This window comes from Orcinus orca, chromosome 3 (assembly GCF_937001465.1).
Source record: "Orcinus orca chromosome 3, mOrcOrc1.1, whole genome shotgun sequence".
NCBI lineage: Eukaryota > Metazoa > Chordata > Mammalia > Artiodactyla > Delphinidae > Orcinus > Orcinus orca.
Window position 1 is genome coordinate 153,702,494 of NC_064561.1, and position 288,358 is coordinate 153,990,851.

The following is a 288,358-nucleotide window of genomic DNA, read 5'->3' on the forward strand; positions in this document are numbered from 1 at the left end:
AAACACATGTTACTATTTAAGTACTATTTAAGAGCTCATACATGTGGTCTGCCCTTTATGGAGACCTCAGTGCATATCTAGTTTCCCAGATGGTGAGTTCTTGAGCCAAAATGTATAGCACCATCAACCCCAGGAAGTTTGAAAGGATCGAAAGGGGAGGAGTGATGTAGTTATTAGGGGAAAACAAAATAGAGGTGTATGAGTAATGTTTTTCATGTATGGTATTCAACATCACACTAAAATGTTAGCGTACAAACAAGTTCATTACAAAAGGCCTGTGTAAGAACTGGTTTTCAATGGCCTATACATTTGATCCATTACCCTTCCCCTGGAGTGACTGATAACAGAATTGAATTAAAAGTACTTATTCAGTCTGCAAGAACCAATGAAGTTGAAGTAACAAGAGATGTCTTAAACTGATTTGGGATTAAACCTGAGATGATTTTTATCCCAGAGTAATTACTTTCAGATTAAAGAAACAAGAAAAGCTTTTAAGGATGATTTTGATAGAAACTGTTAAGTGGGAATCATGTTAAAATGAGTACAACTGCCGTGCATGGAGCTCGTAATTATCCACCCCCACAAGTTTGCAAGATGAGAAAGAATTTCAAGTCTCAGCTGACATTGAAACCTTTTCCCCCTGCTGTCCCCAGCCAACTTGATCTCGGCCGCAGAGCTGGGTCTTCACTCTGGACTCAGCCTTCAGAAGCAGGGCGGGTCTGGTTCTCTTCCTGGCGCTAGAGGCCTTGCACACACACCCCACCCACATTTTCCTCGAGCTGATGGAGAGGCGGGAAGCCTTGAAGAAGCAGAGCATTAACACGTGGCCCTTCCTGTCCCAAATTGCCCAAGGACCAGTGCAGACGACGCACCCTCTTCAGAGATGTACCTGGAGTCTGACTTTCTCAGTCACCTTTTGTGGCTCCTTTCCTTTTCTGTGGCTTCTGCAGGTGTCACGCCCCGGGCAGCGGCTGCCTCGTGTGAGCTGCGCAGCCCTGGCACCTGGGCAACCCCAGAGAAATTCCTCCACCTCTCACCTCATTGACCTCAGCTCCGAGCTGTGGGTCTTGATCACCTACCTTTGCGCAGTTGCGGGGATGCCAGGTAGCGGACACAACACTCCCGACAGAACAGATGTCGGGTGGTTACATGCTCCTCTATCCCTTGAGAAACCTCAGGAGCACCTCGGACTTTCTGACCAGCACCTTAAAGATGTAAATGCCTTAAAACTGGCTCAGATGCGCCTTAGTTTAGTGACATCGCTCAGGTACCCAGAGGGGAGTTAGCCAGCAGGAAGCCTGCTAATTAAAGCACGGGATCTCTTCCCATGGGACCCGATGCTGTAGCCTTCACCTTTCTTCACTTGGGTAACTTCCGGTCCCGTCTAAGCGGCGCTGCCAGAGTAAGTCTTTCCAGGCTCCTGGGAGCCCCGTCGTCTGCCTTCCCGGCGCGCCCACCTCTCCGCGGTCTGAGCACACGCCTAAGGCTTCGGTTGATAGCAGGAGTCGAACGGCTGCATCCACAGAGCTTAGCGTAGTGTCCGCCGCATCACAAGTGCTTGATGAATATTCTTTAAACAATTGCGCCTTGAAAGAAAAAGCAGTTTAATATGTCTCCCTAGATATTAGAAATGTTATCTTCCAGAGAGGTGACACGCCTGTGGAAGAGTCTCCAAGGATGGAAAGCCAGGGCAGTCCTCGTGGAGCTGGCATGCCTCGGAAGAGGAAGGAGTCTTCCCAGGTCATCTGGGAGAAGATCCTGCTGTTCACGGTAGATGCTCCAGTATTTGTTGCATGCAGCTACCCTTTGTTCTCCTCAAAGGAGATTTGCCCTCATCCTGTTATCTCTTTGACAGGAGCAGATAGGGGATAAATGGGCTTTATTGGAAGTGACCACAGGTTAGGGCCCTTCTCCCACCCACTGCCCATTCCCCACCTCCTCCCGCTTTAAAATGTATTTCACCCTCTCTGTCGGGTTCTCTCCATCCTTCCAAGTGACAATTTGCATCATCAAGCGATTCGTTCCTGCCCCCATCTCTCTCTCCCCAATCGCATATCTGCTTCTCTAGGAGACGATCCTTGCCCCATCTCCCAGGCATTTACTTGATGGGCAGGTGACCTGGTACTTGCTGCAGGCTGCACTGGGCTATAGTCTCGTACTCCACCCAGAACTGACACATAGCTCTCCTCTACACCGAAGCTCTCAGGCCAGACGTCCCCAAAGAGCTGGACCCATGGTTCCAGGCTCCTCCAAGTCTACAGCCTTACATTCAGAGAGGAGAGGGTGCCCTTCCTCCCGGCTCCCAGGGAGGACTCTGGTTGGCCTGGCCTGTGTCACGTGTCCATCGCTGGTCCAGTCGTGTGGCCCAACAGAAGTTCTATTCAAGGGCCACTTCCACAAGTACCACATCGTTAGAGTTGGAAGAGGACCAGTCCACCAAAAGAAGGAAGGTGATATTCTGAGTGGACAGAACAATAAATTGGCACTATAGACTCCCTGAAGAAAAGCTAGAGGATAAAAGGAAAAAGAAAAAAATTCCCTCAACCTTCTCATGCAGCATTAGCTATTTTTAACATTTTACTTTTTGTCCTTTCAGACATTTTTCTATGTGAATGTGTATGTATATATATATTTACACATATTTTCATATGTTTGTACCTGTATGCATACATATATAATTATATTGTATATTCTACTTTGGAACTTGATTCTTTTTTTTTTCTTTCTTTCCTTTTTTTTTGCGGTACGCGGGCCTCCCACTGCTGCGGCCTCTCCCATTGCAGAGCACAGGCTCCAGACGTGCAGGCTCAGCGGCCATGGCTCACGGGCCCAGCCGCTCCGTGGCATGTGGGATCCTCCCGGACCGGGTCACGAACCTGTGTCCCCTGCATCGGCAGGCAGACTCTCAACCACTGTGCCACCAGGGAAGTCCAAACTTGATTCTTATATATAACATTTTGAAAATCTTTGAATATCGGTAGGATATTTTATGGCATTATTCTTTCATGGATATATAAGATTCCAAAGTACAGATGAATTCTTTAAATTCAGCATTCTGGATGTTTGTACTGTTCACACTTTTCATTAAATAATGGATGACTTTAAAACTCAGGTGAAGCTGTTTGGCACTGATTTTTTTCAGCATTAAGAAGCCACACTTGAATTCACACTAGGTGCCACTGGCCCGTGATGCTCAAGAACTCCCAGACCAGCTTTCCTATGCTGTCATATGTGCTTTTCACCACTGAGCGACTCGTGAAGATTTTGACCTAATGCAGAGTTCTACTGCTTACGTGCCGTTTCCTCTAGGATGATGGGGCGGCCAGCAGGAGCTTGGAACAGGGGCTGCTCAGGGCTCCTCCACTGAATTCCAAGCTGGGCCCCTAGTCATTGGTGACGGTTCCAGGACCCAGGGGAAACAGGATACTGCAATATTTATTGATATAAGGAGAAATTGTAAAAGACTGCCATGCTCTCTGGGAATAGAAGTTCTCTTATCCTGGGAGTCTTGGTTTGACTCATGGTTTGGGGAAGTAGCAGACTGTGGCACATTCTTCGGATGGAAGAGCACATGACGTAAAGTGCACTTGAAGGAAACAAAGCAGGTCTCTGGGGAAGTGCGGTCTGGAGGTGGGAGAGACTGGGGTCAGAAGTGAAGAGGGTTGGCGGAGGCAGATTCTAAGATGGTCCCTGGGGCTCCTGGGCCCGGCTCTACACACCTGGTACAATCCCACCCCCTGGAGTGTGGCCCGGCCTGTGCCTATGACAGGAAGGCACTCCCACAATCAGGTTACTCATCAGTGGACCCTGTGTTAATGAAAAGGGAGGCCGCACAGGGCAGGCCTAACCTAATCAGGAGAGCTCTTACAAGAGAGACCAGGCCTCTCAGAAAGACGGTCTCCTGCTGCCTTTGAAGAAGCAGGTGCCCAGTGGGCTTGGAAGAGGGCCCGAGCCTCCAAGGACCCCACAGGCCTGGCCGATGCTGGTTTGAGGAACAGAGACTTCACTGGCCTTTATGTCTCCCCAGTGCCTCGTCCAGGTTGGTTTGCATAGAGTGAGTATCCACGGAGGGGCCACTCCAGCAGTGCTTGTGAGGATCCAGGAAATCATTTCTCATCCCCACCCCATCCTAACAACCCCACAGCCTCCGAACGAACTCCGAGGACCTCAGGCTTCCAGGCCAGAGGTAGTCACGTGACCGTGAATCAGGCCCCAACCCTGGGCAAATCCTCTGAGGCGCTGGACCAGGAGATCACACAGCTTATTCTTATTTCTGAGGCGAATATGTGGCCTGGACAACTAGTGGGCACATTTTCTACTCTACTGGACAGTGCCCCCCGTTTCATACCCACCCTGCCCACCGTTGCCCCGTGAACCCTAAGGTCTGTGAGAGCAAGGAATGCCTGCCACCAGGGCTGGGCGTCACCATGCAGCAGGCCTTGTACCCTCACCCTCTCTCCTCCACAGTCCTCTTGTCTGAGAGTCCCTTTACTCTGCCTCTACTTTCCTTCAGCCAGTTTCCTAACAGGCCTTTCCACAGCTAATCCTCTGGCCTGGTGCCAGTTGTTTTTTTTTTCTAAGTGAGCATAGATGAACAGATTCCTTGCGCTTCCCTGGCCTTCCTTCTCACAGATATTCCCGTCCAAGCCCTCCTTCAGCTAAGCTGGAGGTGCAGCCCCTTAGCACCAGGCTATCCGAGGCGGCCAGAGCCCCAGGCCGGGCCCTTGCTTGAAGGTGGGCAGCTGGGACATGGGGGGAGGCCTTACCACGTGTTCAAAGATCTCTGTGCCTTGGTGAACCTTTTGGACCTTGATCAAGTCAGAGAGACAAAAAGAGGCAACGAGAAAGGCAGCAAACGCAGCCCAAGGGCTGAGACACATAGTTCCTCGCACGTCTTTCCAGGAAAAGGCGGGTGCTCCTGGGAGCCGTGCACTTTCTAGGATACAGATGTCTTAGCAAGGGCAGGAGGAGAGGCAGGGAGTTTGTTTCTGCTGCCTGCCCTGCTCCTGCTGCCCTCAGCTTGGCCAGGGCTGGGCAGGGGCCCAGGGGAGCACACCACTGCTTGGAAATAGCTTGCAGCAACTCCCCTGAGTGCTGGAGGTTATTTGTGGAGGAGAAGCCAGAGGAGAGAAGGAAAAGACTTCAAGCCCAGACCTCATTGCCCGTCGGGGGCCCTGAATCCCTCTCCGATGGAGTGGCTCTGGTCTCTGCTTTCAGATTTGTTCAACCCACAGTCCTTGCGATGGGAGAGCTTTGGAAGAAAGCAGACTTGGAGCTGTGATGAGAGCCCAGCAGGCAGACACTAGGGGACTGGCCTCTGCCCAAATGCCCCTCACCCACAAGACTCTCCTGCCAATGACAGCTAACCGGAGGGAGCCCCAGAGCGCCCTGAACAAGCCACGGGCCGCTGCATCTGACTGAAGGTTGGCTAAGGGGTAGCAAAGTTCCACAGGGAAGCACCGTGGTTGTGTCCTGTTGTAGGACCAGCAGCAAGTCACTCGGTCTTTCTGGCCAGCGTTCGTCTTTGTGAGTCAAACGGGCCTTGCCCATGTGCTCTGGCTGTCATCAAAGGAGGGCTGTTGCTGAGATCAAATATGTGAACATTCTTTGAACATGATGTTGAAGTGCAGTTACTCACAGGGCCTGTCTCAGCAGCGAGACCATGCTGTAGAACTGGATTAGTCATTTTGCTGCCTGAATGCAGCCACCTGTAAACTGGAAATTCCTAATGACAGCCTGTCACTTCCACCAGGACGCACCAGCTTAAATGCCTTCCGACCTCCTACTCCAGGGCCTCCCCGAGGCTGAGGCAGGGCCACTAATATTTCCCTTGTTTGTTCAGTGCGAGCTGTAGAATACCCAGTGCTGATGCACTTGAATGACCCCCCCTTTCCCATCTTGGCAAGTAACGATGCAGACTGGGCTGAAAGCACAAATCCCTTACTTCGGATTCTCATCTTGGACTCCGTGCTGGCAGCCCTCGTCCCTCTGGGCTCCTTCTGGATGGTAGTCCTAGAGCTCTTCTTTCCTGCCTTTGACAAGCTAAACACACACCCTTCTCAGCTAAGGGACTGGCTGTCTCAGGGCACACACCTTACCCGCCCCCCCCCCCCCCACCTGCAAGGGCAGCGACTGGGTTTTCCTAGAAGAGACCAGGAAGGGATGGGGAAGCAAGCAGTAAATGCTCCGTCCAAGCCCCTCTCCTCAAGGATGAATCGTCTTTCCATGTGGAGCTGGAATTCTCTGCCTTTATTCTCCCCCTCAGCCAGCCCCGCCCCCCAGGCTGCCCCTCGGTGCTTCCCTCCCCGGGGAGAGCAGCCTTGGCGGCAGGGGGCCGGCTGTCAGAGCTCTGCGAGGGGCTGCGAGCCCCTCCTACCCGCTCTTCTCTTTCCTTTGGGAGCTCTCTGTGCTAAAAACAAGCTTGCTGAGAATCCTATTTTTCTGGGTGAAAGGTGAAAAATGCAGCACTTCCTCCAAGTGGAAAGCACTGGGCCCGCCAGCTCCGGGCACATTTCCGAGATCCCTCCGCCCACTCGGGGAGGAGATGGCTCCTTGCAACGGGGAGAGGAGAAGAGGTGGGCGGTGGAGGGAGGGAGGGAGGCGAGGGGACCGGAAGGGAAGCACCGGTTCCTCTGAAGCCCGGGCTGTGGGCATGTGAAAAGCAGACGGCCTGTTTGTGTTGGAGGGGCCTGGGGGCTGGACAGGCCCGGGCCCAGAAATGGAAGGCAAAGAAGGGGGCGGAAGACCGGCAGCCGCTCAGAGGTGCCTGAGTCGCAGAGTCACCAAGCTGCCGCGCCTCGGGCCTTGGGGCAGCACGGGGACAAAGATGACCCCGCAGACCTTTCTGAGAAAGAGCCCCCAGGCGAGCTTAGAGGAAGCACATGCCGGTGCGCAAGTCAGTTTTTGTAAGAAAAGCAAGAACAGTCCCTTTTTTTTTTTTAACATCTTTATTGGAGTATAATTGCTTTACAATGGTGTGTTAGTTTCTGCTTTATAACAAAGTGAATCAGCTATACATATACACATATCCCCATATCCCCTCCCTCTTGCGTCTCCCTCCCACCCTCCCTATCCCACCCCTCTAGGTGGTCACAAAGCGCCGAGCTGATCTGGCTGTGCTATGCGGCTGCTTCCCACTAGCTAGCTATTTTACGTTTGGTAGTGTATATATGTCCATGCCACTCTCTCACTTTGTCACAGCTTACCCTTCCCCTTCTCGACAGCACCCCAGCCGTCCTTGCTTAGAACACATGGGAAGTTCTGGAGAATTTTCTCAGATGCTGATTGTGGGACAAAAGCTTTTCAGTAACCCAGGCTTCATAATATCCTTCCTGGGCGGGACAGGGATGGCGTTAACCTTCGAGCTCCCTGGCTTCTCCTCAAAGCTCTTCCTAAAGCCAAGCGCGCAGCCAGCCTTCCCCGACATGCCCCTGCACAGAGCCGCTGCCCAAAAGCCGTGGCGCAGATCCCATCCCCTGCCAGGCCCTCCTCCTCAGCATGACAACACGGCTGCCAGGTACCAGGCAGCAGGTGGACCAAGGGGGCACAGCAGGCGGGGCTGGAAGAGGCAGGCGCTGCTCCCCTCGCTGGGCCCGTGACCACCACCTCCCAGGCCTCCGCCCAGCCCCAGGGACCCCACGGATGAACTCCTGCCAGGGGTCACCTCATCCCTGTTGCATCATTTCCCCAACAGCACAGGACTTGCGGTGGGGGATTGGTTGCACTAACGGCCCTAATTTTCCACCCTCCCTGAATCCATGCCCGGTGCTGCGTGACTTTGTAGTTGCTCTCACAATGGAGACAGAGTCTATTGCTTCATCTCTTGAGTGTATGGACTTTGACTAGCACAATGTGGCAAAGGCGACATGAGGCAGTTCCAATCCCCGGCTGTAAAACGCCTTAGACCTCAGTTCCGGTGCTCTCCCCCTCCTCCATCACCGTGTGAATGGCATGTCAGCCTAGCTCACGGGTCCAGCAGGAGAGTGGAGCAGACCCAAGTCATCTCCCCATCCCAGCCAAGGCGACGATAAGCGAGCCACCCTACACGTGTGAACGAGACGCACTGAGACCAGAAGGACCGCCTAGTCAAGCCCAGCCAGGATCAGCAGAAATGCCAAGCTGACCCCTCGAGGCATGGAAGCAGTCCGCACACCTTGCGGTATGCCACTGAGGTCCTGTGGTTGTTTGTCGTACAGCATTACTGTGGCGACAGCAGATACACATAGGAAACCGGGGGACCCACAAAACCAGGCTGAGTTCTCCTCGGCTGTCCTGCCCATCTGAACCCGGGTCTAATCCCTCAGCTTCAGGACAAAGTTTATATCCCCCCAACCACCTCTGCTGTAAACTCATCCCATGTTTCCCGAATTTTGGCCACTGAGAGGGTGAAAGAGCTTGGGATATACTGTCTCTTACCCTGTTCTCCCACGCGGAGCCCTCCCACGTGATCAGCTCCTCTTGGGTCCCCCTATTCTGCTGCCTTCTCACCCGCAGCCTCTCTACGGCTCTGATTTCATCACGTGTCACCCCTCTTTTTCTAGCCCACCTAGGGAAAGGCAATTCATCCTGTCCATCACCCCTGGGCCCCCAGCCCCGGGTTACCATGCTTTTTCTCAGGATGACACTTGCAGGGCACAACAGCCCATCCGCGGCACAACTCTTCTGGCTTCAGCTCAACTGGACATTTTTCCAAAATCACCGTGACTTTTTTTTTAATCGATTCAAAATGTGAATCAATTGGAGTTGTGAAAGCGACTCCATTATATCTTGGGAAGCACTGACCCCGGATGTCTCCAAGGAAACGGTGTTGAGGTGAGGGTGACGGGGAGGTCACCTGTGGGTGACACCCACTCTCTACCACGTGGCTTTCTCCACTCCGCACTCACAGGTGATGTACGCAGGAGAGGAGGAATCGCTGTTGCTGTGAGCATTATTGCCCTGAGAGGAAGGATCCTGGTCATCGAAGGTTCCCAAAGACAGGAGGCGGAAGGGTGACGCTCAAGGTGAACGTCTCTAGTTTATTTATTCATTTTTTTAGAACCCTTAATGTGCCTAAAACTGTGCTTGGCACAAAGCTCGAAGCCTTCGCTGACCGCCTGCTACGCAAGCGAGAGCAGAATCACGATGGGACTAATTACAGGCGCTTTTGTGAGGTGGCTCGCATTTCCCACCTCTTTGGTGGTAGCATTCATCTCACCTGCCCTTAGCAAGTCCTGCCATGGGGATCTGCCAGTGAGCCAGCTGTTTCCAGGGTCACCGCGTGGCACTGTGATGGCTCAGAAGGAAGCAGCCCCGCTGCTCTGGTTCTTGCCCAGATGCTCAGACCAGCCTGAGAAGCACTGACTGTATTCGTGTCCATTTCTAGACACCGCCTCGGGAGGGATCCGTAACCCCTCCACAGGTGAACAAACGACTAAATGAATGTGCTGTAGCCTTGTTCATCTTCTTTATTCAAGTTCACTACAGACACCCCCCCACTTCAAACCAGAATGACAGTGACCCACCTCAGTAATACATGTGCCTTTCCATCTGCTTCTTCTGGAAGCTTCACAGTCACCTCCTTGAGTCATCATTTACCGAGAGAGAACAGTCAGCTCCCCAAAGTGCCCACCCCAAGTTACCTACCCCGCTCTGCTGATGCCACAAAGGGCCCAGACAAGTCTCCTTTGGGAGAAAATTCTTAGTAAGTGTGCAAAGAATTCAGGGTTGTCCACCCAAACCTGCAAAAGTATACTGTGTGGACAATCTGTAGCTATAAAAATATACACATACAAAAGGACAGCTACAAAGGCATGGTGCCCATTTTCTTAGATTTGCATTATAAAAAGTAAGGACTTCTCATTAAAGGTAAACTTCCAGGGGTCAGCTTTATAATTATGATTCTAGCTCTAGTCTCCCTTAATCCTTATTTTCATAGTCAGAGCACATTGAACCAGCCAGTGAGGAGGGGAAGGGGTTAATCCTAGTAATTCGTGGGCCAAAGTAGAGAAATGTGAGGTTCAAGGTCTTACGGTCATTCTGCTATCAGTAAGAGTGTCAAGAGTCAGGGGAGGAGAGAAGTATTTTAATACTGCCCTTTGGGTCTCTCTCTCTCTTTTTTTTTCCTTTCTTTTTTTTTTTTCTTACAAACTATGAATCACAACACAGTCATTGAGCTACAGCAGACAGCCTCGGAAATTCGCCGTGATGTGTGATCTCTGGCGGCCACTACACATTCAATGGACGAAGTCCGATGCTTCCTACACAGAGCATTCCGTTGGGTTTGGCCCACAGAGTGTCAGCAGGAAAGGCCACCCAGGGACTCCTGTCTTGGTCCTAGTTTCCCATCAGGGTGTACTTGCTCCTTGATGAAAGGAAACGCGCCTGGTCCCCATGCCTCTGTGTGTGGTGTCAGGCAAGGTCTTAGAGCCCCCAGGTTTCTCAGGATAGAAGGTTCTGTCCCTTGGGCAGAGCCAACTGGTGTTACTGGGCTCCACAAGTGTTGATGTTTTTCCCATCCACGGCGTCTTCCACGAGGGAAATGTGGTAATCGGTAGACAGGGTGAAATGAGAAATGCAGCCCACGAGGCCTCGCGTATACTGCCTGTTAGTGTGCAGAGCGATTTCTTTCATTCCACCTGCCAGGAGGCCAAAGGAAGATGACGTGAGTCAAAGGGAAGGATGTCTCTTCAGTATGCCTGAGTGTCTGCTGACCAAGGCGTCCCTCAGCCGACAGGATAGGTGAGGCTGCGGTACCTAGAACTCAGGACATCGCAGCTGTCTAATTTATAATTATCCTTGAAGGAACGAGCTGACTTGGATCAATTTGATACACAATCAGAGCCTAGAAGTAGCCACCTCATAAGTGATTTCTGACCTAGTTGACCACTTAAAACCAAATAGTACCTGGTACATTTTGAAATGTTGTATAATGTCAACAAAATGTAGTATGTGTGGTAAGAGGTGATGTTATCTTAAACCAAGAGAAATACACTGATGTTGAATGCTTTCGATTAAGTTCCCTTGTAGGAAATATCATACAGATAGAGGTATCTTTTCATGTTGATGTGTCAGCGTTAGTGGGTTCTAAGCTATGTACAAAAATAGCACTCATTCTAACTCTGAGGGGGCCGGAAAGACAGATCCTCCTTCCTCAGGGAGAATTCAAGGAGCTATATTTAGCAGGCTCCTGTTCTATAAACAAGAAAAGCAGGGTTTTCCTGGTGGATCGGTCCACGGCACAAAATCATCTAAGTGCTTCCTGACCCCTCAGCCGTGAGTCAGAAGTTCAGAAAATGGAAGAATGGAATATCTGGAGAGCTTCCTGATTTCCAAGTATCTGACCGACCCAGTGAAGTACACAGCTTTGGGAAACCCCAGCATGACAAACGGAAGGCTAAAAAGAAAACGCACTGGCCTAATTTAGGTTTCGTCAAAGGTCAAGGTCACTTACCCACATACAGAGCTCCGTTGATGTTGAGCTGCCTCATCATGCCAGGTGACTTGCCTGTTCTGGCCCCGTAGTCGTCCACAGTTATCTTTCCTGACTGGCCATCCCTGTGAAAACCGCCACCATTTTTAGAGCTTCATTCAATAATTCAATCATGCATTCATTTTAATACAAATGTATTACTGAAGTCCTTACTAAGCACCCGGCACTATACTAAATGACGGATCTACCAAAATGAAACAAACAAAAACAAGCAAACAAAAAACCACCGACATTCCTAAGACAAACAAAAAATCAAACTGCCGGTGATCACACAGTGTCGCCACTCTATGGTGGAAGAATGGCCGCCGGGAGCTGTGGAATTCTACGGGAAGAGAACAGAAGCCCAGGGAAAGCTTCTGAAAAAAGACTCTGAGGTGCGTTTTGAAGGCTGGGTGGGTCAGGTGAAGGAGAAGGCTAATGCAGACAGGAAGTGGCAACGGCAATGAGAGAAAAGACGTGGGGGTTGGTACAGACTGAGCATAGAGAATTCTCGAGGTGGGAATAGAGTAGTAAAAGATGAAGCCAGAAGCAGACGGTGAAGGGCATAAGGAGCTTAGTTAGAATTTAGCCTGAAGGTGAGAGGGAACCAGAGAAGAACTTTAACAGGAGGAGTGGTGGTGACATGGCGACACGTGGTGAGTGTGGATGTGATTCTAAGCACAATGGGAAGCCAATGCAGTAGTCTTTGTAGACGGTTACTCTCAGGGAGGATGAAGAATGGCTTTGAGGTTTCTAAAGGACCCAGAGAGTCACCCAAAAGTGACTCTGAGGACAGTGGAATGGAGGTGTTCATCCGTGGCAAGGGCTTTGCAGTTTTTTAAGGTGGTTTCCAAAAACCAGCCACACTTCTTCTCCTTCTCCCTCTTTTCTTCCTCTTTTTTTTAACGAGCTCTTTATTGGTCTTTTAATGTTCCTTTTTTATAGCAATCACTTCTTGTTTCTTGGGTTAATAGCCTCTCCTACCTCACTGATGATATTCATGTTTTCATCATTTTTTTCATTCATAGTCTCTGTTTCCTCCAAGTTGCTCTGTTATATCTATTTGTTCTGATATCCCTCTTTCATACTAGAAACTTTTTTCAAATGCCTAGTGATCCCCAACTGCCACACAGATAAGTGTTGAGCACCAAGAAGCAGACTGGAAGCCTGTGTGCTGGATGGCTTTTGTTGACTGTGCTGTGACCTGGCTCAGTCATTTCCTTGGGGGAATACCTGGATTTCCTATTCTTCTTACTGTGGGGTATAGACCTGGCTTCCAGCATTCTGGAATCTCCTCAAAGTCCACCTGCCCTGAAATCTTATCTCACTAGAGATCTCCCTGGAAGGTGAGGGCTTCTTCAAGTTTAGCCATCGAAGTTCTTTCTCTAGAAGATCTCTGCTGAGTGAAGATTTGGGAGTTCAGCCTCTCTGGCCCGCTAGTGTTAGTAAAGGGCACAGGTGGGAGTTGGTACCGAGATGACCTAACGACCCGGATCAAGGATACTTGGATGCCAGGCCAGGATGGGGAACAGGAAATGGGACTAAAGGGAATTGGAGAGCACATCCCGTCAGCTCTGTCTCACGCTGTGGCAGGTACTCACCGAACAGCCTTGACTCGGTGCCACCGACCGTCATTGAATGACCCGTTCACCGTGATGGATGCTACACCACTGCCCAGGTTATAGCTAAAGGCGTCGGAGAAGAACAAGACAGAGAACGGAATCAAACACTGATGTACACACCGACGGTCGTTCACAAATGATTCTCACTGCGGAAGTTCTTTGGAGCTCAGGATGTAGTTTCTTTAACACAACACAAAACAATGTTATAAAGACACTAGGTCCCCAGATCAGGCCATGAGTGACCAAAACTGGTTTTTTATTTTTAACTGTGGTAAAGTTTACAGTCTTAACCATTTTTAAGTGTACAGTTCAGTGTTAAGTACATTCACATTGCTATGCCACCAATTCCAGAACTTTTTCATCTTGTAAAACTGAAACCCTCTACCCATTAAACAACTTGCCATTTCGCCCTCCCCCAGCCCTTGGCAACAACCATTCTTTCTGTTTCTATGAATGTGGCTGCCCTAGGTACCTTGTATAAGTAGGGTCACACAGTGTTTGTCTCTTTGTAACTGGCTTTTTTCACTTAGCATAATGTCCTCAAGGTTGATTTATTTTAGGCTCTATGTATTAGAGTATAAGGAACAAAAGGGCTTTATCGTTTGTAATGTGTTGTATCAATACTAGGTTGAATAGTATCCCCCCAAATTAATGTCCACCCAGAATCTCAAAATGTGACCTTATTTGGAAACAAGGTCTTTGCATATGTAATTAGTTAAGAGGGGTTATACGGGGGTTATATGGGGTTAGGGAGGCCCTAAATCCAATATGACCGGTGTCCTTATAAAAAGTGGAGATTTTGACACAGAGACAAAGACATACGGAGAAGAACACCACATGAAGATGGGACTGGAACATTGCATCTCTAAGCCAAGGAACACCAAGGATTGCCAGCAACCATCAGAACCCAGGGGACAGTCATAGAACAGACTCCCTCAGAGCTCCCAGGAAGAAGACACCCTGCCAGCAGCTCCAGGTTGAAATTCTAGCCTCCAGAACTGTGCGAGAATACATTTCTATTGCTTTAAGTCACCCAATTTGTGGTGAGTTATTATGGCAGTCCTCAGAAACTAATACATGTGTTTTTACTTTTCAAAAGACAAAACAGAGCGAAACATTGCAGAGCAAGCTGAGCCCCAAAGAATTTACGGGAAGTTGCCTAAAATCTCAGAGCTAACGTATAGGACTTGAACTTGGTGTCTTCCCTGCCCCCGACCCTGCCACATTTTACTCGGTAGCTTTCTATTTCCTATTTCAGTTGCCAGATACTGTGATACGCTAAGGGGATCAGAAGACATGCATATGTTGTTTACCAGAGAGAAATAACCCTCTTATTTCAGTGTTCATTCAATTATTCTAATTTAATTCAATACAACAAATATTTGGTGAGTGACGATTCTAGGCCGGGCACTGGGCCAGCTGCCTAGACCTCCCCTTGATAAAATAATAAAGCCTATGTAATCATGCTTTTGAAGGAAAATGTATTCCACCTGGACAACCCTCTCCTCATCTTGTAAGAGGACATGTCTCTCCTTTAGCTCGTTGGCCAAGACATAGGAATATTGAGAGGAAACCCGCATTAGTCACTGAGCTCTTGCATGCACTCAGTATAAGAAAGGAGCAAAAATAGAAAGCTTTGGCTTTCCCCAGGGAAGCACTATGGGTCCTTTCTTTAATACTGGAGCTCAAAGAAGTCACACAGCCCATCGACATTTAACCAAGAATAGAACTCGGGTGACTTGACAAACTCGGAGACAAAGATGTTGCTCTGACCCAGAAAACTCCACTGTTTTCTAATGAATTTTCCCACATCAAGTGTCTCCTTGTACGAAGCAGCCTGGAGGTGGAATTTTCAGATTTCATTATTTAGTGGCCAAATACTTGTTGAAGAAATGAATGAGTATAAGGAAGGGCTGAGAGCTGGTTGGCAGAAATGTAGCTGAATTACTATGTGGGCTTTTATGAGAGGCAGAACGGGGTGATGGAAGGAGCCTAGACACTTGGATTAGATGAATCTGCCTCAATTCCCAGCCTCGCCAATTACTAGTTCTGTGATCTTGGGCAATTTGCTTCGTTTCTCTGAGCCTAAATTTTCTAATCTGTGAAATGGGGTAATAATACCTTCCCTGAAGGGTCTTAGGGAAGATTCAGTAAGGTAACATATGTAAAGAGCACAGCACAGAGTAGGAGCCAAGCAAATAAGCCCACTGCCCCAAATATATGCAGTACTTAATGCAGCTTGGATATAGCATCGAACAATACAACCTGGGGGAGCCAGCAATAGGAGAAAGTTGCCGCCAAGAGATAAACTCATCGAGCCTCTCCTGGAAGAGTAGTCATGTGTGAAAGTAAACCAACAGGCTGTAAATATGTAACCAGAACGTCCAGAAACACCCAGGTGTCAGAATCAAGGTGACTTGGGTATAGCTGCAGTGGCACTAGACTGGAATGTGATTGTAATCAAGTGAATGGAAACCTTTTCAGTTGTGTTCGGACGAAGGCCGGGCCTTCTTCTTCTGTTCTCCAGCCTGATAACACGCCTGTTCATGCAATGAGCCAGACTGCATTCAAGGGAGCAAACGCTGAACCCAGCAGCCGTCACTACAGGTGGTGGCGTGGCCCAGTTGGCACATCTCTGGCCTGACTCTCCAACCCCCACCCCCCCGACTCTCTCTGATTTCAGACCCTCCGAATAACATCCTGCTCCCCCAGACACCTGAAACATCACCCTGGAACTTCTCTTTCTTTTAAATAATAAATGACCAAGATTAGTGGTTGCCTTCGTTGGGAGAGGGCATGAGGGAGCCTTCCTGGGTGTGGGTGGGGGAATGTTCTATACCTTGTTCTGGGTGGTGGTTACACAGGTGTTTACATGTTTAAAAATGTATTGAGCTGTACACCTAGTATTTTGCACTTTATGTAAATTATACCTCAATTTTTAAAAATTGAAGTATAGTTGAATTACAACGTTGCATTAGTTTCTGGTGTACAGTGAAGTGTACACCAGTCTACGTATATGCTTTTTCAGATCCTTTTCCATTATAGGCTATTACAGGATATTGAATATAGTTCCCTGTGCTATACAGTAGGACCTTGTTGTTCATTTTATATATAGAACTGTGTATCTGTTAATCCCAAACTCCTAATTTATCCCTCCCAACCCCCTTCCCCTTCGGTAACCATAAGTTTGTTTTCTATGTCTGTGAGTGTGTTTCTGTTTTGTAGGTAAGTTCATTTGCATCACGTTTTTTTTAGATTCCACATACGAGTGATATCGTATAATAGTTGTCTTTCTCTGACTCACTTCACTTAGTTATACCTCAATTTTTTCAAAAAGGTAAAAACATGTGAATGAACGAATAAATGAACAAATAAATGCACACCTGGTTTCTCTATCAACGTCCTGTGCATCCGGTTAGCGTGAATCGGTTAACCTGATCCAAGAGTACCTACTCAATTTGGTGCTCACGGAAGGCTAGGAGGCTGAGCACCAAGGCGGGCCACCAGGAAATGCCATCAGGTGGGGTCCTTATACTTAGGCCTCCTTTAAAGTATAGCACAGGGTACTCTGCTAATGTCAGACTGCTTTCCTTTCTCTGCTGCATGAAAATGTTATCAAGGTTACATGGAAAATTAGCGGGAAAGATCGCCCGTGAAGTGATATTCACACACCTGGCTTCATGCCCTAAACATAATCATAAAACAAAATGAAACAAAACAAACAGCAAAAACCACACTCGTCGCTGAGCACGGTGATTCCCTTTCTTTTACTTCACCTTGCACCAAAACCATACATAATTGTTTCGTTTAGAATTCCACTGTTTTTCCTTATTCTCTGGTTGAAGTGCTCTGAGCTCTAAATTAGCAAAAGGACAAGCATTTAGGTGAAGAAAGCTGAGATTATATTGTATTATCTTAGGTTTCCTACTGTTTGCTTTGGACCTGGATCAAACACCAAAACCTCAAAAATGGTTCATCTACCCAATCAACCAGTTCACTCTCTAGGTTCCACTGATGTAAGCTGCTTGAGGGCAGGGCCTTCTTCAGAATAATAACAACCATAACAATAATAATAGCTACATTTTATTTAGTAGATATATCGGGCCAACTTCCTGACATATGTTAGCGATCGGAGTTTTTAGAACATAGAAAACACCCGATCAGGGATGATCATTATCACTAATAACTAGATATACCAGGCCCTGCACTAAGGCCTTTCTATGAATTAACTCATTCAGTCCTCATGACCAACCGTTTCCTTTTACGGAGGTCGGTAACTTGCAGGAGATCACGTGGCCGTGGGAATCCGGCACGTCTGACTCTGAAGCCCATGCTTGTGACCACTTCAGACCCTGTTTCTCAGGGCGTGGTGGTTCCTGATGGCTTCCAATGAGATTCTGGCGCTCAGAGGGATTTCCTCCACCAGCATCTCTGGGTGTGGGCCCAGGAATCCAGTAACCTCTAACATGAGCCCCGCAGCTGACTCTCTGTATGCTGACAGTTTCAAACCAGTGGCCACACTCTGATTCCTCTCTGTGCCCAGCCTGCTGCAGGGCTTCCATACTTCTGTGTTGGGTGAGTAATGTTGGGGGCAGTGGCTGCCCAGAGGCAGGAAATGCAGCAAAGCAGCCGCGCCGGGCCTGGGGCCCAGGGAAGAGTTCAGATGTCTGCCTGCCTCCGGTGGAGACTGAGTGCTGTGCCCTTTACGCAGAGCACAGCCAGAACTCCAGGCTAAAGAGGAAAACACGGGGCCTATTTCCAGAAACCTGAGCAAGAGATGGTAAGAAAAGAAATACATCGGGATGGCGTGGAGTTGTAAGAAGGGTGCCCGGGGGCCTGGGGGTCTGCCCAGGGCCGGGTGTGAGAGCCAGCGGGGGCTGTGAGGGGTCCCGAGCAGATCGAGCTTCCCTGTCCAGCTGGGTTTTCACTGGCGGTTTAGGGGGAAGTTGGGCCTCCCACCCACGGCTGAGCTACTGTTTCAGTTCCCTTTCTGGGCACAATCAAGTACTTGAGGCCTTGGCGAGGTTAACCACAGGAAAACCACAAGAAAATGGCTTTGCGGCAGCCAGCCTGAAACTGGGGTGTGAAGAGCTCAGCATTTGACCTCAGGGCCCGGGGGAGGGGACGGAGGTGGTGAGAACTGCTCTCTCCAGCTTTCAACCACACGTGGCACCCCAAAGTCCTCGACAACCATAGGGTCACATCGCTGAGCACACTCTGCTGGGTAGGGGCAAGCGTGCTGTTGGACAAGTGACATTTCCTTTTGAAATGTCTTTTATTCGAATTGCAAAGACATAGCATTCTACCCTGGCTGTCAGCAATCCCAGCGCATGACCCACTGAAGCCCCACAATTAAGCCTTCATCTTCTCTGCAGTTCCGCTCTCACTTTCGTCTATTTCAATTCCAATTAATCCCATATCATTTAATGAACACTCGTGCTAGTCACCAGAGGGGGGATTAAAGAAGGAAAAGCCAGAGAAATTCCTGTCCCCATGGAACAGATGGTGAGTAGGGGTTTCAAACCTTAGCAGGCGTCAGAATCACGTGGAGAAACAGTTAACAGATTGCTGGTTCCCACCTCTAGAATTTTTCTGGTTCAGTAGGTCAGGGGTGGAGCCTGAAAATTTGTATTTTTAGTAAGTTCCCAGGAGATGCTGATGCTGCGGGTCCGGAGACCACAATTTGAGGATCACTGGTCTAAACGAGATATTTCTAACCTCAAGTGAGGCTGTACCATCACAATCTGTAGAGAAGCTTTTTCATAGTACACAGCTGGCGCCTGCCCCTCAGGAATCCCGCTAGCACCCAGCTGCCACCCAGCTTCTGGTGGCGAGAAGTCATCCAGGTAATCCTTTAGCTACTTCATAGGAACCCACTTGACAAATCTGAGAGCAGTCTAAACCGACGTAAAAGATGTTAGAACTTCTGGAACTGGCTCATCCGTTATCACCCAAGAAGCACTTTTAAAAATCCAAATGTTGGGTTGCCCTATTGAGATATGAATCTGTGCTTTGTTCTTTGCAGTGGGAGATCGGACAAAGCAGGCATTCTCCTTCCCAAGGCTCCAGAGTGAATAGGGAGCAGAGTCAGAATAGAAAGAAAGGTCTCTAGACTAAATCTTCAGATCTTCCTGAGCTGGAGAGCGCTGGGCCAAATGCCCGAGTCCGTGCTTGGCAGGATCAACGTCCTCTTTCGACTACTTCCTAATTTGTAAGTGGGGAGTATATGGCAGGAACACACTAGAACAGGAGTCACAAAACTTTCCTCTAGAGGGCCAGATAATAAATATTTCAGGCTTTGCCATACAGTCCCTATTGAAACTACTCAAGCGTATCACTGTCTCATGAAAGCAGTCGCTGACAATACGTAAATGAATGAGGGTGGCAGTATTCCGATAAAACTTCATTTACAAAAATGGGTGGCGCGCCAGATTTGGCCGTCAGGCCATAGCTGACCAACTGCTGCTCTAGGGATGGATATTGGAAAGAAAGACCAGGAGCCTCAAATTAACTCGGAGCTGCAGGCAGCTGTTCATTCTAGCAGACTGCGCTCTGGCTCCCCCTGCAACCCTCTGTTCGGCGTAATCTGTACTGTCTGAGAAAAATCGCAAGGTGATGTAGAAAGCAGCTGGAGTAGGGGTTACCTGAACACCAGGGCTCCATCCCGAAGGCCCAAGGAAATGAAGTCACTGTTGGGTCTCATGGGGCTGTCTCCCCTCCACATCAACAGGCCGTCTTTGGCAGTTGTCTTAAACCTCATGAATACATTTGATCTGGATCCTGACACCCTGGAGGAAATACACAAATAATGACATCAGATCAACCAGTCTCCACCAACATTCATTCCTGAGGAATCCCAGATTCCTCTGCCAATTATGAGGATAATCTGACATTTCTGACTCTTGCTACCAGGAGATTAGAAAAGGCATCACCACCACAGGTCATGCCATGGGTCTAAAGGTCTGACCTCCTCATTCTGCACTTTGGAGTCTGTCTCTCTCCCCAGGTGTGGTCAAATGCCACAAGAGAGCATTTGATGAGTCACAGATCAGCCAGACTGTGGCCAAGGCCACGGTCCCAGCCTGCACCCCCAGTACACACCTCAAGTCTTCCCTCTTTCCTGTCCTACCACTCACGGGTCCTTGGGAAAGTGTCCCCTATTCCTCAAAAGGAAGTGGTTTCCTTAATTACCAAGAGGTTCAAGCGGGCAGCTGCTCTGGGCTATGATCGTGGCTGTGGATGGCTATCTCTGGAGGTGACATCCTTGAGGGCAGAGGAGGAATGACTGGACAAGGGGCAGAGTGTCAGACAAGGAAGGTGCCTTGTCTGGAAGGAAGGTGATGGGATAATGGTCTCGAGGGGTGATGGGGCAAAAACAGGGTGGAGAGGAACAGGAAGATGAGAGGAAGGAAGGGGTGGTCAGGAAGGTCAGGTCCCGGCCCTACAGCTTTGGCTGGGAATAGGCTCACGTGATTCTGTGTCCCTATCAGTTCTGGGATGTTCTTAACAATTCTTGGGAAGAGACTAGTTCACAGATCCAGTTTCCCTAGAAAGTGACCAGTGTTTCATCTGCAACAGGAAGAAAAGCAACCATGAGGTCCTTAAATAAAAGGTGAGATGAGAGTAAACATAATTTAATATTGCTCCTAAGATGGCACTACTGGAAAAAGCTCTTTATCCATTTTCCTGTCACGTGCACCATCCCTCTGTCTCACGATTATGGCCTGGAGTGCAGAGTGCATTCAGTAGTGAACAGTGGAGGGGACTTCTGTCTAAGTCTTCCCAGAGCCTGAGCCAGACAGGAGGAGATCAAGTTTGCCCTCCCCAGGCAGGGTCTCAGAGTGGTGGGCGAGGAGCAGGGTCCATGAAACTGACTGCTTCACCAGGCCAGGTGCAGAGCAATCCAGCCCCGGGCTGTTCCCTAGAGAGCTGCTTTCCCCGTCTTCTGTTCAAGTTTCCTTCTTTCCCTCACTTGCCTTGGAAACATTGATTGGTACAAGCCAATCACGATGGTTCCATTTCTCTTGCAGTGACTGGTTTAGGGGTGGGCATGTGACCCACCGTTGTCCAATGAGACAGAGGAAATTTATCAGGAGGATTCTAGAAAAGACTCCTTTCCTTTTTAATAGAGTCACATGAAAATAAAAAGTTTTTTTTACTTGCATGGGATATTGCCATGATTTACAGCCATTTAATGAGCATTTATGAACAACTATCTTATAACCACAAAGGGTATAACCATTGGAAAATAAACTGAGGATAACAAGGCAGGAAAATGGGTCTTTGAATAATACCGTTGATTATCTGAATTAATCAACTCAGGATCCAGTCTAAGTCTGGACACCTTGTTATGTGAAATAATAAATACCCTCCACGTTTAAGACATGTTGAGCTGAGTTTCCTGTTACTTGCAGCCGAAGGCATCTAACTGAAGCAGACCCTGAGCTTGACTTTTACCTGCAGCTTCACACACATGCACACGTACATGCACCTACCTATATGCACACAGGTGCCACTGGGCTTTCTGCTTTGGGGCACTGCACCTCCTCCTTTCACCAAACCCCTCTGCTCCCAACCACCCAGTGCCTCTCACTAAGCACCAGGGGGCTAGAAACTTGGGCCTTGTTCACACGCTCCCAGTTTCTGGGGACTGAACACCCTTCCATCTCTGGGGAGAAAGGGTTAAGAAAGAAGAGGGTTTCTTGGCTGGGAATCTATTTTGCCTAAGGCCCATGCAAGACAACCTTGATAAACACAACATAAGAGTAGAGAAACAAAGCCCTGTCTGTCTGGTGTGTGTTCAGAGTCACCAGGGACATCCAGTGCCCTAGGAAAATGTCTCTCAACCTCTTTTGTTCCTCGAAAAGCCACCAAGTTCCACCCTAAGAACTGCATGCCTTTGGCTTAAAGCATTGCCTTAGTCTGTGAAGATGTGATCAACCTGAAGAGGATGGGAACATTCTAGAATGATTGTGCTGGAGGTAGGGTGAGGGATGGCACTCTCTAAACTACAAAGAGCTAGGGGGGAAGGAAAAGAAAGAGAAAAGGGTAAACTGAAAGCGTCAAAGCCAAGCTTCACTAGATCGAAGACTTTGCCTAGAGCCAGTCTTTCCCATGTCGTGCAAAATAGGCTATTCCAGACCAGGAGCTTGGAGCCCGGAGCGGGCTGGAGCATCTGCCACCAGCGATTAAAAGCCACAGCTGTGACTCAGGCATCTCCTTAGATCATGCTCTTGTATCCACGTGAAGAGAGCTGAGGAGCCCCCCACCGAACTGGAAAGAGCCTGAAGAGGACAGTGGACCTCGTCGATGGAGACGCAAAGTAGGACACGGACCTGGGGCTGTTGTCTGGTTGTCTGTTGTCTGCCCCAGAACCCTTCCTCGGCTGGCTTCTTCAGACCATGGCCACAGAGCAGCATCACGCTGACTGCCCTGCTGGGGAATCGGACTCATATAACCCTGGCTTCGGGAGCATCAAGTTCTCACTGCCTCTCAAAGCCTGAATATTGGAAATCCCGGGGCCGGGCACGTCCCTTTCTCTGGGAAACGTCCCTTGGACCAGAAAGGCTTTGGGTTGTTTGTCATGGGCTTGTTTCAAAGGTTGCATTTTTGAGTTTGTTTTTTGTGTTGTTTTTGTTCTAGTTTCTATGTTTATTTTGTATGTTTTTTCCCCTCTGGGACTATGGCTAAATTCTCGTGCCTTTCTGGAGAACTATCTTCTGGCACGGAAGATAAGGAAAAGCTCTGGGAAAGATATTGAGAAATTGACCGACCAGGAGATAAGGAAGGTGCCTGTGGAAGCTTCTTACCTCTTGAGGATATCCGGATGGTCATATGTCAGGTAACTGCGGCCGATAAACTGAGGGATCTCAATGGCTTCTGTGATGGCTGAGACAGAACAGAAAATGGAGGTTACATGCTGCATGGCTCTCTTGACCCCTACACTCCACCACGTGGCGGGAAAATACAAAGAAAGCCAGTTCCTGGAAGCAGGACATTTATCAACTTGGCGGCCCCTTCCTCTTGGCTGTACAGGCACTTGGCCTGGTTTGGGACTGCCCGGCCTGATGGCCTGTAATTGGCATCTCCCTGCTGTCCCCTCTCTGGGGCTGGCCGTCACTCCTATCGGTCTCAGCACTGCCGAGAAGGCCTTGCAATATGCCAAAACTTGAACTGTGCCCAATTATTCTTGGAAGCCAAAGGGCAGGTCTTGGGCCATGCGAGGAGCAGCTGGGGATAACCCTGTTCTCCAAGGGAGGCAGAGAAAACAATCCCCCCAACAAAACCCACCAGGATTTCTCTAGCTGAAGCCAATCTGGTCCAGAGCCCTTTCAGCCATGACCTCAGACACTGGTGAAGCAGAGGGGATGAGGCTTTGACAATTGTTTGCAAATCACCTTCCGGTGTTGTATTTCACAAGATTTTCACCACAATCACAGGAAGGAGGGGGGGGGGATGGGAGGGTTTGATTGTTCCCATTTTTATATTTTTACTTTATCATTATTATTTTTTGCGGTACGCGGGCCTCTCACTGCTGTGGCCTCTCCTGTTGCGGAGCACAGGCTCCGGATGTGCAGGCTCAGCGGCCATGGCTCACGGGCCCAGCCGCTCTGCGGCATGTGGGATCTTCCCGGACCGGGGCACGAACCCGTGTCCCCTGCATCGGCAGGCGGACTCTCAACCACTGCGCCACCAGGGAAACAACCCATTTTTATAGACTAGGAAATTGAGGCATAAAATCATCAAGGATTTGCCCAAGATCATACAGCTAAGAAAACAATAGACCATGAGCCAGACCGACTCTCCCCAGTTCTGGCCCTGAGCCCGCTTTTTACTTTTCAATATTTTAGAGGTGTGTTTCCTTCCTCCCAACTTCTCATCTTTGTGTTCTTGAGGAATCTCCTTCTTCCATACAGTCAGTAAAAGAATAGGCTAAGGAGTTGTGTTTGGTGTCACAAATTAGGGATAATTTAGGGGATTTCTTCTAAAGAGATTATAGCAATATCTCTCTTCTCTTTAGAAAGGCACAAATGGCAGTTTAAATAAATTAAGGTAGAGTGAATCTCATGTTTAAAGAAATGTGCAAAACGAGAGAGAATAAGCCAGCTTATAAAACGAGTTCTAGTTTCACAAAAATATGCTGTTGGTACAAAGACATTGAACTAAGGACTCTATACCCAGGGGAGAAAACGTACAATTATTGACACTACAAACGACAGGAGAGTTTAAACTCAACTTCTAAACATTAAAAGAAAGAAGAAAGGAGGGAAGGAAGGAAGGAAAGCAAAACACAAAACCCAATGACATTGGGCCCCCAAATATAGGTTCCTGTGTTAGCAGGTCACCACAGCATGCTCCCATTCTCTTCATAAAAAAATAAAGGAAGGAAGGAAAGGAGGAAGGGAGAGAGAAAGAAAACAAGAAATGCAGAACAGAAGTAAAAAATGTTAAAGACAGTTTCTGAGGTAACTAAGAAATTGCTTCACTGTCCTCTGAGGCAGCATAGCCCAAGACAAGGGTCTGCTGACCGGAGCACCTTCTAGAGACTGGAGTGAACAGCTCTTGCATCTTAAATTCTGGGCTGTACCACAGGTCTATCTTCCTGTGCTTAAAGTGAGCAGGAGGAAGAAGGAAGAAAAGGAAGTCGAGAGAAGGAAAAAGATGCAAAATGACACAAGCAGAAAGATGGTGGGAAGAGGGAAGAAGAAGGGGAAAGTAGACGCCAGAAGAAGAGAAAAGAAAACCGTGGAGAAGGTGTAAAAATGGGTGGCAGCCCCGGGCAGGGGAAGGAGAGGGGGATGGGAAAGGTGAGGCTGGGAGAGACACCCAGAGGAGCAGAAATAGAAAGGAGAGGTCCAGAAGGGGGGATGAGAAGTAAGAGTGCGGAAATGCAGGAGGGCAGGAGAGCTCTTAGCTGGGCTGGCAGGCCCCGGACTGCAGGCTGCTAGTGCTGAGACAGGAGGAGAGACTATCCCACCCAGAGCTGAACATCACCCCGGCGCCCCTGCTGGGTTAGGCTGAGCCTCAGGCAGGGCCTGTCCCCGCTGTTGGGTCTGTGGCCAATAGTCCTCATTCCCCTGGACTCCTTGAAATGCTCAGGGCACGCTCTGCACCTGGACCCTCAAAGGGGTGTTGTAGGAGCCCCGTCCAGGTGCCTGCTAAGTCCCCCAGCTCAGGAGCTCAGGGCTTCCCGAGGTCCAGCTGGGGGACAAGTGTGTTCCCAGGGCCGGCGATTTTGGAGGGAGGATGCCCACCACCCTGGGAGGTGTGTCCCCCTCATTACCTCTGCAGGTGGTTGGCCTGCACTGTGCCCGCAGCCTGCCTTGGCATGAGCCCAGGGCACTGTCACAGCTTCTCAGAGGACTCACTGTACTTACTATTGAGGCAGTAGTTCCCACACTCTGCCAGGTGCCAGCATGAAACAGAACAGGGAAGGTCAGAATCTCACAGTCATTGTAAAATCCCAATTACTTTGGTTGCAGATTTCTGGGAACCAGCCTTGCTGCCCTCGTGCAGCCCTGCAGGAATTCACATTCCTCTTACGGAATGTGAATCTGATGCCCAACAGGAACCACTGGAAATCTGCATGGTGAGCACCAAGTCACCCAACACACCTCCCCAGTCCCAGCTCACGAGTGGAGGCACAGGTGGTGGTGGACCAAGAAGATGTATGTAAGAAATTGTCTGACACTCTGAGGCTCCCCTGAGCTTGTGCTGACAGTCCCCATTTAATCTAAACCTGGAGAAATTCCTTGTTAAAGTTACTTACCTTGTCAATGACCATTTATTTTCTTGTTTCCAGGCTACGTGTGAAAAAGGCATGATAAGCCAGCCAGCTGCCTCTTTTTTCTCTCCGTAGTGGAAAATATCACCCTAATTCCCACCCCACCCCCTTTGCAATGTTCCAGAGCCCTGGTGACGTGGTGATTAACAAAGAGCAGGGGAACGCTCTAGAAATGACACCGCGGAATACAAAAATGGTGAAAATACACTCAGTGTTGTCAGCGTATGTGGATAACTATTAACTCCGTCCTACAACATTACAGCTAGAAGTGACCATCTAGCCCTTTCTGGCCCTTTGTGGTTTGTTTAAATATTGTCAGCACAACTATATTTGGCCCTAACCCTTTATATCTAATTTCTTCTACATTGTCTTATTTTCTGTGGCAAAGGCACTCGTCGAAAAGTGTTTCTGGTGCTTCCTCACATGTAGACCTAAAAGCTCGTGCCCTCTGGTGACACAGATAATACCCCCAATGAATAGCCTGCAAGCTAGGCAAAGCATTTTCCACTGCAGGGACTTGAAATTCCCAATGGACCATATGACGAGTTAAGGGGAACTTGCTGGCTCCTTCATAGTCCCAGGACCAGTGAAGGAAGGACCTGGGGTGTAGTAGTAACCTAGCTTTCTCAGCAGCCAGGACTCCTCTCAACAACCCCCTGAGAGATGGCCATCCAGCCCCAGGGAACACTTTCCACAATGGGTAGCTCTCTCGCCCATAGGGCAGCACCCTCCACTGCTGGACAGCTCTACTTGGAGCAGATGTCTTGGTTCCATGAAACTGACTCTGCAGCCGTAAAGTAAAGAACAGCAAAAAAATGTTTTTCAACACTACCAGTCTTCAGCTATCTAAACATGAACATCTAGGTTGAACACCCCCCCAAATTTTCCATTGTTTATGATACACCATCAAAAGAAAACAAATTCCCTGTAGTATGCACAATTTCTATGTTTTATTTACTTGTGATTTGCATACTGAGTTTTCTTAAATTATAGCCCATACTTAATGATGCTATGTGTTTTACGCACTGGGACCCCTCTCCCCGGCCAAAAGAATCACCCAAATCACACCCAGCAATACGACGTGAATTCACTAGACACAACATAAAATGTCCAGAATGTGGGAGATCAGTATGGACCAGGCAGGTTCCCATCTCTGAGGACTGCGCATCCCTGACAAATGTGTGACCTAAGCCATTAGCTTTTGGTGTCGGGAGTGAGTGTAGAGCAGCTTCAGCTGCGACAGAGAAACAACCCCATCTAGTGGCCTGCAGGGTCCTGCATGGTCTGAGCCCAAACTCGAATGCAGGGAAGGGAAAGGAGGACCCGGCTCATGGCCTGTCTGCTACAGGCTGCAGGAACCCCAGGATGAAACAGCTGCATCTGCACCCCTGTCTTGGACACGCAGAACATAGCAAATGCTCTGAAAGGTCCCACAGAAGAGACAGTGGTTTGTTCACCCAGGATTACCCAGATTTATTTGACCCCAGAAGCCCCCTCCCATTTTGTGCCTATGAATGTATGCTGTCTGTCTCTCTGTGTGAGAGCAAAACAGCCATCAGTATTCCTTGGAACTTAAATTTTTACACATGCTTCGTGGAACTCTGCTTTAACTCGTTAGTAACTTAAATACAAGAGCCCTGAGGGACTGGGACACAGGTGGGTAAATGTGGATGAGAGCAGAGAGAAAGAAGACAGAAATCTCTAAGGATGGCAAGTATCTTTTTGAGGAGGGCGGCTTTTTTTTTTTTTTTTTTTTTTTTTTTTTTTGCGGTACGCGGGCCTCTTACTGTTGTGGCCTCTCCCGTTGCGGAGCACAGGCTCCGGACGCGCAGGCTCAGCGGCCATGGCTCACGGGCCCAGCCGTTCCGCGGCACGTGGGATCTTCCCGGACCGGGGCACGAACCCGTGTCCCCTGCATCGGCAGGCGGACTCTCAACCACTGCGCCACCAGGGAAGCCCAGAGGGCGGATTTTTGACACCCCTCTGGTGAGGTGAGAAAAGGGCCTCGGTACTGGGGTACAGCATGGGGTGCTGAGGTTTGAGGTGGAAGAAGGCACCTAAGAGTGACAGCCCCCAAATGGAAGGTGAGGGGACCACCAAGCCCTGTGGGTTTTGCTGGCACCTGGAGTCGCGGCTGGGAGTTGGAAGACCCTCTGGATCCTCCTGCCCCGGTTGGGGACAGAGAGGCTCACTTTTCTGCATTTCAGTGGGAGCCCGGTACCCACCTCCATCTGGGCTCAGGCTCTGCTCCTGCCTCTGATTTTGCCAGAGACAAAGGGCAGGATGGGTGTCCCAAAACACCCTCAATGTTCTGATGGTCTGGGAGCCTGGACCGCTCCAGGATTTGTCTGAGTTTCTGGCCCCAGCCTGTCTGCACCACCAAGAGGTGAGAACAAGTTTCCAATCTCCTGACTAGGGTCCCAGTGGAATTCGCCTCTGAGGATGGTAGAAAGAACCAGACTCACTGAGGATCCCAGAAGCTAATTTCCTGACGGAGAAGGTAGGCCTTGGTATGGACTGGGGGAGGCCTGGCGCTGGGGATTTCTACAACATGCTGCCCACTGTAAAAGGACTGGTTTAACTTCTGTGGGGAGTGCTAGGAAAGGTTCGTGCTTTTGAAGCATGATCTGTTAATCAGGGAGGGAAACAACCCTTAAATATATGAGGCTAAGAATCACCTTGCTAGGGCTTCCCTGGTGGCGCAGTGGTTGAGAGTCCGCCTGCCGATGCAGGGGACACGGGTTCGTGCCCTGGTCCGGGAAGATCCCACGTGCCGCGGAGCGGCTGGGCCCGTGAGCCATGGCCGCTAAGCCTGCGCGTCTGGAGCCTGTGCTCCGCAACAGGAGAGGCCACAACAGTGAGAGGCCCGCGGACCGCAAAAAAAAAAAAGAATCACCTTGCTGGATCAGACAGGATCCTCTTTGACAACCAAGGATGGCTTCTAACCATTCTTTGTTTTTCTCACGAAGAATATACCCCAACTTTTAGACCGTTCTCCTGCATCTCTGTGGAACCAGCTCTCCTCCCTTTATTTCCGATCCTTACGCAGGACTAGAGGCTCACCTCAAAAGTCTGTTTGGTAACTGTGCACCTCTGAGAGCCTGCTGGGGCCTGGAAAAATTGTCCTTAACAGTCCTAACCTGCACCCAGAGTCCCATTAATCCTCTCAAGCCATATAACAGGAGAAGAAGTTATGTGACACAGGCCACACCTCCTATATACGAATCTTCTCAGGATTCGCAACAGTTGCCATTTTGCCAGAAACACCATCTTTATTTCAAAGCACAAGGAGATACTGACATAACACAAGGACAGCTGATGTTCTGCCTGGATTTTAATCTTGGCTCTAGCCTAGGATGTTGAAGAAAAAGAGCCCTGAAAGCCCCCCAGAGCCCCCCTGCCACGGTCCATCCCCTTGGATCTCGTCAGGAGGCCCAGGCCCTCAGCCATCTGAGTCTTCATTCCGGGGAGATTTATTTCTCATTGAACCCGAGCCTGTAGTTACAAAGCTATACACGTGAGCACTTTATATCTGCATGGTTCATGTTCTGTAACAGGAAAGGAGGGTTAACACGATCACAAATTATCCTCTCCTTCCTCCTTTAATTCCCAGAGCGAAAAGTTCACTTAAGCTTGGACTTTATATATTGACCATTAGTGTCAGCATTTAAGGCAGGAGCAAGCTTGAATTTGCCTGCAGTGAAATTGAAGACCTAGGAGATTCAAATGCTGATGTGTGAAATCCAGATCCGGTTTTCTGAGGGAACGGGCCACTCGAGCTGAACCTCTTCAAGTACCTGCTATTAGCTAAACAGTGATTTGCTTGTTAGAATTATAATCAGCCTCATTCACAAATGTTCCTCTTCTTTGGGGGTTCGTCACCAAGGTGAGCTATGTTAATAAATATATTTCATACGATTTGCCATGCAGGTTTCAAAATTCATTTCACTGTACTACTACTTAGTCTTCCAGCTGGAAAACGGGCACCTTTCATATTTTCCAAGACTGCTGCAAAACAACCTCTCCTAGCACTCCATGCCCCGAAATAGCCACCTGTTTTCCTCTAAGCCCCACTTCTAATAAAAATCAGGAACCTGGAAATAAATAGGAAAGAGAAAGAGCACGTTCCTTCGCTTAGGATGGCCGCCTTCTTTCCTTCAGACCTGTCTACCTTTTCTAATTAGTTCCCAGACAGGTGAAGTCACCTGGCATTCTAACAAGAAGGCCCACGTGGCCCGACATGACACAGCTGCACAACGCAGGCCTCCTCTGGACCCGCCGTGGCCTCCGCCTCCTTGAGCTGGCGTGGAAAGCTCAGGCCAGCAGGGCCTGTGGTCTGGGACTTGCTCTGATTTCACACAAGGGCAGGTTGAAAGCTGAGCGGCTCACAGCACTTGCTGGTGCATTTTATTTTTCTCACCAAGAATAATAACGTTTAATATCGGTTGAGTACTTACCAGGCGTTCTTCTAAGGAATGTGCGCTGCCTCATTTAACCTACGCTACAATTCTCTGTGTTAGACAACATTGCTCTATTATTCCCATTTTACAAATGAGGAAACGGAGGTACAGAGGAAACACATACAGCATGGAAAACAGTCTACAGAAGGTTATTCATATTTTTGTTTGGAGCAACTAACGTACAATTCAGATTTTGCCATACTTGGCAAGATGTCTCAGATTTCTCCTGGCCGCATTCACAGGTAGGAGTCAAAAATATTTAGTCAAGACCTTTATCAGTCTATAAAGCCCAGGTATCCACCTGTCAGGATAGGCTCTGGGAGTGGCTCAGATGGAGGAGTCCTGGAAACCTCCCTTACCCATATTATGAGTTAAACTCTTTCTTTTTAATTTGGCTGCCTGACCAGGGATCGAACCCAGGCCCCGGAGGTGACAGCGCTGAGTCCTAACCACTGGACCAACAGGGAATTCCCTATGAGTTAACATTTTGATTGCTAGACCATGAGGGGATTCTCAGGGAAGGAGCCATGGTAGGTTGGGGGAAGGGGGGGGAACTATTTACTTACTGTTTACAGAACTGTTTCAGCATTTTAATTCTTATTAAATAATTACAGTAGTTTATATATAATTCATCATCTAATATGCTATCGACATCATTGATAAAAATAATTGGTATGGCTGTCCCGGGGTTATCAACTGGCCCCCCAAACGGTCTGTCCATTCCCTCTGCTCCCAGAAGCAGCACCTGAGTCCCCTCTCCCCCTACCCTCCCTGTGGTGTACCTTTCTGGCAGTGCAGCCCCTCAAAGCCCAAGGGGCAGTCACACTCATAGCCCTCCTTCCTGGGCCGGCAGCTGCCCCCGTGGGCGCAGGGGGCTCCCACGCAGGGGTGGGCTGCATTCTCCACGTTCACGCCCCACGTGAAGTCATGCTTCACGTGGATGGTCCGGTCATTCAGGATGATCTTAGGAAAGAAAATGTAAAGAAATTCAGGAATTCAGAAAACGTCTTTTCGGTCTTCCACAGCTTTCCTCAGCTAAGGTGAACTGTGCCTAGTGAGGGCGCTTTAAACAAAAGAGAGAAAGTCCGGTTGCTGCTTCTATAGTCTTGTAAGCGACACAGGAACTGAAGTGATGACATCTGGTGTTTGGGACACTCTGCATCGCTTAGAAGACTATACACGCACTTCCTCTGTCTCTGGAAGACCTGGCTACTCAGTGAGGTCGTAAAGAAGTCCCAATAACCACAAAATTAGGGTTCTAATTCTACACGTTAGAATCACCCGAGGTGGAGGCGGGGAGGGTTAAGAAATATACTCATGCCCAAGCCCCCCCCAGATCAAGTGAACTAGAATCTCTGTGGGTGAAATGGAGTCATCGGTAACTTTAAAATCTTCCCAGGTGATTCTAAGGTGCGGCCAAGGTTGAGAGATGCTGCTAGTAAAGCGGAGTAAGGAAGAACACAACACAAAATGCTACACAGGCAGGAATCCACGGGCGGGTGATTGCGTCTGGAGGTGGTGGAATTGTCCCGCTGTGTCGTCCTGGCCAGAGTTCTCTGCCGCTTCTTCCAGCCCCACCATCTCGGCCTCCGCAGTTGCCCCCCTCCCTCCTGCTTCCTCCCTCCCCTGACACTCTGGAATCCCCTTCCTGTTCACATCCTCTTCCCTGGAGTGAAACTCAGGTCACATTCTTAGCACCGCTGTGCATATTCACCGGACGAGAGCGCTCTTTGCTCTCACCCTTTTCCCCTGCAATGGGGCTTTAGTGAAACTGATGAATTATAGGGTGAGGTTACTGGTCTCCCCAGACACAAATAAACGGAGTGTGCCTTGGCCTTAGCTGTTGGTATTTCAAAGTCTCACAGGCTTTGCTGAACTCAGAGACAGAGAGAACACATCCCAGTGGAAGGTCCACCACGCAGGGGGTCCTAAGAGATTAGCAATGGCACTTTCAGCCACTAATCCATGTTTCCACAGGTTTGCCTATTTGTTAGAGAGTGTCAGGAGAGCTGGGAGAAAACTTTTCCCTAGCCCTGAATCTCAGAAGCTGCCGGACAAGAGCCAGAATCTTTCCGCAGTCTCCTCTTCTTGCTGAGAATGCAGGACGTGAACAAGCCACGAATGGCGCGGCCCACTGCAGGGTAAGGCAGAGCCGATGACTGGGTCACTGGGAGGGGAGGAGGGCCTTTCCAGGAAGTAAGGAGGAAAGGCTTGTGTGTGCTGCGTGAAGAAGGGGGCAAAACCTGACACAGTAGGAAGGAAGGTGAAGCCTCTTAGCAACTCAGCCCGCTTCCTAATTTCAAACCCGTGATTACACACATGGCCGATGGGGGCCATGTCCCCGCCCCCATTCCTGGAGGGACAACGGTCCGAACTGAGGTGTCACTGATATCACAGTTCAGCAACAAAGGGAAGCACACCAGAGAGAGGAAATATTGACTGGGCCCCTTTTCTGGGCCCTACACTGGGATACAGAGTACAGAGCCCCAGGGGCCCTTCCCAGAGTCCAGATGTGCAAATCGTGAGAGGACCCTCCTCTCTCACTGTCCCTCCATCATCTTAGCCTCTCCCTGCTTTGCTGCAGGTCTGAAAGGGATCAGTGGCCCCCATTCCTCCAGTGGTTGCTAAAGGGAAACAGGATACTGCTAACATCCAGGAACCGGATGTGCTTTTCTTCAAATTCTTTTCCCCCAGTGTTTGGTGGTCCTGGAAATCTGGGTTGGTGGGTCAACCTGCATATCTGTTGCAGACAGAACATAATCTCACGACTGGAGGGATCATGGACAGCCCCAGGAGAAGGAATAAGAGACAGATATGAATGGGGTCAGCATCCTGTCTCTTTTACTAGCTGAGTGAATTTTTTCCAGACCTTCTATGGAAGAACTCTAATCTGTGCTCAAGAATATGGTTACATGATTGATGAACAACTGTTAAATCATGGTGGTGGGGATGGAAGTGGAGGCGGCAAAAACAAGTGGGTCTTGCCTTGAGCAGAAAGCAAAGTGACCCCAAAGAGAAGCAGGAGTCCCTATGAGACTCCATCCTCTTCCTTCCATTTTGATGAAGTGTCTATAGCGACCCGGTGCCAGGTACCTCCCTCAACAATCCCAGGATATTTTAGTGGATGTGTCGTACAAATTCATCTTCACTGAGTTGCATTCATGGGATGTCTGCTGGATATAGCGAGGAGCAGACGTTATAAAGTGGGGTTGCAAAGGTATGCTCTGAGCACTAAAAAATATAGTTTGAAAAACGTTAAAAATTTCTCAACCTGGGTGCAGCAGGTTGCACGGATCAAAGTTCTCAATTCCACTGTCTGCAGTCAAGGTCACACAATACACATGAGGAAGGGAAGCCTGTACCTTCTGGATGCTCCCACTGAATGGCTTGAGGATGCCCGAGTTCTTCTTCACGTCATCATAATTGGGGACCCCGCCAATGAAAATGTCCGAGTTGCACTTAATCTGGGTGAAGCCTCCCTGCCAACAGGTGAAAAAACAAAACACGGTGCGACTTCAGAAAAAAATGGTTAAGATTACCAAAGGTACCTTTGGTTCCCTGTCAGGGAGCAAATGGCAGAGACAGTCTCAAGACTCATCATGACAATCTGTCTACACATTGGCTTGACCTTTGCCTTGTTTTGCATTGCTACTTACCACCTGTTGGAAAATAAATTTCTTGACATTTCTGAGACTCAGTTTCATCACCTATAAAATGCGAGCGGATATGGTAGACTGTTCCATCATCAATACCCCTCTCCCTGTAGGAAGATTACCTCCAACCTGTCAATCTCAACTGGGGCTATGTAACTTGCTTTGGTCAATAAAGCATGAGCAGAAGAGAAGTTAATCACTTCTGGGCAGAGGCTTTCGGAGCCAGGAGGGGTTCGCCGTGCCCTCTTCCCCCACGCCCTGTTCCTTCAGCCTGGGTCTCGGATGAAAGCTGCAGCTGACCATTGACGGACATGTAGCGTGAGTGAGAAATAACTCCTTATTATAAGGGGCTGGTATTTGGGGCTTATGTGTGCAGTACAGTCTAGCCTGTCCTGGCGGCTGAGATTCCACTCATTTAGCACTTTGCCTAGAGTTGGACGCATATTCACTAATGGTAAAGATAGAACCTCTTTAGGCCAAGAGAAAGGGAAGGCATGGCAGGTGGGAGGCATTCCTTTTTATCAGATACAAGGGCAGAGAAATTCTTTTCCAGGTTCTCGGAGAATTCCCCATTGTCAATCCCCAAAGGCTTCCCCTGCTTCTGGTCATTTCAACAGCCTAAACCCAATGGCTGGGCTAGATAACAAGCTGTGTGTGAGATGTAATGTCTAAACTCCTTTAAACATGAGTCTTAATTAAGTAAAATGTCCTAAGATAACACACATTTGAGACCTCTGGGGGACGAACACACTTTGGGTAACATAAGTTATTGTTTCCTTTATGATCAAAAGAAATACAAACAGTAGCAGCATTTAATAATTTAACAAATATTATTGGGTACCTACTATGTCCCAGGTACTAAGTGCTGCACAAACAACAGTAAATAAGAAAGCCCAGGTCCCTGCCCTCCAGAGGCTTACGCTGGGGTGAACACAGACAAGTGACCGGGCAGGTAAGATTAACCCTGTGAGGACTGTCCAGGTGACTACGGGTGCACCTGGCGGGGAGGGGGCATCACATACTCTACCGCAGACATAGGGAGTGGGGAGGTGCACTAGGGAGAGTTAGAACTGAGAAAGACACTGGACAAACTCAGGGCTTAGGGGGCACGTAGGTATAGGGCAGAGGCAAGGAGGGACCAGATCATGCATGGATAGAAATGTGCACTTCACCCCAAAAGCAATGAGTTTTCAGCAGGAGAGAGAACAGTCAGACTGTGTTTTAGGAATATAACTGGCCAGAGGGAGGAGAATGGATTTGGGGTCTGGTTGCGATGGAGACAGAGAGGAGGGAGCTCCATCTAGGGGAGCGCTCACGGTGGTGGGGTCCAGCCAGGTAGAAGCAGAGAGGTCTTGGATTAAACAGATTGAACTGCCTTCCGTCAATAACCTTCAGGCAGCTTCGAGGGTTCTTATTTAACTAGCGGGGAGGTGGAGGGGGGTGGTCATCAAAGAAGGGCTTTCGCGAATTCTTGTGGCCCCATGAAACAGAGAACCAGACAGGAGCTGTCAGCACACACCCCCATGAACCCATCTCCATCTTGTCTTTAAAATAAAATACTAGGAGGAAAGCAGGAAGCCTGCAGGGTCAAAGGGATTTCAGAGAAGCAGGCTGTTTTGAAAACACTTGCAGTTTCTCGGTTGGGTCCAGCGAACGGGGCGGGGTCTCGTGGGGTGAGAGGCGTCCCCTTTGGCTGCCCATCAAAACCCTCCCCCGCCACCGGCCGGTGGATAAGAGGCGGGGCTGCAGCGGCCACGCCCACGCAGGACCGCAGGAGATAAACAAACAGACCCACCGAGGCGGGCCTGTTCTGCGGTGGGATGCTCTGGGCCTGGATCTGCCGCTTCCGTTCGGCTGGGAGTGGTTGGAAAACCTGAGCAAACGCCCCGGTTGGGTTTTCCTGAACCCTGGGAAGCACTGCCTTTCCTCTAAGTCTGCATAGCGTGGCTCACCCTGCGCTGTTGGTGTTTCTCAGTGCAGCCAGGAATCTGGCCCGGATACTTAGGGGCTGGGTTAGCCCCCAACAGTATCCTCTAATCCCTGACCCCACCCATCTCTCAAACTCCAAGACCTCTGCCCCTCTCAGCCGCACCTTTGAACATGGTGTGGACAGGACAGCTGCAGGCACTGAGACCCCTGCGGGGTGATCTGATTAAGGTTTAACTCCTGGAGATCAAGCACTGGGCCTTCCCACTCCTGTCTCAAGGCAGCCTCACAAGAACCACCCTCAAATGCACACACAACAGCCACGCCTTCCCTCCCACGTGTTTATACTGCTTTCCAGGTGGGCAGCCCTCCGGGCAGCTCCATCCGTTCAAATAGCCAATAGGAAGGACACAATTTTACCATATTGTCTAATTCTCATTCCCTGGCGTGGTAGTAACAGAACCCAGGACCCGAGATGTGGTTTCTACCTTTGTGTTACCTCTTCACTGTAGGACCCCAATGGTAAATACCACCTCCTGAAGGGCTCCTTACTTAGAATCCAAGGCCTTAAGCCCACTATTTACAAACACGCCCATCCTAAGTTTTTGTTACTGTTTTACAGATGTTGGTAACTAGAGCCTAAAGTGATACAACGCTTTTTTGAATTTATATTATTAAGTCAACACACAGTCAGATCTATGCTTGTGAGCTTCTGATCTTGTCTTGGACTAAAGTCAGCTGTTAGAGTTTTCTGGATTGCACAAAAAGTGACTCCCATCCTCCCTTTAAAATCCATTTTCTTTTATTCATCTCCCTTCCTTCCTCCCTGCTTTCCTTTCTTCCTTCCATCTTTCCTCCCTCCCTTCCCCTCTCCCTTCCTTCCTTCCACAAATATATATGGGATGTTTTCTAAGACACTCGCCTCTTGAAGCAGAGCCCAGTTTCTGATTCTTCTAATTCCCAAGGAGGTCCTTGGTTCTGATAGGACCACCCACCACTGCTGTCCCCAAAGCTGCCTGTTTGACATGTGTGTCCTTCTTCCTTCTCTCCTCCTCAACCAAATACCTCTTACCACCAAGAGTCCTTTTTCCCTCCTTTTCTTTTTTCTATCAATTCATTTTCTTATCAGAACACCCACATTCATCAATGCCCCCTTTAAATCCGTGATGCACAAAATGAAGACTGTTGTAATGAACAGCCTGGCTAATCTAAAGTCCCCTCTGTTTTAGGGGTCTGTAAATTTCGTACGTGTACAGAATCGCAGTAGGTTATAGTTTAAAGCAAATCTCTCTTATCCCTCCTTAAAAGTGTCATTTTTCCTTTGAACGTGACCTTGGAAATAAAATCATGGATGAAAGTTATAAACTTGAGTGGAAATTCTGAGCTCTTGAGGCTATTATGATAGCACACTATTAACAATAAGTAAAGCTACAAAGTGCTGATCATATGCCAGGTTCTGTGGTGTTCTATAAATACAGTTATTCTAATTCTCACAACTCTATAAGCCATCATTATTGTGTCACCACTACCCCATTTTTTAGATGCAAAAACACCAACTCGGCAGATCGAGTGACTGGTCTGAGTTCACACTACTGGTGAGGAATAGAGCTAGATTTTGAGCCCCGTGAGTCTGGTTTCAGAGTCTGTCAGCTGTGCGTCCACCCCATCTCTGGCCCTGCCTTGGAGTTGTGTTCTGAACTTCCTTAGACACGAACATGAACAAAGGCAGAGGTTGGGAGGCATGGAGGTAGCCGGGCAATTTTTCTGAGCGCTACGTTTGCATTAGCTCACTCCATCCTTCCAACCACCCTATGAGGCCCCGCTTATTATCATCCCCATTCACAGCTGAGGAATTGCAAAGTTAAGTAACTTGCCCAGTGGGAAGCTTGGTCGTTAGCCCAGGTAAACTGGCACTGTGTTTAATCATCATGCTGCCACTTTCATCTCCAAGACAGGAAGGAAATAGTAACCCCATTCACATAAGCCATCAGGAGGTGACGTCCTTCTTACCTCCGCCATTCCCTGCACTACCTTCTGCTTATCCACCTGTAAGATACCATTCTTCGCTGTGCGAGACACGTGCAGCTCGTGCCAGTGACCCAGGGTGAGGGGCTCTTCACTCCTGTTGAAGGAAGGAAACTGAGCATGGGTTAGCACTACTGGTGTTAGAAATAATGTCCACCAATCTGGCTCACATGAAACGTGCCAACCTTAGGCACCTCACTCCCTTCAGCAAAAAGAAAAACCTTCTTTCCTTCTTGGTAAACACAGCAGTGCTAGCTCCATTTACTGGACCCCTTCATGGGAGGAGTAAGTGTCTCACTTATCATTTTACTTATTCCTTACAACAAGTCTGAAATGGGGGTAGGATTAGTCTGGTTTTCAAGATGAGGGGTGACATGAGGCTAAAGTGTGATCAGAGTTGCATACAAGCTTTGGAGAAGAGAAAATTATATAGGCTACGATGTAAAACAGATTCCTTGATGTACTGATATCTGTAGCATCCTCTGAAATGCATAAAAAATAAGATGGGTGGATGGATGGATGGATGGATGGATGGGGAATATAAAGATAAATAGATACATGATAAAGCAAATACCGTAGAATGTTAACTGTAGACTATAGGTGGTGGGTATAAGGATTTTACTGTACAATTCTTTCAACTTTTCTATATGTTTGAAATGTTTCATAATAAAATACTGGGGGGACAGTTTCCATGTTGTCTGATATTGTGAAAAGGATTAAAAGTACTTTAAAAATTCCATGATTAATTCAAGATGGAAACACTTGAAGTTTAAATGATATTGATAAGAGTTTTACATGTTACATTTTACAGCGAGGTGTGTAAAAGGGTATAAGTATTGCATTTGTCTTTCTAAAGATGTCTCTATAGTTCCTGGCCTTCACTGAACCTCCCAATTATTTTTTGGTCCTGGATCGTCTTTAGAAACCCACCAGGAATACCAATGGGCACAATTATTGAAAGGTCTCCACCCTCTCACTTGATTCTTTGCTCTGGCAAATGCTTTCGCCATTTGTCCTTAGCAATTAGAATTTAATCACCTTGGCTCCATCAATATGCAATAAAGATCTTATTCAGCAGCCCATCTCCATAATAACTAACGGCGCCTGAGCCTGTTCTTGTTGCGTAGAGGTCATTCCCCGTCCACGCGCTGCTTCCCTCAGCAGAGTGATACTGACTGTGGCCGTTATGAGCTCACTGCAGTTGTCTCGATTTTTGAATCAAGTTCAGACCACCTTATCCTTTTCCTAAAGTTAAAATGATTTGGCCAATTCCGCAGCTTCCTGTAGTTGAGCCTTTCGCTGAATTGTCTTAATGAAGCAGGAAGTCTTGGAACTGGTTTTCAGAATAAACATCTTCCAAAGGGCCGTCTGAAACACTAACCGTGATCGGTGTGGTCAGTTACACTGGAGAGGGGATGGCCCAGGGGAGCAGACGGTGGTCTGTTCCTTGGAATCCGAGTTCTTGCCTCCTTTTCATCACACCTAATACTAAAGAATTCTTTTTCCAGGAGCCTTTCCTGACAGGCAGGGAAGCCATAACTTATGTGAAAAATAAAAGAAAAACACCTCTTGTCAAAAATAGAAACAGAATTATGAACGAGGGAAATGCTGGACTTCTAAGGTTCCACTGTGACCCCATAACTGGAGCTGCCACTGTCGAGGTGCAGGGGGCAGGGGGCAATCTGTGCAGGAGGAGGGCTGATGAGCCCTGACCCTCCCCAGCCCTTTCTGTTCATTCCTCATCCAGGAAGACACCATTTGAAAGTACAAGGTGATATTCAAGGGGTCTTCCTTTCTCGACCTGACAAATAATTCTAAGTGAATTGCTTATACTGTTTTGCATAATCATATGTAAATTGAATCAATTAAATACCCACCAAAGTTGTCTTGAGACATAGGATGTTCTTGCATAACCAGAGGTACAAAAGGGTCCATTCCCCAAGGTGGGAGGGCTCACTGATGTGTAGGAATTCAGCTCTTGAGGACAAAAATGAACTGTCCTTTTAAAGAATTGTTGAAACCTAATGCAGTATGCACTTCCCATCAGCCATGAAAAATGATCAGCAATTAAGGGCAACGCATGGCTATAAGATCTCAGCAACAAACTCTTTCTAGAAATGACAGTCTAGCAATATGAACTGTGATTCAATACAGCCCACGATTTCCTTTAAAACAACAACAAAGACTAACCGATTTCCTGCTGCAGGGCACTGTTGAACAAAACACCACAGTGGGTTTCGAAAGCGAAGAAATCGCCAAACGAGGCATGTCTGCATTAGATTAGCAGGCCTCCCACTTGAAGGTAAAAACTACCATGGGAGGAACACAGTGAGAAGAGGGAGACATAAACAAGTAAGAAAAATATCTGCACCTCCCAACTGCAGGCTCTGAGGGATTCACAAGGACGCTGCCACACTGTATGGGAACAATCGATCTGCTAAGTCAATGAACAGTACAAACTAGATAACAGAAGGAAAGTTTTGATAACCCAGAACCCAACCTGCAGACACCAGCAAGCGCTTTAGAAGCACTCAGTTACTCCATGCTATTGAAACCAGTTGTCACACAGCCTTCACGAGCACGATGGTCAGGGAAGGGTCTTTGCAGTTGCTGGTGATTTGCTATCAGCTTCTCTATATGGAGAACAATAAGAGCCATGCCAAATAACTAGTTGCTACCAAAGAAATAAAGCAAGAGGAAAGTTAAAATTTAAAGTGAGGGCACCCCAATCTATTGACGCATAGCAATGAATGATTACGTGACAATTATGTATTTCTTCACGTATGAGCATGTGTAATGTAATGCCACAGTGTGTTCACTCAATGCTGGTGAGGAAGTCGGTGTCCTTTTGAAATCCTCTTCATCTAATGGAAACAACTTGTTAAGCTTCTATCAATAGGACGTTTGTGGGGAACAGGGCAGATGAATAATAATTTGATGTTTTTGTTTTGTTTTGTTTTTTGCGGTACGCGGGCCTCTCACTGTTGTGGCCTCTCCCGCTGCGGAGCACAGGCTCCGGATGCGCAGGCTCAGCGGCCGTGGCTCACGGGCCCAGCCACTCCGCAGCATGTGGGATCTTCCAGGACCAGGGCACGAACCCGTGTCCCCTGCATCGGCAGGCGGACTCTCAACCACTGCGCCACCAGGGAAGCTTTGTTTTTAAGTGATTGTGGCTCTGATACACACTACTTCCAAAGGACAAAATAAATAAAGTGAGGTCACCAAGGAAATTTCTGTTCATTACATTTCTATTGGTGCTTCTTAAACTAGTTGTCATATATTTGCCCACTAAGTGATGCTCTGAGCAAGGTACTGATTGACTATTTATCACGTTTCTGCTGATTGCGTTGCATGATCTTGGGTGGAGAGGACTGGGTAGTTATTCAAGAAGAGGAAACCTTGCCAGTAGGAGAGCAACATCTCTGGGAAGCACGTCATCTGTATGAATCAGGACAGGTTTCAGAAAAGATAACTGTGTAGGGAAGACAGGAAGAGAGCAAGCTGGTAGATGACAAATTTGTCTTTCTGCAAAGTGACTGTTGTCTGGCTTTTGAGGGGAGGGGGACCTTGACGGTCTCAGCCCTTACCTGAGAACACCAGTCCCAGAGCCGCAGTCAAAGCGGAACTCCACGTGGCCCCCTGCCATGTTGATAGACAGGAAGTCTTTGCTGCCCGTGTCATAGCTGTACAGGAGGACGCCGTCATCCGAGTCAGGCCAAAACGTGATCTCAAAGGCCATGAAGGAAAGGTAATGCCTGGGTTCCAGTGGCCAGGGTGTTGCAGCGTAGGACCTCAGAGACTCTCTGAACTGAGGAATGGTCAGGGTGAAAGCTGAAAGAACAAGCACGTGGTTAGAAATCCCTCCGTGCCAGAACCAGCATCTTCTTTTCCTCCTGGGTACAGAACTAAACTCTATTTCTCAGCTGCTCTGAAGATAGGTGGGTGGTGTAGCTGAGGTCTGGCCACTGGAATGTGGGTGGGAGTAGTACACAGAATTCCAGGTCTGGCCCCTAAAGCTTCCCTCCATCCTCCACTTGCTCTTTCTTCTTCCCCTGCTGGCTGGATGCAGGAATCAGTGGAGGAGTCTAAGGCCCCAGCAGAGCCACTAGAAGGCAGGCGTCTGCGTCCCCGAATGACTACGTGGGGCAGAGCACACTCCTCCCACTGACCTTCAGTGATGTGAGCAAAGATCAACTGTTAGTGCGTTAGGCTACAGAAATATGAGGATGGTGTGTAATGGCTTTGGCTTACTCTGACTCACAACGCCCTCTTCTAGGTGACGAGAAATTTGAGATTATACAGTGTTAAAAAAAACTTTTCCCCGGGATGGTGTCTTAGGGCCAAATCTGAATCACTGGCAGAAAAGTTAAAACATGTTCAACCCTGCTTGGGTTTTCCAAAATCTTTTAAATCTTTCAAAATTTCCATTATTATATGTGTGTATTTGTGTGTGCGTGTGTGTTTATATGTATGTATACGTATATGTGTATATATATAAATATAATCAATATATACAGTATTGAGAGGTAGAATAATTCGGCAGAACAGTACAAAGAGAAAGAAACATCACATTGTTAATGTCTCTGTGTGTACCTTCCCAACATTTGCTCTGAAACCATCAGCTATTCTAAGGAGGCTGGGCTGTGAATGCTTCAAATTCTGACACAAACTACACAAATAGAGGCTTTTCAAAGCTATTTGAGGGCCAAGATGAGCCCACCACAGCCTGGCCCAGGAACATCTTAAAGAGAACTTGTCTTCGGCTGGTTTGCCACTCTGACACTTGAAGACATGAAGACACTCCAACCTGGTTAAAGAAAAGATTCTCCCGTCCCTCCCAACAAAGCAACATTAATCCCATAAAAATATATGGGACCTTGCTAAAAGTACATTGATGAAAAATTACATCAACATGAATTAGCAAGGCAGACAAATCGTCATCAGCTTGCTTCCTTCTCACCATCTTCACAGTGTCGACCTCTAAATCCCAGGGGACAGAGGCAAATGTAGGAGTCAGCTTTGCTTGCTGTGCAGGTGCCACCATTGATGCAGGAGGCTTCATCGCAGATTCCACTGCTGCATTCCCCTAAATACAGAATGGGAATGACAAAGCCAATTCATCACGTGAGCCAGTCCGAGACTGAGCACGCCCACAGCTCACGATTCTGAACAAATACAGTTCACGCCCCACTCCTGTTGATTTGCTCCTCTGCACAACTGCAAACCAGCTTTCAGGATAAGTGGAACTTCCCTTCATTTTAATTTGATTTTGGTTTACTCTTTATGAAGGGCCACAGGGATGCTAAAACATGGCCGACACAGTAAATCAAATAATAAATAACTGGGCAATTTTATGACCACTGACAGGGATGACAGAGTTGTTTCTGCCTGTAACTCATCTCGCTGTTGTTCTCACAAGAGTGTGTTACCATCCCTCCAATGTCAGCAGAGTGTTTATGTTAAAAGCGTTCTCATTTGTTTGGCCCCAATTACCTTAAGTGCTGCCCGCCTTCTTGGTTGAACGTTGGGTCAAGCAAGATAAGCACAGAAGGAGGTAAGGAGCCTTGTCGAAGCTTATTAACTGCCCTGGACTGTCAACTCGTCTGTCTGGAGCAGGGAGGGGAGGGGGGGGCTCCCTAATACCTTAGCAGGGGGTTCCCGAATCTCTACTTCTAAACTCAAGGTTACAGTCTTATGAGGGACAGCAAGGTGACCGGAAGTAAAAAGTGCTGAAAGGTTCAACATCAGATGGGTTAGGTCTCTCTACCAAACAAACATCGGAGAGACCCGTGAAGGGTACACTTGGTCATTTTCAAGTGTAGGTCACCAGATGAAGTGAAAACAAACTGACTTTTCCCAGGCTGCTTTTCTTCTGCTCCTTTGCTCTTCCTTTTCTCCTTGTGTATAAGAAATAAATTAGGCAGATGGGCCACAACCTGGCCCAGAACTACAAAGGTGAGACCAAAGCCCTTTTTCTTGGGATGGAGGCAAAGGGGTGCATCTCTGGTTGAGCCGCGAGGGGTCCAGCTCTGCGTCGCACAGTCTCCAATGTGATGCCCGTGGGAGCTGGTAGCCGCCCCCCTCCACCCCTCTACCACCGCCCCCCACCGCCCCGTGAGATGAGGAACCCCCGTGGCCTGATTGTGTCATCTCAATAGGGGAGTCTCTCATCCTTTCGTCATCAGTCATCTGTTTTTGTTGAACGGATCCAGTCGTTTCTTTTCCGAAAGCCTCCTCAGGAGGAGGGGGAAGGGCTTGGCATACCGTGTACCCAGGGGAGGAGAGCCACTCCAGGAGCTGATAACAGAATTCGATTACAGCCCTTCCAGATGGCTTGCCCCTCCAGCCAGGTGGGCTGGCCTCTATGAATTCCAGCTGGGGGCCACTGGAAGTTCAGGCAGAAGTGACGGTGGTCTCTTTTTTTTTTCAGCCACAGCCCTGAGAACACTGCCAGCAGCCACAGCCTCCATAGAGAGGCCAACTTGAATTTAGAGAGCCAAACTCTCACAGGTCCCCATGCTCCACCGATTTCTGTGGGCTGGGAGGCTTTCTCAGAGAAGGGCTGGTCCCACAGGAAGAAGTGGAGTCCTTGGCGTATCTTAGATACACATGGGGAAAATTATTTTACAAGTTTGCTTTGTAACTATTTTTTATAGGTGGGAGTTGACGGGGAGGGGCGTTGAAAGCCAGCCAGAGATGTTTACTGGATGAAAGCAGTGTTTCAGCAAGATTGTGCTGGCAATGGTATGCAAGATAGATTGTGAGCCATGGGGGTGGGAAAGAGGAGAGAAATCCTATGGGGAGGTAAACTGTGGCTGGAGAGGGTGATCGCAGAGGAAATGGAGAGAAAGTGAACAATCAAAGACGCACAGGGCAAGCAGGAGTAGCCAGTTCATTCTAGAAGTTGAAGGTGGAAGGAGACTCCAGCATAACCTCAAGGCTTCTAGCTTGGAAGACCGAAAGGAGAGTGGCAAGAGGAAGGAAACGAGGGAGGCTGCGAACAGGACCTGGCTGCCAATGAGCAGCGCAGCTGGCTTTCGTTCAACTTAAGCATAAGGTGATGGTGGAAATATCTGCTGCTGAGCCCTTCCTGCACACAGATGAGGGCTGGAGGGGCCGCAGCAAGGTAGGGGCGACCCTGATACCAAGCACATATGCGCTCCTTGAGAGAGGACAGGATGGAAGGGTCCCTGGAAATCCCAGGGCACCAATGGAGGGTGAGGAACTGGCAGAGAAGACAAAGGGGGAACAGATGCAGGACACAGAGGACCCAGACAAGGTGGGTTCCCAGAAGCTCAGGGGAAGCAAAAGCCAAGAGAGGAGTCGAGTGAATACCGCTGAGAGGTCCAGGAGGGGTTTGCAAAGAAAGAACCACTCACAGCTTCAGGGGAGCGGCTTTGCTTTGCAGTGGAAGGCAGAACCCCAGCACAGGAAGTTCTGACAGGAGGCCTGGAGGGTTGCTGGACACAGGTTTTGAAAGAGAGGAGACAAGTCCGCAGGGTTCCCAAATCAGGAGGGTCCAGGCTCACGGAAACATGGCACTGGTTGAAGCTGGAGAGGACCTGAGTGGGTGTGAATAAGCTAGAGCAAGGCATCCATGAACTTTGATGGGGAAAAACCTTTATCTTTATTTTCCATGATCTCTAACTGGACTTGAGTATTTCCCTTACTTATTAATGGAGGTAACGAATCTCCAGTATTAGCAGTTCTTGTGAATTGTGCCCAATAGACCTGAGAATGGGGCGAATCACTTTCCATTTGCTGCGGGTATCTCAAAACACCATTTATTCTCATAGCTCCTTTGACAGCATGGTCGTTACTGCACCCACCTTTGAAGAATCCTGTTCTTTAATGCTTTATAAAGAAGCACATACATTACTATAATAACAGAACTTTACTATATAGCTTTATTGCAATATAATTTTTTCCTATCATGTATATTTATTATCTGCATTTGAAAACATCCTTCTTTTTTTTTTGCGGTACGTGGGCCTCTCACTGCTGTGGCCTCTCCCGTTGCAGAGCACAGGCTCCGGACGTGCAGGCTCAGCGGTCATGGCTCACGGGCCCAGCCGCTCCGCGGCATGTGGGATCTTCCCGGACCGGAGCACGAACCCGTGTCTCCTGCATCGGCAGGCGGACTCTCAACCACTGCGCCACCAGGGAAGCCCTGAAAACATCCTTCCGAGAAGAGGTCCATAGATTTCACCAGACTGCCAAAGGGGTCCATGGCATATGAAAGCTTAAGAGCCTTGGGTTATTGAGAAGTGACAACCTCGGCAGCAAGGTCCCAGGAACATAGGGAAGGATGGGTGCAGAGTGTAGATGAAAAGGTTAGTCTGAGAAAGGAGAACTCTCAACTCTGAGAGTAGGAGGAAGGAGGTGCCAGGTCATGTGTACAGGGAGCTGGCAGGACCGCATCATCAATATATAAAATAACTTTTATTGACACTGATACTTCCTATACACCAGCTGTTATGTAAGTTTACACAAGAAAATGAAGTGAGGGGCAGGAGAGAGATCAGGCTCCCAAGGAGGGAAGAGAAGGTGGAGTGGAATACACTAAGGAGCCCACGGACGGCGAGGAGCCTCCCCTCCCCTCGTCCCCCAATCCAGCGCAACAGTGAGGCTTGTCTATTTCCCATCCTAAGGATCTGTCAAGTGTGTCACCACTACCACCCTGGATCAAACCACCATCATCTCTGATCTGAACTCCTGCACAGCCTCCCAGCTGGTCTACATGCCCCCCGTGAAGACCCTTTCCATAAAGCTGTCTATAGTCAGAGGGATCGTTGCAAAACACAGACAAGATCATGAGACCCACCTCCCCTCATACTCCCACTGGGACAGGGCATTTCCTCTGCCTGGAATGCACTTCCCTCTCATCTTTGCTTTTTAACTCCTACTCTTGCTTCAGATATCAACTTCACATTCCAGCCTCAGAAATGCTTTTCCTGACCCCCAGCCCATAAATCTCCCTATTATACATTAGTATTGCACTTCCCCTTTGTAACAGTCCAAATTGTAATTTTACATTTATGTCTGTGATGTTTATTTAATTAATTTGGTCTCTCCTAGGGAGAGTTATGACAGGAGGGATGAGCTGAGATCCTGTCTTGTTTATTGCTTTATGTTAAGCACCCAGTGCTGTGACCAGCACAGGAGCTTAAATCAGTATTTACCAAGTGGAAGAAAGAGTAAGGGAGTGATAAGCCATAGCGAGACCCGTGGCCCCTGCAGACCTCATGAGTCTCGAATAACTTGGGAAGTTGGCTCTGTGACACTGCAGGGCGGGGATCCAAGAAGGGATTGGAAAAAATGAGTGGTGGTGGCTTAGGTTGGAGAATTTGGGTGGAAATAATAAAAGAAAAGTCTGGGCCAGAGAATACAAAATTTTGCTGAGATTGCTGACTATTCTAGAATGTGAGTTCACACAGAATCCAATAGCTGGACATAATTTAATGAAGGAGATGAGGTGGGAGGGGTCGAGTAATGAAAGGCCCCTTGGAAACAGGTTTCTTGAGTTTGGGGAGGTGGGACAGAGAAAAAACTGTGGTTGAAGCCGGCAAGGCCAAGTTAGAGATCAGAGGGAAGGAGCCATGACTTGCAACTGTCCTCACCCTCTTCTGGAAGCCTGCATCTCCATGGGAAATTAACCGCTGTTTCCAAGAGCCCAGTCTCCCCCATGGTGAGACTGCATTTAAGTTATAGGAACTTGAACTTCCAGAGGACTTATTCAAAGGAAAGCAATTATGGAGGTGAGGAAGGATAGCCAGCCCTGTTCTTGTACCCCAGGGGGGAAAATGGGAAGAAATGGAAAAAAAAGAAGGCCATGTGACCAATGCCTGTCACTAAGGTTGACAGAGAGCAACGGAATAATCCAATAGCTGCTCCCAGGGATCCCAGAGCCAGCAAGGTGGGTCCTCCGTGTTCATCTGCTCCATGGAGAGGTTAGTATTGTACCGGGTGAGAATTTAAAACGCTGTCAGAAACTGGCCCTTACTCAATTTTGCAACTTCTTAACTACCTGTCAGAGATTACAAGACTGCCAGATCTGTCCTTCAGGGCTGTTTCCCTGTGAGTTCAATGAAAAGAGAAGAAACAACTTATACCCTGTGGATCGGTAGAGTCAGGATATTAATAATAACATCAACAACAGGAAACATTTACAACGTATTTGCTCTGTGCAAGGCTTTATTCTAAGTGCTCTATATGCACCGTGACTCATCCGGACAAAATAATCTTATGAGGCAGGTACTATTTATAGATGGGGATATTGAGCCTCAAAGAGGTTAACTGACCTGCCAAATCCAAGCAATCTGCCTTCAGAGTCCAGACTCTTCAACAGCACAGGAGACTTCTCGTGGGCTTGCTGATTCTCACCTTACCACAGCGGGAGCCTTTGTAATAGCTTTAGTCACTACTGCTGTTTGCTTTGACCAAGTGATCAATTGAGGGAAAAAGTAACATAGGGAATAACAGGTGGAGAGTAATCTTTTCCTTTCAAGTAAACTCCATCTTTTGTAGTTTTAACAATGGTGTCACCTTTAGGAGTGAGAAAAGTAGAAGGAAGCAATTTGAAACCAATTCGGGAGCCTCTGACGTGGCAGATGTGGTTAAGAGGGCAGGCACTGGTGCCAGAACTGCTGAGGTCACCATTTACTAGCTTTACCACCTACTAGCTGTGTGACCTTAGGCAAGTCACTTAACTGTTCTGAACCACCAGCTCTCATCTGTAAACACTAAGACTAATCATAGCACCTACTTTGTAGGAATCTCGAGAAGATTAAAGTAGTTCTGGATGGTGGCTACATGTAGTAGGTGCTCAACTAATATTAGCTACAAAACAAGCAAACTGTACTTGGAGTCATGAAGATCGAATCCTAGCTCTGACTCAGAAATGGAGAGAGGGCGGAATAGGATCATATGTGGTAGAGCAAACACAGGCAAATGTGAATGGTAGAGCTAGATTGTGCGCACGTGGTATTCACCATGTGTTCTTTCAAAATGACATCTTGAAGATGGAGAACAAAGAGACCCAACAAAGGAACTTGCCATTTCTTGCAATAACAATGTCATATGAGGATGTGATGCTCAGAGTTGTGGCACCATCTTGGGATTATGAGTGAAAAACAAGAGAACCATTGAGATACCAACCCAGAGTTCTAACGTCATTGAGTCACTGTTAGGGACTGAACTGTGTCCTCCCAAAATTCATAGGTTGAAGCCCTAACTCCCAATGTGACTGTATTTGGAGACAGGGCATTTAAAGAGGGAATGAAAGTTAAATGAGGTCATGTGAGTGGTCCTAATCCAATTTGACTGGTGTCTTTATAAGAAAAGGGAGAGACACAGGATTCAAGCACAGACAAAAGGCCATGTGAGGGCACCGTGAGAAGGTGGCCATTTGCAAGCCAAGGAGAGAGGCTTCAGGAGAAACCAAACATGACAACACCTTAATCTTGGATTTCCAGCCTCCAGAACTGTGAGAAAATAAATATCTGTTGTTTAAACCACCCAGTCTGTGGTATTTTGTTATGGTGGCCCTAGCTGACTAAAACAGTCATTGAATTAACCAACCTTAGAATTATCTATCTGCTGCCTTCAGTGATGGAATAAATGTCCTTATTTCTTTAAAAACAATCCTAGTCTTTTCAGCAAATGGTGCTGGAACAACTGGGCTTACACATACAAAAAAAAAAAAAAAAAAAGAATCTAGACACAGACCTTACAACCTTCACAAAAATTAACTCAAAATGGATCACAGACCTAAATGTAAACATGAAATTATAAAACTCATAGAAAATAACATAGGTGAAAACCTAGATGACCCTGGGTAAGGCAATGACTTTTTAGATATAACACCAAAGACAGGATCTATGAAAGAAATAATTGATAAGCTGAACTTCATTAAAATTAAAAACTTCTGCTCTGTGAAACACAATGTCTAGAGGATGAGAAAACAAGCCACAGATAAGAAAACATTTTCAAAAGACACATCTGACAAAGGACTGTTATCCAAAATAAGTAAAGAACTCTTAAAACTCAATAATAAGAAAACAAACAACTCAATTGAAAATGAGCCAAAGATCTTAACAGATACCTCACCAAAGAAGATATACAGATGGCAAATAAACATGTGAGAAGACGCTCCATATCATATGTCATCAGGGAAATGCAAATTACAACAAGATACCACTATGCACCTATCAGAAAGGCCAAAATACGGAACACTGACAACATCAAATGCTAACAAGAATGTGGAGCAAAAGGAACTCTCATACATTCATGGCGGGAATGCAAAATGATACAGTCCACAGTTTGGTGGTTTCTTACAAAACTAATCATACTCTTACCACATGATCAAGCGATCACACTCTTGGGTGTTTACCCAAAAGAGCTGAAAACTTATGTCCACCCAAAAACCTGGATGTTTATAGCAGCTTTATTGATAATTACCAAAGCTTGGAAGCACTCAAGATGTCCTTCAGTAGGTGAACAGATAAATTGTGGTCCATCCAGACAATGGAATATTATTCAGTGCTAAAAACAAATGAGCTATCAAGCCGTGAAAAGACATGGAGGGAACTTAGATTCATATTACTAACTGAAAGAAGCCGATCTATTAAGGCTACATAATGTATGATTCCAACTATATGACATTCTGGAAAAGGCAAAACTATAAAGAATATAAAAAGATCAGTGGTTGTCAGGGGTTGGAGATGGGGGGAGGAGATGAATAAGCAGGGCACACAGGAATTTTAAGGCAGTGAAAATACTCTGTATGATACCATAATGATGGATATATGTTAGTATACATTTGTCCAAACCCATAGAACATAAAGCACTAGAGGTGAACCATAATGTAAACTATGGATTTGGGGCAATTATGATGTGTCAACAGGGTCATCAATTGTAACAAATATACCACTCCAGTGGGGGATGTTGATAATTGGGGGGTGGGGGGCTACGTGTGTGTGGGACCAGAGGGCATATGGGAAATCTCTGTGCCTTCCCCCCAATTTTGCTGTGAACCTTAAACTACTCAAAAAATAATCTTAATTTAAAAAAAGGAAAATAGAAAAAAACCACAATCTAGTTCTGCCCTATTTTAGATAAGTTCTTTAACTTTTACAAGTCCCAGTGTCTTCATGTGTAAAATAAGTATAATAATAATCTCTACCTCCTCGAGTCAGTATGAGGAATAAATGAGAGGGCGTCAAGAACATGTTCGGCACGGTGGTCAAGAATTGGAATGTGGCCATTTCTTTTAGAAGCAAAGAGTATACGAAAGATCTTTCTACATTATTGTGTTGGTTCTTCCACTGGACTGGGTGAAGAAGGGTGAAAGGGCTGAATTGCTGTTGCCTTGTCAGATGAGACCAGGCTACGTTTCATGAAGAGGGCCAAGATGACAGCAGGACACAACCAAGGGTTTGGTCCACCCTTGGTCTTATTTACCACGTCTGAGTGTTCAGATTCAAGGTCATCGTGTCTTCAGAGCACCAACCTCACCCCTCAGGCCTACCTCCCTCCTAAAGCTCTGCATTAACCATCCGCCTGGGGTTGTAGCCCATGAATCTTCTCCCCACCCTGGCCCAAAGCAGAAAGGCAGTCCCACGAGAGCATCCCACCCACTGGGCAACCACTTACCCACATCAGCCCCGCTGAGTGCCTTCCCCAGCGGCCAGGGCCTCAAGTCCATTCTCTTCCCATTAACAGTGAGTGACTGTACACAGCCTTGAAAGCCTCGGTTTGTCCCTGTTGCTCTCACCAACCAGTAAGCACGGGGAGCCCCACCAAGATAGAGAGGCGTCTGGAAGGTAATTTTACTGTACTGGCCCTTTAAGAAAGATGGAAACAGTAACTCACTACACAAAGTCAAAAGCTAAAACACAACAGGTTTTCATGAGGGACATGGTTAAGATGCAATTTATAGCACCAGTGTTTTCTTCCATCTGTATTTAAGTCACTGTCCTACTAGAAAATTAAACCCACGGTTACCATAGAAAACCCAAGAGAGCTTCTCAGAGGGCTGTCTTTCGAGAAGGGATGATTTTGGAAGCTGGAAGGGAAGGGAAGGTGGGTTAGAGCCAGGAGCAACCCAACAGGCAGTGTACCATGATGGGCATCCCGAAAAAAAACTTTCTCTTTCCAGTCCTGACACCAATTTACTGTGTATCTTGGATGGGTCATAGGGCTATTCTGTGTCTCAAAAGGTGATAATACTAATTTTGTGTATACATGGGCTAACGTTTACCCTTTTACTGTCCTAGTCACCTTTATACTATATCCTGCAAGAGGCATTTGTGAGGGAGAGGGAAATTGCCAAGACTGAGTTGCAAAATATTTTGAAATTTGCTCATGGATACAATTTTTTTAAAGTGTTATTACAGCTAAGTAGGGACATTTCCAATCTTAGACTAAACCACAATCTGGATTGTAGATTTTGAGGTTACAAAATACAGAGCTGAACATTAGGTGGGACAGAATTAAGGTGCTCTTGGTTGTTGTTTTTATTGCAGAAATATCTCATTTGCTTGGATTAAAGGGTAGAGAAGGAGGTTGGCAGAAGGTATGCTGCGAGAAGTTATAAAATGTCTAGAATGTAAGCCACTGAAATGTAATCTTTACCCTTTATACTTCTGTTATCAATAAGTAAAACATCTCATCATTGCTTTTCTAACGAAAAAGATAAGAATCGTTGGTAAATAGTATATTAAATGTGAGCTAGGCAGCTTTAAAGTATTTACAGTGGATTTTAAGGATTAATTCTTTGCCAGCCACTGGCATATAGCTTTCGTGAGATGAATTGAGTGCCCTGTTGGCTTATTTCACCAAGATCCTCAGGATTTACTCCTTCTGGATCCCTTCCTCACCCTTCTGGCCCTATTCCCTGATCCAGGACCACAGCAGGAGCCCGACAGCTAAATCCTTTTCTCCTTGTTTGGAACATTAAGTGCATCAGAGGGGTGGGTAGCTCCTCTGAAGCTCCCTTCACAACATCCCAGGCAATAGTCTTTGAGCCTAGCCTTTACCTTCCTCTAATGAGGGTTGTCTTTGGGCCTCTGGAGGCTGCTTTGCCTGCCCATGCAGAGAACTGGTGGTATCCTGGAGTCTGCAGTCCCCTGGCACAGCCCTTAACAAGTTTTAATGGGTGCTTAAGCGTGAAAGTCCAATTCCCTTGCTTTGGGCTGGCATCACTCCGTGGTACTACTTACACGCCAGAGCTCCCCTGTGGGATCAGGCTAAAGCCAGATCCTGATGAACTTTGCCTGAGATCTCACTCTTACTGACTTCTGTCCCTCCCCCATTCGTCTTAACCCCCTCTCTTACAGGTTTCCTATGGGATCCCTTTTTTTTTTTTTTTTTTTTTGTGGTACGCGGGCCTCTCACTGCTGTGGCCTCTCCCGTTGCGGAGCACAGGCTCCGGACGTGCAGGCTTGGCGGCCGTGGCTCACGGGCCCAGCCACTCCGCGGCATGTGGGATCTTCCCGGACTGGGGCACGAACCCGTGTCCCCTGCATCGGCAGGCGGACTCTCAACCACTGCGCCACCAGGGAAGCCCTGGGATCCCTTTCTTCGTGCATCATTTGCATAAGACTCCTCATCTCAGGTCTGTTTTGGGGGAGCCCTGACTTAAGACAGAGTCACTATCTCTTGAGACAGTTTTCTCAAACATTCCACATCTGCGGTCCTGCTTATACAACTTGCTTAGCAAGTCTTGGTAGTAGAGAGGCAGATGTTGCCCTGAGTATCCACAAAATTACATGCTTTTTGTAATTAATGCTTACATGCATTAAAATCATATACTCTGAAGGCAATCCTCTTCGAGGATTAGAGTCCCTGTTAGAGTACTGCAAACTACACACATAGGCACCAGAATAGAATAGGATTATCACCTCCACTTTCCTAGATGCTATGCCTCTATTAATGCAGCCTATAATTTCTTTAGCTTGTTGTTATCACATGGCCCTATTTATTAACCTTTATTGAATTTCCTTGTTTTAAACCATAAGACATTTACACATGTGTTACTTCTGTTACAGCTTCTCCACCTGTATTCATGTTAGTATTTTGGACCCAAGTTCAAAGTGTCTTTATTCCTGTCAAATTTAATTTTAACCATAGTAGGCCTGTTGTTCTGGCGTTTATGTGATTCTGCAGTGCATTTATCCCATCTTTCCCTTCCTTAGAAATATATGCATATCTGCATAAATGATCTTCCTGGATTCACATTCACTCTATTTGGATTCTTGTTCTTTTGGAACCACTGGGATTCAAATGAATGAGATTTATTTTTTTCTATTCTTTTTTTTTTTTTTTATCAGCAAGTCATGACCCTTAATATAACATGTCTTGTCAGCAAAGAATAGTGAAGAGCCCGGGCAAGGAGAAAGCTATACACATATATACAAAGGCTTTTTTGCTACTTTTTTCCTCAGAGAATACAGATACCTGCCTGATTAGAATTACAGGCTCGGTTCCTTGGCAGGTTGCTAATCCCAACTGTTTATTCTAAACACAGTCCTAAAATTGCTCAGAGCATGACAAATGTGTGAATACCTAGGTGATTTACTGAGTAGCCCAACAGTTACGCTGCTTTACCACTTCCTATAATCATGGCCCCAAAAAGGTGGATGAATGGATTACTCCTGAATATTGAACCAAGGGAACCTTTCGGGACGATTTTCTAAAGCCACAGGATTGCAACACCTCTGCCTTAAAAGCAAGCTTTGTGTTTGGCACTAATAATGGCTTCAATTCTTCCAATACGGACCTTCCTCCACCCCCTGGCATTGATGTCCTTGTAGAAAGAGAACACGTCCCCGGGCACAGAGCCTACTGCACGTCCCTGTGCACCCAGGGCCATGATGCTGGCAGTCACCCTTCTCCTCGGTACATGTGGGATGGACACGTGCCCTGAAAGCCCACCTCGGGTGGAAAGCTGGCAGGGGCACATCAGAGCCAGGATGCATGGGTTTGCCATGAAAAGCAGCCCATCTGCCAGGGCTGTCAGCTCTCTGCAGTGGGATCCTGCCAGGGTGCTTGCAGTGCGTGCTGGGCAGGGGGGCAGGGAGTGAGGCTCGCACTCACCTGGGACTGGCCTGTCACCGGGGTGCCATTGTTCAGCTGCAGCAGCCCGTTCAGCCCATCTCTGTAGAGCGTAACCATGTGCCAGCCCCCTAGCTTGATTTTGGTTTCACTCACGATGATGGCAAGCCCAGTTCCACAGTTAAACCTGTGGGGGAAGAAAAGAAAAGGAAAATTCTTAGATCAACCAGTTCATTATGTTTTCAGACTCCATGGACATCACTTCCAGGGTAATGGCTTCTTTGAGAGCCAGTCTGTTCAGAGTAGGTTTACAAATATCAAGAGCTGTTTAAATCTACACACGGAAGAGCCAGACGCCTCCTTCCCTGGGACCTCCTCAGCCTGGTTGTCTTTAATCTGCCCATAGAACCTTTCACTGTGGAGTCTCCTTTAACCCAACTTTCTCTGCAGCTTAGAGAATCCTGGGCAACTAAGATCTTCCCTCTCCTTCTCAGCAATGACCAGATGCTGAACATGGACTCAAGGTGCAGAGAATTAGAGCTTGAATCATTCTGCTTCCGGGGATTTCTCTGGGGACTTCCCACAACTCCGAAATGACAGGCTCAGTGCTGTAAATAAAATGTAAAAGAAAAAAAAAAAGAAACCAAGTCTTCACACTCATTTTGACAAGCTGGCCAGCAATGCCATCTGTGTTCAGCTGGGCCTGAGTGCAGGGATGGTTTCCATGGGAGTCTCCAGCCCAGAGGGGATGTGGGTGGAGAACAAGCATTCTCAGACAGTTGCATTATTCTTGTTTTTTCTCCCAACCTCCGTATGGCCTGGGGTGCCCTCTGGTCACTATGCCTGACATGTAGGATTCTGACCTTTTCCAGGCAACCTCCAAGCAGCCACCATGCCATGTCCCCCATGAGTTCTGAGACTGCCGGTGGGGAAGGAAGTATGGCGGGTGTTGTCCGTATCAGGATGTGCACTAATTGCTGCCCATTTCTCACGGCCTCCCTTTGTCTCCTGATCGTCAGTGGAGTGGAATGCGGTGAAGGGGCATCGCAAAACAGGCTCACACAGCGGGGGGGATCTCAGAATCACGCAGTAGGAGTCGCAGAGATGGAGAGCTGCTACCAACAAATAACCAGCGGGGCTAGCGGGAGTCAATCAGATCCTCCAAGGGTTAGATCCGCATAAGGTTAGGGCCACTGCCCCAGATCCTGCTGGCTGACCTCAATCTCCCATCAGTCAATGCATTTAGCAAAGGATGCGGGGATGCGGGTGGGGGCATTTTCTACCCCACGTGAGATGCTTGACAGTCTCATCCTTCTTAACCAAAATTAATTTTTTTGCTAAAATAGTCAAAAGACAATCGTGGTTGGTGCTTACTGAGTGCTTTTGCTACGGGTCAGGTGCTGCTCTAAGTACTCTCATGTTTTCATTCATTTAATGCCCACAGTAGTCCTGGGAGGAAACATGGGCTCGGAGAGGTTAAGTCATCTGCTGATGGTCAGACCGCAGGAGAATAGTGTCATCAGGATCTTAATCAGTGAGCCATGGAGAAGCACCCAGCTGATCCCCATTGGTTGTCCTCTAATAGGTGCCGTGTGCACCTCCATGAGGGTGGTTAAAACACTCACACGTCCACAGAACTCTGCATGCAGAAAACCACACGTAAACCAAAGGTGGCTTCCAAGGTGCGTTGGGACACAAATGATCAGGGCAGAGGAGGTAAGTCCAATAGTCCACCACAGCCCTGAGGAAAGACGAGGATGGGGTCCGAGCCTCTGGAAACGCTTAGGAGGCTCCTCTCTGGGCTCTGCGCTGTCAGCTGTATCTACCGCAGGGGACAAGGAGGAAGTCCCAGCCTTCTGCCCATCACATCCACCGAAGCTCCAGGAGAGAAGGGACTCAGTCGCTTTGGCTCACTGCCACATTCCCAGGCGCTGCAGCAGTGCCTGGTACACTGCGGTGGCTCAAGAAACATTTGCTGTTGAATGAATAAATGATCACAAGGTGCCAAACTCAAATCTGAGGGGCAACCCTGCCATCCTGATACCCCAGTATTTAGTAAACTGGTCCATGCTCATCTTATACACACTGTTCCTTTATTTACAGGGATCCATTGTGTATAGATTTTGTTCACACTATAAAAAGGAAAACATAACGTAGGGTAGTATTAAAAGTCTGAGGGGTTTTTGGCAGGAGTTACCTGAACTGGAGTGAGCGCTGGACGACAGCCAGGGACATGAAATCCCCCCTCCCGTGCTCATTCTCCCCGCAGTAGAGCAGTAAGCCATCCTCCGCCTCTGCCTGTTATTATAGGAACGAAAGCCACACGAACAATGAGCGCCTCTTCTTCCATAAAGGGCCACCTGGAAACACTCATGAACACGAAACTTGAGCATCTCCACTGCGTTCCTATTTACAAGCATGTGGACTCCAATTACTTCCCAGGTACCCAGTCCCAGTCCACTTTCAATAAACAGAGGGCAGCGATATAAACAGTGTGTGAGGAATTTTGCAGTGATGTGAGAGGAAGGTGGCCTCATATCTGACCCACTCTTTACTTGGCTTCATGGATCCACCAGCAGAGGCTCTGGGAAACCATGTGCACAAAGACCGCAGTCACACAGGGGCTGCTCTCATGCTCATCAAATCCTATTCTCACCAAAGAGCATTTTAGTTTTTCCTTTTTTAAAAAATTTCCCATGCAAATTTGCTTCTTTCCTTCCATTAGGAGAACATGACAATACAAACAGCCCATGGACTAGTTTAGTTTTCACCCATGTTGTCTGTCCTAGACTGGGACAGATCATCTTTTGGACCCTCAACACTTTGACCGTGACCTGAAGGGGACTTGTTTCCATATCTCCAAACCTTTTCCTGTCATCTGAGATATGCAAAAGAATCACTTTAAGCTGAAGGCAATGAATTCTGATCCACAGCTGATTCAGATCAGAGAGCATCTATTGGGCCCTCACTGTGTGCCAGGGTTGCATATAGTCATTTTTCTATCTGTTCAGTTACAGTCATAATAATGAACGTTGTTTGGGCTTCCTTTAAAAGGAATTTGGGGCTGGAGAATGCATTTATACCTTCTGAAATCCTGGCCTGAGAAGTGTCACTATTATGAGTGTTGACCGAAAAAAAAATGCACAACCTAAAAGTTGAGAATTATGTTTTATTTGGTGGACTTGCTGAGGACTTTAGCCCGGGGAACAGTCCCTTAGAGCTATTGGGCTTAAGTCCTCAGCAAATTTGCTGAATAAAACATAATTCTCAACTTTTAGGTTATGCATTTTTTTTTCAGTCAACACAAGCAACATGTGTGGAACCCAAATATTCTTCCTGGGAACCTTCAGGTCAATCATTTCCATAGTTCAGTAACATACAGAACCCACCCTCCCTTTGCCGCCGCCCTTGAGTGTGCCCATCGTTCTCGCTAAACCCTGTGAATGGGTTTACCCCCTGCTTCCTCTCCCCTCTCCTCCTCCCTTTGATGTAGCACACTGCTGTGTTACGGTGTCCAGTAAGCACTCATCAAAGGATTAATCCTTCTTACCCTAAATTCAAGAGTAATTTGAAATGCCTGATAAGAGTTCTTCAAAGGTTCAAAGGTTACATAGGAGTGGCCAAAGAACTGAGGATACTGTATAACAATATCTGAAAAGAGAAAAAGACAAGATCAAAGCACGCTGTTTCCTCACTTCAAATGCAAAAAATCAGTACACACCATTGCCTGGATGTCATTAAGTAAAAACCCCTGACAGTCTGTTAAACCTAGCTTACCGTCTTCTTCACTCTACTCTTTACCCCCAGGATTCTCATTCCTGGGACTTTGAGCTTCTGAAATTCTTAGGGAGAAACTGGATCTTTGGAGATGGTTACTTGCCACCCTAAAGAGAAATCAATGGCTTTAAGGCCGCTGACACCTGCTTTCTAGCTGTACATCTGTGTAATATAAGTTGGCTCAATTATTATCCTTCTTAACCTTCACGCACATGTTTCTGCTGCATTTTCTTAGTAGAGGTGTGATAAAAGTAAACCCACCCCCAAGATGCCATCAGGATGACTTATTAATTGCTCTGAAAGGACTACCTGTTTGGCACATATAAGAATAGGGCTGCTATCGAACTAGAAGCAATGGAAGTTGCCTCACATTTGCCCTGTGTAGCTAACTAGCTAATTTGGTGACTAAAACATGGGAGAAGGGGCTTATCTTAGAAAAAGAACTTGAAGGAACCACGTGTGGATGCAAAACTGCCCTCTGGCTCCCAGTAGGGCCAACCCACCACCATGTTCCCCACCCCACCTCCCAAGGGCCTACCTTCTGAGCAGCTCTCACCACCTTTGCCCAGGTTGCAGTGGCATCGAGAGCCCCCCCAGGTGTAGTCATTGACACAAAAGCTGTCAGCAGAGCAGAGAATTTCATCACAAGACACGTCAAAAAGCCTTGGCATCATAGCCGCACCATTCTTCCCTTTCCTCTCCACTGGAGCGGGCTGAGGAGCCACCGCAGTCATGGGGAGAGATGCTGGGGTAGCGGGGACAAGCCTAGAAACGGCCATCGGGTTCGATCTGGGCGCCATCTTGGATTCCACCCAAAATTTCTCATTCCCTTCTTTGACAGCAGGAAGCGGTTTAACCTGAAGACAGAGAAGGAAAAGAAGTTCAGGATTAACACAGAGCACGGTAATTAGACTGCCTTATTTATAGCTGACGCCTAACACTTGAAAATATAGTCACTTTTGATGCTTACCAAAACCTTGGGATGTACAGAGGACAAATAGTACTGACTCCAGTTTATGGATAAAGAACTTGGGGCTCAAGGATTTTAAGGACCTTCTCCTGTATTACTCAGAAAATCAGTGCTAAGGCTGATATTATGTGATTTATTATTACTACAATATCACAAAGTTGCATTTACCTCGTCAAGGAATTGTTCATTTCCTTATAAACACTGAGTTTATACAATTTCACTTGGTGGGAATCTAAATACGTTTTTGCCAGATTGTGAAGGCAGCAGGCAGGAGCTGACTACAGAGCATCAGCACGGTTCGTACCTAGTTACTATTAATTTATGATCACCTGGTGCCTAATAGTCAGAGGAAATAAATGTGTTAAAAGCAAATGAGCCAAGTTAAGTACGTTTTAAGTAAAACGTTAGTGGTCCATTGACTAAATCACCTTGTTCAGCAAGGAAACAAAAACACCCAGGTTTTCAAGCAGTACTTTTCTTTACCTCCTCAAAGGAAATATCCAAATCTAAGTCGTCTTCATATGTGTCATCGTCCTCGCTGACTTCTGTGTCGGTTAGATAATGGGGTCCATAGCGCCCACTTCCTGATTCCTCGGGGCCTTCACAGAGAAAAGCAGCACACCGCAGTCAGCACATGCCTTCGCTCCCCTTTTTACGCTAACGCAGCCACATACAGAGCTGTGCTGAATGGATGGAGACGTATCGGAAACACACAAGGAATTCGACACAAAAGAGGAAGCAGCACTGAGCAAAAAGTATGAAAAACATTTCATCTCCTAAGTAATCAAGGAAATGCCTGTTAAACCCAGAAAGAGCTGCCATTTTATACTGACAAGACTGGCAAATACAAAAGTTGGGCCATAATGAATATTACCAAGGATGGGATCAATGGAGACTCATACTCTGATGTTAGGTGTGTAAACCGGTACATCCCCTTTGCAAAACACTTAGAAATATTTAATGAAGTAGAATATGTTCATAGCTTTTGATGCAGCAATGTCACCCCAACTTACAAAATCTGGAGAAACTTTTCCACATGTGCAAAGAGACATGTGCATAACACATTCATAGCATCAGAATTTGTAATTGTTAAAAAACCCAACTTTGCTATTTTTATAATATCAAGTAATATCCCAAAAATCTATCAACAGATAATGGATAAATGAATTATAGTATATCTGTGGAATGGGATATTGTGTAACACAGGAAATGAATAAATGGATATTTAATAAATCAAGATGGTTGAATCTCACAAGATTTCACGAAAAAAATGCAAGTTGCACAGGAACATATCCAGTTTGATGCCATTTATATAAAAGTCAACAGCAAGAAAAACTATATATTATTTAAGGATATATATATACAGTTGTCCCTCTTCCCTTGGCATCTGAGGGGTGGTTTTGGCGCAGGACCCCCTCAGATACCAAAATCTCCGGATGCTCACGCTCCTTATATAGAATGGCAGAGTACAGTCGGTCCTTGGTATCTGCGGATTCTGCATCCACGGATTCAACCAACCACGGATCAATATGGACGGCCGACTATACTCAAACTCTTGAGAAAAGTAAGGCAAGGACCAAAAATACATGGGAAAGGTTAGAAGAGGGATATGAAAGAGGTGTGACACACAGGGGCCTTTGATAGTACTCTATAATATTCTATTTCTTAAGATAGATGCTGGGTACCCATGAGTGTTCATATTATTTTTATATATTATATAAAAACATAAAAGTAATATCACATATATATAAAAGTATATATATACTTTTGACATATGAGATATTTCATTAAAAGTTCTTCAAAATAAGAAAGAGACATTATACTAGAGCAAACACTCCCACACCCAGAAAAAAAAGGGTCCCTGGGTGGCATCTTGGAGGTCAACCATTTCCAAACATCTTAGCAGGACAACAGGATCTTTCAGAACTTTAAGGTGGGCTGAGAAAAACTCATAGGGGACAATACAGGGTATTGTTCTTTGGGGGATGGTCAGATTAACATTTTTATTTAGTTGTCATCCACAAAGTCTACTGATCCACAGCAGTCCTGACTTAGGCTGGACACAGGAAGCCCTACCCCCAGGATCTGAGAGCCTTTCAAAGTGCTGCTCCATAGCGCCCCCATTTCCTCCTGGTGGCTTTGGGTAGGCACAGGTACCAGCTGCCTTCTCTAATCCAGTCACACCAGGCACCAGGCTTTACGGCTGTAACAACTCTGGCAACAGGAACTGACTTTTGTAGGTCACTGATGCCCATTAGTTATTGAATGATTAGTTAAAAAAAGAAAAAAAATGACATTAAAAACATAAATTGAACTTAAAGACAATTCTGCTTTCAGAATAAGCTAAGCCAATCACCTTTCTCACAAAAGCAAACTCACCCTCTTGTAAGCAAAGAGCAAGCAGATTGAACACGAAACTAAAGGAAATGTCAGAAAGGGAGTGTGGGATGCCTGCTCAGTGGGCACGCTGCTGACCGGATATCTCCTCCTGCACCAGGAAGAGGGAGACGTGGTCGGCAGGTGATCCAAAGACATCGGAGAAGGTCCTGTTCTCAGGTATCAGGCACATCTTGGTGGAGGTGTTCTCACCACCTCCACACCAATTCCCCAGTTTTATTTAAAATAGCCCACATGTCAACTGAAAATTCAAGCCTGTTGATGTCAGATTTATACCTGGATGCAAATTCTCTTAAGCCACCTGCATCCAGCCAGCACAGCTGTGTGCCAGATGTCTTCACACAAAAAGCTAGAGGCCCTTGAAAACAGCTTCCCCTCTCTTGTCTCTCTGTATCTTTCTACCTCTCTCCCTGCCTCTCTCTCTTTCTCTGGGCCTCTTTCTTCTCCCCTTCCTCACTCTCCATTTCTATCTCTGTCTCTCTCATATTTTCAGAATGGATGAATTTCACTAGAACCAATTCATTTGCTAATAAAAGAATTAGGTAGCACATGCATGGACCGACCTGGGTTTTCTCTTCCGTAGGTGGGCCTCCGTACCTCCAGGGTGTTCACCCTTGCCCTCTGCACATTCTAGCCATTCTGGTACTATTCTCGTCATCTCAAGATTCTCTGCATTTCATCTTATAATACTCTATCTGGAAAAAAAAATCTTCAAAGACCCCAACTGCCAACAAGATAGATGTCCAGGCTCCTTGGTCGAGAATTCCAATGATCACAACTCCTCTTTCTCCTCCCTTCTCCTATCACCATTATTTATTGAAACCTACTGCCTCTCTCCTACTGATAGGTACTGTTGTTTGCTTCATAGCATACATTTCTAAACTTTACAATAATCCTGAAAGGTAAGTGTGGTGAATTTCATTTGGTAGATAAGAAACTGAAGTCAGGGCAGTTAAGTGGTTTGACCAAGATGAAACCCTTTGTAACTGGCCGAGCCTAACTCAAAACCAAGTTTGCTGCTTTCCCAGTGCCTGTAGGAGAAGAAATCACTGTGGAGAGAGGAAGAGCCTGGGATTGAGAAAATTAACATTTATTGCTCATTTTTACTGTGCCAAGAGCTTTTCATAGATTGTTTCTATTAATTCTCACAAAATCCTGTGAAATTGGTATTATTCCTCCCATCTTACCATGTGAAGGTATAAACTGAAAACGATTAAATAACTCGCTCAAAGGCACACAGACAATATACAGCAGCACTAGATTTATCCTTGGTCTCTTGTTTGATTACATCATGCCACTTATAATCAGACTCCAGATCATGGTTTTGACTCTTTTTTCCCCCCTCTTCCAAAGTTTTAATGGCCAACCTGGTTTACCAGTTGACTTGTGAACACATCTTGTGTTTTCTTACCCCAAGACTTTGGTTAACGCTCTTGTCCACATCACCTTCCTTTTCCCTCTTGTGTGTCCTTATATACATAGTCTAGCCACCCTTCCAGTTGCATGCATTCTGTGGAGACAGAGCTGAATGTGTATCATCCAAAGACCAAAATCAAGTGATATTTTAAAAAGAGAACAACAGGGCTTCCCTGGTGGCGCAGTGGTTGAGAGTCCGCCTGCCGATGCAGGGGACGCGGGTTCGTTCCCCGGTCAGGGAAGATCCCACATGCCGCCGGGCGGCTGGGCCCGTGAGCCATGGCCGCTGAGCCTGCGCGTCCGGAGAGGCCACGGCAGTGAGAGGCCCGCGTACCGCAAAAAAAAAAAAAAAAAAAAAAGAGAGAGAGAGAAAACAGACTCTTCTGGGAAAAAAATGGTGACTCCAGAAAAGATGGAGCAAGCCAAGGCCTGTAGGACATTCTTCCAACTCCTGGACAGTGCCATCCAGCCACGAATACATGTCCCTAATCATGAGCGCAGAACAAGCTTCCACAGTTTGTTGAACTCAATGGATATTCAAGATGGTTTTTACATCCTCTGGACTCCTGGCCTCGGAGTTGCCCTTGTGTTTCTCAACTCAGTTGTGAACCCCCTGAGGGCAGGAACCATATTTTAGACTTCTTGATATGCCTCCCCATCCTCCATTTAAGTAATACTTCACATACTCACCAAAAGCCAAGGCTTCCACCAGGCATGGGAGATACTACCACAGCGCTGCACTATGGAGGGACTCTGTCCTGTCCTGGCCCAGCTGGTCAGGCCTGTTTAAGTGGTGGAATATCGGGGACAAATCCTTGTACGGTGAGACTTTGCCCCCAAATCCAAAGACATTCTCCCCAAACTGCCACCATTCCTGTCTCTTTCCCCAACTCAGAGCTAGAAGTTTAGAGCTGGAAGAGGACTTAGACACCATCCGGTCCAAAAGTCTCATTTCATAAATGTGGAAACTCAGGCCACAGAAGAGAAGTGACTTGAAACCAAGGTCATGCATCTCATTAGTGGAAAATTCAGGACCAGAACCAAACCATATGACCCTTAGTTCAATATGCAAAATAACATACACGTTTTGACACCGAGTATCTAATATACTTTAGCCAGAAGGATATAGAGGAACCAGGCGTTGGAGTGTGGGTAACTGAGTTCTCGTCCTGCCCTTTAACCCACCCTAGGAAGTCTACCTTGAAGGAAACTCTTAGAGGAAAGGACCACAAATGCATTGCTGCAGCTATGAAATGGTACCATGATGAGAATGGAAATGACTCCAGCTTCTCTGCTCATTTTGACAAGTAAAATAAGGCATATATTGTTCAATGAATAAGGTTCTTTGGTCCTTATAATCATTGCTTCTGTTTGACACTGCATATAACCTATCTCTTTGAAGCCAGAGGTTACTGCTCAGTTTGGGGAAACAAAGCGTGTGAGATAAGGGTAGGATGACAATGTGGAATTAGAAGGACTTAGAGTCAAAGACATCTTGACTTTTGTAGAAAGGCCTTGGAGATCAGCTAGCACAAGTCCATTTTACAGAGGAGTAAACTGAGGCTCAGAGAGACCATGTGACTAGCCCACAGAGACAGTTCAGTGGCAGAGCCGGTCTAGAATTCTGGACTCCTGATGCTGCACTCCAATACTCTTTGCAGCATCTCTTCCTGTTTCTCATAATTATCCAGGCTAATTGTCATTTCCCATTTTTAACAGGAAGGAAATGAGCAGAGAGAGGACCAGACACAGTATGGTGTGAAGACATCTGGAATTAAGTTCCCCACTCTTGTTTCTTGATGACCACACCACCTCAGATCTCAAATCCATGGCTTCCCTAAAGATTTTACCAATGCTGTTTCTAAGTGAGCACAGAACGTACAGTCCAAGCCACTGATAAGAATTCTCCCAGTAGCCTGGGGTTATTGTAATTAAAGTGCATAACTCATCTCTCTCTACTTGACCCTTTGTTAATTAGGAAAAGAGAACATTGAAAAGGAGTCATTTATTTAGAACCAGAATAGTCAAACCATTAACTGAATACAAAACAAGTTCAAGGGTTATTCCACTACAAGGAAAACTAATATAGAAAAGACAAATTTCTATTACTATATTACAGGATGACTTTTGTTTAAAAAAAAAACAACCTGTATGCTTGGTTTTATTGAGTCATCACCAGTCTTCTATAAACAGTAAGTTTCTCTGATGTATCGTGGTATAGTTGGAAATACCCCTAGTCATGGAAACCAAAAACTGGGAGAGAGATGGACACAAATGACTGTGTGACCTTGAACGAGTCATTTAATCTCACCGGTTCTCGTGTTTTCTAACAAAACAAGGAACTGGACTGGATTTGATGACCTGCTGGCACTAACATTCTGCGACCCTAAAGTTTACACTTTTAATTCAGACACATTGCAAGCATCTGTTACTCCAAGCGAAGTTTGAAAAAGAAACAACTAGGGAATTTCACTTATGTGGATGAAAAAAGGAGTTAGTTCAGCATGGAAGTTACACGTCTTGGGGATTGTAACTTTGTGTTCAATAATATAAGCCTCCCAGAAGATGTGAGTTATCATTTATCAGAATTCATCTTCATTCATAAGGACCAGGTTGTATTTGGGTTTCTTTTCTTAACAGCTCTTAGCAATGATGAGAGAGGAGCACTTATTCTTCACTCCTGAAGCTGCAATCATGAGAAGAGCTTCCTGAAATACTGTTGAATGCTTGTCCAACCTTTTCGCCTCCCTACAGAGGTAGAGACAGAAACTTAGATGCTGAGTAGAAGCATTTGGTCCATATTTCTGAACTGAGTGAAGCTAATCTATCAAAGGACCTGGGGGAGGGAGGAGGAATTTGGGGCAAATTTGGTCTCTCCCACCTTCCTTCTCTACCTCGACAAGTGGAAAGCAGTGACCTGGGCAGGTGTGATCTCTCTGCAAACCCAAACTTTCCCTCAAGTGGGTTCCATAGCCTGGATTGGGCAAAAGGGAGTTTGCAAAAGGGAGCTTGTGCCTTAGAGTAAACTATGTTCTCTGATCTAGCCTTTATCATAAACAAGGACAAGCATTTGATTCTTTATCGTCTGAGTTTGTTGTCTTATTTCTCAGTTGGTTCAGAAAATGGACAAAGAGAAGAAGTGTTGTTAGCTGGGCATCCTCAAAACCCCAACATCAGCCTCGGCGACAGGGACTCAGGCTCTGCAAGAATGCTGAATGGTTTCCTTTGCTCCTCCCTTTCCCACAAATAATCTGTCTGGTTCTTTTCTTTCCACCTGAGCTAAACTAACTCATCCCGGGGTACGTTTCTGTGGTGGTAGGGGTGGGATGGTTGGGAGAGAATGGCTCTAGAGAACCAGCTATAGGCAGGTATGTTTGCTCTTTTCCATTCATCATGCTTCATGAAACCCTTACTTGACAACAGCCCAAGAATGTCACCCCAGACACCAAATGACTTCTAGAGCCCTCACCTCAAAACTTCCCTGACTCCTTTACCTTTATGATCTTTATGCCTGCACACACAGAGGAGGCGTCAACTGCACAACCCCTGTGGAGTGTTGTCTTTGGAAGAACACAAACCAGTCAGCCAAGCACAACCCGCTGTAGCCTTCTCCCTTGGAGTCTCCCTTTCTAAAGATAATGGGGCTGTGGAAAGCTAAGCAGATGGCCAGAAACCAAGGTGTGAGGTACCTGCGTCTCTACTTCCTGCTGATGGAGGAGATACACAGGCAAAGCATAACGCAAGAGGTGGCTGTGAACACAGCAGGACAACCTACGGCCATGTTTTCATCATGGTGTGCTGAATATTTCAGGTGTGGACTCTTTGTAACTTCAGAGAATAATGAATACTAATTCGTTGACAACATTCTGTGGGGATGCTCAGGACTTGAGGTGGAGTGGGCAGTGTATAAGTTAGATAGGCAAGTAAAATATTTCTGAACAGCTGAAGGAGTGGCTGGCAGGGTTATGTATACAGCAGGCCCTCAGTACGTATTACTTAGATAAGAGAGTGAGTGAATGAGTGAATGTTCTCTAGAAGAGCAAAATCTTCTTACAAGGTGCTCTGCACATGACAAATGCAAAAAAAAAAAAAAAAAAGGTTTGTTGAAAGACCTTAGCTTTAATCTGGTCTTTGGCAATGCTGTAAGTGTCTAATCAGTCATTTTCACTAGGAGTTTAGTAGTAATTCTCAAGTAACTATTAATAACAGAAAACTACTGTCCATAGTGTCAGGAAAATAACAGGGCTTGAAAAGTGAGAGTTTACTCTCTCTCCACCCCACCCCTCTCTTTCTCTTTCTGCAAGATAATTTGACAGTATATACCAAGTGTTTTGAGTTATTTGATTTTCTGATTCTACTACTAGGAATTTGTCCTAAGAAAATAGTCAGATGTATAAAAACATTCATTATCATTTAAACATTACTTTAAGAAATTTAATGGCATGTTCTATGTTCATGGGATGAATTTATGTTTGGAAATATGGAGGTCATTGGCTCTCTTTACATGAGTGGTGGGATTGGAAGCAGACTGGAGTGAGTTGAAGAGTTAATAGGACGTTGGAAAAAAAGTAGTAACAGTTAATGTAGACAACACAATAACTCTAGCCTGAAGGAAAGCAGAGAAATGAGATGGTAGATGGAAGGGTTGTGGGATCCAGGAAGTCTTTTCTGTGAGTGTGGAATACATGGTTGCATGCTGACGGGAATGATCTAGAAAAGCAGAGAGTGAAGGATGGATCAAGTAGGAGAGATTGGGGGGCAGAAAACAAAAAACAGATGTATTTGGTGTGATCTGCAATTGGCTTAGTATTGTACAAGACAGGGCTTGGTTCAGATCTTGCACTTGGGAATCAGGAGGTAGAATAGAGAGATTGAGATGAGAAAGAGAGAGGAGACGCAGCTCACCAGGGGCTCACAATCCAGTGAGGAGGAAGACACATGTACCTACAACTGCAGGGCAAGATGACTGATGCTATTGTGAGAGTGAGCTCCAGTGTCTCTGTGGGTTTTCTGTTCTCCTTAAACTGGCTTCAGAGTGGAGCACCAACTGTGGTCCAGTTCTCTTGTAGGTGTTCTGATTGGCAAATGGTTTAAACTAAAAACACTTACACCCTATCATCCCTCTTCTCTCCTCTGAGAAAAGGTGCTAGGGGAAAATAATTACCATCATGAAATTCTGTGTTTGATTAAATGATTGTTCAGCAGTGAGAGTGAAACAAAAACATGATCGCAAAGCCTGAGAGAGTTTGTCCCTAACAGACCTTTAAGGATTTACTGAGAAGTATACTTCAGGAAGAAGGAAAGAGTAAGATGCAAAGGGTAGTGGGCAGAGAAACTGTATGGATAAATCTAAACAAGTGTTACTGTAAAAATAAATAAATAAAAAGTCTAAACTTGTACCTATTAAACAAAGTGGAACAAAAATGCTGAAAAGTAATATGTAAGACAAGAGGGAATTGATTTGGATCGAAGCTGCTAAGGTCCTTTTATTGTTTGTGAAGAGGGTAATAGATGTTTATTAACTTTAGACCATAAAAGTTTGAAAGTTAACAATTTATGGGTAGTAAATAAAAGAATATATAATTTCATCCCAATGGAGAGGAAAGGGGACTAAGAAAATACAGTCAATTCTATAGAAGACAGGAAAGGAGCAAAGATAAAGATCCCCTCTCCAAGAAAATGGAAAAAGCAGAGTAAATAGTACAAAATAAGATGGTAGAAATTTTTAAAAATGTCAACAATTATAATAACTATTAACGTAATAAACTTGCCATCTAAAAGACAGTGCTTGTCAGATTGGAATTTTAAAAGTTAAGCATTAGGTTGTTTCCCAAAAGTACTTAAAACATAAGACACAGAGAGATCAAATGTTTAAAAAAAAAAAAAGAGTAATAGATGTTTCAAGCAATACCTAAAAGAAAGCTAGTGGATCTACATTATTATTGGACAACATAGACTTTAAGGGGAAAATGAAGTATTATTAATGATAACAATTGTTACTAAGTAATGAGTAAAGGAACCATCAGGAATACAAAACGTGTAGGTATCTAATATTACAACCTCATATATATATCAATAAAAAAATTGAGAGAGGTGCAGGGAGATACAATGGAAAATTTTAACATATCTCTCTCAGTAATTGTTAGATCAAGCTGATAATATAGAAGATTTGAACAATGATATTAAAAAGCTTGATCAAAAGGACATATATAAAACCCTAGACACCAAAGTAAGAGAATGCATATTCTTTTCAAAAGTACATGGGAAAAGTGCATGAAAAGAAAATTGTAACTACAGAAAAAGAAAAGAAAATTCCACAAATTCCAAAAATTTAAAACAGACTTCTAAATATAAGAGCCTTGGGAATAAATCTAACAAAAGCTATGAAGGACTTTTATGAAAAAATGTGAAAAGTCTATTAAAAGCCTTTGAAAAATATCCAAATGAACAGATGAGATATAGCCATGAAGTGGATGATTCTATATCACAGAGATACTAATTCCTCCAAAATTATTTATAAATTTAATATAATTCTAATTTTAAAATTCAACATAAGTCTGATTTTTAAAATCCCTTCAGGGTTTTTCACCGTATTGGAAAACTGATTCTAAAACTTATATTGAAGAGCAAAGGGTCAAGAGCAGACAATTTTGAAGAACAAAGTGCAGTAGAATTACTTACCAGATATCATGACTTTATAAAGTTGTAGAAACTAAGACAGTGTGGTATCCTATTTTATTTTATTTTATTTATTTATTTGGCTACACTGTGTGGCATGCAGGATCATAGTTCCCTGACCAGGGATCGAACCCATGTACCCTGCAGTGGAAGCATGGAGTCTTAACCACTGGACCTCCAGGGAAGTCAGTGTGGTACTGATAAAGAAATAGACTATAGAACTCAGGAACAGATTCACAGATGTATGGAGATCTGATACATCAGAAAGATGCTGTTGCAAATCAACAGGAGAAAAGATGAATAATTCAATAATTGGTGCTGGGGCAAGTGGTTGTCTGTATGGGAAAAAATATTAAATTAGCCTCCTACTTCTCCATACCTAAAACTAAATCCTAGATACATTAAGATTTTAAATATGAAAAGCAGAATTTTCAAAATTTTAGAATAAAACAGAAGATTTTGCTTAATGACCTTGGGGAAAGGAAGTAGTTTTTAAAAAAACACACAGAAACCATAAAGTATAAAGAAAATTGAGATATTTAACTACATTAAAAAATACTTCTATTCAATACTTGATATAATAAGTGAAGTGAAGGATAAGTCAGACTAGAAGAAGATATTTGCAACACATTATTGGCTAAGGATTAGAATTTAACTCTACATATATCAATGCTCATTAATATTTATTTATATGTAAATGTACACTATGTATATAATTAAGTACATGTTTATTCCAATAAAAATAGGCAAAACATATAAAAAGTCATAAGATGATTAATAGTTATAAAATTATGTTTAACTTCACTAACAATAGAGAAGTGCAAATCAAAGCAATAATGACATATTTTATATCCATCAGACTGACCATGTGTAAAAGTCTGACTAATACCAAGTGTCAGCAAGGACATACAGCAAGAAGTTTTGAACACACTTCCAGGGGGAGTGAAGATAGCTACAATCACTTTGAGGAACAAATTTCTCAAAGGCGATGGAGCTGAAGATATGCATGCACTACAACCTAGCAATTCCATTTGTAAGCACATACTCAAGGAAACATATATGAGATTGTTCATTGCAACATTGTAATGGCCAAAAACTGGAACAATTTAAAGGTCCAACATCAAAATAATTGATGGATAAACTATGGTATATTTATACACCAGTGTCACTATACAGCAGTGACACTGCATGAAGTAGAACTTTACAATTTAATTTGCAAAAACACAATGCAGTGGAAAAAAAATCAGTCACAAAAGGATACTTGCCATGTCATTGCATTTATAAGAAATGTAAAAACAATCAAAACAATACCACGTTGTTTGTAAATAAATATATATATATATATATATATATACATGTTACATATAATGATTAAAATGTAGGGAAATCATAAACTCTAAATACAAATACCTCTCAGAAAGAAGGGAGAAGAATGGTGTGGGGAGGGGTACACAGGGGCTGCCCCAATATCTGTAATTTTTGTTTGTTTGGCAACACTGAAGAAAATATGGCAACTGTTAAGATTCGGCAAGAAAGCTTTGCCGGTGCCCCGAGTTGTGGCACTCGGGATCTTCATTGCGGCATGCGGGATCATTAATTGCAGCATGTGGAATCTTTAGTTGCAGCATGCATGTGGGATCTAGTTCCCTGAGCAGGGATCGAACCTGCATTGGGAGCATGGAGTCTTAGCCAGTGGACCACCAGGGAAGTCATGGATCCAAAGGATTCCTGATATTTTTCACTCTGCTTGAAACTGTCCATAATAAAAAGAAAGCAATGTAACAAAGCCTGAATTTTATTAGGAGATTGAAAATCCACACCTAAGATAATAAGGAACAAAACTGATACTGGAGAAACTTGAACCAGTGATTTTCAGATGAACCTGAGGAATTACCCCAGAATGCTGAGAAAAATGTCAAAGAGATTAAAAAATATATGAGAGAAAATAATAGATATGGATGTGGATATAGAGCACAAGGTCCAAACTGAGGGATTATGGGTGTTTCTTTGGTATTTACCAGAATAATGGGAACAGAAATGAGAATCAAAAACATAAAAATATAACTTGCCTGAGCTGGAAAAAAAGCAAGAGAATATATTTTGAAAGGGCTAATATTTCCACTGAAATAAGATCTACACCTAGACATAAACTGGCAAAATTTCGACAGGATAAAGAAAAACTTCAGGAGTCAAGATGGTGATTTCTGTGTAGACAAGCAGTTGGGCAAGTAAAGAAATACTTGATGCTGAAATACATAGTACAGGAGGTGATTTATCCAGATTGTTTCTGGTTTAGTAAAGACAAATTAGGAAGGCAAAGGAAGTTCTACTATCTTCAGAGAGAGTGTGTCTGAACTAAAAAGAATTAAGATACTTTTGATAACCACTAGTTTGTTCTCTATATCTGTAAGCCTATTTCTTTTTTGTTATATTCACTAGTTTGTTTTATTTTTTAGATTCCACATATAAATGATATCATACAGTATTTGTCTTTCTCTAGTAGGGAGAGGAAAGGGGGGAGGAGCAAGACAGAGGTAGGAGGTTAAGAGGTACAAACTATTATGTATAAAATAAATAAGCTACATGGATATATTGTACAACCCAAGGAATATAGCCAATATTTTATAATAACTATAAATGGAACATAACCTTTAAAAATTGTGAATCACTGTGTTGTATACCTGAAACTTATATAATATTGTACATCAACTATACTTCAATAAAAAAAGACAAAATAATTTGGACCAGGTGCTGGGGAGAGGAAGGAATGGAGAATTATTACATTGCTTAATGGACAGAGTTTCTGTCTGAGGTGATGGGAAAAGTTCAAGGGGTAGATGATGGTGACAGTTGTGAACATTGTAAATGAACTTAATGCCACCAAACTGGACACTATAGATGGTGAAAACGGTCAATTTTACGTTATGTATATTTTACCACCATACTAAAATAATAAACGAAAGAAAAAGAATTAAGATACTTTTGAAATATCCTTTTGAACTCCAGTTAAAAAAAATCTCTGGTATTCAATACCAGAATGTATGTTAGGTGTTGGTCTTCAAAATATAGTCAAGGAATTTACTGAATAATTCTAAGGGACATATTATCCCTGCGTCTAATTTTTGAAGGGTTTTCTTTCTGTCAAGTTTGATCATTCCCATAGACATTTCCTGATCATTAAACCACTATTAAAACCACCATTACAGTCAGTATTCACTATAATGCTCAATATTCTTTATATAATGATTTCTTTGGTAATTTCTTCCTGTAACTGTAACCAGAAAAAAAAATTTTTTTCACTGAAAAACCAGTTTGCATCCTTTGGTCAGACATTGAGAGTTCTATAAGACCTTGATTTCTTTCTTGTTTTTGCTAATAGGAAGTTTGGCGTTTAGTGACATCCAGGACTTAACTGTCTCATCTCATACAATTATGTTACCTACCTCTATCTGGTTTCTGATCATCTTATCATATTTCTTTTTAATTAAGGTGTGTGAGTGCGTGTGTGTCAGTGTGTGTGTGTGTGTGTGAATGAGTGTGTGTGTGAGACAGTGTGTGTGTGCATGTGCGTAAATTTCCTCAAAGTGGTATTGTGCATGGGTGAAATACAAATGACTTAAAAATACATTCACTGGGGCTTCCCTGGTGGCGCAGTGGTTGAGAGTCCGCCTGCCGATGCAGGGGACACAGGTTCGTGCCCCAGTCCGGGAGGATCCCACGTGCCGCAGAGCGGCTGGGCCCGTGAGCCATGGCCGCTGAGCCTGCGCGTCCGGAGCCTGTGCTCCGCAGTGGGGACAGGCCACAACAGTGAGGGGCCCGCGTACCACAAAAAAAAACAAAAAACAAAAAACATTCACTGTACATCTCATACCTGTGACTCATTCATTCTGCAAATGGACGTTTGTACCTCTTCACCTCTCTTACCTGTTTCTTTGCCCCCCGCTTCCCCTCCCCTCTGGCAACCACTTGTGTGTTCTCTGTATCTGCAACTCTGTTTTGTTATGTTTGTTCGTTTGTTTTTGATTTTTAGATTCTGCATGTAAGGCAGACAGTAACTGTTTTTCTCTGTCTGACGTATTTCATTTAGCATAATACCTTCTAGGTCAGGTAACATTTTTGTATGGTGACACATCATAACTAGACGTGTGTCGAGTCCCTATGGTGTGTGAGGAACTAACATAGTATTGTAGGTCAATTTCAGTTCAAACACAAACAAACAAACTCATAGAAAAAGAGATCAGAATTGTGTTAACAGAGGTGGGGACTGAGGGAGGGGGACCTGGATAAAGGCAATCAAAGTGTACAAACTTCCAGTTTGTACAAATAAGATAAATAAGTACGAGGGGTGTGATGGACAACATGATAAATCTAATGAACACTGCTGGATGTCATATGTGAAAGTTAGTAAGAGAGTTAAGTCCTGAGTTCTCATCACAAACAAAATTTTTTCTATTTTTTTAAATTTATATTTTGTGTCTGTATGAGATGATAGATGTTCACTAAACTTACTGTGATAATCTTTTCACGAGGTATGTGAGGCAAATCATTATGCCTCACACCTTAAACTTACACAGTGTTGTATGTCAATTATATCTCAATAAAACTGGAAGAAAAAAAATACATTCCAATATCTTGAGTAAACTCACATTCCCAAAGCCTGCATGGCCCCAGAAGACAGCCATATTGTGGACAAGACTGTTGGTGATAACTAAGCTGGGGAGGTCCCATCATGATGAAAACAACTCCTACTTTGTCAATATTGTCATGGGAGCAGAGCCAGTCTTGAATCAGGGAAGGCAGTCTGACTTTGATCCTCAATCCGACCCACAATCCTGCCCAACAATTAATCGAAAACTCCATAAAGAGCCTGTGACAGAAGCAAGCCAGCCTCTCTCTGGGTCATGAGATTAGTTGTGCCCAAGAAACCTTTTCAAAATGAATGAAAACAAGAGTAATCTGTTCTCATTGTCAGTAGACATCGTGGCATATTGATAAAACCAAGGCACAGAGAGTCGAGGTGGAGCCGGGGTGCCCTGAGAGTTTCCAAGCACTGAAGGCTCACAAACTTTTCTCCATGAGACAGAAAATCATGAAATGCCAACGCTGAGAATTCACTGAATGGAATTATCCAGTGGAATTGCCATGGGTCGCTTTCTAAGGGAAGAATTTCTGCAGAGTTTTGAAACCTACACCTTGAGAAGATACCACCTAGAATCTGCTGAGCAAGGGAAGAGAAGGAAGTGACAGAGCAGGCAGCCTCCTGGGCACAGCGGGTGTAGCTGGGATCCATCTTCCGGGATGGAGGCCTCATGCTGTGAAGTCAAGAGCGGTAAGGGAGAGAGGTTGGCTGGGGCTAGACCATGGAAGATACTGAACGTTGAGCTAAGGAGTGTGGCCTTTAGCCTGCAAACAAGGAGGGGCAGGAGAGCAACACGCTAATGAAGCTGGTTTTACATTACCCAACACGGGGTGCAGGGGAGGTTCTACCTCCTCCCTCTGCACCCCTGTATCTTTTGGCCTCCTTCATACCCTTGAAGATCTCCCTCATCACTCAACCCAGAAATCCTTCTGCCTGGATTCTCCTGTTCCTATTCCTCTGTCCCTTTGGAGAAATCCCACTCGATTCTTCCCAGCCATGCCCAGTGTGACCTCACTGTGGAATCTTTGCCAACCCACCTCTCAGTTCCCACACCCACAAAATCAATCGCTCCCCTTCCCCACGTGCAGAGCACCTCCGTATCGCGCACGCCACGTGTCTGTTCACTGGATTGGATCCTGAACCCTGGAAAACAAGGACTGGCTCAACTCTGACAAGGGTGTGGTAAAAATAACTATTTGTGGAATTAGTGGCTGATCCTTTTGGGGGCTTCTATACAGAATCCACCCTCACTCCATGCCGTTCAGTGCTGATATGTCATTTATATGAAACTATTCAAGTTCCTTATATATCTGATTCAGTATTATTCTAGCTGCACATTTTAAACCCATTAGTGGCGAGTAAAAATAACTCCCTGGGGCCTGACCACAGTTTTCAAAAATGGAACCAAATGGATGAAAATATAAAGCTCTGAATTTAGCATCGGTGAGTATTGTTCGATGAGACATCTGCACATACACACATGTATTTCTAGATATGTTTGTGTGCTCTGGGCTGCAGTACAAATTGTATATTCTTATTGTGTGCTGCAGTCCAAAAAAGTTTGAGAAAAAGTCTTCACTGGAGTTGATTTTTTGAATGTCAGTTAATTTTCCAGCCTGATTGCCATTTTATTTTGAGCAAGGCTTAGATTTTCTAATTTTATTTTTGTCTTGTAATAGGATTTCTCAGCCTCGGCACTACTGACATATGGGGCTGGATCACTTTCTGGTGTGTGTGTGTGCGCGTTGTGACGGTGGGGTTCTGTGTGTTGTCGGCTGTTTCGCAGCATCCCTGGCCTTTCCCCGCAAGATGCCAGGAGCACCTTCCCCCCAGCTGAGACAGCCAAACATGCCTCCAGGGGCTGCCAAGAGCCCTGTAGGGGGCAAAATCACCCTCAGTTGAGAACTATACCCTATGGTGCCCCAAATAATAGCCCATTGCAACAGAAGATCTCCCTACAGATTCTTAATCTCCATCAGGTTTACAACAAGGTCCCTGTAGACCACGGTCTGACTGCACAGAATGCTAACGGTCTAAGCACAGGATTTCCACTGGGGGGTGTGCAGCAGGACCCAGAATGTGTTCAGGGTCAGAAGGTGTTCTTGGAAGCACCAAGAGAAGAGAAGGAATCCCAGCACTTCTGGCTGAAAGACATAAAGCCTTGCAACGGAAGAAGCGTCTCAGAAAACTCACGTGCAATGTCTGCACCTGGGACCATGGAGACAACAGTCCCCCTGCTCTAAAAAGGAGCTACAGGCATCCAGAAGATGGGTGAGAAATTAAGCATCAGATGGTAAGAAGTGGCACTGCTCTTACACGGAAGGGCCCAACCACGCAGGCAAGTGGTGTCTCTGCACAGAAAGGAGGGTAGGAAATGCCAGGAATCCTGGACAGAGAGTCCTGTGAATCTAACACTCACGGCAACTAACTGTGACCTAGAACTAGTCATATAATCTGGTGATAGCTCAGCTCCTTATCAGAAAATTGTGGAAGTTTGGCTAGGTCCTTAAACAACCTGCTGGTTCCAAAACTCCATGATTTTGGTTTGGCTCTCTACCTTTTCTTTTCATATATATTCTCCTTCGAACAATATATTGCCTCTCTATTCATCTCCCTTCCTCTCTGCTGGGGTCCACACACCATAGCCATAGTGATCATGTTCAAAATGTAGATCAGATCAGATCATTCTGCTGCTCGAAACACTTCAAGATCTTTGCAACTAACTTGGAATAAAATCCAAAGTCCTCACCAGAACCTACAAAACTGGACATGATCTGACCCCTGGCCTCTGGCTACCTTTCTGACCTCATTTCCTAACATTCGTCTCACTTACCATATTCCTTACTGTTTGTAGAATATCCCAAGGCTGCTCTCACCGCAGGACCTTTGCACTTGCTGCTCCCCCCCACAAGGAGGGACTCTGCTCAAACCTCTTTTTAAGAGAAGGCTTCCTTGGTAACCTATTCCAAACAGCAGCTCCTGCATCCTCTATGCCCTCTCACCCCATCTCTTTTCCTCTTAACACTTAACATTAAAGGTATATTATTTATGTAGGATAATGTAGTAAGTATTTATTTTATTATCTACTTATTTACTGAGACTGATTCTCCCACATATAAGCTCCATGAAGGCAGAGACTGTCTATCTTACTTACTGCTAAGAACCCAGCACCCAGAAACTGCCTGGCATATCATTGGTATTAAATACACATTTTAAAAAATGAATTGGCAGGAATTCCCTGGTGGCACAGTAGTTAAGAATCCACCTACCAACGTAGGGGACACGGGTTCGAGCCCTGGTCCGGGAAGATCCCACATGCCGCGGAGCAACTAAGCCCGTGCACCACAACTACTGAGCCTGAGCTCTAGAGCCTGCGAGCCACAACTACTGAGGCCACCTGCCACAACTACTGAAGCCCGCGTGCCTAGAGCCCCTGCTCCACAACAAGAGAAGCCACAGCAATGAGAAGCCCACAGCACGGCAACAAAGAGTAGCCCCCGCTCACCTCAACTAGGGAAAGCCCACATGCAGCAACAAAGACCCAAAATTAAAAATAAATAAATAAATACATTTATTTAAAAAAATGAATTGGCAAATGAATGTTTAAACAAGAGAAATAATCACTGTAGACTCAGAAACTAAATTCTTTACTTTCTTGAGCATCACCAAAACATTTTCCAGATTAATGTAAATAATTACCAGTGGTGATATCTGATGCAAAAACAATCAAAAATTTGGCCCGACTTAACTTCCAGTCATTTGCAGTTTTTCTTCTCTCTCACTCTTCTGTTTTTCATTGTTTAAATTCTTTCTGAATTTCGCAGCCCTTTATTTCATTTTATTTTAGAGATAAATTTATTGTATCAGTTATTTTTACCATTAGGGCTCAGCACTGATTAGAAGTAAGATATTATAAACGTCTCAGATCACTGAAGCGACTTCAGTTTCTGCCTGTGAACTTTTCTTTCCATCGCAAGAACTAAAATCTAAAATTAGCTGCCCTCCCCCATTTCGGTGGGACTAGTTAACCACGGAAGAAGTCAGTCGTCTGAGGCAACATAATGGAACCTCTCTGTTTTGTCCTCATCTCAACCACCACAAGGGACTCCAAACTGATTCTAAAGGGCTCTTCGGGCTCTGAAAGTCTGTGAACTATCGCCATCTGCTGGGTGACTTGTGAACTACCATCACCTGGGGATCCGTCTTCGTCCTTCCTCCCGAGGAGCAGTTGGTCATTCCCTACTGCTTGTGATCCTCAGAATCTGTGGGTCTCTGGAATCCCACCATGACGACGTGATCAAGACTACTGATGGGAGAAACATTTCACTGGGCCAAAGTGGACATACATTTACCTTTTAAAATATGGTAAATGGTACGGTTGGAGTTAGATGGCAACACTAATGACTCTCCATGCAGGTGGGAAGGGGAAGCTGGAACCACCAAAACCTCCAATATGAGACCTAAGCTTCAAAACTAGATAGTTTCATCCTTACGGCAGGTGATTCTTCTTTAAGATTTTGTCTCAAAAGTGTGTATGAACACCACGCTTTAGTACGGATACTATCAAAACATTTAATAATGGTTAGAATAGCAGGAAGAGAGTTGGGCTTCAAATGCCATCCGTAGTGCAACTTGGCTGCACACATTGGTCTACCCGTGGATAAACATTAGGGAGAGACAACTAAAAGTCCTGACCCGCCCTCCTTCACAGAGATATCAAAGGGGTAAATGCAAACTTGGACAAGCCAAAAGGTAAGTAAGGGAACCATCAAGTGGCCCAGTTTTGTATATAATAGTGAAACAATGTAAAAGCCCATCAATAAAAAATTAGTTAAATAAATGGTAGAGATTTACAATGATATATACTGTGGTCACTAACATTAATGATGTAGATCTATATTAATCTATGTTTAAAGATGTATACAGTATTTTGTTATACAGAAAAAGTATATGTTCTATGATCTCATACTGGAGTTTTAAAAATTCTGGATGATGATATACCAAAATGTTAATAGTGGTTATGTTTGGATGCTGAGATTAGAGATAATTTTCATCTTGATTTTTTTTTGTTTTGCATTTTATATGTTGTTCTTTTTTTTTTTTCTAATAATAAGTATGGTTTACTTTTACTATCTAGAGACAACAAAAAAGCTATTTCTGCTTTGGGATTATTGCAGAGGTTTCATTAATCAGTCTCCCTGCTCTTGCCTTTGCCCAGCTACAGTCCTTCTTTCACATACCAGTGAGGAGTGATTTTGTTGAAACCTAAGTAAGGTCTTTTTGCCCCTCTGGTCAAGCCCATCCTGCCTCCCAACTCTCCCAGTCTTCCCATCTCTTTCCGAGAAAAAGCAAAGTCCAATGGCCTCCACTGGCCTCCAAGGTCCTAATCAGCCTCCACCGACTGTGACCTCCCTCTCTGACCTCATCTTCTACCTCACATCCCCCTAACCCAGCCACACAGGCAGCCCTGCTCTTCTGTGAACAGCCCGGGATGCTCCTGTAACGAGGCCTCAGCGTTTAGCTGGAGAGCTCTCCCCCCGGGTGGATGGACAGATGATAGATCTATCGATCCAGGTTTATCACCCCGTCCTTACTCAGATGTCACCTTCTCAGGAGGCTTTCTCTGACTGCCCATCCCCTTCCTTGTTTCGTTATTCTCCACGGCCCTTTCACCACCTGACACACTATTTACATGTTTAACGTTATCTGTTCACCTTCCGTCTGCCCTGACTAGAACGTAAGGTCTGTGAGGTCAGGGATTCCTTTTGTCTGCTTTGTTCACGGCTGAATCCCCAGCATCTGAAACAGTACCTGGCACAGAGTGGGCATGAAATATTTGTTTGAAAGAGGAAACGGAGATATCATAAAATAACTTGAGAAACTGATTCTTTAGAAAATAGGAATCCCACTAACATTAGGAATCAAGTTGAAAACAAAGTGATCACCAAACTGGGTTCTTGTCCAGGATCTTCCACCGAGTGACCTTGAGAGGGCTGCCGGGGTGTTCTGGGCCTCAGTTCCCTCATGTGTTGAATTGTGGTCCTTTCCAGCTCCATGAGTTTACAAACCCTCAGTAAACGAATATTAGCTGTGAGACCTCATCATCTCCTATGTTCAAGGAAATAAGTTGCCAGCTACGAATTGGCACTTGCCATCTACCTCTACGAGGATTAAATCACGAGCCGCTGCAGCCTCTGACCTTCAACAACTCCTGAAAGGAGTTCAGGCTGGAGATCAGGAATGAGGCACTCTGTGCTCCGGGAAAACCTGGCAGAAAAGGCCTTCAGTTAGTTAGATATTCTCAGGAGAAAATTTGATGTGCCCCATTCTTGCATCTCCTCGTATCTAGAAAAGCACGAAAACCCTTCAAGGTGACGTCTGCTCCTCGTGACCAGCAGTAGCCTTCATGAGGTTAGCAGTAGCCTTCTGCAAAAAGTACGCGCTTGACTGCATGTACTCCCCCTTCACCAGAATCACATGTATACTGACCTCCCCCGCTTACCTCTTTGGAGCAGTTTCTCAGAGTTATCTGAAATGCTGTCTCCCAGGCTATAGTCCTCACTTTGCCCCAAATAAAACTTAACTCATAACTCTCACGTTGTACATTTTTTTTTCAGTCAACAAAGCTAAATAGGCAAAGATGAACGAGATAAGATCTGTGCTCTCTGAGAGCGAAAGACCAAAGATAATCAATATTCTTGCAATCCACCAAAAGGCACCATCGTTTTATTATGGGAGATGATCCTATTACTTCTTATGGGAGATTCCTCCCTCTGATCCACCTCTGCCCTGGGCCCTGGGAGACAGACTTGTCTAGCTTCCTACTGTGTCTGCCCAGCCAGAGGCCCCAGGAGGGGAGTGAAGGAGGGAGGAAAAGAGTCAGAGTGTTGGTCCTCCTACTTCCTCCCTAGGTGGTTGTCACGGGACACGTGTGTGAAGGTCGCAGCACTTGCCCTCCCTGTCTGTCTCCAGACACTGAATTGCCCCCTCTTGGTTTCCTTACACCTACTCAAACTTTTGCAAATAGTCCCTTCGCTAAACTCACTTCAAATTACCAAACTGCATGAGCCCCTGCTCCCCCTGGGAGCCTGGTGACACCTGAGATCATGAGAAAAGTCACCTCTTCTCCCTTCGTTGCTTCTTACTTGCACAAATCTGTTTCCTATGTGGTTGCATAATCAGACGAGATCCACCAGACTCAGCCAGTGTGCACGGTGTCCCTCCCACACGTCTGTCACTGGGTCAAGCTGATTTCCTACAGCCCCTTCTCTGTGCCAAACCACGAATGCCACCCTCCTTCCTCATCAGAGCACCTAAGTGACTCAGGGATTTAGATGCTAAGAAATAATCCCAATGGAGAATTGTGGACGAGCAAGAAGTGCTCCAAAGAGCAGAAAAGATTACCATGAAATGATGAGTATAAAGGAAGGAGAACAAAACGAATAATAAGCAAGTAGGAGGAAACAAAAGGAAAAATAGTTAAGACTATTTGTGTATTACTTCAATATGCTAACGTTTAAAAATCCATCGAGATGGAGTGAATAAATAGCATATTCACCGTGTGGCTGCGAAACACTAGCTGACCGATCAAAGAGATGCTACAGTTGAAACTAGAGCACCGTGAGTGCCATTTCTTTAGAAAATTACGTTTTCCTATCATTTGTTTTAGTCTTTCATCCATACGAAAGATTTTTACCAGAGGCGGTAAGATATCGGTGCAACGATGATAAGTAAACGTATAGTAACGCAGGATGTATAAAGGTCTCAGAAGAGCAATTAATAGGTAGCAGGTATTTAAGCAGCAAAGTGAACCACTCCCTTTAGAACCAATAAAGTTGCACAAATGAGTGTTCCTCAGCTTTACCAGCATCGTGGCGTCAGCAAGTCAATGGAGCGGTTACCTTGGAGGGCACCTGAGTGTAAAGTCACACTTGAAATTATGCATATGCACAAACTGCACATTTAAAACGCAGACTTGTCTAGGCGAGGAGTGAACCAAATGATTTCTTCCTCTTCCTGTTCGCTTTTTCATCTTACGTTCTAAAGATTTACAAATCCACGAAGCTCGCCAGTTTACAGGCCCAGCCCAAGCCCCTGGAGTAACACCAAGCAATGCCTCTTCTCTCTCCTCTCTCTCTCTCTCTCTGTTAACAGCAGTACAAACCTGTCTGAATATAGTTAGGTTGCAGGCTCTCCAGGTCTCTTATTTATTTCAGAACATTCATGTGAAAATTAAATGGCAGGGATTTCTATTAAGGGGACAATTTCCTTAGTATGCACTAATTGATTCCTTCCAATTTTGACAAAATTACTACCAAAGAGAGGATTTCCCAGACTTCCTGGAGAATCTCCTAAAATTTGGGAGATAAGCCCCAGCAATGTACTACAGAGGTCAACAAACTACATCTCACAGGCCAAATCTGGAAGACCACCTGTTTTTGTACTGGTGAAATATATTCATTTCTAGGCCCAAGATGAAGCCGCTTCTGCCAGGGTTGCCACATCAGTAAACCAAAACTTTCATGTCCCTAAAATGTTCCACTCAACCAAAAATACAGCCTACAGGCACACCTCGCTTTGTTGTGCTTCACTTTATTGCATTTTGCAGATATTGCATTTTTTACAAATTGAAGGTTTGTGGCAACCCTGCGCCGAGCAAGTCTATTGCCACCATTTTTCCAACAGCATTTTCTCACTTCGTATCTCTGTGTCACATTTTGACATATCTTGCAAGCTTTTAAAGTTTTTCATTATTATTATACTTGTTATGGTGATCAGTGGTCTTTGATGTTACTATTGTAATGGGGGGTGGTCACGAATTGTGCCCATGTAAGACGGTGAACTTAATCGATAGATGTGTGTGTTCTGACTGCTCCATTGACCAGCTGTTCCCCCATCTCTCTCCTTTCCCTCAGCCTCCCTATTTCCCGAGACACAACAGTGAGATTAGGCCAATTAATAAACCTACAATAGTCTCAAAGTGTTCAAGTGAAAGGAAGAGTCACATGTCTCTCGCTTTAAATCAAAAGCTAGAAATGATTGAGCTTAGTGAGAAAGCCATGTCTAAAGCTGAGATAAGCCCAAAGCCAGGCCTCTTGTGCCAAACGGGCAGCCAAGTTGTGAATCAAAAGAAAAGTTCTTGAAGGACATTAAAAGTGCTACTCCAATGAACACACAAATGATAAAGCAAAACAGTGTTATTGCTGATGTGGAGAAGTTTTAGTGGTCTGGAGAGAAGATCAAACCAGCCACAACATTCCCTTAGGTCAAAGCCGAATCCAGAACAAGGCTGAGAGGTGAGGAAGCTGCAGAAGAAAAATCTGAAGATAGCAGAGGTTAGTTCATGAGGTTTACAGAAAGAAGCTGTCTCCATAACATCAAAGTGCAAGGTGAAGCAGCAGGTGTTGATATAGAAGCTGCAGCAAGTTATCCAGAAGATCTAGCTCAGGTCATTAATGAAGGTGGCTACACTAAACAACAGATACTCAATGTGGATGAAACAGCCTTATATTGGAAGAAGATGCCATCTAGGAGCTTCATAGCTAGAGAAGAGAAGTCAATGCCTGGCTTCAAAGCTTCAAAGGGCAGGCTGACTCTCTTTTTAGGGGTTAATGCAGCTGGTGACTTGAAGTTGAAGCCAATGCTCATTTATCATTCTGAAAATCCTAGGGCCCTTAAGAATTGTGCTGAATCAACTCTGCCTGTGCTCTATAAATGGAACAACAAAGCCCAGATGACAGCACATCTGCTGACAACATGGTTTACTAAATATTTTAAGCCCACTGTTGAGACTTACTGCTCAGAAGAAAAAAAAAAAAAAAGATTCCTTTCAAAATATTACTGCTCACTGACAATGCACCTGGTCACCCAAGAGCTCTGATGGAGATGGACAAGATTAATGTTGTTTCCAAAATAGTGTGAACTGGACTGGGGGGTTGGGGATAAGTGCGGGTCTGTCCAGTCAGGTTTGTACATGATTTTAAGCAGTTCTCGTCTCATCCTAAGGAACACAGGAAGCCATTTACAAGCTCAAAGTCATGGGATGACAAAGTATTAGAAAAGACACAATATGGGCACATCTGTGAATACAAACAAGCACAAACCCTGAACTGGAGAGCTGCTGCCAGTGTATAGAGTGGTGGGCAATTTACATAACACAGCGGCACCTCCCTCCCTATTTATTTCATTCCTAACAATCAATACATTTCATTGTCTCTTTATAAAAAAAAAAAAGATTAATGTTGTTTCATGCCTGCTAACATAGCATTCATTCTGCAGCCCATGGATTAAAAAGTTACTTTGACTTGTTTTATTATTTAAGAAATACATATTGTGAGGCTCTACCTGCCATAGATAGTGATTTCTCTGATGGATCTGGGCAAAGTAAATTGAAAACCTTCTAGAAAAGATTCACCACCCTAGATGTCATTAAGAACATTCATGATTCATGGGAAGAGGTCAAACTATCCACATTCACAGGAGTTTGGAAGAAGTTGATTCCAACCCTCATGGATGACTTTGAGGGGTTCAAGACTTCGGTGGAGGAAGTAAATGCAGAAGTGGTAAAATTAGCAAGAGAACTAGAATTAGATGTAGAGCCTGAAGATGTGGCTAAATTACTGCAGTCTCATGATAAAACTTTAACTGATGAGGAGCTGCTTCTTATGGATGAACAAAGAAAGTGATTTCTTGAGATGGAATCTATTCCTGATGAAGATGCTGTGAAAATTGTTGAAATGACAACAAAGAATCAGCAGATGAATGGATAAAGAAGATGTGGCACATATATACAATGGAATATTACTCTGCCATAAAAAGAAACAAAATTGAGTTATTTGTAGTGAAGTGGATGGACCCAGAGTGTGTCATGCAGAGAAAAGTACGTCAGAAAGAGAAAAACAAATACCATATGCTGACACATATATATGGAATCTAAAAAAAAAAGGTTCTGAAGAACCTAGGGGCAGGATAGGAATAAAGATGCAGACGTAGAGAATGAACTTGAGGACACAGGGAGGGGGAAGGGTAAGCTGGGACAAAGTGAGAGAGTGACATGGACATATATACACTACCAAATGTAAAATAGATAGCTAGTGGGAAGCAGCCGCATAGCACAGGGAGATCAGCTTGGTGCTTTGTGACCACCTAGAGGGGTGGGATAGGGAGGGTGGGAGGGAGATGCAAGAGGGAGGAGATATGGGGATATATGGATACGTACAGCTGATTCACTTTGTTATACAGCAGAAACTAGCACACCATTGTAAAGCAATTATACTCCAATAAAGATGTTTAAAATTTTTTAAATATTACATAAACTTAGCTGATAAAGTAGCAGCAGGGTTTGAGAGGATTGACTCCAATTTTGAAAGAAGTTCTGCTGTGGGTAAAATGCCATCATATAGCTTTGCATGCTACAGAGAAATCGACCGTGAAAAGAACAGTCAATCAATGCTGCAAACTTCATTGTGTCTTATGTTAAGACATTGCCTCAGCCACCACCAGCCTGATCAGTCAGCAGCCATCGACACCGAGGCAAGACCCTTCACCAGCAGAAAGATTACAACTCACTGCAGGCTCAAATTGATGACTAGCATTTTTTAACAGTAAAGTATTTTTTAATTAAGGTACTTAAATTGTTTTTTTTTAGAGATAATGTCCTTTGCATACTTAATAGATTACAATACTGTGTAAACATAACTTTTATATGCACTGGGAAACCAAAAGATTCCTGTGACTCGAGTTATCGTGATTACTTGCTTTACCATGATAGTCTGCAACCCAACCAGCAGTGTCTCGAGATCTGCCTGTATCCAGTCAGCCAGTCTCCAGATGCCAAGGCAACTCTGAGCTCTGTACTCATGTCCTTCTTCTCTCTTCATTTTCTGCTTTTTTCTTCCTTGTTCCTCATTCTTTATCCTATAAAAGCTTCCCGCCTCCTGCCTCATTTTGCAGTCCTCTGGTCCTTTGAGAATGGACACTGCTTACTTCATGAAATGTTTAAGTTTGTTTGTATTACCTAAATTGTCTTCTTTAATCATTTTTAACAGTATACAAGTTAAGAAGGGTTTTTATATTCTTAAATAGCTGAAAAAGGTTAAAAAGGGAATAATCCTTTGTGACACGTAGAAATTATATGAAATGCAACTTTTTGTGTCCATTGATAAAGTTTTATTGGAACACAGTCACACACATTATTTATTGTCTATGGCTGCTTTCACGCTACAACAGCAAAGGTGACACAAAAGTCCCAAAATATTTACTATCTTGCACTTCGCAGAAAAAGCTGCTGACCCTGTCTAAGTAAAAGTCTAGTTTTTGGAAGGTTAAAATCAAACAAACAAAAACTAGAGGTACAGTACTATAACTCTGCAGGGTTTTGTTTTTCTCTTTGCCTGAATCCAGGATGTCCTTGAGCGGTGAGAGACGTGAAATTATATTGTTAGTGTAGTTCATTGTGCCTAGCAGTTTTAATTCTCTGATGTCTTCTAAATCTGCAGTCTTTTAAAACTAACTAACCAACCAACCAAAAGCCATCCTAATGATTCTACTTGACTTAACTCATGTGGTCTCTTCTGTTCTTCCACTTCTGTCAGGGAAGTTTTCGCTCCTGACCCTTGGTTCCTAAAATCTAACATTCTAATGACTTCAAGTCCCAAGAGCACAGCTCAGGGCACAGAGTCATAAAGAAAAAGCAATAGACCAGCTGGTGGTCACCCAGGTCAATTATACCATCCTTCAGTAACTATGTGAGGAAACGAGTATCAACCTCTCCTTCATCTTGATAAGTGGACTGACATCATAATCTTTGTTTCACATGTATTTTCCTCAAAATAATCTTGAGAAGTAGAAAATATCACCTGCCTCAGACATTACTGTGCCCATTTTAGAGATGAGGATACTGAGGCCCAGGGAGATTAAGTGACTTTCCAAGAAGGTCTCACAACAAGGTTATTATCCCTTTGTGTCTGTCCAAGAAGACAGCTCTCCAGGCGCAGCCATGGCTGCCAGATTCTGCCCTGTCCAAAGGTACTGTGTTTGGGGGCAGTAAGAAGGTTTCAAGGGTTGCCGAGGACTTTCCACAGACATGGACCAAAGGAGGCAGCAGGTTGTATGGAAGCTGCAGGAGGGTGATGATAAGTCACGGGGATTTTGGAAGAAGCTACTTCCAGTCCCTGCCTGAATGTTCCTCCCACCCCTAGGGATGCCACTGCCTTCTGCCCCCACTTGCTTCCCCTCTGCTCACAGCTGCAGGCATTTCAGGGCACTGCCACCAAATAGGGGCCCTTCCTAGTGACTGGGGATAAAGGAAATCTATTTTGTGGCTACATATATGAGAAACCAGGAGACCCAGCCACGCCAAGCTGGTCTCTGGAGAGGCAGGCAATTTAAAACAAGGGTCCAAATCTCAGAGCAAAACTAGGTCAGATTCACACATGGACACTTGTATGACAAAAGGACATAAACAGATACACACCCAACAACAGCTGAACAGAGCAATGTCTGAGTAAGCAGGACCGCAGAGACAAGAAAAGGGGGATGGGGTAGTGGGGGAGGCAAAGAACATGATGGAATCAGGTTTATTGTAGAAATTTGTTTGATTGGGGTCAAGGAGGGTTGTCTCAGCTCAGCAGAAGAGGAAGTTTCGGAAACTGTTGAAGAAAATGGATTGTGGGGAGAAGAGTATGTCAAAGACCAAACTCCAACCAAACACCTCTCACACCTCCCTACACAATCTCTAAGGATCTGAGACCATAATTAGACTCATGAGGACCAGAGGGAAAATGTACTCTAACTTAGCATGGAAATGTTAAAGTTTATTCTAATGATCAAGAAAGAACACAGGAGTACATTTACCATTGCAACAAAAAGAAGAAAATACCTAGGAATAAACCTACCTAGGGAGACAAAAGACCTGTATGCAGAAAACTATAAGACACTGATGAAAGAAAGTAAAGATGATACAAACAGAGGGAGAGATATACCATGTTCTTGGATTGGAAGAATCAATATTGTGAAAATGACTATACTACCCAAAGCAATCTACAGATTCAATGTAATCCCTATCAAATTAACAATGGCATTTTTTTTACAGAACTAGAACGAAAAAAATCTTAAAATTTGTATGGCGACACAAAAGACCCCAAAGAGTCAAAGCAGTCTTGAGGGAAAAAATACGGAGCTGGAGGAATCAGACTCCCTGACTTCAGACTATACTACAAAGCTACAGTAATCAAGACAATATGGTACTGGCACAAAAACAGAAATATAGATCAATGGAACAGGATAGAAATCCCAGAGATAAACCCATGCACCTATGGTCAACTAATCTATGACAAAGGAAGCAAAGATATACAATGGAGAAAAGACAGTCTCTTCAATAAGTGGTGCTGGGAAAACTAGACAGCTACATGTAAAAGAATGAAATTAGAACACTCCCTAACACCACACACAAAAATAAACTCAAAATGGATTAGAGACCTAAATGTAAGCCTGGACACTATAAAACTCTTAGAGGAAAACAGAGAAAGAATACTCTTTGACATAAATCACAGCAAGATCTTTTTTGATCCACCTACTAGAGTAGTGGAAATAAAAACAAAAATAAACAAATGGGACCTAATGAAATGTAAAAGCTTTTGCAAAGCAAAGGAAACTACAAACAAGACAAAAAGAAAACCCTCAGAATGGGAGAAAATATTTGCAAATGAATCAATGGACAAAGGATTCATCACCAAAATATATAAACCGCTCATGCAGCTCAATATTAAAAAAGCAAACAACCCAATCAAAAAATTGGCAGAAGACCTAAATAGACATTTCTCCAAAGAAGACATACAGATGGCCAAGAAGCACATGAAAAGCTGCTCAACATCACTAATTATTAGAGAAATGCAAATCAAAACTACAATGAGGTATCAGTTCACACTGGTTAGAATGGGCATCATCAGAAAATCTACAAACAACAAATGCTGGAGAGGGTGTGGAGAAAAGGGAACTCTCTTGCACTGTTGGTGGGAATGTAAATTGATACAGCCACTATGGAGAACAGTATGCAGGTTCCTTAAAAAACTAAAAATAGAACTACCATATGATCCAGCAATCCCACTACTGGGCATATACACAGAGAAAACCATAATTCAAAAAGACACATGCACCCCAATGTTCATTGCAGCACTATTTACAATAGCCAGGTCATGGAAGCAACCTAAATGCCCACCGACAGACGAATGGATAAAGAAGATGTGGTACATATATACAATGGAATATTCCTCAGCCATTAAAAGAAACAAAATTGGATCATTTGTAAAGATGTGGATGGATCTAGAGACTGTCATACAGAGTGAATTAAGTCAGAAAGAGAAAAACAAATATCGTATATTAACGCATATATGTGGAACCTAGAAAAATGGTACAGATGAACCGTTTTGCAGGGCAGAAATTGAGACACAGATATAGAGAACAAACCTATGGACATCAAGGGGGAAAGCGGCTGTGGGGGGTGGTGGTGGTGTGATGAATTGGGCAATTGGGATTGACATGTATACACTGATGTGTATAAAATTGATGACTAATAAGGACCTGCTGTATAAAAAAAAATAAAATTCAAAAAGAAATAAGGGTTTCAAAAATTTACTGCTAATAGGAAAATGGAAAATATCAGTGTAATAATATCCTTAACCAGCTTCCTAAGTCTTCAGATCCATCATCTTTTCAATTATAAAAATGATCATAATTCATAATGGAAAAATTTAAAAAAAAAAAAGAACACAGTGGTAAAATAAGGGCTTGATTCGAAAGAGTTGGGAAATGTCTTTCCCTTCCTCAACCTCCTTATTAGCAAATGGAACTCTATTGATCACTGAAATCTCTCTCAAAGGCCTCTTTTCCGTCCTTACTGCCTTGAACTTAAACTCCCTGTGTTTGCTTTCTCCTTCCCTCCCTTCCTCCTTTCCTTCCTTCCTTCCTTCCTTCCTTCCTTCTTCTCTCCCTCTTTCACTCTAATTTGTTCTTACTTGTGTCTCATTGCAATTCTGGGAGCTCGACTTTGCCTATAAACCTTGCCAATGGGCAAACCTAATTTTGGCCTGGTGGGTCTCTAGACCAACTTTCTCCTCACATCTTCTCTTCAAACTTCCCAGACAGTAGCAGTAGAAAGTTATCCAGCCACCAAAGCAGTCACAGGTTCTTGGCTTGTGAAGTCGCATTCAGTCATTCATGCACTCAATCAATATTTTATTGAGAGCCTACTTTGTACAGGGTGTTAGGAGCACAACCTTGAATGAGTCGATCCAACTCCGGTATGGAGCTTATACTGAAGGGGGGAGACAGATAAGTAAAGAGTTTCAGGCAGTGAAAGGGCCATAGCAAAGCTGGGAACGGGCTGAGGAGACACTGTGTGAAGTTTAGGGGAGCCTGTCTGGGGAAGTGACATCTGAGCTATGATATAAAAGAAGAAAGGGAGGGAGGTCATAGGGACATAGAAAGATTGGGGAGAGAGAGTTCCAAGTAGAGGAAACAGCAGGTACAAAAGCCCTCAGGCAGAAAGGAGCAAAATGACTTTTGCTGGGAACAAAAGAACACCTTCTACTGGGGACTTCCCTGAGGATACCAATTTCACTTCAGTGAAAAACTCACTGGTTCTTTCTCTGCTTATATCATGAGGCTAGAACACGAGAAATTAAATGCTTTAGGGTGTAGGACCAAGTTCCATACCCAGGGAAGGTTATATAATCCTAGAGTGGGTTACACATATGAGTGATTTTTCATTTCATTTCATTTGTTTTTGGGAAAAAGAAAGAAAACACATGACTTCTGCCATTTCTATTATTTACGATTCATTTCCCTTATTACTTGTTCCATCCTTCTTGATCAAGATAAGCTTGTATCCCAGAGGATAAGTGACCACCAGACGGGGTGAATACGTGTCTTACTACAAAGCCACATACGTGCCCCTGTGTTCGTGAGGCTCCACCAGTCCCGTTCTGATTGGCTAATTTATAAGATCAACCAAGGGAAAACAGAATGCCATGGAATAATAGGCAAATTATAATGTTGTTGGCATTTCTTTCTGGAAGAAAAAAAGTAGAGTAGAATGGGGTAAAGAATGAGGAATCGTGATCTTTGTCTTTCTCGTATTTCCTTAGAGGAAGAGAAGAGGTGCTGACATGTGTGGAAAATCTCTGCTGAGAGGATGGGAGTCAATACAGGGTAGCGTCTTTATTAGTCAAGGTCTGAAATGATCTAGTTCTCAGCAGAGGATCTGGACACTAAAACATCTTCATTTTTCCTTCCCCTTCTACCTGTAAGGTTATGGAGCTGAGGTTAAGATGTGGACATTGAACACACCTCACAATTCCCCGGCGAAGCCATCAAAACCCTCTTCCTCACTCAGGCTGAGCACCAATTAAGGAAAACGCTGGGCCCTGGCTTTCAGTAACTACAGACACAGAGCACCCGAGGTCTGCTAACAGGGTCGGGCGCTAATAGGTCCAGGGGAAGTCAATGCTCTGTGAGTAACTAGAGGTGATGTGTTATATTTTTTATGAAAGGAGGTGGATGCAAGTCTAAAACAGGTGACCGAGGAGCTCAGCGAGTGGCAGTGTCTGGGGTGCGATCTGAGGGTTCCCATCGAGCCCGCTGCACCTTGGTAGTGCACTTGACAACTGTCCTGAGGTTCACGGTTCAGGGAGCATCAACCCACAAAACATCCATGAAGGAAGGACCCGGAGGTTGTGAGGAGTAAGAATTATGAGAAAGGGGGAGCCCAACATGTAGAAATACTCATCTCACAAATTCCTTCAGAAAGTGTTCAAACTATTTCACAACTTCTTGGCTTGGGTCTAACCAGTCACAAGGGCTACCAGCTGTAAACCACCAGGGCTACACTGATGCTTGCTGGTAGCATTTCAGACCTGTAAATATGTTTTACTCACCTTTTGGTATGTGCAATACGCCTTACAGGTTTTAAAAGAAAAAAAATTCTTAAAATTCTTGTTCTGTGCTGTCAGAACTTCCTTAGTCCATAGATTCTACAAGGACTGTCCCCTGTACTTTATTTAACTGCGAACCTTACCTTTCTCATGCCATTTCGCACTAGAAGAAGAACATTCTTTAATTTGAACCTCACTCAGGGAAGTGGTTTAGCGGTCAGCCAAACCCAAGTTCAAATCCTGCCTTTACAATGATTCTTCTTGGGAAAATATGTAATCTTTCAAAGACTCAATTTTTAAAAATCTATTTTTTAAAAAAAGGATACTATGAAAAAGGGATACGATTCCTCTGGTACAGGGTTTTTGTAAGGATTAATATGGGGTTTCCCAGGTAAGTGCTCGAGACGCGGCCGGCTCATAGGAGCCTTTCCCAACGGTAGCTCTGATATTCAGAATTTATTATAATTCCAAAAAGGGCTATTTGGTAATTAGGCATTTTTATATACGGAAAAGTGGGTTTTGGAGGTAGAATAATAGTCTAGACAAAGAGCAGAATAAGAAGTATGAATTTGCCAGAATGCAGGTTTTTCTAAAACATTAGAAATGATCATGGCCAAAAAAATCACAACTGAAATACCAATGACAGCACATTCTTATATATTCATGAAACAGGCTATCTAATAAATTCTATTTCTGTTACCCTGATGTGAGTAACCATATATATATAAACAGTTAAATTTGACTTATTTAAGAATATTTCATAATTGAGAGTTTTCACTGAATCAGCCACATCCCCTGCACACAATTACTTTGAAAGGATAAATTTTACTTCACAAAGGAGACCAACTGTAACAACATGTTACATATCTGTAAAGCACTTTCACATACCTTATCCCACTTAATTCACAGAGCTGGCATCTACCAAAGGGGAAATAATTATCAGAAACTCCAAGACCAGACTAGTGTTTCAGTTTAAAAAGAAAAAGTTCAAGAGATGCCCCTCCACGCCCCCTCCCCTGACTCCAGTCTCCACATCTACGTCCAGGGCCAGCTGAGGTGTTAGAGCTCATCCTTTTTGCACTTTCTTGCCTCTGTGGAGAAGGAGATACTAGGGGATAGAAGGAAAGAAGTGAACATGGGGCAGCTCACAAAATGGGAGTGGAGGAGTTCAGTGTTGGGGAAGGGTGGGTAGGCACACAGCACAGAGTGCCTGCTCGGTTTATAATACAAAAAGACAAACTACGTGTTTCAAAACACAGTCAGATCCTGAGGCCTGCCTCAGCTACTGTTGCCCCATTTTTTGGCCACGCATCACAAAGCTTAACCAAAGATTACAGAGTAGATCCCATCCAGCAAGAGTGGAAGATGGCCCTCCTTTGATCTGAAATAAAATTGTTAACATTTCTTCTAGAAAGGAGCTTCATCCCTTGCCACATGAATGGGGAGTTGTAGCTTCTAAATTCTAAAGAAGAGCGATGAAACAATTGTTGGGTGATGGTAGTTACTGTGTATGTAGGTGTGTGTGGGGGGGGGCAGTGGTGGTGGTGTGGACTCACTACATCCCCATATTCCGCAACAATTCCATTTGAAGGATGGAGTCCTAACATTCAAGGTTAGGGTAAGGGCTGGTTTTAGAAGAGCCAAAATTCCTAGGACTTAGGGAACTTGGTGAATCTCCACCCCTGGAAACAGCAGGTGGGCAGGGAAGTCAGCTGTAGGGCTGCTGTGAAGCAGAGGGGAGGAGTTTAGAAGGATCAGCTAACCAATGAACGCAGGGCTCTGTCCTGGCCAAGGCAAGCCTCTGGCAGTGCTAAGTAGGCTTCTTTTCTGAGAGTTCCTTTCCTGGCTGAAGAGACCCAGGGATGGTAGTGGGGCTCTTCAGACACAAGAACCTGGAGGAATTTACTGGCAAAATTGAAAAGATTACAGTTTTCAAACAAAAGAAGTGTCAACAGTTCAGTTCTGAGATCTCCCCACGACACTGGGTTCTAGGTTTGTGTCCATGTACCTCCCGCTTCCAAAAGACAAAGGTTTCTAAGCCAGACTGGCAAGGTGGAGTAAGCAATCGAAATATAGTTCTTGAATCGTGTGGGAGCTTCTGAAACCCCAGACCACAATCTGAATCTGACTTTTCACAAAATTCCAGCTGGTTTGATGAACTGGCCCAAGCTTCCCCAAGGCCCCCAGAGAGGCACTATGACAGAGCCTATGCTACAGACCCCCAGCTACACATCGGCGTGCTAGCAACTTGGATTCTCCTTCACCATCCTTCAGAGGGGCTGATTTTACTTGAGCGTCCTTGATTTGCCGGTGAAGAATAACCCTGAAGGGTCTGGGAGCAGCATTTTTCCTCCTGTGATGCTAAGCTGAACCCATTTTGTCTGAAAGATGGAAAGGGGCAGGGGCTGCACATCACCTTGGTATGTGATCTGTTTTGTACCCATGAAAGAAAACTGACCTCAAACTCCCTAAGGATAATGCAAAAATAAGCCTTCTGCTGACCTCCTGTACAAAGAAGCAGCCTGGCCCTGTGGAGGGCCTCTAACTTCCAAAGACCTGGGAAAACCACAGCAGGAAAGGCTGAGGACACCCCCTTCCAGACTGCCCTTTTGCGGGGCGCTAAGCAACCTCCGTCAAGTGGGTCCTCAGGAGGCAATCCCAGCCACGCAGCTACTTCTGTCTGTCCTTCAGAAGGACCGCAGTACTCACGGGCAGTTCGGATGGTGTCACTGGGCTGACTACGGGGGCTGAGACCGTGGTGGTTCACGGCCCTCACGGCAAACTGGTAGCTGGTGTCCGGATCGAGGCCCTTGATGACCATGGAATCCATCTGGAGCTGCTCTTGGATTAAGGTCCAACTCTTGTCAAAATCTGGCCTTTGTTGATTAAAAAACAAAACAGAATGAGAAGCAGTAGTTCAGTTACAGCAGAGGGAAGGAAAGCTTGCTGGCTATGTAAGCTAACAGCGTTTGAATTCTGCAAGCAAGACTTATCAAAATGAGTGAACATTTCCCATCTAAAAGTGATCTGGATTTGAAATGCCAGGTCATGATTTTTAAGCCCTTGCCAATAAAAGAAAGTAGATCCTTTTCAGGGCCAGTTTTAAGCACTGTTTAAAGATCACCCGCTTTTCCTTGCATGGCCTTGACTGTGGTAAAAAAGATCCCCACGTAGGAATTCGGTTTCAGGGACTCTGCCTTCCAGATGTTTCGTAAACAAGCCTTCCCCTGATAGTTCCCATTCCCAGGGGTCAGGAGAGCACAGATTCCATCTATGCACAATCTGTTCACAAAATAAACAAATATAAATGTTCTAGGGTGACTAATTGCGTGAACTGCCATGGGAAAACCCAACAAGATTCTGTAGCACGGCCATCCTTACTCTTCACAAAACTACAAGTGTGCCAACTTGCCGAATGTTCACATGGACTCGGACTTGTGCCTAGTGGTGGGAGACAGTTTAAAAGCAGAGAAGGAGCTAATGGTATCAGTCACTGAGGCCATTCCCATCACCCGAGACTGAGAGCTGCTCCCCAGTGTTTCTGCCTCAGCTGAGCCACAATGCAAGCACCTGGGTTCCGGGCACTGTGGCCCAGAGACCAGCTCATCAGGCCAATGCTTGTGCCCTGAGGTCTTCTATGGCAGCCCCGGGCCTCCCGTTTTTCAGGTTTCAGGGGGAGCCACAGCCTCTCAGCTATACCCCAACGACGGAGGTTTCTGCCCAGGGACACCCTCATTGCACCCTTGCAGATCACAGCCCCGTACCTCCTCCCAGGCCCAGCCCGCCCCTCGGCACTGCCCTCTGGGGTAGCTGTCAAGGGCCAATTTCTGGATTTCTCCACACTGCAAGCAACAGAGCTGGGGAAGTTGCCAGCTGGAGGAGTTCTCTACCTTCCACCTTCCTTCCTCCACCCTCCAGGTTTCTGCCCCAGCCCTTTGCCAGACCTACCCTTGCTGCAGGTGCGACAGGATCTGCCATCCCCTTCAGATCTTTATTCTCCTCTGCAACCTGACGGCCAAAGTGGCTTCCTCCCCTATGGGGCCCCTTCCCAGCAGATGCTTCCCCCCACGGTGGACTCACAGCTGCCTGTGGTGAACTGCGGCTCCCTGCCACCAGCGCCACCTCCTGCCTGACCCCCCCTTTCTCTGTTACCTGTGGGCCCTGCTCTGTGGCCCCCCAGCCTGGCTGTGCGGCCCCCGCCTGCTCCTGCTATGCGGGGGCTGCCTTCACCTGCCAGGCCCTTTGGCCCTAGCTTGGGGCGAGCAGAGCTGCACCCAGTAGAACTAAAGCCATTCCAGGATTATCGAAAACTGAACAGCAACCTTGGGGGACCTGGGTCATCACATACTCCTCCAGCTGGAAGGTCTTTCTCTGGCCTCAATTCCCATCTCAAGGTCCCACCTTCCACCTACAGTGGAGTCTTCCACAACCAGCGCATCGACCTCTACCAGCAGGCCTCCCCACCGGATGCCCTGCGCTGGACGCCAAAGCCCTGGGAGCAGACGGGACCACCTTCTCGAGAAGGGCCGTCCCGAAGGGCACAGGAGCCTGGATTGCCCCCACCCCGCTGAGGGAGCGCCCTTTGCCCCCACCTCCTGGGGCTTGTATATAGATTATAAATATATAAGGGGGAAAGGGGTGGGTGGGGAAGGGTTGTGGGGCTGGGGCCTTGCTTCCCCTCCTCCCCCCTCCCCTGGCCCCTATCCCTGGGGCCGTTTGTTAAAAAAGAATAATAAAAGGATTAAAAAAAAAAAAAGTCCAGCTTCCATCTGGGGGACAGCAGACAGGGGATAAGAGAACAAACTCTGGATCTGGACTGAGCTGTTCAAATCCTGCCTCTATTGCTCACTAGCTGCTATTTCACCTCTTTAAGTCTCTAGTTTCTCATCCGTAAAATGGCGTGATAAAAGTACCTACTTAAGAGTGCTGTCATAAAGGAGAAATCAGTTCTGTATCCCAGCACAGTGCCTGGCAATGTAACTGAGCAGGACCCTATGGGGCCCTCCCAGAACAGGAGCCCCCTCTTCCCAATGTCCTCAGCCTGCCTTTTGCCTGTAGAAAAACTTTAGTCAAAGAATAAATTTAATCAGAAAAATGAGAAAGTGCAGAAAGGAAAAAATAACGTCACACAAAATAAAATAATAATAGTTTAGCCATTCAACAAAGTCAAGGACCTTTAGTGCCTCCTCAAGGGCTATAGATAATATTCTGAGCCACATCTTTTGAGCTGTTTTGCAGAAACTGAAACACCCACCAGGTGGAAGAAGTTAACTGTCTGCTGCTCAGAGACACATGGTTCTGGTTGGAACCAGAAGGTTGATGATATTGACTCACGATTATCTCACCACCAACCAATCAGAGGAGTGTCCATGAGCTGATCACACACCCACAATCCCCTTCCCTTATGCCTTTAAAAACCTCTCCCTGAAAGCCTTCGGGGAGTTCGGATCTTTTAAGCACTAGCTACCTGGACTCCATGCTTGGTGCCCCACAATGAACGCTGCACTTTCCTCCACCACAACCCGGTGTCAGGAGGTCGGCTTTCCTGCGCTCAGGCAAGCAGACCCAAGTTTGGTTCGGTACCAGCATCACACTGTAAACGCTCAGCATGGATTAGCCATTATGTAAGGGATGTACCCACCTCACAGAGCTGGCAGGCAACCCCTGGCCACCTGCTCACTCTACACCCATGAGCTGCAATGCAGCAGCACTAGTGCACGTGGCTAGTCAGTACTTGAAAAGTGGCTTGTCTGAATTGGGATGTGCTGTGCGTGTAAAGTGTACAATGGATTTTTTTAAGTGTAAAATATTAATATTTATATTGATTACATGTTGAAATGATGATATGTTGGATTCAGTGAGTTAAAAATACTTATTATTGAAATTAATTTCACTTGTTTCTTACTACCCTTTAAATACCCCTATCAAAAAACTTAAAATTTCATAGAGGCTTGCATTTACTATTGGCCAGTGCTGTTCTATATGGACTTCCTAGTTGGAGGGAGAAAGGAGAGCTTTCCAGGTAATAAGAACTACAAAATGAAATTTAGGAATGTTTGTGCATGTCTGGGGGACAATGGCCTCCAGTTAGGCAAATGGCCTAACTGGAGTGGAGAGGTTTTGTTAATAACTAATAATAGCTATCATTTATCATGTTCTTCAATGCGTATCAAGCATTGTTCTAATAGTTTAACTCATTTACTTCTCACAATTACTCTATACAGTAGATACTAATATTAAACACCCCCCCCCATTTCTTTGAAGAGGAAATTAAGGCACAGAATGGGTAAGTAACTTGCCTGAGGTCACACAGCTGATAAATGGTGAGACCAACTTGGGTTGATGGGGGAAGATCAGATTAAGAAGATCCTTGATGCTGAATGAAAAATTGGGGTGATAGGGATTGGGAGATTCTCCATCTTTCAGTTTGCTCCCCAACCAACCTCTCCGCTCTTCTATTGTTAAACCCCTCTGCTCACAGATATTTAGAGGAAGGCAGGAAGCAAAAAATATTGATGTTTGCCCTTTATGAACAACTTAATAGGCAAGGAGGTAAAGACTCATTTTGCTAAAAGGAGATGCCTGGATGGTACACAGATTTCTCTAATATGTGCTCTTCTAGTTTTTCATTAGCAAGAATTGTTGAAAGCTAGATGGAGTCCTTAAGCCCAGCAAAAGATGCTTCCTTGGGCTCACCGTGCTGATGAGGAGTTTATGGGGCCCATATCTCACAAGAATTCATGTGTTTGGAGAAGCAGAGGTCACAAGCATGTCCACTGTAGGATGTAGGGCTCATTTCTCTTTCTCGGTATCCTTTCCCTAAAGATGGATTTCTCATGTAAACTAACTTTGTCATCAAAGAGAAAACCTCATGAGTGGAAGGAAACACATTTACAAACTCAAATTAGAACAAAATCACTTCACAGAGGAAAGCCACAGGGATGCCTAACAGTAAAGTCAGGAAAGATATGATCTTTAGATAAAACTCTCCTGTTATCCTTTGCTAAGTTTCTCTTGTGGCATTTATAGAGGAAAGGACCTGTCACTGCTCTAAGAATGTGCCACTGTCTACCCAGGGCTACCTGCAAATATCTGCAACAGTTTTCATGTAAAAAATTACAGCTTCCCATCCCCCACAAAAAAAAGAGATTATTTTCTATTTGCTCATTTAATGCAAGAAAGAAAGCTTTCAGCGAATAAGAGATTGACATCATTAACATTTAATTTCATTATATACAGTGAGAGAGGAAAGCTCATGTAGATTGAATACCAGTCCAAAACCTTTAACATTTTGCCCCTGATTTTGTCATGGGTTTTGCATTTAAATGTTTTTAGAGTCTCTTGAGGTACAAAAGTGCAAAGGCAAGGTTGAGAGAGAGATAATCAGGCAAAAGCATTGTCTTAGTTCAGCCTCAAACAATAACTTTATCTTTTTTCACTAAAGAAAATCATCCTAACTACAAAGTTGCCAGTCAAATCACCATAGCAACACTAGCCTCCCAATTTCCCCAACCAGGAAAAGCCTAGAGGGGAAGAAGCAGCCTAAGAAAGTGCAGCCGTCCCAGGTAAAGATGGGCAGCCACCGGTAGGGCAGGCTCTTAAAAACTTTTCCAAGTAGTGGGATAGGGTTGGGTTGTGCATCCTATATCTCAGGAGGTCAGTAGGACACCTTTGGAAGGTGGTTGGGTGGGGGAGTTCAGGTGGGACAGATACAATTCGGTCAGCAGTGACTGTTCAAAACCCAGTTAGCTGATTCAAGTAATCAAAACACCCACTGGTTCATTTTGGTGGGAGGAAGCATTACCACTGGCAATGTTAGCATCCAGCCTGGTTATCAGGAGTCTTAGAGATTGTTTGGTCTAAGTGTCTGAGGGCTCTCAGAAATTACGTGCAAGATTCTATGTGTGAACTTCATTTTCCTAAGAAAAGCGTCCTCAGCTTCTTATCAGATTATAATAATATGGGTTCCTAACATGAATGATCAATTAACCTATATAAAAGATTGGTATAATATATAAAAACATTAGCCATAAGTAAGTAGGTAAATGAATATACAGTACCTCTGCGTATCACACAGTCAAAGCTTTCCTTGTCGCCTCTACCAGTTTGTTAGATTAACCAATGATCCTCATTAGTTCCCACTAATTCAGCTGTTGGCTTATCAAGAGTCCATTGTGTTTATTTCTAAAGTTATTTATGACTTTCATGTTTGTTATTGTAATTATGTTATTTAATGCCATATTATATAAACTAGTGAATATGAGTAAAAAATATAAGTGATAGCTATGTTTAATGGTTTTGAAAGACTTGGTAAAGCTGAACCACTAAAACATAATTGCCTTTGAACTAAGTGAAAGCAAGGCAACTGTAAAAGAGTGGAAAGAAGATTATAAAATTCTAGAATGAGTTTGTAGTCAGATAACTTTGCAAGTGACTTTAAATTTTTAACTTGAAAAAACTATAAGTAGAAATTGTAGGTGATACCTTCGAGGTGTGGTTAAAATGTCCATATTATCCAAGGCAATCTACATATTCAATGCAATCCCTATTAAAATTCCAATGGCATTTTTCACAGAAATAGAAAAAATACTAGCAAACCAAATTCAACAGCACATTAAAATGATCTTACGTGATCAGGTGGAATTTATCCCTGGGATGCAACATAGTCAAATCGATAAATCTGATACACCACATTAACAAAATGAAAGAAAAAAACCAGAGGACCGTCTCAATAAATGCAGAAAAAGCATTTGACAGAATTCCACATCCCTTCACGATAAAAACTCTCAACAAATTAGGTATAGAAGGAATTTACCTCAACATAATAAAGGCCATATATGACGAGCCCACAGCTAGCACTCAACAGTGAAAAGCTGAAAAATTTTCTTCTAATATCAGGAACAAGGGTAAACAAATGTGCCCACTCTGACCACTTCTAAGAAACCTACTACTAGAAGTCCTGGCCAGGGCAATTACACAAGAAAAGGAAATAAACACCATCCAAATTGGAAAGGAGGAACTTAAATTGTCTGTGTTTGCAGATGACATGGTATCACATATAGAAAACCTTAAACACTCCACCCCAAAACTGTTAGAACTAATGAACAAATTCAATAAAGTTGCAAGATACAAAAAAAATTACAAAAATCAGTTCCATTTATATACACTAACAAACTAGCTGAAAAAGAAGAACTTTAGGAAATGCAAATAGTTGCTTGGGACGTGACCTCACAAGACATTCATGACAGAATAAAAAGTCAAAATGACCTCCGTGTGCAGAAACACAAGGGCAAAGCCAACTCAAATGATAAATGTAAAATCTTACATTAGGTTTTTTAAAAAGCCGATGGCATAGAAACAAGGCAGAGAAAACCTGGTGTGGCAAAGATCTATGGGGAAGGCAGGGGGCATTGATCACAAACTCAATATGAAGCCTCTGGACTACCTGCTGTTGAAAAGGCCTAGTGTCCATATCCTAGGAAAAAGTGGTTTTCTAGGTTGATCACTTGGCAGAAGTGCTCTAGACCCCTCTCCACTTGAGGCAGAGTTCAAAGGGCTGGTATGGATCGGCTTGGGGTAGAGAGGATATAGTGAACATATGCCAGTGTCGTTAGATAGGAGATAGACAGTCAAATGAAGATGGGGACAATGCCTTCTGTGTTTTCCATATCGGACTAGGAGGCCCAATGGCTCCTTACAGGGAAGCCAATGGCAGTGCGTTATAAAGAAGACCCTTTGATGGTAATTAGGAATGGTTGACAACAAAGCCAACTGCACGAAAGGGCTGAGCTCTGCATCAGCAGCTGTCTCGAAGCAGAGGTTGGGTAGCCATCCATCAGAAATGTAACCAGCTACTTCCTGAACACAGTAAGAAGGTTGGACTTCACTCAATGTCTCTGACCTCAACTCACAGTAGGAAATACATTTTTGTATAGCAACCCAATATACCTATTCATATATGTATACTATATGTATATTACTCACATGTGAGTACAAAACTGAAAGAAAAGTTTCAAGAAAAAATACTTATCCATACTACGTTATTCCCTTTGCTATTTCCTCTTCTTTCTCTTCTTTTCCTTTCTTTTCTTCTCTTTTTAAAAATTCTGATAAGAACCCACTAAATTGATTTCACCACCCACTGAAGTGTTGTGACCCATAATTTGAAAAACACTGGACAAGAGGTTTTTCTTCTAGAATACCTTAGAGGGTGCTTCCAACTCTAGAACTCCGAGAATAAAGAAAACAGATTTTTTCAGCCATGAAGACAAATGTATGACTTACAGACAAATGTTCATAAAGTGGAAATGCAGCCTGTGAAACTCCAAGTATGCTCTAGATACATCACTCTCTAGAGCACTGTGTTTCAACATTTGTGAATGAGCCACGATAAGACATACGTCGAACACTGTGACCCGGTACACACCACAAATACGCACACACAGCTGAAACACGAGTTTCACGAAATAATTCTTATTTTTATTACGTGTGATGCCTTCTGATACTTTCTTTTCTGTTTCATTTTACTTTTGAACACCTGTTGGTCAGGACCCCCTCAGCTGATTTCTTTACCTTCTAATGAGCCCACGGGCTGAGAACCCCTTCTCTAGAAAGTTCAAGCTGAGGTGGGGAGTGATATTCAAGCACGTTACAGACATGAACTAGGAAACTGGGCTAGGAATGGTTAAATCCGGCTAAGAAAATACTTCTGAGAGAGGAACTCGTTGGAGCAGAAAACAGCCCTCTTGGGGATCCACAGAACATCCGAATGGCCTTGACAGTGGAGGCCACTCTATAGGCCTGAGATGGAGGGGACCAAAAGCCTAATTACAGTACAACCAGAGATATGTGCGTCCTCCCTCCCTCGGTATGGGACCTAGCATTCCATGGTTTAATGTTTTCTGGAGGACCTTGGATTATTTGGAGGCTCCTTCCTTCAATATTTTCCTTCATGTTATTCCTTCTAAGCATCATTTCAGACACAGAATTGCAAAGATTCTTCTCTGGGTCCTCCTACCGCTTAACTCTGATTCTACCATTACACTGCATATACCACCTTCTAATGGAATTTTATATTTCTGTCTTCCCTACTAGGCTGCGAGCGCATTAACATGCTGATTGTCTTATTCATTTCCATGCTCCTTGGAATGTCTGCATGATCTTTCAAAATGCAAATACTATCAATTCCTTTTCTGCTTAACCCTTCCCATAGCTCCCTATTCCTGTCAGGACAAAAGGAGATCCTTTATAAAGGCTTTCCTGCTCCAAACCTTGCTTACCTACCCAGCCTTATCTCTCACCACACAGAGCTCCAGGCTTCTAAGCAAGTCCAAGAACATTTCCTTTTTGCCTCCAAGCCACTGCTTGAGCAGCTTCTTCTGGCCTGAGCCTTTTCACACTGCTTCCTCCCTCCCCTTGTGCCTGGTTATTGCTGATATGTCCTCCTTAGTTCCTGTAAGAAGCCTTCCCAGATTCCTTCAAAACTGGGTTAGATGTCAAGGCTGTGTTCCTCTAGGCCCCCGGCCCCCACCCCTGCCCGCAACACTCACAGCTCTGGACTCTGCTCACCTGCATTCCCCACTGGACTGTCCAAGCAGAGGCAATAGCTGATTCACCCCGAAATCTCTTGCACATGCTTTGCTCATGGAAGATACTCAATACGTACATGTTTGGGTGAATGCATGCACATAGCAAGTATCCAGTAAAGGGTGAATTGAGCTGAATTCAAATATCTTCAAACTTAGACGTTAGCAATAACACAATGCCCTAAACCAGCGGGTAGCAAACTTCAGCTGCCTGCCAGTTTTTGTAAATAAAGTTTTATTGAAACACAACCACAACTGTTTGTTTAGGTATTGTCTAGGCTGCTTTCCTGCTACAATGGCAGAGCTCAATAGTTGAGAAAAAGACCACGTAGCTGGCAAAGCATAAAATATTTACTACCTGACCCTGCAGACAAATTTGCCAACCCCTGGTCTAAGACAACAGTCTTGGACTTCCCTGGTGGCACAGTGGTTAAGAATCCACCTGCCAATGCAGGGGACAAGGGTTCGAGCCCTGGTCCGGGAAGATCCCACATGCTGCAGAGCAAATAAGCCCGTGCGCCACAACTACTGAGCCCGCGTGCCACAATTACTGAAGCCCACACGCCTAGAGCCAGTGCTCCGCAACAAGAGAAGCCACCACAATGAGAAGCCTGCGCACCGCAATGAAGAGTAGCCCGCTTGCCACAACTAGAGAAAGCGTGCGCGCAGCAATGAAGACCCAATGCAGCCAAAAAAAAAAAAAAAAAACTGTTTAAGACAACAGTCTTTAACCTTGTTTGTGCTACTCTGACAGTCAGCGGAAATCTGTGAATCCCTTCTTGGAATAATATTTTTAAATGCATAAAATGCATAGGATCACAAAGGAAACCAGTTATACTAGAAACAATTATGAAAACAATAAAAAGTTATGATACATTAATATACATACTTCTTCATTAACACATTAAATAACAATACTTAGCAATGGATTTAATAATTTCATAGTAGTGATAACCATAACTGGCATTTTGAGATATGTGCAACAATTGTAATGGGATAAGAACATATCTGTGATTCTAATAGTGACAAAGTCACAGGAATTGCTAATGCCACTGCAGTTTGTTGATTACATTCATATTTGAAGAAAACATTACATTTCAGTCGGTAAAACTAAGAGCGTAATTTTTGTCCAACCGAAGTTCAGGGACCCCTTGCCTTCCATCCATGAGCCCCTTGGGGATCCACAGACTGCAGGAAAGCACCCTGCTTTAAGATCCCATAGTTATCCAGGGTAAATACGACAGGAGTGAAAGAAAACCCCGTGCTCAGAAAGGCCTCCGAGTCTCTCTCAATTTTACAGACTTGGTGTTATGCAGGATTTGCTCTATACTAAAATGAATTGCAGAGGAAGTCCAAAACCACTAAGTAATCACAGTTAAAAAAAAAAAGATGTATTATTTGACCTGCAGCTTCCAGCCGTATTTCTCTATTAATGAATTGGTTCCACCCAACCAAATGACAAACAGATGGATAGAATGGGGTAATGATAAGCTCAGCTAGCAATTTGTCCCTGATGGGGCAACTGGAGAGCACACTTTCATTTACAGTTTACAAATGGCTCCCAACACGGGTACACAAGAATTCAATTTGTGTCAACTCCCATCAGTCTGACCAGGGATATTACATCAGGAAAGCTCACGGTAGGAGGGACTGAAGCTTTAAGGGATCAATTTGTAGAACTGTAGGTCAAACTTCTGCAAAAACATTCAGAATCGCCCTTCCATTTGAGCCTGAATGGAGGAACTGGATGGCTACCAGAATTTCTGGGACTACATACCACTCTGGAAAGTGGTTCTGAGATTTTCAATTTGGAAACTAAAGGTAAGAAAAAGGAATTTTTCACAAAACACCACTTGTTAATATGAAATGTCAGCTGACACCCAAACAAGCCCACTCTTGCTTATTTCTAATTCTATTGTTGGCTGTATGGAAGGCTTATACTTAAACAGCACAACTTCCTAAACAATTTCTTGAAAAGAAAGGGAGATTTTTGTTGCTGTTTTTTCCCATTCTCCTCAAAATTGATTAATTGTATAAGAACGATTCTTTAAATATATCAAGCTCTATAACTTTGGGGGGCAGGAAAACCAACACAGGGCTACATCACTGTTAAATATTGCAGCCATTTGCCCAGTTATTGCTATAAGTTCTAGTAAAACGCTATGAAAAAAGCTGGCAATTCACTTGCAGGTATGAAGGGCTCCGAAACACAAGTTATCATTCAATACGAAATAAAACCGCAATGGTAGCTTTCAAGTTAGTCTTACACATTGGGTATTATCTGAAGCTTTACCACATACCACTATCCCTTTTATGATGAGAAAACAAAAACAATAAGTAACTTTGGGTCGGGGGGAAGGAAAGGGGACGTGCTTGCAGATCCAGGTTGGATTCTGTCTGCCTTTTATTTCTGCAGTTAGTAAGGAATGATATTGGTTACTGCTGTGGCCTTGGAAATTAGCGGTAAAGGATTCATTCCATCTCCTGTGACTAGTATGGCAATACATTTCCATTACCATGGGGCTCAGGGTAAGGAAAAGGACTGACACTAAAAATATTCTTCCATAAACCACTCTTCTAAGTACTGTACAGACATCTATTTCTCTTCACAACCCTCCCGAGGTATCCACTATTATCATCCCTACTTTCCAGGCAAGGGAAGTAACGCTCAGAGAGGTCAAGGGTCTTGCGCAAGGTGGCAGCTAGTTGTCACTCTCTGGATGCAATCACATGACTGCCTGTATCCAAATGTTCTCCAGCACCTACTTGACGCGTGCTATGTTTACTTCATGTAGGTGCCATATTCCACAGAAGGGAGCTAGTCAAGACGTTGCCCTCATGTCCCGGCACACAGAAGGGAGCTAGTCAAGACGTTGCCCTCATGTCCCGGCAAGGAGGACAGACTTCGAACAAGTAATGAACTACAAATGTGCTGAGTGTTGCTAGTAAGTGTTGCAGGTGTACCTAACCTAGTCTGAGGTGGGGGGCAGGGTTCAGGGCAGGCTTCCTGGAGGAAGTGGTACTTAAGCAGGGGAACTGAAGGATGAACAAGAGTTAACTAGGTAAAGAAGTAGAAGATATATCCTGGCAGAGTATAGCAAGCATAAAGACCTTTAGCCAAGAAAGAACATGGCTATAAAGGAAAGCAGGAAAGACCTATCATAAAAGCCTTAATAAGAATAGTTTGCATTGATTGAGCATTTACTGTATAACAGGTGCTATTCTGTGCATTTCGTGTGCATCAACTCGCTTTATCTCACAACAACTCGATGAGGTAAGTAAATCGTTATCCCCATTCTTCTGTCTGAGGCACAGAGAAGTTAAATAATGCAACTAAAACCTTATGGTTTAAAAGTGGTGGAGGCAAGGGTTGGACCAGGAACACAGGTCCAGAGCCCTGTGTAGTAAACCACCTATACTTCCTCACCTTTGTCACGAGGACAGAAAATCAGAGCCACCAGATTTTAGAGGTCAAGCAGTCCAGCCTTATTTCATATGTAAGGAAGCTTAAAACTGGAATCAAGCCATTTGTCCCCAGGATTAGAGGCCAGCTCAGAGCTGTGTCTTCTGATTCCACATTTGGACAAACTTAAACCTGAGAGATGATACCAAGCATTGGACTGTAAGTCTCGATTCTGAATGAAACACTTCTTTAACTTTCATAGCCTGTGCCCTTGACCATAAGTCATATCACATCATCCCTTAAAACTGTTCAAGGAAAATCCATAATCCGTTCAGCTTCCGCTCTGAATCCCACACTTGATCTTCATGTCAGTAACAGCCTTTGCAGGGTCACTTCTTAGGAGGAAACTAATTAAATTCATTTGTTACTTGTAGGCTGATGATGGGATGGAAAGACAGATGCCTTTTGACAAAAATATCAATTTGTAAAATAATTTTCAAAATTATTTTGAAATAATAATTTCAATGCACCACCCAGGTGTGCACGACCTTGAGATTCTCAAGTAAAACCAATACGTAGACATTGCAATCAGCTTAAAAGCAGCTCTGCGTGAAGATGAATTTTGCAAGTCTTATTATGGAAGGCATCTGCAAGGGACCAGGGAATTATTTAGGCAGAAAGGTGTGAAAGGGAAAAGAAAGGAAGCATTGCTCTTTCATATTTATTAGTATTAGTGTCTTGGGCTGAGATTTAGAGATCATTTCTTGACCTATGTCCCTAAAACACACAGAAATATTTTGAACTTTCACATGCACCCAAAATTAGCCTTGGTGGACTTTTTATTAAAAATTGCCACTGAAAGCTTTAATCTGCCCTTTCCAACAACTGACACTACAAAACTCTGAAGCAGTTTTAACCAATCAGGTTACACCTACAGAAAAGCTACAGTAAGTCCCTTACATACGAACCTTCAAGTTGGGAACTTTCAAAGATGCGAACGTGCATTCGCTTGTCCAATCATGTCAGTTAGTTCATGTGTCTGGAGTACATTGTCACATGCGTGCATCCTCTGCAAGTGGTTGTGCTTTTGTGTACTTAACCGTACAGTACTGTATAGAGACAGTAGTACAGTATCTTTATTTCAAGCCCAGGATGTCTGGAAGCAAGTGTTAAAGCAGCAGTGATATAGCTGGTACTACTGGACTTTTCAAGGTACTGTACTGTAAGATTAAGAAATGTTTTATTCATTTCTTGTGTTTGTTTTTTATGTATTCTTTGTGTGAAAAGTATCATAAACCTATTACAGTACAGTACTATATAGCTGATTGTGTTAGTTGGGTACCTAGGATAACTTTGTTGGACTTATGAACAAATTGGACTTAACAAATGTGCTCTCAGAACGGAACTCATTCATGTGCAGGGGACTCAACTGTATAGGTAAGTTGAATGAGAACTATTTTCACCTTTAACCAACCTGATAGATAGCATATATGGAACACAGCACCCCAATGGAAACATTACTGGTAAGGACTATTTGTCCAGGCCTTCGGGTTTTCATTGCCACCATAGTATATATTTTTCACTTATGAGAAAAGCACTTACCCTGGGGAAATTCTTAGGCAGAAGGAGGAAAGTTTCTCAGATATTTATAGACAAAATATTTTAAAACATAGGTAGCTATATTTATGCTTGGTTCTTATTTTAATGAACACTAAGATTGTTGCCCACAAAGAAATTTCCAGTATCACTTTAGAAATAAAATATTCTTCCTGGGACTTCCCTGGTGGCGCAGTGGTTAAGAATCCGCCTGCCAATGCAGGGGACATGGGTTCAAGCCCTGGTCCAAGAAGATCCCACATGCCACGGAGTAACTAAGCCGGTGTGCCACAACTACTGAGCCTGCGCTCTAGAGCCCGCAAGCCACAACTACTGAGCCCACGTGCCACAACTACTGAAGCCCACGCACCTGGAGCCCGTGCTCCGCAACAAGAGAAGCCACCACAATGAGAAGCCCGTGCACCAAAGAGTAGCCCCCGCTCGCCACACCTAGAGAAAGCCCGCGTGCAGCAATGAAGACCCAACAGCAGGCAAAAAATATATACATATATATTCTTCCTACTTCGAATGCATGTTTTTTCTGTTTTAGAAAAGCAGGAAGAAAAAGTTTTAAAAACATTGCAAAATATGTTACAGCTTGCAGGCTTACTTAGAATTTGCCTCTTCAAATCTTTTCTACACTGATTAAAAATTTTAAATCTACTGTAAATAAGGAAGTTGATGAATAGTCCCCAGGCCAACTTCGGGAGACATTATGAAGATTACTCTCATCCTGCCTGAGCCAGAGACCAAGTCTCCTCTCTGATACAATCACTGAGAGCACCCTTTCAAGGTGCTCACCCTGTGGGCATCCTCCATTTTACAGGAGGCAGAAGCTGGAAGAAGAACAAAAATTTGCTTAGTCCTAAGCCCATGACCTAAGACAGCATCACAAACACATGGAATGTCCACCCAAACTATGAACAAAACTAGCGAGTAAGCAGTCAGTACCCCACACCCTGGTCTAGTGTAATTTTTCAGGTTAATCTCTTATTAGCCAGTTACATATTTCCTTAAAAGTTTTTTGAGACTGTTTCCCAACAACACCTTCGACACCATCATCCTCACTGAATAAGGGCAACTGATGAATAAGCACCTACCAAGACAGAGGACTGGAACCTCATCCTCCAGTGACAGAACTCAGACAAGAACTTCACATTCAGGTGGGTGAAATCTGAGGAGAACTTCTGGCAATACACTGATTTCTACAATTTCCTAGCCTTGGCCTGTCAAAGGCCTGCCTCTGGGATAGGAAAAGACACTTTTGGCTCACCCAGAGATCTGTCACAGGTGTTTGTGTACACAGTAGGTATCTGGGCAAAAAGAATTCAATGTTAAACATTAAACAGCCCTCTCTGGGAAAAATAGATAACTGTAGGCCCCCAAAGCTTTTCACACTGACTGCAGTTTCTGATTTAGAGCCCAGGAAAGCTCTCTTTAAACACATATCCTCAGGCTCTCAACTGAAATGGGATAGACTCTGAGATGTTTACAAACGAATGTGGGGATTTATTTTGCAGCCAAACATTAAATGCTGTGAGAGCTTCCTTTCTGGAGTAACAGCCAACAGCAGCCTAAGATGAGGCTTCCCGTTTCCCCAGCCAGCCGAGCTCCAGGTGGGCGGAGTCCAGCATTCCATCTCTGAAGGTCGGTCACAGACATGAAGGGGACATGGGGATTTGTAGAAAGAGCACCGGGCTGGAAGTCGAGAGAGTTCAGTTCTAATTTTAATTTTGTCCCTAACCAGTCATTTTACCTTGGCAAAGCAACTTAAGCAATTGAGTCCCAATTTCTTTCTTTGTAAAGGGGCAAGAGTGGTAGGGAGGGAAGGAAATAAACAGCTATTGAATGTCTACTATGTATAAACACTTTATGAAGGCTATGAACAATAACCCTGCCATGAGGGTCACATGAACTTGATGTTACAGATGAGGAAATGGAGGTCCTGAGATTAAATAACTTGACCGAGGTTACATATTCTGGAAGAGATAGCAGGAGCAGAATTCCTAGTATAGGGGCTGGAGCCAGGAGCTGGCTTTCCTTATGCTACCATGTTCCATTTGGAACACCAAGATATCCAAGAGTTCTAAATATGAAGACATCTACAATGCCTCCAGGACACTGTAGAGGTATATTTGTTAAGATAAACAGATATAACAAATATTTAACAGTTTGTTAAAATGGTATATACTTTTAAAATATTTATACATAAGAATTTGGGGTCTGAGCCCCTCAAATGTTAGAGGTTTGAATGTTAAGATGTGTTTTTGTTGGAGAAGAATTAAAATTGTTAAATGTAGGTACATAACACCCACATATACCTCCTTTTCCTTAGCTTGGTTTTTGACATGTACATGTCAAAAGAGCTTTGTAGAAAGCTGTTTCTCATATGTGATTTCACTTGATCCTCCTAATGAGTACACGCTATAAGGCTGCAAGAAGTTATCACCCGTATTTTGCATTGTAAGGACATTGTCGTCAATGCCTCTGGGGCCTGTGTCACCTCCCCTTCTCCCAGTTCTGATTTCAGCTGCGGCTGTCATGTGGAGAGTTTCATGTGAGCTCAACTTGCCTCGCAAGACCAGCATCGAACCTCAAGCACATGCCGTGCTCACAACACTCATCCTTCTTCCCTGGACCTGCCTCCTTAATCCAAGGGCCAGCAGAGCCTAGAAGGGTGGGAAGCTGTACCTCGGGGGGGAAACTTTCAATCAACAAAAAGAGGACAGAAGCCAGCTCGTAAATGGCTCTTGCCTTTTTTTTTTTAAACATCTTTATCGGGGTATAATTGCTTTACAATGGTGTGTTAGTTTCTGCTTTATAACAAAGTGAATCAGTTATACATATACATATGTTCCCATATGTCTTCCCTCTTGCGTCTCCCTCCCTCCCACCCTCCCTATCCCACCCCTCCAGGCGGTCACAAACCACCGAGCCGATATCCCTGTGCCATGCTGCTGCTTCCCACTAGCTATCTACCTTACGTTTGTTAGTGTATATATGTCCATGCCTCTCTCTCGCCCTGTCACAGCTCACCCTTCCCCCTCCCCATATCCTTAAGTCCGTTCTCCAGTAGGTCTGTGTCTTTATTCCTGTCTTACCCCTAGGTTCTTCATGACATTTTTTTCCCCTAAATTCCATATATACGTGTTAGCATACAGTATTTGTCTCTTTCTGACTTACTTCACTCTGTATGACAGACTCTAGGTCTATCCACCTCATTACAAATAGCTCAATTTCGTTTCTTTTTATGGCTGAGTAATATTCCATTGTATATATGTGCCACATCTTCTTTATCCATTCATCCGATGATGGGCACTTAGGTTGTTTCCATCTCCGGGCTATTGTAAATAGAGCTGCAGTGAACATTTTGGTACATGACTCTTTTTGAATTTTGGTTTTCTCAGGGTATATGCCCAGTAGTGGGATTGCTGGGTCATATGGTAGTTCTATTTGTAGTTTTTTAAGGAACCTCCATACTGTTCTCCATAGTGGCTGAACCAATTCACATTCCCACCAGCAGTGCAAGAGTGTTCCCTTTTCTCCACACCCTCTCCAGCATTTATTGTTTCTAGATTTTTTGATGATGGCCATTCTGACTGGTGTGAGATGATATCTCATTGTAGTTTTGATTTGCAAACAAGACCAAAAGACAACACTCAGAAGGGGAGAAAATATTTCCAAATGAAGCAACTGACAAAGGATTAATCTCCAAAATTTACAAGCAGCTCATGCAGCTCAATAACAAAAAAACAAACAACCCAATCCAAAAATGGGCAGAAGACCTAAATAGATATTTCTCCAAAGAAGATATACAGACTGCCAACAAACACATGAAAGAATGCTCAACATCATTAATCATTAGAGAAATTGCTCTTGCCTTTTTGATAGGCAAATTAGAGAGGAATTCTGTGTGCTCAGAGAGATCTCCATAGAATTAAGCCCCTACAGAGGCCCCCATTGCCTGCAGAAGTGACTTCTGTAACACACAGTCATATGTCCTCCATCCCTCACCCAACCTTCTCATTCCTGCTTCCAAATAAAATAAACTACTTGCACCCAAGTCCTTGTAAAACGCTCTCCTTTTGGGGACCCTAAACTATGTGAGGCACTGAGACTACAGAGGTGAAGTGACTTGCACAGGGCCCCCTGCTGGCAGTAGAGGAAGCAGCAAGCACTCCCTTCCAGTTCTGGCTCTAAATCCATCTCATTTTCTACTTTCAGTTGTACACACAGGTTAAGAAACTGCAATTTCCACCTTTTGCCAATATGCCAGACTGAAGTTTAAGAAAGAAATACATGTTTTACCACAAAATTAATGATTCACTTTGTTATAAAGCAGAAACTAACACACTACTATAAAGCAATTATACTCCAATAAAGATGTTAAAAAATAAAATAGTAGGGCTTCCCTGGTGGTGCAGTGGTTGAGAGTCCGCCTGCCGATGCAGGGGACACGGGTTCATGCCCCGGTCCGGGAAGATCCCACATGCCGCGGAGTGGCTGGGCCCGTGAGCCATGGCCACTGAGCCTGCGCGTCCGGAGCCTGTGCTCCGCAACGGGAGAGGCCACAACAGTGAGAGGTCCGCGTACCGAAAAATAAATAAATAAATAAATAAATAAAATAATAATAAAATAAAATAGTAAATGATAACCGTCATCTTTGCTGAGGGTCACACAGATGACCTGCTGGGCTACTATGAAAAACATTGCCCAGTTTTCAAAATTTTAAAGTACTACATTTTGCTTTGCTGATGTTAGACAAGTAAATTAGACATGTTAAGTTTCACTCCAAGTTTTACAGATGAGAAAGCTGAAGTTTTAGGACTTTCCACTGTTGCAGTTTAACTACTTTTGGAACCAGGCTTAGAATCTTTTCTACTCCAGACACATTCCAGGCTTTGCCTACCAAATCTGTTCAACAAAGGATTGTAGATTATCCTCACTGAAGGGCATTGGTCTGGGGCTTGGCTGGGGGCATCTTTTATTTATTTATTTTTTAATTTTCCCAGCATCTGTTCCTCCCTTTTCCATTAATTGCACAACTTCGCTTTGAGGAACCAACCCTCTTGAACTCTCAGTCTGTGTACTTCAGGCCTGAATGACCCACCAGTCTTTAGTTCCAGAGCTCAGAATATGACGTGTATCTGCCCAGTCAGTGTACTCTTCTCCTTGGCCGCAGTGATTGGCTCAGCGAATGAAGAGGGACCAGAGCCTGGCCAGCTAGAATGAATACTGAGACTCTACTGTGTCCCCTGAGAAAGAGCCACTCCTTTCCAGTGGGGAGCTGAGCTAGTAGACAGCAAGCCTTCAGTGCCTGGTGGCCATCTTGCCACCATACTGGAAAAGCCTGAAACTAAAGCCAATAAAGGGGGGAGCAGAGCACAGAGATGGATGGAGACAGACTGCAGATGTGATACAGAACTAGTCTTCCCCAAATTTAGAGTTGTCACAGGACTTGACACTCATAGGGGCCAATACATAACGGTCTCATCTTCTTTCAAGATCCTGCCACTTGCAATTCAATAAGTCCTGCCTGAAACGAGCTCTGTACTCAAGCATTAAAGAGACTCCGTGCAGTACTTCTCCGAAGAAACAAATATCTACTACCAAAAAATAGGCTAGGAAGTCAAGAAACAGAAGCAGACCTAATGAAATCATGGCAGAATCCTTTGCCTCAGCTTCAGAGAGCCTAGGAATGAGGTGCTGAGCAAGGCTTTACGAATCCATGAAGCAACCGGCCTCAGACAAACCCAATCACCTTTAATGCAGAGAACAACGTCGTTTCATCAGCTAGGTGCTTCGATTCAAAAGTCAACTGCAACTAGAGTTCAGAGGAAGAGCCCTAGCTGGGGAATAACTTTTGCTCATTGGTTGGGTGGGTGTTTTTTTGGTTTTGTTCTTGCTTAAAATTACATAGCAGCATTGAGAATCCAGGTTTTTACATCTGTAAGTTCTTAGAAGAACTTCTAATCACTCTTCTGCCGCTGATAAGCTGACTATGAGAGCTGGAGAGGTAGACAAGAGAAAAAAGCTGAAACCAAAACAAGAAACTTTCCCCACGGCGATATGGATGCAAAGGCAACAATGCATTGCACGTGTTTTTAAAGGTTTTTTTTCCTCTCCCTCGAGAAACGTCACCATCAAATATATACTTCAGACATAATGTTTCAAAGCCAGGGAGGCAAGTTTTGAGCTTGAAATGCAGGCAGGCTGGCAGTGGGTCCCTCTGGAGTTTTCAGAGCCTAGGACAGTGTGACTGTGGCGGGGAAGTGGGGAAGAGGTCAGGTGGGTACAGACAGGTTAACCAGATGACCCACCATCAAAGAGGGCTGGGGACAGGTGCTGGCCCAAGTCAGAGTATAAATATAGGCCTCTTTGTCGTCTCTTAAATTCACAGGCGGTGGAGTCTTCTATCGTGTTTGGAATGACTGAGGTCAGTACGTTTGGCTTCTGAATGTGACCCACTAACTTACCTGATGAATTCCACAGAATAGTACTGAATAGGGGAGCTTCCTTCACTCTCTCCAGGTTTCCAAGATAGGGCCACCTCGGAATCAGAAACCACAGTGACGTGCAGCTGCTGAGGTGCTCCTGGAAGCAGGCAGGAATCTAGGCAGGACAGCGAACAACTAGAGTCGGCTGTGGTCTTCGCTGCTGGAGAGGTTTCATGTATAAAAAAACATGTGTGCTTTCTACAGCCTAAACACCTCTGTTCAGAACTGCCTCACCCTCCAAACCAAACAAACACACACACACAAAATCACAACTGGATTCATGGAAGGTTTGTCAATGAGAGCTGGTCTTCCCTTCTCCTCAAGCACCCCAGGCTGGAAATCCAACTACATCGTGTCCAGACTATGGACCCCAGGACACACAATGATGTGTACCCTTTAGAACCTCTGTTAGCATGTCGGAATTGATGTTTACCTACAAGGAAAATTAAATGCTTAGCGTTACTGTCACTTACTTTCAATTCTTTTGTGTACCCTTCCTACCCCCTATCATCAGAATACATATCAATGGTAGGACAGTTGGAAAAAGCCTCATGGGTAAAGATGTAGAATGATCCTATCACCCCAAGGTAACTGCTGTTACTATTTTCATATCTAGACTTTCACATTTCCCAGCCTTTCTTTATTGCTTCGGCCAGAAGTATTTTTTCTGCCTTCTCTTCCTAGCAAAACCCTATGCAGGTTTCAAACACCGGGCCAAAGATATGGTTCTTTCTGAAACGCTCCCTGAGCCTTGGGGTGGAGAACGCGCTCCTTCTGAGTGCTTCCAGAGCCAGCTGGGCGGACCTCGGATGCACTGGATCTACCTGCCTACCATGTGCCTCTCCCTCCACAAGGAGCTCCTATGAGCAACGATGTCTTCAAGCCACTTTTGTCCCCCAGTGTCCAGCGCAGACCACCTCAATGAGCCTTTGTTGGGTTCCGCTGGCCGCTAAGATCTCTTCTCGCACTCCCCTTCCTCGCCTTCTTAACTCCCACTTACTTAATTCCCACTTAGCAGTCATGTCCTCAGGGAGTCCTTATCGAACCCCTATATCGGATCTTACAACGGAAGATCTTACAGCGCCATGGGAAGTACTTCTCACTATCCGCGGCCACACGTTAGTTAGATAATGTCCTGACCCACGCCACTCAGTTCTGAGAGGGCAGGGGCTGTGCCTGTTTTTGTTCACCACTGAATTCCCAGAGCCTAGCATAGCACAGTGCCTGGTACACAGTAGGTCCTCACTGATATACTGAATGAAGGAATGAATGAATAGCACCCATCACTATCTTCTTATTAATGAATTGAACGCATTTTACCTTGGAGCAAAGTGGTAATGTGCCGAGGAGAGCTAAGCCGCCCTTTGCCAATCTGGCTGTAAGCTGCCACGCTTACTCGGTATTCAGTGCCCGGTTTCAAATTTCCGATCACTTCCTCCTGTCAATGACCAAACAGGAAATGTGTCAATGATCAGAAGTTCTTTTGAGGCAAACCAGACAATCTCATGAGGGTTGCATCTTGAGGCCCCTGTGAAATTTGCTTGGGAGATTGTTTTGTTTTCTCTAGGATTGGCCAAGTTTTTTAATTTGCAAAGAGGAAAACACCATGACATATTTCCCAAGACTAATGAATTATCCTTTATTGGAATCAATGCACTGTCATAGGACTGGGACTCATGTCGCTCATAGCATCTGAGTTCTTCAGTGAGAGTACTAGGCTGCTGGAATTCAGGTAACAATCTTTTCCAGGGTTAGAATCCCCCAGTTCTTTCTTTCCACTTGCATATCACAGATGCTCAGGGACTAGCCACGACAGCAAATTGAGGTTCTTGATTTATATCCACAAAGTAGGGACTCAAACTTTGGTTCTCAAATTTTAAACTGCCTCAGAATCACCAGGAGGGCTTCTTAAAACAAATTGCTAAGCCTGGCCCGCAAAGTTTCAGATTCAGTAAATCTGGGAAGGGGTCTGAAAATTTGCATTCCTAAAAAGTTCCCAAGTGATGCTGCTGGTGATTTCATCAACGCCCACATGGAGAACCACTAGGACTGATGATGGACGTGTGTGTGAACTTCACCTGCACAAACAGCCTGGACCAAAAAGTCCCAGCTGAAGATGACTTGCCCCATCTTGAGACTACAGTACCAAATAGTAAGTGGGAGCCTGGTGCCCCTGGTCCCAGTACACTGTAGTGGAAAGGATACTGACTTTGGAATCAATCAGTCCTGGGCTTGAATTCTGACTCTGCCACGTATTGCTAGCTATGGCCTTGATATTAAATTCCCTGAGCCTTAGTTTCTTCCTCTGTAAAATGGGGATGATGTATGACTATCTTGCATGGTTACAACATTTGGGATAATGTATGTAAAGTAGCTGACACCAAGGATGTCCTCAGGAAACAGGATTGTAATGATTATTGTCTTAGGCGTGTGAAACCCTTCTTTTTCTCCACTTACGTAGGTTCCACCTTCTCTGAGGCCAAAATCTTCCCCTTGACAGCTGACCACACAGAACTGATATTACCCTACCAAGTGTTGTGCCACTAAAGTAGCACTTATACATATTAAAAAGTATTACTATTTCTCCCGTGGAATCACAAGCCACTTGAAAGCATGTATCCTGTCTTATATTTCTTCACAACATCCTCTGCAAATGCTTAAACATTCATTGTTGCTAAGGAGAACTAATCAACTGATCGACAAAACTTTTAAAAAGATTCAACAAATAGTTATTGAATACTTACTACAGTAGTTCTTAACCCCGAAAACACGGTAGAATCACTCGAAGATCTAAAAAAAATACCAGTGCTAGATTCCACTCCAGAACCTCTGGGGGGCAGAGCCCGGGTGTCAGTTTGTTTTAAGTTCCCCAGGTGATGCTAATATGGGCAGCCAGGTTTGTGAACCACTGGTCTAGGGCTTGGTTCACCTCCTGGCCTCTGAACTCCATCTGTCTACCCTCCTCTCTTTCTCCTGTATCTCCAACCTCTCCTTTATCTACCTGATGCTTCCCTAAGTATTTACTGTGCTCAAGTCTCTCTTATCTTAGACAATCAATTATTCCCCACCGTGCATGTGCCCCTGTCTCCTCTCCAGAGATGCAACCTTCTTAAAGAAGTTGTCTCTACCTTCTCACCTCCTATTCACTCCTCAACTTGCTCCCGTCTGGCCTCTCCTCACTGCAAACAACTGAGATGTTCCTACCAAAGTCACCACAACAACTCTGCAGTCCACCCAGTGGGAATGTCTCCATCTTTACCTGACTAGTTGCAGCTTTCAATACTGTTGCCCACCCTTGCTTCTGAAATCCCTTGGTTTCCTTGGAAACTGTGACTTCTCCTCCATGTCTCCTTCTACTTCTCTTGTTGCTCCTTCCAAGTATCCTCCACCCACTTCCCATTCTCTGCTGGCCCCTTAGGTGTTGGTCTTTCCCAGAAGCTCACCCCTCACCATCTCCTCTCACTCTGTAGCCTTGCTTAGGTAAGCTCATCTACCACTCCCTTAGCTTCTATCACCTTTGAATGACATCTCCCACCATCTCCAGCTCTAACCTGCCTCTTGATCTCCAGACATGGGTTTGTGACTGCCTCTTGAACTTCTCTACCCAGGAACTACCATGCAACTCAAGTTCAACATAACCAAAGCTCAACTAACCATCCCTATTCTGACTACCAAAAACAAAATGAAAAAGTGCTTCACCCTTTGTGTTCTCTCTCTCATTACCTAAACCAGAAATTCTCAACACTCCCCTCTCTATGTTCACCTCCCCTCCTCCCTAACCACCATTCAATCAGTTACCAATACTCTTTCGTATCACTTGAATCTGTTTATGTCATTTTATCCTCACAGCCATTTAAGTCCAAGTCCTCATAATGATGACAATGGCTCTGACTCTCTTGGCCACCAATACTTTCTGCACATCCAATCCGTACTCCACACTGCTAAGTTATTTTCCTGAACCCAAATCTGATCATGTCACTTCCACTTACAATAGCATCTTTGCATCCCCCTGTTTATCCTTCCAGCATCATCTCATGCCACCTCCCTTCCTTACATTCTACATTCCAGTCATACTTAAGGACTTGGCAGGGCTCACATTTATGCCATTCAATTCCTTGCCTCTGGGCCTTTGAACTGGCTGCTCCCTCTCCATGGAATGTCCTTCTCCCTGCTCCTGCCTGGCTCACCCCTGCTCATCCTTCATGACTCAGTTCAGCTAAGACATTACCTCATTTCTCTGACCCCCTAGCCCCCAGTCTGTTAGGCGTCCCTCCTCTATGCTTCCCTGGCGTCCTTGGTGTACCTCAATCATAGCAACACTCGCCTTATACTGTAATTGTCTGTTTACTGGTCATCTTCTCCCCACCTGCTTGAGGGCAGGAAGCAAGTTCTTATTCCTCTGGCATCCCAAAGCTTAGCATTATCCGACATGTAGCAAATGCTCAAACAGTGCTTTTTGATGAATGAATAAATGAACTACTGAGTGAATGAAAAAAATCAAACCAAGATGTAGGATATAAACAGATGACCTCATCGAGAACCAACTTCTCCTACTGACCCCTCCAACTTGATTAACAGCATCTGTATCTCTGCCCCAGACCCCGGTTAGTAACCCCAGAGACAAGACTGACTGCCTCTTACCCACCTCCCTCCAGCCACCTCCACATGCCTTTCAGACCTGTTCCCTTCTTCTGCTTCCCTTGAATCCTTACTTGGGCCATTTCTACAGCCTCCAAGAGAGTGTCTGTCTCCAATCTTCCCTTCCTTCTCTCTCCGCCTGACTGCATCCTACATATAACTGCACAAGGGGTCTTTGCTGAACATATGGTCCCGCTTTCACAGCTCCCTGTCCCCCATCCTCACCCCTGCTCTAATACTCTGCAACTGTGCATCCTAGTTCCACCATCTGTCTCCTGGTTTCATTTCAAGTTGGGTGGTTAGGAGGCTGGGGGCCCCAGGTGTATACAAGACTCCTGTTTCCCTCCTCTCCCAACTGCCACTCCCAGGTTTTTCCCAGGGAAGTGGAATCACACTTTCAAACCAACCCAGTGCTCTCACAGCCTTTGCTGTAGAATCCCTTCCTCCTGTGACGTCATTACACTGTATGAAGTACAGGGGTAGTGGTGTGGTTTCATAGATTACTGTAGATATTAGATATGTGCCAATACCAAATACAGCTACCATCAGTTACCACTTATTGAGTGTTTTCTCTGTTCCAGGAACATATGTAGCCTGAGCCTTCCATCAGGCCTATGAGGTAGGTGTCACTCTTATTTTCACTTCCAGAGGAGAAAACTGAATCTCTGAAAAGTGAATGATTTGCTCAAGGCTCTATATTTATTAAGCGGCAAAGTGGGGATTTGAATCCTGCTTTGTTTGAGTCCAGGGACCAAGTTCTAATTGGATAATACATGAATGAAAAATATTAAATAATATTTAAATAAAAAATTCTTATCATAAACACTGAAGACCAGATAATTATTGTATCTATAAACATGGAAATTTATGTATCTGCAATTTAAAAGTGATCACTGAAAACCAAGGGAAACTACACTTGTAGAAGTTCTTAATGTGGATTAAAAAACAACTAATCTTTTTGTTTGAAGATCAGTGCTACCTTTAGCCCAGGTATATTCTGAGAGGTGGAGGGTCACCCTCCCAGAAGCTAACTATTTCCAGTCTTTTCTGGTGTCTTTTCCTGAGCTGACAGGCTGCTAGATTAGCATAAGAGAGCAAGGGTCAAGGGGGCTGAGTAGTTGAGGTCATAAAAAGAGGGGTTGGATTCAATGATTTAACTGTCACTTCTTCCTCCAATATCTCTCCTTCCAAATGGAATCTCTCAGAATAGTGTGACTTGTGATAACCCTTGAATTTTTTAGTAAAATGCTGCACAATTCCACAAGTCTTTCTATTTCTGTCCTTAAATGTCTTATGGCCACTACTTCAGCCTTCATCAAACTAGATAAGATGTTAAAAATACCCTTTTCAAAGTAGAAAAAGTGTTTTTTTTTACCTTGTGGAAGTTTGAAAATGAGTCAAAATATTTATCTCTCTTGGACCTATTTCTGCACAAGATGGTGAGAAACAAAGTCAGAGAAATTGCTTTCTTGGGGTAGAAGCCAGAGTGAATTCCACAGTCTCCTCTGGCCCCTTCCATACTTTTTGGGGGGGGCAGGGAGCAAAGTTGGGTGCATTGCTGCAAAATAACCCTACTTTGTGTCCCTTTCTGAAATACAAAACCCCTTCCAAAGGTTGCCTCCTTTGTCTTTTAACACCACCAGTGGCTGTCACGTGATCAGAAAATTTATATTTGTAGAAGATAAAAGCAAGGCGAGTTGGTTAGTTCACTGAGCCCAGGAAGAAAGTTCCAACAACTTTACAACCAAGTGAGCTATTCCCCAGGACACTTGCCTCCCTCACAGACTACCAGAAGCAACCAACTTTTATCTTATGATCATATAATCATAAGATAATCATAACTTATACTCCATTTTGGAATTTATAAAATCCTTGTGTACCAGTGCCACTTTAATTCTCACAACAGCTCTGAGATGTCAGTCTTATCCTCCTCATTTTATAGATGATGAAACTGGACCCAGAAAGTTTATATAACTACACTCCAGGCGGGGCAAGAATGGGTCTGGTTTCACTGATAAAATGCATGACTTAATATGCTTCCAATTGCCTGACTCAAGACGGAGTACATCTAATCCTCAGGCTAGCACCTTGTTTTTCAGATGTCCAACTGCCTTTTCCGTGTCTACTGCACCAGATCTACTCCCTCCATTCACAGTCTGTGATAGGAATGACTCTCTGCCCCTAGTATCCATTCTCTCCTTTCTTGTAATAGAACCCCTGTACATTTCAGTTGGACCATGGCCACTCAAAGACTACATTCCCAGCCTCCCTTGCATCTAGATGTGACCATGTGACTAAATTCTGTCCAATAGGATGTGAGCAAAAACGCTGAGGGCAATTTCTGAATTATCCCTTCGATAGTAAATGATATGTTCCCTTTCCCCTTTTCCTCATCTTTTGGCTGGAATGTGGATGAGGCAGTAAGCTATTTTGGGTGATGGAGAGGCAGGCCAGAGGGGTTGGCAAAGCAATGAGATGGAAGAATCCTGGCACAAGGAAGCCACCAGAAGAGCCCTCAACTGGTTATATCCAGACCATTACATGACAGAACAAGAATGCACATCTTGTTAGGATCACTGTTATTTGGGGTTTGGGGACTGCTAAACTTTCATTCTAATTCATGCTAGACCCAATGTTCAAAAACAACCTGGACAGCTATGTAAGAGGAGCCCCTGAAAAGAATGGACTATTCTTAACTGAATCCCTGTTCACTTTGCCATGATGAAACCGTGCTGAATGGCTCTGAACTTAAATCTCTGACCTTGAATCAAACCTCACCTTTACCTGCTTCCATGCTGCACTTTTCTCCTACTGCTGGAAACCCAGGTGGTTTGTTTCCAGAAATGAAGCTGTATGTTGTCTTGTTCACTAGTCTGGACAAGTAGCCCCTACACCGGGAGGGCATCCAGTGAGCGCAACTGGGATAGCACTGGACTAGGAGCCAGGAGACCCAGACTCTAGAGCCAAAGAGCTGTGTGGTTTTGGGGATGCCACTTAACTTCTCTGGGCCAAAGTTTCAACATGGAAATTCTACAATTCTTCTAAAATAACCTTCACTGGCAGCTAGTAACCTTGGGTTCAACTTCACAGTTGACTCTATAAGTTAAGTCTGTGTCTCGGCTGCCTTAGTAGAAGTTGGGAATATTTAGCATCATTAGATGGAAGGCACAGGGAAATAGAAAAGGGTTATCTTCCAAACAGCCTTCTTCCAAAGGTCCAGAGGAAGGCTGTGCAGGCCAGAGTGGAGGGATTTCCATTCCCTGAGTGGTCACAGAAACATAGAGTATTTTCCAGGGTTTTGCAAGAGGGGCAGCATTGGGGCTGGACAAACCTTCCTCGTATGGCTCTACCCTGCATATTGCAGGAGAGTCAGAATCCCTGAAGCTTGTTCACTAGAAAGCCCACACCTATTTCCATAGGCCCACAGGGAACAAAGAATCCCCCAGTTGGCAACCATTACTAATTGGCCTCTTCATTTTATAGTCCAAGAGAGGTTCAAGGGGGTTCAGTGACCTTGCCCACAGTTACCCTTGCTCTAGTGACAGAGCTGGGACTAGATGCAAGTCTCATGATTCCTGTCTGCTTTATCCCTTAACCCTGGATAAGACCCAAATAGAATCACTATTGTGGGTCAGCCAGACCAGAGGACTCCAAAGCAGGGCGGGGGTGCGTCCCCCTGAGAGAGCAAGACAGCCTACTGAGATGCTGGAAGAAAACATAAGAACTTTCTACTTCTATTTTATCTCCTCCTCTAAAATGCTGTGGGATTTTATAATGTACACAATATATAGAGAGAGTAGCAGCTGTATAATTTACAAATACATACATATACGTATATTGGTATATGTTCAAATATTTTTTAACTGACGGTATGCATGATCAAAAAGTGTTGAAGACCACCAGCTTAAGCATCCATTTCTAACTCTAAAAACATCACCAAATTGTCCTGATTTGTTTTACTGTTTATTTTTCCGGGATGAAACCTGCTGGTTGTTCTTCTAAGAAAAGGTTAAGTGTCAAATGCTAATCAAATCAGAAGCCTTTATATAGGCAGACTATCAAAGAGTGCATCAGGATTCCACATAATCCACCAGGTTATTTTGGTCATTTCTTCAGCTGAATAGAACCAATCCTCTGTTCGGCATTCTTCCAGAAAGTCAATCAACCACGTTTAGGTGACCGGTTTTGTCTCATTGAGAAGGTCTAGGATTGTTAGAGGCAGTGAGGAAAGAAGAAGGAAAAGCGGGTGAAGGAGCTCCCCTCACACTGGGGCTCGCTAGTTGAAATATTTTCTCTCCTTTTCAACCTTTTTCACCTCGTCTTGGAACAGAACTTAAATTACTTCAACCTTTAAAAATGTTGCTCTTTACAAACAGTTCAATTTCATTTCTTTTTATGGCTGAGTAATATTCCATTGTATATATGTGCCACATCTTCTTTATCCATTCATCCGATGATGGGCACTTAGGCTGTTTCCATCTCCGGGTTATTGTAAATAGAGCTGCAATTTGGTACATTTTGGTACATGACTCTTTTTGAATATGTATAACTGATTCACTTTGTTATAAAGCAGAAACTAACACACCATTGTAAAGCAATTATACCCCAATAAAGATGTTTAAAGAAAAAAAGAAAAACACCTAGCAAGAAAGAAAATGTATGATGAGAAAAAAGAAATCTGGATTTCACACAAAAACAAAATTCCTTTCGAAAGTAAAACAAACAAACAAACAAACAAAACGTTGCTCTTAACCTTACTCTACCATGTGAGATAAAACAGTTTCTTTCTAAATGATTAAAAATGCACCCGGTATGCTCCGCGACTGCTGCTTCCACTAGAACCAAGCACTCTCCGTGGGCCTTAATCAGCGAGGGAGATGCAGAAAAATCAACATTTTGATGAAAAGAGACCCCCTGAATCCAGGGTTGGGGCAAGGGTTTAACTTTTCGAAAGCATACTTACAAAAATCATCTGATGATCCAATCGTCCCTGGAGGGGAGAAAAAACAAAACAATATGAAAAGGAAAGGAAAGGTTGCAGGAACTAAAATGAACTCGCAGAGTAGCTGCCCTTCCACCACGTACAGCCTAGGGCAGCAAACACACACCTTGGCAATGTGATTTCTCTTGAACACTCACTCAGTTCTTATTCTGTGCCGCATGTGGTGCTGAGGGTTCTACGACCATGATCTTGTTTAATGCCCACAACATTAAAAGCTGCTGTTCTTGGGAAGCTTTTGGTCTTATTGGGAAAACCACATTTACACTGATAAAACAATTAGAGAGCAACATGAGACCAGATGTCATTTACATGCCACTTACTAGACAGATTGAGGTCTGTAGGATGCCACAGGATGATGTGATGGAGTACAGAGGTTCCCAAACTGTTCATGGCACCATTAGTATCGCAGTATTATTTTACAGCACCTCTAATCTAGAAAAAATCCCTAATGGTTCCAGTTATTCAATAGTTATACCCAAAAGATTTGGTAGTAGTAATTTACACAGATGTTTTTGTTTCCCGTGCAAAGTTCAAATATTCCACAAGGCCCCTGTGAGTTTGCTGCAGAGCCCTGAAGCACACAGGCTGGGAACCACAGATACGCTATACGTGCTATAGCTCCCTTTCCAGTTCCTGTTTTGTCGATGAGGAAACTGAGACCCAGTAAGGTTACCCAGCTGGTTTGTCGTCATACAGGAATCTGAATGCGAGTCATCTAAATCCAGAGCCCCCTCTGCTGTACCAGACCGCTCCCCTCCCCCTTCCTGACTTGCTGCCTTTATGTCTAGTCATCATTTCCTCTCTCCATGCTCTGTGTTCTGCACCTCCCCTGCCCCTCTGCCCAAACACACAAGCCCACGAGCATGTACACACACATATGTGTTCATTCCCTCGCTTCAAACCATTCCTTTCGACTTGAATGACCCTCTCTCTCCTCTGCCTTTCCAGAAACTGCCCCTGCTTCAATTCTCAGCCCCCACTTTTACCTCTTGACCACTTGTTCCTATACTAAGCTCTCCATCTTCAAAACCTCAGTCTGTCTAGTAAGTGGCATGCAAATGACATCCGGTCTCATGTTGCTCTCTAATTGTTTTATCAATGTAAATGTGGTTTTCTCAACGAGACCAAAAGCTGCCCAAGAACAGCAACAGTGTGTTATCTCGTGCTGGGTGGAGACTAGCAACCATGCAAGTTTGTTGAAATCGGCAAGGTAATCAAATGCTGTAATTTGCTAGCATATTCTAACACCTCGGTGTAGTTAATGGAGAGAATATGTTGAACATAAAGGCAACGGTCATCAGGAATAACAACTAACATCTACATGGCTTCTTACTTTTTACTAAAGCCTTTTACATGCACAATTTTATTTGCCACTCACAACAGTATAATTATTACACCCCCTTCATGGGAGAAAGTTGAGGTTTAGACAGTTTAAGTAGCTTTGGCCAAAGTTACCCAACCTGCAAGTGGAGGAAGGAGGTCTGGAAGCCCAGGGTGCCTGTCTCCCTTCCTGGTCTCTGCTTTCTGTTTGCACTGCAGTGGCCTTCCCAGAAATGCCAGAGTGTCGGGCCCGGGTTCATGTAACGGGGCAGGATCTTGATTTCAGAGGCACCGTGCGGGGTCCAGGACCCCTGTCACCAGCACCGTGCCCTCTCTGCACAGGCTGTGCGTGAGCCACACTCACTGCAGGACAGGAGGCTGGGCAGCCGGGAACGCCACTAGGGATGACGTCAGCCCCACGGTGGGGTCCAGGGGCTCGTTGAAAGTTCCAGTGCCGTCAAGGGGAGATGGCACCACAACCGGTGGTGGCCTAGGTGCAGCCAACCCGATCTCCCTACCTCAGGATAGACTAAACCACAGAGGCTGGGGCTGAGCGCTCCTGAGGCAAATGAGGGGTACTCAAGCAGAAGTCTGAGAATAAAAGCACCATGCAAAATACAAATAAGCCGAACACGTGCATCTCTTCTTCTTTGAGTCATGAGAGCTTTGGTAAAAATAGCCAGAGCGGGACCCAGAATTCAGTCTGCCCTGGGCTTACAGTCAACCGTTACTTGCTAACGTACGGCTTGAAGAACGTTACTTCACCTCTCTGAGTCTCAGCATCCTTGTCAGGAAAATGAGGTCACAGTATAGTCGTAAAGATGAAATGGAAGAACAAATGTAAAAGCAGGAGGGAGAGTGCCTGGCAGGTAACAGACTCTCAGGAAGTGACAGCTACTCATCACGGATGACAAATAAGCTTCTAGATGCTGCGCCCCGCAGGCATTTACTAAATAGGAGTTACAAACACCACCTCTTCCTCCACCACCATTGTAGCTGTGGTATTCTGGGCACTGATGCTAACTCCTTGTAGAGCAACTAGAAAGGCTCTAGCCTGTAGAATAATTGTAGTAGAATGGGGAAGGAGGCGGCGAGTGAAAGAAAAGAAAACAGAATATGCCTAAGGCAGAGAAATTCACCCCAAGAGACCCTGACAGGAAACAGAAAAGAAATAGATGAAGAGCCAGCAACTGGTTAGTGGAAGGACAGGATGCCGGCTGGGGAAGAAAAATAAACAACTTGCACCGTTTGAATATACATTTCCAATTACACCTTCTGCATTGTGTCTCCAGGGAGTTGAGAAGATACAAATGTGTCATATTTATTTATAAAGCTTTATTGGGATTTCAAAAAAAATCAGAATTGAATTTTATGGAGAAAAGAAGGGGAGAAAACAGCTGTAAGATAGCTGTTTTCTCGCAGGATAAATGGGGTGGGCTGAGTCCGGCATGGAAGCTGCCTTTCTGGAAGCTTTCCTCATATGGCTGCCTTTCTGGAGATACACATGCATGTGATGGGTTTATGGCCACGAAAGACGTTCTAAATTCCAAAGGACTATACAAACATTAGTTTTCATTGTTGTTGCTATTATTATTATTATTATACCTTCATCAGCACATATACACACCAAATTAGAAATCCTTCCAAATATCAATGAAATGCCAACTAGGGATGTGCTTTTAGGAGGCTTCCAGGATAGAGCTACTCACCGTGGTCGGGGTATCCAGGCCGAGTGGCACACCGTGGGACCGCTCCTGCAGGGATTTATCTACGCCGACCTCAGAGTAAAAGACCTGGAAAAGATGCAGACATCCGGGTGAGAGCGGGGCCAGCACTTCTCCACCAGACCAAGGGCCTGTGGTTCGAACCGTACTCACAACCACAGCGGGTCCTGAGGCGCGCTGCCTCACCTCTCACACTAGTTCCTTGTCAGCAAACATCAGACATACCTGGCCAGGGTTGCAAATTCCTAAGCCTGCAGAGACCCAGAGGAAGACACGGAGTAAAGTGGAATGGAGAGGGCTGGACCCGGCGCCTAGTATTTTCCCCGAAACCATGATTCTCTCAGGTAATCTTTCATTTTCCCACTTTTGATTCTGAGTCTAGAAATCCATTTCTCTACTTTAAGATGACAACAGGACAAGGGTCATGATACATGGCTTCTCTCCCTTGGTGAAGGGGAGACAGGAGGGAATGGTGGGTCTGGGGTCTTATGGGGGGTTTACATCCCGGTGGGCAGCTCAGCTCCAGCAGGCTTGGCGCCCCATAGGAAGGTGAGCCTGGGGTGGCCAGCTCTCTGAATAGGCCCAGAGATTTCAGCCTTTCAAGTAATTATCTGAAATCTCCTAACTTCTTTTTTTTTTTTTTTTGGAATTTTTGAATTTTGTTTTATTTATTTTTGTATACAGCAGGTTCTTATTAGTTATCCATTTTATACATATTAGTGGATATACATCAATCCCAATCCTAACTTCTAAAAGTTGACTCATTTTTAAAAACACTGTTCAAAGAAAACATTTTGGTAAACTGAAAAAGGGTCAGTTTGTAAACTCTCGGAGGTAGGAATGCATTCTCTGTTCCCTTCTCCACTTTGCCTGTCCACCCGGTCACTTTCATTCAGTTTTTACATTATTTTGTCCTATTGACAAAATAGGACAGTGACTCTCTATTATTTCCCATGTTTCTGCTTTAGTCTCCAAATTTAACTGTGGGCAGTTGGAGATCAGGAAGCATGTCTTCTACTGAGTTTATATTTTCCCATCCCAGAACAGGGCAAGGACTCCGTAGAGCCAACTGACTTTCAGGGCACTTACAAATGACCTTAAAGGGAAACATCTCTGGTTTCACGGAGGGAGAATGAAGCCCCACACGGGAAGGCTGGAATCAGGAGGCCGTATACAGGAGATGGGGAGGAGGAACAGTTACCCCAGCACACCCACTACAGAAATCCCCGTGCCCAGGTACTCACAGTATACCCCATGATGGGGCTCCCAGGGTGCCTTGGCATCTTCCACCGGATGCTGAAAGCTGTACAGTTCAGCGCCTCCAGCATGATATCAAGAGGCGGCCCCACCTTGCCTGCCCCAAAACAAAAGAGATGGTGTTACACATCCCACCTTGAGTACACTTGACATGAGATATAAGAGTGTGTGCTTACAGATGGAGAGCATACTTAAAGATGATTTCACAGGCCAGAAATGCAGACATCTCTCCAGGAGGCCACACCTGTGGCAGCTGACCTCACCAGACCTCTACTGACCCCTCCCAAACCTGCAATGGGAGGGAAATCAGCCCAGCTATCGCCCACAGTCCCTTCTGTAACTCCTAATACCTCAAGGACCAGCAAAGGGAGATTCAGGGCAGCATAGACCAAGGTGCTTGGAATGTATTAAAGCAAGATAGTGAATTTTTTTTGGTTTACTCAGTAACATATATGTTTTATAGATATGTTATATAGATTCTGTTTATATAGCTCGTATATTCTTATTGCTGAATATTTCAAAAATGCGGTTTAGTATAAAATGGGGTTAGGAAATTTCAAATGTTTTACTGTATTCTTACCTTAAATAATTTTATGGTTATAAACAATAAACTTTATGTTTATAAAAACAACATACGCAGATTTTAAAATTTAGAAAACAAAAACAAAAAATTCCATCATTCAAAAATGAGTCCTGCCAACATTTTTATATAGCATACCTCCTTTTGGTTACATGGAATTTTTTGAAATATGTATATATATATATATATATATATATATATATATACACATACACACACACAAACATATGTTTATATAACGTATATATAATTTTAATTGTTTATTGTGTTCATTACATATAATATTTATATTATATATATTCAATATATATTCATAAATATTCTTATTTGACTTAGTATATATAGTGTATATATATAAATATTAATATATATATAAACTGATAGTATGTATTTACTAATCAAAATAATTATTCTTATTTTTAATGGCTGTTAGCTCTTCCATATAATGCCTGGGCCATAATTTATAGTGTATCTCATTCCACTATTGTTAGACACAATTTATTTCTGACATTTTGCTATTTTAAATAATGCTCCATGAGGGCCGCAACTAGGTATGTCCTGTTCAGAGCACAGAGACTAATAAATGGAAGAGCTCAATAAACGTTCCTTCAGTGAACGAGTGTTCTTCAGTTTGATTTTCCACTTACTAATATGTCCTGATGATCTTTCTTTTTAGTGACTGTGTATAATTCTCCAGCATATCAGTTGGGATACTCTGTTTGCAATTCACAGAGATCTAATGTGTCTATTTACTGGGCTACTGCTGGGGCCTTCCACCACCAATATGTTCAATAACAAAATCGAAGGCCTTTCTGGTGGACCAAGTAACAGAGGTTCAGTGTCATCAATCGGCAATAACGGCCATAGACACCTACCACTGCCACCAGTGCTGTGACTCAGGGATTTGATCTTCAACTGTTCTCTGGCTCTGCCTTGGTTCAAGATTTAAAGTCCCATCTGATTGGCCAAACTTATGTTATGTGACAAACATGTCATGTGACCAAAGGATCAGAGAGGAAAGATCAGTTTTTTCTGGTTTCCAAACTGGAAACGGACAGGATGAATGGAGTCCCGGAAATAGTTCTTCCACCAAGCCTATCCACGGTACAGGAGTTTCCCAAAGGAGGACAGGATCATAGGAAAAGAGTAGTGGGCAGTGGGATGGCCAAATACTCTGCTATGCAGAGCATGCACGGACGTTAACTGTTACTCCAGTCATTGACATTTAGGTTGTTTCCAAAATTTCACTGTTAAAAATAAGGCTGAGTAGAACATCTGTGTGTGTGCCTTTTCATGCACAAAAGTCCGAGCATTTCTAGGATGGATATCTATTAAAAATTATGAGTATATGCATCTTAATTTTTAATAGCTACTGACTTTTTGCTCTCCAAAAAGGATTTAATAAATGAATCTTGAAGTACATTCAATTTTTTCATTTGGGTAAATTCTCAAAGCAGAATTTTTGTGTCTAAGACAGAATTTCTCAACCTCCACTCTACTGACATTTCGGGCTATATATTTTTTCGTGTGGGCTGTCCTGTGCATTGTAGGATGATGTTGAGTCGCATCCCTGGTCTCTGCCCACTAGATGCTAGTAGCACCCACCAACTGTAGTTGTGGAAACCAACAACATCTCCAGACGTTGTCAAATGCCCCATGGCAGGCAAAACTGACTCCGGCTGAAAACTGTTGATCCAGAGAATGAATGTTTTAAAGATTTTTATAAATATAACCAAACTTACATCTAGAAAATTAACCAATTTAGAAGCTTATAGAGGTGTATGAGAATGCCCAGTATAAGGAACACATCTTCCCCAGATCTGAGTATTACTTTAAAATCGTTGCTACTTTGATAAGAAAGAAAGAGGAATATTTTAATATCTTCTTTGGCTATTTTTCTTCCTCCCTTCATGTGTTTTGTACATTTTTCAATTGGGTTATTTTTCTTTTCCCACTGATTTAAAAGGGCTCTTAATATATTCAAAGATCTGAGTCATTTACCTATACTTTTTCCTGTGTAGTTTTACATTTGGGTCCAGCTGTATAATTATTTATTACTGGGCAGTTTTATTGCTGAGTGGGGGTCTATGCTATCAAAATCTCAAAGGAAGCTGGGAATGGGGGAAAAGATAGTGGAAATGGTTTACAGAACCCTCACAGACCACAGAATAACCAGTAAGCACAATCTCATCCTAGGTCCTAGGAGTAACACTACTCTCTTCATTTTGGGAAATTACAACTTATCAAGTTGGGCTACTTGGGTCTGTTAGTGGGAAACCAGTCCTTGTATCCCTTGTGGATCTGTTCAGTACAGAAAACTCTCTAGGTATTTTAAGCAGAAACATGGTTACAAAATTGGTGGAAAGACTAGGGGACTGGAATTCAGGAGTCTCCATTAGCTCTATTTGATAAATATGTAAATAAATAGGTGAGAAAGAGAGAGAGATAATAGGTAGATAGATGATAACTAGCTAATTCGCTATTGCAGTGATTCAAAACCAAGAAACCCCAGCCTTCACACTTGATCCTGCCATTCTTACCATTACAATTGCCTCCAGACACACACGAAAGTGGTGGTGAACCTTGGAATGATGAGTTGTCATGTTTGGATGGCCTTGCTTGGCAGAAGAGACAGCAGCTGGAAAGTGGCCTTCCTCCCATTCCTGCCTTCTGTAAGTCCTAAGAGTGCATCTAATTGGTGGGACCTAATTTACCTCCAGAATACTGACTGCAAGGCAGTCTGGGAAATGTTTTTATTTCTCTAGCCTTTGCATTACAGTAATGACACCTAAAAGGAGGGTAAGATGGATGTTGAACAAGCCAATCCACAGTATCCACGACATGCTGGTACCATGAAAAGCCTGAATTCTAATACACTATCCCCTTTATGTTCATATTCTCTAAGAAAGTATTCTAATCAAGCCCTGCTGGAACACAGCTAGATATGACTTCTATTTTTATCGGCATATTCTTTCATTTATTCAATCGTTCACACACCTATTTATCGAGCTCCTATATGTATCAGGCACTGGCTTAGTCGGTGAGGCTACCTTAATAATGAAGAGACACAGGGGACCACCAACAAGTTAGCAGGACATTACAGTTGGGTGCGAGGAACATAAAGGGAAGGATGGAGCACTTTGGTGGCACACAGCAAGGACACACCTGACTCCACCTGGCGGACTAATAAGAATGCGACAAAGTGGGGATGGAGAAGTGTCTCAAGCAGAGGGAGCAGTATACACTCTTCCTCAAAGAGTCGGGGGAAGCACCACATAACAGAGCGCCATGGTTGAGTAGATGTGGGTGGGGTGATGAATGAGAGTCGTGAAAGCTCCAAGGATTCTGCCTTGGGCAGCGCAGGGGAGGGGTGCGTGTCATCCACTCATCTAGGATCACAAAGGCAGCTGTGACTGCTGCTGGTGTAGGAGGTGTGGTCGTCGGCAGCTGGTGAGTGAGAGGTAGCCAGGTCAGACATTTGAGCCAAACACCAAAACTATCTCAGATGAATCAAATGGTTAAAGATGGGAAATCAAATTATCTAAAAGAATTGAATTTTAAAATCAGATACTTTTTTTTTGAAGATAAACCTTTCTAAGCTTAAAAGTGCTAAAGAGGGCTTCCCTGGTGGCGCAGTGGTTGGGAGTCCGCCTGCCGATGCAGGGGGCATGGCTTCGTGCCCTGGTCCGGGAGGATCCCACATGCTGCGGAGCAGCTGGGCCCATGAGCCATGGCCTCTGGGCCTGCGCGTCCGGGGCCTGTGCTCCGCAACGGGAGAGGCTGCGGCAGTGAGAGGCCCGCGTACCACAAAAAAAAAAGTGCTAAAGAAAATAAATCAAAAATGATGGATCCACGTCATAAAACTTCATTATGCTCTTCAAAGATTACAAAAGAAAAAATAAAAACAACAGATCAACAGGTAAATAATTGCAGCAAAATGCAGGCAAGGGATCCTTTATTATAAAACTCATACATACTGAGAAAAAACGTTCAGGCCCTGAATATGTTTATAAAATATACACAAATAAAATATGAAGGGACAACTCCCATAAGAGAAAATATAGCTGATAAACACACATGGCAAAATATTCAAATTTGCTAGTTATCAAATAAATACAACTTCTTAAAATTGAGATGTCATTTTCACCTAGTAAATTAGCCAAAAATGTTTAAGTGATAGTAACTAATGCTGACAAGAGTACATAAATGTGCTAGTCTCAAAAAATTACTTATGGCAGAGTAAATGAGCGCAGGCATTTTGGAAGACAACTTGGCAAAATGCAGTAATATCCGGAGCCACAAGTATGTGCCTTCCCTTGGACTCTCTGAGGTGAGATTACAGTCTGTCGTGAGGAAAGAATCTTAAAAGAAGAGAAGGCTGCTCGCATGAAGATGTTCTTCAGAGGATCACTTGTGATATGGAAAGACCATAAACAATCTAAATATTTAGAAACAGGGCAAAAGTCAAGTTAATAATAGTACATGACCAAGATGGACTGTTATACAAACATCAAAAATGAGACGTGACTAAACACGTTACGGTTTCTTAGGATCTGGAACAGGGAAAGGACATAGTGGGAAAATGAGCGAAATCCAAATAGTCAGTAGTTTATTTGATAATATTGTACCATTACTAGTTAGTACCAGCACTAGTTAATCTTTTAGATTCGACAAATGTACCATGGTTATATGTTAACATGAGGAGAAACTGGGTAAAAGACAGGAATTCTATTATTTTTGCAAATCTAGAATTTTGCAAATTCTATTATTTTGAAATCTAAATTAATTTCAAAATTAAAAGTTTATTTTAAGAATGAGGCTTGTATCACTCTGTAGCAACAATTAGGATGTAGTGTTAAATAAAAAGTATACCCAATTACCATCAATACTGTTATTAGAGTCATACGAAATACTCATTTGCAAAATAACTGGAAGGCAAGAGTAAAAGGCTAATGGTTACATTAAGGTAGTTGAGATTAAGGATGATTTTTTTTCCTGTTTTCTTCTATTTAGTAAGCTTTACAGATTGTTATTATATTATTTTTCATAATTTGAAAAAATTGCCTGGAAAAGTATTTTTATATTCAAAGACCAAATGTTGCATGGGCGCCTGTATGACCAGGCTCCTTCAGAACTAAAGGAAATCTACAACATAACGCTTCATGAAGCGTTTGTACTAGTTTATACCAGGCGGTTTAGGGGAGGCTGCGTTGTCTCATGGTTGTTGTCTGTCTCTCAATCTAACAGTAAGGTTAAAAATAGTTTGTAATTAATGAAGCAGATTTACTAGCTCTTAACCAAAGGTAATGTACCTGCATAAAATAATATGCCCGTATCACAAGTCAACTATCACAGTAAAATGAAGGTGTCCAGGAAAGAGGCTATTGCTGCCGAAACAGTGCCACACAGATCTGTCAATCAACAGTGACTGAAGCACTAACGGGGGGACCTGATAACATAAAGCACACAGAACAGGCACTCTCTTGCTCCGCCCTACTTTGGAGGCTGGCCATAATCTAGAACAGTATTTCCCCCAATTTTTTGCTCCCTATGCCCTCAATTCTCGACAGTTCTGATTCTAAATTACATCTCACAATTATGTCCCTTTGGATGTAACTGTGTCCAAGGGGGCATCAACACGGGGCCTCACAGGACATGAAGGCCTAGAGGATGGCCCAGCCAGATCTCACGATGTATAGGGGAGGAGAGATGGGGTCATGACCATGGTCCTGGCCTCACATCTTCATGAAGATTCTAAACGAGAGCTGGTGGGCAAGCCAGTGCTCTGAGCATGCTGCCTTTATAGTATACTCATTCAGGTGTCCTTGAATACTGACTGGAAGATTTTCTTTTCCCTTTCTCAAAATAATTAACATGTAATGCTATAATTATTATTATGATGTGAATTTTCAAATCTTTTTTAAAAAGCAGTAAAATAGGACAAAACTTTTACAAACCATATATTTGATAAGAGGTTAATATTCACAGTATATAAGGAAGTCATACAACTCAATAGCAAAAAACCAAATAATATGATTAAAAAATGGACAAAGAACATGAATAGACATCTTTCCAAAGAAGATGTACAAATAAATAGCCAACAGATATATGAAAAGGTGCTCAACATCACAAATCAGGGAAATGCAAATCAAAAGCACAAGGAAGTATCACCTCACACCTGCGAGAATGGCTATTATCAAAAAGACAAGAAATAACAGGGATTGGCCAGGATGTGGAGAAAAGGGAACCTTTGTGCACTGTTGGTGGGAATGTTAATTGGTACAGCCACTATGGAGAACAGTCTGGAGGTTACTCAAATAATTAAAAATAGAACTACTATGTGATCCAGCTATCCCACTTCTGGGCAGTTATCTTTATCTGAAGGAAATGAAAACAGGATCTCAAAGAGATATCTGTACTCCCATGTTCATTGCAGCACTATTAGCAATAGCCAAGATGTGGAAACAACTAAGTGTCCATTGATGGATGAATAAAGAATATGTGGTAGATATAGATAGATATAGCTATATACACACATATACATAAAATGGAATATTATTCAACCATGAAAAAGGAAATCCTGCCATTTGTGATGACATGGGTGAAACTTAAGGGCATTATACTAAGTGAAATAAGTCAGACAGAGAAAAGCAAATACCATATTGTATCACTTATATGTGAAATACAAAAAAAGCCAAACATAATAAAAAACAGAGAGTAGATTGGTGGTTGCCAGAGGTGGGAGAAGGTGAAAAGGTAGAGGGGGTGGGCAGGGAGAGTGGGTGAAGGTGGTCAAAGCATACAAAGTTTCAGTTATAAATTGAATAAGTAAGTTCTGGAGCTCTAAGGTACAGCAAGATGACTATAGTTAATAGTACCTGAAAGTTGCTAAGACAGTAAATTTTAAATATTCTCACCACACACACACACAAATGCTAACTATGTGAGTGATGGATGTGTCAACTAATCTTACTGGGGTAATCATTTCTCTCTCTCTATATCAAATCACCACACTGTACACCTTAAACTTACACAATGTTATATGTCAATTATATCTCAGTAAAGCTGGAAATAAATAAATAAATAAATGTATGTATGTTGGGGGACGGGATAAAATATAGCTGAAACGCCATTCTCCATTCCTCTCTTCCAGAGGTAACAACCATTTGGTGTTATATGTCCTATCCCCATGTGAGTTTGTGTACTCTGATTTTATCTGCACATTTCTTATTTAATATTTTTACTGGAAATAACTTAATTGTCCACCGGTAAAGGAAGGGATAAACTGGTTTATTCATACAATGTATCAGTATCTTTTCTACTTGAAGATTTATTCCTTTAAAGAGAAAAAGAGATCTGAGAAAAAAGAGAGAGAGAATGAGAGAGAGAGAGAAGAAAACTTTTGTGTATTTTAAAGCACTATTCAAGTATTAGCCAGCTTCTGGTCTTCCCCTCACTGCTGGCTTAGCAACCGTCATTCTTTGGTTTCTAAATACATTGCCACTTGTCCATGGGCATTTCAGTTTCCAAAATTTCATGACTGCCATCTGCTGATCCTTTTGTCCTGCTGGTTAACGCTCTTTGCCCCAGCTGACAAGCATTTTAGTGGGGGTTTTTAGGGACCGGTAGTAAATATGTTTGTTCAACCCACCACGTGTCACCAGAAATCAACTGATCCTCATAAGAGTATGGGATAGAGGAAGGAGACATTATTCCCGCTCTACAGATGAAGAAACTGAGGTCTAGAGTCTACTGATGTAAGATCTTATCAACGGGGCAGGAGATAGAGATAGTGAGTAGTAACAAAGAAGAGATGATCTTCTCTCAACCCCTTAAAGTTTGTGTTCTTGGTGATTCTGCCGAACGTCCTCTTCTCAGCTCCACTACACTCTCTTCCTGGGTGCTCTCATCCCTGCCAGTCATTACCACATATATGCTGGTGGGCTCCCCCGTCCCCCCGCCCCGTTCCATTTCCCCAGCCCGGCCCTCTCTTCCAGAGGGCAGGTCTATGTACCCAACTGCCAAGTGGACCCAGATGTCACACGGGCCTCTCAAATTCAACAGGTCAAAAGTGAATTCATCATCTTTCTCTTTAACCTGAGCCCCTCCAGTAATCCCTGTTCTGGTAAATGGTATCATTATCCACCATGACGTCCAGAAACCTGGAAGTCACCCTCGGCATCAAATTGATCACATGGAAGTCCATTCTCTCCTATTCATGGAGGCCTCGGAAACCTCCTCAACCCAGTGCCTGGAGCAGCGCCACCAACTGTTCAGAGTGGTGCTCGCAATGGAACTTATTTGCCATGTGTCAAGACTTCCCCCAAGGTTTCTCTGGCCTTTCCAGATTCTAAGGGATATGGTTTCCCTCCCACAGTTCCCTCAGCCTGCGCCCTCCTCGGAAGAATGTGTGTTAGTAAACTAAACGGAACTTTTTTCAGCAAAGCAGTTGAAGGCCATAGGATTGGTGACTCTAAATCGTACGAGTAGGAGGGGCGTGTGAAGGGCCATCTGGTTGGAAGGAAGCATCAGAGGCCTTGTCTTATGGCATATTTGCATCGCGAGCACAGCATTCTTCTCTTTGTGTGTTTGTCTGGGGTGTCCTTGAAGGAAAGGCAGGTCTCCAGCTGGGGGCCATCTGAAGCTGTATTTGCAGGGCAAGCACAATATTTATACAGACATTGTATGATTATTGGAGTATCTATAGAGCGGGCAAGCTGAAGGCAGGAGCAAACCACCCAGTAGGGCCCCTCTGAGCTGGAGACAGATTCCAGACAGGTGGTGGCAGACCTGGAAAGCCCAGAGAAACCAGCTGGGAAGTCTTGAGGCTTGGCCTGGTATCAGCTTTGGAGATAAAGAGACATCGGAGTGTAGTCCCAACCGGAATGAACCAAGCAAACCATTTCTCTCAGTCTCTTCCAGCTAGGGAATGAAAGATGAGGAGTGAAACTAAAGAGACTTTCCTCGCATGTCTACAACCTCTGAGTCATCAGGAGAAAGTCCAGTCATTTGACAGGGCAAGTCGAGCCCAAGTTACTCTCTCTAAAAACTCTTAAGGAGGCAAAAAAATGTTTATAATAGTTATAACACTGAGGTCTTCTGGGATTTTTATCTATTATGATATAAAAACGTATTAGTGCTTCCTCAACATTAAAAAAAAAATCAAAGTGGTAGGCCACTTACATGTGGACTAAACAAGATTTAAGCAGTTAAGTACAAAAGTAACTCATATTTCAGCAACTATGGTTAGAATGTTGGATTATATATTATGCAATAAAAAACTAGTTTTGAAGAACTGTAGCATTTAAAACTAGTATAATGCATTTATACACTCCATCCCGAAGCTGTGTTCTGATAAGCTAAAAGCCATACTTCTTAAGAGATAAATAAATAACAAGTGAGTTTCTTTGCCATGAGGGAGCTGTCTTCTTTGGAGGGCTTTCAAAACCGTGTTTTTGCATTAGAAACTTCTGAATGATTAAGTCAATTTCTTACGGTAATTTTATTTCATAAAATACTTCAACTTCCTGTGTAAAATTCATCTCCGATTCAATTAGTTTTGTAATCCAGTTCATAAAAACACTCCAAAATGCAAACAAAAATGTCATCTGTGACAGAAATACATTGCTCGCTTTTTAGTTATTTGATTTTCATGGAATGAACAGAGTTATATTCACTGATGCAATGGAAAATGCCCAGACTAACTAAAAATAATCAGGAAATTCTGAACAGGAAAAAAACCTTATTTCCATCTTTTTGAAGCTTGCTCCAACTAATATTACTAAAGCAGCACTATGAATATGTAACCAGAATCTGCCACTAGAGCCACTTTCAAGGTGATGCCTTCAAGGCAGTAGTAAAAATGTGGGTTTAAGACACAGAACAGTATTTGTTCTAGTGACCTAGGGATTCGGGAAATTCTCAGACACTGAGGGGCAGCATGAAATGTCTTGCAGAGCCCTCCCGGCTTCTTTTAGTGGGGGGTTTATGGTTCATATCATATGCTTCCCTCTGAAATCCACCGTTCCAGCACGCAATTCCACAATCCACCACTCCAGAGTACCATTCCAGGGAGTAATGCATCTTTCCAGAATGTAATCCACCCTCGTGCAGTGCCTCGATTTACTCATCTGCTCACCAATGGGCTGGATTCTATGATTTCTAACGTCCCTCCTACTCTGACATTCATACTTCCCTGAATAGCATGTGGGGAAGCATCCACAGAACTCTAAAGGGGACAGAGAAGAGAATCACTCAGAGCGGTTCCTGGCACAATTAGACCCAGACAAACGTGGGCCCTGATTTAGAAGACCCAGTTTGGATCCTCCTTTGGCCACACCATGTCCCTTGGCTGGAGTGTGTGTCCCAGGCCAGGAGGACATGCCTAGAAGACCCTGGGGCCCCTCCGCTCGTGGACCACTCCCTGAGCACACAAGACCCTGGGTTCCCTGCCTGGAGAGTCCTGAGCCCGCGTCCTGGTCCGCAGTGGTCTCTTCCCTGGGTCTGCCCTGAGGGGGACCTGTGCTGCCGGTGTGTGCACTCTCAGTGATGGGGTGACCAGTGGGTCGCTGTGTGCCAGGATGGCCAGCGGACGGAGCTGGGTTGTTGGTTGCGGTGCCCACGTGTGTGCACAGGCGCAGCCTCCAGGGAGGGGCAGAGCAAGCAGGGCAGCAGACCGGGCCTCAGGGACCAGTCCTGTCCACACTGCCTCTTTCAAAGTGGAAATTCAGGGAGGCTGAGAAATCTAAATTTGAACCTGGTCTTCCAGGTCATTATGAAAGTATATTTGTCAAGGCGGAAGGAGAGAAAATCTTGCAACTAACTGTTTATTTTGTGAATGAATCGTAAGTTTTTACAGGTGGTAGGTAGGTGTCCATTTGAACTCTTGCTCTAGAGGCACTAGCATCGGGGGCAGGCCCAGCTCGAGCATCACGCAGCTTCATAAACTGGGCTCAGCTGGGTTGTGAGGGGATCTTGCAGAGGAGTCCTTCCGGCCCAGCTGCGGACTTCCAGCGAAGGGAAATCTAGCTGAGAGCCTCTAACAGCAGCTCCTGGTCACGGTCAGCAAGGCAAATAAAGCACACATGCCAGAAATGGAGAAGGATGCTGGAGACAGCGGCAGCACCAGAGAGCTGGCAACCTACTGGAGTAACCATTAGACGGTGGACTTCGAGGCCCCGCTCTCCCCTAACTCCAGGTGTGTGACAGAGGGTTAAGGCCCAAACCAGCCTCTGAGCGCCTACTGTGCGCGACCACACCTTGTGACTCTTTGCTTTCACTGGGGCAGGCTCACTCTGGCCACATCATCCGAAAAAGCAAGCAGGAAGGCGGAGTCTCCACTCGCCAGCCTCCTGTTGCCACACACACGTGCACACGCGTGCACACACAGGCATACACACACACACGTGCGTATCCTCCCTACCACAAGCAGAAATCATTTAAATCATTTTACAATGATTCATTATTAACAATGATTAAATGCTAAGGTCATTTAACAGGGGAGAGGGACAAAGAGACTTAGACTGTGAAACTTGACCAAAGCATCTGGACAAGAGTACAGAGCAGAAGATTTTAAGCTAGAAGGGAGTTCCGAATTCATCTCATCCGGCGGTTCTGTGACGTTTGGGAGCATCCGAATCACCTGCCAGGCTGGAGTAACAGATTGCTGGCCCTGCCTGGAATTTCTGATTAAGGAGGTAAGGGATGGGGCCCAAGAATTTGCGTTTCTAACGTGCTCCTGGGGGATGCTGGAGCTGCTAGTTCCTAAACCACAGGGTGAGAACCACTGCTTTGGCCTACCCTCTGATTTTAATGATGGGGAAATTAAAACTCAGAGCAGCTAAGCGCCGTGTGAGATCTCAGCAGCTAGTGAAAAAACTGACACTAAAGCCTTATTTGTTCAGTCCCTAGCCAGCAGCTTTGGAGCTTCTCACAGGTACTTCCAAATTTCACGAAGCTGTCGAGGCTTTCAGTTGGACGCTGGCCTCCTCTCAGGTTGTACCAGTAACTCTCAACCCTTTTTGTTGCTTCAACGTAATCACATTCCCCTTAGAGGACATCTCAATGGTGGTAGTTTAGGGAGGATGCCCATATGGGGTATTTCAAAATCTCTAAATGTCTGGGTCAAGGACACTGATGCCCAGAGTCTGAAGAAGCTCCCCAGGTGGTCCTGATGTACACTGCCCCTGGCTGAGCCCTACTGTGAGTCCCATTCTTCCAGGTGGTCTCATCCATTCCCACAGTATCTCCAAGCGCCTGCCCAGTGTATCTTTTCAAGTAAGCCCTGGATATCTAACTAAGCGTCTCAGCCTTGATGGCTCAGAGACACCTCAAACTTCAAATGTTCTAGATTAAAACCATATTCAGTCTGCAAATCTCCTCTCCCACGTTCCCCACAGTCCAAAAATCTGGGAGCATCTTTATCAAGATACAACACCACCCACCATGCTGCCCCCAATAGACCATAGAATGTAAGCTCCATGAGGGCCAGGCCTTTTGTGGTCATCCTTTATCCTCAGCACCTATAGTAGTCTCTAGAACATAATAGGCATTACAGAAATATTAGCTGTCTGATTGACTACATGACTGACTGAATAAATCCACATCTTCCTTCTAGTGCTACTGCCATTACCTTAGTTCAGCTTCCTATCAAACTGTACTAACATCCCCAAATTAGCCACAAACCTGAATTTGCTCTCCCAGGTACCCCAGTTACCACAAGGACTGCTAGAAAAAGGAAATCATGGTGGCAAGAATGGGTCACATCTCCATCACTAGATCTCTGGTTGAGACCAGAGGACATTTGCTCTAGGTCAGAGACCCACTGAGACCTGTGGGTCATTCCCAATCTGAGGTCTAAAGACATAGACCTCAGCTAAAGATACAGATACCCTACGCAGCAGGAATCTGCTGCAGGAAACGTGGTCATCTTTCCAAAGAGGGTATGGAGGTGAAATAGGAGGGAAGGGAGCAGGGCACAACCTCTCAAAGAATGACATAGCCATAGGACAAGACAAAACTGGTTAGAACCAAGTAGGCCCAAGATGTCAGAAGGTTCAACCTTCAGTAGACCTTGAGCCTCATTATATGCTCATCGTAATACATTAGCATCTAAATGACACACCCATAGGCACCATGACAGTTCCAGGGCCACCACACAAGGTCAAAAATTGGGTGGCAGCCCAATTCCTGGAAATCTCACCTCTTCCGCAAATTAGTTGGAATAATCCTCCTACTCACTAGCCTATGAAATTACGCAGCCCATAAAAACTAACCACCCTGGGGGACCTTCAAGATGGCAGAGGAGTAAGACGTGGAGATCACCTTCCTCCCCACAAATACATCAGAAATACATCTACACGTGGAACAACTCCTACAGAACACCTACTGAATGCTAGCAGAAGACCTCAGACTTCCCAAAAGGCAAGAAACTCCCCACGTACCTGGCCATGTGGCTGACAGGGTCTTGGTACTCCAGCCAGGTGTCAGGCCTAAGCTTCTGAGGTGGGAGAGCTGAGTTCAAGACATTGGTCCACCAGAGACCTCCCAGCCCCACGTAATATCAAATGTAGAAAGCTCTCCTAGAGATGTCCATCTCAACGCTAAGACCCAGCTCCACTCAACGACCAGCAGGCTACGGTGCTGGACACCCTATATCAAAAAACTGGCAAGACAGGAACACAACCACACCCATTAGCAGAGAGGCTGCCTAAAATCATAATAAGTTCAGACACCCCAAAACACACCACCGAACACAGTCCTGCCCACCAGAAAGACAAGATCCAGCCTCATCCACCAGAACACAGGCACCAGTTACCTCCACTAGGAAGCCTACATGACCCAGCTTTCCAACAAATGCTAAAGGAACTTCTCAAGGCAGGAAACACAAGAGAAGGAAAAGACCTACAAAACCAAACCCAAAACAATTAAGAAAATGGTAATAGGAACATACATATCAATAATTACCTTAAATGTAAGTGGATTAAATGCTCCAACCAGAAGACATAGACTGGCTGAATGGATACAAAAACAAGACCCATATATGTGCTATTTGCAAGAGACCCACTTCAAACCTAATAACACATACAGAATGAAAGTGAGGGGATGGAAAAATATATTCCATGCAAATGGAAAACAAAAGAAAGCTGGGGTAGCAATTGTCATATCAGACAAAATAGACTTTAAAATAAAGACTATTACAAGAGACAAAGAAGGACACTAAATAATGATCAAGGGATCGATCCAAGAAGATATAACAATTGTAGACATTTATGCACCCAACACAGGAGCACCTCAATACATAAGGCAAACGCTAACAGCCATAAAAGGGGAAATCGACAGTAACAAAATCATAGTAGGAGACTTTAACACCCCACTTTCACCAATGGACAGATCATCCAAAATGAAAATAAATAAGGAAACACAAGCTTTAAATGACACATTAAACAAGATGTGCTTAATTGATATTTATAGGACATTCCGTCCAAAAACAACAGAAGACACTTTCTTCTCAAGTGCTCATAGAACATTCTCCAGGATAGATCATATCTTGGGTCACAAATCAAGCCTTGGGAAATTTAAGAAAATTGAAATCACATTAAGTATCTTTTCTGACCATAACGCTATGAGACTAGACATCAATTACAGGAAAAAATATGTAAAAAATACGAACACATATAGGTTAAACAATACACTACTAAATAACCAAGAGACCACTGAAGAAATCAAAGAGGAAATCAAAAAGTACCTAGAAACAAATGACAGTTAAAACACGATGACCCAAAACCTATGGGATGCAGCAAAAGCAGTTCTAAGAGGGAAGTTTATAGCAATACAATCTTACCTCAAGAAACAAGAAACATCTCAAATAAACAACCTAACCTTACACCTAAAGCAATTAGAGAAAGAAGAACAAAAAAACAAGAACAAAAAGAAGAACAAAAAAATCCCCAAAGTTAGCAGAAGGAAAGAAATCATAAAGATCAGATCAGAAAAAAATGAAAAAGGAGATTGGATCAAGATGGCGGAGTAGAAGGACCTGCTCCCTCTTGTGAGAGCACCAGGATCACAACTAACTGCTGAACAATCATCAAGAGGAAGACACTGGAACTCACCAAAAGAGATACCCTACCTCCAAAGACAAAGGAGAAGCCACAATGAGATGGCAGGAGGGGCGCAATCACAATAAAATCAAATCCGATAACTGCTGGGTGGGTGACTCACAAACAGAACAATTATACCACAGAAGTCCACCCACTGGAGTGAAGGTTGTGAGCCCCAGGGCAGGCTTCCCAACCTGGGGGTCCAGCAACAGGAGGAGGAATTCCTAGAGAATCAGACTTTGAAAGCTAGCAGGATTTGATTGTAGGACTTCGACAGGACTGGGGGAAACAAAGACTCCACTCTTGGCGGGCACACACAATGTAGTGTGCACATCGGGACCCAGGGGAAGGAGCAGTGACTCCATAGGATACTGAACCAGACCTACATGCTAGTGTTGGAGGGTCTCCTTCAGAGACAGGGGGTGGCTGTGTCTCACTGTGAGGATAAGGACACTGGCAGCCGAAGTTCTGGGAAGTACTCCTTGGTGTGAGCCCTACCACAGTCAGCCATTAGCCTCACCAAAGAGCCCAGGAAGGCTCAGTGTTGGGTTGCCTCAGGCCAAACAACCAACAGGGAGGGAACCCAGGCCCAGCCATCAGCAGACAAGCAGATTAAAGTTTTACTGAGCTCTTCCCACCAGAGCAACACCCAGTTCTACCCACCCCCAGTCCCTACCACCAGGAAACTTGAACAAGCCTCTTAGATAGCCTCATCCACCAGAGGGCAGACAGCAGAAGCAAGAAGAACTACAATCCTGCAGCCTGTGGAACAAAAAGCACATTCGCAGATAGGTAGACAAGATGAAAAGGCAGAGGGCTATGTACCAGATGAAGGAACAAGATAAAACCCCAGAAAAACAACTAAATGAAGTAGAGATAGGCAACCTTCCAGAAAAAGAATTCAGAATAATGATGGTGAAGATGATCCAGGACCTCAGAAAAAGAATGAAGGCAAAGATTGAGAAGATTCAACAAATGTTTAACAAAGACCTAGAAGAATTAAAGAACAAGCAAACAGAGATGAACAATACAATAACTGAAATGAAAACTACACTAGAAGGAATCAATAGCAGAATAACTGAGGCAGAAGAACGGATAAGTGACCTGGAAGACAGAATGGTGGAATTCACTGATGCGGAACAGAATAAAGAAAAAAGAATGAAAAGAAATGAAGACAGCCTAAGAGACCTCTGGGACAACATTAAACGCAAGACCATTCATATAATAGGGGCCCCAGAAGGAGAAGAGAGAAAGAAACTGAGGAAATATGTGAAGAGATTATAGTTGAAAACCTCCCTAACATGGGAAAGGAACAGCCACCCAAGTCCAGGAAGCACAGAGAGTCCCAGGCAGGAAAAACACAAGGAGAAACATGCCAAGACACACAGTAATCAAACTGACAAAAATTAAAGACAAAGAAAAATTATTGAAAGCAACAAGGGAAAAATGAAAAATAACATACAAAGGAAATCCCATAAGGTTAACAGCTGATTTCTCAGCAGAAAATCTACAAGCCAGAAGGGACTGGCATGATATATTTATAGTGATGAAAGGGAAGAACCCACAACTAAGATTATGCTACACCGCAAGGATCTCATTCAGATTCGAAGGAGAAATCAAAAGATTTACAGACAAGCAAAAGCTAAGAGAATTCAGCATCACCAAACCAGCTCTACAACAAATGCTAAAGGAACTTCTCTAAGTGGGAAACACAAGAGAAGAAAAGGACCTACAAAAACGAACCCAAAACAATTAAGAAAATGGCAATAGGAACATAAACATGAATGGATTAAATGCTCCAACCAAAAGACACAGGCTCGCTGAATGGATACAAAAACAAAACCCATATAATACGCTGTCTACAAGAGACCCATTTCAGACCTAGGGACACATACAGACTGAAAGTGAGGGGATGGAAAAAGATATTCCATGCAAAAGGAAATCGAAAGGAAACTGGAGTAGCAATACTCATATCAGATAAAATAGATTTTAAAATAAAGAATGTTACAAGAGACATGAAGGACACTACATAATGATCAAGGGATCAATCCAAGAAGAAGATATAACAATTATAAATATATATGCACCCAATATAGGAGGACCTCAATACTTAAGGCAACTGCTAACAGCTATAAAAGAGGAAATCAACAGTAACACAATAATAGTGGGGGACTTTAACACCTCACGTATACCAATGGACAGATGATCCAAACAGAAAATTAATAAGGAAACACAAGCTTTAAATGACACAATAGACCAGATACATTTAATTGATATTTATAGGACATTCCACCCCAAAACAACAGATTACACTTTCTTCTCAAGTGTGCATGGAACATTCTACAGGATAGATCACATCTTGGGTCACAAACCAAGCCTCCGTAAATTTAAGAAAATTGAAATTATATCAAGCATCTTTTCTGACCACAACGTGATGAGATTAGAAATCAATTACAGGGAAAAAAACGTAAAAAACATAAATACATAGAGGCTAAACAATACGTTACTAAATAACCAAGAGATCACTGAAGAAATCAAAGAGGAAATCAAAAAATACCTAGAGACAAATGACAATGAAAACACGATGACCCAAAGCCTATGGGATGCAGCAAAAGCAGTTCTAAGAGGGAAGTTTATAGCAAAACAAGTCTAACTCAAGAAACAAGAAAAATCTCAAATAAACAATCTAACCTTACACCTAAAAAAACTAGAGAAAGAAGAACAAACAAAACCCAAAGTTAGCAGAAGGAAAGAAATCATAAAGATCAGAGCAGAAATAAATGAAATAGAAACAAAGAAAACAATAGCAGAGATCAATAAAACTAAAAGCTGGTTCTTTGAGAAGATAAACAAAATTGATAAACCATTAGCCAGACTCCAAGAAAAAGAGGGAGAGGACTCAAATCAATAAAATTAGAAATGAAAAAGGAGAAGTTACAACAGACACCGCAGAAATACAAAGCATCCTAAGAGATTACTACAAGCAACTCTATGGCAATAAAATGGACAACCTGGAAGAAATGGACAAATTCTTAGAAAGGTATAACCTTCCAAGACTGAACCAGGAAGAAATAGAAAATATGAACAGACCAATCACAAATAATGAAATTGAAACTGTGATTAAAATCCTCCAACAAACAAAAGTCCAGGACCAGATGGCTTCACAGGTAAATTCTACAAACATTTACAGAAGAGCTAACACCATCCTTCTCAAACTCTTCCAAAAAGTTGCAGAGGCAGGAACGCTCCCAAACTCATTCTACGAGGCCACCATCACCCTGGTACCAAAACCAGACAAAGATGTCACAAAAAAAGAAAATTACAGACCAATATCACTGATGAACGTCGATGCAAAAATCCTCAACAAAATACTAGCAAACAGAATCCAACAACACATTAAAAGGATCATACACCATGATCAAGTAGGATTTATCCCAGGGATGCAAGGAATCTTCAATATACCCAAATCAATCAATGTGATACACCATATTAACAAATTAAAGGAGAAAAACCATATGATCACCTCAATAGATTCAGAAAAAGCTTTTGACAAAATTCAACACCAATTTATGATAAAAACTCTTCAGAAAGTTGGCATAGAGGGAACCTACCTCGAGAGCGCAGCGACGGGGGTGCGGAGGGCAAAGCGGAGAGATTCCCGCACAGAGGATCAGGGCCGACCGACACTCACCAGCCCGAGAGGCTTGTCTGTTCACCCGCCAGGGCGGGCGGGGCAGGGAGTTGAGGTTCGGGCTTCGGTCGGAGCGCAGGGAGAGGACTGGGGTTGGTGGCGTGAACACAGCCTGAAAGGGTTAGTGCACCACGGCTAGCTGGGAGGGAGTCCGGGGAAAAGTCTGCACCTGCCGAAGAGGCAAGAGACTTTTTCTTCCCTCTTTGTTTCCTGGTGCGCGAGGAGAGGGGATTAAGAGCGCTTCTTAAAGGAGTTCCAGAGACTGGCGCGAGCTGCGGCTAAAAGCACGGACCCCAGAGACGGGCATGAGACGCTAAGGCTGCTGCTGCCGCCACCAAGAAGCCTGTGTGCGAGCACGGGTCACTATCCACACCCCGCTTCCGGGGAGCCTGTGCAGCCCACCACTGCCAGGGTCCCGGGATCCAGGGAGAACTGCCCCGGGAGAACGCACGGCGCGCCTCAGGCTGCTGCAACGTCACGCCGGCGTCTGCTGCCACAGGCTCGCCCCGCACTCCGTGCCCCTCCCTCCCACTGGCCTGAGTGAGCCAGAGCCCCCGCATCAGCAGCTCCTATAACCCCGTCCTGTCTGAGCGAAGAACAGACGCCCTCCAGCGACCTACACGCACAGGCTGGGCCAAATCGAAAGCTGAGCCCCGGGAGCGGTGAGAACAAAGAAGAGAAAGGGAAATCTCGCCCAGCAGCCTCAGAAGCAGCGGATTAAAGCTCCACAATCAACTTGATGTACCCTGCATCTGTGGAATACCTGAATAGAAGACGAATCATCCCAAACTGAGGAGGTGGACTTTGAGAGCAAGATTTATGCTGTATAGCTTTGCTTCCACCATTTGTCCTAGGGTTCTATCCATCTGTTTTTGTTTTTTAAATTTTTTTCTTAATAATTATTTTTTTATTTTAATAACTTTATTATATTTTACTTTATTTTATTTTACTTTATCTTCTTTCTTTTTTCCTTCCTTCCCTCCTTCCTTTCTTTCTTTCCTTCTTTCCTTCTTCCTTCCTTCCTTCCTTCCTTCCTTTCTTTCTACTTTTACTAATTCTTTCTTTCTACTTTTTCTCCCTTTTATTCTGAGCCATGTGGATGAAAGGCTCTTGGTGCTGCAGCCAGGAGTCACTGCTGTGCCTCTGAGGTGGGAGAGCCAACTTCAGGACACTGGTCCACAAGAGACCTCCCAGCTCCACATAATATCAAACGGCGAAAATCTCCCAGAGATCTCCATCTCAACACCAGCACCCAGCTTCACTCAATGACCAGCAAGCTACAGTGCTGGACACCCTATGCCAAACAACTAGCAAGACAGGAACACAACCCTACCCATTAGTAGAGAGGCTGCCTAAAATCATAATAAGTCCACAGACACCCCAAAACACACCACCAGACATGGACCTGCCCACCAGAAAGACAAGATCCAGCCTCATCCACCAGAACACAGGCACTAGTCCCCTCCACCAGGAAGCCTACACAACCCACTGAACTAACCTTAGCCACTGGGGACAGACACCAAAAACAATGGGAACTACGAACCTGCAGCCTGCAAAAAGGAGATCCCAAACACAGTAAGATAAACAAAATGAGGGAACCTACCTCAACATAATAAAGGCCATATACGACAAACCCACAGCAAACATCATGCTCAATGGTGAAAAACTGAAAGCATTTCCTCTAAGATCAGGAAGAAGACAAGGGTGTCCACTCTCATCACTATTATTCAGCATAGTTTTGGAAGTCCTAGCCACAGCAATCAGAGAAGAAAAAAAAAATAAAAGGAATCCAAATTGGAAAAGAAGAGGTAACAACTGTCACTGTTTGCAGATGACATGATACTATACATACAGAGCCCTAAAGATGCCACCAGAAAACTACTAGAGCTAATCAATGAATTTGGTAAAGTTACAGAATACAAAATTAATGCACAGATATCTCTTGCATTCCTATGCACTAATGATGAAAAATCTGAAAGAGAAATTAAGGAAATGCTCACATTTACCACTGCAACAAAAAGAATAAAATACCTAGGAATAAACCTACCTAAGGAGACAAAAGACCAGTATGTAGAAAACTATAAGACACTGAGGAAAGACATTAAAGATGATACCAACAGATGGAGAGATATACCATGTTCTCAGATTGGAAGAATCAATATTGTGAAAATGGTTATACTACCCAAATCAATCTACAGATTCAGTGCAATCCCTATCAAACTACCAGTGGCATTTTTCACAGAACTAGAACAAAAAAATCTCACAATTTATATGGAAACACAAAATACCCCGAATAGCCAAAGCAATTTTGAGAATGAAAAACGAACCTGGAGGAATCAGGCTCCCTGACTTCAGACTATACTACAAAGCTACAGTAATCAAGAGAGTATGGTACTGGCACAAAGATCAATGGAACAGGAAAGAAAGCCCAGAGATAAACCCACGCACATATGGTCACCTTATCTTTGACAAAGGAGGCAAAAATATACAAAATATACAATGGAGAAAAGACAGCCTCTTCAATAAGTGGTGCTGGGAAAACTGGACAGCTACATGTAAAAGTATGAATTTAGAACACTCCCTAAAACCATATACAAAAATAAACACAAAATGGATTAAAGACCTAAATGTAAGGCCAGACACGATAAAACTCTTAGAAGAAAACATAGGCAGAACACTCTAGGACATAAATCACAGAAAGATCCTTTTTAACCCACCTCCTAGAGAAATGGAAATAAAAACAAAAATAAACAAATGGGACCTAATGAAACTTAAAATCTTTTGCACAGCAAAGGAAACTATAAACAAGATGAAAGACAACCCTCAGAATGGGAGAAAATATTTGCAAACGAAGCAACTGACAAAGATTAATCTTCAAAATTTACATGCAGCTCATGCAGTTCAATATCAAGAAAACAAACAACCCAACCCCAAAATGGGCAGAAGACCTAAATAGACATTTCTCCAAAGAAGACATACAGATTGCCAACAAATACATGAAAAGATACTCAACATCACTAATCATTAGAGAAATGCAAATCAAAACTGCAATGAGGTATCACCTCACACCAGTCAGAATGGCCATCATCAAAAAATCTACAAACAATAAATGCTGGAGAGGGTGTGGAGAAAAGGGAACCCTCTTGCACTGTTGGTGGGAATGTAAATTGATTATAGCCGCTATGGAGAACTGTATGGAGGTTCCTTTAAAAACTAAAAATAGAACTACCATACCACCATGCAATCCCACTACTGGGCATATACCCTGAGAAAACTAAAATTCAAAAAGAAGCATGTACCACAATGTTCATTGCAGCACTATTTACAATAGCCAGGACATGGAAGCAACCTAAGTGTCCATCATCGGATGAATGGATAAAGAAGATGTGGCACATATATATAATGGAATATTACTCAGACATAAAAAGAAACGAAATTGAGTTATTTGTAGTGAGGTGGATGGACCTAGAGTCTGTCATACAGAGTGAAGTAAGTCAGAAAGAGAGAAACAAATACCGTATGCTAACACATATATATGAAATCTAAAAAAAAAATGGTTCTGAAGAACCTAGGGGCAGGACAGGAATAAAGATGCAGATGTAGAGAATGGACTTGAGGACACAGGGAAGGGTAAGGGTAAGCTGGGACGAAGTGAGAGAGTGGCATGGACATATATACACTACCAAACATAAAATAGATAGCTAGTGGGAAGCAGCCGCATAGCACAGGGCTTGGTGCTTTGTGATCACCTAGAGGGGTGGGATAGGGAGGGTGGGAGGGAGACGCAAGAGGGAGGGGATATGGGGATATATGTATATGTATAGCTGATTCACTTTGTTATAAAGCAGAAACTAACTCACCATTGTAAAGCAATTATACTCCTATAAAGATGTTAAAAAAAAAAAAAGAATTGCACGTCTAGGAGTGTTGTGTTTAGCCAGAAGTAGACTTGTTAAACTCCTCAAAGTATCTTAACAATTATTCTTGGAAACAAAAATCAGAACAATTATTCTTGCTTCTAATTGTATTTTGCAGTTTAAATAGCACAATCGCAAAATATATAACAAGTATTCCTCCACATTTCAGAATTGCTACTTGAACTACCTAAACTGTGATACGGCCTTCGCAATGTAGGTGGTGTAAAGCTATGTGGTCTTTCAACCCATTATCAACTGAAAAAGGAGGTTGGCTTAGCAACGGATTACATTCTGCTTTACATAGGCTTTTTTTTTTCCTACTAGAAATGTGTAAGGTAGCCTTCACTAGTTGTCTGGTAACTATCATCATAATCTTATTTATTGTTTGGGTGCATTTCAGGAATGTAGAAAGGTATACAGTTATATTACTTACCAAGTTCAAATCAGGATCCCCCTCTCAGTTCCAGCATAAATTTTTAAAAAATCAATTAAATTCTTATTTGTAAAGGATTCTTTTCTAACCTTTTCCATGTGTTGAGTTATTGGGACTCTTCTAACATACACCTGAAAGAAGAGAAGGGATGTCCTATTTGGTCATCCTTATTAGACAGTTTGTCCATCTATGTATTATTCATTAGCCATATATATTTTTTAAATTTTCAAATATATTATGTTAAAACACCCACTTATTCAAAGATCAAACATGGTCCTCTCTCTGTCTTGATTACTAGCACAAACATGCTTCCTTTTTCAAGTCCATCAAAAAAGCCCAGATCACTACAATGTTCCATGGACATTCTTTTGTAATAAACTATCCACACATTCTGGTTAGTGTGGATATCTGGAATCTACCTGTGCTTCTTAGTCACGGCATGCTGTCATCAGTATGAGCTTTATTGTAAGCAATTAATGACTAATCATACCTAAAGTACCGAAGTTTAAGAATGATTTGCTTTTTTAAAAATAAATCAAGGTAGATATATTTTTTAGAAAGGGAGCAGGATGGTAGAATTATAGATAGACCCAAGACAAACCTGTAAAATCTATAGCCTATCTTATCTTTTTTTAACAATGGAAATGGTTCTGTATGGGAGAATCATCCTCTATGTGTCATTTCAGGATGGCCATTGTAGAGGGGCATTGGAACTTCCATGTTTATACCGTAGAGTTGCACCACACATATGTATCTTGTGTATAGGAATTCAACGTACGTACTTGGCAGTAGGACTATTAGATTATTGACAAAAAATATGTAACCTCCCCATGCTCCAACATGGAAAGAGTATATTTCCCCGCCCCTGTGACACTGGGCATGGCCATGTGCTTTGCTTTGGTTTCAGGGTAAGCAGTGTGTATCTATTTCCTTGCTCCTCGTCATTAAGCTTAGCAGTATGTGACCAATGAGTGTTAGCAGACATGATGCCATAAAAGGTTTGATACGTTCTGTGCCCTTGGTCTTGCCTCTATTTTTTTTCCAATACTCCTTGCTTTTCTTTTTTAATACATTTATTTATTTATTTACTTTTGGTTGCATTGGGTCTTGCTGCTTTTTTTACAATGGCCATTGTTGCTGCGTTGGGTCTTTGTTGGGGCTTTCTCTAGTTGCAACGAGCGGGGGCTACTCTTCGTTGAGGTGCGCGGCCTTCTCATTGCGGTGGCTTCTCTTGTTGCGGAGCACGGGCTCTAGGCACGCGGGCTTCAGTAGTCGTGGCTCGCGGGTTCTAGAGCCCAGGCTCAGTAGTTGTGGAGCACGGGCTTAGTTGCTCCACGGCATGTGGGATCTTCCCGGACCAGGGTTCGAACCCATGTCCCCTGCACTGGCAGGCAGGTTCTTAACGACTGCGCCACCAGGGAAGTCCTGGGCTTGCCTCTTGTGCCTCTGTCATTGCCATGACAACCCCTTCAACCAGAATCGACATAAGACCTACGTGGGGTGGACCTGAACCTAAACTGTTACAACGCATCAAGCCCAGAAAAACCTGCACCCTGAAACAGCACTACCTGGCTGGGTTCATCCAAGATCAGTCTGACTCCAGCCAACCTGCAGAGACATGAGTGAGAATACATAATAGCTCTTATAAAATCATTGAGTTTGGGAGTGGCTTGCTATCCAGTAATAACTGACAGATGGAGTAATAAAGAAAAAGAAAGAAACATCAGTATAAAGCGTTCCTAATGAGTGAGCACATGGAGTGAGTGTGAGATGGGGGTCTGTAATCTACTTTTCCTTAATAGGTATCAATTTCCACATGCATCTCCCAGTGTGGGTATCAACCCCACAGAATGCTTACAGAGAAATACTTCTCCTACAAATGGCTCCCTAAATGAGAGTCACATGTGTAGACATCAAAGCTTATATACTGTACTTTATGAATAATAATAATAATAAAGACTTTCAAGAATAATGTTGGCTTCTTGTGCAATTTTGATATGATGCACTAACATTAGGAAATAACCCCATAAAACCTATAACTCTAGCACTTACATCTTGAGGAACCACATGTGAAGACACTTTTGGGGACTGACAAGGGGCAACTGCTAAGGAAAAATATGCTTTCGGTGTGAGTAACTGTTTACAGTTAAAGTGTTTCAGGAATGGAAGAAGACCTTAAAGGGGAAATTCTTGGCAGCCCAGTCTCCGTTCAGTGCCTGCACAATTATAGCACTGATCATTTAAAATAACACATTTAAATTTACGTAATGTATGTGACTAACTGTAATCCTTACTGTCATTCTGGGGCCAATAAGTATTGTCCTCCTTATTTAATTTACTTTGCAAACAAGGAAACAGAAGTTCAGAGAGGTTGAAGGTCTTGTCTAAAGTCACACAGCTGAGACTGGGACTCAAACCAAGGTCTTCTGCCTTCAAACCCCATGTTCTTCCCACCATACCACCTACGAGGACAACTACAAACCAGCCTAGATTAGAAAGCAAAGGGTCTTCGTAGTTTGAAACACTAGACAAATTAAAAGGTCAAAAATAAAAAGCCTTATTAGACTAGACATTCTCAGTCAACAGCAGTCCTAACTCCTCTGAGTGGAAATGAAAAACATATGGAGTCAGAGGCTTAAAGGCAGAAATAAAAGCTGCAACCTAAAAACAAACAGAACACAGGAAAGGAGCTTTCCAACAGAGCAGTTTTTCACAAGGGCAAATCTCTGTTGTATGTTCCATAGAGAGAGGGGTAGACGGAGAGCAGGAATTGATTTACTTTTAACAATTGTTAATGGTTCTCTGTGAAAATATCAACTATCTCACCAAGTATAATAATAATAAGTGTTTATATGACTCACTATGGAATTATGCCCTTTCCTTCCAACACTGGCACAGACATTGACTCCTCCAGAAAGTTCACCTTGATTAATCACTGCCCGCCCTCCCAGCCCTGGCCAATCTGCTTACATATACATATACAAAATTCTCCTAATATCAACACATACCTTTGCAAAGTGGACTTAAATTGCCTATACATATACATGTGAGCACTGTCCCCTTTGTACATCTGGAATCTTTGTGGTTGTGATACAGGAATAATGATTAACTCACTGACTGTGGGTACTTGGTTAGTGTCAAACAGCAAATGGGGGGACATGAGCGATTTATAAATGGGATGGATTTCAGAATCTGAAAGATAAAAGCAAACTTTTAGGTTGTCGGCTCTTGCAAGAGACTCACAACTAAGAAGCTGATTTTTTCAGTGTTTTTCTGGTAGACTTTTTATTTAGGCCATGGAGACAGTCAAAGGAAACACGACAAAGCCATTCTTCAAACAAACTCTTAGCCCTATAAGAACAAAGGGGCAGTCAATGAAATTGAAAGGCAACTCGTTCAAAACAGATAAAAGAAAATGCCTTTTTTTTTTTTTTTTTGGTCCACTGCATAATTAAGAATTTTCTGTGCAGGAAGTTGTTAAGGCAAGTTATTATATAGTTTTTTCAAAAAGGATTTGACTAAGAATATAATCTGTTTCCATAATTGGGGGCGGGGGGGAAGATGAGACAGGTCACCTATCTTTGTTTAGAATGAATTACCACCTGTGGCCAAAGTGCGTCCTTGGGCTCAGCGTTTCAAAAATGAACAGCAGTATTCCCAAGGAGGGGTTGGGATTGCCATATGAGAAAAGCTCACAGGAACAGCAACACTGTGGAGGCCAGGGCCATCTATTCTGCTGTTATTTCTTGTCATGGAGCTCCGGTGGGCAATGGAAATCTGAAAGGTGATCTTCAGCAACAGGAGAGTGTCTCTTTGGAAGCCAGGGAGAGGCCGGTGGAATTCCCTTCTTCACCGCACCACCAAGACTGCAGGTAAACCAAGTTCTGAACACGCAAAGCTGAAGGTTTTTGTTGCCTCCCAACCACTAGAAACTCTTGGCATATAGTTTGTGGTGATATGGTGTGTCCCCTGAAGGTTAATTACACTCTCCTGGTCATGTCACCTGAACTAGGCAAAGCATCTTCATTCCGCTGCCATTTCAAATGGGAATAATGACAAGTACGCATCCCCCAGACATGACGTGTACAAACTGCTGGAGGCCACTGTGTCCTCATCGGTCAGCTCCTTCGCCTGTCCCTCTCCGGAGCGGACACGGCAAGTGGCAACACAGGGGCTGGAAGTCAGGTGAGTAGAGAAGCTGATGGTGGCGCATTAAGCAGAAAAGCAGAAAACCACCTCCCCCCGGAGTCCAGACTTCAGTGTGATGTTTGGCAAATTCAGCCAACCTGGACTGAAGGTGAAATGAATGTGCATGGGGACGTGCGCACATGTACAGTTATATTTATCTACCTTATTCCACCAAGTGTTCGAAGCAACTGAATAAAATAGGATTCATGCCCTCAAGGAGCCTACAGTCTAATCCAGAGAGAGACCTGTCCATGCATCTCTGCCATGCAAGCAAGGACAGGGGAAGTGCTAGAAGAGTGAAACTGACCACAGTAGGGCTGAGAGGGGAGAGCAGAATTTCTGATGATCAAATAAGGCTTCACGGAGAAGGCGCCGTTTGAGCTGAGCAGAGAATATAGATAGAACTTAAATAGGAGGCACGGAACAGAGAGAATTCCCAGCAGAAGAAATGGTATGAGATTTCCCTAGCAGTGCAGTTGTTAAGAATCTGCCTGCCAATGCAGGGGACACAGGTTCGAGCCCTGGTCCGGGAAGATCCCACATGCCGTGGAGCAACTAAGCCCATGCGCCACAACTACTGAGCCTGCGCTCTAGAACCCGCGAGCCACGACTACTGAAGCCCGCGTGCCTAGAGCCCGTGCTCCGAGACAAGAGAAGCCACCACAATGAGAAGCCCATGCACTGCAACGAAGAATAGTAGCCACTCGCCGCAACTAGAGAAAGCCCGCGTGCAGCAACAAAGACCCAACGCAGCCAAAAATAAAAATATGTAAAATAAATTTATTTAAAAAAAAAAAGAAATGGTATGAACCCAGGGATAGAAAGAAAAAGGACAAGAGTGCTTGGAGAGTGGTCAGTGATACATTTTTGGCTAGAGCCCGGATCCACCTCCAGTGTTAGTAAATAGTGAGAGGTCCGTGCGGACACCATGGACAGACAGGTCCGTGTGGACAGGTCTTGTGGGGGACAAGAGTATTTGGATTTAAATCGTATTCACTGTATTCCTTGGGCAAGTAGATTCACCTCTCTAGCAGAAGCTGCCAATGCCCATATCCCCTCAGGGAATCAACACTGTTCCAGAAAACTGGCAACCTGCTTGCGTCTGCAGAAGGCTGATAGCATGTGCTTGGCCTGCGGGTAGGGTAGGGCAAAGGTGCTGGGGAGTTCACATCTCAAGAGCAGCCCTCAAGCAATGACGTATAGGAGTTCCTTGGCCCGCGGTGTAGAGCCCTGTTCTGCAGTCTCTCAGAGGGTCTGCAGCTGCCCCCTGTGGTAACCCACTCATTGTCCCATTATTGACACGCCTCTCTTGCTGTTATCACAAGCCCCCTCCCTCACTGGGCTTTCTGGTGTCCAAGTCCTTGCCACGTGGTCGGATTTCGGAGAAACCCAAACTAGGACATTCTTTAAGTCTCAGTTTCTTCATCTGTCATATGGGGATAATAAAGCCTACTTTGAATATTTGTTGTAAGAGATAGATAAGATAATGGATTAAAGAACGTAGCAGGGTACCTGACATAGCAAAGGCTTGAGAACTATTGGTTGTTCAATACACGTTAGAGATCCATGAATTCTAGGTCATCTGATAGAGTGGGAACGGCTGAAAGGTTTTAGGTAAAGGGGTGCTTTGCAGAAACTCCAATGGCCTTCATTGGAGGACTTGGTCTTTAGTGGAGGATTCTGGCCTTCACTGTAGGATGGAACAGTGCAGCCCCCTAGTGCACCTCAATATCCATTTCTCCACTTGTTGCAAGCACGTGAGCGGACTCCACATGTCCGCCATGTGACTAGTTCTGGCCAATGGCTGTGAGCGGAAGTTAGTGTGTCACTTCTGGGACAGAACATTTAATTGTCAGAGTAAGATCATCCAACACCCCCTTCTCCTTGGAAAACTGATGAAATTCTAAAGAGTGGAGCTTGGGTCATTGAGTAAAGAGGCAATGGAAGTCAACCCCTAGAATCTATGATAACCAGATAACATAAACCACAGGTAAATTTTGTTTTAAGCCACTGAGATTTTCTAATTGTTTGTCACTGTAGCATAACCTAGCTCACCCTGACTAATACAGATGGCAAGGAGGCAGAACGACAGAAGGAAGATTAGTTAGGAGTCTATGGTAAGCCTCTAGTAAGAAGAGTTTGAACTAAGATCTAGAAACTGGAATGTGGAGGGAGGGAAATAAAAGAGCAATTTCCAAGGAAGACAAATCAGCAAGTAGGGGAGAAGAGAAAAGGACTTAAAGATGACTCCTGGGATTCAAGCTTGGAAAACTGGAAGATGGTATCTTAAAAGAAAAAGGCAAGTCTAGAGGAAGGGTGGATCGTGGAGAGGCTGGTTTGGTATAAGACATGAGTTTAAAGACGTTCTACTTTATACAGTACCGTCAAAAGAAGCCTTCCTATGCCCCCCTCCACAGAAGGCAGGAATTGGGGGTTAATAACGGGTAAGCAACAAAGGGTTTCCCTAGTATTTCCCTCATAATAATGTGTGGTGATCATGGACCCAATTATAGGACATAATGATGGGATGGCTTGTACTCAGGGCTCTTGGCTTATAACCCAGTACTCTTCCTACCCCTTAAAACTGCCCCAGTATTGAAGAAATGACACACATCTGGTCTACACAACCAGAGGAGGGGTTACTCAACAATATGGTTAATGTAATATTGTCTAGACAACTGAATTATGTAACTTGTAAGGAAAATAAAGCAAATGCTTGTCATTTTTTTCCTTCTTATAGTTGAGAATGTTTTACCACATGAAAAATTAGCATTTAGGTTGCCCTAAGTTTTATTCTGTAACCAAAAACTACCACTTCTCCCCAAGAACTGATAGGAGCCCTATATTTTCTCAACTTGTGGACCAAAGTCTCAGGAATTGAAAACTCCACTCTCAACCTTAAATATGGACTCCTCAATCAGACTCTTTGATAAAATTTTATGAAATTATTTAGTTTTCCTAGTTAAAGTTCAATTGCAAAATAAGGGCTTTCTATTTGACCAGAAGATGAAAGTAAATAATATTAAAGTGGAGGTCCTTTCTTTCCCAGCAATATGTTTTTTTCATTTTCCAATTTTCAAAATGACCGTCTTTCTTTCGTAACCTCAGAAGTTACAGCTATTTTACTAAATATACTAAAAGTCCTAGAAAATGTCAAGAAAATTGAGTAATACAATAAAACAGCCTTACCATATATTTAAGACCTTTTATCTTTAACAGTTTCTTTTTAAATCTCTAGACCATCTAACGTGTGCACTGAATTTCCATTTATGTAAAAATAAATTAATAATGGTATATATTAAGAAATTATACTGAAAAAGAAGTTCATAATGTATCTTTCAGCTTTATAATTAGTTCTGTAATCTTTAATCAGACGATTTAAATCTAATATAGTTAAATTACAGACTAAGTTATTTCTATTTCCAACAGGAATCATTATACCTTTGGAATTCCGCAGAGCGTTAATGAGTTTTAGAGAAATGACTATATTTCTTATTCACTTTATTCCCAGCAGTTAGCACAATACCTGGCATATAGTCCTTGCTAAATAAACAATTGCTGAATAAATAAATGAATATGTAATCATGAGTAAGTGATTGCCAAAAGCACGTTCATTTGTCATTGCTCCCCCCGCCCCACTCAGCGGATGAATGATACTCACTTCTGCGTCTCAACTCAGAGCACTGATTCATTTTCTTCTATCAGTTGGGTGCCCATTCTCACTGGATCGATCCTTTGCCTTACAGTTCATTAAACAGAAATGTGCCTGCTTCTAGAGAACATGTGATTGAGGACAAGGACGACTGACCTAAGAATCAGAAGATATAGGGTCAGGTCCTGCCACTCCTGTGACTCTTTCTGTGTAAAGAGATGTATAAAGGAGATCATTAAACCTACTACAAACTAGGCTCTGTGCTAGGCACTTCATAGGCATTATAGGCTTTAATAATGAAACTCCGAAAGGTAAAGGATTTATTCACATTTCACACATGAAACAAAAACTGACCTTCAGAAAAATTAAGGATCTTGACCTAAAGTCACAAGTCTAAGAGGCAGGATTGTAAAACAGCTCTATCTGACTCCAAAATCTATCACCAGTAGCAATGCTAATGATATAGACAAGAGTTTTGCCAACTCTGAACACCATACACATAAGAACTCTCATCATAATCTGTCAGTCTCCTATATTTCTGTCGTTGCCTTCATAGATACTTCTTGTCTGACGGCAACGAAAACCACTTAATATATTGGTGGAGTCCTTAATTTGCCTGATCTCTGTGGTAGGCTCTGGCCAGGCCTGCTGTGTTCAACCCCTCCTTGGTCTGTTTACATCAGCCCTGACTGTCTGAGCATGTTCATATGTTGGTCATCATTTCATAGTGCCACGTTACAGTTCAGGAGTGATGCCTGCTCACGATTTTATAAATTTGGGTCACGCATAGCAAGATGGTGCTGGTGACACAGTACCCTGCACTCAGATATTCAGTCCAGTGATCTAGCTTTCAAACAGCAATTTTATATCCATAAAAGCTAAGTATGCTGGAGTTTCAGGGTCTCTGGCTGAGGATTAAAGAGGCTTTGTCAGCTCCTACTCAGGGCTTCTCATGACCTGGCAGGACCTCCTCTTGACTTGGCCACCAAGTCAAATGTGTCTTCCTTGCGGAACTGGAGATTTGGGAAGTTGTGCTTACCTTACACCCCACCCCTGGGCTGATACCTCATGATACACTTGGCTGACAACCCCATCATTTGTGCTTATTGGAGAGAACTATAAGATGCAAAAGATCTGGCTGTCAGAGTTCTCATTTGGGTCAAGTTTCCAACCCATCCTCTGCAGGCAACTTCAGCTCTGGAGAGGCAGAAAGAAATGACTAAGAAGAAAGCCCAGCTCTGCCATTCAAATTTCTGCCTGTTTCTTCATCTGCAAGATGGTCATGAGATAAGATCTACATCTAAGGGATGTTAAGAGGAATAAAAGTATATTATTTCTAAGTACTTGAAATAATACTTGGCATGTAGTAAAGCTGTATGAGTCTTTAAGGTTTTTTAATTCTGAAATAGTTTACTAATGACTGTATTTTTTTTTTACATACATGTGTCATTAGAGAAGACACAGGTTCACGGATGAAGGGTACTCAACTCACTGAAAAGCATTTCATTGATTTGAACTCCACCAAAGCCAAGTTAGTTGACAATTTCATCAGGGTTTGGCAGAAGCTTGTGTACAGCCTACTGCAAAGAAATTGCCTGTGCAAAATACGAGTTTGAACAAGTGAGCAGGAAACTTGTCTTAACAAACCCAAATGAAACAACTTTTTAAAGTACTGTGAACAAAAGCAAGTCCTACTTACTTCCTGTATTAACCAACATCCTAGATTCCTCTCAAGTGTCCTTGATACTGATGGCCCCAGTGCCCTGGAAGGCTTGCGCTGGCAGGGCTCCACTCTCTGTGTGGCCCTTGGGCATCCACTCACCCCACAGCTGAGTGGTATGCTTACCAAGGGTCAGTTGCATTGTTCCTGGTTGTTATTTTAATTACATGGCCTTCCATTCTGTAAATGGATGAAATACAAATATAACAAGAAAAAATTGTTTCTGTAAAAACTAGGTTGACTGCTTTGGGATAACTCAATAAAGGTGTTTTCTAAGCAACAACTGCAGCTACTCTAAAAGACTGAAAAATCTGGAAGCTTGCTATACTCAGATAATGCCCTATTGCTGCATGACTAAGAACTCCAATCAGTGGGCCCATGTTAAAAAAAAAAAAAAAGAAGCAGCAGCAGCAGCATTATCCTTACATCCAAGCATTGTCAAATAAATCTCCCACTACTATCTCTCAACTGAAAATAAAATGTATCTATATTTAAATTGTCCCCTTAACTGACTCTTCCAATTAACTGACCAATCCAAATTGGAGCGGATAGGAGAGTTTCTACCATAATTATATGAGAATAGTTACTCTTTTTTTTTTTTTTTTTTTTTTTTTTTTTTTTGAGGTACTTGGGCCTCCAACCGTTGTGGCCTCTCCCGCCGCGGAGCACAGGCTCCAGACGCGCAGGCCCAGCGGCCACGGCCCACGGGCCCAGCCGCTCCGCGGCACGCGGGACCCTCCCGGACCAGGGCACGAACCCGCGCCCCCTGCACCGGCAGGCGGACTCCCAACCACTGCGCCACCAGGGAAGCCCTGAGAATAGTTACTCTTGATAACAACTTCGAGGCATGTGGGAATCTTAGTTCCCTGACCAGGGATCGAACCAGTACCCCTTGCGGTGGAAGCGAGGAGTCTTAACCGCTGGACCGCCAGGGAACTCCCTTATTTTTCCTTTAAGACAGAGTTATTGTCATTACTTTAAAATATGAGCAGAATGGGGGTTCTAAGATATGGCTCAAGTCTACAATGCTTTCTATGTGTGTGTATTTTGGACACAGTCATATATGGCCCATTACCTATATCAAATGGAGAGCTTGAGGGATGACCTCACATCTGTCTAAGGCTAACTCCCCTGGACTTGCTGTAACACCCCCATCTTTGTTGTGTTTGGGAATTGAATCAAGCTATTTGCCAGGACACAAGAAACTTTCATCAGGAAAAAAAAGGTTATCAATAATGTTAATAATGAATACAGACACCATAGAGGCAGCAAACAAAAGAAAGCAGCAGGCCTGGTGACGTGCACCACCTGAAGGCTTTGGCTGACGAGGGTTCTGGCAAAATGTGGCCCTCTGCCTGTTTTGTAAATAAAGTTGTATTGAAACAGCCTTATTGAAACATATGTAAATTTATTTACATATTGCCCTTGGCTATTTTTGCTTTACAATGGCAGAGCTGAGTAGTTGCAATACAGACCCAATAAATACAAATGAAATAAATAACATATTCATTATCTGGCCCTTTTCAGAAAAAGTTTGCTAACCTCAGCCCTAAAGGATCAACTCTGTACAAGTCAGTCTTGACAAAGAATGACTCTAATTGTGTTTTTAAAAAATGTCCTGGAACTTTGCCATAGTGGATTAATTCCTCAAGGTTATCCCCAACAATGAGAAGCAAGCCAAGTGATTAACTAAGCCACTGACACTGTCTTATGACACAAATTTCCCCTCAATTTCCCCTTCAACGGTGCCTCTTAGAAGGATTCACTTAAAATCATGCTGTGGAAATAATTTCAGATGGGAATTTTGATCCTATACAAATGTACTCTTTTCTCTGCCCTAATACCACTGTCTGTCTATCTGTGGGTCTCTGTGGCTTAGAAGATGGTGCTTCTCACAGACCCTGTATTTTGGAGCAAACAAGGAGCTGAGCTGAGAAGGTAGCTTGGGCTGCCTTTTCATAGATCATTTGTTTCTCCAGGCATGGCATTGTCACAGAAGCCTGGGCTAAGGGTTCATTACCTCTAAACATACAAGCAAGACCAAGTTCAAAAAGAAAGAGATAGTCAATGAAAATAGAACATGAGTCTTTACCTACCCCATGGTCATAGGGGTGGTGGGTCTAGTAGACAGAGCACTAGGTCAGGGGTCAGAAGGCTTGGGTCCTGGTGCTGATATTGCTACTAACAAGATGCATGACCCCAGGCAAGTGACTTACCTTCACTAAGCCATATAGGTTTAGACAGCTACCCCTAAGGTCCCTTCTAGTGCTAAAATTTTTGGATCCTATGATGCCAGCCTTAGGAGACTGTGCTGTTACCAGTGCTTGGCACATAGCAAGTACTATATAAATGTTAGCTGTCACTACTGCTTTGTGAAGGCACAAGGCATGCCTTTAAATGTAAATGTGGGTTCTTCCCCACTGTAACAATCAACAACCTAAACTCAAGTTCTAAATAACAGAGCATAACCGTAAGCAATGAAGACTCCAATTTCTGCTGGCCTTCTCAATTAGCACAAATGAATAAAGCTTTTAACTGGGGGGGGGGGGGTAGAGGGTGGTTGGTGGTGACGGTAGTTCTTGAATCTAAAACCCAAACAGTCACCCTTCCTGAATATCTCCAACTGGAGTGCTGGTTTAATCAAAAGTCCATTTTGTACTGCAATATAAATTTTTTCCCCTGAAAATCTTGATATAGGTTGAGACTAAGAACTCGAATTCCTTGGAATATCCAAACATCTTTCCCCTTCTTCTCATAATATATAAACTCCTTGTGGGGGCAGGGGAGGGAGCAAGGTTGTCCATCAAAATGGTAAATGACATTCAGTCTTGAGTTTCCAAATATAATTCGTCAATTATGGGTATAGAAGAACTGTTAGTACCCACCATAATCCCTCAGGCTTCACCACTTCAGAGCTGGCCAACCCACTTCTAGCTACCAATCTTTGCACCTTTTGGCCTAAGAATTTTCTCAGAAGACATAGAAAACTGCTCTACCCATAAGCCTGGCAAGGCCAGAAGTGTCAGGAAATTAACACCCATCCCCGAAGCAGCCCTCCCCTGGTGACAGATGGAATTGATGTAAATACCCCAGCTCTCTCACCCCTCAGGTAGGAAAACTCTGTGCTATGTGTTCTCTACCATTTTCTAGAGTTTCTCCCATGAGTATAAGCTCTAATCATCACAGTGTTAACCCACTTGATGAGAAAACCTTCATTGACTGCCTTTTCAGTGGACTCCCTGTCTCACTTTCCCACTCTTTTTTTTTTGTTCTGTTTTGTTTTGTTTCACCTTTCATATAACTTATTTTAATTCAAATCTTTATCCTATGGTCTGTTCCTGGGAAATCCAAAGGAAGACAATAAGTGTTGCCTAATTAATTCTTTAAAGTTTGAATAATAAGCATTGATCTGTAGAATATCAGGTACAAGATATTTATAGCCAAGAAATCAGAACAGAGTTGAAAAAAATATCCTCATCATAAAAACTAGCAACAAACCTAACAGAAGTGGGAGAAAGTCCAAGCTCGCCGTGGTCTTCCCCTTTAGGTCAAATTCCCTGGAGTTGTAAGAGGTTAATTTGGGTTCAGGGGGCTTTCTCAAGAGATGAAGAATTATCTTCCATTCATTTCATATGTGTTCCAGAAACCTCTGAGTTCCTAGAATTTCTATTAGGAACCCTGGACATCACTGCAATCATTTCTCAATACCACACAGCAATCTCAATGTGCTCTTAGCCAAGAAGCCAGCAGATTTGGGGCCCAGAGGACAAGCTCATTCTCAAAAGATCAAGGTTTCTATTGCTCTTGCAGTTACTTCATGAATTTACAGCAGGCATCCTTAAGCTAAATCAGACCTGATCCTCAGAGAGTTCTGAAGGCAAGCTAAACACAAATCAAAACCTCATGGTTACACCTAAGGAGGAAAATAGTAGAAACAGAGCATATTATCACAAAGCAGTGGTACCAAAGGTAGCAATTAGGGTCCCAGCAGGAAGAAGAATTTACTTAATCTAAAAAGATTGTAATTAAAAGATATCTTACAGAGGTATGAACAGCTCTGAGAAAAAACTAGGGCTGTGGATACACCCAGAGACCAGCAGCAGTGAAATGCTGCCGGTACCCAGGGCAGAAAGTACAAGAGGAGAAAATACTGCTCCTGGCGCCAGCCAGAGTTGGAAGCCAAGGACAGCCAGGAGATGCAGTTTTAAAGAAATACAACTGCTGCCAGGGAAGCAGTACCAAAGCAGGGTGGAATCAGGCAAGACGTACACCAGGGTCTCTCTGCTGCTCTCCTCTGATCTCCTTCCGGTGCCTCTCGTTAGCTGAACCCAAAAAAGCCAAAGGGCAAAGCAGCCTGAGTGATGCAGTAAGGCCAGCCCCGGGCAGCAAGGAGCAGGGCAGAGAAGAGCAGAGAGGAAATGTGGAGGGAAGAGCAGGACGAAAGTAGAAAACCCATCGTTATCTGGGTGCAGAGCAGAGCATGTTGGACCCTCACTCTGTGTGGGAAAAACTTTGTAGTCATTTCATTTGTTTCCTTAATACTTAGTTCATCTTTTCCATCACTTTATTATGAAAATAATCAAACACTACAGAAAAGTGAAAGAGTTTTAGAATGAACATGTGTATAATCACCACATGGATGCTACCGTAAACATTTTACTATACTTCTTTTATCACACATATGTCAACAATCTATCCCTGTCTCCATCAGTGAATCTGATTTTTGATGTATTTCAAAGTAAATTTCAGACATTACTTCCCCTTAAATGCTTCAGCATCATATCATTTACTTTGTTCATTTTTAATTCTACTACAATGCAGTTTATTTTTCATACATATATATATGTATGTGTATGTATATATCAAGAAATTAATTGGTGAATGGGTCAATCAATTGGTTGCTTTCAATTGGGCCTCCCAGGAGCATACATTTTATCAGGTATGACAGTCCTTACAAAACAAAGACCAGAAGAACCTTTGCAAACACTCTATCTTTTGGCTGCTTTACTTTCCAGGGATTAAAGAATTGATCTTCGTAAGTAAGCCAGGGTCAGCACAATAAAACTGAAGAAGACTGTTGAGTACTGTTTTCCTCCCAACCTCACAGTCAGATCTCGTTGTGAGAGATGGACTGGCTTTATCCCTTCCCCTGCAACCTGACGTTTTCTATCATACCGCCAATGCCATTCCCACACACATCTCATGTTCCTTTGCTTTCAAAGACAACTGGAAGAAGGAGGGGAACTGAACACTGGACTGTTTTAACTCGTCCTCCCCCGCTATCTTTTGATGTATGAGTAAACAGCATTATTGCCTTTGCTTCTTAACCTTCCAAAACATGATAAAAAGCAGGTCTAAGGCAGCCCCACATGTTACTTCAAACTCTACCTCTTCTCTGGGTATTGAAAATGACATAATTCACAGTGTGGACTCGATCAGATGCTCCTTAAAAACCCACAATTCCAATAGCCCCTGGCAGCATGGAGGTAGGATTTAAATTATATACTGCTACAGACTGACTCCTGGGCCATTTCCTTCTCTAAATCACACTGCAGTGTGGGCTTTCAAATGTCTTCTCAGGTTGAGAAGAAATGTTGGCACAGAGAAATGACACCTTTTCTGTATCATGAGGGAGGAAGGAAGTGAATTTGGGAGCTGGGAACACGATCAAATTAATCACACCACGTTAAAAAGTATTTGCCCCAAACGAGACCATCGTTTTCCACTGCATAGCTGTCTGGGAAAGACCAGCTGAATGCAAGACACTCCAGCAGGCATTGGAGGGGACACACAGGTGAAGACATCACAGGGCTTTCCTTCACAAGTTACAAATCTAAGACAAGGCATGGGTCAGTACATCAAAAACATAATACAAGACAAAATGGAAGAAAAGCGTAAGGGCTTCTGGCTGGGAGGGTACGTGAAGACCTCACAGAACGGCACTGAGCCATGCTTGGAAGGGTCACTGCATTTCCTTGGGCAGAGATGAGGGAAGGATGTTCCAAGGGGATGGATCAACCGGACAGGTCCACCACTGGGAAGCAAAGAGGAGGACTGTGGAAGAGCAAATAATCGAGCTTGGTTGGAATACAGATTATGTATTCAGTGAGAAGACAGGAAAAGGAAGTGGAGGCCATACTCCAATAGACCTGGGATGCTCAGCTTTAGAATTCAGAAGGCAGTAGAGAGCCAGAAAGGAATATTAAACCCAAGAGGGACAGGATTAGAACTGCATTTTAGAAAGAGCATTCTGGCAGAGAGTATGGCTGACTCAAAATGGGGAGAGAGCAGATGTCATAGAAATAGCATCTTTTATACTTGTTAGCTAATACCACAGTAAAGAAGGTAGCTAAGGAAAATTTTCTTTATATTCCAACTGCAAATAACCTCTTTTGGGGTGCAGAACCATAGAGCTGATACATGAAAATCTATCGCTACTATAGTAGCTATATAGAATCTTGATACAGGATCTTTCTTCTTGGTTTTATACAAAGGCCAAAAAGGATGTGAGCTATTTTTATTAAACTATATGCTGGTTCCAGATCTTTTATCAATAAAATGAACTTTATGACTGATCTAGACACCAAAAGTCATCATTTGATGATATAAACTTGAAGAATCTATAATATGAGATTAAGGAAATGAAATTCCTTTCAATTCCATTTTCATGGGAGCCTGAGCTCAATTATACATTTGTGTCAATGTTGTCAATATTTGTGGTTATATCAAATATGGGAAAACTACCATCTCTACCACTACATAAACTCTATAAATCAAAAAGAACCTAGTTAATATGGACTAACTTTGGAGTGCCCGTTATGTACCAAATGTTTAAGTACTTTCCTAGCTGCATTTCCAGTCATCATTTTATTTCACTGATTCATCAGATAAAACCCTTGTGGTAGGTAGAAATCTAAGGTATGAAGAGATTAAATACTCTGTCTGGGATCAGGCAACCATCAATTTTAAAACTAGGATTCAAGCCCATGTCTGTTTGATTGGATTCTTGTTACAACTCCTCCAAGCTTCAGGGATGTGTGTTATGTGTGTAGGTTGTGGCCAAAGTCCATCAATTACTCTAAAATAGCGATCAAAGGAAGGCCTCTTTTTCCAACCTAATGATTTACTTGTTTAACTACAGCCATTAGGAACTCCTAGAACATCAAAAAGATGCTGAAGAAACTACCACAAAGCCTGGAGACTTGAATGATAAACCTTGAAATACTCCCATTGAAGGTGTAGCAAATATTATTTCCACTAAAGAAGATGGCTAAATAGTGGAGGAATGGGAAGCTGGGAGGAACAACAAAGCCAGGCTGAGTATCCTGGGTGTCCCTGAGACCCCAAAAGGATCTTCTGTAGGAAACACTGGGAGGATTCTGGAGCGATCCTCCAGCCACTACAGCTGCTTCTCATTTGCAAACAGCCCCTCAGTCATCACGTATTCTGCAAAACACACACCAACCAGTCAGGAATATGACTGAAAGCAGTACCAGTTCATTCTACAGAGTGTCCTGTGACAGGCATGGAGCCTCTGCAAGTAAAACGCGGGTGAGTCTTGTTGGCAAGGTTCCTCCTGGCTGCAAAGCTAGACTCAGGGCCATCACAGCGATCATGCTCTTATCCATCAGCTGCAAGAAAATCTCTGGATTGATGGGAAGCGTCAGGGGTTACGGGTTGACAACCTGGGTTCATGTCCTGGCTGTGCCTGTTTCCTCTTTGCTAAGTCATCAGCTCTTGACTTCCCAGTGGGGCAAGGGTTACAAGATCAAACGAGATCATTTCTCTAAAAGTGCTTTGAAAAGTGCAGTGGTTCAACAAAACATATCAATTTATTTTGGGGGGATCATCTTCATCCCCATCAAAGCAGGCTGTGGTGACTAAAAAATGATTTTTATATTGTAAGATGCATCTCTCACTGAATAAATTATTCTACCACGAATACTCCTTTTTGTTATGGGATACAAATAGAAGGAACTTCTAGAAAACTGGTAAAAACTGAAGTTCTAGTTGACGTTCCTTCGAAATTCACTCTAACCCACTGAGTAGTTATTTTATCTTTTAAAAGGGATTTATTTTACTTTTTGTAAAATGTAGGAAATATGTAGCAACAAACAGCATGTAGTCACGTAAACATATACCTATTTTTGGACCCTACTGCAAACTGATGTAAGTCAATTTGGCTGCCTGGTTTTTAGGATCTTTTATTAAATCACGGTAGCCTCCAACAAGTTAAGATAGGCGGTAACTATCTGCTTTTCAGCCACGTTGTACACTACAATGAAAGCAAATTCTAGGCCAAATTCTGCCACATAGAGGAAAAATGGATGGGCAGGAAGTTGCAAAAATTCTCAAATAACTTACTCTTGTAACATCCCTGTTTGTTCTTTTAGGAACTCCAAAGCGCTGCATGAGAGACAATCCGCCATGTCTGGTCCTTGTCTTGCTGTGTACACAGCTGAACTACATTTCCCGACCTCCTTGCAGTTAGGTTGAGGCCCTGTGACCGCGTTCTGGCCCGACACATAAACATCTCCCACACAAGCCTTCTTTCTTTTTACCTTCCATGAGACCTTGGAGGCCCATTTTAAAGATGGGGGGAACTTCCCTGGTGGCTCAGTGGTTAAGAATCAGTCTGCCAATTCAGGGAACATGGGTTTGATCCCTGGTCTGGGAAGATCTAAGCCCATGCAACTAAGCCTGTGCACCACAACCACTGAGCCTGCATGCCCCAGAGCCTGCGTGCCGCAACTACTGAGTCCACATGCTGCAACTACTGAAGCCCGCGTGCCTAGAGACCGTGCTCCACGACAAGAGAAGCCACTGCAATGAGAAGCCCGTGCACCGCAATGAAGAGTAGCCCCCACTCACTGCAACTAGAGAAAGCCTGCGTGCAGCAATAAAGACCCAATGCAGCCAAAAATAAAAAAATTAAAAATTTTTTTAATTAAAATAAAAAATAAAGATGGTGGCATTACAAGATGAAGGTATTAAAGACAGAGTGACTCAGGATTTTCAAGTCACCCTTTGGAGAAGGGCAGCCCAGGAGAGCTGCCCAACAAGAAACGATCACTTTGGACTTGGAGTAAATGAAAAATAAATCTTATGTCAAGCCACTGAGATTTAGAGTTGTTTGCTACAGCTGCAAGCACCTTGCTGAGGCAGATGCATCAGGGTTCTAACGGCAGGATCAACAAATCATCCAGACCGATGAGGCAAAGGAATCTACTGTTAAGTGAGGAAGACACAGGATTGAATGGAGCTCTGGCCCGACGCCAAAGCAGCTTGACTCTTGGGCTTCCTGAATTGTTACTCTCTGTCCATGCAAAAATAGAGGGGCATGTACAATCTTTCTAGCCAATCACATATTTCACCAATGAAAACATTATTTCTAACATAATTTGTTTGTGCTAATTAACAAACCCTCTAGGCTGGATTTTTGATAGCATCACTTGAAATATCTGCCCAGCCACCTTTGAGAGTAGACATTATAGTAAAGTTCTTCAAGTGGTAACTAACCAGCCCTGGAGTGTAGCCTCCTGGCAGCACAGAGATGAATTCAAAATATTTAACCACTGGTATGACACAGCCACCAAGACATTAAAAAAAGATGTAAACTCTTATGCCAGAGCGGTACCTTCTACCCTGGATTACTTCAAATGTTAATTAAGCACCCTTAGGGTAGAGATTAAAGTAATTCACACCATGACTGTTTATACTGAAGTATTTAAAAAATAAATTACAAGCAAACAAGCGTCTAATTCACAGCCCTCATCCAGTTTATTTACGTCTCTGCTCACTCTAAGAATTACCAGCAAAGGATCATGGGACCTATTCCTAAGTGTAAGATTAGATCAATAAAATTAGCCATCTGTCCAAGGAAGGCTTTAAACTCAGGTTGTATTTAAGTATTATGTTTCCAACTGCCCAGATGCTACAGAAAAGTGCCTGCTGATACAACTCCTTTTGCACAATGTAAACCATTAACTGGCTAATATCAACTTGTTGCATCAAGAGAAATAAATAGCATTAACACTGCATTACATCTGATTCGGGATTTTGGGTGCCCTGTCAGCAAACACAAGTGTTAAGATTTAAATTGCTCAGGATTTGCAGAGTCAGACAGAGAAAGAATCTTCAAGTGTCTTTACGGGGATGGGGAAGAAGAGACTGGAAAAGAGATCAACGCTTCAGAAAGTGTGTCCTTGGTGGGTCTGGTTGGTTAAAGTAATAATAATTAGTGTGAGTATTATTAGTTAGTAACATCCCATCTTTGTGTAACACTTCGGTTCTTTCAAAGCACTAGTCTGCTTTATTTCCTTTGATTCTTAAAATAAGCTGGTGGGGTTATCTGGGGTAAGTGGGGTTTTTTTTTACAGCTCTGGAAGTGCACGAATCATTAATAAGAAAAGGAAGAGCCAATGGAGCCCAGTCTCTATCTTTCTATGTCACTGGTAGTGGCTCATAAATTACTCCAAACTGATGATTAATGAGCAGACCCTGACCCTTTCTTAGCTCTCTAGCTTCATGGAGATTTTCACAGACTCCCAGTCACATGTCAGCCTGGATGATTCTCTTTCAGGAACAAAACCTCCACATGACAATTACCAGAAAAAATTGTCCACCACCCTTGGGGATACTGTTTCTCAAAAGAATCTACTCCAGCAAGACCACAAACCTCACAGCCACATTTCCAAACCCCAAATCAAGGCATGTGGTTGACCAAAGAGTCTTTCTGATTTGTCAGTTTACCTAAAAATTTGTACAACTCAGTAAAATTAGAATTATGCTACCAATCATACATTAACATGTACAAGAAAGGATAAAAGTACATGAACTCGGGCTTCCCCGGTGGCGCAGTGGTTGAGAGTCCGCCTGGCAGATGCGGGGGACACGGGTTCGTGGCCCGGTCCGGGAAGATCCCACATGCCGCGGAACGGCTGGGCCCGTGAGCCATGGCCGCTGAGTCTGCGCATCCGGAGCCTGTGCTCCGCAACGGGAGAGGCCACAACAGTGAGAGGCCCGCGTACCGCGAAAAAAAAAAAAAAAAGTACATGAACTCATAAGTGTCTATGTTAATTATTCTGATGCCTGGAAATACACACATTCTTCTCCCACCCACACCCCCTTCCAGAGTAAACAATCCCAACTTCATAAACATTGCCTTCAAGCTTCAGGCTTCTAATCCTTTTTTAATGCCCTGGTATATGTATTACCTCATTTAATCCTTAAATGGTAGGTTCTTTCCTTATCCTATTTTTACAGACAAGGAAACCCAGGTTTACAGAGCTAATATAACTAGCCCTATGTCACCAAGGAACTAATAATAATAATAAAAAAGAAGTGTCAGAACTTGAACCCAAAGTTGTCGAATAGCAGAGTCTGTGCTTTCACCCAAGCCTTCCGGCTCGGCCAGGAGAAGCCTGCCTGAAAGAAGGAGCTGCGTGGGAGCGGGGATGGAATGGGCCTGGGGGAAATGAGGGGCAGGGGCTGGTCATATACAGCCTGGCTTCTTTGTTGATGCTACTGAAGGGTGTCCTGCCGTGTGCAGCCATCTCTCAATGACGGGGTTACTGGGAAAGAGGGTGAGTAGAAGGACGACCTGCCCAGAAGAGATGTCCGTCATGGGCCTTCAGAGGATCTCAAGTCCCGAATCCAACCTTCGGAAACCCGGCAGAGAATCTAAACACTGGGGTTGTTTTGGCTGTAATACAGATGCTTGCTGTCGAAGTGGAGGCTGTCGGGGTACCGGAGAGTACCTGGGGTGGAGGCAGGGAGGCTATGCTAGGAGCCCAAGTTCTCCTCCGTCACGTCCCTAAGTGTGGACTGTGAACCACATGCACCAAGTGACCTGAGGTTCTTGTTTAAAAAAGCAGATGTCTGGGATGCACTCCAAGAATTCTTATCCACATAGGAAGTTCAGCGGTGACTCGCCTGGATCAGAAGTCTGAGATCCGCTCTGTGCCAGCTCTGGAAACTGCGCCCTCTGCTGGCAGCAATTTGATTTGATTTTCACCTGAGTCTCTCTCTGCCCCCAGGCCCAGACCCCCATCCCATGAGATCGGGACACTTCAAGGAAGCAAATGTCTTCCAGCTCATTTCAGGAGGCTGAAGCACACTTTGGGGTCCTTCTTCAGAACGACGGTTCACAACCAATGCAATCAAAGATGGGTTTGGGGGGGTTTCTCCTACAAACTGCTATTTAGTCTCTGCAGCATCTCCTCACCCTTTCCCTTTTTTATCCCTGAAATAGCAGGTGCACTTCTAATACCTGCAACTTGCTGTGACCAAAACAAGTGGCAAGGGTCTTGACCAGCTCAAAAGATTCTCTGTTGCAATCGAGATATCACGTCACTCATGTAGTCCGCTGGGAGAAATACAGTCCTGCTTGCCTAGTGGGTCAGGTAGGAGAAGACAGGAGCTCCCGAGGATAACACTGCAGGAGTTGAGATCCCACCTCCACCTCAGACACCTGAGTCCCTGTTTTCCAGAAATCTAGCTCTGGTTCACTGGACCACTTTTGAGCTACAGTAACCCGTGAACAGATGGACAGCTACTCCCCAAAGAATTCTAAGTTTATTAAAGCCCTGGGCTCAGGGAAGCAACAAAAAGCAAAAACAAAAATAAAACCAAAAAGCGAAACACCACTCAATTCCTTTCTGGTCAAGTCACTCTCCCATGAGAAAGAATTCTGAGAAAAAAGTACTGCCTCATGTTACACACATTTACTCCTGACCATGACCTCTCTGTGTCCCTTTACCTCATAGAGGATCAAAGGAAAGAGAAAGAGAAAGAGAGGCAGGGGCTTCTTTATAGGGATGAGGTATGATGTGGAAACAAATGGGAGGGTAGGAGGGCTGATGGAAGGAAGGATCAGAGGGAAATATTTCTGCTATGGTGCCAGAACTGCATTGGACACTAGTAGTTAGGTGCTGGGGAGAAATATATATAATCCCTCTTAGGGTGTTTGTCGCTCCAGTTTTCATCAAGAAACAAGACAATCTGGATGAGCCTTGTGGAGGAGTAGGGTTGGTTGGAAAGGGAGGGGTGACATCCGGAAGAGCTGAGCCCCCCCAGATTACATGCTTTGGGAAAGGGACTTGGGTGAGAGCTTTGAGTGAGGACATAACCAATCTCTTGTGAATTTCAGGTTATCCTGGGTGGGTGGGGGAAGTAGAAGAGGATGAGCCCTGACCTTTGCTTGACCCTTTAGCCATTCAGCCTCACACTAGTAGCAGCAGAAACCACCTAGAGGCGCATGTCAGCGCACCAGCAACCGACAAGGCACATTGCCCTTGCGCTAACTCTGCTCTGCCCCTCCAGTCTTTTGTTTTTTTTTCTTTCTGAGTTTCCCTGGATCTTTGTTTTAATCCACTTTTTCAGATAGAGAAACACTGAGGGAAAAGTGGAAAGGAAAAGATTACAGACCTGCATCTCCCCCCGCAAAATGACTACTGATCTCCAGTCCTCCAGGGGAAAACCTTGAATTCTGAACCCTGACCTGACCTTGTCCCACTGACCCTGGGACCTCAGGCAGCCGGAAAGGCAGAGGAAAGGCAGGGCCCTCAGGCAGCCCTCCAGCCCCTCTCTCTGTGCCAGAGAGTTAAGCTAACACCGTTAAGTTAGCAATCTGCCTGTGGGAACACACGTGGCTTGACACATGCTGGTCCCAGCAGATGTGTCTGGATTTCCTTTTCCCTCCCCCCTGCCCTACATCAGAGGCACAACAGTCCTCCCTGCATGTCCTGGTGAGACTCTGGGTAAGGGAAGAACTGGAAACCACTCAAGGGGGTCTGGGTACTAGTCCAGCTGAGCTTCTGATATTAACTTGGGCAAGTCCCTTGGTCATGCTCAGCCCAGCTGTACAATAGGGTGTTTCACTTCCTGCCAGGTCTGTGATTCGAATTTGGGAGCCCCCCCCCATTCATCCAGGGGGAAGACGCCCTCCCTGAGGGGTTGCACACCTCTCCTAACCGGGCAGCTAAGGACTCCTTTCTGCTCCTGGGTATCAGAGCCTGCATTCCCATCCAGGCTCTTACTAGTTGGGTGACCCTGGGTGAGATATTTAATTTCTCTAAGCCACAATTTCCTCTTCAGTTAAACAGGGGTAATAATAATATCCATCTCGCAGACCTGTTGGGTTGATTAAATAAATCAGTATGTGTCAAGTTCTTAGGACAGTGTAGAAAGCAATTAATTAATGCTCATTATTATTTAATTTGACTTAACTTGCGAACTGTTCTTCCTTGTGAGTCTCAGCAAACGCAGAGCTTTCTTTATTAACACTCAGGGACAGAGGAGTAGCTATCTTGGTGGAAGGAAAAGTTGTCTATGTTGGACCCAAATGAGACTCATAATTGAAGCTGCTGCTTGGTTGTTTTCTCACCAGAAGTAGATGGGGATGGGAAATTTTCAGGTGGATGTTGAATCCAAGACTTCTCCAACAAAGCCGAACTTGTCAAAGGGAGATTTAGGGAGGGTGAGGAGAAAGACAGGGTCATCCAAATAAAACAGGACTGTTGCAGTACACCTTAGGGGTAGCCATGCCACCTTCAAAGTACTGCACACAAATCAATTTCTATTGAGGAAACAAGGTACAAAGAAACTCCTGTATGGATACTAGCAAGATCTGCTGGTGTCTGGGGAAGATTATAAATCAGCTGGCGGCCGTTCACATCGGAGCCAAGTGGGGCACATTCAGTCTTTAATCTGGACCAATTCTCCGGATCAAAAACTAATCTTTCCAAGGGTTGTAAATGAGCCCAGGAGGATATTTGCCCCCAAAGTTTATGAAGTAGCTGTCATTTTCATCTGAGCAGCCTTCCAACCTGAGAGCCAGTGTCTGGATAAAATTATAAAGTAATGAAAAACTCTCCTAGGCTGAACCTAGTCCAAACACTCCTTTACCTCAAATTTGATATATTTAATGTGCTAAAATATTTAAAATGTAGAGTTTCCACTGTCAAAACCCTATCTATGCTTCAAATAAAACCAAAGAGACCAACACGGCATATTCATGGCATGAATAACAGAAAGAAACCCTGGATGAACCAGGTAGGAAGTATCTGTAGGAGAGGGACTACAGAAAATAAGAAAGGAAATATGGTGAACCATACGAGCAGTTTTTACACAGCAGGCTTTTGTGAAATACTTTTTAAAAAAATTCTGCTTAAACGAATTGAAATCTATCCTTAAAAGAACACTACATACACTGCTCACGCTTAAGAACTACAGGTATAACAATGCATTGTTCAAAAATTGTGACGGGATGGTTTTATGTAAATAAACCCACAGAACGCAGATGATCACGTGTGGGTATCTTAAGGAGGAAAGTTAGAAAGAAGCCCTTCATTGAAATCCTTGAAGATGTGTGTCTGCGTGCAGGTAGGAAAGAAACAATTTAATATAATATCACCTGGGACTGCTGCTATTTTCTCCAAAGTGAATGACCAGTGGGACTAAAATAGCTCATAATTTAAGTGTGCTTCAGATGATAATAACAATTATAAATTTCAAGGCAGGTAGCAAGGCGCAGGTGATAATAGATACAGCTTGAAGAGTGAAGGCATCTTCCAGAGCAGAAAGGCAACAAGTCATATTTCCAAGTGGAGAGATCCTGGAGCAGCGAAAATATTTAAGCAGCCATATGGGAACCTGCCAGGATGATTTTCTTTGCCCTGATAAATTTCCCCTGTTTGTCTCTTTCTAACGGCAACATTATTTGTGAAGACAAACTGTGCTTTCTGCAAAGTTTTGCAGACTGCATTCGAATAGTTATATTGTTTTCCATTGTTCATACGATGTAATTACTACCATAAGACAACCCCGCTTGCAAAGTAAACTAAGAAAAAACAGATTTTTCAGAATTCTAAATATAGTCTCAGCAAAGAGGAATAAAAATCATTATCCGAGAAACAGTGTTTAGAACTTTCTTGCTTAGAATGTTCTACTTTGAATAATCTCACCACACAGGCCAAACCAAAGGAGGCAAAAACACAGTAAGACTTCCTACCTGTGTAACCAGAGAAAATGCAAGTTAGTGTGTTTCGAGTTCTCAGCAGTTCACTGTAATAGCCCACAACGCTGTACATCTTTGTTTAAATCGCAGAGCAAAGACAGGAGCTCAAATCACGGTAAAAATTAACCCGTTGGGTGCTCCTTTCTGAGAAAACGGCCCCAGAGTGGAAGAGGATCCTAACAGCAGAGGCCACATCCCTACATAGTGCGTGGGAAGGACTGGAGATGGGCATAGGGTACACCAGGCAAATCTTCAGACACTTAACAGGAAATCGCTGGGCTCTGAACAATATGAATTCAATAAGCTGTTTAGAGACACAGGAGGAGCTGTTTGACTTTTCTTGCACAGTTGCAATCCTTGTAATTGAGACAGCGTGATCGCTGCCCCAACTCTCAGCTCTCTGTGGTCAAATACAGAGCCCTCCACCTCTACTGTGTCTGGAAAATAGATCATTCTTTTAACAAACAAATATCCCTGGAACCGCCTGTCCTGGGAGGGGGAGGGCGAGGCTGGCGTCTTTTCTCGGCTCTGGGCAGAGAAGAACCCAGTTAAGTGCCGCTGGTCAGGGGTGAGAGAGGCGGTGCGTTGCCCGCTTTGGGTCCTCGCTAGAGACGGGGACCTGGGCGCTCCGGACGTGATGCTCCCGGGAGCACCGAGCGCATTACCTGGTTTTCTGTGAGCTGCTCTGAGCGGCACAGCGCCGGGTCCGAGGCTGGAAGCCAGGAGCAAGAGCCGGAGCAAGACGCCTTGGGTTAAATCCATTTCACCTCGGGCGCCTGAGAAGTTTCACCAAGTCCTGGGCGCACAGGAAAAGGGCGTCTCCTGAGATACGTCGGGAGACGCAGCCCCCGCGGATCCCCTGACCGAGGTGAGGAGGCGAAGGGCTGAGGGAGCTGGACCAGGAACCACGGAGGAGTCCACGGAGGCAGGACAGCAGCCGGGAGGTCCGCGTGCGGGAGTGAAGCGGGCTTCGAGCAGCAGGGCTTTTCGGGCGGGGCGGGGGGGAGGGCGGGGATGGGGGCGGCGAGGGGAAGCCGACGGGGAGGGACTGGCTGGCCGCGGGAGAGAGGGAGGGAGGCTCGACCGACCCAGGGATGGAATTACAATCTAGTGGAAGTGAGAGGGGCAGGCCCTGAGACAATTTACTCTTCGCCCACCTCTAGGGCAGAGAGCCCGCGCATCACCCCTCTAGCGACCCCCAGCTCAGCCCTTCCCGGCTGGTGACCTAGATTGGGGCGCTAGGAGGGGCCGACTTCAACCGCTAGAGACGCAGGGCAGGATTTAGGTGACTGCGAGTCCAGGACCCTCTGCCTTGGTCCTGAGCCTGATATCTTGCGGCGCCTCCCCCTCCCCTGGTATACTCTCCTCCGGCCGCGCCCCTCTAGGTCGCTTCCACCTTCCTCGGGTACTTTACCCAACACCTCCAAAGCTTGCTCTAGCCGGTCCACCGCACTAGGAGTAAGGGGGATAGCAGAGGGAGGAGGAGAGGGTCTGTGATTTGCGGGGGGGGGGGGGGGGGGGAGGGGGAGGGTGCGTAGGAGGAAGAGGGGGCGGGGCCGGCCAGGACACAGGCGCTAAGAAGATAAATGGGATTTAAGGCGCGCAGATGGAGAGCTGAAGCCTGCCACTCTGTTGGAAAGGCCGGGTGGAGATTAGGGCCCGGCACGGGGAAGTGTGGTGCCCTCCGGGCAGAGGAAGGCAACTTGAGACCCTCCAGGGGAGGAGATGAAGCTCTGGGTTAAGCCTGGCTTTGCGGGGGGAAAGGAAGCGAGCTCGAGCCCCCTGGCAGACCGAGAAGACCCGGCTGGGAGGGGGCGCGCGCCGGCCGGGCTGGGGCTGGAGGCCGACGGGGAGTCCTGGCCACTGATCCTGGGACCAGGGTTCCCAGATCGGCTAGCTGGCCCGAAAAAGACCCCTTCCTCTCCGGATTTGCTGCCAGAGAACTCAGTAAAATGCGCCTGTTGCCGGGTTTCCAGGTGGCGCTGGTAGAGGACACCCGGGGACTTAAGTCCCGTTGCACAGCTGCGTGCTGATCTTCAAGCCAGCGAGACGAGAAGGCAGATACAATAAATAAACCAAGAGGGAATAAACCTTGAGGGAAACGCAACCCTTGCCAGTTCCTGGGGAAACATCAAAGGCCCTAGGAAGTACCCCGCAGAGGGAGCCGAGGTCGCTGGCCCGCGGGACTTCGTGCTGGCCCGGCCCCACCTGGCAGCGTGGCAGAGGCTCCTGGCGTCCTGGCCCTTCATTGTTAACCTGGGTTTGGGGACCCGGAGGGAACAATGTTGACCAATGTATCTCCCTCCCCCCCCCACCCCCCAAAGATTTCTACTCCTCTTTTAGGAGTGAAGTATCCCCCCTGGCTAGAGGGTTTGTACTGAGCCGGATCTAAGAATATGTTCCCTTCTGTGCTGGCATCCTCGGGTGTGCAGCTCTCCATAAAGAAATTCAAAGTCATGAGTCTTTGGAAGTCTGAGCTGTCACACCAGAGCTTGTCCTTTTACACGGAGCTGGAGGAGAAAAGTCTTACAAACTGTGCTCTTCGCTTCCAAGTTGATAACAAACCCATGTCCAGGAGACGGGCCATGTGACTGTCCCCAAGGCTACTAGTCTCAAAGGTAGCAGAATCCTAGACCCTTAAGATCAGAGCCCCTAGAGGTCATCTAGGCCCCGCCTCCATTCTACACAGGAATCTGCCTTCTACATCCTTGGCTTGAACTCCACCTGTGACAAAGGGCATCTACCTTACCGCCAGCCCAGAAGTTGGACAGCTCTTTTTACGAGAAAGGGATTTCTTATATCAGACCTCAGGTGGCACCCGGAACCAAGTTAACTATTACCATGAAGACACCTCCCATGTTGGTGTTGTGGTCTTTCCCACTTAAAAATGATTCTCCCTGCTGTAGAAATTGGAAGTAATACTAACCATTAATATTATGGCTAGAATTGACACAACACCTCCCATGTACCCGACCCTCTTTGAAGGGCTTTATAATCCCACTAACAACCATACCAGGTACTTACTGTTATCAGCATTATCCCCATTTGACAGATGAGGAAACGGAAGCATGTAAAATTAGGTAACCTGCCTCAAAGCATGCAGCTCCTGAGAGCCAGAGCTCTGTCCAGGTGGTCTGGTTCCAGAGTCCAGACTTTTAAGAAGACAGGTGGAGAGCAGACACAGCAATGGACCAAGAATCGTGAGATCTGGGGGTTTAATAGTAGGCTCTGCCTACAGTGCATCTTGGCAAAATGAAGGGGCCGGACGAAATCATCGCTAAGTTTCAGGGTTTGCTTTCTCTTTATTATCTAATGAAACAGCAACGTCTAATCCAAGCCATTTTTGCTCTGAATGTGCCTTTTCAAAGACCTGTACAAACTGTCCACGGCGAATTTTGCAAGCTTGAGTTTCAGCCTTCTTGCTGATATCCTCAGCAAGCACCCATACCACCTCCTCATCCCCGGCCCCGGGCCTCCCTTCCATCTTCTGCAGACGGCCATGGGCAAGTTGGAAGCTGGCTTGGCTCCTTCAGAGGCCCCTTTGTTTCTTCTTTGCAAGGATTACCTTTGATTATATTGTTATATTTCACTTTTGAGGGCTTCCAAACGCTCTGGATTCTCAGGCTATCGAGATAAAACCTTACTTCTTGAGCTCTACTTGTTACAAATCTAGGGCACATGTTAGACCCGACTTATTCCCTTCCTTTGCTAGTCAAACCACATCCCCCAAGGTTTTCTCTTCTTCTAGTTTGACAGCCAGTTTACGGCACTTGTAAATCTGATTAAAGACAAATGGAACACTTGTCTTTCACTCTCTTCCTGCCTTCTGGGAGGAGAGGAACTAAAGAGGGCAAAGAGGCTTTGAATGTTTCATTAAAAAAAAAAAAAATCTGTTCAAATTCACTTGAGGTCTAAATTCAGTTAATAAGGTCACCAGCAGAAGAGTGACCTGCCTGCTTTGCTCAATATCGTGGAAGAAAAGTATGATCTTTGCTCCATGGAATGGTTTTGGAGGCTGTTGGAAGAAAGTAAAGGCAAACTCACCAATTCTAGAATGTTTAGGAAGTCCGTAAATGAGAATGAAGAAAAGTCAGCTGCAAAGAAGCAGCTTTGGATTTAATTAATTTTTTGAATAGGTCACATGTACTTATAAAATTTGAAACGTGCATCAAGCAGAGTGTATAGTGAAAATAAGTTTCCTTTTACCCCTTCCTGTCTCAGAAGCAACGACTATTATCAGCTTCTTGTGTATCCTTCTAGAGATAGTCTATGAACATACAAGCAGATGTATATACACATACGCAACACAAACAGGAGCATCTTGTACACAGTTTTTAAGCCGAAGATGCTTCCAAATCAGCAGTAACAGACCTGCCTCCCTTTTACTAACTGCTGAATAATATTTTAGAGTAGGATGTACAACAATCTGTTTGTTCTTCTTTCTGTTGTTTCCAGTTTCATTATTATAGACAAGTGAATGATCTTGAATGTATAACAGTTTGCACATGTTATAATAGACTGTAGGGTACATTTCTAGGCTAGCCATTGCTCAGTCAAAGGGTAAGCACCTTTTCATTATGATAGTTTGGCCAAATTTCCTCCCAAGGGCATTATACAATTTACACTGCCACAAGCAATACACAAGCATGACTATTTCCACAAACTCTCACAAACACAGTATCTTATCAACCTAGAACTATATATTATACACATACATATTACATGTTTTAATAGACATACAACATATGAAGAAAAGTATACAAATAAGAACTGTGCCAATTGATGAGTTATAGCAAAGTGACCACACATGTATAACTACCATCCATACCAAGAACTAGAGCATGACCAGCACCCCCAGTAATCCCTCCTCATGCTTCATCTCTAGATGTGTGTGTGTATATATATATATATTTTTTTTGGGGGGGGGGCCCAGCCACTCCGCGGCATGTGGGATCTTCCCGGACCGGGGCATGAACCCGTGTCCCCTGCATCGGCAGGCGGACTCTCAACCACTGCGCCACCAGGGAAGCCTCTAGATGTATATATTTTTGAAGAAGAAGAATGAGGAGAGTTCAAACCTCCCATTCACTTTTAATTAGAATACACAAATAATAATAGATCAGCAAAAAGTGTAAACACTCTCCACCCTCAGTATGAAACAAGCATTCATTAAGATGTGATCCCACTATGTGCAAGGCTCTGTGCTGAGAACAGAATGACCACAGGAAAGAAAGGACAACAATGTCTTTCTTCTGCGCTCAAGAAGACCACAGTTTTGTTGAGAGAAGACAGTTGCGCACAAAGCAGAGAAAAGGAAGCACCAGGTAAGAGTGCAACATGCTGTTGGTGTGTCGGGAGAGGAAGACCCTGTATTTCAAATAATAAGTTATGTAATCATATACTATAAAATACAGCACTCAGCATCATGAGTGTTTAAAGCATGCTTATATACATAATAGGATTCACCAGGGACAGAACTGGAATTACCAAGGTATGTCACCTGGTATTTCCAAACTTGTGGACAAAGTAGACAAAGCAAGATGCAGAACAGAGTGCAAGTGTTAACTGAGTGTGGGAAGGGGACTGAGGGGTCTGGGATGATGTTTTTACTACTTATATTTTTAATCATAGGAATGTCTTTGTTGAGGTTAAAAAGAAAGTATGAATCCAGCCTAGGTGGAGTATCTGGTGGGACAGGAGGAATGGTAGGGACTGAGAAACCAAGAGAAGAGATACAGGCCCCAGACATCTTAGAAGGAGAGAAGTTTGAGACAGGCAGTCGCTTCAAAGAGGAGGGGGCATGAAAGGCAGACCTCACAGATCATGTGATTCTGTCTGGTGCTGCCAGAAAGAGAGAGCAGGAGCTACCGTCTTCCTGGAAATGCAGGGAACCCCGCAGAACGTTGACGATATTGGGGTCTCCAGTGACCTGTGAACCACACACAACACAGCAAAATGTGGGAGCCCCGCATTGCTCACGGGCAACTGCTCAGCATACTATCGGGCATCTATTTCAAGAGCCGGCATGCAACTTCAAAATGCAGGGCTTGTTTGTGAAATGACACAATCTCAAGAAAATCTCAGTGGACTAGCGGTCAGGAGACCCGCCCTCTGGCTCTAGCCCTGTCGCGAACAGTCAATGGGACATTAGTGATTCAATCAACCTCTTTAGACCTTATTTTTCTCCTCTATCAAATGACGGTGTTGGATGAGAGGATGTCTTCGCTAGTCCTGGGGCTCACAGTGTCAGCATCCGTGGAAGAACCTCTTTATTTTTCCCAGGATAGACAGATGTCACTACTTAAAAACAGCAAGAACTCTTGCAAAAAGTTTATTCTCAGAAAAACTTTGAAGTTGGAAAGCAGGGTCTTGCTAAAAGAAAGAAAGAAAGAAGGGGGGAGAGAGAGAGAGAGAAAGGAAGGAAGGAAGGAAGGAAGGAAGAAAGAAGGAAAGAAAGAAAGAGAAAGAAAGAAAGAAAGAAAGAAAAGAAAGAAAGAAAGAAAGAAAGAAAGAAAGAAAGAAAGAAAGAAAGAAAGAAAGAAAGAAAGGAAGAAAGAAAGGAAGGAAGGAAGAAAGAAAGAAAGACGGCAGGACAAAAGCCTCTGAGAAGCCTCGGGACGCAGATTCACAGTTTCCAAGCAGGCCATATCCAGTCCATCCAGACAGAGGAAATGGGGAGGTGTGAGAAAGGAGGGGCAGGGGAGACCAGTGTGGGGAGGTGGGTGTAGGAAGCAGAGGAATGCTGGCTCAGTTTCGGGGTTATTTAATGACAGTGCATTAAATAACCAGAAAACCCGGATTTTCTGATGCCAAGAGAAAACCTGTGGAAGGAAGCAAAAGGCCAAGTTCTCCATCTGAGTTTGGTTATATCTGTATTTGGATGTTTCTTAAAGGAGGAAATGAGGAGAGGACTGGGAGATCTGAAGATCCAGTCTGATGTCACCAAGTGGGAGGTGTCAAGGAGGTGCAAAATAGCTGAGTGAGAGGAGACTTGGCTTGTACCCAGCCTCCAGGGAGGAGAGGTGTGAAAGGAAAAGGTTTAAGCAAGAGAAGAAGTCGTGTAGCCTGTCAGGATAGCAGGGCTGCTGGAAGGAAAGAGGAATGGGACAGCTTCAAAGGAAAATCCAAAAAAATAAGAGGGATGGCTTAGATCCATGTTTTTAAGTTAATTGTTGATATAAAGAAAGATCAGGGCTTCCCTGGTGGCGCAGTGGTTGAGAGTCCGCCTGCCGATGCGGGGGACACGGGTTCGTGCCCCGGTCCGGGAAGATCCCCCATGCCGCAGAGCGGCTGGGCCCGTGAGCCATGGCCGCTGAGCTTGCGCGTCCGGAGCCTGTGCTCCGCAATGGGAGAGGCCACAACAGTGAGAGGCCCGCGTACAGGAAAAAAAAAAAGATCAATGGTGAAGGATGAGGGAGAAATTAGCCTTGGTTTCCTCCCCTGTATCATGGGATGTAACACCTACTTTAAAGGCTGTCCCCATCAGATGGGATAACCCAGTGCACTATATACATACTATACCCTTGGCATTCACTAAATGTTGGCTTTATTTCATTCCATCACTCTCACATTTATCACAGAGACAGGCTAAGTCCTCTCCAGAGTTAAGTTCCAGAAGCCCTAGTGAATTACTGCTGGGATGGCAAACAAGACTCCAGACCAAAGATAAAGCTTTGATCCAGATACTTCCCATGTGAACTGGAAATAATGGAAAATCAAGTTGTGTATTTTGGGACAATGAAAGCTATCTCCCAAAAGATAATGATATAGTAGATAGGGATTCTCCAGGGAAGGAATAATGGCTGAGCCATCAAAACAAATAAAGATACACACGGGATACAACTACCACCGGTAGCACGCCAATCAGTCCTCTCTGCTCCTGGGAACACTGAGGCCCATTCGTATTTTCCTTCAGCTTTAGTGCCTCTTAATTGATCCAGTATGCGTGCTTTCCATGTTCCCTGTTTCCTTCCTTGCTTATTACTTATTATATTCCCTGGATGAGTCACATTGCCTCCCTGACATCAGTTTCCTGGGCTGAACTGAATGGAGCACAAGATCTTTCCCCACTGGGACATTCTTGAATCAACGTTTGGGCATAATGGCCCCAGGCACACCCTCCTCAATTATGTCCAGATCCCAATGGCTTATCCTGGGAAATGCTGCCATGGCTCTGGTGTCTGAGCTAAAGGAATAGACCAAAGTGGTTGCTGAGTCCAGATGATGGAAAAAAAAACCCAAGAAGCAGCTGGAGAATGTGGAGATGTTGACTCGCATGAGGAAGGCAGTCCTGAAAGTATTTGTGTGGTGAACAGAGAGGGATGGCTTTCATTGTTCTGTGGTTCTAGGCTCTATTTATAATCATGGGTTTAGTTGACACAACAATAATAATAACACACAATTCAAGCTATTCACTTTTACTGAGGTGAAAATCAGACAGTAGCAATACAATGACTTTGAATATGTAAGAAAGTGTCCCCATGGATCCCCACCCATGTAGGTATATACCTGGGCCCGTCTCAAACAGTAGAGAGCTATATGTAAGGAAATTAGGACAAAGAAGAAACCCAGAAGTCAAGGAAACGAAGTGGAAGATACAGAGAATGGGAAGAGCATTCTCACATGTTCCCGAAAGCCCACAGAATTAGCTCACAAGTTTGATAGCACGACTTCAAATTTTAACAATTTAACATATTAACCACCAGTCAAGTAGATAAACAAAATTACCAGTTCAAATAGGTGGCTCTTTACAGGTGTGCCCTTCTTTAAGAAATCTAAATATATGTAAAATATTTATTTGGGGGATGATTGGGATTTTTTCACAGTTTTTAAACAATTTTAGAAAGTAGTCACTACAGGGAAATTTTCCCAAATATTTTTGTTTTGTTTTTGTTTTTGTTTTTTGCGGTTCGCGGGCCTCTCACTGTTGTGGCCTCTCCCGTTGCGGAGCACAGGCTCTGGACGCGCAGGCTCGGCGGCCATGGCTCACGGGCCCAGCCGCTCCGCAGCATGTAGGATCTTCCCAGACCAGGGCACGAACACGTGTCCCCTGCATCGGCAGGCGGACTCTCAACCACTGCGCCACCAGGGAAGCCCTTTCCCAAATATTTTAATTGAAAATAGAATAGACATACTAAAGTGTTAGCTTCACTTTCAATTTATATGTATTCAAATGTAAAAATAAAGCATTCGTTTTTTAAAAAAATAAATTTATTTATTTATATTTTTGGCTGCGTTGGGTCTTCATTGCTGTGCGTGGGCTTTCTCTAGTTGCAGCGAGCAGGGGCTACTGTTTGTTGCAGTGTGCGGGCTTCTCATTGCAGTGGCTTCTCTTGTTATGGAGCACGGGCTCCAGGTGCTCGGGCTTCAGCAGTTGTGGCACACGGGCTCTGTAGATGTGGCTCACGGGCTCTAGAGCACAGGCTCAGTAGTTGTGGTGCACGGGCTTAGCTGCTCCACGGCATGTGAGATCTTCCCGGACCAGGGATCGAACCCGTATACCCTACATTGGCAGGCGGATTCTTAACCACTGCGCCATCAGGGAAGTCCAAAAATAAAGCATTATTGAAATGAAAATGTAAGCCAGTGAGGAAAGTAGAAAATATGTACCAAAATTGAGACTTCATTAAAAACATAATAAATACAAATGTTACAGTAATAGAAGACAAGAATTATACTTAGAAAAAATATCCTGGGCTTCCCTGGTGGCGCAGTGGTTGAGAGTCCGCCTACCGAGGCGGGGGGCACGGGTTTGTGCCCCGGTCCGGGAGGATCCCGCGTGCCGCGGAGCGGCTGGCCATGGGCCATGGCCGCTGAGCCTGCGCGTCCGGTGCCTGTGCTCCGCAACGGGAGAGGCCACAACAGTGAGAGGCCCACATACCGCAAAAAAAAAAGAAAGAAAGAAAGAAAAAATATCCTTCTTAAAATGTTCTCCATCTTCGTCTCTCACATTTTTGGGGGAAGCCAAACTACATGTTCCTTAATGGAGAACAGAAATACTCCAAAATTCTCTGTACTTTTCAGGCACCCAAAACACAATCTTCTCTTCCTACAATACTTGCTTAGTCTACAGAGTAAACGTTAATGTTATCTCTAAGATTACTTATTGGGATGTTTAAAGAACTAAGAATAATCAAATTTTTAAATCCCTCACGCATCTATAAATCTGTCTAATATGTCACATTCATGATTAAACAACACTTGAATATGTTTATCCAGATTTGAAGCCTAGGTAAGCAGGGATGGGAGGGGGGAGAAGATGTGATGGCATTTCCTCCTCGAACATCCAAATTAATTTGACTATTATTTAGTTCAAAACACATATGTAAAAAGGAAAGTTTGTAAGCTGTACATTTTCTAAATTTTATTTTAATATGTGAATGATACTCATCAGAATCTAGAATGTTAGAACTTCCAAACTTATTTATTATTGAGTTCATTTGGTGTTATATTTTTATTAATAGTAAATTAAAATGACTATGGGTAGTAATTTGGATTTCCTTTTAAAATAACACTCTCTCCCTAGTCCTCAAACTTTTGACTTGATCATGTATTTAGTCTGTTCAGAATTACTGTTAACAAGATTTATATATTTCCAAGCAACAATTAGTCTAATGCAGCACTATTAAAATAAAACTAGATAATTTAAAAGCTAATAAACGTCAACAAAATCATTCTCCCGTAATCTTGAAAAAAAATGCAGCTTTCAGTTTCTTAAACAGTCACGTCACAAACAAAAGTCTTATTACTCAAGAGGATTATTGAGTGGAGATAAACATCCGGCCACGTTTGAGGCCAGCAAGACTATGACATTAGCAAAATTTCTCTTAGACGCATCAGGCCAAGGACTAGACTGGGCTCCCCATGTTCAGCTGATGGAGCCCACTTACCCGACAGCTGTAGAGGTTCCTGCTTCCTTACACCTCCCTCACCCCAGAGAACCACGAATGCAGAAGCAAGAGGAAAGGCTGGAAAACTGAAGTGCGCTGGCCAAAGGAGAACTTCCCCTTCTTGGCCTGACCTAGCCCCTTCCTGCCCAAGGCAGCTTAGCTGGCCAAGAACCGGTCATGACCAAGAACTAGGCATGAAGTCTGCCCCTCAGCAACCTAACATCCCATCATATACTTTCTTCTCATTCCCTAACTCCTGGTTCCTCCATCCCAGAATACTGCTGTGTGAATTATCAAACCTACAAGTGTATGATATGAAAATGTTGGCAATAAATTATTTATGCTGATTTAAAAAAAAACTATTTCCAGGCAAAATGAGGGGATATGTGCATTTTCACAGAAAATTAAAGCAAGGAATGAAGTAAATGGCTTAAGATGCAAACGGATAGCGCTTGATCAACGGTCCATACTTGGTTACACATTTAGAGTGTTGTGGGAACTTCATAAAATTCCAATGCCAGAGGTTCAGATTTTATTAGTCAGAGATGAGGTCTCAACATAGGGATTTTTAAAAGATCCCCAAGTGATTTTAATGTGCAATCAAACTTGGGAATCATTGATCTAGAATCACTGATCTGTATCCCAAAGCCTGAAGGTAAAGACTTATGAGCACTGAGGGGCAGCCCCAGGGGAAGACGCTGCAGATAGGATTTCTCCACTGGGTGGGGGGCTGGTCTGGAGTCGCACTTCTTAAACACTAACATGCACACTTCATATCTTGGGATCTTGTTACAATGAAGATTCTGATTCAGTAGGTCTGAGTGGCTCCTGAGACTCTGCATTTCTAACAAGTTCCCAGGTGGTGCCTGTGCCTTGACCCTTGAGTAGCAAGGGTCTAGATGACCTTGAAGATCCCTCCTCATCCTATGATTCTCTGAATTGAGAGCATCAAGGCTTGAGGAGATATTCTTCCAGAGACAGCCTGAAGGCTTGAACTCACAGGGTCCTATTTTCCTTGCCCTAACATATGATGAACAGATTTACCAATGGGCATAACTCCTTCGACATACAGTTAGAGGAGTCAGTTGATACAGACCCAGTGGAGAAGCAAATGTGCTAAGGAAACATTTCAGAGCTCAAAGGGGAGTGCAAATCAAAGAGCCCAGGAACCTACTCAAATGTTCTCCTGAGAACACCTGGTATAAACTTGGAAATCCAGGCATAAGAGTAAGGTATTAAAAATTAGGGACAAGAAGTGGGTATACGATATTTAAGCATATCAAATGATTTCAGTTTACATCTTTTATTTTAAAAATTGTGAAACCATGTGTGAACAAAAAAACTAAAGATAAATGTAGTAAATGTATATAGCATAAAATCCTACTAGCTTTAAGTCATTTAATACATTAGTTTAGTATGATCTATTCTAAAGTGATTTTTAAAAATCTTTAAGGAATTCAATAAAATATGTTTTACCACTTGACCTTCTTCTTCATCAATATTCTATCTAGAGAGAGTACTACCGGGACTTCCCTGATGGCGCACTGGTTAAGAATCTGCCTGCCAATGCAGGGGACATGGGTTCGAGCCCTGGTCCGGGAAGATCCCACATGCCGCAGAGCAGCTAAGCCAGTACACCATAGCTACTGAGCCTGACCTCTAGAGCCCACGAGCCACAACTACTGAGCCCGCGTGCCACAACTACTGAAGCCCACGCACCTAGAGCCCATGCTCCACAACAAGAGAAGCCACTGCAATGAGAAGCCTGCACCCCGCAATGAAGAGTAGCCCCAGGTCACCGCAACTAGAGAAAGCCCACATGCAGCAATGAACACCCAACGCAGCCAAATAAATAAAATTTTTTTAAAAAGAGAGAGAGTACTACCTTTTTGGCTGATGGTTTTCTGAAGAGAGTCTTCTCTGTGTTGAGACTATGACCAGGCACCATCAGAGGATGCAGATGAGGATGAAAACTGCAACTGGAATAGATACAAAATCTAGATTCAGAAAGAGTATCCTCACAGAATTTTAGAAGTCAGAAATTTTACGAAATGTCAACAGTCCAACTCCACAATGAACATAATGACTTTCAGAGTTTTCTCGGATTCTTAAGAGTGGTCTAGAGCAGTGGTTTTTTTTAAGGTAGTGTCTGGGGACCCTTGGGTGGGGTCTCTGAGACCTTCTCATGGGGTCTGTAAGGTTAAAACTATTCCTGTAATATTAAGATGCCATTTGCTTTTTTTGATTTGCATTCTCTCCTGAGAACACAATGGGGTTTTTCAGAGGCTGCATGTCACGTCATATGATAATAGATTGCATAAGCAGGTGTGAGCATGCAGCCCTTTTCTATTAAACTGGACGTTAAAAAGATCTGCAGCAATGTGCAACAAGGCCATTCTTCTCACTAATCTTTTATTTTGAAAAATATAGTTATTTCTCATTAAAACGTGTTATTTTTATGAACATGTAATGGGTTTCCTTAAATATTTTAAAAATGCTTTTTCAATTTCTCATTTTTAATTTTTATTACAGTAAATATCGACAGATATAGCCCATGTAAACAAAAGCTCTTTGGTGTCCTCAGTAATATTTAATAGTGTAAAAGTGTCCTGAGACCAAAAAAAACAACAAACAAAGCTTTGAACCACACGTCTAGGGCCTTGATTCTCACAGTGTAGTCCACGGGATAGGAGCCTGTTGGAAAGTCAGAATCTCGGTGCCGCTTCAGACCTATTGATCAGAATCTGCATTTTCACAGAGTCCCCAGGTGACTCATGGACACAATTATTTGAGAAGCCCTGGACTGTAGTTTTTATTTAGTTAGTTGATCCTACTCTCGATACAGCCCAATGATTACAAATGTAGACTCTTTGAAATCCATCTTAACCTCTCCCTAGCTGGGTGAAGTTAGACAAATTACATAGCCTCAGTTTCCTTATCTGTAAAGTGGGCAAAACGATAGTACCCAGCTCTTGGAGTTTTTATGGAGATAAACGAATTAATATATGTAAAAGGTAAATAATGCCTTGCCTATAATAAGCACTCGGTAAATACTGAGTACTCAGTAAAGACTCATTAAGTTCTAGGTGCTATTCCTCCTTCAGGGAGGGTACAGATTGGTGGGAAGACAGCAATCCCAGCAACTTCCATACAATAAAGCTGCCAGATGGATTCCCTGTGTGTTCAAAGAGGCGGAGAAGGCATGTTCCAAGGCAGAAACGGCAAGTGCAAAGGTAGAGAATCCTGGGAGAGTGTGATATCATTAAGGGACTCCCATTTTCCTCACCACAAGCCTTTGAGTTTCACAGATGAGGAAACAAAGGCATGGAGGGTTAAGTAACTGTCCCAAGCTCATAGGACTAGTAGGAGGAATGGTCAGAGTCCAAAGAAAAGCAGGTGGGCTCCCAAGTCGGTGCACTTTTCCACTATGGGAAGCAGCCTCTGTCTGTGATACCAAAAAAATTTTATTGTAATTTGTTTTCTAGCTAATAAGTGACCTATGCTTGCAAAAGTTCCAGGTTCTCTATGTGGTGGGTACTGGGCTCTACATGACCCCCAAAATCAAACTGATTAATGGTGCTGTTTAAATCCGGGTGGGGTCAGATGGTGAAGGGTTTATTTGCCAGGCAAAGGAAGCCAGGTTTCATCCTGTGAGCCCAAGGGAGCACTGCAGGCTTGTCACAGGGGAGTGACATTCTATTTTCGAGATGATAAAGATCGTCAACTGGATGCTACGGCCAATAATATGCAGCCAAGTGATATCATGAAGGGATGCTAAGAGGGCAAGAAAAAATACCTCCAAGAGCATGACAATGAGCTTGACCCTGATAAAAGTGCCCCAGCAGCCAAGAAAGGAGAGCTTCGCCTACACCCACAGGTTGGGCACTTTTCTAAAAGGAGAACCGGACTGAAGAGGGCTCTTTGCTAAACGCTATTTGGAGATACGGAATTTAAAATGACCCCTAGGTCCTGAGACCTCCGACAAGCTGTGTACATGTTACAATCAACAGAAAAATCAGAATCCAAAACCACACTGGGTCCCAGGAAAAGTAGCCCAAACGGGCTGCCTGAGCACGTTCTCGCCTCCTTTCACGAGGAACGAACCTCTACTCCTGGAAGTCGAGCCTCAGCAAATGCCTGTCCCTGCCCCCTTCACACCCTGAACCCCAGCATCCTCCACCCTTCAGAGCAAATTAAAAGTGGCTTCTCTCAAGGAACTTCATCGGCGGCTGGCCAGAGAGACGGCACTTCCCTTCTGCCTCTGAAAGTGTTTGTCCGCGTAGGAAGGAGGCAAATGGATACATTTACTTAATTCAAGTCAGGGGGGAAATTCATATTAAAGGCAGAACTATAGGGACAGAAAACCACCAGCAGTTGCCAGGGGCTGGGGAGGGGGGAGGGGCTGGCTACCAGAGGCACGATGCATTTTGGGGCGGATGATGGAATTGCTCTGTATCTTGACTGTGGTTACCCAATTGTATGCGTTTGTCAGCTTTTCTAGAACTGTATACTATATGCAAATGATACCTCCATAAACGTAATGTTTTAAATTGCGTATTATGTCCTATCTATTTTTAAATTTGTTCTCTCTGTATTTCCTTAACATTCTTTCACAGTGAATATTACCTGAGTGCTTAGTATTTGTCGGCACAATGCTAAATGTTTACTACTACATTGAACCATGTCAAGTTGCCAAGTTCATAGGTCAAAAGATGATCAAGTATCAGCTATTTCACGCGATTTAATCTAATACCACAACTCTCTGAGGTAGATACTATTATTATCTTCATTTTGAGGTACAGAACGAGGCTCAAGATGGTCAAGTAATTTTCCCCAAAACACAGTGAAGGAGTGAAGGTAAAAAATTTTTTGCTTAACAGAGAAAAGTAGTGAAAACATAGAGATTCCCAAAAGAAGAAAAAAGACTCACCCACAATACCATCGCCCACAGTGATAACATTTTGGTGTGTTATCATCAAATATTTTTCTAAGCATTCAATAAAAATTATTCTGATGCTTTTTTCTAATAACTGAAGAAGAGAGATGCAGACATTGAATAAATATAGTAGAGCTATAAATGAAGATTTTGTCTTTTTTCAGCTGTCAGGCATTTTGATAATTGAAAAACAGTTTAATGCTATTTTACACTCAGTTTTCATTTTTACAATCTATCTTCTCCTCTCCTCACTTTTTACCCCTTAATACTACTCAACTTCACATATTTAAGACGGCTGTTGATAATCATCACGAGTTTCCAATGCAACGGTAGCACTTAGAAAGAGCCTAAAAATACAGGTGTTCGTGTAACTAATTACCACATTAATTTATCTCCAGGACCCCCTTATCTTCTCCCGCCTGAGTCATTGATAACCTGCCGGCTTCAGATGAATTCATTGTGTCAGAAATAGAGAAAGAGCATTGTAGAGTTAATTCCAGCTGCCAGGGAAGCTCAATACGCCCCTAAGAAGCTTTTGAAAAATCAAAAAACTCTTAAAAGGGTCTTTAAAAGTAGTTTTTTATGTTTGGCCCAACAGAGTTATAATGCTTCTCTAAAGATAGCAGGAGTGCGAGCCAATCAATACGCTATTAAGACACTGACAGCACTGAGATAGGATTACACGGTGAAGAAATTGTGAAACCTTTAACGTTTTCATTTTCAGCAAGAAGAATTGAAGGAAGTGGCTTCTTAAAATTTATTTTTATCTGAATAGCCTTAGGTCATACAATTTTTTCATCTTAGAGCAGGAAATTCACCCTCAGTCCACAAATAACCAAGAGATCAAGTTAACTCCATATCTTTTCTTATAACATGACTTTATCCCCAAGTCTGGCCAGGCTTCCTGGTTTGCTGGAAAAACGCAGCTACTTACCTGGTAAAGACTCCTGCCAATTATTGCCTTTATTCCATTATCAAAGATAGAGGAGCTTTAACCAGATGAACGTACAGAGTAATTTGGCTGCACCTACACATGAACTTGAGCTCTGAAACTCCTTATAAGTAGGTATCAGTAGTCTAGGAGAGATTTTTAAGGCTGGAAGTATCTGTAGAAGTCATTGTATTCCACCCCTAATTTCACAGATAATAAAACAGAGACCCAGAGTGGTTAACTGACTTAAGACCACACAGATGGACAGATAATATTGGAGTTGAAAATCACGGTAAAGCCCTGATGCTTAGAAGAGATCACTGACTTTCTACTCTGGGCGTACCTTAGCATCACTTCAGGGAGCTTTAAAAAATCCTGGTGCTCAAGCTGCACCTCAAACTAATTAAATTAGAATCCCTGGAGTGGGACCCAGGCATCAGTGTTTTGCAAACTTTCCAGGAGATCCCCATGTTTACTCTCCAAGTGCAGAGAACCGTCGGGTAGATCCTCTAGATACTGTGTCTGCTTTTTAAAAGTCAGCCTTACCAGAAGCATTTGACGTGTGTGATTTTGAACATACTACAGGTCAAAATTTGCCCTGTCAATCTTAATGACATGTGGAAGTCATTAGTACTATTTTACAAATATTCTCAGCTGCCTTTCAGGTACTTGGTAGGATTATACTTCCTGGGCCCTTGTGATTGAATGGAGCACATGACCACTGCTGGCCAACGAGTTGTGAGCAAACGTTACTCTGGGCTGGAGCATTTAATTGCTGATTCAAGTCCTTCCAAAGCTCTTATTCTCTGTCACAATGATCAGACCTGTTCCTTAGAGCAGCCATCCTGTAATCCTGTGTTCCAGAGTGAAGTCAACACTCATAATGGGTACGTTCCATGGATGAAAAATAGACCTTGGTTGTTTTAAGCCACTGAGATTTTGAGGTTGTTTGTTTCTGCAGGACAACCTAACCCATCCTGAATGATTCACTACATAGTCCTGAAGTTAGTATTATGTGGCAAGTAAATTATCTTTAAAAGAGGAATCAGTCTTCTCCCCCAAAATCAGTATTCAAGATTTCATTGTCCTCCCCCTCCACTCTTCTTTTTAGGCTGGATCATAAATATTTAATCTCAAACTCAAACTTTTGAAAGTCTTGTCTTGCTCCAACATTGGCACTGCTATTTCCACACATCATCAAAAAGTCAACTAGAAGAATCACAAAGAAGATTCTCAAAAGTTCAGAAATGAGAAGCTATCTTTAAGAGACTAGAGTCTTCTCAACACACACACACACACACACACACACAGGGACTTCTCCTAACATTACTGCTTTTTTACTATCTACTGGTAGACTTACACCTGAACTCATTTTTGTCTCTTTACACTACTGACTTGTTGCTTTAAAGTTGTTTTTAAAAGTCTCCAATGCGGGTTCTCAATGGCTGTTAGAATCCATATGGTTATGACTTGTCATCCAAGTCACCTGCAGACAATCACACTAGGGTCTGGAAAGATGCCCTCTAGCTTCCTCCTTGGGCTCATAGCTTAACATTCTTATTCCTGACTACAATACCTGCCCTTTTTTCTTCTCCACCAGTTATGGTAACGATGGAGGCCTATTAGAGCCCATGTAGATGAAGGGATGGTCTTGGAGGAAAGACTCTCCCGTCTCCAACTCAGAACCTGCAGGTAGAAGAAGCAAAAGGCACCAGCACCAATTATGGGCTTAAATCCAACCAAGATGATGCCATAGGGTGGGAAGGAATAGATTATGGGGAATTGCAGGTCACAGTCATGGGGAAGAGTGGCTGAGAAAAGGCTGAGGAGATGCCACACCAGTTCTCATAACCCCCCGCTAATCAATAATAAATGAATTTCCCATGCAGCCCAACACAGCTGGGAGAACAACCCAGCATTGTACAGCGAGGTGGAGTGAACTCGCCGACCTCATAATGAGCTTCTTCCTTTTCTAACATGTCTGAGTCTATGACTAGCCCTGGAGCCTTGTTATGCTGTGCTACAGTTACAGACTTCTAAGTCGGGGTGGTCCTTCAGAGACTTCTTTGACTCTGTAGGGTCTCATTTTATGTGGTTGCTGAAACAGATCCATTTTCAAGCATTTACCCTCATTCCTTTGATTCCTCTGGGAAATTTCTCCCCACATCTAGTAACCAATCCTGCAACCCAATGGTGGCTCTACAACTTTAAGAATAAACAATGTGGAGAAAGGAAGCAAAGTCTGTTTGCAAAATAATCAAGAAGTTTCTGAGAATGTTTTTCTTTTTCTTCTGAAGACAGAATATATTTCTATTGGCTAAAGTTAGAATCTGCAGTTTGCTCCAAGAAAAAAAAAAGATCAATTGATTGTTGCTATTGGAAAATTATCATGGTGTAGAGAAGAGACGATAAGATATGGAAAATGAAAAGCTTCAGGTTCAAGCCTCACTCATCAGTTCTGCAACTGTGAGAAAAGTAGATATACTTTCGGACCTTAGGTTTTGCATTCTGTAAAATGGGATGATAATAAACTGCTCTATCTTAGCTATTGCATTGAGATCCAATTGGATAACGTAATTTTCAAACTCTGGGCTTAATATTGATATGAGAGTACCTGAAAATTTAATCATAATCATTAACAAAAATGAGCTTTGAGAAGCAATAAAAGAAAGTCTTATGATGGCTGCAACTTACTTTTAAAATTTCAAAATTGACGATGTTCTATAAATGTGTGTTAGTTTTAATAAATACTCTGAGTCTACTATGACCCTAGTAGAACTTGCATATTTTGGGGGTGTCATCTAATATTTAATAAGAAGGCCACACTCCAGAAGCAGCTGCTGTAAGCACTTCAGCTCTATTTATCTCTGATCTACACCAGAGGTTTTGCTAATTAGCAAAATGGATATTAGCAATGGGTTTTCATTGCTGAAAACAGTCATGCTTAGTATATGTGGGTTGGCTAATGCAGGGGTCAGAAAACTTTTTTTTTTCCTGAAACGGGTCAGATGGTAAATTATTTCTGGCTTTGCGGGCAAACCATCTTTGTCACAATCACTCAACTCTGCCGTTATAGCACAAAAGCAGCCACAAACAATACTAAATGAATTGGCATGGTTGTGTTCCAGTACAACTTTATTTACAAAATAGGCACAGACCAGATTTGGCCTTTGCACCAAGTTTGCCAGCTACTAGGCTAGAATAAGCAGAAACACTGCCTGTCCTTGAATGGACAGGGTTTAAGAATATAAATCTCTTCACACAATAAAATGGTTCCTAAGGCTGAATTCCAAAATAGTCCCAAGTCCACTGCTGGCTTGGAGGATTCTGGTTGCCTGATAACGACAAGGTTAACTGAACTGCAACTCTAGGATGTTGCGGCATTTGCCCCAAATGTGCCATTCAAACCGGAAGTAATGGGAGCATACAAGAGGGCAAGAACTAGAAGTCATTAAGTTACATGCTTTGATGCCTGCTTGTCAATAAATACATTTTATAAATAATAACTAATTGTGTGGGAGCAGAATTTGTCTGAGCCTTGCTTTTATTACCTGTAGTGTGATGACGGGCTCAGAGATCTGCAGTCCTCACCTACTTCTGATCATTGATATACACCCACTGTAAATAAAAAGAACCTGAGAATGCTATGCTGCTACATTGGCTTAGGTCAGTTCACAACAGAAGTAGAAACTAGAAAGGAGAAAGTATCACCAATTAAGGGAAGAACTGATTCTAGAGAAAGGGATACAGCAAGCAAAGAAGCCCTGTTCCATGAAGCCGTAACCACACAGAACCCTGTCCCTCAGAGTCAAAGGTGACATTATCTCTGTGTGTCTTTGTAGCTGGAGAGACCACCCCCAGATTTAATAGCCCTTTCAGCTGGGGGAAGGGTGGGGGGAACAGTTCTTTGACTTGGGGCAGCAATTACTTTTACAAAGCGTGTTATTGTTGGCAACTTTGCTGCTTCAAATCGTGGTCTGTGCTTAGAATGATCTCCTCCTTTCCAGTTGCTGGACACCATGCAAAATTTCCCACACCCGTTTTATAGGGGTTGGAAGGATCAAGTGAAACAAGCCATGTAGGCCTGGCCCTTAGTCAACACCCTATAAATGTGAGGTGTTTATTATCATCCTCCAAGTATAATGTGATTCCTGTCCCACAGGAATCCCGGGCTTTTTTTTTTTAACCTCTGCTCTCCCCTTGTGCTTTTATTCTCAAAATTCTATAATTTTAGGCCAAAGGGGGGCATTTGAGATCATTTACCTCAATTTCCTCATTTAATTTCAAAAACCCTAATCATTGAGAAAGTTTGAGGAATTTCCTCCTTATCTGTGTATTTCCATATGGAGACATAAACTACATTAAGACGTAAAACAGACTTTAGAAATATGTGGCCAACAACATATGTGTTAATTTATCCCAAGCAAAACATAGGTCAAAAAATAGTTAAACATACAAAAAAGTAAAATATAGAATAACTTTGTCAACTGTTCAAGTCACTGTAACATAAATATTTCAAATAAAAATAATCTTTTTCTTCCTCTCGGGTTGGGGGAACTCATCGACTTCGTGAAATACTTTCTGAAGTTCATTCATTCATTCATCCATTCATTTATGCAATCGACAAATTTTCATAAAATATCTGCATTGCTAGGTTTTCCTTATAAAGAATGATTAGGACTAATAATTATGAGTGTGTAACTCTCAAAACTCTATCTCCAGCCTTAACCAGGCTCTCTGGTTAATTTCCTTCTCTCTTTGGTTCATTTCCTTCCTCAGTGGAGTAGAGATGGCCTGAACTTCCCTCCTTCAGTGAATGTTCATCGGGCACCTGTTCAGCACCGGCCACAATTCTGGGCTCAGCAGACACAGCAGCGAACAAGCCAGACACAGCTCCAGTTCTTATGGAGTTGATGTCCCGATGAACTTTCTGAAGTTAGTATTCCTTTGTGCCTAGACATGTTGAAACGTAAATTCATTCAGATTCCACTAACCTTTGTTAAGTTCACCCCAATGTTCATAGCAGCACTATTTACGATAGCCAAGACACGGAAGCAACCTAAAGGTCCATCAACAGATGAATGGATAAAGAAGATGTGGTGTGTGTGTGTATAAATATATATATATATAATGCAATGTAATATTACTCAGCTATGAGAAAGAAAGAAATAATGCCATTTGCAGCAACATGGATGGACCTAGAGATGATCATACTAAGTGAAGTAAGCCAGACAGAGAAAGACAAATATCATATGATACTGCTTATATGTGGAACCAAAAAAAAAGGATACAAATGATCTTATTTACAAAACAGAGAGACTCACAAACATAGAAAACAAACTTATGGTTACCAGAAGGGAAAGTGCAGGGTTGGGGGAGAGGGATAAATGAGGAGTTTGGGACTCACAGATACACACAACTATATGTCAAATAGATAACTGACTATATAGCACAGGGAACTCTGCTCAATATTTTATAATAACCTATAAGGGAAAAGAATCTGAAAAAGAATACATATATACATATATATATATATATAACTGAGTCACTGTGCTGTACACCTGAAACTAATGCAACATTGTAAATCCACTCTACTTCAATAAAAAAATAATAAATAATGAAGTAAATAGAAAAAAAGTTCAAACTGTTAACCAAGCATTTTCACATGCACCCTTTCTGTATCACCCACAACAACCTTGCCTTGATAATTGGTCCCAGATTCACACAGCTCTCGTAAGTGGTGGAGCTGGAGTTCAAAGCTGGGTCTTGTAACTCCAGGCTCCGTGTTCAGTCTCTGTCTCTGTCTCTCTCTGTCTCTCCCCTTCACTACAACTGCACAATGATCTTTTCCAGGTAGCTGCCCTTCCCTAACCTGTGCATTTCCTGGCATCTTCAGCCAGGTGGTCTTAATTCTATATGTCATTAGCCCATTCCGCTCACCCCTGTCTTAGCTGCCCCACCCCAAGCTCCCAGATGTCTCTGCGTCCTGCAAATTCATTTCTGGTTGACCATCGTTAGGTCTAGGCTCTTGTACCTACTTAGCCCTTCAGCAAGGTCCAGAGAGGCCAAGCGAATTGCTGGCTCCTTGCATCATGAGAATTCCTCCCAAGTGGAAGAGTCCAACATTGGTCATTATAAAGACATGATTGTATGATCATAGTCTTTTATGTATCTCTCAGAATAAAAATGCTCATATCTTCTGCTCCTTGGTATTTGGTTAACAGACAGGCACTCTCATATGTGCAAAGTGACATTCCTGGGCAAATATATCCATTGCAATATTATAAGAGCAAAAGATTGGAAACCACATAAATGTCCGTTAATAGGCACTGGTTAAACAGAACATGGTACATCCCTAAAATGGATGGAATACTATACAGAAAGGGAAAAAGTCCTTTATATGTTGATATGGAAAGATCTTCTGGATGATATTGTTAGGTTAAAAAAGAAAGGTTCCAAAAAAGCATTTAAGTATAATATCATATTTGTGTGGGAAAATAAATATATACATGTTTATTTAAATAGACATAGAATACCTTTGAAAAGATATATAAGAAATGGGTAATAGTGGTAGTTTTCAGAGAAATTGGGTTTCTAGAAGGCAAGGGAAGGAGACGGACTTGCTTTTTCACTAGATGATCTTTTACGTTGTTTGGATATTGTCTGCATTACATTATCTATTCAAACAATAAATTAAATTATAAAACTAATTTTAAGTGTGTCATATGCTTCCTTGAAGCTTAACTGTTGGGAACCTAGGAATGTAGTTACAGTCTTTTGTTTGCCCATATGCCTATGTAAAAGGCTAAAAGTCAAACAATATTGATGCATTAGCTACTGACAAGTATATTGAGGTTAAAAAAGAACTGCATATGTTACAGGTGTGATTTTGGTTTGAACTTCTATAATCATCAACTTCATTAAGCTTCTAAACCCACTGCTCTCCAATAACGTACAAGCAAATACATAGAACATCATTAGGAGCCCATTAAAATAGAACTGTGGGAAAATATTCTGTTAAATCAGGAAGAGAAAGGGAAAGAAAAAGTGATTTTCAGCTAAACTTATAACAAGAAGCGTATGCTTGGCCACTGGTAATCACAATCTCTTCACTCATTTAATTACCAAATTTGATGAACACATCAGAATTTTTTTGCTTTAAAACCAACTTAAAAAATAAATATATGGCTTCCCTTGTGGCGCAGTGGTTAAGAATCCGCCAGCCAATGCAGGGGACACGGGTTCAAGCCCTGGTCCGGGAAGATCCCACATGCTGCGGAGCAACTAGGCGCACATGCCACAACTACTGAGCCTGTTCTCTAGAGCCAGTGCTCTGCAACAAGAGAGGCCACATCAATGAGAAGCCCGCAGGCACCGCAAAGAAGAGTAGCCCCTGCTTGCCCAAAGACCCAATGCAGCCGAAAATAAATAAATTTATAAAGAAAAATAATAAATAAATGTATATATTTTTTAGAAGTAATGGCTTCCCCAGTGAAAGAAATATTAATTTTGAAAGGAAAAAGACAGAGTGCTATGGAGTTCTCCATGGCTCACTGCTTTAAGTCTCCTGGTTAAAGAGCTGGTCAGCTGGGTGTTTTTACACAACTGTGGTGTACATAGGCAGTTGCTACTTCATGCCACTTTTATGAGCAACCACACCAGCTGCATTATGTCCCTTCCCAAGCTGAACTTGGATACAGCCGAGGGAGAACGCAGTCTGAGAATGTTGGGGAACGAGGTGCTCTCATTCTGCTGAATCCCAAGGAGCCCTCGCTGAGCATCACAAAGGAGAAAGTCCAGCAGCGGGATGCCTGCCAGTGAGACTTGCCAACCTGAGTGTCAGAATGTTAACATCAGCACGAATGTTAACTTCCTCCCTACTTACCTTCCTGTGGAAGCAAATCGGTAGTAGACTAACTGTTGAAACAATTGTTTATTTCCCTCTCACATCACAGGTTAATGTGAATTGATGGGAGAATGAGCGAGGGAGTAGAAGAAGGGGAGGGGTCTGCTCCAAGCAGTCATTCAGGACTCCAGGATCCTTCTATCTCATGGGCCCACCACCCACAAGGCAGGAACTCAAATTTTTTTGTGTCATGGACCCACCCACTTGGCAGTCTGGTGAAACTTAAGGACCAACCCCAGAATAATAATTTTTAAATATTATTTTTAAATGCATACAGTGAATGACTTCAGATAGCAACATCAAAAATACTGAAATACTGTTATCAAAATATTAAAGAAATGGTGATATAGGCACTTGTTATAATAAGAACTACCATAACGTCACAGTGGTGATGATCACACAGCATTTTGGGATCTCATCAACCACTGTAATGTGATATGAAAATATCTGTCATTTCTATTAGTGACAAAGTTACAGATGCTATTAATTTTACTGTGTTTGTTGCTTTCATTCATAATCGAAGAAACTATTAAATGTCTGTTAGCTGGAGAAAATAAAGATGCATATTAATTCCCCTTTCAACTTCTCATGTCTCCTGAATTCTGTCCACAGACCTCTTTGGGAGTCTGAGGACCCCAGGTTAAACCCCCCATCTTCTCCTGGCTCCTCTGCTTCCAGCCAGTGATCAGTAAAAGAGGGAGCCCGGAAGATTGCAAAGGAGGTTTTACGGACCAGGCTTGGGGGTGGCAGTGGAAGCAAACATCACTTTTGCCCACGTTGCGTGGAACTCAGTCTCATGGTTGCACCTGACTGCAGGGGAGGCTGGGACACGCACCCCAGCCGCGTGCCTGGGAAGAAAATGGAAATGGTTTGGTGAGAGATCACATAGTCTCTGCCACAAGTGACTTCATGATTCAAGCAAGACAGTGGAAGAAAGTCCTAAAGTGGTGCTTACTGTGCAGTTCAGGGGAGGAAACATACTTCTATAAACAACAAGCCTCTTTTCTAGATACTTTGATGTTAAGGAAAATGATTTCATATGAATGAACTGTTTTTTAAAAAGAATTTATCCAAATTTGGTAATTTAGATACCAAGGAGCCATTTTTGAAGAATCTGAGCCCTAGGATGAAGGTCCAGCCTTTTGATCGATACTTATTCAAGATTGTCCTTGGTCCCCCTCGTGCTGCCAAGGTCTCCCTCTGATGCTGCTGTCCTGCCCTGCATTTGGCAAGACCCGATGGTTGCAAAGAAATAACACATGAGGGTCACAACAGAGTGAACCGGCACTGAGCTGTTTTGAAGACTAAATCTGAAGGCCTCCCTTCTCATTCTCACAATGAAAGAATGTGTGTGTTTTGGTCATTGACTCTTTTATAGTCTGAATGTTTAGAAATTCTCTATAGGCTAATTCATGGACAGAGCATGATTCTGATCACAGAAATATTTGTGGATGGAGCAGGGTCAAGTCCTTAAGCAGGGGTGTCTGCCCCGGGCTTTAGGATTTCAGCCCCCATTTAGCCAGCACCAGAACCACGGGGACTTCTTTCCACAGCAAACACACTTGCTCCATTTCAAATAGACCCCATATCCTATCCCTTCTTGGCCCCCAGCAGTTACCCCTGTTCCTACGCATGACAGAAGGCAGTCTATGGCACATCAATCCAAGTGTTTGTTTTCATTGTTTCCAAAGTTGTTGCCTCTCCCGTAACCTGACAGATCAGCAGAGAAGAGAATTACCGGGGAGTAAGGCAGTGATGGAGCCCTACACAACGTGAGCTGGGCTTCCTGGAAATCAAGAGTCCAGCCTCACGCCGGTATCTGGGACCACGCCAGTGCCTGCTCCCGGCTTCACCTCCAGCCCAGGGCTGAGTTCTCACCTCCTGTGGGATGAAGGAGGTGACAGAATGACCTCTGGGAAAAACACCTCATTCCATTCCCAGACTAAGGAGAAAGGCCAAAGATTTGGAAATGTAGCAGTGGCTGCTGACCCCATTTATTCTCAGAAAGCATTAATTTCTCCGTGCCCACACGCTTCTGAAACGGTACTGGCATCTGCCCTGTACTAATGAGCCCGTTGACACGTGGTTTCTGCTGCAGAGTAAAAGAAATCACAGCCTTCATAGCACAAGCACTGACTGATAGGATTATTTATTCCATTGCAGTGGTGTCCAGAAGAATACAAGAATTGGAGGGATTTTATATTTTACTGATTCTTGTGGGAGTTTAAATACCCATTTTTATGCAGAAGTCAAGATAGCAAAACCAACTCCAGTAAAATCTAAATAGATTTCACTTAATTATATATTCATTTATTTTCTAAATCTATATTAATTTATAATTAGATGTATTATATATATTTAATTTATAATTAGATTCATGATATATATGTAATACATATTATAGATTTCACTAAATAATTATACTATTGCCTGTTACTAAATTCATGGCCTAAAAATCATTCCATTGACACTTTTTCAGGAAATCAAGTGGAAATATTTTCTTAATTCTGCTTCAGGTAAGTGACGTATGCAGACAGGTAGCCTGATTTTCCCTGCAGTCATTAGAAACCACGGCAGACTTGTATTTTAAACATGAGTGATGTAGACACAATGAACACACACAGAGCTTGCTGCACCAAAGGCAGATCAGACTGTGCTGGACTTGGTGGAGTTTGCGTCAAGGTCAAATCCTCATCCCTGTGTTTGGGGCCAGGCGAGGGGGGTGTGGGTACACAATGCCTCGCTGTGTGTCCAGCTCTCTTACTAGCATGAAGCGGTGCTGCAGAAGCCGGCAGCTCTCAATTATTCAGGGGCTGATTGTTCAGCTTTTGAATTATCCCAAACCTCCATACTGTTTTCTTTTTCCCCTCATTAGCATTGCCCCAAGACGGTGATGTTGTAACCCATGATTTTACCTCTTTACAAACGTTTTGGTGGGGCAGATATTGGAAACTATTGCGGATGAAGGAGAGAAAGAGAAAACTATTAGCTATTCATTATGATTCTTTTCGTTGAAATTGATTCAGCATTTTAGCCAGTAAACAAATATTTCCTATATGTGCAAAACAATTTACAGTCTTCAAAGCACTTTCTTTCTCTCTCTTCCTCCTCCTCCTCCTTCTTCCTCTTCTCCTTCTCCTTCTTCTTCTTCTCTCTCTCCCCGCCTTCCTTCCTTTTCTTTGTTGCCCCACTTCCTTCAGTGTTCCTTTTCCATTTACAAATTCTGTATGCTCATATACACTCTCTGATTTGATCCTAACAAGAAAGCAGGATTTCCTTACGTTACTAATGAGGAAATTGAGCATCAGAGAGGCTAAGGAAATTGCCCAAGGTAACACAGCTAATAAATAGCAGAGATGAGATGCAAATGCAGGCTTGGTGTGACACCTGCTGCCGACTTCTGTCCACCAGAGAGCCACCCCATGCAAAATAGCATAAACCTCAGTGTCACCTGTTGGCTAATGGTGAGGGGGCCAGGCGTGGCTTTATGCTGAGTGATAACTTTCTGCAGTAGGATAGGTTGACCTTAAGCTATTTTCATTCCACAACATTCACCATCCGTGGAGAGTCTGGGAAATATCTAGAGCTGAGGCGGAAAGGCGAACGCAGATGCTAAGTGTCGTTTCCTCTGACTTGAGTGGAGAAGGGACAGTTGAGGCAGAAATCAACACAGAGAACACGTGTTCTTTGAATTTGACAAAATCCTACTGTTAAAGATCACTGTCCCTCCCTTTACCTTTGTAGGTCTCGAGAGCCACCTTATTCCTGACCTTTCCAAGTCTGCAAACGTTACAGCTACTTATTTTATGAAAGTATGGGCTTTTAAAATATCAACAAGATGAAAGAAGAATAATTAAATGGGGTAATATCAATTACTTAACACTGTGCTGGGCACACAGTAGATGCCCAATATCATAGCTGCTACTACTGCCATTATCATTACTGTTGTTGTTAGAATTATTCTGCTTTTCTCCTCATTATGCAAAAGCCAAGCTCTGTTTCTTTCCTTTGTATCTGATATGACATACAAATGCTTTAACTGAAATTTTATATTTTATTATTAAAGATTAGTGTGGTAACTGATGGTAGTCATCAAACCAACTTTCATAAAAAGTCCATTTTGCTCTAGATCACCTTATAATCCCAATGCTTGGATACTCCAACTAGAATTGCTGCTAAATATACAAATAGATAGTTAGAGAGGTATTATAACAGAGCCACAAACTATGCCAAACAATATACTTTCTTTCCTTCCTCTCTTCTCCCTCCCTCTTCCTTCCTCCTTCCCTTATTGTCTGCCCCCATCATGATGGTTCACAGTATGTCACAGTTAAATACCTTGAAAGATGAAACAGAAAATATCTGTGAGCAGTCATCAGATTTGTAAACAGTGGTTTGGTTGATGTTTTTCTTAGTCCTGTAATTGTTTATGATTATTGTCCCCACTGGGATTCGAGGGAGAAAAGCCACTCCCCCCAAATCTTCCCCATGGGAATTTGGGTTGGGAACTGTCTTCCCTTTTCCCAGAACTCTCTTTATAAAGTCAAACAGTCCTGGGAAGGGTGTCACTTAAGCCCTTATAGCTTGGTGTAGAGAAGTTTGTCTGATGCTTTTTTTTTTTTTTTTTGACCACGCCTTGGCATTCAGGATCTTAGTTCCCCGACCAGGGATCAAACCCATGCTCCCTGCAGTGGAAGCTCGGAGTCTCAACCACTGGATCGCCAGGGAAGTCCTGATGCTTTCTTTTTGACCTGAGTTATCAACGTCCTTTGAGAGCGCTGAACAAAGGGGTGAGGAGGTGAAGGAGTTGGGGGAGGGAGGGTTTCTAAAGATAAGCCTTATCTACCTCACCATTTGCTCAGTGCGCATCTTAGCTTTGAGCTCATCTGCAATACAAACGCCTTGAGCAATGCCAAATGGAACTTCCGACTCTCCCAGAACAGCTGACTTTTATAGACAGGTTTCCCATAGGATTATCAAATAAACAAAACAAGTGGGTTTAGAGCGAGTGACTCAAGCCAAACTCTCTCATCTTCCCACATCACATCTACCAGTCTGCAGCCTCTGCGCATGCACAGTGTGTCCGCACTCTGGTCAGCCACAAAGCTTTCCCTGTTCCTATGAGAGACCAACTCTCCTTTGTGCTTGGATCTCTCCTCCCTCACCTTTTCAAGGACTTTGCTTCTGTGGTTACTTCCTTTTTCTTCTGCCTTTTTTTCCCCTCTATTCCCATCGGCATGCTCTAAGCACGTGTGAACATGCTGACCCCTCCCGGTTTTCCTGTCAATGGCATCTCCTTCTCAGCCTCCTTTGCCAGCGCCATCTTGTCTACCAATTCTCCAAACAGGGATTATCCAGGGCTTTGCCTTTACCCACTTGATTTTCCCAGCTACCCTTCTCTCCCTGATGTCAGCCAGCCCCATGGTTTTAAATAGCATCAATGTGCTGACGATGCCTCTATTTACATTTCTAGCCTTGACCTCTCTCCTCAACTCCACACTTGTATCCTTCTTTGGACTTGATATATCTGTGTGGATGACTCATAGGATCTCAAAAGACGACTATTGATTTCTACATCTCCCTAACACAAAGGTATTCCCCACTCCTTCTTAACCATCTCAGTAAATGACTCTATTTTCCAACTGGGTAATCAAGACGAAAAGCTAAGAGAACCCGGATTTTCTCACCACTTCCCAGGACTAATCCACTGGGACATCCTGTCATCTCTCCTTCCAAAGCACATCCCAAATCCATCTACTTATCTTTATCACTACTGTTGCCACCTTTGTCCACGCCGCCATAATTTTTTTCCTAAAATAACCTCCTACAGGCCTCCCAGATTCCATGTTTGTCTACACAACCCATTCTTCATGAACCTGTCAGAATTATCTTTTTAAAACATAAATAATGTCATGCCTTTTCTTGAAATCCGCCAACAGTTTCCCATTGCACTTAGAATAAAATAAAAACTCCTTATTGTGATGACCAGGCCTACCATAGAAAACCCCTAAATGCATATAATTGGAAAACTCCTAAGCTCAGCAGCACAGATATAGATAATAAGAGATTGTCCTAATGCTGGCAGAGCAAAAATTCTCCTTCCCTTAATCCAGCCATTACACCTGGGTGGCACCACTACCTTAATGGCAGAGTGATTGCCTCATGTTATAGTTGAGCCTCCTCACAGTATGGAGGCTGGGACAGGTACAAGTACACTGGGAGGTGGGAGTGCCAGATAGAAGTATATTCTTTTTATGACCTAGACTTGGAGCTCACAAATATCATTTCCACTGTACTCTGTGGGCCAGAGCTGCCACAAATTCCTGCCCAGATTCAAGGGGAGGTAACAAAGAGCTCACTTCTCAGTGAAAGGAGTGTCAGACACATTATAAAAAGAACATATGGGAAGGGATATGTAGTTGGGTGTGGCCATCTTTGGGAAAGACAATCTGCTACTCATGTGGTCATGGTTGTGATTTTATATTGCATGGCCAAGTTTTCTTTTAGTAAAATTGTTCCTGGAATTAACTGAATAGTTCTGTATTCTATAGCTTTCCACAAAGGCTCATAGGTACTCTGCCTCCCAAACAATTTTGAGAACCATTGATCTTGTCCAACCGATTCATTTTGTAGCTGAAGGACCAAAAGGCTAAAGAGATAATTGTGATTTGCCTAAAGAAAAGCTATTCCTAATCTCTCACTTTGCCTGCTTCTAGAGGACATTCTAGAGCAGGGGGAATTAGAGACTGATTCCAAAGGATGGAAGAATTGGAGTTGGAATAATTGGGAAATTGGGTGCTGATGACATGTGTGATGGACTTGGAGAAAGTTTGGGGCCCCTGGCTTTCCCCTTGATATGAATCCTGAAAGAATTCTGTCTGGCGGTGGGAAATGGAGGGAGGGCAGGACATGCAGAAGGGGACAGCAACTAGAAGGGGAGGAGGCAAGGCAGGGTTTCTCAAAGTGCCGTTGGTGGACCAGCTGCATCAGAATCAGAATCACCTAGAGCATTTGTCACAATGCAGGTTCCTTGGTCCCACATCTGAATCAGAATCGCTGGTAGTAGGGCTCAAGAAGCCACAATCTAACAGGCTTTCAAAGGAACCCTCCTACACTGCTGGTGGGAATGTAAATTGGTGCAGCCACTATGGACAACAGTGTGGAGGTTCCTTAAAAAACTACAAATAGAGCTACCATATGATCCTGCAATCCCGCTTCTGGACATATATCCAGAGAAAACCATAATGCGAAAAGACACATGCACCCCAATGTTCACTGCAGCACTATTTACAATAGCCAGGACATGGAAGCAACCTAAATGTCCATCGACAGATGAATGGATAAAGAAGATGTGGCATATATATATATATATATATATATATATATACACATATAGTGGAATATTACTCAGCCATAAGAAAGAATGAAATAATGTCACCTGTAGCAACATGGATAGACCTAGAGACTATCATACCAAGTAAAGTAAGTCTCTGTCTGGCTAGACAGAGAAAGACAAATATCATACGATATTGTTTATATGTGGAATCTTAAAAGAAAAAAAGATACAAATCAACTTATTTATGAAACAGGAAGAGACTCACAGACATAGAAAACAAACTTATGGTTACCAAAGGGGAAAGTGAGAGTGGGAAGGGATAAATTAAGAGTTTGGGATTAACATATACACATTACTCTATATAAATAGATAACCAACAAGGACCTACTGTTTAGCACAGGGAACTATACTCGATATTATGTAATAACCTAAAAGGAAAAAGAATCTGAAAAAGAATATATATATGTATGTATAACAGAATTGTTGTGCTGTACACCTGAAACTTACACAATATTGTAAATCAGCTCTACTTCAATTAAAAAAACCAAAAAACAAACAAATGAAAACAGGCTTTCAATGGGTACTGACACATTCCAATATTTGAGAATTACTGAGACGGATGGTAAAACTAACTGGTCTATAAAATGGAGCCTGGCTCAGAAATATGAAACCAGCAAAAGTGTCACAAATATCTGTGAGTCACCTGGACAAAGCTCATCAAATAAAGTGGAAAGATATTCTAGCAATGAGGAAAAAAATAAAGATTTACGTTTCCTTAAAATAGAATGTAAGTGACTGACTAAACCTCTAAGAATTCAATTTTGAAACATTATTCAACAATATTTGAAGACTTTTGTTATTTTCAGCAAGTGAATCTTACCAAAAGAAAGGTTACAGTTTGATTTCAAAACACCCCTCCATCTAGTGCTTCACAGAACTCAGTAGGAGAGAGAACACATCTCTTTCTCTGACGTCTGGCTGATTTGCACATGTGAATCGGGAGGCGTACATTTCCACAGAAGCCTAAAGATGAAAGGCCAGAACACTATTCGTATTGGGGGCACTTGAAATAATCCCATTCTGCTTTGTCTCACAACCCACCCATGGGCTAATAACGTCTCTGCCTCAGCTCTGAAATTCTTCATCATCAATGGCTTATTGTAAAATACTCTCTGTAGCTTCAGGCCATTTTTACCAGCCGGCTCCATATTCCCCTGCCCCCAACCAAAACTCCTTTCTTCCCCCCTGCCCCACCACTAAAGAATTAACTTTCTGATGATGTGCAGCTAGTTTCAAGGATGTTAAGGCTGTCTGGCCATGCCAATGGGATTGACTCCTTGGGATCTTATAGGGCTGGTAAGACACCCTCACCCATCTAATGGACACCCCAGAATGTCACAAAGACTCCCAGAGAGCTTCACCCTAGGCAGCTAACTATCTCCATGGAAACAGCCATCCACCTGCTTAACTTTTCCAGATAAGATTTCTCCCTGGGAGGTCCTGATGCTGGAGCCTATATTATTAGATCACAATTTGCATTCTTACCCCAAGTATCTTTTGGAAAAAAAAGGTGCTCTTTAATTTGTTTCTGAAATCAAAATTGTTGCTCTTTCTTTGGGTGTCTATGCTTGTCTCTCTACCCCTCCCCCACCCTCTGACCACCCCCCATCTCCCACCGTGCAATTGGTGGACTGTACATTGGCGGGCTATTAAACAACTTCAACACAGCTGCACTTTGTTTGCTCCATAACTATTTTTTTGGCTTTCTGAGAGGAGGTATTGTGCTAGGCAGGACAATTTGATTGGAGAATTGTTTAGACTGTGACAAGTAGAACAGTTATAGAGGATATTTTATGGAGTTAAACTTCAAGGAGGAAAGAAGCCATCATTAATGCATAAAAAAGAAAAAAATGAAAAAGTTGGCATGGATAGGATACTTAGGTCATACTGAAACAAGAGTCAACTCAGATCTTCATCTTAACTTCACTGAATTGGAATTTTAACTTTGAAATGGAATCCAACGGGTGCACATTTCAGTCTGTGAAGAGGTAGAACTGAAAACATGAAAAATTTGCTTGGAAATGTTCATGAGCATAAATCAAAGCCTTGATATCCGTACTTCTTACAACCCGATGTCTTCATTTTTTTCATAATTCTTCCTCATTTTTCCCATCATGTGGGTTTAGCCAGCAGGGTGGCATTTCTTTTTCCAATGCCCTTTATGCAACATACAAAGATTGGAAGCCTATATCTGTTAAGGTTTATGTCAAGATGATCCCCAAATTCTGATTCTGCAGTGAAGCACAGTGAAGAGATCCTAGTGGAAGAGAGAGGTTGTATGACCTCAAACCCTGGCTGCAGGTAGAGCGAGGCAATATAGTCTAGCGAAACAAATACTCAGCTGGGAACTAAGAGACCAGGGTTCTGAGCTTGACCCTCCCACTGCCTGCACAATCTTCAGCAAAGCTTTTGACTTATGTAGGTATTGATTTTCTCATCTATGAAAAGGTCGAATGAATTCAAGTTTCCTTTCAGCTCCAGATTTGGAAGTTACTACCATTCCAGGCTTCATATTTCTTTTTACATTTCTGATCCATCTTGCAGAGGAAACTAAGCATGGTTTTCTGAGCTCATGGTGTTACAGGAAATCACTCGCCAGTGTTATTAGAATGAATCAAAAATATTTTGTTCATTTCATTTTCATTTGCTGTTGAAAAGTCTCCTCATGCTCAAAATGCTTCACATTGAGATAGAAGAGCTACACGCATGGCAACTTCATTTTCTATGACACCTTCCCTATAAACCGTATCTCCAAGCACTTTACAAAGCGTCTGTAATTACGGAACTATAGAAACAGGGGAGAAAGGAGGGTGGGGAAAATGCAAGGAAGAAATGACATGAAATGCAGATCTTTTTCACATTTTTCATGTGTATAATGATATAAAGAAATTCTGCCCCACAAGAGAATAGTGTGGGCTAAAAATCCCGCTTTCCCAGGGCTTCAGACATGATGGGGCTTCTTCTCTTTGCTATGGGATGCATTATGAGTTCCAACAACTAAGGCAAAATCTTATTAATTTGAAAGCTCGCATTTCCAAATGCATATACTAGATGTTGCAAAGATTGTCAGCTTTCTATAGAAACCTGGGTAGCATTTAGGTCTCTGAATCTCAAACCAGAGCACACCAGAGTTAATACTGGTGGGTCAGGGAAACAAATTTCCATAACAAAAAACTTGCCTCAAACCAGAGGCTTACTGGATAGCAAAACTGTGCTTTTCAGTTCAGTTAATAATTACTAAGGGGTTGGATATACCAAGCACAGATGTTCACATGATATGACAAACTTTTGGAAGCAAGAAGCTCACATGTCCTGATGGCCCAGATGCCAGAAATACCTTCTACCCTTCAGTACACATCTGGAAAAAGATGACTACATCCCAGGCCATAGCTAATGCTCATTCATTCTTGGCATTCTCAATAATTCATATAAATTAACTATTTTAATTATTAATTTAATAATTATTTTTAAATTATAATTGTGTATAATTATATGCATGTATAATTATTGTCATTATTATAAAACAATTGTAAATAATTAATAAAGAATTAATGGTGTATATTACGTTGCCACCTCTTTTTTCAGCACACGAGTTAATTTTGTCAAAAAGGAGTAGCTATTGCCGTCTCTGATTATAAAAGCAATACATACCAAAGGTAAAAAAAAAAAAAATTTAGAGAATATTCGAAGGAATGACATCATTTAGCCCACAAAGCCTTCTCATTCCTCTAAACTCCTGAAATATGTTAACCACATGTACTACTCATTTGGATACCTCAAAATATAGTTCCTGACTCCTGAGACTTTTCCCAGGAGGGTCCCTGCCTCTGTCTTTGCTCAAGAAGGAGGGGGTTCCTGCATTTTCCAAAGCCTCTTATCCCATTCTAGCCCTAGAGCCTCCTTTGTCTCCTATATACAACATGAGTGCAAGGTCACACTCCATCTTTTCCCACCCACTCAGCTTCTTGAGAGACCCCACTCTCTCCTGCCTTGACTCCAGAAGAGTTGGCCTAGGAAACTTGGCCCATGGCTTGTAAAAGCTTGTCCATATCTATGGCATCTGGGAGGTGAGATGCTCATAAGAGGTTAGGGACAAAGGTCACTACTTTGTACAACTCCCAGGAGCACACTCAGGCTGCGTTCTGTCTGAAGAGCACCAATGCAGCCCTTAACAGAAGTGGATGGTCCCTTGGGAGCTGTGCACCATGGGGCCTGGCAGCCAACATTCTCAGAGGAGGATTGTCGGCTGGCACAGCGTCGGTGCTCAGGGCACATTTGCTGCTATCGGGGAGGGGTCAGGGCAGCAGCTCGCACTGTCACGTGGCTCGTCCGCTGCTCAGACACCTGGCCCTCTAATGTGGCTGACATTTGCTTTGTCTTTGCTTGTCACACAAAAGGCCACCTACACCTTAGATGGCCCGTGGCTCATCTTAAAACAGACATTAGTTGCCCATTCTAGAAGAGTGCGAAACCCCTCCAACTTGTACTGATAAAATAACTCCACCCAACGCCCAAATGTGGTGAAAGTTTACCCATAAGAGCCACAGGATTCTTGTGCCCATCAGATGTCCTGCACTGTAAACTGAAGAATGCAACCCGAAGGTATTCTCATGAAAAGTGGGAAGGGAAAAAAATAAATGGCTTATGGGGACAACACATCATGCTTACAATTCAAATAATATCTGTTGCCCGCCCCTCACCTTTATCGGTGCCAAGTTGAATCCTTTTCAGACTGAATTGACAAAAATAACAAAATGCTCCACCTCTCTCTTTTACAACCTTAATCTTAAAACTCATACCAATCCTGGGTCTGACTGACACAATTTTGTGTTGTTCCCCCCTCATCCTCCTTTTTTTCTCTTTCAGTTCTCCCTCAACCCCAGGAACCTTGAACCCTGGCCACTTCGTGTTCTCTATTTGCAGGAAATGTCCATGTATGAACCTTTCCCCACATTCCTTTTCAAAATATATCTCTCTTAGGCCACATTCATTTACCTTCCAGGGAATAAAACTTGATGCATTGGTTTTTATTGTGATTGCTAATAACTTAACTCTCTACCCTTCCTAAAACAATACACCCTCATGCATTTGCATGCACACATATTCTAATAAGAACTTTTACTATCTGACCCAAGGAATGAGCAGTGATAGAATTTTTAAGTGGCCACAAGAGCAGATATGTGGGGATAAGATCACCTAAAACTAGTATAACTGAAATAACAACAGGGCAATGTGGATTGCTGTCCTCTCCATTCAGAGAGAACCTTGTTCCCCTCCTGTTCCTTGTCCATCTCCCCTGTACCCTCTATCACTCCTCTTCCACAGCACAGGGAGAAGTCATCTTCCCATGACAAAAACAATGAAGATCCCACCCCTGAGAAGGAAGGAGTTTTATTTTTTTATTATTTTTTTTTTTTGCGGTACGCGGGCCTCTCACTGTTGTGGCCTCTCCCGTCGCGGAGCACAGGCTCCGGACGCGCAGGCTCAGTGGCCATGGCTCACGGGCCTAGTCGCTCCACGGCATGTGGGATCTTCCCGGACCAGGGCACGAACCCGTGTCCCCTGCATCGGCAGGCGGACTCTCAACCACTGCACCACCAGGGAAGGCCTATTTTTAAATTTTTTTAAACCTTTTTATTTTATATTGGAGTATAGCCAGTTAACAATGTTGTGGTAGTTTCAGGTGCACAGCAAAGCCACTCAGCCGTACATATTCATGTATTCATTGTCCTTCAAACTCCCCTCCCATCCAGGCTGCCACATAACACTGAGCAGAGTTCCCTGTGCTATACAGTAGGTCCTTGTTGGTTATCTGTTTTAAATATAACAGTGTGTACATGTCAATCCCAAACTCCCTAACTATCCCTTCCCTCCACCCTTCCCTGCTGGTAACCATGAGTTCATTCTCTAAGTTTGTGAGTCTGTTTCTGTTTTGTAAATAAGTTCATTTGTATCATTTCTTTTTAGATTCCACATGTAAGTGATATCATGATACTTCTCTTTCTCTGTCTGACTTACTTCACTCAGTATGACAATCTCTAGGTCCATCCACGTTGCTGCAAATGGCATTATTTCATTGTTTTAAATGGCTGAGTAATATTCCATTGTATATAGGTACCACATCTTCTTTATCCATTCCTCTGTCGATGGACATTTAGGTTGCTTCCATGTCCTGGCTATTGTAAACACTGCTGCAGTGAACACTGGGGTGCATGTATCCTTTCAGACCATGTTTTTCTCCGGATATATGCCCAGGAGTGTGATTGAAGGATGGAGTTTTATTTTTAAGACTCTAGAATTTGACCTGAAGAGAATCGTAATGGGCTGTGTCATTAGTCAGGGTAGGCTAGCTGGTGCTTCGGTAACAAACAGCTCCAAATCTCAGTGGCTTAAAAAAACAAAACAAACCAGGTGTATTGAATGCTTATGCTCCATGGGGGACAACCAGGGGTACTGCCCTGCCTTATCTGCACTCTGAGACCCACTTCTTAAAACATTTTTGGTTGCCATGGTAGAGAGAAAAACGGGGAAAGAGAATGAAGAAATGTGTGCACAGGCTATTAAAGTTTGATCAGAAGTTGCAATGTGCCACCTCCTCTAACATTTCATTCACCAAAGCAAGTTCATGGCCACACTTACTTCCCAGTTGGTGTGGAAGCACACTTCTACCATGTGCCTGCAAGGACAGAGTCAGAATATTTACGAAAAGCCCAATGATTAACTCAGAATATCAAACAGCATTATTTTATAGTAAAATGCCAAGAACAGAGCCTGGCATTTAGCAAGAGCTATTGTTACTATTATCATTATTATAGTTGTTACCTATGGGAAAACAGATCCAGGAACATGAAATGATTGACCTTAGATCACACAGCTCGTTAGGAACAGAACAGAGATGAGAACACATATTTATTAAAGCCAAGATTGGAATTCTTTTCCCTCAATTCATTTGAATGCCTAAAAAGACATGATCAAACACAGTTACTGAACCACCACATTCAACTAGATGACCAGGAGTTTGGCTTTGTTTTCCTGATAGGTTACCGTCAAGAACACGGGTCAGCAAACTTTTTCTGTGGAGTCAGATAGTAAATATGTTGCGGGCCACGTGGCCTCTGTCACACCAGTCAACGCTACCATTTTAGTGCAAAAACAGCCACAGACAATGTGTCAAAAGCAGGCATTGCTGCCATCCTAAAACTTCTTTACACAAACAGACAGTGGGCTGAATTTGGCCAGGGAGCAGTACTTTGCCCACACTTGTCCTTCACCAGAGAAGGACTGGTCGAGGCAAAGTCAGAGAAGAACCTAAACAAAGAAACCTTGGGCAGGTTACCTCACCTTTCTGTGCCTCGGCTTTCTCTTCAGTACAAAACCTACCCGACAGCGTTGTTGTGATGATGAAACAGGTTGCTATAGCGCGCTTAGAAGAGTGCCCAGCAAGCAATACTAATCGAGCAGGACCGTATGGAGTCTTCCCCCATATCCTAAGCTTTAGCTCCTCTGAAGTACCTAGATAATAGCATTTGATGCACATTTCCTGAGTTGTTTCGCAGATGTGAAACTCCCCCCCCCCACAAATGGAAGATGTTAAGTACTTGATGACCAAGAGCACATGGCCCCAGGCCTCCTGGAGCCTAAGGACTGATAATGTTAACCCTTGTGACACCACCCTGCTACCTCACCATCAGCCAATCAGAGAACTGTGCACAAGCTGATCACATACCCTGCAAACCCCTCCCTCACCTGGCTTTTGAAAGTGCTTTAAGGAAACCCTTCGGGGAGTTCGGGGCTTTTAGGGCATGAGCCACCCGTCTCCTTGCATGGCCTTGCAATAAACCTTTCTCTGCTCCAAACTCTGATGTTTCCGTTAGTTTGGCCTCACTGCGCGTTGGGCACAAGAGCTTGCGTTAACAGGCTCACCTGCACAGAGATTTACTGCCCCTGACTGTGACCAGCCACTGTCCTCGGTGCTGGAGGTCCCATCGCCAGCAAAACCAAGTCCCTGCTGTCTTGCATCTCAAATTCTGGTACAGCAAGTCAGAGAAAGAAACAGATATGAAAGATGTCAGGAGGTGATAAAGGCTGAAAAGGAAAATAAAACAGGATTAAGAGTGGGTGGGAGAGGTGTGTTTGTAAAGTTTTATGTAGGGTGGGCCTGAGGAGAGACGTGGAGCAGAAAACTTCCAGAAGGGAGGAAGTGAGCCAGGTAAATACCTGGAGGAAGCCTGTTTCAATGCAGATGAGATCAATGCAAAATCCCTGAAGCAAGAACCTGCGGGCTGTGCTCCCTGATGGAGGTGAGGTGGGCATGGCCATAGCACTGTGGGAATTCTCGGGCCGAGTTTGAGGAAATGTGAAGAGGACAGGTTATGGGCCTTGGGTTTTTTTTTTGTTTTTTTTTTGCGGTATGCGGGCCTCTCTTACTGCTGCGCTCCCGTTGCGGAGCACAGGCTCCGGACCCGCAGGCTCAGCGGCCATGGCTCACAGGCCCAGCCGCTCCGTGGCATGTGGGATCTTCCCGGACCGGAGCACGAACCCGTGTCCCCTGCATCGGCAGGCGGACTCTCAACCACTGCACCACCAGGGAAGCCTGGGCCCTGGTTTTAATTCTGCAGGAGATGGGGAATGCTATACTTATCATTAATTGTAATTATTACCTTGTATCACTGGCACTTTTTCTTCACTCTTCCTTCCTCCTACCTCCCAACTCCTCCTCCCATCTTCTCTCTCCCCATCTATCTAGGCCTCTTCACCTGTGCTCCTCTAGACCCTTTTTTACCCTTCGATAACTCTTCTTCTTTTAGGTAACACTTCACTCTGTTGGTGGCATATGAAACTAAGGAGGTCACTGCCCCTGGAACGATGCAGCGAGAAGGTTGGTCCAGGCCAGAGCTTTCCAGGAGGATTCACCTTATTCCTCAGATGCTGGGCATCAGACAGAAAAGGTTTGGGAAGGACCAGATGAGAATTAAAGCAAAGACCATCAGGAATATTTGGTTGCTATTTTTAAAGCAAGATCCCAAAGCATTTAAAGAAATATGCAAGTGGTATTGGATTGATGTGAACGTGGTAGGGAAGAAACAGATGCGTAATCAGTTTTTTTCATCCTTTTCGCAGTGTGAGTTTGTAAGTGGGTGTATGTTTATCCCAGGATTCAGAATATAACCAGCTCTTGATTACCAGGGCTAATGGATGTGACACCAATATTCCAAGGAGCTGAAAATTGAAAAAATGCTTTTTCAGGGACACCTTTGTAAGGTAACCTGTTGTGTTCTGGTTAAACAAATATTATATATGGATCCTTGATATAGATACCATAGAGAGAGTGGAATGGAAGGTGGGAAGGAGAAAGGAGAGAGAGAGAGGACAGAATCTAACTGTCAATAAATCAATCATCAAGGTCACTGTGTAATGTGCCGATTAAACCCCAGCACAAGAGCCCCTGGTGCAGATTAAACCCCAGCACAAGAACCCCAGCACACATGCCAGCAGGGGCTGAAAACCCGCTGTGCTCAGAACCTTACAGCTGCATCTGCCTGCACTTTTTAAAGAAAATTTATAGGAAGACCACAAATGGGCTCTCGTGCGCTTCTCAACCTGAAATTGGATCCCACAAGTCACTGGGGAATCTTATTCAAATGCAGATCCTGACCCAGTGGGTCCGGAGCAGATCCTGAAATCCGGCATCTCGAGTAAGTCCCCAGGTTTTGCCCATAGTGCTGCGACGTGAGCCATGCTTGAGTAGTATAGTGGGACTTTTAATGTAATAATAAACTCCAAAGTTTGTTACAATAAATACCTATTTCATTGCATTAAATGGTAACACCTGTAATAATAGATCTTGGCCAGAGGTAGACAGGCGTGTCATTTCTGGAAATGACGGGAGTTTCCAAGGTAAATTTATTTGGTTTGGGAAAATGTTAACAAATTTATGGGAAAAAAATTCCAAATATAGTCCCAGTGTTGGCCTAGGTGTCCAGATGTCCGGAACCCCATGGATGTTGATCGGTTCTTCCAGCTTGGACCCTCTGGTGTCAGCAACGTGTGAGGCCTGTTGTGAAAGTGCCAGAATATCTGGCAAAGTTGTGCTGGGAAGTGACTTAAGGTCAAACAGGGGCAGCTTGTTAGAGCTTGTTGGCCTTGGGCGCCATCTTGTGGCCAAAAGCAAGAAAACCTTTTTTTAAAAAAAGATCTAGAAACAATCAAATGTAATGTAGTTCTCACCTAGGCACAATGCTGTTGTGTTAGGTAAGCTAATTAAGAACAATGAATCTTAAAAATAGTAAACTTCTGAAGTGTGTGGGTTGGAGTTTATAAATTCCCTCTTGGGGACTTTCTTTTCTAATTGTAAAGTTGAAATCCTTGCTAAGTTCAATAGTTTCAGCTTCAGCAAACATCCTGTATCTGCTCTTGTTTGCTATGTGACCATGGCTAGATTACTTAATATTGCAAGGTCTTGAGTTCTATATCTGTAAAATGGGGATAATAAACCTACTTCATGACATTGTGGGGAAGATTAAACCCATGGAAGGTGCTTGGCCCCAGTGGCTGGTAAGAGCTCAATAATAAGAGAGCAAAAAGTGGAAGTAATTATTATTATTGGTTAGAGTAGAAAATAATAATAATTTTAAAAACATGAAATTTTATTATTTCCAGTTTACAAACAAGGAAGATGAGGTCGAGATGTCAAGTGATATACCCAAGGTAACGAGTCCAATGTCAAATCTAGATTTCAAATGGAGGTCTTTTAACTCTAGATCATGGACTCTTCCATGATAGAGTCGCTTTCACTGTATGTATTAGTGTGATAAACTAAAAGGAAACATATATTAGTCAGCTTTCGCTAGGTTATCCTGCAGTAACAAATAACTCCAAAATCTCAGTGGTGAACAGAACACAAGGGTTTATTTCTTACTCGTGTTACGTGACCTTCACGTGTCTGAGCTGTGGTTGCTTCTGTCAGCCATGTGTGAGCACAGCTGTAAGTCCATTGGTGAAATTGGAGGGGAAATGAGGTATTTTTTTAATTGCTTCAATATTGTCTACAAAGTTATAAAGTAAGGTCATCCCATGACCATGAGGCAAGGAAGAAATATTGGAAATGTGAGGAGAGATAAGGTAGGAAAGTGCATTTATTAGGAGATTACAGAACAACTGCCCAGTAGTGGTAAGAGCCCATTGGAGCTTTTGGTCCTAAGTTTGAGGTGGGCTGGGCAAGCCTGCTGTGTGATTCCCTTCAGGATAACGAGCTGGCTTGGGTTTAGGTGTGACACAGGCAGAAAGTTGGGTTAAGGTCTTGCTAGGTGAATCTAGCTTTGGGAGAGTGGGACAAGGGAAGGAAAGATATTTTAAGAATTTTTTTTCAAAAACAAACTCCTCAGTGTGAAGGGAACCCAGAGTTCATGCAGTTCATACTGTTCTTTCTACCCCCTTGCGCCCATTCTACAGGTTAAACACGGAGGCTCTAAGTAGACAAGTGACAACCTGAAGGTTACAAAAAGAGGCAGATAGTGTCCTGGAAAGTGATCCTTTGTGAGAAGAGTGCTGACTGGTGTCTCATTGCCAGGGACACTCCTGTGCCCACTTTCCTTCACACCCCACTGCCTCTGCCTCAGGAGGGCTCCTTATGCCACCAGAGTTTAATCAAAGTGAAGGTTTCATCTAATTGCTGGCTATTCAAGGCTTTAAATGCAGCAGCTACTGTCCCAGGAGTGGTAGGTTGAATTCAGTTGCCCCATTTCCTCAGCCTTCCCCGTACTCAGACCCTTTATCCTGTGACTTTGCAGTTCCTCCTACTAGAAGCAAAGTATCCTTCCCGACCCCTTAACACTGGGCTTGGCCAAGGGAGGTGCTTTGCCCAGTGGGATGTTACACGATATGATGCAAACAGAAGCTTGAACTGGGCTTGGCCAGTTGGACTTCCGTCCTTTCTATGAGAAGAACGTTTCCAAGAATCTCATTGATCCAAGGATGAGGAAAGACTCATAGAACAGAAACAGAACCAGCCTACAGCTTGGAGCCCAGCCCGGCCCAGCCCGGATCAGCCACCCTGCAGCTGACTTGCAGCTGAGTGAGCAGAATTCAACAAGTATTTACTGTACTGAGTTTTGCAGTTATTTGTTATACATCATTTTGTGTGGCAATAGGTTACTATATAGGAGTATCCTTTCAAAATTCAAATTTTCAAAATTCATGATGCTTGCTGTCTTGTCAGTTACCTTTCTCCTAAAAATACGGCACTGCAAAACATATAGGTAATTGAGGAACTCAGTTAATAGCTTCTGCTTATCAAAGCTTTGCCATGGCATGAAACCATTTCCAACTAAAAATGTACAAGCCTTGTGGGAAAAGAAAAACGTTTACATGCATATTCCAACTCTCCGGAAAAAAGAGTTAGAAGAAGGGAGGAAGTCACTTTTAGTCAGATTTCTGGTTTGTCATTGTCATTTGCCATCACGTAGCAGTTTTAAAAGAGAGATGAGGGCTTCCCTGGTGGCACAGTGGTTGAGAGTCCACCTGCCGATGCAGGGGACACGGGTTCGTGCCCCGGTCCGGGATGATCCCACATGCCGCGGAGCGGCTGGGTCCGTGAGCCATGGCCGCTGAGCCTGCGCGTCCGGAGCCTGTGCTCCGCAACTGGAGAGGCCACAACAGTGAGAGGCCCGCATACCGCAAAAAAAAAAAAAAGAGATGAGGTGGAAAGGGGCAGCAAGATGAGAATATGAGGTAAGGGAAGGAATACAGGACAGAAAAACGGGAGGTGGGGTGATAAGAGCAGGAGGGAACTGGGAGGACTGGAAAGGAAGTCCGGACAGAAGGGAAATGGACAGAGATTTCTCACTGGAAACTCCAGGGAGTTGGGGATGGAGAAGAGTGGGGTAGGTCCCCCCATTCCCCGTACTCAGGGCTAACAGAGGGGCACACTTATTTTGACAAACACAGTGTACAATATAGCACCACAACTAAATTTCTGAACTCCATTTTGGTGATTTCATGTACTTTCATATTTCATGTTGTGCTCCTTTTCAGTTACAATTTCCCCACCTTGGGACATGACATTGGAACTTGGCGGGTTATAACGTGGTGACAGGGGCCTCCACTGCCGACACCGTTGTTACTGGGAAGTGGCTGCCGAGATGGAAGGCGATGAGAACAGGAAAGGTAGGACGGGAGAGCAGGGAAAGGGGACCACAGGAGACCCAAGAGCCAGACTGGTCACCAGAGAGATGATTACTGATTCTGCTCCACCAGTCGCTTTGCCCTCCTGGCTGTCAGTCCAGCCTCAGCCCCCCACCCAGAACCAACGGTTGGCTGGACTCCTTCTGCAGCCTGAGTCTAGGAGTAGAGCATGGATTTGCCAAGCTGGAAATCTGGGGAGATGACATGACCAAGTTCTTCTCAACCACGCCTGATGTGTGCTTGCAAGATCTGGGTTTGTGCAGTCATACCTCTGTCCTTTTCCTCACTCCCGTTTTTCTTTCTTTTCTTTTTCTTAACTTTTTGGCTGCACCGTGCGGCATGCGGGATCTTAGTTCCGCGACCAGGGAACAAGCCCGTGGCCCCTGCAATGGAAGCTCAGAGTCTTAACCACTGGACCACCAGGGAAGTCCCATCTCCCGTTTTTCTATCCCAGGGAAGTCCCATCTCCTGTTTTTTGATCAAGAAGTATGCCAACTCTCACGGTAGAGCCGTAGGTATGACTACACCCACAGATACCCTGCAGGGAGCATGGGAAGGTCAGGTTCCCCTTGGAGATAGCCCACCGGGGTCACCAGAACAATGCTCTCTAGAGTTATTTGGTCCAAAGACATTACTTAATTCACTTAATTTCCAGTGGGCTTCCCTGAGCGGAGGAGTAGAAGACAGATCTATAGGTCAGGGCCAGAATTTGTACACAAACCTAAACATACCCCGTGGAAGTCACCCACCACATATGTCTGCTGTGAACAAAGGAAGGCTGAGAACCATATTCCCAATACATCTTCTGCCTTAAGGTGTGCCATTCCCAGTGCCAACTACAAACTGGTACTTGCCATCTACCTCTACAAGGATTAAATCACGAGCTGCTGCAGCCGCTGCCCTTCAACACCCCTGAAAGGAGTTCAGGCTGGAGATCAGGAATGAGGCACTCTGTGCTCCGGGAAAACCTGGCAGAACAGGCCTTCAGATAGTTACATATTCTCAGGAGAAAATTTGATGAGCCCAATTCTTGCATCTCCTCGTATCTAGAAAAGCACTAAAATCCTTCAAGGTGACGTCTGCTCCTCGTGACCAGCAGTAACCTTCATGACATTAGCAGTAGCCTTCTGCAAAAAGTACGCGCTTGTAGGGCTTCCCTGGTGGCGCTGTGGTTGAAAGTCTGCCTACTGATGCAGGGGACATGGGTTTGAGCCCTGGTCTGGGAGGATCCCACATGCCGTGGAGCAACTAAGCCCGTGTGCCACAACTACTGAGCCTGCGCGTCTGGAGCCTGTGCTCCGCAACAAGAGAGGCCGCGATAGTGAGAGGCCCGCGCACCGTGATGAAGAGTGGCCTCCGCTTGCCGCAACTAGAGAAAGCCCTCGCACAGAAACGAAGACCCAACACAGCAAAAATAAATAAATTTTTTTTTAAAAAGTATGCACTTGAGTGCATGTACACCCCCTTCACCAGAATCACATATATACTGACTTTCCCCTCTACCTCTTTGGAGCAGTTTCTCAGAACTATCTGAAATGCTGTCTCTTGGCCTAACGTCCTCATTTTGCTCCAAATAAAACTTAACTCACAGCTCTCACACTGTGCTTTTTTTTTTCAGTTGACACCAGCCTTTTCCAGATATTATGTGCCCCATTCTAAAAGTTTGGGGAAGAAAGAGGGCCCATACTGCTCCTCAATGACACAAGCCTTTGAATTTTTCCTTTTGTCTAGACAAATTCCTTTCAGTATTTTTCAGGTAGGCTCTATCTCCCAGCCCTCATAGAAGTAGGTGACGTGTCTGCTAGACTCATCTTGCGGCCCCTCCCTTCAATTCTTCCACTCTTAAGTGTGCCGACAGTTGAATTTTGGGTTTGCCCCTTTCTAGCCCTTTAGCTTTGGGAAACATGCTTTAAGTCTCTGGCTCCATTTCCTCATCCTTAAAATGAGGTATTAATACCTATTTCATAGGGTGGTTGCAATGATGAAATAGCAAAATAAGTGCCCAGAACAATACCTAGAATAGTATGTGTTCAGTAAACATCAGCCATCGTGATTCGCTGATCTGGGCAACAAAACAAACCTAATAATAGTAATAATGAAAACAATAGCAGTAATAACTACCATTGTTGGAGGAACTTACTATCTGCCAGGAAGTGTCCTAAGCACTTTGCCCACATTAGGTTGGTGGTTGCAAGTGAGTGGTTCAGGTTCTGGAGCCCAAACTGTCTGATCAGAGAGGGGGACTGAGCATGACGAGAGAAGCAAAATCAACGCGATAGATTTCTCAGGAATAAGGACTCAAGAACCAGACGGAAAGGAAAAAATGACTTATTGTTGGTGGAATTTAGGCATCAACCACAATGGAAGACAAGGGTTGTGGTGTAGAGAATGACATTTATGCCTGGCCATCCCCAGCATCCTTCAGATAGCACCTCATATTGCTTGGCCACAGAACAAGTCTTTTCCAGCCAAACCCAAGATGAGCTTCCTGGGGCTCTATTTTCAGGTGGTTGGGGGCCAATACGGGGCTCGTGATGGAAGGAGTCTCCCCTCTCTACCAGGGTGCATAAGTTACTCTGAGAAAGGAGATCTGCTCCTATAACATCGGCCCCTGAGGCAAGAAGCGGCACCAGTGGAAAATCAAATAACAAACAGGTGGGAAAAAGTAACAACTTGAGCCTTGCCTGGATTGCATTCAGCTTCTGCCTGCGGCATTTCAGTTTTAACTCGCTAAACCTTGGTGGCAGTCTTGGGAGAGCAGGCAGTACAATTCTGAAAAGCAATCAAAACGCGACTGCCAAGCTGTTGGGAGGCTCTGTGGTGCATTTTTGAACAAGTGCTAATCTAATAAATGTTCACGCAATGAACTGTGAAATTGAGAACACGGTTGTCCACATTCTCTAAGCCAGAGGAATAAAAAGGTCATTTTCCCATTTATTTCCTATGAAAAAGGAATCACAGATAATCTGCTCTTTTGTACCTTTGTATAAAACATGGCCGTCTGGATGTCTAATGGCATTTGTCAGCAGGGAAAAAAGATTTAGAGAAATCCAATCCTTGACTTACCAGAACCCAACTTCAGACAAAAGGCAAGAAAGAATGCTGGACTTTGGCGTTAGTATTTTGGGTAGGAGCCCAAACTCTGCCTTTTGGTACTGTTTGTAAGTGAGGGTATCAATTCCTATTTCTCATCATCAATGTGAGGTTTAAATGAGATAATGTTTGCAGAAAGCACTGTTTTAAGTGTATGAAAGAACGAGTGTAAGGCAGGAATTAGGGTGTACAAATACTTTCATTTCAGTTTGGGGAATTATGGATAGAATTTTCTTTTTTTTTTGCAATTTAACCACAGTTCTTTTTTAACCCCCAAATTTACTCATTGCTATGAGTACAACTACGACAGCAGAGCCAAGGCAATAGAATCTTGATGAGTGACGATACCATAAGATCGTAGGTTCCCGTTTGGAACAGCAATTCAGATCAACTGATATTTTCTCAGAACATCAACTGAGTTCATGGTACCGAGCTAGTTGCTGTAGGAGATTAAAAAAATGACTGCAATTCGGTGATTGCTTTCAGTGTGTTTACATCTAATGGAAATCGAGTGGGACAGAATAAGTGAATTTTATACAAGATGGAAAATCACAAATGTCAAAAGATGTTTGAAAAGCATTAAATAATCGCAAATAGTTTGTATATTACTGCTGGATGGGAGATCAGATAAGACTTCAGGGAGGGGAGGGTGTTCGGGATGTGCTTTTTAAAATGGATAGTGTATCGTTCAGGGGTCCGATCCGGAAAGCTGATACCAAGCTGAACATTTCTAACTAAGGATTTCATTCAGGAAATTGTTTACAAAAACATGGAATCGGCCAAGAAAGCAAGATCAGGGAGGCCAGGCAATGCAGAGAAACGTAGCTGAAGGAAGAAGTTTCTATCCCCACGGCTGCAGAAACAAAGAAGAGGAGGTGGTTTCATCCACAGCCAGGAGCTCCTCGTCCCCGCTGCCGGGGGCGTCTCGCAGCCAGCGGGACTGCTGCAGAGGGGCTGCCACCTGGAGCAGTCCCAGAACAAGGGGTTCCCACAGCTGGTGCTGGGACATCCCTAATGGGAAGCACAGATGGCAACGCTGGCTTGCCAAGGGGACACTGTGGCTAGTGTTGGCACCACTGAGAGGGCACCATGTTCCACTGTAGGCTCCAGGAAATCTCCACGCTGCAATGCTGCACCTGTCAAAGGCCACCAGAGCATAGAGGTGTCCATTACTATCTGCTGGAAAGATACCTCCAGCACCTAGAAACAGCACAAGTGTGTCCTCTGCCCTGCTCACTTTCCAATATCCAGTCAGTGCTCCCTAGTAGGACCCAACCAGACCGCAGCTGGCAAGAGTCCAGGAAACGGAGACGCTTCTGCCTGTTCACCCAGTAGGACGTGCAGCCCAAACTGACCAGGTGGCATGCTCAGCTTCCAAGTCCATGTGGCTCTTGTTGGTTTCCCTGGGGGAAGTCCTCTTTCCCTGCTTAAAACAACTTCTACAGCAACAGAGGCTGGAGCTTCAGAGAGGGGAGGCGAAGTTTTGCGGTTAGCTCTACATCTTCTCCTCAGATCTCTAACCATGTCGTGGGAAAAACTGCATAATATGCTCATTGGTTTTGACTGGTGTCTCCACCTTCAGGAGAGCGCACCAAACTGGCACTGTAATTGCCTACTGCCTAAGCCACCTTACCATTCCACAGAGCACACTGCTTCTGGGTGATGGGACACTTGGTAAAGAGGAAGTATCAGTCAGCATAGGCTAAGTAATGCAGGAACAAGCGACAAAAGTTTCTTGCTCACTCACTGGGAGCCGGGTGGGTGGAACGGCCTCTTTCTGCAACATTGTTGGTCTCAAGACAGGAAGGTCAATACTGGTGGCTTAGTTATATTGTTGGAGTGAGCCAGAGGGAGAAGACCGGGAAGTGTCCACTGGATCTTTGGGGTTCCCTGGAGGAATGCGGTCAGCACCTAGAGGAACGCTAACTAGAAGCGAGACCCTCAGGCAACATCCATTTGTAAAATATGCTGTCAAACCGCTTCCAGGGAAGATGGGTGTTTCTGCCTGTTCCCACCGCACTGAGCCCTGGAGGGATAGCTGTTAAGGAGGGCTCACCCACTGACAACTGCTTCTTTGTTTGCTATCCTGTGGAACCTGTGAACGCCATCCCACTGGCTTTCAGAGCTAGGTGATGTGCAGCTCTGTTTCTTGAGTGTATTTTCAGAGCATCCACGGGAGGAGGGAAATGCTATCTTGGTCTGGTAGCCCCAGCACCCACCTGGAACAGGCCGCCCAGCCTCTCAGGCCAAAGGCCTCTTGGTAGAAGGTGTAAAGGCACTGACAAAACTTCACCCTGGAGGAGATATCCTGATGTGCCCCAGACCACTGAAGCCCCAAGGGAATGTTGAGGTGGAAAGCTCTTATACTGGGGGGGATTTACTTTTCATTCTCTTACCTAAACTCTAGGATCCCTGTGTCCAACTAAAATGATCAATGTAGTGACAGCATTTTAGGTGTAATCCCTGATTAAGCCTCAAATAACCTATAGTAATTCTTCAAGATCTGGGTGTCTTCTGCACACCCCCATGCAGACTTAAATAGGATTTGTAATTATTAATCATTGTGGAAATAGTAGCTAAGTTTTATTAAGGGATTATAGTTTGCCATGTATTAACTCATTTAATGATCGCAATATCGCTCTGAGGTAAATATCCTCATTTTGGAGAATCACCACCTCTGGATCTTTCAAGTAGCACTAATTTATATGAATACCTCCATCCCTTAACCCAGGAAATTTGTATTACTTTTTTTTGCCAGTTTGGTAGGGCTCTTTGAATCTTCTTTGGGTCCTTCTTACCATGAGATATCTTACTACACAGATTGGGATTTTTCTAACTGTTAAAATATTAATTTTAACTATATTCCCAGGGGCTGGTGAAATAACCATAATATGCTTGGGATCTCACTAAGCTGTATCCAAGGTGGATTTGGACAAACTGTCACTTATCACATGGCTTCCACAAGCCCCCTCTCTAATCTCTAAGAATCTGTTAGCTTAGAGTCAGTGTCAAAATAATGTTTTTCCCAAGTACCCAGTTACCTTGGTAAATGGTCTTCAGAGATCTTTGGAAAACTAGGAGGAAGAAGCCATACTGTGTCCTCGACATGTTATTGCAGGGTCCTTCCTACGGTACCCAACTCCTTCATGTATTTTTCTGTCTACTATTACTTTCTGCCATTGTAGCTTAGCTCAAATCAGACACATGGTCACAAGATATGGAAATTATTTAATTATATTTGATGACTTTTATTGATAACTTTTAGGCATCAGGACCTAAGAGAGATGTTTTCAACTTAGTTTATCAAAATAGTTCAGGTTTTTAGCTGAGTCAGGGATTTTTGCTTTGCCACCAGGTTTGCATTAGGAGTGTATTGAATATTTGCCCAAGCACACTATCTCATTCACTATTCTGCCAGCAGGAGGGTCTTCCATTGTAAACTGTCTTTGGAAATTCCTTTTTCATCAATAGGAAAGAGAGTTCTAAGACTGTGGCCTGAGTTCTCTTAGACGATAATTCTTTGAGATCTGATGGGTTGAGCCTGAATAAAGTGAGATCTTCCCAGGTCCAAGTCCCTTCTGTGTATGAGGAATATTACCCCATGCTAAACAGGTCAACTGTGAATCAGCAGGACATGCTATCACTTTGGTGTTTATAGACCGAAAGTCTCAATTCTGTCACTAAATTGATCATTTTAGCTGGACACAAAAATGTGAAATCAAGAAAAAAAACCATATTTTCCCTGTGACTAGTTAAATTAAGCTCTTCAAATTCATTTATCCCAGCTGTTCTTTCCCAATAACTTGGACATGTTGGCTTTGCTGAAGGGCAGGCGGTGGGCAGGTACAGGCGCCCCCGACGCCTCTCTGGTGTCCAAGTGTCTGCCTGTGTCAAAGTGGCACTCCTTTCCTCCCTCCTTGGGCCTCTGAAGGGAGTCAGGAATTGAGAGGGCAGTGGTGTTTCACTGTTGCTTCTCCCCGGCCACATGTTTATATCACCCCAAATTGGGCAAATCTACAGTGTCTCACCCTGAAAATTATTTTCAGTTATGCAAATAGGGCTGTGATAATACACATACACATGGAACTTCACAATCGGTAAACTTCTGCCAAAAATTCTTTTAAAATTTTTTTGGCCACGCAGCTTGCGGAATCTTGGTTCCCTCACCAGGGACTGAACCCAGCCCCTGGCAGTGAAAGCACCAAATCCTAACCACTGGACTGCCAGGGAATTCTCTACCAAAAATGCTTGTTTGATCACTCCTATTACAAGTCAACTCTTCTGCTTATCATGGTGAACACCCTCCCCTTTGTCTCCGTCTGGTAAGGGCTTCTCCTCTGCCCCCCCCCCTCCACTAGCCCCCTCCTACTGCCTCTCCACCCCACTGAAGTCAGGGACCCTGTTTCAATTGTAGAACCTTCCACTCACACACCCAGCCCATAGGTACTGTTCAAAGATGGTGGGGCTCCCCTCCTGCGTTATTTCTAAAGGTCTTGGTGAAGAGCATGGTAACGGGGGCCTCTTCAGAAACACAGAGGATGGGTGCTGATCAAACGGGCTGAATCCACTCCTGCATTCCCATCCCTCCGGGTCTTTTGAGCTCTAAAGTCACAGACTAAAATTATGCCCTTCCCTCCTTGGGCAGACAAGCTGAGAATACATTCTTAAGTGATTCTTCACATGTTTGCTGATAAAATTAGAAAACTGTCACATCTTTTAAAGTTGGGGGGGAACATAAACTTTCATCTAGATTTACCTTTATAAGTACATCCCAAGGGTGTTGGCACTCCCGGGGGTTGGTACTCATCACCTCTTGCTGGTTTTCGTAACCTCCTTAACCCTGCCCATACCTCTGTAAATAGTCTCTTCCTTAAGATCTTTTCAGTTAAAACCTTTAAGTGTTTCATCTGATACCATGTCACTCCCTCAAAATTCAGAATCCTGGGGAGGGTTTGGGATTGGCCAAGCCTTGACCATTTGCCTACATCCCAGTGTCCACGGACCGGGAAAAAGAACCTTGTGCTCCCACTTCTGTGTGAAGAGAGTCCTGTTTCTCACCAAGACCCACAGTCATGGGGATTTCTCCCAACAAGAAGGACGTTACAATAATCAGTCATTAAAAAAAAAAAACAATTATCTACTTTATTGTGGGACTGGCAAGTAGCTCTGCTTGCAGAAAGGAGTGTCTGTGGGGTGGAGGAAATTAGGCTGCGAGAGGAGGTGAGGCCCTTATTAACTAAGGAGGGCCTGAATGTAGGCAAAGGAACATATATCTCATGAGATGAGAAGTGGGGAGCCGCTGACGGTCTTGAGGAGGGAAATGTCACGAGTGATCTATGCTTTAGCAAGATTCATTGGGCAGAAGAGTACAAATAAATCACTGGAAGCAGAGAATTTAAGTTGCTCTGTCATACTATGAGTTTCTCGGGCGCAGGGCCCTGTGGAATTGTTCAATGTTTCTCTTTGTAGTGGTCAACTTATTTAATGGGTATTCAATCCATACTAGTGATGGAGAGCAAAGGAACGAGGGCTAACTGGGAGGCTGTTAAGTTATCCCTGGTGAGAAACAACAAGGCTTGAATGGAAGGAAAGAGGAATAACATACGCTGAGCACCTACCACATGCCAGACGTTTAACCTATATTATCCTACTGAGTTCATCATCAATCTTCCATTGTACAATGAGGCTTGAATACATTAAGTAAAACATCCACACCCGTACATATAATAAACAACAGAGCTGGGACTTGACTGACTCTGAAACGGGCGCTCATCCACTGCACCGTGCCATCCGGGGCAGTGAGGGTGGGAAGCAGGAAGAAGGGGACACGTGGAGGCCATCTCTGCAAGTGACTAGATCCAGTGGGTGGCGCAGGAGCGTGAAGCAAAGTGGAGGAATTTCAGGTTTTGAGCTGGAATCACAGGGAGATGGTGAAGCTGGTGAAAGAAATCGAGACGTCGAGGGGAGGCACCTCCAGGGACAGGACACTCTGGTCTACCCTGGACATGCTGAGTGGGGTCCTGGGGGACAACTGGATGGGGCTTGCCACGGGGCAGCTGGATGCAAGTTGGGACCCCAGGACAGAGGCAGCAGTAAGGAAATGGATTTGCACGTGGCCCCTGTGGAGACAACGATTTGAAGGTGTAGGCGTGGACCAGAAACATTACCCAAGGACAGGATATGAATGTTCATCATCCAGGTATGACCTGTGGCTGGGGCTAAGTACAGATCCTAAGTGTGTCCTGAAAGTAGGTCTGTTCTACTAACTCTTCCTATCAGCAGTTTTCTTGCAATTTTTCACACTGATATGAGCAAAGTGTGTTAGCAGGGGATGAAAACTACAGAGGATTTCTGATCAGTAAAGCATTTACTGTTGGTGTGACCAACGTCCTGTGCACGCATAACTTGCTTGATCTTCTCAAGAAGGGAAACTTTAAATGGCCAAATGAAGAGCTTCCAGTGCTGATCATTCTCCATCTGGGGGCTGAAAACCCAACCTCCAGAGGCCATGACTCCGCAGATCTCCCACCTGTTACCAGGGGCTTCATCTGGGCAATTCCCGGACAAGCCTCCAGGCCCAGACCAGGGGTTTCTGTGGCTGCAGACGGGAGATCCCTTGCCTCTGTCATCTTTCCCTCTCCCCCCACCCCCCCACCCACGAAGACTTACTGGATCACCTTGTCTGAGGGGTCCTCTTGGCTGGGGTTTAATAAGAAGCCAGGTTACTCCTGAATTGTAGTAACTAATGAAACACTTTCTCAGGCCAAGCTGTCCGATTACAACCACGTCAGACGTGGTCACCTTCATCTTTCTACATCAAACCAAAAAATGACTTCAGATTTCTTTTCGAACACAGATTATCCAAAATGGCTGAACTTTAAAAATAAGAATCTTCTTGCATGCAGCGTTCTATAGTGGAAGAATACCCTGATTAATTAAGGCGAACATTTTACCCTAACTTAGTTATAAACGACTGAAAATGTGCTTTTGCATCTGTTTAGGATGACATTTCATGGGCATCCATGCTACATCACAATTTCCATGACAATAACACATAGACTTGATAGTTACATAATTGTGGTTTTCTTCTGCTTATTCTCATACAGGTGGAGAGCTGCCTGTGTGCTTTTTGTTCTCCCTTCTGTTTTTTTTTTTCCTCCAAGAGGAAAGACACACCAAGCCAGAGGGAAAGAAATAGTCAATATGACACTGCCTCATGTAAGCTGCACATTTATTTGCCAGTTTACTCTGAGTTCCGTGAAACGCTTTGCCAGCGCGTTAGGGTCAGTGCACTTTGAGTGGCAATACTCTCTAATGACCACCAGAGGGCAGTGACAGCCTCATAATACCTCATGAAGGCATCCGGGAGTGAATGGCTCTTACAATCCATAACTTCAACCACCTCTCTCAACCACTGTATAAATAACTACCATGACGGAAGATGATTTGCATGTGCTTTGCAGTCAGACTGCCTGGGTTAAAATCCCAGCTCTGCCACTTACTAGCTGTGTGACCTTGGACAACTTACTTCACCTCTCTGGGCCTGTTTCCACCTCATTTCTAAAATGAGACTATAAAAAATCCCGATTTTGTAGGCTTGTTGTGAAACTTTAATGAGTTAGTATTTGTTATGTACTCAGAACCTGGCACATGGTAAGCTGTTTATTGTTATTACTAAGAATATTACATTAAACCCTTTCATTTTCTTTCAGGGTCCCAACCGAAATGTCAAGGAGAAGGGACATGACTCAGGAGGAAGGAGGGAAAACTTCGCTGAATCTCAGGCCATGCCAGGAATCTGATGGAGAAGGGGATGTCGGAGATGTCTACAGTCTGGCAGAAGAGCAGGAAAACGGTTCTAAGGGAGGTTGGGAGGGGCAAAGCCTGACCTAGGTGTGCCTGCCTCTTCCCCAAAGGCAGAATGACAGACCTGAGCTTGGGCCAAGGGAAGGTCAGCAGGCATCAGGCCCAGGAAGGGCTGGAGGCAGGTGAAGAGCTGTGCCTCCCAGCAGCAGTCAAGCCCAGTGCAATTAGCTGCAGCCAGGGGAGGCCGTCCTGAGGGGTCTGCTGCCTGGGCACCTCTCCGTGCAGTCTGGGCGAAGGACAAAGGCAGGACACCAGCTCTGAAAGAGAGGCCTTGGGGTTATTTTACAACCAGTGTGGCAGAGGCCAAGGAAGCAGGTGGGTGTTCCACCTGCCTTTAGCACAGGCATTCCTGAGATGGGACTGAGTGCAGCCCAGCCCAGGAGAAGGCGTGGGGCAGAGGTGGGGGAGGGAATCTGGGGCGGAAGGTGCATGCGCTCTTCTGGAACCTCTGGGGCAGGATCTGGAGGTAAGTTCTGGGTAAGCTCCTTGAAGGCAGGGACCACATCTTATCCAGCCTTGTAGAACAGCAACTGTGCCTGCCATAGGGCTGTGAATAAAGAGCCCAGATCTCTCTTCTTCTGACGCGTAGTAGGATCGCACTTCCCCACCCACCTGAAGTCGATAGGGCCATGTGACTTTCTTGGGCTAATGAACTAGAAGCAGAAGCTTTAAGAGCCAATGCAGTTCTTTATTTCCCTCTGACTCAGCGGTGGATGGCTGTTCCACCAGCCTGTGTCCTACTGTGACTACAATGAGCAGAGTTCCCCCTAGGTTGACCTGTGGTAGACCTGTAGCAGGAGTGAGAAATCTACCTTTGTTGCTTTAAGCCATAGAATGCTGGGGTTATGGGCTATTTGTTACTGCGGCATAACCCAGCCTACCCTGACTGAGACAACAGCTCTCCTTTGTATTGCCCTCTGCCATATACATATGCCTTTTGCACATTGCACCACGTCACTTGATCCTCTGGAAAGAGCTGTGTAGTAGGTCTCTTACCCCAGTTTTCCAAATAGTGAAACTGGGTTTCAGAACGCTCAAGCACTCAAGTCCCAGAGCAAAGTGACAGAACTGGGAATCCAACTCAAGCACCTGGACTCCATCACCCTCCCTAGTGTGATGCCTGACACCTACCAAACGTGTGCATGGAAATGATAATGCTGACCAACACAACTGCAGTCATCATCGTCATAATGCTTTCTGGAGAACGACTCTTTTTCTTGGTGTCCTGAACATATATGTAAGGAGAGCTATATATAAAGAGCAAAAATCGATAAGAAATGATATGTACAGTGTCTTGCAGAGAGGACAGACATCAGCCAACATCACCTTGGGAGGGCTATCTTATTGTTATTGATAACCTCACATTGAATACAAGTGTTTTAAAAAAAACAGCTTCCGTAATATTACTTCCCTCCCCAAGTCCCTAACCACCATCGTTCTGACACCAATTTTGCTCATTCTTTGTACTAAACTCTGCTCCAATAACATGGACCTGTTCAAGTTCCTCACTCAGGACACTTTTTTCTCCTGGAAAACTGGCAAACCGTTCCAGCCAACTCATGAGAAGGCAGGTGATGTGCTGTTGCTCCTATAGGGCACATTTCTATTTGAACCTGGCTCTCTGCATGCCATTCCAGAAATGGGATTTCAGAGCAACTCTTCAGGCTGGTAGGCGAGGTAACTCTGCACTGGCCGCCTTTTCATTACACCTCAAATCACATCCTGTAACTGGCAGCTGATTCCACTCAGCCTAAGACGGCTTTCTGCATCCATCCATCCTTTGCTGCTGACTTTGAAGGGATCAAAAGAGCCCTGTGTATTTTCCTAATCTCCCTAATCCTCAGAACGATCCCTGTGAGGATACAGGTATCATCACCACCATTTTTCAGATGAAACGAAGGCCCAGAACGTTTTAGTGACAGGCCCAAGGTCACCCCCATGAGCTGGTGGCAGAGATGGGGATAGAACTCAGACCGGCAGATCTCCCGGGCCATCAGTCTCCATTAGACCCTGCTGTCTCGCTGAATTCCCCCTGCAGTTTTAATTGAATATCATGTTCTTCTTTGCTTCCTGCCCTAAACAGAGGAACAGCTGCCACTTTACCCTCCCGAGCCGGCTGGCGGTACTTCAGTGGTGGGTGAAGTTATCCTGGGATATAAAGTGGGTGAAGCATTTCAGGATAAAAGGGCCCTTCAAAACGGAAGATATTCACCAAGGTATAAAAGGGATGCCCCGACTTTACTGCTTTCCCTGACTTTCAAATGACATCGTGTCGGGCACCAGGCTAAGAGGGAAAACTGCGTGGGAGGGTGAGTATGGGGATTAGAAGGAGGGGATCTTATGGAGGGAAAAAAAGAAAGAAAGAAAAAAGGCGCAATGTTGTTGGTGAGAAGCCGATGCATGGCATTGTTGCACTGTCTCGGGTTCATCGTTTTTTCTTGCGAATGATGCTGTATGGCTTCAGGAGGATTAGTCCCCCTAAAGGTAGGGGGACTAAGATTTGCTTTGCCCCATTCTGTCTCCTGTACAGTGACTACAGCAGTTGGTCTAGAACTTTGGGGTGCATCAGAACCATCTGGGCCACTGGGGGAAGGCATCGGTTTCCGGCCCTGTCCTAGGAGATTGTGGCTTAGGAGAACTGGTGACTGACTTGGAGGGGACACTTAGGGAAGGCTGGCTGATGGCTGTCATTATGCCCCTGCCCCTCCTGTGCATTTTGGAAAGGAGGAGGCCTGCCAGGGAGGGGCTTTCTGTCTGCTCCACCCTCAAAGCATTTGCAGAGGCCTGTCTGCAATGAAGTGAGCCTCCTAGCCAGGAGGAGAGGGAAATCTCACCCTTGGAAATCTGAGCAGTTTGGTCCAAGCCAGGAGGAAATTGAAAAACTTCCCAACCAAAACGTTTACTTCCCGAAGAGATAAAAAAGCAGCTCAGGGTCATAAATCCGTGCCAACATCAGGACCCAGGTCAGGCTGGAGGCCTGGGGGGGACAAGCATGCCCGCCCCGGGGTGAGGAACGCAAGGCGGGAGGTTCGGTGGGGCGCAGGGACACCCACAAACGCTGGGGTCCCAGGAGCCTCTGGGCAGCAGCAAACGCCCCCTGGGAGGCGGGGCTTCGGGGTCCACGCGGCACCCACGCGGGGGCAGCAGGGTCCTGGGGAAGCCGTCTCCCCGGCACCCCGCGCGGCCACTGCTTGTCTGTATTGAAGAATGTCGCGCGCCTGTCATTCTTCTTGGAAGCCAGTTTAGGCAAGTTCACCGAAAGGAAGCAAACCCTCCGGGAAGACGGGTCAGTGTCTGGCAGCCTCTTACTTTCTAAACCCAGAACCTGAGCTGATCCAAGAGGCCGGCTGACCGGGTGCCCAGCCTCAATCCCCAGGGGCCCATTTGGGGCAAATGGGCCCCTGAGAAGGCAGCCCTAATTACCCTCAGGAAACCATGAACTATGACTGGACGCAGGACGCCTTTGGCTGTGAACTCCCATTTGCAGGGGCTACTTATTTTAACATGCCCACATTTCCGCTCTGGGGAGTGGTTCCCTTGCCCCCTCTCACCTTGGACTCTCAGTCACCCCAAATTATGAAAATTTTCGGAAAGTTGTTCTTAGAACCAAGGAAACGCTTTATACTTTTCTCACAGAGGCTGGTGGTGGGAAGGGCATTTCCAAGGGCAAAAGGTATGGCTGGGACTAAAACTTCTATATTTTAATCACTTTCCACTGCTAGGGAATGAGACAGACCATCGTCGTCTGCTGAAGTGAGGGAGGGGGTGGAGAAGTTTTAAATAATTTGACCTTAAAATAAAGCGTCTTCCCCTCCAGGATGACATTGTAATGTTAGATAGGCCCTTTAACCTTTCTAGACCTCAGCATTTTTCTCTTTATAATATAGCTGTCATGTCATCCAGTAAGCAAATCATGAATCTTAACTGCCTTGGAAGGGCCCCTGAGCTCCACAATTGAGAGGCAGCAAAAGCTGAACGCAGTATTAATGTGTGATTGCTTGCAATAAAATCAGGAACTCATTTATAGACGTCTGATGGGCAAGCCTCACAAAGATATAAGGCAATATTTGAAGCAGAAGCATCATGGTTCAACAAAGAGGTGATTCTCCCCTAGAGCAATCATCACTAAAGGCCATCTCACATCTCTGAAATGGTGTTACAAATAAAACAAATCAGCAGAAGGAGGTGGCAAGGTGTAGAGAAAAGGCCTATGATCTGGACTTGGCCAGCCCCTGTTCTAGCCCCAGCACTAACTAGTTCATGATCTTGGGTAAGTCATTCCATCATCCTGGACCTTGCTTTCATCATGTTTTTTTTTGTTTTTTAGTTGTAAAAAAACACACAGCATAAATTTACCCTCTTAATAATGTTTAAGTGCACAGTACAGCATTGTTAACTATATGCCATTCATGGTGTTATACAACAGATTTCTAGAATATTTTCATCTTGTATTACTAAAATTCTATACCCATTGAAAAGCAAAGTCTTATTTTCCCCTCCCCTCAGGCCCTGGCAGCCACCATCCTACTTTCCGTTTCTATAAGTTTGATTACTTTAGCTACCTCGTATAAGTGGAATCATGCAGTATTTGTCTTTTTGTGACCAGCTTATTTAACTTAGCATAATGTCCTCAAGTTTATCCACGTTGTAGCACATGCCAGGATTTCCTTCTTTATTAAAGCTGAATAGTATTCCATTACATGTGTATACACATTTTCTTTATCTGTTCATCTGTTGATGAACATTTAGGATGCTTCCAGATCTTGGCTATTGTGAATAATGTTGCAATGAATGTGGGTGTGCAACTATCTCTTCGAGATCCTATTTTCAGTTCTTTTGGATATATACCCAGAAGTGGTATTGCTGGATCATATGGTAGTTCTATTTTTAATTTCTTGTGAAACCCCCATATTGTTTTTCATAATGGCTACACCATTTTATAACCCCGTCAACAGTGCACAAAAACTCCAAGTTCTTCATATCCAACACTCATTATTTTCTGGGGTTTGGTTTGGTTTGGTTTGTATAGTGGCCATCCTAACAGTTTTGAGGTGATATCTCATGTTTTTATTTGTATTTTCTTGAAGATTAGTGGTATTGAGCATCTTTTCATATATTTGTTGGCCATTTGTATATCTTCTTTGGAGAAATACCTGTTCAAGTCCTTTGCCCATTTTTAATCAGGTTATTTGTTTTGTTGTTGTTGGGTTGTAGGAGTTCTTTGTATATTTTGAAGATTAATCCCTTATTCAGTATGTGGTTTGCAAATATTTTCTCCCATTCTGTAGGTTGCCTATTACTCTGATAATTGTACCCTTTGCTGTGCATAAGTTTTAAAGTTTGATGTAGTACCACTTGTCTGTTTTTGCTTTTGTTGCTTGTGCATTTGGTGTTATATCTAAGAAATCATTGCCTACTCCAATGTCATGAAGTCTTTCCCTGTGTTTTCTTCTAGGAGTTTTATAGTTTCAGGTCTTACATTTAGGACTTTAATTTTTGTATATAGTGTAAGATAAGGGTCCATCTTCATTCCTTTGCATGTGGATATTCAGTTTTCTCAACACCATTTATTGAAGAGATTATCCTTTTTCCATTTTGTAGCCTTAGTATCCTTGTCAAAGATCATTTGACCACATACATGAGAGTTTATCTGGGGGCTCTCTATTTAGTTCCACTGGTCTATATGTCTGTATTTATGCCAGCACTATACAATTTTGATTACTATAGCTTTGTAATATGTTTTGAAATCAGAAAGTGTGCAGCCTCCAGCTTTGTTCTTCTTTCTCAAGATTTTTGGCTATTTGGGATTTTTTGAGATGCTATGTGTATTTTATGAATTTTTTCCTTTCTACAAAAAATGCCATTGAGATTTTGATGGGGATTTTATCAAATTTGTATATGGGTCTGGGCAGTATGGACGTCTTAACAATATTAAGTCTTCCAATCCATGAACATGGGATTTCTTTCCACTTATTTGTGTCTTCTTTAATTTCTTTTATCACTGTTTTGTAGTTTTCAGTGTACAAGTCTTTTACCTCCTTGGTTAAGTTTATTCCAGGGTATTTTATTCTTTTTGATGTTATTGTTTGCTTAATTTTCTTTTTGGATCATTCACTGTTGTTGCATAAAAATGCAACTGATTTTTGAGTGCTGGTTTTATATCCTGCAACTTTGCTGGATTAGTTTATTAATTCTAACAATTTTGTTTTTTGTGGAATCTTTAGGGTTTTCTACATATAAGATCATGTAATCTGCAAACAGATAATTTTACTTCTTCTTTTCCAATTTGAATGCCTTCTATTTATTTTTCTTGCCTAATTGCTCTGGCTTGGACTTCCAGTACTATGTTGAATAGAAATGGCAAGAGTGGATATTAGTCCTTTTTCTATCTCAGAGGAGAAGCTTTCAGCTTTTCACTGTTGAGTATGATGTTAGCTATATAGGATTTTAGTGTATGACCTTTATTGATATAGTTTCCCTCTATTCATAGTCTGTTCAATGTTTTCATCAAAAAAGGATTTTTAATTATGTCAAATGCTTTCTCTGCATCAGTTGAGGTGATCATGTAAATTTTGTCTATTATTCTATCAACGTAGTGTGTTACATTCATTGATTTTTTTTTTTTTTTTTTTGCGGTACGCGGGCCTCTCACTGTTGTGGCCTCTTCCGCTGCGGAGCACAGGCTCCGGATGTGCAGGCCCAGCGGCCATGGCTCACGGGCCCAGCCACTCTGCAGCATGTGGGATCCTCCCGGACCGGGGCACGAACCCGTGTCCCCTGCATCGGCAGGCGGACTCCCAGCCACTGTGCCACCAGGGAAGCCCACATTCATTGATTTTTGTATGTTGAACCAGCCTTACATCCAAGGGATAAATGCCACTTGGTTATGGTGTATAATCCTTTTAATGTGCTATTGAACTTGGTTAGCTAATATTTTGTTGAGGATTTTTACATCAATATTCATCAGGGATATTGGTCTGTAGTTTTCTTTTCTTTTAGTCTCTTTGTCTGGCTTTGGTATCAGGGTAATATTGGCCTTGTAAAAGAAGTTTGAAAGTATTCCCTCCTCTTCATTTTTTGGAAGAGTTTGAGAAGGATTGACACTAATTCTTCTTTAAATGTTTGGTAGAATTATTCAGTGAAGCCATCCGGTCCTGGACTTTTCTTTGTTGAGAGGTTTTTGATTACTAATTCAATCTCCTTACTAGCTAGCTATAGGTATGTTCAGATTTTCTGTTTCTTCCTGATTCAGTCTTCATAGTTTGTGTGTTTCTAAGAATGTATCCTTTCTTCTAGGTTATCCAATTTGTTGGCGTATAATTGTTTATAGTAGTCTCTTATATTCCTTTTTATTTCTGTGCCATTAGTTACAATGCCTCCTCTTCCATTTCTGATTTTAGTTATTTGTCATCATGTTTAAAGGGAGATTGTTGAACTAGATGATTTCTAAGGCCTTTCTAGCTCTGCAATTCTTTGGCATCGCAAAGGAATATTTTTTAAGTGTATTATAAAATATTTAAGGCATACAAAATGATATAAAGAAGAATACAATGAATACCCACCCAGCTTAAGAAATACAAGTTATCAAAATAATAGATAACTTTCTGTGTATCCTTCCCATCCCAGAACATGTGTGTTCTCCATCCCAGAACAACTCACCATCCTGATTTTGTGCTTTTCATTTTCATGCATGTCTTTACACTTTTATTATATGCACATATGTGGATCCCTGAGAAACATGTGGTATTTTGCCTGTTTTAACTATGTATCAGTAATATCATACTGTATTTATTAGTCTACACATGGCTTCTGTTCTCTTACTTTTTGTTTGTGGCCTTCATCCATGTTGATGCATGTTGCTCTTGTTCATTTTCACCCCTATATAGTACTTCATTATAAGAAGGCACCACCATTTATTTATGCACTGTTGATGGACATTGAGTTGTTTCCATTGTTTTGTTTTAACCAGTAATCTTATCCAGATGTCCGTGTACATATCTCCTTTGCACTCGTGTGAGACTTGTTCTAATAGTGGACTACCTAAGGCAAAGGGGAGGCACATCTTCACCGTGACTAAATAATGCCAAATTTTTCTCTAAAGTAACTGAACCAGTGTATACTCCCAACAGCAGGGTATAAGATTTCCCATTGTTCAACATCCATACCATCACTTAGTGTCATTTTATACCCCATCTAATGGCAAAAAATGGTAACCTGTTGTAGTTTTCACTTGCATTTCCCTGACAACCACCATGATAATTCATTTTGTCATATGTTTAGTAGCCATTTATGTTTCCTCCTCTGTGAAATGCTTCTTCATATTTTTTTTGCCTACCCTTGATTTTAACATAGATGAACTATGTTCACTACCTATCCAGGGAAAGTCATAGATTGCATGACCAGATCTCACTATTGTGGATTGCGTGTGGGAAGTTATAACGTAGCTCCCATCTGTACCACAGGAATGTGTGGATGAGCATTACCTTTCCTTAGGTACATTCAGTGTAGCCATATTTTCTTCACACCGGTCAGTTCAGGTGGAGAACGTGAGTCTCCTGTTAGAAAATTGAAAGCTGGGGTCTTCACAGGACTTGTTGCTGAGCTGATACTGATTCTCTCCAGATGGCCACCTGCACCACCCGATCTGGAGAGGCCTAAGCATGCACTGGAGGGAGGCCGTGCACACTCATTCTCCAGTAAAGAGTCAGAGTTATGGCTCATGCTCTAATACTGAGAATTTCCTGGGTTTTATGGAGAAATGTTTACTTCTGGTATTTTTCAAAGCTGCAAAATGCTAACATTTATTTAGAGACGTGTCACAAGTGAAGCCAAAAGAAACATGCCCAAGGTTGAATTTGAGATTTTTCTAACTGCAATTTTGGAGCAGAGTGTTCACCAAAGAAGGGTCGGAAGTGAAGAGGCAAAGAGCCTCTTGTGTTCATTCTTGTTTAACTCTTCTCGTGGAAACTTGATTTTGTCCACAAGGGGTTTAAACAAGTGAGGATACAAGAGGTGGTGGGCACATAGGATCAGTCAACCTCAGCTTCCACACCTGACTAGTGTCTGATTTATGTGAATTCCTGCTGCTGCCACTGCAGATTGTCCCAGCTATAGTCAGGTTGGGATGGTTTGCAAAGTGTGATGCTAGTGTAGACAGTGTGTCCAAAGTGGGTGCATCGCCATTGGAGAAGACCAATGTAAAATAAAATAAAAATCTGACTATTTATTGTCAGAGCCCAATGTAAAAATAGAAATTGTGGCTTTGGAGTTGACACAGTTTACAGGACATCAAGAGATAGAGAGGAGAGGTTCCCCCCTGCCCCAGGCCCCAGCCACCTTCCAAAATATGTATATACATGTAAACACACACACACACACATCAGTTCAGAAAAGCATATCTACTCCATGCAGCCCTCATTCTGCTGATTTTAGTTTCTCCTATTTCTACTTTTAAGCCAAAATTCAGATGAATGAAAAAAAAAAAGGCAAGAAAAATTCTAACTCTCAGACCTGAAATTCATGAAAGAATGAACAAACGTGTTCACCAGCAGATCGTGAAGCAAACCAACATACCATCAATAAGTTAGTCAATTGATGCATAATTATTGAGTTTAAGGCGTTGTGTGTATTCTGGATTGGGAGGCTCCTGTGGCTTCCCCAGGGTCCTCTAGAACAGGTATTTAGGAATGTCCCACACCTGGAAGGCTGTTTCTGTTTTCAATCAGCATCTTAGACACAGCCAATAAAAGAACAGATAGAGCTTATAGAAAAGATAGAGCTAAGTAGAGAATAAATAGAAGACTATGGAAAGACCTGGGCAAAGGGAATCTTTGAAATAAATGAACCTTGACCAGTCAATCCATTCGCAAATATTTACTGAAGAGCTGGTATACGCCGTCAGTGCCTATGTTCTATTGGCGATATAAGAGCATTCTTCCCTCTGTGCCTCAGTCTTCTCAGCTGTAAATTGGGGATAATAATAGCACCTTCCTTGAAGGATTGTTGTGAGTGTTAAACGGAATAACATATTTGAGGCATGTAGCACAGTGCCTGACAGGTGGTAATTATGCCATCAGCATTAAGGAAGGAGACAAATCATAAGCACGTAGAAACTGAACAACAATAAAGACATCAATGAAGAGATGTGACAAGGCAGTGTATTATTAATTGCCAAACAAGTGCTTCTCACCCCTGAATTCAAAGGCGAGGGCATAGAGCTAAGAGCCGAAAGAGTTTGGTTTCTCTCACTAGCCAAGCACCTGCTTTTTGCACATGTCTGAGATGCTGCAAACTGGGTCCCTCCAGAGACACCATGGGTCATGACGGGCTTTTGGGAAAGGACCCAGACCTGCCTCTTAGCACGGAGGTGGTGCAGTGGAGTGCTGGAGGGTGGAGCCGTGGCGCCAGACCGCCCAAGTTCAAAGCCCAGCACTGGCGCTTACTAGTTGGAGGCTCCTGGGAAGGTTATTTAACTCTTTCAAGTCTCTGTTTCCTTGAATGTCAGTGAGGACTGATAATAGTCTCTATTTCACACGTTGGCATGAGAATTAAATACGAGAGTTCACATAACTCTTGTGATAGAGTACCTGGCATATACAAGTTAAATTGCTTATCTAAATGGGATGCTAAGCCAGCCGCTTCTTCAAGACCTCCAAAGAAAGCAATTCCACAGCCTGCCACATGGTTTGACCTGCTCCGGTGTTCAAAACTTCCTCCTGTTAGGAAATCCTCCCTGATCTAAGTTTATATAAGTTGAGAGGGCCGTTAGAGATTTTTATAAACCAACTCATTCTACAGATGAGGAAACTGACCTGGAAGATTTAAGCGACCTTCCCAAAGTCATCCAGAGCCCAGGTGGCTCCCAATTCTAACTCAGATCCATGCTTTTCCTACAAAGTCTACATTAATTGTTTCCCTCTACAGGTCCTCTCATCCCACGCTCATTGTAGCAGGGACCCTTTGGTTCACAACATTCTAAATCGGTAGGCAGACCATTCCAAGCCCTCCATGGTCCGGCCCCTATCTACCTGGTGGGGCACCCAACGCAAAGCATATCCCTCTTCCCCATGTGGGCTCTGGACAAATTGCAAAATCAAACGAAAGGTGCAAACATGGCTGGAACATCACCTACACTACTGATCAAGGCTAAAGTGGAGAATAGAGCTTAGTAAGAGAGCCAAGGGGCCTGCCAGCTGACCCCCAATTAGGCAGATTCCTGCACGCAGGCCCTAGGCATGTGGACTGGCGCACAGAGAAGCAGATTTCCATGTGGCAGACATTCCGGATCCCAAAAGGAAGAAGAAGGACAGGGCTGAGCAGAATACATGCTCTCTATTCTCCAATTTACCCGTCAGAGAAGTCACTGCACCTCCCCAAGAATGGAGAGAAGTCAGGAGAGTGTGTGGGAAAAATCCCCTTTCTTAGAAACAGAGTGGGAAAGATTTCCTTTTCTAGTTTCACCTCTATCTAACCACTCCTCCCTTGCTCCTTACTCTCTGGCCCTACAAACCACTTGTAAGCCTTTAGCCCTGCTCTCTTGCTGGTTCTGTTCACATTTGCCCTCTGGAACACAGTACCCGGGCATTTTGAGTCCCCAAATGTCACATACCCACTTATCTTTCAAAACATAGTTCATGCCTCAGCTTCTGTATGAAGCTCGTCCTTCCTCTTCTCATTTCCACCCTCAACCCCCAATGGGGTAGAATTGGCCAAGCCCTTCCTTGTGTTCCCATCGTGTTCAGTACAGACGCTCCTCTTAGCCCTTTTAGCACTTCATTCCACTTAATTTCCTGAAGGTAGAGGCCACTCATCTACGTTCAAAGCCTTACACAAGACTTTGGACATGGCAGGTCTTCAATAACTTTTTATTGAATAAATGATGTTGAATACTCTTCCTAGGTATATGATATAGCCAAGTCCTTGTCTTTTTCCCATACTATTGGAATCGCATTCTTCCATTTACCCATTAAGTGTCAGTAGGCGCGTGACCCTGTGTTAGGTACTGCAAAGATACATAGTTTGTAGCCTCCCCTTTCTAGAATCATAGAGTCTACTTGTAAAGATCAGGTATGTTCACATGAAATAATCATGTATGTTTGTTCACATACAGACATGTATGTGCATGATGGATACAAGTACTTCTTTGCACCCATTGAACACTTTATAATTTCCAAAGCTAAATCTGCACAGTCTGCCATTTGGTCTAATGACCACCCTGTGAGTCAGAGTGCACTCACTAGCCCTAGTTGACAGTTTAGGAAATTGGGCTTGAGAAGCATCAGATGATTTACCCAAACCTACACAGCCGACCGATGACAGAGCTGGAGCTTGAATCCAGACATCTGGCTCTTAATCCAGTGTGGTCTTCACATTAAGCAGCCGAACAAGTGATACAGTGGAGGCTGTTTGGTTACACCGTGAGGGGAGAGTGGCAAGTACACCCTGCTTGTGTCCCTCTAACTTCTGGCTAGGCTCCAAGGCCAGTGTGTGTGTGTGCTGGCCTCCTGAATCCCAGCACCCCACCCTTTGATCAAAATCTGCCAGCAGATGAAGCCCAGAGTCTTTCTGCCAAACTTTCTGGGAAAAGTTAAAGAAGTTTAGGGGCTGAGAAAAGTATTATCTAAGGTGGAATGTTAGCTATCCAGCTGCACTGAACAAACCTGAGTTTGAAAGAAATGCAAATATATATGTATATAATATTAAAGGTTTAATAGAGTCCTGCTGTCCTAGCACTGAAGCTTCAGGTTTCTATGAAAATCTTTATATCAAAAATGCCTCTTGGAGACTGGGTGGGATGGTGGTGGAATGAGCAAATTTGAGTGGGAACTGAGTGACTTCCTGGCCGAAAGAGGGATTATGATAAACAAGCCAGGAAATGGAAATCATTCAGATCTGAGAAAGAGAGTGTTGTTTGTTCCTCTGTCTGAACAAGTGACTGCAATTTCCTATATTTAGATTTTACAGTCTTCTGCCTAACTGTCCTTGTTATAGTGCCTGTAATGTCCCTTAAAACACTTCAGCGTAGACAACATGATGTGTATGGTGAGTGCAAGTTAACTATAATCGACATTCATGAACATTGGAGACATACTCAGAGATGAACACCACAGAAGAAGGACATAAAACACCTCAGCTCTCCTGATCTAAACCTGTATCTGAGAATTGGTTAATTAGCATACAGGATGGCGAAATATTTTTTCACTGGTGAAGTAAATGGTGTTCAAGATAAATGATTGCCTAGAAAATGTGTAAAGGCATGTCTTCCCTTGCATGATTCTGGTGATCTACCACCTTCAGAGGGCTGCTCTTGACCTGGAACTTCATTTATCCTCTGTACCCCACACTTGGTAGAAGATGTGTGTGCTGCTTCTGCTGTCAGAACGTTTGATGCATTTGCCTTGGCTCGCTTGGGGTAAATCCTTCATGCAGTGTGCTTGTCAGATTGCCTGAAAGGATTGAGAGTGGGGTCATCCCGAGCTTATGGATCGGCTGACATGATTGTTTGGGGACCTGAGTGCTGATCAATGTGGTAGAATGGGGTGCGAGACTTGCTGTTCTTGTTGCCTACCACCAGGGAGCCAGGCTGTGGAGGAAGAAGACATGGAGTTCCACCCACCCCTAACTGTTGGAGGCGATCAAAATTTACCACTAGGTTCTGTCAACTACTAATGGCCAAAGTGGCTTTAGGTCCTTTTGCAAAAGCCCTTAACAGTCCTCTCCATTCTAAACAACCCCTCCATCCTTAACAATCCCCTTCATGCTTTTCATCTTCCTTCCTCATACAGTTCTGTCAAATGACACCCAATCAAGGGAAGGGGTGCCAACAATTTTTACTGAACACTTATTCTGTGCCCTTTATATGCATTATTTCCTTTAATCCACATTTCTAAAAATGTAGTATCACTATCCCATTTAACAAAAGTTGAATCCCAGAGGGATTAAGAAACCACCCCAACACTGCACAGCTAGCACACGATAAAGCTGAGATGTCAAAAGCTCGGAATCAAGAACTCACGGTCTTTTCGGCAGACAACTTCACAGACTACTTTGAAGAGGGCTAATAATTGTTGGCACTTTATGCTCTTACATCCGATGGCTTCACCTGGGGTTTCTGAAAAAGAGAAAAACAATCATAATGACCTGTGGTCACCTTTTCCTTTCAAGACCATCCTTCTTCTGAAAACAAGGAGAACTCACTCCCTCTGAGTAGAAAAGCTTTGCTTATGCTCTCCAGAAAACCTTACCAATGGTCAGACCATGAAGGAGTGACAATTAGACAAGATGGAAGGGAATCCATATGGTGTCAAGAAGTACCTGAGGCCCATAAAGAAATGCTTCATTCAGTTAGTTTGAACCATTATTACCTCCAAAGCCAAAGCATGGCTGGCCCTCCTGTTTCCACAGACTCCCTCCCACTGGCCTTTGACAACTTCTTTTCCCCTTTGAGGCTTCTTACCTGGAATTTGGCCTGATTTCCCCTGGATCAAGAAGCATTATTTACTAAGGCCTGCAGACCCTACAGATGGCCCTGAGCCCTGCATAGTTTAGGCCTACTCATTAACTGCCTCAAAGAAATTTATCTAGTGTCTTCCTTTTATCCTTTTATAGATGCATCTGTAAAAGAACATGAGTTGTTAGAATCCTGTTTGCTAAGTGTTCTCTGTCTTTAAGACTGACTTTCCAAGCATGCTCTGGACTATTCTGCATTCAGTTCTGGGGATCATTGAATGAGTGCAGAGGATAGGATCCTGATAAGGAAAGCTCAGGAGATCAGGCGTATGAGGTCAGTTCAAGGACTACAGGGGGAAGGTCAAGACAGAGAGTTAAGTTCCCATTTTGAGGCCATTATTATTCTGAAGAGATAACCAGAGCAACTAGAATATAAAAGGAGAACATTAAAAGGAAAAGCTGTACTATAAATTAAGGTAGACATTTTTGTGCAATTCATATTTAATAGAAAGATAAAGTTTTCCATGGCTGGAAGCCAAATTCTGGAGCAGAAAGAGGTGGACTGGAGTTCAGCTGCTGTGGAATAATAGGGAATTAAAATATATAGATACGAGCAAATAAAACAATATTGGGTAAACACTACATTGGTCATAGTTAAAGAGAGAATTTGTGAATTGGAAGACAGTTCTGAGGAATTCACTCAGAACACAGCTCAGAAAGACAAAGAGATAAATATGAAAGAGTTGTAAGAGACAGACGGGGAAGGTAGATTGAGAAGGTTCTGACACATATATAATCATTTCAATGAAAGAAAAAGAGTGACTGGGGGAGAAGCAATACTTAAAGAAGTCATGGCTAAGAATTTTTAAGAACGGAAGAAAGTCATGAAATTTCAGATTAAAAGCACATACTGTATACAGGCAGCATTTAAAAAACAAAACAAAATATTTCATGGCAAAATTAAAGTACACCAAAGATAAGGAGAAAATCTTAAACTGAACGTGTTGGGGTTAGGGTAGTGAGAAAGGGACCTGTCTTCAGATATCTGAAAAGCTGTGTCTTGGAAGAAGAGTTAGTCAGGATGCCTCTGAGTCCCTCAGAGGGTGACCCAGGACCTAGGAGTAAAAATCACAGGGAAGCAGATTTTAAGTGAGTTTAAGGAAGAACATTCCAATAATAGGGGTGCTCCAGAACGTACAGCTTGCCTTATAATAAGGAAATGAGTTCTCTGTCACTAGAAAGTTTCCTTCCTACATAGAGTGCCCCCATTCAAAAGGGCACTGGAGGGAAGGCAGGCAGATTTGGGAGGGATTGGATGGCTGAGGCTGGGGTAGTGGGACTTGGGCTATTTGAGCAGCTTAAACATTGTGGGAAATGGGGACTGGAGGATGCAGGGAAATGGAGAGAAAACAGCAGTGCCCAGAGGGGAAATGTGATTTTACCTCTGCAATGATTTGTTTGGGTCTGTCCACTTGCTTGTCATTGTTGAGATGAACTATATACCTTTCTTCAAATTCTACTCCACAACCTCCCCTAGAGTTAGGCAATTTTCTCTTTCATCAACCTGTTTCTTCTCCCACCTGGACCTTTTAGCAGAGTTATTCACCATATTGAAACTGCCCACCCTCATCACCTTTTCCAGAGATTAGACAGCCAACATAAAACTTAACAGATATTTCCATATATGAAGGTGTCATCGGAAGGTATCTGTTCCTGAGCCCTTTTTCCCTTAATTCCCTGATGTAGAAGACAGAGTGACTGCTCTAAAATCATGACGACTCAGATCAGTAGGCTGTTCTGTTTTACAAGGCTCTGTTATGGACACTAACCTCATTTAATTTTTCACAAAAGAGGTGAAGCAGTCATTATCACTACCAGGAAATCCAAGATCAGGAAGGTTATATTATATAACATGTCTACGGACAAAAACCAACACTCAGCAATGAATCAAGTGCCTAGGTTTCCAAATCAAGAGATGGCTGGTCACCCCAGGTGACTGAGGCCGTCTGGTCTACAAGCAAATTGAGAGATGGTTCTAACGACCACATTGCCTCCAGGAGGGAGGTTTTGTCTACTGGGCATTGCCTCTCATCTGCCTGCCACTGTGCTACCCTGAGTGGGCTCTGTAGTCTCTTGCACCCCTAGCTGATACTCCAAAGAGATATTCCCAGAGAGCCATGGTTATGGAAGTCAAGAGAATGAGTCTCAGCCCTAACCCCTGGCAGAGAGTCAGCACCCAGTAAATGTGTCTTGCATTGAATTAGAATTACAGCTAAATTGACCACCAGTGCGCTGGCCAGGAAACCAACCAGTATATTTCACTCCCAGTGCTCACTGGGCTCTAGCTACTCTGGCCTTTTGTTGGTGCTTGAACAGACCAACTTCGCTCTTGCCTTGAGTCCGGATTTTCCTCGCCCACTCTCTCTCCTTCAGTTTTCCCTCCAATAGCTTTCCCAGGCCACCCTATTTATAATCCCAGCCCCATTCCAGTACTCCTTATTCCCTTTCCCTGTTGTATTCCTTTCAATGGCACTTAGGACCATCTGCCATATATAGTTTACTTGTTTATTTGTGGGTTATCTGTCTCCCCTGACTAGGAAATACGCCCCTTGAGGACAAGGGCTTTTTGTTCCCCACAGGTTGGTCAGCACAGTGACTGCCTTTTGTTCAGATGTATTTGTTGAATGAATGAATGAACGAATTCATTTATAATACTGTTTCTATGGACTTCCAGATTCAAACCACTAATTTATAAGCTGACTTTTGGAAGATAAGTCAGTTCACAAATAGGGACGTTCTGGACATGTGTGTGTGTTCATGATGAAATACAGAAATGACGTTTACTAAGTCATATAAACCTAGTCTCACCTCAGGTTGAACTGTGGACCACCCAAACCTTGAGATAGGAACAGGGAAGAAGATTCACAGGGCCCCGAGGTCAGTTTGAAGCTATGTGGGGACAGAGCGGGGGCTTTGCCAATTGGAAGTTGAAGCAGAAAGCCTGGAACTAAAGAGGAGAAGAGGGAGCACAGCCATCCAGCTGTGGAAACAGAAAATCCACTGTGAGTCTAGGGCAGCAAGGGCCAAAGAAAGTCTCCGTTATGATACCAAGGAGGGACCCTCCGGGTGAGGGGGCCATTTAGGGAAGGAGCACAAGGTGCACAGGGAGAGTGGGGGAGTGCTGAACTGTGTGTGAGGGTGAGAGCACGCGGGAGGAAGAGAGGGCTGGACGTGGGGGTTTCCAGAGGAGGCTCGTGTGGCCGGTGGTCCTGCAGCTGACCTTGAAACGTGGGCGGGTCTACAGCCTCAGCGGGGAAGGAGCGCTTGTCCTAACCTGGGCCAGGAGAACTGGTGCTGCAGAAACAGGGACCAGGGCGCCACAGCACAAAGCCCTGTGCTAGCAAATCTAAAAATACCCGCCCTCTCTATTTTTTTCTTTCCCTCTTGGTCTCTTTTCTTCTCACCCTCCTTCCTATTTTCTTCCTTCTCTGATGATCCTTTCTGGCAATGCTGGGACTCACTTGCTTATTCCCCCCCTCGGGAAGCTCCCCACCCCCATTGGTGGGCCAAACCTTTACAGGACTCCCTGCTGTTCAGGTACAGGCCAGCAGCTGCTCCAAAGGCCCCCAACCCCCTCGACTCAGTTCTCTCAAATGCCAATTAACAGGTGTCAGAAATGCTGGCCCTGACTAAGAGACCCACGTCTGCATAACAACCCAACTATTTTGGCTGTCCACCCCGCGAGCATAAAATATCGTGGTGTTTGAGCCCCTGGGGCCTGTGGAGTTTACAAGTATGCTGTCAAGATCTCTTCATTGGGCAAGCGCTTGAAGTGCTGCCAGAAAGCCAGGGGACTCCTGTGCTTTTATGTGTTCCCAAGCGCAGGCCGCCCTGGCTCCTGGAGGGGCCCTCTGGGGACCCAGTGTCGGTGTGAATCTCAAACAGCAAGCTGACATTCCGGTTGGGAGTGTGACAGTGCATGCCTGGGTGATGATGCCAGGGCGGCAGGTGACACGGGTCCACCGCAGAGGGGGAGAGTAACTGGAGTGGCTTCTAGTTACATGTCCTCAGAGCTCCGAAGGATGGAATCAGGGTTGGGGGAATGGTTGTAAAATGATGTTACAAAATCCGGATGTCCTGATCAAATAGAGACCACTGAGATGGGGCATTCAGAGATGAGCGTTCCCAAAAAAAGGCATCCGACTTGGGCTAATCTAGGATTAAGGCCGTTACAAGCCAGAGAGACAGACCACTGTCAGCCAGTGAAAACACACACGCACACGCACGCACAGTCTGCCAGACACCAAGAGAAAGAGTAGGCAACCATCTGATGCCCCCTAGATGCCTCCCAGAGGCATTTCTCTTTCTGGGCACTCTCCCTCCTCCCTCCCTCAGGCCTCATGCCGGCCACTGAGGTTCTAACTCAGGGTAAACATCTGAAAACAGAGTGGCTGCCAGGGAGGAGAAAAAAGAGGCCAGGGTGGAATGGGATGGGGTGGGGCATGGCGACAGGAAGAGCTCAAAAGATTCTCAAGTTGGGTGGCTACCAAGGTTGGCTTGTCCCTGAGGGCACTTGGGTCCTGGCCTGGCAGGTGTAGGGGAGCGGGTATAATGCAGCTTCTGCCGGTGAGGGCAGCCTTTCCTCTCTCTTGCTCCGCTTGGGGTTCAGATCTGGTAGAGTTGTTGGACCGTTTATAAACTTGGTTCCACCCAGACAAGAACTGTATCACATGGTTTGAGTAGACTTTGCCTCACCCACTTTGGGGTCTGCACAGCAAGTTGGAAAAATCCACAAAAGAGGCATGATTCGGGGGCTACTGAGATCTCCCCACAGGATCAGCCTGGTTATGCCTTTGTGATCATTGTTCTAAAAACTCCAATGAGGAAGGCTTTCCAGATTTCCCTAGCTCTGTCACCACTTGTCACAGAAGCCCCGGATATAACAGAGTTTACATTTGTGGGAACCAACTCCCAGAGAGAGGCACTGAAGTATACAAGATCACATACTTCTCTGGTGGCAAAATCCAGCTCCTTGGTCCCTAATAAAAACTCTTTCTGCTACACTAGTCCTTGTTCTCTCAGCCTCGTAAACAACTCCCTAGCTTAGCAAGATGCGACGATAAAGTACCATAAGTAAATGCATCCTTTGGAATATTTCCTCTTCCCTGAAGTAGGCTATAAACCCTTTGTGAGCAAAGAGAGGTGGCCTTTATTCCTTTGCTGCCTGGTCCTGAGTTAATTTTATACTCTCGGTGCAGTGTTTACCTCATGTGCTCCTGGCCGCTGACCATTTAAGGGGAAAACAGCCCTGAACTGCCCTGAGAAATGCCTGGATGAGCCTAACAGGAATCCTACAATGATGTCGAGTCCTGTCCCTCAATTGTTAGGATTTGCAAGAAGTCGTCTGCCTCTAAGAGAAAGCCAGATGCCAGTAGAAGTGAAATAGGAAGTTTTCAAAAGGATCAGGTCAGCTCTCCTGAAATCTTGTCAGATGAAGATAGAAAACAAATAAATTTCACCCAACACAAGAAAACAATTTATTTCTCTGCTCCTTGGTGGCCAGAGGCCCCCGAGCTATAAAATCTGAAGGGAGCGTAGGTTTCAGAAGGTGGTTGGTGGGGTCATTTTTATCGTACAGTTCATGGCCCCAGGATGGCCAAAGGGGAGTGTCAGACTCACGAATCGCCCTTTTCGGGGGAGGGCCGCTCTGGGCAGACATTTCGCTGATCATAATCACTTTTATATGTAACTGGACCTTAATTCATTTGGTAGTCTGAGCTACGGAAGGGCGGCACAGATTAGAGAGCTATGTCTGTAACTGTTGAAATCTGTGCCTGGCGTGCATTTGTGGGGAAATTAAAAATAAAATGAAGCTCATCTGAAAAATGTGTGGACTAGAATTAGCCATCTCCTGACCGGTCACGCATGGAGCTTGTCGGAGATGACAAGGACAGAAAAGTGAGACCTGGGCAGCAGATCGGGCCGCGCTGCCCGCCAGACCCTTCGGAGCCTGTCATAATTTATAATGGATTATCTTAGGAAATAGATGAGGACGGCTTGTGTTCAGGAGCCAGGAAAGACTACTTTGGTTTAAAAAAAAAAGAGCCCAGAAAACACGTCTCAGAAACGCGTGACCCATTGTTATTTATTCCGCAAGGTATTTAATGACTTGACGTGGTTGAATTAACTCATCAAATCCTCTGCTATGAACACGACGTTTGAAGGGAGTAAACACCGTCAGGCCAGGTGAATGGTATCCCTTTTTAGTGCTGGAGTTGGGCCTCCTGCTTGCACACTTTGCCATAAGGTCGCTTTTCAAATGTACTGGAGTTTTTATAGTTTATACCTTGAGTTTCAAAAACTGGGTCTTACACACACACACACACACACACACCCCTGAGGGTATTTTCCCTCTGTGACTTCTCTCTTCTTCCAAAGCTGCCCTTAATGGCCACTTCATTTGGTTTCAGCAAATGTAATTGCTCTGGACCAACGACATTTGGGTGCATACAGAGAGAAAAGGGCAGTAGCATCTGCTGACTCTCCTCTGCGCAATGTGATGGTACCTTATATAAATTCTGTTTACCTTCACAAAGACCCTTGGATCACTATCATTCTGCTGATTTTACTGGTGAGGCAATTGATGTGTGGAGCGATTACATGACTTGCCAAGGTCTACCATCCTATAAGTGGCCTCACTGGGCTTTGAACCCAGATCACTGCGGCTTCAAGCCTGGAAGGGTACACCCGGTAGAGGTGAAGTCAGAAGCCTACTGTAACTGGGCAGGATCTGTGGTATCGGAGGAATTTTGATGCAGGAGCCAGCTCCATCTCAGTCCTTCTCTCATCCAACCTAGTCCTCAAATCCAGGTTTCTTTTCCTGGAAACAATTATGCGGGAAAAAATGCACTTCAAACTTGCAAAGGTAATAGCAATTAAACAACTCCCTTTCCGTTGTCAGCTGGTTTCTCTGCCTTAGTAGAGAGTCTAATGGGCTGTTTTACAGGGATGACAGAGACAGATAATGAAAGTCAAGCTTGTGCACAAAGCTTCTGTGAAAGCTTGGTAATTAGCGGCTTTGCATTGTTCTTTAATAACAGTCACCTTTTAGCACCATGCCATCAAGGCACAAACTCCGAAGTGTATTTGCATTTCAGCCACGTTCTTTGTGAACACAGCCGCCAGTTTTTCATTCAGAGGAGCTGCATTTCAACCTCTGTAGAAAGAAGGACCGAGAGGTAGCTGTTTTGTCCAAAATGTATCCAAACACTTAGTGCATCAGAGGTGAGATACGAACATTCACAACTAGGTTTCCAGGCAAGCTTCAGGATTGAAACCAAAAAAAAAAAAAAAAAAAAAAGCCTAAAGGTTCTAGATTCCACAAAGGGAAAGAAAGAGCACAGAAAAAGGGGATGGTAACCACAAAGACACACGTCAGTCGCTTACTGATTTTGTTCAGTCGCGAATATCTCTGGTGGCCTCGACAGGGCAGGTGACAGGGGAAAGGAAGTGTGCAATACAGTGTCTTTCTTCAACTCTCATTTCTGAGAAGAGAGTGAAGGATGGAAAAGCTGCTAATGTTCCAGGAGAAGGAAGAGAAGGCTTATTTTTTTTATTTTTATTTTTTTTGCGGTACGCGGGCCTCTCACTGTTGTGGCCTCTCCAGTTGCGGAGCACAGGCTCCGGACACACAGGCTCAGTGGCCATGGCTCACGGGCCCAGCCGCTCCGCGGCATGTGGGATCTTCCCGGACCGGGGCACGAACCCGTGTCCCCCGCTTCGGCAGGCGGACTCTCAACCACTGCGCCACCAGGGAAGCCCGAGAGGGCTTATTTTTAATTTAGGGTAGTACAACTCAGGATACAAAAGCAGCGCCCCTACCTAGGCTGCAGCATGGACCGGGGTCTGCAGAGCCTCCGGGCTGAGTGGGTCTGGGAGTTATACCCCGGTTGCTTTCCTCAGACCCCTCTGCTCAGCACCACTCGTTTGGCCCCTGGGATGTAAGAACTGGCTGTCTCCCTTCCGAGCTATGTGGGCTCCAGCATGTGGCTTGCCCTCTCTGTTTCTTCGTCAGTGAAGTGGAAATCAGAATGCCTACCTCACAATATCCTTGTGAGAATCCAATAAGATAACGTGCCAGTAGCACTTAGTAAATGGTAACTAATGTGACTGTATAATCTGTGGTCAGGATATAAGCGGAATTTTGATCAGAAAGCTTTGGGGTCAAGTTGACCTTAGCCATCAACAAAACTTTCACTTGCTACACTGTGTAAACTGAGGGGTGACAGAAGGACTTTCATCTCTCAACTCCAAACTATCTCCTTTATGCAAAAGCCACAATGTCTGAAATTTCACATTCAGGATATATTCCTTTGATAATTCCTTTGCCCCAAACATCCTTTTCTTAATTCTTTTGATGGGTAACACGTTAAATTGGTGGCTACCAACACTGGCTGCCCATTGGAATTGTCTGGGGAGCTTTTAATAAATGCTGTTGTCTGGGCCGCGCCCCAGATCCCCCAAATTAGAATCTCTGGGAGGAACCCAGGCATTAAAAAAAATACTTGCCAAGTGTTTCCAAGTCGCCAAAGTTGAGAACCCCTGCATTAAATTATTTTACTCCATTAGAATGCAAGCACCAGGAGACCAAACTATACAGCGTGGTGTCCTCAAAGCTTACCTACAAGTTTACTGTTGTTGTTATTGATTTAAAAAGATGTTGGTGACTCTAAATTCTACTTTAGCAAGAGCCAGAGGTGAGGTGAAGAACAAGGAGCTAAAAGGCACAGAATGGAGAAATAAGCTCTAGGTAATTACAGAACAAGTCATACTTCTAAGGAAATTCAGCTGTTTATCATTCTGATGATATTTCTAACAGGAAAGGACAGATCTCTTGGAAAGAGGGACAGACACTACACTAGGATGGAAAAAAAAATTTTAATTTTAAATCCTTTTTTGTGGTTTCTATTTCCTGCTGAAATGTCCCATCTTTTCATTAATTCTGAACCTATTTTTCTTCATATCACTGAACATATTTAAAATAGCCGATTTAAATATTCATCTGCTAACTCCAAAACGTAAGCTACCTTAGGATTTCTTTCTCAAAACATGGGTCACATTTTCCTGTTTCTTTCTTCGTTAGGTAACTTTGTTTGTCTCTTGATTATTGCAATGTTAAGTTGTAGACACTCTGCATTTAATTTTTTTGTTTTAGCAACAATCAAGATGGTTGCATTCGAACTTGACACTCTATCTCTTGGGTAGCACCGCAAATCTCAGTTCCATTCTTTTAGCCTTAGATGGGCCTCTCAGTCTGCTCTTGTAATAGCTGAGGGGTCAGCCAGAGATTTGAGCAGTTCATACTCAGACCTTGGAGCTCTCCCTTTCTGGCTCTTTCCAGGAATCTCTTTACTTTCTTGTGGCTGCGGTTGCCCTGAATCCTCCAGTTCTACAAGCCAATAAGATTGAGAGTTTCTTTCAGAGTTTTTGCCACCCTGTATGTTATAGACTGAGACCAGCCTTCAGAAAAAAGAGGAGGGAACTCACCCCATAATGTTCCCTTCTTCTAAGTGACTATCCAAAATCTGTCCCCTGAATCTACCTTTCCAGTGCCTTCGAGCGGTTGATTTTATTTGGTCTGTAGTTTATGGTTGGTCTGGTAGGGGATTACTTGTTTATACTGTAAGCAGAACCAGTCTATACATTTATTTTAGGTTTTCAACTTTGCTGCCATTGGGAAATGATCTCATAATTACTTTAATTTCATTAGAATCTATATTACATTTCCATCTTCATTCCTAACCTTTTTGCTCTTTTTAACCTTAATCAGGCTTACAAGGGTTGTTTTTTTGTTTGTTTGTTTTCCTTCTTCTATTTTGTAGATATTTTCAAAGAACTGATTTGGGAATTTATCCTCTTTTCTAATTTTTTTCTTTCTCTATGTCAGCTTAAATATTTAATTCTGGGAGGAAATTATAAGAAATAGTTGTGTGTAAGAATTTGGGCTGGAATAAGGAGATGTGAAAAGTAAGTTTTTCATTTTAATTCGTCTATGACCCAGAAGTTAGAGGGGTGCTTAGGAATACAGAGAAGCAGTAGGGAAGACGATCCTATTCCCACTGTCTTACTGGTCTTGGACCATTTTATCTGCATCTTAGAACAATTTCCTTGCTTTCTATGAGGTCTGTAGTCATCTTGTTCTAAAAGGCCTACTTAAAGGCCTTTGTTGAAACATTGATGACAAGAAACTGGAATAATCCAGCCAAGCTCTGACATCAAAGAGGAATAAGGACATAATCAATGAGACTGGAAGAATGGAACTGTTTCTCCAAGATAACATAAATGGGCTGGAACTAAAGCATTTCCAAATGCAACCATGTCTAAGAAACTGACGGTGAAATTGTACATGTGACAAAGACTTCTCCCCATGACGGAGCTTTTCTCAAAGCTGATAAAATACTATTTTTTGTGACCATTTACAAAGCCTGGATATTGTTAAGTGGTAGCAATGAAATGTCAAAGGGAAGCTTAGCTATAAGCTTTAGTACTGGCCAGCTCCTGAGTACTCCAACTCCCCAAACCTGGAGAGGACAATACAGCAGGAGAAACAAGGGATCCCTGAATAGGTCATTAGTCTGCCAACTGTTCCTGAGTACAACTAACATTTGGGACCCCTACCCATCCTGTCTGAAGGAAGATATACTCCCTCAGCTCTAGCAAAAGTGACTTATTCATTGTTTTGGGGACATGCCTGTGGGTTCAGGGCACTCTGTATGCAAAGCACAGAAGGGGTGCCAAGACATGCTCTAGACTGTGATCAAAGCATTTTATCTAAAAGGCACAAGAACGTCTATTCCTCCAAGCGAACGATGGGTGAATGTGCAAACTTTAGTTATTTGTGTATGTGCTTTGCCTCCAAAGTTTGAAGCTCTTTAAAAGTAAGGCTCAAAAAAAAAAAAAAAGAAGTAAGGCTCATTGCGGGGGGTGGGAGGGAGGGATAAATTAGGAGTTTAGGATGAACATATATACACTATTATACATAAAATAGATAACCAACAAGGACCTACTGTTTAGCACAGGGAACTCTACTCAATATTTTGTAATAATCTATAAGGGAAAAGAATCTGAAAAAAAATAGGTATATATGTATATACAGCCGAATCATTTTGCTGTACACCTGAAACTAACACAACATTGTAAATCAACTCTACTTCAATTAAAAAAAAGTAAGGCTTGTGCCTGCTTCTGTTTTTTTGTTGTCCACAGCGTTTAGCATAAAGCCTAGCACACAGTAAGTATTTGATAAATACTTCTTGTTTCCAGCTAGGTCCTTTCAAATAATTAATGAATAAATCACTGCCTTTACTACTGCCATAGTCTATTATCATCCCCTCCCCATCAATTTACTCACCAATCAAAACTATAACAATTTCACTAATAAAAGCTCCAGAGGCAAGTCCTGAAAAGACATGGATTACTAAGTAATAGAAGCCAATCTAAAAAGGTTACATATTGTATGATTCCAACTGTATGACATTCTGGGAAAAGCAAAACCACGGAGACAGTAAAAAGATCAGTGGTTTCCAGGGTTTAAAGGGGAGGGATGAACAAGCAGAGAGCAGAGGATTTTTAGAGCGGTGAAACTATTCCATATGAAACTATAATGGTCGATGCTTGTTATTATAAGTTTGTCAAAACCCATAAAATGTAAAATATGCAAGAGTGAACTCTAATGTAAACTATGGACTGGGATAATGATGATAATGATGTGTGATAATGATGTGTCAATGTAGTTTGTAACAATTGTACCACTCTGGAGTGAGACGCTCATGGCGGGGATGCTGTGCATGCATGAGAGCAAGGATATGTGGGAACTCACTGTACTTTTGCTGTGAACCTAAAACTGCTCTAAAAAAATAAATTCTATTTTTTTAAAAAGTCATCTGTTTTCAATGCCTTTAATGGATCCTCTCTGTATTTGTCATAAATACCAAACCCCTTAGCCTTGCCCCAAAGGCCAACCATGAGTTGCCAACTTCTTTCAGGGAAAGGAGATCTCTTTTCCGTGCTTCTCATCTCCCCACGAAACCCTTATGTCTCACTTGTCCTTTCCCCTGTTGCCACCTCAGAGTCCTTCAAGACACATTCAAATACCACCTTCTCCACCATTCTCTTTCCATTCTCTACATTTTTCAGAAGTTATAGTTCCTACCTCTAAACTCCAGTAGCCAGCCACATCTCTATGGCATCACGTTCTACCTTGTTTTTTGTGCACATAGCTCACTCAAACCAAATGATTGTCAGTAGGGAATATTTATGATGTATTCTTGTATCTCCCATGGCACCTAGCATACTGTCTTGCTATTAGATGCTTTAAAAAAGTTGCTAAATAAATATTAAACAAATATCCTGTTTACTGTGCTATATCACTCCAAAATTTCACGTGCATTTTATTAGGTACTTTTATTCTGGATAAAATAATTTAACCCAAAGGAATAAGGTAAGACTTTTCAGAAGACTCATTAGTGAGACATTTTGGGAAGGTGAGCATGTTCCATTAATCATAACTTAATAGCCCCATGCCTTTACTTACAAGCCACCCTTACAAAAACTCACCTCACACACCTTGAACACATCTTTCCCCACTGCAGTGGCAAAAGAAGCTAGGTTCCTAGGAAGGCAGTTGGAGCAGATGTTTTCCGGTTTCTCGGCCATCGTCCATGCCTCCCTTCCTTTGCTTTGGTTCAGGCCTGCACCCTTTCTTTACATGACTCAGGGAGCAAATTTTGATTAATCTTTACTATTATAATTTCATCTCCCTTGCCAGTTATTGGTTTAGAAAGGAGCATGGATCCAATCTTGGCCAGTAATACATAAGAATTTTCGTGGGGGGTTCTGAGAAAGTTTCTTTACAGATAGGAAAAGATACACAGCAAAAGCAGCCTCTCTTCTGCTGGACATCCTGTAGATGTCATATAGATCCTATGAAAGTCTAGATAATCTATTCTATAGATGTCGACTATTATAAAGTTGTCAAATATCATACATTTAGGCTTTATTAATTTGGTATTTTCAATAAGACAGTGACTGAACTGAATTTCACCTTTGCTTTAAAAGAATTTTAGAGGGCTTCCCTGGCAGCACAGCGCTTGGGAGTCCGCCTGCCGATGCAGGGGATGCGGGTTCGTGCCCCGGTCCGGGAAGATCCCACATGCCGCGGAGAGGCTAGGCCCGTGAGCCATGGCCGCTGAGCCTGCGCGTCCGGAGCCTGTGCTCCGCAACTGGAGAGGCCACAACAGTGAGAGGCCCGCGTACCACAAAAAAAAAAAAAAAAAAAAAAAAGAATTTTATAAAACCAATTCACAGTGTAAATAATATTTTAGGAAGCATAATTAAAGAGAGAGGTACTAAAGATGATAAATGAATGGATAGATTGATGATATTATATTCTGTTCACTCATTCAATTAATCAAGAATTGATAAGCTCCCTTCAGCTGTGATTACAAAGCCCCATCCTTGAGGACCCACAGAGAATCACTAAGACCAAATTGTGCCAAAATAAACTTTTCTTTTTTTAAAAAAACATGCTTTCTCTTGGAATGGTAGGTGAAGGCAGTGCTAATTATAGTATATCTAATTTTTAAAATTTTTTTCTTGCTAAATAAATAAATTTATATCTTTAAATCTATAAATGTATGAACAATGAATGGAAGGGCATATATTAAATATGAAGGAGTAGAAGTTGAAGGGACAGGGAGATGGTAGATGAAGAGAACAGCAAAACAATTAAATGAGTAAAGTTCTCCCCCAGGGATGATCACTTGTCCTGATACCAGGAATGTGATCAACTTTAGGACAGATATCTGAGGTCTGATTTCGGGTTTTTTTTAGATGTTACTGTATTTTTTTTGTTTTAAGTTTTGAATTTTATTTTATGTTTTTATACAGCAGGTGCTTATTAGTCATCAATTTTATACACCTCAGTGTATACATGTCAATCCCAATCGCCCAGTTCAGCACACCACCATCCCCACCCCACCGCGGTTTTCCCCCCTTGGTGTCCATACATTTGTTCTCTACATCTGTGTCTCAACTTCTGCCCTGCAAACTGGTTCATCTGTACCAATATTCTAGGTTCCACATACATGCGTTAATATACGATATTTGTTTTTCTCTTTCTGACTTACTTCACTCTGTATGACAGTCTCTATATCCATCCACGTCTCAACAAATGATTCAATTTCGTTCTTTTTTATGGCTGAGTAATATTCCATTGTGTATATGTACTACATCTTCTTTATCCATTTGTCTGTCGATGGGCATTTAGGCTGCTTCCATGACCTGGCTATTGTAAATAGTGCTGCAGTGAACATTGGGGTGCATGTGTCTTTTTGAATTATGGTTTTCTCTGGGTATATGCCCAGTAGTGGGATTGCTGGATCATATGGTAATTCTATTTTTCGTTATTTAAGGAACCTCCATAGTGGATGTATCAATTTACATTCCCACAACAGTGCAAGAGGGTTCCCTTTTCTCCACACTCTCTCCAGCATTTGTTGTTTGGAGATTTTCTGATGATGCCCATTCTAACTGGTGTGAGGTGATACCTCATTGTAGTTTTGATTTGCATTTCTCTAGTAATTAGTGATGTTGAGCAGCTTTTCATGTGCTTCTTGGCCATCTGTATGTCTTCTTTGGAGAAATGTCTATTTAGGTCTTCTCCCCATTTTTGGATTGGGTTGTTTGTTTCTTTAATATTGAGCTGCATGAGCTGTTTATATATTTTGGAGATTAATCCTTTGTCCATTGATTCATTTGCAAATATTTTCTCCCATTCTGAGGTTTGTCTTTTCATCTTTTTTATGGTTTCCTTTGCTGTGCAAAAGTTTTGAAGTTTCATTAGGTCCCATTTGTTTATTTTTGTTTTTATTTGCATTTCTCTAGGAGGTGGGTCAAAAAGGATCTTGCTGTGATTTATGTCATACAGTGTTCTGCCTATGTTTTCCTCTAAGAGTTTTATAGTATCCGGTCTTACATTTAGCTCTTAAATCCATTTTGAGTTTATTTTTGTGTATGGTGTTAGGGAGTGTTCTAATTTCATTCTCTTACATGTAGCTGTCCAGTTTTCCCAGCACCACTTATTGAAGAGACTGTCTTTTCTCCATTGTCTATCCTTGCCTCCTTGGTCATAGATTAGCTGACGATAGGTGCATGGGTTTATCTCTGGGCTTTCTATCCTGTTCCATTGATCTATGTTTCTGTTTTTGTGCCAGTACAATACTGTCTTGATTACTGTAGCTTTGTAGAGTCTAGTCTGAAGTTAGGCAGTCTGATTTCTCCAGCTCTGTTTTTCTCCCTGAAGACTGCTTTGGCTATTCAGGGTCTTTTGTGTCTCCATACAAATTTTAAGATTTTTTGTTCTAGTTCCATAAAAAATGCCATTGGTAATTTGATAGGGATTGCACTGAATCTGTAGATTGCTTTGGGTAGTATAGTCATTTTCACAATGTTGATTCTTCCAATCCAAGAACTTGGCATATCTCTCCATCTGTTTGTATCATCTTTAATTTCTTTCATCAGTGTCTTACAGTTTTCTGCATACAAGTCTTTTGTCTCCCTAGGTAGGTTTATTCCTAGGTATTTTATTCTTTTTGTTGCAATGCTAAATGGGAGTGTTTCCTTAATTTCTCTTTCAGATTTTTCATCATTAGTGTATAGGAACGCAAGAGCTTTCTGTGCATTAATTTTGTATCCTGCTACTTTACCAAACTCATTAATTAGCTCTAGTAGTTTTCTGTTAACATCTTTAGGATTCTCTATGTATAGTATCATGTCATCTGCAAACAGTGACAGCTTTACATTTTCTTTTCCAATTTGCATTCCTTTTATTTCTTTTTCTTCTTTGATTTCCAAGGCTAGGATTTCCAAAACTCTGTTAAATAATAGTAGCAAGAGTGAACATCCTTGCCTTGTTCCTGATCTTAGAGAAAATGGTTTCAGTTTTTCACCATTGAGAATGATGTTGGCTGTGAGTTTGTCGTAATTGGTCTTTATTATGTTGAGGTAGGCTCCCTCTATGCCCACTTCCTGGAGAGTTTTTATCATAAATGGGTGTTGAATTTTGTCAAAAGCTTTTTCTGCATCTATTGAGATGATCATATGGTTGTTATTCTTCAATTTGTTAACATGGTGTATCACATTGATTGATTTGTGTATATTGAAGAATCCTTGCATCCCTGGGATAAATCCCACTTGATCTTGGTGTATGATCCTTTTAATGTGTGGTTAGATTCTGTTTGCTATTATTTTGTTGAGGTTTTTTGAATCTATATTCATCAGTGATATTGGTCTGCAATTTTCTTTTTTTGTAGTATCTTTGTCTGGTTTTGGTATCAGGGTGATGGTGGCCTCATAGAATGAGTTTGGGAGTGTTCCTTCCTCTGCAAATTTTTGGAAGAGTTTGAGAAGGATGGGTGTTAGCTATTCTCTAAATGTTTGATAGAATTCACCTGTGAAGCCACCTGGTCCTGGATTTTTGTTTGTTGGAAGATTTTTAATCACAGTTTCAATTTCATTACTTGTGATTGGTCTGTTCATATTTTCTATTTCATCCTGGTTCAGTCTTGGAAGGTTATACCTTTCTAAGAATTTGTCCATTTCTTCCAGGTTGTCTATTTTATTTGCATAGAGTTGCTTTTAGTAGTCTTTTAGGATGCTTTCTATTTCTGCAGTGTCTGTTATAACTTCTCCTATTTCATTTCTAATTTTATTGATTTGAGTCCTCTCCCTCTTTTTCTTGATGAGTCTGGCTAATGGTTTATCAATTTTGTTTACCTTCTCAAAGAACCAGATTTTAGTTTTATTGATCTTTGCTATTGTTTTCTTTGTTTCTATTTCACTTATTTCTGCTCTGATCTTTGATTTCTTTCCTTCTGCTAACTTTGGGTTTTGTTTGTTCTTCTTTCTCTAGTTCCTTTAAGTGTAAAGTTAAATTTTTTATTTGAGATTTTTCTTGTTTCTTGAGGTAGGCTTGTATAGCTATAAACTTCCATCTTAGAACTGATTTTGCTGCATCCCGTAGGTTTTGGATCATCGTGTTTTCATTGTCATTTGTCTCAGGTATTTTTTGATTTCCTCTTTGATGTCTTCAGTGAGCACTTGGTTATTTAGTAACGTATTGTTTAGCCTCCATGTATTTGTGTTTTTTACGTTTTTTTCCCTGTAATTGATTTCTAATCTCATCACGTTGTAGTCAGAAAAGATGCTTGATATGATTTCAATTTTCCTAAATGTACTGAGGCTTGATTTGTGACCCAAGATATGATCTGTCCTGGAGAATGTTCCATGTGCACTTGAGAAGAAAGTGTAATCTGCTGTTTTTGGGTGGAATGTCCTATAAATATCAATTAAATCTATCTGGTCTATTGTGTCATTTAAAGATTCTGGTTCCTTATTTATTTTCATTTTGGATGATCTGCCCATTGGTGTAAGTGAGGTGTTAAAGTCCCCCACTATTATTGTGTTACTGTCGATTTCCTCTTTTATAGCTGTTAGCATTTTCCTTATATGTGGAGGTGCTCCTATGTTGGGTGCATATATATATATATATATATAATTGTTATATCTTCTTCTTGGATTGATCCCTTGATCATTTCGTAGTGTCCTTCCTTGTCTCTTGTAACATTTTTTATTTTAAAGTCTATTTTATCTGATATGAGTATAGCTACTCCAGCTTTCTTTTGATTTCCATTTGCTGGAATATATTATTCCATCGCCTCACTTTCAGTCTGTATGTGTCCCTAGGTCTGAAGTGGGTCTCTTGTAGACAGCATATATATGGGTCTTGTTTTTGTATCCATTCAGCAGTCCTGTGTCTTTTGGTTGGAGCATTAATCCATTCTCGCTTAAGGTAATTACTGATATGTATGTTCCTATGACCATTTTCTTAATTGTTTTGGGTTTGTTTTTGTAGGTCCTTTTCTTCTCTTGTGTTTCCTACTTAGAGAAATTCCTTTAGCATTTGTTGTAGAGCTGGTTTCGTGGTGCTGAATTCTCTTAGCTTTTGCTTGTCTGTAAAGCTTTTGATTTCTCCTTCGAATCTGAATGAGATCCTTGCCGGGTAGAGTTATCTTGGTTGTAGCTTCTTCCCTTTCATCACTTTAAGTATATCATGCCACTCCCTTCTGGCTTGTAGAGTCTGCTGAGAAATCAACTGTTAACCTTATGGGAGTTCCCTTGTATGTTATTTGTCATTTTTCCCTTGCTACTTTCAATAATTTGTTTTTAATTTTTGCCAATTTGATTACTATGTGTCTCGGCGTGTTTCTCCTTGGGTTTATCCTGTATGGGACTCTCTGTGCCTCCTGGACTTGGGTGGCTATTTCCTTTCCCATGTTAGGGAAGTTTTCGACTATAATCTCTTCAAATATTTTCTTGGGTCTTTTCTCTCTCTCTTCTCCTTCTGGGACCCCTATAATGAGAATGTTGTTGCGTTTGATGTTGTCGCAGAGGTCTCTTAGGCTGTCTTCATTTCTTTTCATTCTTTTCTCTTTATTCTGTTCCACAGAAGTGAATTCCACCATTCTGTCTTCCAGGTCACTTATCCGTTCTTCTGCTTCAGTTATTCTGCTATTGATTCCTTCTAGTGTAGTTTTCATTTCATTTATTGTATTGTTCACCTCTGTTTGTTTGTGCTTTAATTCTTCTAGGTCTTTGTTAAACATTTCTTGCATCTTCTCCATCTTTGCCTCCATTCTTTTTCTGAGGTCCTGGATCATCTTCACTATCATTATTCTGAATTCTTTTTCTGGAAGGTTGCCTATCTCCACTTCATTTCGTTGTTTTTCTGGGGTTTTATCTTGTTCCTTCATCTGGTACATATCCCTCTGCCTTTTCATCTTGTCTATCTTTCTATGAATGTGGTTTTCGTTTTACAGGCTGCAAGATTGTAGTTCTTCTTGCTTCTGCTGTCTGCCCTCTCCTGATTTCTTTTTTTATGAGTTAAGCATTTGGTTCAAGTAAAGTTCAGCAGCTTGAAAAGTACAGTAGTACAGTACAGCAGCTGGCATACAGGGGCTGGCATGCACATTCCCATCTTTGAAAGTTCTCAACTTGAAGGTTCATATGTAGGGGACTTATTGTAGTGCTGAGGCTTGTCTTGGGCAGAGGCAAGATGAGTAGATCGCCACACCCAGACACCAGAATCTTAAAAGTTCATATAGGGGTTCAGTCCTGTATTTAGTTCAGATGGTCTCAACACCACCTTACTCTCTCAAGGCTGCATCCTTAAAACAGCATCTACTTTTTAAAATTAATTAATTTTTATTTTTGGTTGAGTTGTGTCTTTGTTGCTGCATGTGGGCTTTCTCTAGTTGTGGCGAGCAGGGGCTACTCTTCGTTGTGGTGTACGGGCTTCTCTTTGCAGTGGCTTCTCTTGTTGCAGAGCATGGGCTCCTGGCACGCAGGCTCAGTAGTTGTGGCACGTGGGCTCAGTAGTTGTGGTGCTCAGGCTTAGTTGCTCCGCAGCATGTGGGATCTTCCCGGACCAGGGCTCCAACCCGTGTGCACTGCATTGGCAGGCAATTTCTTAACCACTGTACCACCAGGGAAGTCCATATATCTAAATTTTAATCAAGGCATTTGAAACACCTTTTAGGGTAGCATTTCTTTTAATATGAATTTTTGTACAAAGTACTCTGAAATTCAGTCAATTCACGATTAGAATTATTAAGATTGAACTTCCAATAACTCAAAATTCATGAGATACAAACTGAGTTTCTAGTGATTCTAGTCATCAAAGAAGGCCTTTCTTAAGTGTAAGGTGCTATCAATTATTTCTGTCTTTGGAATAATTAGACATGACATTGATCGATTCTCATTTCTCAAGGAATTAAGGGACAAAGGAGGTAAAAATTCAGCTGATCTGTTTCAGACAAATCATCAGATTTGGCCCATATGTCACAGTAGTTCCCTTCCTCTTCCCAGAAATGCTTTTAGTATTAATTGGGGGAGATTATAAAACAGTTGAACTTTGGAAAGTCTGTACATCATTAGCATCAGTGAGTTCACAATAGAGTAATCATCACATGAGTACAGCCTGTCACAGGATTGGCACTCCTTCTGAAAAAATCAAACAGAAGAAAAGAGAAAGTCATGGTAGTGGATTCATCCCTTGGGTATCTCTCCTTATGGGCAACTAGATGGTCTTCAAAGCCTGGGCTCCACCAACTGGCACTGGTTGGTCAGGAGTGACTTCTCCCGATGCTGCTCCCATGACACAAGTAAACAAACACTACTTTTGTTCCCTTTCACCCCCACGCCCGAAAGTCACAAATGTCTTCTTGATGGATTGCCTCCTGGGGTTGTGCAGCCGCCACAGCTGGCTTCCTTCCTGGCAAGCTGCCTCCTGGTAACCATCAATGGGCTGAGCAAGAGGATGCGTGGGTACAGAGCAGTGAAATAGGGCTGTGACTATGATTATGTGACTATCATCATCATCATTTCCAAACTGCATGTCATGAACACAGATTGTATTGGGGATGGTGGGGATGGAGGGGATGACTCGTTCATTTCTGTTCAGGAACTAGTTATCAGAGTTTACCATTTCCAAAGGTGGTATTTGACTGTGCCTTGAAGGACTCTAAAACAGAGACAGGGGAAGGGACAGTGGAGGAGAAAGGAGGCAGAGTAGAGTCTTCCTGTGCTCGGAAAATAATGAGAGATTAATTTCTGGTTTAGCTGTATCATCATCCCCTCCCTCTTGGTTTTCTTTTAGAGACCTTAAACCCAAACTAGAAGATAAACGTGTTTCCTTGTTTTAAGGACATTTTTCTAGATGCAGGTTCTGAAATGAAGATTTGTTTCATAAGGGGGTAGAGGAAGATGGATGGTGGATAGGGAAGGGGGAAGTCCAAGTAGGGCTATGATTTTAGGGAAAATTTCACAAAGGTTATTTGAGCCTGATCTTTCAGCAGAACTCTGGAGTGTGAATTACACCACCAAGTTTATTCCAAATTGAGGCGATGGATCTGGGCTTTCACTCTCCTTTGCCAGTCAGTCATTGGGTAGGGGTGGCATAGGGATATATAAGCCCTCAGGTACTTCTGGCTTTCAAGCTCAAAGGCAAAGAGGCAGTCTTTGGAGAGAGTCACAGGTGTGAACACAGAAACAAAATCACACAGAAGCCAGGGGAAAGAAGGGCACACCAAAATGGAAAAATGAACCAGAGAGGATCTGAGTAATGCAGGGCAGTGTCTCCTACGCTCCTGGTCAGAGATGCTGGATCCTTTAGCTCAGGGTTGTTCTATAGCTTTCAGTGCTATCTCAGGAACCTATCAGAATCTGGTTTTGTGAGAGTCACACCGGGACTCAAACTCAGTACAATCAGTACATACAGAGCATAAGTTACAAAGTGCACTTGGAAACTGACCTGACCAAAACATTTCAAGGAATCTGGAAAACCATTAGATTTATTGGTATTGGTTTTGCCCCTTTCTCTGCACCCCTGATCCACCAAAGTTAGTTTTCTCCACTTGCTTTAGCTTCACTAATCCTTTATATTCATAAACACATCCTCGTCTGGAAAGGCTTCCCTGATACAGTGAGGTGGTATCACCATTGCCTGAACTCCTACCATTTAATGGGTACTCAGAATCTACCCCGTATTATTCACTTTTATATACACCTTTAATTTCCCAAATAGACTACAAGATCCTTAATGGGAAGAAGACCTAAACAGACATTTCTCCAAAGAAAGACATACACATGAAAATGAAAACATGAAAACATGCTCATCATTGCTAATTATTAGAGAAATGCAGATCAAAACTGCAATAAGGTATCACCTCACACTGGTCAGAATGGCCATCATCAAAAAGTCTACAAATCATAAATGCTGGAGAGGGTGTGGAGAAAAGGGAACCCTCCTTCAATGTTGGTGGGGATGTAAATTGGTGCAGCCACTATGGATAAGAGTATGGAGGTTCTTTTAAAAACTAAAACTAGAGTTACCATATGATGCAGCAATCCCACTCCTGGACATATATCTGGAAAAGATGAAAACTCTAATTCAAAAAAAATATATGCACCTCAGTGTTCATAGCAGCGCTATTTACAGTAGCCAAGACATAGAAGCAACCTAAATGTCCACTGACAGATGAATGCATAACAAAGTTGTGGTGTATATATACAATGGAATATTACTCAGCCATAAAAAAGAATGAAATACTGCCATTTGCAGCAACATGGATGGACCTAGTGTTTATTATACTAAATGAAGCAAGCCAGACAGGGAAAGACAAATATCATATGCTATCACTTATATGTGCAACCTAAAAAATGATACAAATGAACTTATTTACAAAACAGAAACAGACTCATAGAGATAGAAAACAAACGTATGGTTAGCAAAGGGGAAAGGGGCTGGGGAGGGATAAATTAGGAGTTTGGGATTAACAGATACACACTACTATATATAAAATAGATAATCAACAAGGACCTGCTGTATCACACAGGGAACTATATTCTATATCTTATAATGAAATATAATGGAAAGGAATCTGAAAAAGAATATATATATGTGTGTGTGTATATATTTACATAAAACCAAATCACTTTGCTGTACACCTGAAGCTAACACAACATTGTAAATCAACTGTATTTCAATTAAAAAAATAATAAATAAAAAATTTAAAAAATAAGATCTTTGAAAGAAAGCTCAGTTACCACCTCTGCTCAAGTAGCACATTGTACTTGTCCCATTTGCCTCAGGCAATATTTATGAGGACATAAAGGTATTTGGGGTCAGTAAATGTAAAAGAACTATATAGTATGAGGTGATGTGTTTATTAACTAGTAAATATAACGTCATTCATCCATATGAAATTGCTTCTTTCTCTAAAGGAAAAAGTATGAACTGGCTAACTTTTTTGTAATTTGTTTTGCCAGTTGCTTTCTTGCTTTGCAAGTTTTCTGCGTTTTGAAAAAATCAACCTAGTTGCTCATCAAATTGCTATATAGTTTTATGTGTTATACTTTCTCATTCCCTTGTTCCACCTCCGAAAAGACGGAAATACATTTTGGGGAATGAGAAGGGAGATAAGCTAAGTTTATTTAATAAGGACTAGTGAAAAGTTAGCCAAAGTATTTCCCATCTAGGTCACAAAAGTATGATCTCCTGCAAACAACTGAACGTAAAAGACCCAACAGATGGCCAGCAAGTAACTGAAAATGCTTACTGTATAAAAATATTGAGTCATGATGTTGTACACCTAAAACTAATATAATATTGTATGTCAATTATAATTCAATTTGTAAAAAACCCTTGCTCTAAAAATCAGAAAGAGAAAGAAGACTTGAGGAAGTTCAGATCTGACAATTCTGACCCTTGGGAAATCAAGTCCCCAAGGAAAGGTGCTGTCAGAGATGTGAACGAGGCCATTGACAATGTAATCACTCCTAATTCTTCAGTCCTTTATCCATTCACTCACTCTTTCAACATTCACTGAGCATCTAGTACGTGACAAAGGCTGTGTGAGGGACTGAGCAGAACCTCATCAGGCTTCTAACTGAAAGTTTGAATCATTTGTGGACCCGGGCAGTTACTGAGATCACAGAGCAGGGAAGCACATCCCATCAAGGTAACACCAAATTGAACAAAGCCACCTTTTCAAGGCTACCTTGTAATATCAGGTTGACCAGCTCTTTCTATTTGCCCATCGGCTAAACTTTAGAAACATTCCTCTCATCGCTGATCAGGCCAGTCACCCCAGTGATCGCCCAGTATATAGTGCACAAAGGGCGTCTTTGTTTTGCTCAGTGTGAATTCAGAGGCAAGCCCAGAAAACAGTGAAACAGCCAGGATGGAAATGAGGTATCTTTGTGACAGTAAGCTCCTTCTTTGGCCCCCATTATCGAGATCAACATGACTGAGTCACCAGTGGATGAAATCAGTGAGTGTTCTACTCTCCCTACCCAGAGTCACTTACTGAGTCAGTGAGTAAACTGGGATCAGAACGCAGCCTTGTCCTATGGAGGCTGAGCGATCTGACTGTATTTGTCCAGCGTCTCATGATCCTTAGAGCTTTCTGCTCTGCCCTCTAATTTGCACTGTGCCTGCTGTGATATCTAAACGGGAAGTTGCCAGCTAAAATGGTCCTTATCCAAGAAATCTATTTAAACATGTTTATAAGGTCAAACGAAGTGGGTGGTGGATAAGCTAGACAGAAAACAACGAAAGCTTTGGCTCAGTGTAGCCAGCAAGGCTAAAGCTAAAGAAAGCAGAGGTTTAATGTCAAACCAGCACATGACGGGAAAAGGCAACCTCACCAAAATTATATCTAAATGCAGGAATGAGCTGTTAAAATATTCAACGAAGCAACTGATTTCTAGTGAAGAAGTTGAATAAGGGATTTGGCCTATTTTAACTCAATGGGTTGACAGTTGGAGGCAGTATGTCAATAGGGCGCCAAATCCAAACTTTGGAAATGATCTTTCCATTCATAATGCATTCGAACAAGAGGAAGCGTTGGAATAATTAGGAAGGCTGCCAGAATCAACCAAATAATCTCTGATGGACTTAATAGGTAGCAGTGTAGGACCAGAGGGAAATAAGGAAACTGGGGGAAACCCTAATGTCCCTCGGAGCCAAGGCTGGGCTTCCTGTACATTCGAGACTTTGAAGGATAGCTTTCAGCTCCAACAAAACCCACAGCTCACAGTTTTGAGACAACCACCTCATTCTGTGACCGCTCAGGCTCTGCTCAGCTGTCTTAGAACATCAGAGAAGAAGAAGGAAGATGGAGCAGGGGAGAGAAACTCTTCCCTCATTCCTCTTTTCTAAGAAACATGGTTGTGAGTTGGGAGTCTTCTATTGACAAAGAGGAGTGTAGCAATTGAGAACGCGTCGTACACCTTCTGCGTGAGCTTGGATGCTAGTTCATAAAGAGAAGAGAGTGAGCAACTACATAGATTCAATGCAACTAAAAGAAATTCAGTGTTGGTAAAGAAAACCAGTATGGTTATCACTGGAAAATTTGACACATGTGGGCATGGAGTAATTAAATCACAGAGGAGAGTATTTCTTTTCATTATAAATGAAACTCATTTAATGAACTCCTTTCTGTACAAAATTCACTGAGAAATATTATTTCTTCCTGGAGCTTGAGGTGGTGTGATTTGGGCTAAACTTGCACACCATTTGTCACATATTCCTTCTATTATACCACAAAATTAAGCTCTTTTTGTCCCTTTTTTCCTGGTCCAAGTCCTGGCCCTCTTCTCATTTCTAAAGAGCCCAGAAGTGATTTATACAGGTCGTTGATATAAGAAAGAAAAGGAGGGAGAGACGGAGTGGAGAATATTGGAAAAGAAGTTAGGGAAAAGGGGGCAAGTAGAAAGAAGGGAAAGATTTCAAAATGACCAGCGAGAGATGGAGGATACGGGGAAGAGATTTGAAAGTAGCTTTGATATACTGAAGCAATGGACCTTCGTACAGCTGTGCTGATCGATATGGCAGCCACTAGCAAGTGTGACCATTGAGCCCTTGAATGCAGCTGCTCTGAAGTGCAATGTGCTGTCAGTAGACAATACACACCAGATTTTATAGACTTTATGCAAAAAAAGAGAAAAGATTGTAAAGTATCTCATTAATATTTCACATTGATTACATTTTGAAATGATACTATTCTGGATATATAGGGTTAAAAAAATACATTATTATTAATGTTAATTTCACCTGTGTCTTTTTACTTTTTGAATCGTGCCTACTGGAAAAGTCGAAATCACATGCGCGGCTCACGCTGTGTTCCTGTTACACTGTTCTGTTCTCCATCTTCGTGGGAACTGGTAGAATAGCATTCCAGATCCTCCATCGTCTCCGCCACAACCACCCCCAAACTCTTAGCCCCAAATTCAAGTCCTGACACAATTATGAACCCTTCAACAGCAATGTTGATGCCTGAAGTTTCTTTCTGGAGGCAGGTAACGTGTCTAGCAGCTTCTAGTTTGGAGGATGCAGGTCCATGGCTGACGCGCAGAGGCTGTCGGGAAAGGCAGTGCTCAGACCCCACCCTGTGGAGTTTCTGACTGAGGTGATGCCCAGCTCTCAGTCCTGCTGTGCTCTTGAGGACTCTCCCCACTCCAGCCCCAGAGGCCCCTTGCACAGCGGAGTTTTTTGTCTTCCCCATAGCACTCCTGTCATGATATTCTCTCCCCCAGTTACCTTTCCAAGAATTTATCTTTTTTTTTCAATTATAGGTACTTTCAGCACAGTTTTGGGCAAACCATAAAAATCTTCTCCAACTCAGAGAGCACAATATATCAAAGGAAACACAGGCCTGGTCTAGAGTATGTTTAGCGGACAATGACCTGATGGTGATTTAGGTACCAAAGATCAGAATAACAAAAGGCTCTATGTGGAAGGAAAAAGGAAAGAGAAAGAGGAAGGAGGAGGTAGAACTGGTAAAGCAAGTACAATCCAAAGACTTTAGGAAGGAGGTAGCAGCTGTCAATCGTTCTGATTTATTGGGTGGGTCCTATCTCTGTAAAGTCACAACAAGTCACAGACAGCAGGGGACTGTCCCTGGCAGTGTCGCCACCACAAGTTCAGCCTACCTGTTTCCAGGATGCTTGCAGCCATGGCAGATCCTAAACCAGTTTTCGAACATGAGTACGAGTATCAGAGTGGAAATTCTACACCACTACTGGAGACGTAGCACAAATCATTTGCCTCAGCCAGGATGGGGCAGTAGCATCAGGGTTTGGAAGAGCTACTCATCAGGCAGGAAGTTCATCCTTTGCACTGAGCACTTTCCACTCCCATCGTGCTTCTCGTGCTGAAGTTTAGGCTTCATGCGAAAAGACCCATCTCCTCACCCCAAACCTGCCAACTCAGCTGAGAGCTCAAATGATCCAACAGTTTATGCTGTAACTTGATACAACTATTTACACTGCATCACAAATAATTCCATATCTGAGCTAAATCTCGGCAACGGTATATGAGAAAAAGATATGTATTTTCACGGTCATCCCTGGAAGTTTGGGGAATGATAATCATCTGCTTTCTTCAGCTCTCTTTTCTGTCACGCTCTATCGTTATGACTTGGGATTGGGGTATGTCTGGTGACTCTCAGGCAAATATTAGCGTGAAGGCCAAAGAAATCTCTTCCACCAGCTTCTCACTATTCATCCAAAGTAGAAAGGCTTCTATGACTTTAGACTGATAGCAGTCCTCTGGGTTGTCAATGTCTCTTTTTTAGGCCCGTGACATGAGAACTCATCCTTTTCGTAAGTGCCCAAAGGAGGGCGTTGAGTTTCCTTCTTCACTTAAAATTTTGGCCCCGATGTACCCAAATTCAGGATTTTGGTACAATGATGTGGCCGAGGCTGTCTACTCATTATCTCTTTCCTTCTTACCAAACTAACCCTAATTTTATTCAGAAAGCAATGTGTCCAACTGAAAGAATGTATTTCTCAGCCTCCCTTGCAGTTAGGATGGCTTCTGAGATGTAAGTGGCATTTGTCAGGTGGGACTTTAAGGGAAACTCCTTAACAGAGGGACAGGCAGCTGGTACATGCCCTTTTGTCCTTTCCTCCCATCTCCCTTTTACCTTCTTCCTGTCTAAAACCTAGAAGTGATGGCTGGAGCTTTAGTAGCCATCTTGGACCATGCAGTGACCCCGAGGATGTAAGGCAACCCCTAAGGACAGTCAAGAAGAAAGATAGTAGGAGCCTGGAACACTGATGATCTTACAGTCATCCATCACAGCCCTGTTAAGAAAACCTCCTTCACCTTTTGCAGAAGAGAAAAAGAAGCCCCTATCTTAAGCCACATTGTGTATTCTTTATAAGCTATCCAACCTAATTCTAACTGCTACATGAAGAAAGAATTCTAGATCAATTTTCCAGAAAGCAATTTCTGTAAACCCATTCATCAATTTAGTAATTTGCTAAATTATCTGTTTGCTTAAAACTTGTTTCTAATAATAACTTATGAAGTTTATGCCAATTTTTATTTTGCTGGAGGCTTTTCAAAATCACTGTATTTTGGGGTATGGTAATTTCTTGCCAAGTGTTGAACATATAATGAATTTCAAGGATTTTATAAACAATAAAGTAGGTCTCTTTCTTTTAAAAATGTTTAACTTTATGTCTACCACCTTTCCTAAAGTCACAGAGAAATAAAAGCTTAGAGTCATAGGTGAGAATTGGGAAACTGTGACTAGGAATACCTTTATATGTATCCTCTGAGCACAAACACCCACTATCCCTGTAAGTGCTGAAGAAAACATACACTTATGCACACACAGACACCTCAGACCCACATGTAAACTCCACATTTAGATTCATACGGTCTTGGTTTGTCCATTGGACAAAAGAAAGTTTCCGCTTCATCTATGACAAACAAATTGCATTGAAGGGAAAGTCATCCCATTCATAAAAGAAATATTCACCTTTGGAGAAGTGCTCAGAAGTAGGGAAACCTGAAACACACATGAAATTGACATTCAGTAGAATGGCACTGACAAATGTGTGCATTAAGGAGGAAAGATAGTGAATCCTGCTGAAAGGATAACTTCATCAGATTTGGCGTACCATTTATGTTTCTTTATAATAACTTTTTCTGGACATTTTCTTTCTGCTATTTTGAAGGTTCCACACTATTTTATGAACTAGCTAGTTTCTTCCTATGAATGGCTAAGTCAGTTGTTCTGCTATTTTTTTGTAAAACAGGAATACAGACAACCTGATAGGACTAGAGCAAGGATGAGGTGAGATAACGCACACATGAGTAGAGCGCTGTCCCTTGCATATACGAGATGGATGCTCAGTAACTATTGGCCTTGTTAGTGCTCATAAGGATGACTGGATATTGGATGAATGCAGGCTCCTGAGCCAGTCCCTTTTCTAATTCTGCACCCTGTGCTCTGAGCAGCCCATCTCTGCTCTGGATCACTCTCTGCTGCTCCCTGAGTGTCCTCATCAAGGCAAACAACTCCCTTCATCAACTTCCAGTCTTAACTCTCCACACGGCCCCACTCAGCTGCCTCTCCCACCCCCTCCCTTGGCTTCGCGAGAGCTCCCAGCACATGCTGAGCCAGCCTCTCTCATGGCACACACCACACGGTTTTATAATTTCCCTGTTAACTTGTCTGTCTCCTCCCATTTTATTCTTCTTTGTATCTCCAGTGTCTACTGTAATCATCTCCTGGTAGTCTTGAGAGATGCATTCTGAGACTGTCACAAATCTCTAGATTTTTTAGTAATTTTTTCTTTCTTTTTGTTAACTATCCAACCTAATATTTTTAGGTTCCATGTCAATCATTAATTCTACTCCCACAGCTTTGAGTTCAAACCTCAGCTCCACCACCTACAAACTGAGACTTTGGGCAAGTCATTTCATCTCTCTGTGCTTCAGTTTTCTCAGCTGTTCCATGGGGATAAGAACAGTGCTTATCTCAAAGGGTTTTTATATGGATTAAATATGTCTTTTATAAGGACATAAAAAGTCCTTGGGACAGTGCCCAGTACATAGGAAGCATTATAAGTGTTTACTTATCTCCAACAGATACTTGTTGAGTGCCAATCTCATGACAGGCACTGTGCCAGGCAGTGGGGATACAGCAGTGGAGGGAAAACAGAGAATCCCTGTCCTTCTGGGGCTCACATTACCCTAGCAGATTGCCTCAGCTCTCCCCCCAGAGATTTGGATTTTAAATGTATCACTGGAGTCTAGGAATTTACATTTTTAACAAACACCCCAAGGGCTTTGATGTAGGTGGTCACTGAACCTAACTTTAAGAAACACTGAAAACTAATCCACTCCTGCATATGTAGGATTTAAATTCCTGCTTCAGTTCAATCACAGAGCGTCGTATATCCTGAACCTTTGAGAAGGGCCAAAATTTGGAATGCCAAGGGGCTCAAGGACAGAGGTTGGCACATAGTGGGAGGATGGAAGTTCATTTGTAGGAAAGGTTTGAGCACATGTACGTATGTCTGTGGAGGGATGAAGAGCATGGACGGCAGGGGGAAGTTTCTCCAAGTACTAATGATTCCCAGATTTCTCCTTGGGAAATGAGCGAGGACCACAGACAACAGTGAAGTTCCAGAGCTGGTTGCCAACTATGCTCTTCCTTATCGTCCCAAAAGAGACTAACGGAAAAAACCACTTTCGAGTTTGTTTCTACCATTATTGACTTTTCCCTCAAAAAGTAGATTGGCTGGGCTCCCCAGGTGGCACAGTGGTTGAGAGTCCGCCTGCCGATGCAGGGGACGCGAGCTCGAGCCCCAGTCCGGGAGGATCCCACATGCCGCGGAGCAGCTGGGCCCGTGAGCCATGGCCGCTGAGCCTGCACGTCCAGAGCCTGTGCTCCGCAAAGGGAGAGGCCACAACAGTGAGAGGCTCGCGTACCGCAAAAAAAAAAAAAAAAAAAAAAAAAAATGTAGATGGGCTGAAAGTAGAAAGAGATTCGAGCAAGTTCTAGATACATTCAGGACTATTCGTCCATAGTGAGGTGTTAATTTCCAGGGATGTTTAGTATGCTTTCTGTACCTTTACTTTGAAGTGATATTGGAGCAGACGTGCTAGTCACTGCCCTTCTTCCTCACAAACCTTAATTTTATTGGGAGGTGCAATGCTCCCAGCTATAAATCCACACTTCCCAGCGCCTCTTGCAGACCGAGTTCTAGCGCAGCGGGTGTGAGCAGAAGTCTGACAGGTGGAGCTTAAGGAGGACAGACCTGAGGGCCTGCACCATTTACCTCTTTATTCCTCCCTGATCTTCCCAGATACCTTAGCCTTGGTACCTTTAAGCCATTGAGCCAAAGCCATTAACCACTTACTTCTGGACTTTTTGAAAGGTGAGGAAAATGAAACTTGTAGTTTGTATAAGCCACTGTTTGAGGGGCGAGGTGGGGGGTGGGTGTTTCTGAACACATTTCCTGTTACAGATATCAGGAAATAAACATCTTTGCTTTCCCATAAACAGCTTTGCTGCCATGACTGGCAATAAATACAGACCTATCTATTTCTCTAGAAATACGTTGAACCAAATGAAAATTTAACTCTGCATGTTAGAGAAAGAAAAAAAAAAACTTTCTTTATCTGTGATTTTCCTTCACATCTTTAATGTAACTTATTACTCTCAGTATTTAGGTTATTACTTAAATTGTATATAACAGAAATAATACTGCTAATAAAAATCACAATTTTTTACATAAATTCAGGCAAAGGAAAACCTTCAAATGGCCTACAGCTTTAGAAAATATATAGCACCTTTCCTTATAAAATCATAGACTAGGAATTATTTCATTGTTAATTGGGGGCTCAAAAATGGGCAGCTGTAGTTGAAGATTTCAGGAAATGTCTCTTGCCAAACAAACTTTCAGAAAGTTTCTAGGCCAAAAGTCTGTGTAGCTAATGTGGGAATAACCAGAGACCACCATTTATCCCATTAAATGACTGGATTCTATGAGTCTGAAGGTCAGCTGAGGTTGATGAAGCCCACCTGTGTCCTTAAGGGCCCCTGTAAATCAACCTCAGGTGGAGTCACTTGTTAATGTAAAGGTAACCAGTAGAGATCGACATTTTTTCTCCTTCTGGGCAGCAGAGATGATGTTCACAAACAATTTCAAGGTAATTCTGGAAACAATGTCATACAATTTAGGGAAGCATTAAATTCATCTCCCCAGACACGTAATGGGACTTGATTCCAGGTCCAACTCTAAACTGAAGGGAAAGAATTTCAACCTTACATGTAGGTGTCTATGGAGCATCTCAGTAATGGAAACGAATACAATTCTAAACTAAGTTTTTCCCATATAGAAAATTCAACTGCTGGTTCTTTCTATAAACTATATCTTCAAAGGCCCAACACTATTTTTCCTCTCCTGACTGCTATTATGAGACAATAAATCTCTTATATGGAAATAATGCAAATATAACTACATGGCATATGTAGGCCATGTGTTCTAGCAAATCCATAAAATGTTTCATTTATGTTTTGTTGAAAGGCACAACAATTTTCCAAGAACATTAATCACTAATTTTGGAAATACAGGATTAATATGTGACTTAGCTCAGTACTAGAATATCTTAGTAAATATCTGTCAAAGATTCATTCTTTCAACAAATATTTAGGGAGCCCCTATTATGCTGGAATTTAAGTATCATGCCTTTCCTGGCTAAGTGGCATTTGTATGTAATAATGTGAATGATATTCATAAGACATTTTAAAAATGTGTTAATAGTTTGAGGTTTTCTAAAACAAAATATGCAAGAAAAACTATTTTAGGGCTCAAGAGGGCTATTTTACAATGAAAGAGAGCCATCCGATCTCTTCTCATCTACAGACTTCCAAGATTTTGGTTAAGGCTTGTTGGATTGAAAGTAATATAAACCTGCTGAAACTAGCTTAAGCAAATTTATTCATCTTAGGACAGGAAGTGTAGCTGGGCCTTACAAGGAATTAGACCAGAAACTGTAAAGCTGTCAGAACCAGTCTGTTTCTCCATCTCTCTGGGGCCATGTGATCTCATTTCTGCTTTTTTCTGCATATCTGCATCATTCTGTTTTTTCCCTTTCTGCAGACCAGCTTTCTCTGCTTCTGCCTGAGACGCAATTATACATCATAGCATGGCTCAAAAGTTCAGATGAATCTGGCCAGCACCTTAGAATCCTAATTCCAGATTCTGGGAAAAGAAGATTTGATTAGTTCAGCCTGTGTTGGGTGTCCCCCACTGGTCCAATCATCTTTGACTATCAAGGAGAGGTCACACAATAAAGATATGCCATTGGATCCCATCCCAATGGATGGTGGCAGGAGGGGTTCTCAGAGATGGGGAACATGGATTGAGCAGATGCCTCCAAACTTTTTCTTCACTTGGACTCAACAGAAAACATTTTCAGTTGTGGGCTTTAGTACAAAGATAACAGTCTCCTTCTAAACTTCACTCAGTTTTGCAGAAAATCTACCAGAACAAATGCATTTCTCTCTCTTAGCTAGAGGAAAGGTGGAATTCATTCCTCCTTGGTCCTCTAAGGCAAACTAGCTTTACTGAGCATGACAGAAGCATTGGACTTTTTCTCTTTAAGGACATATAAAGAGTTGTGCATTCCTGTGCAATCTTAGCTTCATTCAAGTTTTTACTCACTTCATTCAAGTACTTTGCAGCTGGGAGTTTCTTTGTGTATTTCTGTAGTTCTTCAGCCTGACTGCTCTCCTAAGACATATCAGTCCACTTGGCTATGGGTACATTTGATACAATTTCCATGATTGCACTGGCTTGGAAATCTGTTACTGCTACCATAACATAATATAATCCTCAGAGACATCCCGTCAGTTCAAATTAAAACCAAGAAGTCAAATTGTCCCATCTTCCTATATTCAGATCAACAGTTCACGTTTATTTCAAGTTTTCCAATATCATTTTCTGGCACCAACTCTTTGCCACAAGGCAGACCCTTTCCAGTGGTTGCATGAAGGGAACGCTTACCCTGGCATCATGGCAGCTCAGTTTCACTTTATGCCTTCTTCTTCCTATTTAGGAAATCATGTCAAAGCTTTTCCCTTACTGCTCCAGCTCTTACAAACTAATCTCAGTGAAAAATTACAGAGCTGATGAATTTTTAAAATATACATGGAAACAGTTTATTAAATACAGCTTCCCTCCTGGACATGAAAAACTGATTTAACTCCCCTATCCTCATCAGCCGATGTTTATCAGACAAGAGCAATGGGTATCCACTCTAATGATGTGACCCCCACCCAGGGTCTCAGACTTTCTCAGTAGAGAAAAAAACCTTTGCAGAATAAAATGAATTTGAGTGTGCATGTGTTTAGGAAAAATACCATTTATTTAGCTCTTCTAAAGTTTATTCAAAACACATCTATATAGATCATCTTACTTTATCCTCACAACAATTCTATGAATGAAGCAATAGCAATGAAGGGAAAATATTATCCATCCCATTTTAAGGATGAACCAACCAAGGCTTGAAATAACTAGCTTTGTGAATTGGTCACAGCCTTCTAAACGAGATCTGCCTTATCTGCAGAATGAAAGGGTTGAACCAAGCAAGGTTTCCCTGAAGTTCCGTCCAGCCTTATTTAATTTTTATTTAGTATTTTCTAAACGGATCGCACAGTTTCGTAATAGGGTCAAGGCTTAGAATTCAGACTCGTATCCAGGTTCTTTGTAGAGGAGTAGGGAGACTTCGTGAGACTGAACAAATATAGGATGTTACAACTCAAAAAGTTTGAAGTTGCTGAATAAGAGGTTCCATTTCTAAGGTTATGACAATACCCAGAGTGAATTACAGAAGACAGTGTAAATAATTCTCAGGGTGAAGCTCAACTTTTACTGGCAGAATCTTAGGAACAAGTGGAATATTTGAGGCAGAACCAAAAAAAAAAAGTTTATCTTTCAAGCTTTAAAATGGTCATGTTGAAAAATTCCATCCATTTTCCAGCCAAATGGCCCAAATAAAGTTACAAGTGCAGGTGGACCTGGAGCAATTTTTCAAAATGGAAAGGTTTTTATACAAGTAATGTAGTTCTTACAGAGATCCTCTTTGGATCGTGGCTTACTGCCTGGGCCAGATTTAGCTAACGAGTCAGAGGCAAACACTCTAAGCTCAGCACGGGACTGCTGAAATTCTGCCCTCAAGTGTGTGCTGGAGCTGCAGTGATGCTTACCCTCTGGGGTGCAGGGGCCCAATCACTCAGGGACATTGAGACTCTCGGTTCAGGAAGCCTGTCACCAGATAACTTACTCTCCTAGACCAGCTGTGAACTTGGCATTGCTTGGCAGAATCTCTAACCATCATTAAATAAAAACCCTGGCCCAAGCTACTAGGCTCTATCTCAATGAGGATGTCCAGTTTGGAGGGTCTGCCCTTGTGATTTTTTATTATGGGCTTACAGTTGAAATAACTATTTATTTTTTTCTGTCCAGAGTGGCTTTAAAAAAAAAAAAAAGCTTTACCGAGATATAATTTGCATATTATAAAATCCACCCCTGTGACAGGTACAATGGTTTTTAGTATGTTCAGAATTGTGCAACGATCACCATAATCTAATGTTAGAACATTTTCATCATCCCCAAAAGAAATCTCAAACCCACTTATAATCACTCTCCAGCCCCTCCCACCCCAGCCCTAAGCAACCGCTAATCTACTCTCTGGATCTCTGTCTCTGTAGAGCTGCCTATTCAATATATGGTCTTCTGGGACCAGCTTCTTTAAGTAGCATAATGTTTTTAAGGCTCATCCGCATTGTAGCATGTATCAGTACTGCATTCCTTTTTGCTGCTGAATAATATTCCATGCTATATCATATTTTGTTTATCCATTCATCACTTAATGGGTATTTGGGTTGTTTCCATTTGGGGGCTATTATAAGTAAGGCTGCTTTGGACATTCACATATAAGGCCTTGTGTAAACATATCTTTTTTTTTTTTTTTAACATATCTTTTCATTTATCTTGAGCAGATAACTAGGAGTGAAATTGCTTTGTTATATAGTAATTCTATGGTTAACAATGAGGACTTGCCACCCTGCTTCCTTTCACCATTTTATATCCCCACCAGCAGTGTATGTGGGTTCTGATTTCCCCACATCTTTGCCAACACTTGTCATTTTCTGTGTTACCCATGTTTTCTTAATACAAATGGCGCATCTCTCCCAGTTGGCTCTTCACTGAAGTTTTGGTGACCCTGGAAGAGGACTGTCCATCTCTTGGATGGCATTTCTTTGAGGACTCCCAAAGTGCCTGCAGTCAGTCCACCCCAAACATACCTGGAGAAAAGTTTCTCACTCTTGTATGTTGTGATAACATCATTTAATTTCATTGATATACTTAGATTTTAACCATTTAATACCTTTTGGTCTCCTTATCTCTGGGGTCCCATAACTCAGAGATCCAAGTGCAGAGAAGAGAACAGATTATTCAGCCAACAAAGAGTTTCAGACAACTCCAAAACTGCAGTTAACTCAGAAACTCACAGTACAATCACTACTTATTATTTTGATATTTAATACTGGTACTACCTGGTCTTTACATTTTTTAAATAAGGATGTAATCTAAAGACTGTTAAGCATCATTTCTCAAAATGATGTCTGTGAGCCACCTGCACCAGAATCACCTGGAAGGAGAGGTGGCTCGCTACTTATCAGATGCCTTACTCTACTCCCAAGCTATCATATTAGGATCTCTAGAAATGGAATAAAGGAATAGGCACTTCTAACAAGAGAAGAGGCAATTCTGGTGTGTCCTAACGTGAGAATCTCTGCTGTCAAGCCTGGAGTATGTGTCTGAGCCTAGCCATGCTCTGGAGAAAAGAGTGGAAGAGCTCAGGGCCATAAGCCCCAGTGGTTGTTTGCATACCTGTATACCACAGCTAGGGCAGTAGCGGGGCTGAATGGGGAAATGTGGCCTAGCAAAGAAGAGCATGGGCAGCAGCTCTCTTACTAAGGAGAATCTTAGAGGCAAGGCCCTTTCACTGATTTAAGATGGGTGAGGGCGTACATACCATCCCTAATTTAAGGTTTGGGACTATTGCGTCCATCACCTTGAGCTGAGCCCCTTCAAGAAGACTTGAGTTGTGGTTCTCTCGGTGAGGAGAAGTGGAAGATCCACCATGGGACACCCAGGCCCTGGGTGGAGAGGCCAAGAGAAGACCTGAGATGCTGGAAAGAACTAACAGGGTAGTTCTGCCAACTCGGCTCTTCAGGTCAAGCGGCGCAGACACCTCCGGGGTGGCAAACCCCGAAGAGCAGCATTTGGATACGTCTCTGGGATTTACCTCCCAATCCCCAGCGGAGAGGGGATTTGGAGAGTGGTAGCAGCTGCAGGGGCCAGGAGAGGCACAGCCAGTGAGCCACGGCCACTGCTCCAAAGCGCACTTCCCCACCCATGGCAGGCATGGTGACAGTTGGGTAGCTGCTCCTGGTAGAGTGGACTCTGGGAAGGGCCATGTTGGGGGACAGGAGGCAGCTAGGCAGCTGTTTCCAGAAGAAGGTCCCCAGGGCCTGTAGCTGCCAGGGGCGGCAGCAGCAAGAAGAGAATGGCCATTCCTCATGTTGGAGAAGGGATACACTTCCTTTCTCTGAACCCCACACAAATGACCAAAATCCCATCCCAGCAGCTACAGCCAAGGGTGGGTTCTGAGTCCAAATGGCTGGTCCAAGGCAGGAGGAGCCAGTGAGGTGAATCTGAGCTAAAAATCTCACCTGGGGACCCTGATGAAGCTCAGAGGTCAAGTCCGCAAAGGGCTGATGTGGCCTCCTAAATGGGCAGAGTCAGAAGGCAGATGAAGCCTGGATTGAAACAGATGAGGCTGAACCCGGGTGACAACTGTGGGCACTACCAAGGTGTGGGTACCTTTATCCCCTGGCAGGTGAGGGCACAGAGCCAGGGGAAAAGCACGGACCGGTTGGGCACTTATGTTCCCTGGGCTTCCTGGGGCTGGTCCCTGATAAGGGCTTACTTGGGAGGAGAGACATCAGGACTGGGTTTTTCCTGGGCCCAGCATGTTCCACCTGAGAATGAGCCTGAGCCTTTCTGGATCTCTCTGGAAGGAGACACTTGAGGGACAGGAAAGGAATTCTCAGAGCCCTAAATGCTGGCATTGTCAGTCAATAGAAGCCCAAGGTGGTGCTACTGACTGTTCACTGTTTTGAATTCCCCACTAGGGTCATAAGTATAAACCTAGTGAATTTATGATTTGGAAGATTCTCACTCCAGTCTATGCTGTGTGTGTGAACGCACATACACACACACACACACACACACACACACACTCAGACACCCACCCATGAACACACAGACTCATAATCAGATACCACAGACCACACAGATTACGAATGCTGCTCTAGAGAATCTAGAAAAGAGGAGACGCCAATTTGTCTGAATCTGACCTGAGAGAAAATTCTTTTTCATCCAAGAGACAAAGGGAGGGAGGCAGCTTTGTTCTCAGCAAGACTAGTGAGGGCTGGGATACCAAAGCTATCTGGGCTGGAAACCTCGAGAGATCAGGTTCCCTTACCAAACTTGAAGTATTTCCTGGTCTGAGCCGACCCTAAAACGCCAGAAGTGCCCTGGAGCTCCTGGCATTTTGGTACTTCCAGCAATTAGTGGTGTTGAAAAATCTTTGAGGGGGAAAAAGAACCCAGGCAGTGATTTCATGATGGGAAAACAAACAAACAAATCCCCCCAAGCAGGGGTGAGAAGGTGAGCCAGATTTCTACCTTAACTTTAGAAAACAGTTCTATTCTGCATTATATCTGCTCCAGCTGGCTCTCTAGGACTTGGGAGTATGACGGCAAGGCCGTTGCCCCTCAGGTCAGGCTGTGGATCCAATTTTGAGCCTCTGTCAATTACGGCACTTCAAGTCTTCAGGCAGACTTAAAATCATGACTTGGGAATCTTAATGTGAACAGAGGCTTAAAAGTGGCCTCCTTCTGATGCTGCCGAGAAGGCCGCGCCGGGACAAGCCTGAGTGGGGAGTGAGTGTCGATTACTGGAGAGTGGTGAATTTATGAAGTGAGCAGCTCATCAAAAACACAAGTCACTCTGAATTCATCGAAGCAGGTGCGAAATGACCAGGTTT

At 43.7% G+C, this 288,358-nt stretch overlaps 1 protein-coding gene and 1 pseudogene across 2 annotated transcripts; one reads left to right on the forward strand and one right to left on the reverse strand.

The window, feature by feature from the left end:
• Positions 1-9,428: 9,428 nt before the first annotated feature.
• EGFLAM (EGF like, fibronectin type III and laminin G domains) lies at positions 9,429-180,087 on the reverse strand. Of its 2 annotated transcripts, XM_049708705.1 has the most exons (24): positions 179,769-180,087; positions 129,791-129,900; positions 128,532-128,615; positions 125,464-125,490; positions 117,183-117,300; positions 115,842-115,977; positions 95,491-95,657; positions 60,205-60,320; positions 59,290-59,608; positions 58,525-58,625; positions 57,172-57,272; positions 55,017-55,161; positions 51,573-51,762; positions 42,880-43,005; positions 41,507-41,750; positions 37,905-38,016; positions 33,678-33,794; positions 31,098-31,278; positions 25,449-25,472; positions 22,881-22,959; positions 19,716-19,859; positions 13,051-13,134; positions 11,432-11,535; positions 9,429-10,616 (listed from the first exon to the last, which is right to left on the reverse strand). In XM_049708705.1, the coding sequence occupies exons 1-24, from the start codon at positions 179,863-179,865 to the stop codon at positions 10,462-10,464; spliced, it is 3,081 nt and encodes a 1,026-aa protein (XP_049564662.1). In that variant the 5' UTR covers positions 179,866-180,087; the 3' UTR covers positions 9,429-10,461. The 2 variants fall into 2 exon arrangements, with proteins under 2 accessions (XP_049564662.1, XP_004266028.1); XM_004265980.3 differs by lacking the exon at positions 25,449-25,472.
• LOC125963816 (tigger transposable element-derived protein 1-like) lies at positions 71,201-86,435 on the forward strand (annotated as a pseudogene).
• Positions 180,088-288,358: the final 108,271 nt, after the last annotated feature.

Coding starts and splice junctions, on each gene's coding strand:
- EGFLAM (XM_049708705.1), bottom strand. CDS start 179,865: ATGGATTTAACCCAAGGCGTCTTGCTCCGGCTCTTGCTCCTGGCTTCC. Junction 115,978..117,182: donor CATTACCACTTTGCTCCAAG/GTAAAATGCGTT, acceptor TGTCCTGCCTAG/ATTCCTGCCTGCTTCCAGGA. Junction 25,473..31,097: donor GGGGCTGCACTGCCAGAAAG/GTACACCACAGG, acceptor GGCACCTGGCAG/AGTGTGGGAACTACTGCCTC.